At 45.5% G+C, this 288,358-nt stretch overlaps 3 protein-coding genes and 1 long non-coding RNA gene across 11 annotated transcripts; all 4 read right to left on the bottom strand.

Annotated features, from left to right (window-relative positions):
• Positions 1 to 21,216: 21,216 nt before the first annotated feature.
• On the bottom strand, positions 21,217 to 68,443 carry sicily (NADH dehydrogenase (ubiquinone) complex I, assembly factor 6 homolog sicily). Of its 2 annotated transcripts, XM_084589015.1 has the most exons (9): positions 68,196 to 68,442; positions 67,864 to 67,963; positions 67,691 to 67,771; positions 67,533 to 67,631; positions 65,018 to 65,120; positions 60,790 to 60,923; positions 59,284 to 59,379; positions 31,849 to 31,905; positions 21,900 to 26,255 (listed from the first exon to the last, which is right to left on the bottom strand). In XM_084589015.1, exons 1-9 carry the CDS (start codon positions 68,357 to 68,359, stop codon positions 26,127 to 26,129), a joined length of 963 nt encoding a protein of 320 aa, XP_084445141.1. In that variant the 5' UTR covers positions 68,360 to 68,442; the 3' UTR covers positions 21,900 to 26,126. The 2 variants fall into 2 exon arrangements, with proteins under 2 accessions (XP_084445143.1, XP_084445141.1); XM_084589017.1 differs by lacking the exon at positions 67,533 to 67,631 and having other exon boundaries at positions 21,217 to 26,255; positions 68,196 to 68,443.
• Positions 68,444 to 79,201: 10,758 nt separating this feature from the next.
• S1P (membrane-bound transcription factor site-1 protease) lies at positions 79,202 to 202,426 on the bottom strand. 7 transcript variants are annotated; one of them, XM_084589020.1, is made up of 26 exons: positions 202,374 to 202,426; positions 201,683 to 201,985; positions 199,644 to 199,795; positions 198,743 to 198,851; positions 198,493 to 198,572; positions 194,294 to 194,411; positions 193,617 to 193,727; positions 189,750 to 189,859; positions 187,652 to 187,768; positions 186,814 to 186,881; positions 186,604 to 186,706; positions 180,460 to 180,536; positions 171,936 to 172,010; positions 170,774 to 171,083; positions 163,324 to 163,506; positions 158,251 to 158,327; positions 158,059 to 158,154; positions 157,581 to 157,660; positions 157,433 to 157,468; positions 144,328 to 144,609; positions 140,208 to 140,285; positions 121,437 to 121,580; positions 116,648 to 116,770; positions 105,680 to 105,806; positions 93,750 to 93,912; positions 79,202 to 79,569 (listed from the first exon to the last, which is right to left on the bottom strand). In XM_084589020.1, the coding sequence occupies exons 2-26, from the start codon at positions 201,873 to 201,875 to the stop codon at positions 79,306 to 79,308; spliced, it is 3,276 nt and encodes a 1,091-aa protein (XP_084445146.1). In that variant the 5' UTR covers positions 201,876 to 201,985; positions 202,374 to 202,426; the 3' UTR covers positions 79,202 to 79,305. The 7 variants fall into 7 exon arrangements, with proteins under 7 accessions (XP_084445146.1, XP_084445145.1, XP_084445144.1 ...); XM_084589019.1 differs by having other exon boundaries at positions 202,200 to 202,389; XM_084589018.1 differs by having other exon boundaries at positions 202,126 to 202,389.
• On the bottom strand, positions 117,758 to 120,815 carry LOC146203969 (villin-1-like). Its single transcript, XM_084587535.1, has 2 exons — positions 120,762 to 120,815; positions 117,758 to 119,236 (listed from the first exon to the last, which is right to left on the bottom strand). The coding sequence occupies exons 1-2, from the start codon at positions 120,813 to 120,815 to the stop codon at positions 117,785 to 117,787; spliced, it is 1,506 nt and encodes a 501-aa protein (XP_084443661.1). The 3' UTR covers positions 117,758 to 117,784.
• Positions 202,427 to 239,543: 37,117 nt separating the features above from the next.
• On the bottom strand, positions 239,544 to 240,847 carry LOC146203970 (uncharacterized). Its single transcript, XR_014702594.1, has 5 exons — positions 240,665 to 240,847; positions 240,101 to 240,130; positions 239,957 to 240,010; positions 239,783 to 239,827; positions 239,544 to 239,602 (listed from the first exon to the last, which is right to left on the bottom strand). It is a non-coding gene; the product is annotated as an uncharacterized LOC146203970 (long non-coding RNA).
• Positions 240,848 to 288,358: the final 47,511 nt, after the last annotated feature.

Raw genomic sequence — 288,358 nt, forward strand, 5'->3', positions numbered from 1 at the left:
GCCTTAGCCGTGCCTACCGACCGCCGCCACCACCCGACGACTCGACTTGGCAGATGGCCCATCTATCGCAGCTGGTATAGCGTCATAGTGACGTCCTCATATACAGCCGCCGGCAAACGCGCCGGCGCGATAGTCCGACTGCAGCGCCACTCGCCGCGCAAGGCAGCGGCGGCGCCGCGCGGCGCTTCGGAGTTTTTAAACTGAAGCTGGTTCTAGTAATCCTGACCCGTACCGCAACCCGTTAAAACGGGCTGCAGGCAGCCGAGCGAATGCACTCGGCGAAGCCAGCGCGCTGTGCAGCTAAGGAAAGACATGCAAGCTCTTCAAGTGGCAAGAGCACTTTTCTTTGAGGGAGGGGGGGGGGAGGGGGGCAAATTTTGTCAGGTCATAATTGTTATTTTTCAGGTAATTTCGATTTTGTCTTTATTTTAATTTTGTTTTATTGTTATTTTATCATTTTATCTTAAATTTTTAATTAAATTTAGCCCCAAATTTACACTGCAAATTCAGTTTTACACAATTTGAAAGCATGTTTTACCCCTAAAGAAGAATGAAGCCATGAATTGCTCGCAAATACAGCCTTCTAAAACACTATAGCACTTCATACTTTCAAAATACTAATTAACATGATTTAAGTTCAAGCAATCGGAAAGCTGGTTTAGGAGAATACATAACTTTAGGGAGCCAAAAAAAGGTTGTTCAAGGGTCCCAACAACTTGCCTCAGATTCTTTGCGAGAAGAAATTGTTATGTTGGCTCAAGGGTGCCCTATTCTTGCAATCTGACAATTTTCACTCCAGCGAACGAAACTTGGGCAAAGAAATGAAAAAGGGCCTTAATTTGGTATGAAATATATAAAAAACCTTAGTTCAAAGAAGTATACGCGCGAACAATATAGTAGTAGTAACAGTAAAAGCACTTTATTTTAGAGCAGAAATCAACCGCTCAAACTGAAATATACACTTGAGTTAAGTTCGCGCACGGCCTGTTTCAATCCCCTGGTTCTTGCTCATAAACTGCGGTCAGTCATTCAACTTATTAATTTATTTCACGCAAAGAAAAATTTTTCAAAATGGTGGCAGTCCATGCTAGCTCATTTACAACACAGTCTGCATTTTAACGTTCTAGAATTTGAACGCTCATAAAAGTGATTTTAGTGTCAGCAGCGGGAAGGTGTGTGTGTGTGGGGGGGGGGGGGGGGGCACGCCCCCTTGGTATAAAAGTTGGGGGGGGGCGACCGCCCTCCTTGCTCCCCCCCCCCCCCCGGTTCCGGAGTCCCTGCAAGAGCATCATGGATAATATGCTCTTGATGATGCTCTTGCAAATAAAAAGCGGGCAGGGGACGGGATTGTTAAGCAGCCCTATGGATACTACAGGCGGACGGATTCCCCTACAACGAAGCTTAGAGGCGCTACATCGCCCCGGCAATGCAGTTCATGTCTGCCTCTAATCTCCACGAGAAGATAGACTACAGTGTTTGTTTTGTGTATGCGAAATGTGTAATGGACCAGCCCAATTAATGCCTATAGGAATCCTTACAGGTAGAGGTTCTTAACAACGGCGTTAAGGTTCAATAGTATTGGATACGGGCGGCCTCTAAGAGTTTGAGTACACCATTGCGTATAAATCTGGCCAGAAGCACGAAGATGCTGACGCGCTGTCGCGCGCACCCGTCGGTTTAGTTGATGAGAGCACGGACGACGAGAGCGGTTTTCTTGGACTGGTCAGTGCTTCATACGTAATGATCCGACAACTAGCTGACCCGGATCTTCGACCTGTCATTGATCACCTGGAGGGTCGCGCTGCTGATATCCCTCGCCAATTTGGATCGGAACCTGTCTGCTTTCTGTCTCCGGAATGGCGTTCTATTCAAGCAAAACTCCAGCACTGTTGACCGAGCGTACCTCCTCGTTGTGCCGGCCGACCTCCGTGCCGATATCATTTTGGGGGCGAGTGTGCGTGCAAAGCCCAAAGTGCCCAGAGCTAGGTGGCTCATCATGGCAATTGTCATATGATGAGCCCACCTAGCTCTGGGCACTTTGGGCTTTGCACGCACACTCGCCCGGATTCGTCAAGCCTATTATTGGCCTAAACTTGCTGACGCCGTTCATCGCAGAGGCTCTCGTGAGTGACAACGTCGAAAGGCACCGCCTCTCAAGTCAGCCGGTTGCTCGAACCTATTGTGCCTCACCGGACGCCGTTTGATCAAATCGGCATCGACCTTCTGGGCCCACCCAGTCAAAAAAAATCAATGGGTCCAATTGGGAAGACCAGTCAGATTGAATTGGTACTGCCAATCCCAAATGGTTTGTCCAATGGGTACTGTCCAAACCAGCTAGTTTCTTTCTTCACTCCTAATTGGGAAGCCCAGTTGGTTTCTTCACTCCCAATTGGGAATGAAGAAACCAATTGGGCGTCCCAATAGAGGCTTTACAAAAGTTAGCGCCATCCAGTGAGAGAAACAGAAACTGTGCGCTGCGGCCATGATTTGTTCAGTCCGCCCACGCCTCCCATCGAGTACGCTGTCAACGTGCGCCTTCGTAGAACCCGTGCATGCACCGAAAGGTGCAATGGAATGCTCACAAGAGATTGCTTCATTTTTTAACATCACAGCAGTTGCTGTTAGCTCCAAGCTCTATTCGGAATGATGCCAGCATGTTGTTGCGTGCCCTTCTGCAGCCAGCGCACCGTCGGAGACGCGCACGGAATTAAGGTATACGCGTGTATGCGACCGTTCGTTTGCAGTCCTAATCGGCTTTACAAGGGTCACTTGCATCATGTAAAGCATTACTGCACGTCCCTCTGACTAGGAGCTAGCTCACCGAATATGTGCTATCACCTAAAACAGCAAGGTTGTTTTGCGCGCTATGGAGCCTTGTGAACTTGAAGGATAAGCTTATGCTGCGATGGAGGACACGGGAGAAGGAGCAATGCATGTATAACGAACGCTATTGTGCAAATACGTTCTTTGAAACATTTTGTACGTAGGTTGCATTGTGTATTGGATTTAAGACATGGGCATGATGACCGAAACTACTTTTCACAGTCCGACGAAATGGTAGTGCTTGGTGCAGAGAGCAATACGGTTGTCTAGTGCGCCCGAGGTGCGTGTTTCACGCTGCAAAAGCAAGCGGCTGCCAAACCCACAGCGTCTAGAAAAGCAGGAAAAATGACATCCCACTAGTGTGTTATAACATGCTCACGTGCAGCCCGTTTCGACCGGTCCACGTCCAGAGCGCGCAGTTCAGGTTTTATACCTGCCAGCGCGGCCGATAAAATAACGAAGCGTGCGCTTCACTTTTGTGTGTTTTTTCGAGTCACCCGATGGTTCGCTAATTCACAGCTACCTGAAATTCACTGGAAGTTTTAAATAGGTCGAGTTCTTGTTTATTCCCTTTGTCAGAAAGTAAACATTTGAAGCCGTAATCTCATATGAAAGCGCTGACACTGGAAGCTTCGAGGAACTCGGAGGAGGAGGAACTCGGCTGAAACAAAAAGAAATTTGACAAGTCAACTTACATTACTGCGAAGTGTTTGTGCTTTGTGCAACTGGCTGTGTTCATAAAATCAGATTTATATTATATCATATCGTTATAGAAAAATTAGGGGGTCACTTAAGCTCCGCCGTTAAAGGTATAACGCGATAGTGTCTCTCTCTCACACACTCACACACGATGCTTTCTTTCTTCGCGTGTTATTTTTAGCTCTTTTATTTATTTATTTATTTATTTATTTATTTATTTATTTATTTATTTATTTATTTATTTATTTATTTATTTATTTATTTTATTTACCAGATGCTGCAGGCCCTAACTGGGCCCTAGCAGGAGGGGCGAAATGACGACAATGCAGGGAGATATGAATTCATCAAAAGTAACATACTACACACAAGTGTAGTATGTTATACGTTGTTATGTATGTTATATTTCTGTTATGTATGTTACGTTATATTTCTATCATTTCTTTATTTATTTTTATTTTATTTGACGTTTTATATTTTTATACACCAATACGCATGCGTCAGCAACAATCGGCTTTCCATTTGAGCAATTTGACACTTTTGAACACATTCTTCAGATATTTGAATTAATCAATTACACATTCTAAATTTTCTTCCTTAGCATCACCAAGCCCTGGATTTTCATTCTGACACCTTTAAACCCTTAATTTTCAATTTTTCCTTTTTTTGTTTCTTTATTTCATCAATTGATTAATTAATTACAAAGATTTTATTAACTCGTCATCGCCTATCGCACACCAATCAATATTCAATCACTGGAAGCACAAATTACCATGGCACTTTTTTTTATGCAGTCCCCGATTATTTCCGAGACTAATGCCAACTACTGCGTCGACGGCATGGGAAGGAAAGTGCTAAGCGCCAGTCCAACTTACGTCAAATTACGCAAGATCCTTTTATCATAAAATAAAATGCATCCTCGCCTATTTCACCAACCAAGTATCTTCCAGTGGGATGAGCGATGGTGATTGCGCAAACCAAGCAAACAAACTCGCGATGATCTCTCATAGACGTTTAAGTAAACAGCAAAGGCGCAAAGACAACAAAATCCACATTACAGAAATCTGGAAACTGTACCTGGATAGGGATGACGCTGCGGAATGCTGGGGGGCCCATGCACGACTCGTAGAGCAATTTGTAACTGCGCTCGGCAGCGCGGCCGGTGGGCCCCGCCACGTCTCGGCTGTCAAAATACGCTTCTAGGCGTAGCTAACAGAAACCGCCAGGGACCGAATAGAGGTCCAAGCACAGCACACTAGTGGCGAATTCCAATCGCAGAACTGGAGCAGCGCGCACGCTCCATCACAGAACGCCTCAATCCGGCGGAGAGCACGCTCCCAGTCTCTGCGTTTCGAATACTCTTGCTCCGGCCGGAGCAAGTAGGTGGCGTTCGCGAGCAAACGGAGACGGAGAAAGTACCCATCATTCCTTGCACTTGCCCGCGCTTTTCGTGCGCTCGCATCGTCTGCTTAGCAAGCCTGCAGCCTTTCTTCCCTTTGATATGGAGGTTACACCAGCCGTTTACGCAATTATATCCTCCTTGCTCGAAGAGCCGAGCGCGGACGCGCACGGTAAGACTCCTTCAGCACTTTCTTTAATATGGAAGAAAACTTCGGTTCACGTACCGAATGTTTGCAGTCTTCCAGAGCCGAGCTGTAACGTGCGCGGCTTTGAGTTTACACGGACGATGGACATATAAATAGTTGATTCTTGATTCTTCGACAGATGAGTCGGAACTGCTGCTCTCCGACTCGCTGTCCTCAAGCAAAGCGAGCGCAAGAGCGCGACGCGAATCACCATCCATGGCGGCGGCAAATACTGATCGTCTGCTATGGAGCGGCGCGTCGCGGCGAGCCACCGGAAATGGATGCGCTAGCTAGCGCATGCGCAAGCGTCGCTCGGAAAGTCACGTCACGCAAACTTCCGGTCGGTTCCCCCGATTTCGGTGGAGCAGTTTTGACTGCTCCGCGGAGCGACCCTTGTTCGGCAATTGCTCCCGTTCTGCGTTTGGAAGACGCGATCCGTGTTCTGGATCTGCGTTTGGAAGACAATTGCTCCGAAAGGAGCAGAAAACGTTGCTCTGGAAGTGCTCCTGCTCTGCGATTGGAATTCACCATAGGTTAAAACATGAAAAGCGCGAACAGAACGGCGAGCGCTGACGCACGAAGCGAACGGACGGAGCGAACAAAATATGGCGGCCAGCGCGTGATCAGCGTGCCGCTCATGGTTGCCAGACGTACTTTTGTAAACCCTCTATTGGGACTGAAGAAACCAATGGGGAATCCCAATTGGGATTTAATAAATCCATTGGGCTAATGGGAAGCCCAATGGGTTACTTCAATCCCAATTAGGATTATTTCGCTCCCAAATGGGACGCCCATTTGAAACGAATTGGGCTTCCAACTGGGCTTCAGATTGGTTCTAATTGTTCCTAAGCAAACATTCCCAATTGGAAAGTCAAGTCAGTGATATCCTTGACTGATATGTGCACAGATATACATACCTGTTACGCCGCTTAATCTTATTAATTGATTATATCGTGGTCACAGTAGGTGTACGCATAATTAAATAAGTTAACTCTGAATAACAAAGATGTGTCACTGGTCCCAGCAGCACTGTTCAAAGATTGGAGTGTATAAGTTTGCAACCTGTGGATATATACATTGAATCTGTGTTAGTTCCGTGCGTGTAATGCTTGCTTGTCTCTCATGATTTCTGTAAAAAATTGTTATTTCATTCCACTTGTATACAAGTCGGCTCCCCAATTAACTTCTGGAAGAAAGCATTGAAATCGCATCTTCATTCTTTTTTTTTAGCTATGTGAGTTCAAACCATTTGAGGTCAATGGGTATGTCATTTGCGTTCAATAGGTGAACCATTTGGTCTTCATGGGTGACCAATTATTTCCAATTTGGAGCACCCATTCGTATCAAATGGTCAGGCCCAACGGGTGGCGAAAACACAATTGGTTTTTGACCAATTCATTTCAATTGGGAAATTTCCAATTGGACCCATTGAATTTTTTGACTGGGCATGTCTGCTGGCATCGGTCCGTAATTAACATTGAATTATAGTCGCGACCGACTATCTCACACGGTATTCGGAAACCAAGCCGGTGAAGCGTGGCACGTCATCTGAGATCGCCCAGTTTTTTATACAGCAAATCGTGTCGCGCCATGGCGCACCGTCCCGTCATCACCGATCGAGGCACGGCGTTTACGGCACAACTTATGCACGACGTATTTGAGCTCAGTCACACGAGCCATCGCAAAACCACATCACTCACAGACGAATGGCCTCACGGAGCGACTCGATAAAACGATCGCTGACATATGATTGCAATGTACATAGACTACCAGCACAAGACCTGGGACGAGATTCGCCGCTAGGGGGCCGAGCAAGGCAGACGTGCCTCGCATGGGCTCCGCATTCCACAGTTTTTTCGAGAACTAAATCTGCTCTTCTGGTGAGAAAGTGGTTTCCATGGAACGCTGACACTTCGCCGTAGCTGCTGGTGAGTGCCTTGGACCTCTACTTTTTACCGGAACTTCAAGAACTTCTACTCCGGCTGCGTGGCTACATGCCGCCTCGCTAGCCCTAACGCCATCTGCACCGGCGTAGAGCTCGCGTACGAACGCTCCTCTTCAACACCCAGATGGAGTACACCGTGAGCGGCCAGGATCTTCCCGCCGCAGAATTCAATCCGGCAGAATGGACTGAAGTCCTCAATGCTCGAAAAAGCTTGCCTGGACAGCAATCTGAGAAACCCGACGAGAAGCAGGCAAGTGAAGCTGCATCAGCTGATGGGACGCACGCAAGCAAAGCGGCGTCCGCAGCAAGCGTTCCCTCAAATGTCCACGAGACAGCTATGACGCGCCTCCGTACAAGGCCGCTGCCGCGGCTGCCGGTTGATGACTTCAAGATTGTTTTCCGCCCTGATGCGGGTGTCAGTCTAGTCCAATACAACGAGGGAGAACTACGGGCGGCTGTTGTCGCCGGCAGCGGATTGCAGCCTACTGTTGCCAAGGAGGACCTCATATGTACCAACCTGGCCAAGAATATTTTCAGTGTCAACTTCTTGCGCAGACCGAGTTGCCAATTATGCCAAAATCAGACAACTCACACTTCGTGGCAGCAAACTTATGTTCCACGCATACGTAGCTCCTCCGGACGGGGCACGGCCAGGAATCATCTACCGCGCCTGGAACGGTGAGTCGCCGCAGGACTTGCTCAGAGAACTACGCCGGGCGAATCCTCTCTTACCGATTGTCCAGGCCAGGGACATGGGGCGAACCTCGCGTTCTGTGCTCATTCACTTCAAGGCTGAAGAACTTCCGCCATCGGTGAAAATGTTTGGCGTCCTTTACGCAGTATTACCCTTCCGCCCCAAAGTGGAGGCCTGCCTTAACTGCAGACAAATCGGCCACAGACGCGATGTGTGCCCTTTGCCGAATCGCCTCACCTGCCCAGGCTGTGGACAGAAGCACCAAGCGGACCTCCCCTGCATTCCGACGTGCGTGGTCTGTGGGGGCGCCCACATGACGGGCGACAGGGCCTGCAAGAAACGCCACCAACGCCGCTATAGTCGTCCCTCCCGTCCACGACAGGCGCAGCCGCAGCAGGAGTTCAACCTCAAGAAGGAGTCCTTCCCAAGAATCGAAGACGGCCACCATCGCAACAGGAGCAAAAGTCCTGGACGAACTGGATCCCAAAGCCGGGACACTTGGACCCAGTACCAAAAGGTGAGCTGGGCAGAGCAAGCCTCCCGCTCCACTAGAACCCGATCTGAATCAAAAGAAAATTCTAAAACTCAGGAAACTATCGAACGTCTAACTAGAGAGAATCAGGAATTAAAGCAACAGTTGGCTCTGGTACTGGAACGCTTAAATACACTCACGGCACCTACTCCTAAACCTTCTCTGTCCCTTACTATCGCCCTCCCCACCTCGGAGTCAGATATAGCAGACCAATCAGAGAGCGATCCCATAGAATCCTCCCCACAGCCCGCGAAAAAGAAGAGGACACAACAGCCCGATTCAGCTAACGAGGACCCAAAATGCGCATTTCAACAAATCCGAAATGAGCACAGGGGGCTCAGACAAAAGGTTGATTTAGGCTTTACCCAAATCGCCGAACGCTTTGCCAAGATAGAGAACATTCTCGACATGCTAGTTGCTCGGCTCTCCCCCTTGGACGCCCTGCCATAATCCTCCCCCTCTCAAGCGCCTTCCCAGCAATACCCCCCCCCCCCCCTTGCGCCCTTGCCTCCTCCTCCCCCTCTTCACTCTGCATATGGCAATGGAACGCGGGTTGCAAAGGAAGAGAGACAATCTCTCTCTATACATACAGCACTCTACACCTTCCCCAGATGTCATCTGCATACAAGAGCCTTTAAAGGCATGCAAGCTTCTAGTCTATCAGGCTATACACTCCCATTCTACTTCCCCGTGGGTTACCACATATATCCAGAGAAATATCGCGTATGTAGCTCACGATCTGTCCGACCTCTATTCCGACTGCACTCTTCTCGAACTCCTCCCCCATCGTAAAAGACAACTCTCATATTTCACTTTAAATATCTATTCTCATCCTAGAGATAACCTTACTGCTGTATTTGAAGCAGTTGACAGGGCCATCCAAATAGCAGGCTCCGCTCCTATAGTGGTAACGGGTGATTTTAATGCGCCACATGTAGACTGGGATATAATAAGAACACTCGCAAGGGTACCAGCCTATCTCAGTACATTCAGCAAAATAGGTGCACCCTAGTCACTGACTGTACACTAGCCACACGCAGTGGCAACAGTGTGAGCAGAAATACCAGCCCAGACCTTACTTTTACTAAGAATGTCCGTCAGGCTAACTGGACTCACACGGGAATCAACCTCGGCAGCGATCATTACATCCTAACAGTTACGCTGCCGTCTGCTAGTTTACGGCCTCAGTTTCACCTTAAACCTATTGTAGACTGGGACAAGTTCCGCAAAATTAGAGACCAAAACCCGGCACAAGAAATTCATGACTATATGGACTGGGTTTCTAAGCTCCTACGGGATGTATCCCTTAGCGAAAAATTGGCCCCGGCAGAACATATTGGCGATCCAGTTGACAGCAGACTACTCCACCTCTGGGAGGCCTATCAGAATCTAGAGAAACGATGGCTCAGGCAAAAACATAATCGCAAATTAAAACGGAAAATGGCGCAAACGCTCCAGCTCATCACCGAACACGCGGCCGAGCTCTCGTCACAGCAATGGAATCAGTTATGTAACCGATTAGACGGCACTCTACACATGAAGAACTCGTGGTCCCTCCTCCGCCATATGCTAAACCTATGTTTCTCACGGTCAGAAAATAATAAACAAATCACCAAACTACTGCACGAGGCGGAGAAACAGGGGCAAGACGTTGAAGCAGCTCTTAAAGCCACATACTTCCCCGACCTGAAGCAGGAACCACTACCGGCTTACAAAGGAACCCCCAATTCAGACTTGGACGCTCCCATCACAGAGGTGGAGGTATGGGCTGCCCTGGGTAGGCTCCGCACCACGTCCGCACCAGGTCTTGATGGAGTAACTAACAAAGCGCTACGAAATTTAGACGCCAAATCATTAGCCTCTCTTACTAGGTACATGAATCAACACTGGGACCAGGGCACGCTGGCCCCGGAATGGAAATCAGCCAAGGTAACTTTCATACCAAAACCTATCAAACCTTTAGACCTTAAGAATCTGAGACCAATCTCTCTCACCTCCTGCAAAGGTAAAGTCATGGAGCACGTAATCCTAAATCGACATAACCGATACATGGAGCAAAACCACCTCTTCCCCACCACCATGCTTGGCTTCCGCGCGGGCCTGTCAACTCAAGACGTCATGTTACAACTTAAGGAGGATGTGCTCAATCCCGTTTTCCCTCACATCACCAGAGCTATCCTTGCATTGGACCTGACGAAGGCCTTTGATAATGTTGCCCACTCCTCCATTTTGCAATCACTGAGCGACCTAAACGTGGGCTCTCGCACGCATGACTATGTTGCTGCCTTTCTCAGCAACCGATCCGTCTGCCTACAATTAGGCACAGTAAAAACTTGCCCTTTCACGCTAGGCAGTAAGGGAACGCCCCAAGGAGCAGTTTTGTCCCCCATTTCTTTTTAACAGTACTCTTATCCCGTTAGCGAGGGAACTTGACAAAATTCCTTCCATCTACCACTCCTTGTATGCGGATGACATCACCATCTGGGTCAATACCGGCAACCATGGCGAAATAGAATCCAAACTTCAGCTGGCCGCTGACACTGTTGCTACGCATGCAAGCAGCATTGATCTAAGCTGCTCGGCAGCTAAATCTGAGCTCATAGTCATGGGCCTAAAAGAACGGAACCCCCCTAATATTCAAGTCGCATTAAACGACACCCCCATCCGCAGGGTCAATAGAATCAAAATTTTAGGTATCAGTATTCTCCAACGCCGAGACCATAAAATTAATTCGTGCTGCCATTTTGAATACAGCTTCACTAATTAAGCGTATCGCCAATCACCATCGCGGCATGAGGGAAGCAGACACACGTCGCCTCATTCAAGCATTTTGCCTATGCAGGATCACCTACTCCATCCCTTACCTCTACCTCACACCCACGGAGACCGAGCAACTCAACAGACTTATCCGCACAGCTTACAAAAGCGCTCTCCTCCTCCCTAAATCAACGCCTACTGAAAAACTACTTCAACTAGGGGTTCACAACATCTTAGGAGAGCTGGTAGAAGCTCACCTCATTAGTCAGTACCACAGACTCTCACATACCAAAACCGGCCAAATTCTTCTGCGCCGAATTGGGATAAACCTACCCGGTCATACCTCGGCCACGCGCAATCCTCCCACCGCTGTTAGCAACAATCTTTACATTCCGCCTCTTCCCAAAAATACCCACCCGGAGCATAATCGTGAGAGACGGAAAGCTAGAGCCAAGGCTTTGCACAAGCACTACCCTCCTGGCGCTCCGGCAGTTTACGTAGACGCGGCCGAATATTCAAACCGACCAGCTTTCGCATTAACCGTCGTGGATGGATTCCAAACACGATAGTCAGTGCGTCCATTCCAAATTTGCAGGATTCCCTGCAAGCTGAAGAAGTAGCAATTGCCCTAGCAATCACACACTCTTCTCAGACTCCAAAACAGCAATTAGTAATTATGCCCATCGCAAAATCCACTCCCCGGCCGCAAACATTCTAGCATCATCCCCTCCACCTCATCACCTCATCACCCTCCTCTGGATCCCTGCGCACAGCGAACACCCAGGCAACACGGCCGCTTAAGCCCGAGCACTCGTCAACCGGGCTGAGAGCGACCTGGTGCCTTCGTCTCGCAGTGCCAGAGATCGGCTTCTTAACTACCACGACCTCACCGTATTTTATAGAAATTCCCGCCTGCTGTACCCTCCTCCGCATAAATCTCTTCCCAAAAGCGACCAGGCTTTCTGGCGCAGACTTCAGACGGCCACAGTCATGACCCCTTTCCTTCTCTCTATTATAAACTATGGCGAAACCTCTCCTCACTGCCACTTGTGTCCTAGCACCAGAGCCGATTTTACTCACGTCTTCCTGAACTGCCCGAACAAACCCAAGCCCCCGTGGCAAGGGACAAGACATCAGGAGCGATGGGAGGCTGCTCTGCGCAGCTCGCTGCCGGAGGTACAGCCAGTACAGCTTCTGACAGTGAGCTGGGCCCGAGGGGTCGCCGAAGCTCAAAAGTGCCCGGCCATCTAGAGCGGCCTGAGGGCCCATCGTCGTCCTGCTCCCTCACTTCCCTTTACCCCCCTCACTTAGTTCTTTTTTTGAATAATTAAAGTTGCTACCTACCTACCTACCTACCTACCTGGGACGAGATTCTCCCGACGTCACATATGTACAACACTGCCATCCAAGAGACGACGCGTTTTACGCCATTTCGCCTGCTCTTCGAACATGACGTTCAGACGACGTTGCAACACTTCCGTGCTGCACGTGATCATCATCTTCCCACGCCAGACGCCGTTTGCCGCGCTGAGGAAGCACGTCAACTACTTGCCCGCATTCACATTCAGCAACAGCAGGGCAAGGATACGCGTCGCTACAACCGCCGTCATCGACACGTCACATACCCACCTGGAGAGCGTTTGGGTGTGGACACCGGTGCACCAGCCCGGCTTGTCTGAAAAACTTATTTCGCGTTACTTTGGACCTTGTGCGCAGACGGAATTGCGACATACGAAGTCCTTCCAGCGGGTACTGTGCAGCCCTATTCGCATCGGCAACATGCATGCTCCGAAGCAGTGCACGTTGTCCGCATGAAGCCGTATTTCACGCGGTAATGTGCAGTGTACTATGCGCTTATTTCGTTGTCGTGTAGAGAACCTTACTCCGCTTCCGTTTTCTATTTGGTTTCTGTGCTGATCCTTTTGTTTTCGCTTTCATCGCCCATCGCTCGCGCTCAGCCTCTGCTTTCGTTTTTTTTTTTTTTTAGGAGGGGGAGAAATGCCACCTGGTATTCCCGAAATGCTTAGGTGGCGCCTGGAAGAAAAGACGCTGAAGTCGGATCGCGCGCTCTGTGCGGAACTCTGGCTGCTGGTACAGCTTCGCCCTGTCTTTTAGGCACGTCTTTGCCTATAGACCCTTTGCAAAACTCTATAAGTCAGCTTCTCTGCGCGGCAAAAACCCCTTCACCATGGCGGCCAAACCTCGACCAAACCTGTTTTGGGGGCAGAAGTTGAGTGCAGCGCAGAATACTTCAGTGCCAAGCATGTCATGCATGAACCTGGGGAGCAGAATTCCTTCTTTTGAAAACAAGGAGGAAGCATACGGGCGGGAGAGGCGATATATGATGGCCTCTTAATACCATAATTGCGGCAGCAACAACAGGCAGAGGGGGGCAGAAAATGGACGTGGCCATTATTGTCACAATAGATGTCTCCTACACTGCACCCAACTTCGGCTCCCAAGACTGGTTTGGCCGCCATGGTGCAGGGGTTTTTGCTGTGCAGAGAAGCTGACTTCCAGAGTTTTGTAAAGGGTCTATTGTCCGTGACAATAGGAATCCTTACAAGTAGAACAGGTTCTTAAAGGGCCACTGTCCTGGGAAGGACCTTTTAGGCGAAGGAGCCCAGTGTTTCGATCAGGTACCGGAGATAGTCTGTGCAAAATGCTACAGTGACATGCGCGCCGCAAAGCAACGAAAATACAAATCAAAGCTCTCTCATGCTCTCCTTAGGGAAGCCAGCTTCCCCGTTCCCTGCGCTGGCCCGTCGAGCCACAGTAATGACGTACTTCCTGCGAACGACGTCCATTGGTCCGTCTCGCTGTCTGAGGGTGAAGGATAGGTGTCTACTGCTCGCTGCGCGCTTTTCCCTCGCCACGGCCCGACTGAATCCAGAGGCGCGCGCTCCCTCGCAAGTTTTCTTTTTTTTTACGCAGGCGAAGTGCCACGCCCCACCTCCCGCCAAACGCGGAGGAGGAAGGGGAATTTGTCTTGCGGAGGCTATAGACGACCGGGTAGGAGAGTGAAAAACCTTTGCGAGGGAACGGAAGGAGAGAAGCGCATGACAGAATCTGGTGATTGCGGTGGCTGTAAATGCGTTATTAGCTACTCTTTTCAAAAACATTTTGCAGCCTTGCGTTCTGGGGGCGAAGTCTCTCAGTCTACGGGGAAGAAAATATTTTCGACCGGAGGGTGGACAGTGGGCCTTTAACAACGGCATTAAGGCTCAGTAGTATTGGATACTACGGGAGGACGGAGTCCACCGCCTACGAAGAAGCTTAGAAGTGCTATGTTTTCCCAGCAATGCAGTTCATGTCTGCATCAAATCCCCGCGAGAATATAGGCTACAGTGTTTGTTTTGTGTATGAGAAATGTGTAATGGGCCAGCCCAATGCTTATAGGAATCCTTACAAGTAAGTAGAACAGGTTCTTAACAACGGCGTTAAGGCTCAGTAGTACTGGATACTACGGGCGGACAGAGTCCACCGCCTACAAAGAGGCTTAGAAGTGCTATGTTTTTCCAGCAATGCAGTTCATGTCTGCATCAAATCCCCGCGAGAATATAGGCTACACTGTTTTGTGTATGAGAAATGTGTAATGGACCAGCCCAATGCTTATAGGAATCATTACAAGTAGAACAGGTTCTTAACAACGGCGTTAAGACTCAGTAGTATTTTATACTACAGGCGGACGGAGTCCACCACCTATGACGAGGCTTAGAAGCGCTGTTTTCCCAGCAATGCAGTTTATGTCTGCATCAAATTCCCACGAGAATATAGGCTACAGTGTTTTGTGTATCAGAAATGTGTAATGGACCAGCCCAATGCTTATAGGAATCCTTACAAGTAGAGCAGGCTCTTAATAACGGCGTTAAGGTTCAGTAGTATCCACCCAAGCGTAGCCAAATGGCTGCAAAGATAAGCTGTACAGCTTTCAGACTATATTCGCAGAGTTAGAGAAGTTAGTCCAGATCCGGTCTTCGAATTTTTAGGGTCACTGGCTGTCAGGGACCGTCAGCCAAAGATGTTTATGGGGAAGCTGTACCTGCAGATGTGAAAGAATGAGTGAATAGAGTCGCTTATCATTGTGCAAGGGGCTGCTTATATATATCATTACCTACAGGGGTTGATGAAGATTTTGTCAACTGTTGCCGAATACCCTTTTCAAAACACATTTCCGATAGCCCAGTTGAGAAAAACTGCTTATGTAAAACTGAAGTTTCACTATTTTATTCAGAGTAAGTCTCGTTTAAAGTTGCAACCACGTAAAACTACTTCAACCGACTTCTGTAAGGCTCGGAAAAGCGATCTTGCTAAGAGATGTGTTCATGAAAGCTCCCAGCCTTCATGGGGAAGCTCAGCTTCTCTGCAGCTCTGCCTGTAGAAGCTGTACAATACAGACCACACGGTAGCACTTTGCTTGGCCCTGGACACAACCATCGTGCATGTGTGAACAAATGGGTACCACAGTTGGTACCGTGCAAATGAAAGATGGAGAAATGATGACAGCAGGCACTGCCCGACACTGCAATATTGTCGCTTTGCCGCTGCGGGAGCATAGGTTGCACGCCTTGGCTCAGGTCAGCCTACGATAGTTGCGGCGTGCACAATGGCTTGCCCAATGCTTCTGGTGTACACATCCGCAATCAACGCGAGGAGGAGAAAAACAAATTGTGCACGGCTAGTTGCACATGCCCACATGACAACAAAATATAAGCACATCAAACATGATTTTGACACAGTGACTTCATTTGGACAAACTGTCCATCCAGAAATTGCAGCAAAAATCCATCAGCTTGTGAGAGAAGGCACATCAATGCAGGAAGTGCCTGAGGTACTATGTTTGCAGAAAAAGAAAAACCTTATATAACCTGCCGAGCATTCTATCCGACACAGATATAGTAAATCACATTCATTATACACTTAAAAAACAAAGGTCAAGTAACATTAAGATGCAGAAGTAATGGTTGAGGCTCCTCAGAGCAGTAGCACAGGTGACAATGCCGAGTTCCGACCATACCACAGAAGATTTAATTCCGAAACTAAGAGGGAAATGATAAGTTGGAGGCAGTTGCAGAGGAATATGAGCCGGCATTATTATTTTGCTACCAGTCGTGTTTTACGAAGGATTTGCTTTTAAAATATGGTCAGTGTTGTTTGTTTAGATGCCACCAACAAGACTACAGACTATACGCTACCTTTTTTTCATAGTAGTGAAAACTCCGACTGGCTACATGGCTGCCGGAGCTTTCATAGTTCAGTTCGAGACTGCATCTTACATAACAGACACACTTTCTGTTTAAGCGTTGGTGCTCAGAGCTAGAGCACTAGTACGGGATGGTGGACTGTTGCTCAGCAGAAATGAGAGCAATTGAAGAAATTTTCCCAAACAGTGCAGTGATGCTTTGAGAGTTCCACAGGGAACAGGCGTTTGGCTGGTTGCTAAGGAAAACGGAGAGTGGAGTAGCTGATTGTGAGGGTGCACTATCTCTTTTGAGGAGGCTGGCCCATGCTATGTCCCAGGAGGAATATGACGATGCACTAAAACACCTGATGAATACTGAATATTGGAAAAACACTAAACTGAGGAGTTGTATGTCTTGCCAATGGTTGCTACTGGCAGAAAAATGGACCATGTTCAACAGAACAAAATTGTCAGTTGTGATAACACCAACAATGGCATTGAATCACAGAACAAATTATTGAAAGAACATCATTTAATATCCAGGCATGGCAAACAAAGCTTATCATTCCTAATAAGGACGTTAACTAGCCAGTTTTTGCCTGATAAAAAGGCACAGTTCAACCAGGAACAGATGAGGAGGTCCTCGAAGTACCGGAGGTATCATGATACTGTACCCATTTACCTACACAATAGACCTCCACAAGTCATAAAGCACATCATGCAAAGTTTGGACACTGCACTGCAGTACATCCAAACTGATGTACATAATTCAACTGAAAATGGTCTGTTTAAAGACAGCTGCAGCACACCAGGTCAGTATCACACAGTAAACTTTGCAGTAAACAGTAAACATGTGCAAACTTCAAGAAGTATAAACTGCCATGTAAACACTTCTGCATAGTTTTCCAACTGGTTGAAGGCTGGGGCTTTGAAAGTCTTCCTAAGCATTACACCAGCAATGTTCAACCTTGAAACGGGTTCAGAAGGGTCGAATGAGGTGCCACAGCTCTCTCCACCCAAAATATCAAGCAGAGCCTCAAGAGCAAGGCTACAAAATGCGACCGACAGGCTGAGAAACATGGCTGTATACTGGAGGGAGCAGGAAGCACTTGATGCTGTTTATGAGCATGTTTCAGCAGCACTCAACGCACTATCACAGGGGAAAGTGTCCACCAGTGGTCTCCTAGTCAGGGAATCCCCAGTAAAAGGGTGTCCTGGACAAACAAAAAGGCAAACACCCACTCGGCCATGCCTAGACAAATGAACTGCAGCAGAGCTTGGCTTACAGAATCCTGGAATACACATGGAAGAGTGAAGAAGAAGGTAGATGCACTGAGAAAACACATAAAAGTACACAACATACAGATTTGAAGAGTAAATCAGCTCTAGAATGCCCCATCATTTCCAACTCCAAAAATGTACTATTTCTGTAATTTCATTTTGTACCTCGAAGCTCCCCTGAGATGGCATTTCATAAAGGGTAGCATAATAGGAAGTTAAAAGCAAAGCCCAAGATTAGCAGCAACACTTTCATGGAATGTACAGGGTGATCCACTCTTACCGTGAACATGCAAGTATGCGATCGCACTCTTCAAAATGCCAGTGCATCTGTTCCGGCCGCACATAAAAGTTAATTGGCACATGATGCAAAGCACCTCCAGATCATCCTGCACGCACACAACTTTGCTTGTGCAGCCATGTTAAAAGCATGGTCGCTCTAAAGAGTGCGGCTGCACACTCGCACGTTCATCCTAACAGTGGATCACCCTGCATATACAATAACAGATTACAGCTGTGATGTGACGAGCAGTTTTGGTCCAGTTAGGTGCCATATCCTACGAAAAAATTGCATAAAAAATATGATGCAGGCACACACTGTTGTGATATTTGGAATGTTTGACATGGAAGACCGTGCCAGTGATATTCCCGCTGTGCTGTAACCCCTGCATTTTATAGACTGTCTCCGGCTTGCTGCATCTTACATTCCTTTTGACAAATTGTAAAAATAGGGAGATGCCAAATTCTGTGTAAGCCCATCTGATCCACTGTGCCATGTTTTCAAAGTGACATGCTTTCGAACACTGATATGTCTGCAGTCAGCAATAAAATACTTCAATATTTTGCGTTTTGCGTCCAACCGGACAGGAAACGGCAAGAGATCATTCGGGTGGCCCTCTCATCTGTATGCAACGAATCGGCACGCCGCGACATACTGCAAATCTGACTGGCGTGTTCGGAGCACGGAATTTCTCACAGTGTTCTCCTGTCACTACTGACCCCGTTGAAATATATAAAAGCGACCTGAAACAGCTGAAGGTCCACACAAGTGGCACTTTCGTTTGTGTTTTCAATTAAACTACTGCATATATGAGGGTAGCTGTTGCCAAGCAATGAACACAAGGTCGGCATCAAAATGAAAGAAAACACCATTTCTCACAGCCTCATTGTTTCACTTGATTCCAAGGGATGAACGAAAGCAGCCAAACTGCGACGATGGAGAAGCAACAGTACGACCGAGCCTAAACGCGTATGACCACTCCAATGTCAATGACCTAATTACATTCACATTCTTGACATGACACACAAACATGGTTCACTTTGTGTTTAATTCAACTCCAGCCAATGGCCACCAATTAAATGCATGCTCGAAAATAAAAGAAAAGTGTCGTGAGTCGCGACTTGGGTCTTCATACAACACACACGCACAAAAACACTAAACCTTTTTTTTTTCCCAAGAGATATACTATAGCTGTTCAGGAGAAAATTGCCCATGCTTTGGCCAGAATGGTTCAAGTGGTATTTAAATCTCTTTCTCTATGATATTTCTCCCTACCCCTTCGCCTAGGCGAGATGCTGCGACGAGTTATGAAGTAAAAAAAAAAAGCTTTTTAAACACATAGTACGCTATACGCAATGGCGCTGCGCACTCAAAAGCAAAAAAAAAAAAACAAAAAAAAAACACAAATTTAAAAAATTGTAAGGTCACATGGTTCGCACGGTAGAACCTCTGTTAAGAATCTCCCATATCTTACTCTTGCGTCATACCATTAAAGGATGAGCTTAAGTGTACCTAACAATGTAGCACTTTATACTGATAGGGCATGATAGGGGAATAATGTAAGAGGCAAAATAAGCTTCCGCTGTTGCTTTCGCGATTCAACTAGGGTTAACCACAGCTAAACCATAACCAATTTTTTTTCGACAGCCGCTGACATGCGGCCTTATCACTCCGATTGTGGCACGTAGACCAATTCTATATTCTTTTTTTGTTCATGCTCGTCGCGAGACACAGCTTTACCAGTTTTTTTTGTTGTGCAAGATGCACCGAGATGCGCGATTCCGTTCTCTCAATGGTAGGGTCTAAGGCTCCTCTATTTTTTTAAAGGTAGCAACAACTACACGAGCGCCCTCTCGAGGGATCCATGGGGCAGCGCTAGCAGACGACGTGCCGCTCTTTCGTGCATACCGCGTACTCATGAAGTCGTGCTCAGTGCACAGAAACTGTTTAATTCAACAGATTTGTGTCCTATCCTGCTCAAAAAGCTTTAAAAGACAGGAATAATAACTTAAACATGCGTGTGCAGCATAAATGTAAAAAAAAGAAAAAAGTGCGTTAAACGAGCCAGCTCATTCATCTGAACTGTTCGCCTCAGTACAGCGGTTAGGAAACTGTTAATTAATTATGCTTTGAAATTAGCAGCGAACTTGAAGTAGAAACAATATTTAACTAAACGTATTGGACTTGGTTCCTTACTAAAAAAATAAGTAGACTGCGAGTTTTCTGCAACTTTTGGGAACGTTGTTGATCATAGAGCTCTAATGCAATATGGGCGTCACTGTGTTTGTAACCGTTCGGGTATACTCCGTTTAACACACTTTTTTGGCTGTTTATTTCATTTACACAGTATTTCAATAGCTTTATTTTGGAGAAAAAGTCAGTTTCTCTGCAGCTGTGCATTGTCAACGAATGTGTATCTTCCAACAACTACAAAAAAAAAAAAAATCTGGTATGATGCGATATAAAGCTCACGGATAATGTTTTCTCACTTTTCTTTATTTGCTTTATATTGTTTTCCTTATAGCCTACCGGGCAGTAATGTCACCAGTAATCTTTGATGGCGCCTCTTGAAACTTGAGTCCCTGTGCGCGTTCAGTGGAACTTGTTTGCATTTGGTGCAACGCCGCGAGATTCCTCCGTTAAAAGAATAGCTCAGTAGCATTTCACACACACGGGTGTTTTTACAATTTTTATTGTACAAGTTTTTGCTTCTTTTTTTAACTTTTATACACCGATATTTAGCATAGGCAAATACTGACTTTCCATTTCGATCATTTTGACACATTAGCACACTCTTTTTCCAATGTTTCATTTTCCATTTATATCAATTAACTGATCAATTGTTCGGAATAAGTTTTCATAATGAGCATTATCAAGCATTGCCTTTTCATTCTGAGCATTTTAACACCATTGATTCCACGCATTATAATGCAGTCCTGATCTGTTCGGGGAAAGCAAGGGGGCGCGAAACGGCAGTGAGTTTTCACTAGACATTCACAGTATAAGTAATGGCTACATAATCATAGCATTCTTGATATTTTGTTGATGAAATAGCATCATCATCATCAGCCTGACTATACCCACTGCATGGCGAAGGCCTCTCCCATATTTCTCCACTTAACCCGGTTCTGTGCTAGCTTGACCCCTGAGAACTTCTTAATCTCATCCCCCCACCTAACTTTCTGCCACCCTCTGCTACGCTTTCCTTCCCTTGGAATCCAGTTTGTTACCCTAAGCGACCATCGGTTATCCTCTCTTCGCACTACATGTCCTGCCCATGTCCATTTCTTCTTCTTAATTTCCACTAGAATGTCGGTAACTTGAGTTATTTCTCTGACCCACTCTGCACGCTTCTTGTCTCCTAATGTTACCCCTACCATTTTTCGTTCCATAGCCCTCTGGGTTGTCCTCAACCTAAGTAGAACTCTCTTGGTTAGCCTCCACGTTTCAGCGCCAAAGGTGAGTACAGGCAAGATGTAACTGTTATATACTTTCCTCTTTAACGATACCGGTAAGCTGCTAGACATAATCTGCGAGTGCTTGCCAAATGTGCTCCATCCCAATCTTATTCTTCTTGTTATTTCCTTTCCATGGTCCGGATCTGCGGTTACTACCTGTCCCAAGTAGACATATTCACCTACTACTTCCAGTACTTCGCTACCTAATGTAAACTGCTGTTCCTTCCCGAGGCTGTTGAACATTACCTTAGTCTTCTGCATATTGATTTTCAAGCCTACCTTTCTACTTTTCCTGTCTAGGTCATCAATCATTATTTGTAGTTCATCTCCCGAGTTGCTTAGCAACTGCAAATAGCATATGCCCAAACAAAGGTCATCCCGGGCAAGCAAACGGCTCTTGAAGCAGACAGAAATCACTTCGCATAGTCAGGTGTTTTCTGTGGCCATGAAAATCTTACGTCCGATCTCATGAGGCCATAGCTTTCTTCTTTTGCTATTATTGTCACCGCGAGGAATGAAAAATGACTTTTTCGCGTCTTCCGAACGGTTTCGGCAGCCGAAAGCACAGCAGCCAGACGTAGCCGCATGTCACGCGTGCGCTTCAAAATTTGAGTTCAGAGATGTAATTCTTGGGTTAGCTTAAGCATTAAGTACTGCATATACACTCATCAAAATGCAATAGAGGTGTGCGAAGTACTTTTTGCTTAACTAATCGGCCAATATCACGCTGACAAGCGCAGATCGCAGTGCATTTCAGCAGCACAGCGAGCACCACAGGACCCTTTGGGCGGAGCTTGGTGGCGAAGAGGTCACGTGCAGCCAACCGGCCTATCGGAGGGAGGGGTGGCTGAATCAAGACCTGTCGCTACCTTTAAAAAATAGAGGAGCCTTAGTGGGGTCCTCTAAGCAGCATCACCTGGCAACAGAGGAAATATTGTAAAAAAGAATAAGAGCTCATTTAAAACCTGCCATACTCGTTGCCCCAGTGGCGCAGTGAATTAACATTACTTACCTGAGCACTTTGCGAATAAAATATATGTTCGAATCCTGTGTTTGTAACTTTTTTTCTGATTTTGTTTTTTAAATTGCAACATTAAACTAAGTTACCAATATCTTTCCTGGGGGGTGTTCTCCTTTAGGTTGCATCATGTGATGTTTTTATTTCTTAATAGCCACAAAACCAGCTGTGAACACAGCCATGAGACAACAGCATGACAACGCTAACTTTTAAATTATTTTCAATGTAATCATTTCCTGCCTTTAGTGAGTGTATGCTACCTTTCGATTGCGTTCAGACACACCTCTCAATAACAATTGCCAGTTAACCTGCTGAGAGGCAACCAGTGACAAGAAAGAAGTTGCGAGGCCCTACTCTGAGGAGATGGAATTACGCCGCTGAGATAAGACTCGAAGATTCTGGCCGCTCGCACATGTTTCTGCAATGCTCCAGGTTGTGCTAGTCACAATTTGCGGCTTTATCTAGATGTTTCTTCACCGCTTTATTGAGCGTTGACGGATACGACAGGCATTTTCAGTTCAATGACCAAAGACCTCATTTGCTGCTATCGTCGCCGCCGAGTTTAGTTCTTTTGCGGGCGCAAGTCAGCCCAATAAAGAGTTGATTCCAGTGTGATTACGCCGGTCTACTCTTGGTGTTTACAGCCTTGCTACCACCACGTGACAATATTCAGATGGTAGATGACATCACTGCCTTCTTGTCCCTTGTCGTTCCAGTCGCTTTGCGCGGTGCATCGCATCCTCCAATAACTATGCCAAAGAACCAGACTTGCTACAGATTTCAAAGTAGAATTCACCCAGCGCATCACACGAGTTTATACGATAAACCATGCGACATATACGTCACTGCTGATGTCACACACCAAGTTAATATATAAGCAAGCACAAAGGCAAGTAACTTTAGGGCAAGTGACATTAGAGAAACTACCGATTAATCAGTGCCCGGCCATGTCACTTGCTTATCACCACTTGCAAGAGGCATACTAGTGAGGACTGAGACATATGCTGCCCCGTTGTGAGGAGGGATACACATACGAAGCCCCGCTTTAACCAAACTGAACGAACACACTTGCATGGCCTAGAGGCAGTGCGTCTAAGTCAGGATCCAGGAGCCCTGGAAGGCTGCATTTAGATTTCACCCTCCTATTTCAATGGCAAAGCCAGAGTTAGTCTCGCGAGTCACACCAACCACCTACCAATCAGTGCCTGGTCATGTCACTTGCCGAATACGATCTGCCAGGGGCATCCTCAAAGGTCAGAAGTCGAGTGCATTGTTTTTCCTCCACTTTTTCTAATTTAGCCCGTGTAGTAGTTATTGCACTAGGCTGGTAATCAAGTCATGCTTCCAATCAACTGCACAAAAATTGTCTCAACCCAATGCTGATGCGATTTGGCTTCTTGTCACAAGATTGCGCTGCTGTGTGTGTGTTTGTGAGAGAGGTTAGAGTACAGCAGACTGAATGTGCCATAGTTGTGCCATATACAGTGCTTGCAACATGGTCAACCATGTCAGCTTAATTAAAGAAGTATACACATCAAATTTTGTCTGTCTTTTTCTTCTTGTTAACGATGCTTAAGACATTACTGTATATAAATCACTACATGGTTTTCACCTAAGAATGGTAAACAATTTATAACTGAATTTTTTTCTGTCATTTGTTTCGGTTTCAACAGCCGAGCGACGGCTGTGACATTGAAGTCGTCTAGGTGTGATGAAAAAAACAGCATTATATTCACTGCTTCTTCACTTGTTGCGATTCCAGCCCTTGAGGCAAGCTGGCTTTAGTATTATGGTGAATTAAAAATGCAGAATTATTGTATCACTGTTTTTTCATCCCTCACATGACCTAGCCTTTGATGTCACAGCTATCACTCTGCTGTTGAAACCGAAATCAAATCAAGTGATAAAACAAATTTCATAATAAATTATTTCAAAGTCTTAGACAAATATCATTATGAAGAACAAAACATGAAGCCAAAAAATTAGGTGCCTATAGTACTCCTTTCAGAATCAGGGTGAAAAGCATGGCCAACTTTTGCCAGGTGCTCATGATCATCACATCCCACGAGTAAATGGGGTAAACAGCCCACGCATTCAGTATGCAGACATCTAGTACACAAACACTATAACTGGCTCATGCTGGACAATAGTGTATACAAGCTTATTATTCACTAGAAATGATGGCGCATGCTGATACTGATGCAGGTTAGTGAAAGATTGTTCCATGTGCTCTTTGCAGGTTACACAGACTGCTTGCTAAAAATCAATTCTGATAACACCCTTTCACCCCAAACAATGTGCTGAAGTTGCCACAGATGGTTGTGCCAAAGTCACCAACAAAAAGACCGGTTCGTCTAGCTCAGTCCTAGCTTGTTTTGCTAGCCAAATGTAAACCAGACAACTGATTCACCCATTTTGATTTGTTCTCCTTAACAACAAAGGAAATTATTAAGCAACCTTTTGGCATTTGCCAACCACAGGGGATTTAAAAAGGAGGATTCAGTCAAGAATGACCCCTGCAGTTTTACAGCTAATAAAGAGCTTTTCTGGTAATGATTCAAACGACTACTGTATCATGAACAGCACGTTAAAATTGTACGCTAAAGTGAGTGAGACACAAGTTTTGCACCCTCTAAGCACTTGCACAAAGCTGATTATAAGAAAGACAACGCTTGTATACGCTTGCATAAACACAGTTAACCACTTTAGAAGGTGAAATTTATATTCAGTAAAAAGTTTAATTCAGACAAATTATCAAAGAAATTATAAGCTGTGGGAAAGCCACTCTGCCTATCAGGTGCAATGCAAACACAGTGGTAGAACTGGCAACTGGCTTCTTGTAGCAGCTTTTGTAGCAGAAGAAATTGCAGTGTGTAGCAGAAATTTCAAATATTTTAGCAGAAAAAATGGCATTTTGTAGACGCTTAAATAAAGAAGGCTTGTTTTATTTATGGAACCCAATTGCTCAGATGTTCCTTAGTGCTCCCTCCGCTGCTACTTATACCATCGCCACTCATACCTCACTGATATGAAAAAAAAAAGAAAAAGGAAGCAAGCGTGGATACTGCTCCAGCTGTGCTTTGCCGAGGGCAGTTCCAAACCGTCACTCGCTTGAAACCGCGCCATCTGCGTTGGCCAGCCTGCTCACACATCCTTTGCACACACACGCACGCACACAAATTAAGCGAGCACCCACGGCAGCTCGAAGCTGTCACGCGTTTTAACGTGCTTCGACCCTTCAACGGCCAGCCTGCCAGCCCCTCCTTTCAACTTTCCCGTGCATTGGACTTAGAGATATCCTGCAGCCCCTTCTCACTCCCTCCCAGTAGATTGGAAAAAAATTGGTTGTCCGCCCATGACCTGCAAAAATATTCTTCCTCTTTGCACAGTGTTGCCAGCAGATGTCAGTTTTGGTTTCGTGACAGTTCGGTTTCGCTGTCAGTAGAGTTATTCAGCGACTTTTGGTGCAGGCGTGGCACAGAAGTAGACAAAAAAACGATTTTGTAGCACATGTAGCAGGATTTCTGATATGGCGCAGTTTGGCATAGCAGTTCCACCACTGCAAACATTCAATTTAAGGAATACGTTCTCTGAATCAGACCACAGCAGAAAAATAAAAAAAAGGAGTAAATCACAGGTGTAGCTATAATTCAGCAGCTAGTACTTCCGCATACCAAAGCAAAGGTGCCAGTTTCTCATAGGAAAATGCTAACGAGCAAACAGTAGTGATGACTAGGTCCTAGGCTTGCTATCACCAACAGCAGGTTCCAAAGAACTGAAACATTTTTGGAGGCAGAAAACAGAATCTGCACCATCAAGCAATGGCTGACAATACAGCCAATGACAATGCACAGTATACACAACCCAACTTAGGAGCTTAGAATGTTCTTTTTACTTTGTGCCACCATAAGGAAAATGGAAGCAGGCCATTGCGTAGATGTAGCTGTCCATCAAATACGTTGAAATCGGCACAACGCAACTTTTCCAAATATGCACTAGAAGCCACCTGCAAGTAGTCACAACAAAAAACAGCACTCATGTACCTTATTGTCAATAGAAAGTAAAAAAAGACATAATAGGGAAGAAAAGAAATGTATTCCCCAGTTTAAGAAACGTTAGTAGCAAGGAAGCTTATAGGTACTATACAAAACCATTATCTGGCAGTAGCAAAGGTCACTAACAGAGCCTTTTCTCAGCCAAAAGGGTCTCCCTTGTCCTAAGATTTGGAGGTGTAAGGAAGCTTATAAGTACTATAGAATACCATCATCTGGCAGTAGCAAAGGTCACTAACAGAGCCTTTTCTCAGCCAAAAGGGTCTCCCTTGTCCTAAGATTTGAAGGTCCTCCTAGGTCACCTCTCTTGCCTTTCAGTCACCCTTAACTCATACTGCACATTACTGCAGCCAATCACCACACATAAAATGTTCTCTACAGGTCGCACCATTGGTTTAGACATTAATATATCTAGTCGAATCACAGTACAACAAAAAAAATGTCTTTTCACCACACTGGCTGTCAACATTGTTTACACGCTCTGTACCTGCACCAAGTTAAGGATCACGGGTAATGAGGAGTTTTATCTGAAGTTCTGAAACTGAACGATGACATCTTTCATTTGATCCCACAATGAGCTGGCCATGCATCAGTGTGGCACCCACTGCCATTATTCAGGGAGGCGAGCACCTTCAGGCATACCGTGTGGTGACCACCACAAGGGGTCTGTCAACACACGCCGTCAATTATCTTGGGGCATCAAAGTAGTCATGCCGCGCCTGTCCATTTCGTGCTTAATAGGTTGTTTGGTACAGTCTTTGTCAAAAATATACAGCCCAAGGGATTTCCTTTTCAGCCCCGTAACAGGGCTCGTAATGCAACTCTAGCGTTCGAAATCTCATAGATGACAAATCTTGTCCTCATTCTCCTCTAGTATGCATTCATATTCCAGTATTGCTGCCAGAAGCCGCGTTACAGGGGTTAGAAGCGAACCCCTTGGGCCGTATACTTTTGACAATGACTGTACATTCTGGGAACCACAACAGTGCTTTTGTAGAGAGGCTGGAGTTTTTATTCGAAAAGTCATATTCAAACTGAAGGAAGGGTGTAAAATGGGCAGCTGCCGTGCATGCACATCACAGGTGTACACAGAGTAAGGAAGCACTTACACTAATAAAATTAATACGCCAAAAGTGAGAGAAGAGCTTCCACAGATCAATCATTAATGGGGGACATGATCGAATGCCTTTAAGAAGTCTAACATCAAATTACAGTAGAACCTCGGTGATACGAATCTCACGGGGTCGCGAAAAAATTTGTATCATCCGGAGATTTGTATCATCAAAACGAAAGAAAATAAGTATGAAAAAGCATGGGAAAGGCAGTTGCGCAGATCTGTTTACGTCCAAGAATGTTTATTACGGTCACGCGGTCACAGTTCGCCCCTCGCGACGCTTGCAGCCCGATAAGGGATGGCGACGCGCCGGCCGCGCGACACCACAGACTGCTTGCCATGCGTACAGCTCGACTAGCGGAAGCGAAGTCTACGATGTGCAGCCCGTACGTGCCCACCGCCGACTACTATAGCCGTGCGCCGCTGCAAACTTTTCGCGGTGTAGAAAATGATCGCAATGCTGGTGATGTGTGGTTCGAGCACCTCCGCATACTCTCGTGACGCATACAGCATGACAGGAAATGGCGACATGCGGGATGCAGAGCGCTGAAAACTGCTCGCGGATCGCGATCGCGAAGCCAGCTATGTGCAGTCCGTGCATGTCCACCTCATATGCCGCCGCAAGCTGCTGCGGTTGCGACGTCTGCAGTTTTTGGGCCACGCACCGCTGAAAGCTTTTCACGGAATGAACCCGACAGACAATCGCAACGTGGGCGAGGTGGGGCTGGCGATCGCGAAGTCAACAATATGCGGCCAGTGTGTAGTGGTCAAGGATGCAGTCACAGTTTGCACGGTCGTATCATCAGTAGTGGCATGGGAGAGTATTTGGAACATCCGCAATTTTGCATATTGTACACAATGTACCCTGGCCAGGAAATTTTGCGAATTTGTATCGTTCCGAAATTCATTTAAAACCGGATTAGTATCACCGAGATTTTAGTGTAGCTTGAAATAAAGATCAAGATTTTCAAAGACGGTCGACGCATGATGAATTCAAAAAGCTGCTATCCACAAAGAAAGATCAAAAAAGCAGTGCTGACTGGCAAAGAATGTGCTGTTATTATGAGTATTATTAATAATAATAATAATTGATTCACAGGAGGGGAAAGGCTCAGTGCCTGTCACACTTGTTCTGTGGGCACCTGACCGTGCCATAAGGGAAGGGAGGAAGGTGGGAGTGAAAGCAGAAAGAGGTGCCCTAGTGGAGGGCTCCGGACTAATTTCGACCACCTGAGGATCTTTAACGTGCACTGACATTGCACAGCACACGGATCGGATGCCACTCATTCGGCCTCCATCGAAACACAGCCGCTGGCGGTCAGGATTGAACCTGGGTACTCCGGCACAGTAGTCTGGCATCATACCACTGCACCACCATGGCGAGTCAAGTGTAAAGCAACTTGAGAATGTCATATCATGTACCTTGTCAATAAGCAACATTTACCGTATTTACTCGCATATAACCCGCACCAAAAAGTGAAAAAATGTGTTTAAAAAGTGGGGGTGCGGGTAATACGCGAATATTCCGGAGAAGGGGGGTTCGCGCAAGCCACCGCCCGTTACAAAGGGCTAAGCCACTACGTCCATCCGTCCGTCCGTCCATCCATCCATCCATCCATCCATCCATCCATCCATCCATCCATCCAACAAGAGGCCAGCGCAGGTCATAGCCAGATCCACATCCATAGTCTGTTTAGTCTATAGCGCCACGGCAGCCACACTTTTCGCACGCTTTGCATACGCTTTGTTCAGATGTTGATGGACCTTGAGTAAGGTGCCGCTTCTTGTACGCCCAGTTTGCACAGTTGGCCAGCCTTGTTTAGGCATCATGAGTGTGTCTCGGCGGCAATCATTCACGGCGAAGGAGAAACTCAGGATCATCGCCGCTGCTGAACAAATCGGCAACAGAGCTGCTGCGAGAAAGAACGATGTCGACAAATCTTGCATTCGCGACTGGCGAAAGAAAAAAAGACTCTCTCGAAGCTGCGAACAAGGACAGGCGAGCGTTTCGCGGCCCGAAGACTGGCGCGTACCCTCACCTCAAGACGCAACTTGCAAAATTCATTGAGGAGCAGAGGAGTCGTGGCCACGCTGTGTCTACAGAGATGGCGCAGATGCAAGCCCTGAAGCTGGCCCTGGAAATGAATATTCCACGCGAGTTTCATGCGAGCCGCGGATGGCTGCAGCGCTTTATGGCCAGGCATGGATTTTCGATGCGGCGGCGAACTACCATGTGCCAGCGGCTTCCCGACGCTTACGAGGAGAAGCTGCTCAACTTTTTATGTTACGTCATCGGACTGAGGAAAGAGAGCAACTATTTGCTATCTCAGCTGGGAAATGCTGACCAAACGCCAGTATATTTTGAGATGCCCATGGACACGACCCTGGAGAAAAGGGCGCAAAATCTGTTAGTGTGCTGACTGGCGGCAACACCGAGCTGCACTGCACAATGATGTTGTGTGTTTTGGCCTACGGAACCAAACTGCACCCGTATGTAATATTCAAGCGCAAGACTCTACCGAGTACACCACTTCCCCCAGGAATTGTTGTGCGAGTGGAAGATAACTCGTGGATGAACAGTGACCTCGTCATTGACTGGATTCAAGCAATCTGGGAAAAAAAGACCAAGTGCCTTGTTGGCACGCCGTTCGATGCTGGTGCTGGATTCCTTCCGAAGCCACTGCACTGACGCAGTGAAACCTCGCCTCGCTGACAACGGCACAGACCTTGTCATAATACCTGGCGGCATGACTTCCATGCTCCAACAACTCGACGTGTGCATCAATAAGCCTTTCAAGGCTCACGTGAAGTGGCTGTATGCCCAGTGGATGGCCGACGGCCTTTACACCCTTACGCCGACGGGACGCGTGCGAAGGCCAGATATTGCACTGCTGTGCCAGTGGATCGTAGATGCATGGGGGATGATCCCGGCCGACATGGTACGCAAGAGTTTCAAGAAGTGTGCCATAAGCAAGCCTAGATGGTTCCGAAGATGATTACGTCTTTGAGAGCGGCGACGATTGACAATTGAACGACAGCACTGACAATGTTACGGCAGTCATTTTCAAATATATTTGTTTTGAAAACTCAAATGGTGACTGTTTGCTCAGTTGTAACTTCCTAGTCCTCATTTTTTCAGGTAAGTGTGCGGGTTATACGCGAGGATATATATATATTTTTTTCATGGGGTTCAAAGTTAGGGGTGTGGGTTATATGCAGGGGCGGGTTATACGCGAGTAAATACGGTATAATTATATATCACTACACATGAACCTCACTACAATGAAACTAAAGGGGCACATTAAATATTTGGTTGAGGCAAAATCGGCCCAAAAACACTGTCATACTGGACTGCACAGTCCAAAAACAACATTTATTTAGAAAAAATACTGGTCGCTGCTTCTTTTTTTTTTTTTTTTTTGCCACGAGTGAGCACCGTGGTGCAAATTTCACACCTAAAAAAATAGGCACTCCTCCGGCGCCATTTTGGTCTTGTTTGAAAGCTCGCCTTTACAGCCTTTCTTTTTCTTTCAGTAAGCAACCCTGAACACCAAGCAGAAACGATAGAAGCAACAAAAATGATGCGCAGCAGATGCTCCTATTGGTTACTGGCAGTTTTTGATTGGCTAGGGAAGTTCGTGGTTTCTGCAGGCCACTATTTCGAAGAGGTATCTATCGCGTGGTTCGCGAAATAGCATCTGTTCTATTTCAGCTATCAACATAATTCATTTTTTTGCCAGAAAGATAAATGCATACAGTATGCAATATGCCCATTTTTAATGTAGTATTTGTTTCGGATATTTTTTGAAATAGGTCACGTGTTTGACATGCAAAGATGGTACTTTTCTCTGGCAACTTTTATGAGCTCTAACATTAGTTCAAATTGACCTAGTGCATTGACTTATACCTTACTGTCTTCATATTCTAACAATTGTGCTGGGGATTTCAATTCAGATGATAGTTCTTCTCCAAACAAGAACCCAGATTTTCTTTTTTTTTTTTTTTTGTAGTATTTCAGAAACTACTTGTTCTATGACAAAAATAATCGCACTTTTGGAATCAGGACTTACATAAAATGTGAAAATTTTGCTGAGATCTATTCATAAATAAGAAAGCTGTTTACCAAGTGTAGCATCCCCCCTTAAACCCGGCTTCGCTCTGCAAACTTTTGTTAAACAGAAAACGCGCCCTAAAAATGGTTCGCTGTGGCGAGAAATTCATTTGGTGAGCCGACAGGGAAGTAGAAATGCTTTAGTGAAGCAGCATTCATTGTAGCAGGGTTCAGGTGCAGTTCAAAACATCTTTGCTCTAGTAGCCAGCTTTTTATGTGTACTCAGTATTTTTTTTTAACAGTGGAAACAGAGTACACCACAGTGAGATTGTAAAAGCACTGCATACTTCAGCTTTTTCACATGCTCATATGGACAACTTACCGCAGGCAGATAGACTGTCCTTACATCACTTGGTGTGTCTTTCTTCAAACTGCGAGCCTAAAAAAGCACAGAAAAGTGCTGATTAGAACTGCGATCCAAACTATGCAATGAAATTATTAGATGCTTATGCCATAACAGGAAAAGACATAGTCCAACCTAGAGGAGCTCTTTATACCAAGTCACAGTGTTAATGCAACTCCTTATAGCAGAGGTAGTGACAAACATGTTCTATCTTCATTGGCAAAGAGTCATGCACCCACTATGGATATCGTAAGAGCTTCCATAGTCAATAACTGTTCACTACTAGGAGACAAGTGAGCTGGAATTACAAGAGAACATTTTGTGAAGCACAAGAGTGAAAGAAGCATACTGCACCAACTTTACAGACATGCAAGCAACTGGGGTACCAATTTCAAATTATGATAAAACTTCTTGCAAGAGAAATGAACTACTACGCCAAGTGATGAGTGAACCCACACAAAACCACTTAGCCCCACCCTCTTCAACGTTTGAAAAGCGACAGACAAAAGTGGCGATGGCATGCTCATGAATTTTGCTAGCAACAAAACAATTAGCTGATGGTTTAAAGATCCACAGAAACGGTCACCAAGAAGCCACTGATAAACGTGTTCAGTGTGTAGAACGAATCATTTTTAGCAGTAGCCCAAAGTATAACTCCTTGGAACAAAGCCAGCGATTTATTATTAATTTTTAAAAACAGCATTTTTTGAAATTCGCGGGCAGAGAAGTTGTCACTTGGCGGTGTCGCATGTAACTATTTCTTTAACCCGTGACGTCACGGACACACTTCCGGTAGCTGCGAAAGTCTGCTCGTGCGCTACGCGAACTCCTGAGGTACCTCAGGCGTGTGCAGGCTGTTGTTACACAGCTCGCCGCTTTTCTCGTTTAGGCAGCCATTGCCCATCAAGTACAACAACCGAAGCAATGCAGTGATCGGCAGAACGAAGCTGCATTTACAAATATCTTACATAAATCACGTGGTTTCAGGAGTACCGGAGTGTCGTCCGACGAGGCGTCAACACCACGGTCAAGCACCGCACGATGGCAGCACCTCCTTGACCGCCGTAAACACCGCCGCTGTGGCCCCTTCTCCCGCATACCGTACGCGGACGCGGTGGATCATTAGCGCCGATGTCCAAAATAAAGTGTGCTAAAATTTGTTGGCGTCTGGAATACTGAGCCGAATATCAAGTATGAAGCTCTCCTGAGGATCGCTGACCAGCAGCAAATTCCTGGTAAGAGCAATATAGCCACGATACAAGCAAGTTTCTGCTCAAGCCAGCTGCCACTGGTGCTTTTTGGCTCATCTGATCTGCTCTTACTAGCTCTGCAATTATTGCATTGCCAGAGTTAATTCTATGATTCTTTTACTATGCCAGAATAAGATTCCCAATAAGGCAGTTTCATAAGTAGACTATTCCCGACAGCGTTGATCAGTTCCAAAGCGCCGACTGCCGCAGCTTCGAAGCGAAACAATTCAGGCCTAGCGACGACTAGGGACGATCACGCACGGCGCCGTCGTTTGCCACGCTCGCGCGCCCCACCTCCGCAGTAATTGTGTAACACCTCAGCCTGCTCGCGGCATCCCGTGCTGCAAGCGTTGCAAACTCGCGTACTTTCATTACAGCTAAAGCCGCGCATTTTTTGACGTTTTGCTCAGCAACAAGCTGTTCAAACGATACTGACAAGGTTTCAGTACGCAGTCGCTGCGCTGTCGGCCGTAATCGAAGACGTCGGACAACACAGTAGAGACCGCATATTCTATACATCGATCTTTAAGCGTGATGCAGTGGGCAAATGAATAATTTTGTGAAGCAGACCCGCTCGTACGTTTCGCGCACTCGGGCGCCGAAGAGCCTCCGTCAACAGACGCCGCCATAACCTCGGTTAACGACGCAAACCGAGGTCGCCAAGCTCGGTTTGCGATTACCGCGGTTAAGTGGTGTAACCGTGGTTTGGTCACTGTGTAACATGGGATAAGCCCGGTTTCGCATAAACCTTGCCCATGAACAAGGGCTGCGTGAACTGGCGAGCGAGGACGGGTTGACGCGAGTACGCCAGCGAATGAGAAAGCGCGCGGCAACCAGAAGTTAGTCGAAGTGGCGTATTTCTGGGCGGAGTTTCGAACTTGCTTGTATTTTTTATTTTTTTGTGACTCCCGAGAAAATTGGATAGGTCATTTTTAATCGCCGATATCTTTGGTGTTGCAAAAGCTAAATCGAAAACTTTTGCGGGAGAATGAAGAGTGGTTCAATATCTATCAGTGTTATGGCACTGTTTACCCTTTTTGGTGGCTATTTCTGTGGAGCTTTAACTTGCGTTAACCCTGGAGGAAAGCAAAAGCTTCTTGTACACGACTACGCTCGTTGCCAAGCTTGGATTAAACACATTTGCATTTCTTCAAGCATAAAACCCGTTCACCGCTCTTCGGCACGCCGTGTTTTCAGGACCTCATTTCGACGTGCCTTCAGGTTCCGATGCGCTACTGTAGCAGGATGTTCGCCCTCCATCTTGCGCAGTGTCGTAACCTAGGCAGGAGCCCAGGAGCTCCTATTTACATATGCACTGCCCCTCTAGTTCCCTCTACTTCCGTGTTACACTGACATCCCCCCATGTGACCTTGAGAATGGCCCCAGGACACTTGGTGGTCCTACATGGCTATGCCCCAGTCACATGGCGACCACCAGGTCACGTGACCTTGACTTCACCTCGACAGTGGTCACGGGCCACTTGGTGGCCTGCGTGACTATGCCCCAAGTTACATGGCGCCTATCAGGTCACGCGACTTTGACCTTGGTGTCACCCTGCGTGACGTTGACCTTGATAGTGGTTACGTGCCACTTGGTGGCATATGTTGCTATGCACATGGCAACCACTAGGTCGCGTGACCTTGACAGTGGTCAGGGCCACTTGGTGGCCCACGTGACTATTCCCCAAGTTGTGTTGAGTTTAATGGCGCATTAGCAGCTCAGGCTATCATGCGCCAAGCACAAGGTTGTGACGTACACTATTCATTCCACAGTTTCTGTATAACATTTGCTTCCTTTAAAAAGCTAAAAACACATAACAGATCGACAAGTCTGCTTTCACCTAAAATCAAAGCTGGATGGAAAGGAATGTGTTCATCGTAAAATGGAGTAAAATACTTTTTTCTTAGCATTTCAAATCTTGTGCATGAAAATAAAATGTGGTTTATGATGAGTTCTTGTCCACATTCTTCACACGGAGGTTTGTTTTCTTAACAAAACGCTGCGAATCATGTGTGTGCAGCCAATGCGGAGACGGCATAAAATACTTCTATAAAATGTTCTCGATGGCAACATGATTTCCATTCCCCTAAAGTTGGCTTCACCAACTGCAGTTTATTATTTACCCCCCTAATCCATGATGACTGCCATTCTTCCTTCAGTTTGCTGTACCCTAGCATCATGCAGTCTCTGTATGGCATATCTATGTTCTTTATTCGTTCCTCATGGGCTTGGGCAACGCAAAAGTCTGCTCTCTCATTGCCTCCAATGCCGATATGACTCGGAACCCAACAAAACATTATTTTATGTCTTCGAGCAAAAGCTGTTGATATGCTGTGTATGATTTCCCCGATTAGTGGTGCAACTACATTTTTGTGGTGAAGAGCTGTGAGAACACTCTGTGTACAGTCCACGACCAATTTTTCGGACACCCAATTTTTCGGACATGCTTGATTATTCGGACTTTTTCCCGGCCTCAGGACATACCTTATAAAGTCAATGTATTACGCTGCTCCAAATTTCGGACACTCTAAGAAAGGCTTTTCAATTTTTCGGACATTCCAAGTGTCAGCCGGGCCAACTGCCACACATTTTGAGCGGTGTCGCCCGCCACCTTGTTTGTTTACTTTTTCCTTCGATAGCCCCGAAACCGGTGCTGGCCTTGTGTGCCGCTCCTCAGCTAAACTGACGCTGGATCGAGGCTATATTATTTGCCTAGCAGCTTCCGTTTCCGGGACTTCGTTGCTGCCGTCGCCGGAGTGCTTTTCTTTTTCTTTTAGTGTGATCGCTTTGACTGCCGGTTCCTCTGTGTGTTTGCCGTGCGTTTCACGTGTGTTGCCGAGCGTAGCAAGCAGGCCTAGCCGTCGTCGTGCTGATGTGAGAATTACATTCTGTCGCTACTGTGGCTCGCATTTAATTGAATCGGCTTCAGTTCTTCAAGAAGCTGTTTCCGGATTTTATGTTTGTTTTTTTTTTTTGCGTGCAACGCGGCAGCCAGAAGGCACTCAACAGAGTTGGTGTTGTGATCCAGTGGTTGGTGGTTGTGGTGTGCCTTGACAGTGGGAAAACCTACTCTGTCGATCTGCTTGGAGCACTTAGTATGCTCGCCGATGCGTGGAAGTCTGTAGCACCCACAACGCTGCACAATTGCTGCGCACGCGGAATTTGTGCTGAATGACGAGTCGGCTGCCTTGCACGAAGAGAGCGTCGTCGAGCAGCTGTCAGGCAGTGAGCAGTTCATTCACGACCTTCGCACTGCTGGTGTCGAAATTCCATCGGCCGTCTCATTTTCACAGTTCACAGACATGGACCACGAGTTGGAACTGTGCGCTGGGCTCACAGATGCAGAAATTATTCGCCAAGTGCTTGTGGAGTCTGAGAACGACGACGACACTAACTCACCTGCAGCAGCGCAGCCGACGCAAGCTGAGCTGATGGAAGCGAAATTCAGGTGGACCTGTTAGCACGGAAGCGGAGCGTGGTGCATAAAAGCATTCATGACTTTTTCCAGCCTCAAAGTGAATACAGTCGAACCCGGATATATCGAACTCGAAGGGGATCGCGAAATAGTTCAATATATCGATAATTCGATATACAAAAATCGGCTTGTGACGGCCCTTACGATGCAAAAAAACGATACCGTATTTGTCGCATAATCAACCCACTCGCATAATGAACCCACCCTCCACTTTTGCACCCGAGAATTCGAAGAAAAAAAAAGCATTAAGACCAGCTCGCTCACATGCAAGCGATTGAGCGATCTCTGCGACAGAGCTAAAAATTTCAAACTTGTTGGAACTGCGTCCCTCTCGCCGCTCGAGCCACCGCGGCAGCTCAAAACAAGGTTTCTGTGTCGCCGCGGCAGAAATCGTGAGCGTTTTCGCTTGCATGTCGATGGCGCGCGTCACTCCGTTTCGGTCGTCTCATCCACAGCTCATTGGCAGCGTGCCAAGAGGCTGCGCAGCGATAACGTTGGGGCGCGTTTATCTTTTGATAGCTCCTGCGGTGGCGGGGAGCGAACTTGGCAGAGTGCCCGTGAAGGCTTGATTGCACAAGCCTGGTTCGATTTATCGTGCCTCATGATCACAGCAGCTGACGCATGCTTTCGTTGATTCATACATGCAAGGATAAACGACTCCCGAAAAAAAAAAAAAAAAAAAAAAAAAAAAACCTGCCGCTTTTTAACGTCCGAACAGCACAACGATAGAAAAGGATGACTCGCAAAAAAAAAAAAAACACAGAGCGAGAGCTGTCACTTTTTAACGTCCGCAGGCGCCATAGCCACGTCAGCCGCCGCGCGCAGAGGGTTCGCAACAAATGCTGCAGAAAACATCCGACGCCTGTCTGAAAACGGGCTGAGCTGGCTTGGCGCATGCATAGCGCGTGCTGAAGGATAGAGATAGCTCGGCAAAAGGATGGGCACACCCACGCACATGGCTTGCAAACGTCATGTGTTGGCGCGCGGGAAACGATAATTGCAGATGCGCGCCTTTGGGGAATGGGCGCGGCGCTGCCCAGACCAGCCGTCGCCGAACTGTCCCCTCTCATTCCTTCCGCGCGTGGCTTGAAAACGTCATGCGGCAAACGGCCAAGGGTGATGCGATCGTTTTTGGGGAAGGCACATTTTCCAGTGCGTGGTGCGGAGTTCGATATATCGAACGACCGGTGAAATTAAGTTCGATATATGACGCGGCTTTCCTATAGTTTTACATGGGATTTTCAAGGGGATATTCCGTGAGTTCGATATAACCAAAATTCGATATATCCGGGTTCGATATAACCGGGTTCAACTGTAATAGGCAATAAATTGAGCTTTTTTGGTGCACATTTGTTTTTCGGACTGCCCGATTTTTTGGACATTTGCGTGATCCGTTGAGAGTCCGAAAAATCGGTCGTCGACTGTATATAATACTGTTTGTAACGTTCTTTTTGACTATTTTGCTTATAGCCACAGCCAGAGCATGACATTCAGCTGTGAAAATACTTGCACACTGAGGTAATCTCACCGTTTTTTCTCATTTTCCGTGCACTATTGCACTTCCAGCGTGTTTTGTTGTCTTGGATCCATCCGCATAAAATTGTGTGCAATTGTACTATTTTTCTTTAACAGATAGAAATTCTTGCAGGATGTGTTCACGTGGTGTTTTAGTGTGAAATCGCACACAACAGGCAGTGGATTGTGTCTCGATGCAATATTAGGGAGAGCATTTAGTATTCCCAATTCTTCGCATTTATCCTCAAATCGAAGTAACAAGGGTTTGACTGACTGAGGCCTATTTTTGGACGATACTCTGGAGGCACATTTAGTGACAATGCGGTAGCTTATATGTCTTGGTAGGGCACATATTTTCAGGATAAGTTAAATCTCGTTACAAGAGACACTGTTACAAGAGACACTCGGTTATAAGAGGCATTTGAAAATGGTTTGGTAGGTTTTCCTATGTCTGCCATGTTAACAACATTGCATACAAGAGACACGGTTACAAGAGACACTCGGTTACTAAGGACAACTTTATCAGGTCCTTGGAGTAAATTCTTCACTAATTTAGAAGAGATGCAACCCAGGTGTGCTCATGCAATGGAGCTGAAGCGTATCAACTCATACATGATGCACTTCAGATTCCCGTTAGCTAAATTCTGTTCCATATCAGCATCCTTTTTGTTCATGTCAGGAACTGAGGAGTGCTTCCCCATGATTGGAAAGTCAAAACGAGCCCATTGTTTCAGCCACTGGCATCGCATTACTGTCACCTACCAAGCAAATCAAAATGTATTAATGGCATCCAGCATTTTCAACTCCTCGCTGTTAAAATTTGATCACAAGATGAAAGCTTACAATCCTAATGTTTTTCTCTTTGTGAACAATGCTTCTTGCAGCACCAAAAGCACCAAAGTTCTCGTGATCAAAGCCTCCAAAGTTATTTTTCCCACTCCACACCCTACCTTCAACCAACAGACAAAGACATATGCACTCTGTCAAGTTGCTGCACAAAACAAGGTTGGTAGAACGCCTGTTGCCCGACAGGCAGCAAGACTGTACGAGAGCAATTGATGCGAAGTTTGCTGTTCAGGTGATTTCAGGTGTCTGTAATGGCCTGAGAAATGAAGCTGTGTAAAACTGTTTCAGACAAACAGGCTTTAAATATTATGACATGATGTAAGAGGACCCATACATAGATACTGTGGAAAGCTTCCTAGAAGATGAAGCTTGGGCAAGCATCCAAGAGACTGTTGAGGTACCAGAATCTTTTGAGGAATTCATATCTGCAGATGTGGATCTTGTGTGCTCCCGAAGAGCTTACAGACTATGCAATTCTCGCGCAAGTAAATGGCACATGTTCCACAGAGGATAACTATGAGGACATTTCAGAGGAAAAGTGTCAGCATCTGAGGGTGACGAGCATGTAAGAATACTTCAAAGGTATTACAGCAACAGGAAGGCTTGCAAAGTGAAGTGCTTTACCTCCAGAATTTGGGAAGGAATACACTCTGCCCTCACAAATATACATACTAGTATGAATAACTTCTTTAAGCTTTCCTGAACAATTTCCTGTTAATGTGTGTGAATGCATTTATATGCGAGGTGCAGTAAACTGATCAACACAGTGCTTTCAGAATTTTTGGTTACAAGAGACCTTGCTTACAAGAGACATCTTTTTCGGGTCTCTTGAGTGTCTTTTGTAAAGAAGTTTTACTGTATATGAAAACGTGAGCATAGTCCTTTTAAGTTCTAGGGATGGTTCGTTTGTGTCTGCATAAAAACTTGTGAGAGGTGATGTCCTACAAGCACCAGTAGAAAGACGCAAACCTGAATTATGTACAGGGTCCAAGAGCTTCAAATATGAAGGACTTGCTGGCCCATATACTATGCAGCCATAGTCTAGGCAGGAGTGAATGACTGAGCGGTAGATGTGCAAAAGGCACGTCCAGCCAGACCCCCCAGTGTTTGCGTGAGAGGACTTTGAGTATATTGAGATTTGGAAGCTTTCTTTTTCAGGATGTTTATGTGACGAAGGAAAGAGAGCTTCCTATCAAAAGTTAAACCTAGAAATTTGTGTTCGTGTTTTACTGGTAGTGTGATTTCATTTAGGCAGATGGTGGGGTCAACGTGCAGTCCTCGTCTAAGAGAAAAGAGAACAGCCACAGATTTTTGCGTGGAAAACCTGAAACCATTCCTATCTGCCCATGATGCCAGTTTATTTACAGTTAGCTGAATCTGCCTCTCACATGTTGCTACATTTGATGATGTGCATGCAATTTGCAAGTCGTCTACGTAAACTGAGTACTGTCGTGACGCTGGGGCTATGGCGACCCGGCCTTCACTTGGTAGCGTGCAGAGACTCCGGGTTGAAGAAGGACTGAATCTTCGAAGTTGGTAAAATATGTACAAGCAGGTTTACTGGCACTTTGAGAAAACGTATTTACAAGAATATTTACATGAAGAAGAAGGGTACATCAGCAAAATGACAAGCGTTAAGAGTTCATAGCGAGAAGCGACTGGATGAGCCGTTTACCCAGGGCCCAGAGCGACATTTCGTGCTCTGCAGCGTCCTTAAAACCCCCCCTATGTCCAGCCCCTCTCTGAAGATGCTGACCAACCAAATCCAGGGCACGCCCCTCAGGTATCGGCATCCAATCGAACACATCACTGCACTGATGGTCTGAAGCACTGACTGGTCCGGCATTCATTCGTTGGGCGTGATCACTTGTTGGCGGGAAAAGCTTGGGAACGGCGAGGAGAGGAGGTACATTTCTATTCTTCAGCAAAGAAACCACAGGCTGGTTCTGAAAAGGGGTTTTACTTCTCAGAAACCCGAGTGCACGTGGCGCCGCATAGGGCTCCCAACATTGTCCCTTTTCGACAATTGCAAATCTTTCCTGCATTCCCGGGAAATCACTTAATGGCCGTATGAGTCATGCTCCTTTCTTGTCCTGCCCGTCAGCGGACATGTCACTCTGTCGTCTCCTTTGGATAGGAGGCATTCATCACTGGAGGATAGCACTTCTCGACTGGAAGGGTGAACAAAAGAAAGAAAGCACTTCCTGCTATTTCCCGCAGGGGGACGTTTCTTTGTGTTTTTCCAGACGTTCTCTTGACAAGGTCAATTTGGCATTTGCAGGTTGTCCACAAAGCAAAACATGCTTACAAAACAGGATTCCTGGAAACAGGCTCACTTAGAGCCATTGGACCATCACCACATATTCACAAAACTTATCCATGCCCACAGGCGAACAATAGAGCGCGCAATTGCGGATGCTTGGTCGTAACAGCCTCCTCCCCCGCCAGAAGAGTCTCGGAGGGCAGCAGTCCCAGCTGCTGCATGAAGAGACGACTTAATGGCCTGCACGTGAACGCTTGAAGCTCGCTGTTGCTTGTCGCGTTGTCTTGATTGTTGTAGGCCAAATTGCTCGAGCTGTCTGAAACTCAACCACATGTCGAAGCAAGCACTCGGCTCCCGTCTGAAGAGACCAGGTCAAAAGAAAACTGCCATTGTTGTTCGAGAAAAGCCCACTCTCAAGACGTTCAGGACCCACGTATTCCTAGAAAACCAAACGTGCTGCTTTACATAGTCACACATATACAAGCGCACGAAAAAAAAAAAACCTGATTATCAATTTGGATACATGGTGAGGAACATCTCGGACCGCTTAGAAAGAGCGGCTAAGCGCGTCCGCATTCCCATTTAACTTCCCCTTTTTGTATCTTATTTCAAAATTGTACTGCTGTAAAATCAAGCTCCACCTAAGAAGGCGACTGTTCTTCGATGTCGCAGTTTGCAGCCAAGCCAGGGGACAATGGTCCGTCTCTACGGTGAATTTGGCCCCTCCAAGATAACACTGCAATTTTTGAATGGCCCATACAATGCAAGCGCATTCTTTCTCTGACGCGCAATAAGCCCTCTCTCTAGAACTCAGTTTTCTGCTCAAGTAGAGCACGGGGTGCTCATTACCGTCGTCATCTCTCTGGCAGAGAACAGCACCTAACCCTCGATCACTGGCATCACACTGGACCGTGAATTCTCGGCCATAGTCTGGAGCTCGCAATACCGGACGGCTAATCAGCACAGCCTTCAGGTTTACGAAGGAGGCTTCCTTTTGTTCGTCCCAGACTACATTTGTCGGTTCTGTCTTGCGGAGAGCGTCGGTCAGAGGGCTAGCCAAAGATGAATAGTTAGGGATGTAGTGATTGTAGTACCCAGTCAGACCCAGGAATGCTCGAATTTCCGTCTTCGTGCTCGGCCGCGGGTAGTCTGCTACCGCAGAAATCTTAATCTCGCTGGGTTTCCTGAAACCTTGACCTACATTGTGACCCAAGTAGTCCACGGTCGCCCTTGCCAGGCAACATTTCTCGGCCTTTACGGTTAGTCCAGCTTGACGCAAAAGGCTCAGTACAGCTCTTAGATGTACCATATGGTCCGCCCATGAGTCGGAAAAAACCGCAATGTCGTCTAAATAAGGCACCGCGAATGTTTCACACCCCTTTAAAACCCTATCCATGAGTCGGGAAAAACAAAATGGAGCATTTTTGAGCCCGAAACTCATCATTGTTGGCTGGTAGCTGCCCGTCGGAGTGACGAAAGCCGCGTATCTGCTGGCGCGTTCAGTGAGCGGTACTTGCCAGTATCCTCGAGTAAGGTCCAGCGTAGTCACATATGCCGCTCTACTGACCTGTTCTACTCTCTCCTCAATATTCGGAATAGGATACACTTGATCCCTGGTGAGAGAATTTAGCTTTCGGTAGTCTACCACAGGCCTAGGGTCTTTACCTGGAGCTTCTACTAAGATCATAGGCGAAGCATAATCGCTTTCCGAGGGTTTTATTACTCCCAATTCCAGCATGCGAGTTACTTCCCTATCCAGAATTTCTCTTTGCCTTGGAGAGAATCGGTAGCACCTTGATCGCACTGGCACGTCTGAAGTCAGCTCAATATCGTGCTCAGTCAAATCAGTCCTGCCTGGCCTGTCCACGAAGCAGGACTCAAACTCTGTTATTATTTCGCCCAGATCGGACAGCTGGGATTTCTTTAGTTCTCCTCTCTGCTCCGTCTTTTTGAGAAGCTCCTGAGCGTTGCTTCCTTTTCCGCTGAGGCAAATCAAGTTGTCCCCCATCTCCTCGGGAAGGTTTAAAGTTAGATTTACCACGGCTTCCCTCTGCACATAAGGCTTCATAAGATTGCAATGATAAATGCGCACTTCTTTACGCCTACCGGGAATTTTCACTGCGTAGTTAGTGTTAGAAAGCTTTGCAACGACTTCAGCAGGTCCTTCCCACTGTACTTCGAGCTTATTCTTGGGATCATTGGCTTGCTCCATAGCTAAGTCCTCTCGGGTTCCACTTAGAAGTCTCGTGAGATTACTAGACACCGGCGGCAAGAGGTTACTCTCTAGAACGTCCTCATTCCGTGTCTTATCAAGCTCACTTTCTAGTTGACTTATCTGAGATGCCTCGCTCTCCAAGTTTTCTGACCCGCTATCTTCCGCATCGACCACTGTTTTAACTGCCGTTTCCTCCGCTGTGGATTTTTCTGGTATGAGCAGCGTAGCTGGTTCTCGCGCCTTTGAACGTGTTAATGCTTGCACAACACTGTCTCCGAAAAGGATGCCCCTCTTTCGCAGTAGCATGTCCGATTTGTTGGAAAACAAATACGGATAGCACTTAGGCAGCTTTTCTGAAACGGCAGCCTCGGTTGTTAACTCGCCGAAAGGGCCCTTGATGACCACGTTCGCGATTGGCAAGCACACACTCTGTTCCTCCACTACCTGGCGGATCCACGCACACTGTCCTGTATAGTCGGAATGCGACACATACGCCGGATGGACAACATCTATCGTTGCGGCCGAATCGCGCAGTACCTTGCAAGGCTTCCCGTTGACTACTAGGTCATGCAGGTAGGGTTCTAAAAGCTGCATATTTTCATCGCAGTCCCTGATATACGAGAAAGCAATCTTTTCTTTCCGGCAGTTGACGGCAATGTGACCCTGCTCATTACACCTAAAGCATGTGAGCGGCTTCCTAGCCCCAAGCTTGTTCTTTGTGTTCTGCGCGTTGGTCACTTCCCCACTTTTCTCACTGCCGTCCTTTCTAGGGCGTTTGCCTGAAGAAGCCTTCCTTTCTTCGTTTGCAAATCTAGCAAAGTGCCTTTTCTGACGGTTATTTACACTCAACTTGGGATTGCGGAGCCTATCCACTGCTGGGTTGCTGAATTGTCGGCGCGAAGCGTACTCCTCAATGACTTCGGCAGCTTCAGTTGCCGACTTAATGTCGCCTCGGTCCTGTAACCAATTTCTTTCTTTTTCTGGGAGGCAGCTATAAAACTGCTCCAAAAGAATTCGCTCGACTACAGCGTCCCTATCACTGTAGGAATCAGTGCTCTTTAGCCACTCGCCCAAATTAACTCTTAAATTGTATAGGAATTCAGGGTAACTCTCGTCTCTGGACTTAGTAGCGTTCCGAAAACGTTGTCTGAACGCCTCGGCGCTAAGCCTATACTTTCTCAGAAGGCAAGCTTTGACCTTCTCGTAGTTGTCCGCGTCCTCCTTGCTTAGCCGCGCGACAACCTCCGCTGCCTCGCAGGGCAGAACAGTCAATAATCTCTGAGACCAAGTGTCTCGCTGGAAGGACAGTTTTTCGCAGGTTCGCTCAAAGTTAGCCAGATACAGACCGATATCCCCTGATATCACATATGGCTGCATGTACTTTGACATCTTGAAATCTGCCTCCTTGTTGAGAAGAGGTACCGCTAGCTGGGGACAATTGCCCGACCTCTTGCTCAACTCTACTTCTAATTTCCGGAGCTCAATTTCTAGCTCCCGCTTTTTTGCTTCTCTCTCAAGCTTCTCACGTTCGTGCTCCCTTTCCTCTTTTTCCCTCTCAAGTTCACGCTCCCTTTCCTCTTTTTCCCTCTGACGTTCGCGCTCCCTTTCCTCTTTTTCCCGCTCTTTCTGCTGTCTGAGCTGTTCCTTTTTTTGCCCGATGAGGTTCCATGCTTCACTGAGCTCCTCATCATCGGTTCCCAGATCAGTGATTGCCTTTATAATCAAGGGTTTTCGTGCCAAACCACTTGTATCAATTCCCAATTCCTCACACAATAGCAACAGGTCCGGTTTCTGCAGCTTTTGTAGGTCCATGATCGCTCCGAGTGTCGGCTACTTCCAAAACAACAGTGCAAACTACCAAACCTAAAGGCGTTTCAACACTTTTTACCAGTTCTAAAATCTAACCCTGTTCTAGAACCTGGTCCACATCAGAAGAAAAGCCAAGCACTCACCCACACATGCGATCGATGTTCCGAGCTGCTTTCTTGTTGGCCGATTGTTGCTCCTGCTTGTTGCTTGAGATACCACGTCAGATCACCAGATGTTGTGGCTTGCAGATTCTGATCCACCTCCAATCACCAGATGTTGTAGCTTGTAGATTCAGATCCCACCTCCAGTCATCAGATGTTGTGGCTTGTAGATTCAGATCCCAACGCTGGTCACCAGTGTTGGGGCTTGTAGATTCAGATCCCACCGCTGCCACCAGTTGTCGTGACGCTGGGGCTATGGCGACCCGGCCTTCACTTGGTAGCGTGCAGAGACTCCGGGTTGAAGAAGGACTGAATCTTCGAAGTTGGTAAAATATGTACAAGCAGGTTTACTGGCACTTTGAGAAAACGTATTTACAAGAATATTTACATGAAGAAGAAGGGTACATCAGCAAAATGACAAGCGTTAAGAGTTCATAGCGAGAAGCGACTGGATGAGCCGTTTACCCAGGGCCCAGAGCGACATTTCGTGCTCTGCAGCGTCCTTAAAACCCCCCCTATGTCCAGCCCCTCTCTGAAGATGCTGACCAACCAAATCCAGGGCACGCCCCTCAGGTATCGGCATCCAATCGAACACATCACTGCACTGATGGTCTGAAGCACTGACTGGTCCGGCATTCATTCGTTGGGCGTGATCACTTGTTGGCGGGAAAAGCTTGGGAACGGCGAGGAGAGGAGGTACATTTCTATTCTTCAGCAAAGAAACCACAGGCTGGTTCTGAAAAGGGGTTTTACTTCTCAGAAACCCGAGTGCACGTGGCGCCGCATAGGGCTCCCAACATTGTCCCTTTTCGACAATTGCAAATCTTTCCTGCATTCCCGGGAAATCACTTAATGGCCGTATGAGTCATGCTCCTTTCTTGTCCTGCCCGTCAGCGGACATGTCACTCTGTCGTCTCCTTTGGATAGGAGGCATTCATCACTGGAGGATAGCACTTCTCGACTGGAAGGGTGAACAAAAGAAAGAAAGCACTTCCTGCTATTTCCCGCAGGGGGACGTTTCTTTGTGTTTTTCCAGACGTTCTCTTGACAAGGTCAATTTGGCATTTGCAGGTTGTCCACAAAGCAAAACATGCTTACAAAACAGGATTCCTGGAAACAGGCTCACTTAGAGCCATTGGACCATCACCACATATTCACAAAACTTATCCATGCCCACAGGCGAACAATAGAGCGCGCAATTGCGGATGCTTGGTCGTAACAGTACATAATGGACTTCGGTATTATTTTCGCTATAGAGTTCATGTTTATTATGAAAAGTGTGGTACTTAAAATGCACCCTTGGGGCACACCAATTTCTTGTGCGAAGTTTTTAGAAAGGATGGAACCAAGACTTACTTGAAAAGATCGTTTATGTAGAAAGTCAGCTAGACATTTTAGCATCCTGCCGCTAATTCCAAGCTCCTAAATCTCGTAGGATCCCAAATCTCCATGTGGTGTCGTAGGCTTTTTCAAGGTCAAAAAAGACGGCAAGGCAGTGTTGCTTATGCAGAAATGCTTCTCGAACTGTATTTTCCTCAAGCTGCACTGGTGCATGTCAAGCAGGACGAACATCAATCTTATATTTAGAATACTTTCAAAGCACTTCGCAAGACAGCTTGTCAGGGCTATTGGCCTATAACTGCCTGGAGAATTTGGCGACTTCCCAGGCTTCAAAAGTGGCACTATAATGGCCTTCTTCCGGTCTCAAGAATTTTCCCGGATATCCACATTTTGTTAGAGTTTTAACAGTGCTTCTACAGAGGTTTCTGATAAATGGGCTAGCATTTCGTAGTGAACATCATCGGATCTTGGTGCAGTGTGTTTGCCAGCTAACAGTACTCTGTGTATTTCTTCTAGTGTAATTAAAGCATAAAGGTTCATTTATGCTACCAGTCATCGGGAGTTTTTGTTTTTCAGCTATTGATTTATACTTTATAGAAGATTGTGTATAGTGTGTAGATCTTGAAACTGCAGCAAAATACCGTATACATGCATGTAATGGCCGCACGCATGTAATGGCCGCACCTCGAACTTTAGAAAGAAAATTGGGAAAAAAAACTTTTAAAAAATTTCCCGAGTAAAAGCCGCACCATGAGTTTCAAGAAGTTGGGCAGTGCTGTCTACTGTGCGGTGCAAGAAATACGGAACGTTTTGTGGTTACTGCCGCCAGGTGGGGCCCAAAAATCAAGTGAAAACCAAAATGAAGCGTAAGGTTAGAAGTAGAATTGCCAATAAGAATTAAGAACAAAATACTTGAGGAAAAAAAAAAAAAAGTCGAGCATGGGGGCAGCGGCCACCACCTCCGTTACAAAGGGGGCACTCCTAGCCGCAGCGATGCCCGCCCGTTACAAAGGGTGAGGCCAGCAAATCCAATCCAATCCAAACCAAGTCTGTTCGCTCCTCCGTTTTACAGCCATTTCCTCGATCGCCCGAAGCATATCACATGCGATCTCGCAATCGGAACGCATCGCTGCCCTGATTTGTTCTACGCTCGTGAGCTGAAGATCTAACACGGACTTGGCCATCATACCTGGAGGCATGACCGGCATGCTTCAGCCGCTGGACGTCTCCGTAAACCGCCCTTTTAAGTGTGGATTTTGCCGTGCATACAGTGAGTGGATGGCAACGGCCCTCCACCAGAAGACTTCAACTGGCCGACTGAAACGGGCATCGCTTGTGGCCGTTTGCCACTGGATATTCGAAGCGTGGGCCACGATTTCGTTCTAGACTGTGGAAAAAAGTTTCAAGGTGACAGGGATATCAAACAGGCTGGACGGTACGGAGGATGACCTCATCTGGGATAAGGACGAGCTTGAAATCTCGATGAGTTCGGAGGAGGAGGACGACGACGACGAGGAGTGATGTTTTGGACACGGGACGAGCCTGAAATTCCGACGAGTTTATTTAGCGGAGGAGGACGAGGAGTTTTTTTGACAATAATAAAGGCAGATACCACCGCAAATAATTTTTTTCGCTGTCTTTTTTCTCATGTAATCGCCGCACTCCCTGATTTTCACCCCAATCTCGGAAAAAAAAAGTGCGGCCATTACACGTGTGTATACGGTATTCTCCAAATGCGTCTGCTTGTTCCTCTATACTGGTTTGTGTGCCAGAGGTAGTCAAAAGTGGAACTGTAAAGGGGGAGTATTTTTCATCCAGTTCCCACATGTTTTTGGATGTAACCGAGCTGTTGATGGAAGATACATACCTCTGTCATGATTGTTATTCAGCTGTGCGATGGATATACCGTGATTTAGATTTTGCCTTCTTGAAATTTATCAGGTTTTCATGTGTTGGGTAGTGGCGTAACATTCCCCATGCTTTGGTATACCACGCTTTACGATTTTGTCTCACCGCACCCAAAGTTTGAGGAATGGCTAGGTGAGCGGCGACAATAATACATGCTGTGAAGGTTTCATTTAATTTGTCGACATCCGAATAGATTTCTTCTAGGGCAGCATTTTCACGGAAGAGCGCCCAGTCGGCCAAATTCAGCTTCCAGCGCCGTGGTTTTGTTAGTGTGACTGATGGCGATGACGCTAGGCTGATAATGACTGATGATCGCTCCCATAGGAATTGTCAAGAACATCCCATTTAAAATCGGTAAAAACACTTGGAGAACAAAAAGACAAATCTAGGCAGCTGAATTTGCCAGTGCTCGGAGAGCAGTATGTGTGTGTCCCCACATTCAACAAGCAGACACTGTTGCACAGAATAAAATCTTCTAAAACCTGACCTCTGGCGTCAGTTTGTCTGCTTCCTCTAAAAGAGGAGTGAGCATTAAAATCCCCAACTAAAAGATATGGCTCTTGTAGTTGTATTACAAGAGTTTCTAAGTCGTGCAGTGTGGTGGTTAGATGAGGTTCAATGTATATGGAACATATTGTTATGGTTTTAAAATGGAGCACTGTGACTGCAACTGCTTCGCATGAGGCTTTAAAGTCGATTTTTCGAGTTGGAATACCACCTTGGACCACAATAGCAGTGCCTCCAGCGAATCTGCGTGGGTTCTGTCGGTCGCCACGAAAGACTTGATGCTTTTTAAGGATGTTTTTTTTATTCTGCAGTCCAAGGTTTGTCTCCTGGAGACACAATGTGACTGGGGAAAACAAATCTAATATATCTGTTATGTCACTGTAGTTGTTTAAAAGTCCACGACAGTTCCAGTGAACTAGAAATGCCATGGTAAAATATTAGTTGGGGATAGTTTAAACATTTAGGTAGTTGGGTCCTTTGGACCTGTTATTGGGACTTTGTCCCTTCTTTTGCGCTCGAGAAAGCTTTGCCGTCGCATCAGCAACTGCAAGGAGAGAGATGTGTCTATCACATCCTCAGATGTGCTGGACGTTCGTGCAGAAGGCACGGGTGCACTTGTTTTAGTCCTTGCCCCTTGGGACAAGGCCTTCGGGCCCGCTGACCTGGGGGCCAGCGCAGCCTGTTTTGGGGGTAGTGGAGCAGCACCAGCTACTTCCACCAGTGGCGCAGATGGCACCACCCCAGACTCATTTTGTGTGGCCTGGGTAGGTGCTGAAGACTCCTGTGGTGCCACGCCCTGCTGCGCCACAGCGGAATAGGAAGGGTGCTGGATTGAAAATCGTTTGCATGCTTCGTTGAACGTGATGTTTTCCTTTACCTTTAGAGTGATTATGTCTTTTTCGGCCTTCAACACCAGACAGCTACGCGAATAGGCAGGGTGGTTGCCCTGACAGTTTGCACAGAGATGGGGTTGAGTTTGGCAGTCATCGTTTGGTGCTCGTGTGCAGCACTTTGCACAAGTGAGTCGACCTTGGCAGCTCTGTGCACCGTGACCATACTTCTGACAGATATAGCAGCGTCGTGGATTCGGGATCTAGGGTCTCAGGTTGAGTTTTGTGTACCGTACCTCCACAGACTCAAGGAGCACGCTCAGTGCAAAGGTAAAGACAAAGTCTCAATTTCTTTGTTGTCATGTCTTATTTTTATTCCGTATACATTTGCTAAGTGTTGCTCTTTCAGCCCTTCCAGCAGTTCCTCATCTGTCATGTACTTCGTCATGGTCAGAAAGAACACCGTGAACAGTATTTAAAGAACATGTGGGCTAATCACAACTGGGATGTCACTAAAAGCATTGACTCCTGAGAGTTTCTCATACTGATGATGATATAAAAGTTCCAAAAGCAGGTCTCAATTTGCAAGCTTCTTGATCTTGTAGCCCTTGCCTCAGTCAGTGTCTTCGCAATTATGAATGGCGATACTTACCTTTCTGCCTTTTCTGAGTGCACACTATGAACTACATGAAAGTGTGGGATGGTGCTCTGTTTTCAAAAAGAACTGGGCAGTTTGGTCGGTGTACTCTCGTTTCGAAGGAGGGCGATCAGTTGAAAAAGAAGAGGAAACCATAAAAAATGTATATTGTTCGGCTGCGGTGCCAGCCACCCACCATGGAGCCCAACGAGGGGACAGGACAGAAATTGGCAATCAAGTCCTGCCCACACCAGCTGTACACCATAACTATAACCCAATATGGCGTAACTCAGGGTGGTTAGCAAGACAATGTTAACCCTCGCCACCTGGAAGTAGGAAGAGATGAAGAAGGTAAGAGAAGACAGGACAGTTGTAAGAAAGAAAACAGGAAAGTGAAAGATGGAAGAAGACAGGACAGTTGTAAGAAAGAAAACAGGAAAGAAAGATGGAGGGGAGGACAGGAAAAGGCGACTACCGATTTCCCCCAGGTGGGTCAGTCTGGAAGTGCTGTCTGTGGGAAGCGTTGTGTTGTGTTGGGTTTAGTGGCGCATAAGCAACTTAGGCTATCATGCGCCAATTTCATGGTTAAGAGTGTTGTATTTATGTAATTTAATCTTACATTCTGTTTAGGACGTTTGCTTCTATTAAAAACCTGAAAACACAGGGCAAATCAACAAGCGCATTTTCACCTAAAAGCAAAGCTGGATGAAGAGGAATGTGTTGTTTGTAAAACTGTGTAAAATGTTTTTTCCTCAGTTGTTCAAGTTGTCTGCATGAGATTAAAATGTGGATGACTGTTAGCTCGTGTCCGCATGAATCACACAGGGGCTTATCCTGTTTAGTTAAAATGAAACTATGTGTTAAATGTGTGTGTCCTATGCGAAGACGGCATAGAGCCACTTCTTTGGAACGTTCAAGATGGGTGCTCGATTTCCACTCTTCTATTACAGGCTTTATGAGGTGTAGCTTGTTATTTGTTTCAGTGTTCCAAGTGGACTGCCATTTTTTTATCAGTCTACTCTGTACCAATTTCATGCAGTCTTGAGATGGTATCTGCACTTGTTTTATTTTCTTGTCTCGAGCTTTGGCAGCGCACATATCTGCTTTTTCATTACCTCGGATTCCTACATGACTGGGTACCCAGCAAATTTTTATGCTTCGTCCTTCATCTGTAAGTGTTGCTATGCTGTGTATGATGTTTCCAAGTATTGGTATAACTGCATTTCTTGTGTGAAGGGCTGTGACTACACTTAGGGAATCTGTGTAAATAATACTTCTCCTGAGGTTTTCTTTCATTATTTTCTCTATGGCAACAGAGACAGCATAGCATTCAGCAGTAAAGATGGACGCGCACTGTGGAAGTCTCATTATTTCCTCCCATTCGCCTTGAACAACTGCGCTTCCGACATAATGATCTGTTTTCGAGCCATCCGTGTAAAAGTCTGTGAAGTTACTGTATTTTTCTTTCAGCTGAAGGAATTCTTGTATGAAGTGCTCTTGTGGGGTTATTGTTTTTTGGAACTGTGTAAGAGAGAGGTCGCAAACTTCAGGGACCAGGTACCAAGGAGGCAGAGGGTTAGGTCTTTTGGCAATGCTAGGTAAACAATCCGGTAGCTCAACCTCTTGACACATTTGCTCAAATCTTAGGAGCAGTGGTCTCACTGCATTGGGTTTGTTGGTGAATAGTGTTCTAGAAGGGCATTTAGTTACTAGAGAATAGCAGATATGCTTTGGCAGAGATCTGATTTTAAATATATAGGCACATGTAAGTGAAGTTCTTCTGATTTCAAGAGGAGGTTCATTTGTTTCCACAAGCAGACTGGATATAGGAGAAGTTCGGTATGCTCCACATGAGAGTCGAAGTCCTGTGTTATGTACCGGGTCTAGTTTTTTTAAATATGATGGTCTAGCTGACCCATACACTATGCAGCCATAGTCTAAGGTGGAGCGTACGACAGATCTGTAAATGTGTTTAAGGCATGTCCTGTCAGCGCCCCAGTGTTTACGGGAAAGAACTTTTAGTATGTTTAGAGATTTGGAAGCCTTTTTCTTCAGGACATTTATATGAGGAAGAAAGGTGAGTTTTTTGTCAAAAGTTACGCCTAGAAATTTGTGTTCGTTTTTCACCGGTAATTTCGTTTTGTTCAGGTGTAGTGTAGGATCTGTTTGTAAGCCTCGTTTGAGAAAGAATAGGAGAGCCACTGTTTTTTGAGGAGAAAACTGAAATCCGTTTGTGTCTGCCCATGCTGCTAGTTTATTTATGGTCAACTGCACCTGTCTCTCACATGTAGATACGTTAGAGGATGTGTATGCAATCTGTAGATCGTCAACATAAGCTGAATACATTACGGATTTCGGGATAACTGTGCTTATGGAATTCATTTTTACTATAAAGAGAGTTGTGCTTAAGACGCATCCCTGTGGTACGCCATTCTCCTGTACAAAGTTCTTTGAAAAAGTTGAGCCCAAACGCACACGGAATGAGCGATTTGACAAGAAGTCCTTTAGACAGTTTAACATCCTACCACGTATGCCTAAATATGCTAGGTCACGGAGGATGCCAAACCTCCATGTAGTATCATACGCCTTTTCCATATCAAAGAAGACGGCAAGGCAGTGCTGTTTGTGAATAAATGCTTCACGAACAGTGTTTTCAAGGCGGACTAGATGGTCCGTGGTAGAACATGCTGTTTTGAACCCACATTGGTGTATGTCTAGAAGTTCTTGGGAATGAAGGACAAAGGCTAATCTGGTATTAAGAACACTTTCAAAAGACTTTGCTAGGCAACTTGTGAGAGCTATGGGTCTATAACTGCTGGGGGCCGTTGGTGGCTTTCCTGGTTTCAGGAAAGGCACAATAATAGCTTTTTTCCAGGCCTCAGGAATACTCCCGGATACCCATACTTTGTTGAAAAATTTCAGAAGTGCTTCTAATGCAGGTGTAGAAAGATGTGCTAGCATCTGATAGTGAATTTGATCTGGGCCAGGTGCAGTCTTCTTGCCGGCAGATAGAACAGTGTTTATTTCTTGTAGTGTTATTAACTTGTTATATGTTTCATTAATACTTCCACTTGTTGGCAGTTTTTGTTTTTCGGCCTTGTTTTTGTATGTTATAAAAGATTTTGGGTAGTGTAGTGAGCTTGAAATTGCAGAAAAATGATCGCCTAGAATATCTGCCTGTTCCTGTAAGTTTGTTTGGGTGCCAGGAGATGTTAGAAAGGGGACTGTGTACGGGGAGAAGTTGCCATCCAGTTTGTGAACAAGCTCCCACATTTTTTTTGATGTGATTGAGCTATTTATTGATGATATGTATTTTTGCCAAGAAGCCTTCTCAGCGTTTCGGCGGATGTACCGTGCCCTAGCTTTCGCCTGTTTGAATTTTACGAGGTTTTCGTTTGTAGGGTACCTGCGAAAGGTTCCCCAAGCTTTGTTTTGTTTCTTCTTTGCATCTCTGCACTCCTGAGAATACCAGACTTTGCGATTTTTCAGTACCACTCCTGAAGACTGTGGTATAGCTACAAGTGCTGCGTCAATGATGCAGGCCGTAAATTTTTCATTTATCTCGTCAACACTGAGTTTTTCGGAAAAGACCTTTTCCAGGCTGGCTTCAGACTGGAATAGAGCCCAGTTCGCAAGGTGCAGCTTCCACCGCTTGGGTTTGTTTAGAGTGATGGAGGGTGAGGGTGTTAGGCTGATAATGACAGGCAAATGATCACTTCCTAGAGGATTGTCAAAGACGTCCCATTTAAAATCAGTAAAAATTGATGGGGAGCTAAATGATAAATCTAAAATGCTCATTTTCCCCGTGCTTGGGGAGCAGTATGTATGCTTTCCTGTATTTAGCAGGCAGACATCATTGTATAATATAAAATCCTCTAATATACGACCTCTAGTGTCTGTCTGATCGCTTCTCCAAAAAGTGGAGTGCGCATTAAAATCTCCAACAACCAGATATGGTTCTGGCAGTTGTTCTAAAAGCTCTTCCAGATCATGAAGGGTTACAGTTAGGTGCGGTTGGAGATACAGTGAGCATATAGTTATTGTTTTATAATGAATGATAGAGACAGCAACAGCTTCGAACTTGGTTTTGAGGCTAATTTCACGTGTTGCTACTCCATTCTGCACTACAATAGCGACACCTCCAGATAACCTATTTGCTTCTTTTCGGTCGCAGCGAAAAACGTTGTGTCCTTTTAAAATGTTTTGGTGTGGTCCTAAGTTAGTTTCCTGTAGGCAAAGGGCTACAGGAGAAAATGAATGTAAAATGTCTTTTATATCGTTGTAGTTGTTTATGAGACCTCGGCAGTTCCAGTGTATGAGGAACGCCATTTTTTTTTTTTTGGAATGTACCTGAATTTAGGTTTCAGGTTTTTCTGGTCCTGTTATACGAGGTTTTTCTCTCCGTTTTCTTTCTAGAGAGTTATGCCGCCGCTGCAGCGTGGACGAGGAAGGGGTTGTGTCCATTGCCTCAGGGGCTTTGGACGTTTGGGGAGAGTTAGGAGTGTTGGTTGCAGGCTTCCCTTCTGGGGGAGAAGCCTTTTGGGCTGTTGGCTCTGGGGCCAGTGTGCCCTGTTTCTGCGATGGCAGGGCAGCTTTCGCTGCTTCTGCCTGGGGCAAGAATGGCCCTGCCTGAGGCTTACCCTCGGCGGAGACCAAATCCTGTTGTGGTGTGCTGCCCCCATGCTCCACCACATTGGAATAGTTCGGTTTGGCTGTGAACAAAAAAGTGCCCTGTTTAACAAGATATCGCTGTCGTGCCTCTTTAAACGTTATGTTTTCCTTGACTTTTATGGTAATGATGTCCTTCTCCTTCTTCCAAGAAGGACATGACCGTGAGTACGCGGCGTGTTCACCTGCACAGTTTGCGCAGTGTGGCGCAGCTTCACACTCGTCAGATTTGTGTTCATTTGAGGCACATTTTGCACATGTTTGTCGGCCACGGCAGCTCTGGGAGCCATGACCGAATCTTTGGCAGTTGAAACAACGTCTAGGGTTTGGAATGTAGGGCCGGATGTCTACTTTGATGTAACCGACTTCAATGGATTCAGGGAGTTTGCTGGAGTTGAAAGTCAGAACTATGTGCTTTGTTGGTATTTCTTGGTTGTTCTTCCGGATTTTGATCCTGTGTACACCGATCACATTTTGCTCAGAAAGACCTTCAAGAAGTTCTTCTTCGGTGAGTGACAGGAAGTCATTCTCTGATATCACGCCTTGGACTGTGTTCAAGGATCTGTGAGCACTGACCGTTATTGGGATATCCCCAAATGTTGTAAGTTGCTGAAGGTTGCTGTACTGGAGTTTGCTTTGCAGCTCAAGCAGGAGATCCCCGCTAGCCAGTTTACTAACTTTGTATCCTGGGCCTAGTATGGTTGTGAGAGACCTAGATACTGCAAAGGGGGATATTAGCCGAGCTTGTTTGGCAGGGCTTTCACTGTGGATCACATGATATTTAGGGAAAGTGTCATGCTTTGCTGAAAAGAACTGGGCTGATACATCGGTCCGCCTTTTCTTGGAAAGGCGATCAGTTTGTTTGGAGGAAGAAGCCATAAATAATGTATGATGTTCGGCCGCGGCGCCAGCCACCCACCATGGAGCCCAACGAGGGGACGGGGCAGGAATTGGCAGGCAAGTCCTGTCCACGTCAGCTGTACACCGTAACTATAACCTAATATGGCGTAACTCAGGGTAGTCAGCCACACAAGGTTAACCCTCGCCACCTGGAAGTAAGGAAAAACCGGAAGAGAGTAGAGGACAGGAGAGTTGTAGGATAGAAGATAGGAACGTGAAAGATGAAGGGGAGGATAGGAAAAGGCGACTGCCGATTTCCCCCGGGTGGGTCAGCCCGGAGGTGCCGTCTGTGGGAAGCATGGGCCAAAGTGGTGTGTTGCCTCCGCCGAGGGGCCTTAAAGGTCCAAACACTCGGCATCGGCTCAACCACCAGGATCCCCTTTTCCCCAGACACAGCGATGCCACGCACGGCTAAGCGTGGGTGCTCGGGGTCCGTGGTGTCGCACAGTACACGCAAACATCTGCTTTAACAGATGCCCCCTGCGGGGGTCTGTGGGAAGCGTGGGCCAAAGTGGTGTGTTACCTCTGCTGAGGGACCTTAAAGGTCCAAACACTCAGCATCAGCTTAACCACCAGGATCCCCTTTTCCCCAGACACGGCGATGTCACGCACAGCTAAGTATGGATATTTGGGGTCCGTGGTGTCGCACATTATACACAAACAGATGACCCCTGCAGGGACTATTCCCCAAAGTCACATGACAACAGCCAGGTCATGTGACCTTGACATCGCCTTACTTGACCTTGACAGTGGTCACGGTCCACATGGCAGCCTACATGGCTATGCTGCAATCATATGGCGACCATTAGGTCACGTGACCTTAACCTTGACGTCACCTCACGTTGCCTTGGCCTTGACAGTGGTCACGGGCCACTTGGTGGCTTACAGACTATGCCCCAAAGTCAATGGCGACCCCCAGGCTTGATACAGAAGTTTGACCTCTAAATCTCCCTCAAGGTGAAAACCATGCATATCAGACAGCTCGAACCAACGCTAATAGAACTAAGATCAGTTGCCAAACTCTCCGGGTTCTCCATGCTGCTGAAGCGGCGCGTCAATTTTAACGCGAGGTGGCGCTGCCGTCGAAACAGGCTCTATCTAGCCGCTGCTTGGCCGCTGTCGAAGCACAATCAAACGTTGCGGGCCCGACCGTTCGGCGTAGCATGTAGCATTCGGGAATGTTAAATTACTTGGTGTCCTAAATGCCGTACTTATCGTTAATTACTCACAGTCACCAATAAAGTCTGAACCGTGTGTGGCGAGCATGCTGCAAAACTTTACAGCAGCAACTCGAGCGATACAGGTGAGCGCTGCTCAGGCAACGCTACCGTTGGTTTTTTTTTTTTTAGGAAAGTTGTTTTGCTAGTTTCTTCACCGAAGTGGCATATGAGAAACGTGCAATAATGTTAGAGATATGATCATTGAAAGGTTCATCGTCAGTTCGAAGTATGTTTCTGCAGTTTCTGCTCAACCGCATGCATGTGCAAATGTTTAACAAAAAAAATAAAAAAATACCAGCGTTTTTGCAGCAGAGAGCCGCATTGTCTGTGGTGCAGTTTAACGGAATAAGCGAATTTTGCGCATTGCATTCATTTCGTCAATAAGCATGCATGTGACTTTTAGCCGAGCGCCGCGCGCAATCTGTGCCGCGAAAAGAGCGAACTTCTGCTTCTTGAGTTGTCGGTTTCTTTCTTCCAGCAAGAGAAGAGAGCTTACACAGGAGGTTAGACGCCAACAACTCGAGACAATAAAATTTAGTCTTTTTGGGATTCCCAACTGTGGGTTTATCGTTACTGGCCTGCGCCCGCGTCGCAAGTACTTTTTTTTTTTGCGACCTTTCACGCAGTGGGCTACAGATAGATACACAAGTAAATGTAATTTTACATTTTATTCACAGCACGTTTTCACACTTTACTGAATGCACAAATTACAGCAGGCGAGACTTCTTCCTTGCATTTTTAACCTGACTACTCACATTGCTCCTCTCGGATAGGAATCGTGTGTAAAAATGCATCCGCATTACCAAATAAAACTTCGCCACTTGCACAGTGAACTGTGCAGGCTACAACCTATTCGGGGTAGCTTCCTGCTCAAAAGCAGGTCAACAATTAACCAGAACAGATTTCCAAAAACTTTTTCTGTCTTTGTTTGTCGCTCGACCACGGACTTGATGCCAGTCACCAGTTCAGTCAGGGAGCTTGAAGGGTGCTTGAGCACTCCAGGGACAAGTGAGCGCTTTTCAGTTAGGGAAAACCTTCGGTACACATCCTTCAGCGAGGTTCCATTTGCCCCTATCGATTTTTACTTCCTTGCCATTAATGATATGACTGTACGTCTTCAGTATGTCTTCATCGTAGAAATGAAGATCGCACACACGTGATTTGTCAGAAAGTTTCCTGTCAACACGCGGAATCGCGCGGTCCTATGCCGCACGGAGATCCGCGTCACGCGGAGCCGAGAAAAAAACGCCTCGCTGTGTTGTCAGTGTTGTCGCTCTTGTAACCGCTCGCACAGCCCGGCACGCAGCACGTCGGCATGGTTACTGTAGCCCCTTCAACTTTGCATGCTAGCACAGGTAGCACAAAAAACGATCACTGCAGCAGCCGAGTCGGGAACGCACTGTACTCATGCTGCCCGCACTGCACGTGTTCAACCCACGTTCGGGTCGACGAGAGCCTGGTAGAACTGCAGCGCCACTAAAAGCAGCCAGCGGTGGCGGCGCCGCGAAACAGCTCTCAGTTTGGCAACTGATCTTAGTTCTATTAACGTTGGCTCGAACTACCTGCAGTAGTAAACCTTTCACTTCAAAAACAACAGCACAGCTTAATCTGACATTTCTTTAACACTGCTGCAGAAATGTGTGAAATGCATGTGGTGGGTAGATTGTCATTCTGGGCTGTGATGGCATACAGCTGGAAATGTACCTCTTCCTGCAGCAGTGAATTTCTAAATACAGTACAATGAGCAGGTAGCAAAAGGTTATAGTGCAACTGTCCCATGCATTCCGATATGAATGCCAACTTGACAAAAATTCTTTAACATAGCAGAAGAAAAAAAAAAAAGTAGCAGTGAGCAAAAGCAATCTTTACCTTGACCAAATGCTGATGAGCTGTACAAGCAATGTCATAAACCACTTCCTTCAAGTCTCCTTTCCCACGTGCAACTGACTCCTGAGACACCTTGTGCTATATAGAAGAAAAGGGACAACAAGAATAGCCAGTAATCATTCTAGCGAAACAGCAAAGTGACAAAAAGTGGGGATGCATGCCAAAAAGCCTACACCACTAATAGGATTATAAGTTATCACTTCATTACACAAGCAAGCCTAACATACAACAAAAAGAAAAATGCCGCACAAATGCAAATTCAGAAGTGCTAATTTTATATTTACTCGTCTTAACAACGTGAGACCATTCGAATAGTCCCCTATAGGGCTCAGAGCAAAAACATAAGCTTAAGACCAGGGGTGAATTGATGGAACGCACTTAGAGGGTCACTTTTGGTCTCTTGTTGGTGAAAAAAACTGGGGTTTTCTTGTGTAAAACTTTTCACTTCCATAAATCTGCCCCCACTTAAATGTCCTAAGGTAGAGACAAACTTTTTGCAGTGACCATGAACCACAGTGACCTTACACGACATTCACAGCATATTCATGCAGCACTATCGGAGACGATAGAAACATCATTTGTCCATGAGAAATTGAACCAACATTCACTACCAGCATGCACATACTATAGCTGGCAGTTGCAATGTGGCACCCATGCAAAATATTGGATAGCAATAGTGAACTCCATTTACTTTTGTCTGCACTTGTACCTGTTGCAGTTATAAATCTGAAATGCTACAAAAAAACCCAAAGTTGCCCTTTAATAAGAATAAACTGGATACGCAGAAGAGCTATTTAGCCCCTTCAATTTCTATTCTTAACAGATGAACAGAAAGCATTTCATCGCTTCTGAACCGACGTGCTTCCTTGGGTTCTATCACACGATTCTTCCGATCCTTTTCTGTGCAAAACTGCATCAACTGTGCATTTACCACATGCGGCTCGGGGTTTGTGGTGGTGGCACCTGATCGCATGCGATGATGCTGCTTGTGAGGAGGCGTTTACCATATTGTAACAGTTTTGTTAACAATCCTGAGTAATGCCCCTGACGTTATTCAGAAAAATGATCGCTGCCGTGCAGTTTTCATCTCAAAAGCAGACGACCGCCACCTTGATTCAGGTCAAATAAATTTACTAGGATGAGAATGGCTTCTGGAAATATTGAGGAGCCATTTGTTATTTCCAACTTTTGGATAATTTGGTTATTTTTCCTGGTCCATTAAACACTGAATTAAAAATATTTTACTGAATTACAGAATGCTACACATTGTTACAATTATGCAATAATGCCTATTTTAGAAAAATAAAGTGTAACTAGGTTTCACTACCTGCGTATATAAACATGACTCATAGCCATATTTTATTACTAAATTGTTACGCTACACGAGATGTCAAACTCCTCCCAATGATGTCTAACACATTAAGAATTCTTGGGGTGACCAGGCCATGATGCATTCAACTATAGTAAATTTATAAAATCATGCCTTACCTTGGCCATGAGCTCAGATGGGACATAAACACGGCCTCTTGAAACATTAAAAGGGATGCCTCTGATCAGGTTCGTTATTCCCTGAAGCTTCCCAACGTGGCTGGCAACATGGTCACACACTACACTTTGCACACCTAAACAAGAAACAAAACATCAAATGAATACCCAATACTGCAGCCAGCCTAGCAAATCAGAGATAATTAACTGACAAGCCAAAATGCACAATACTTGGCCCAAATTTCACAGAACTAATTCTAAGGCAAAATATTACACCAGAACAGGTAAGTGGATGATTTGTCATGACATGTACTGCCAGCAGTGAAAGTTTGCAGGATCTCCAGCGCGTGGCGAAGCGGCAGAAAACTGCACAGTTGCGCCATCTGCCACAATTCCTCCCAATGACGAGGCTAACGAAAATTGCCCCTGAAGCACGCTTTGCGCATGCCTGTCCTTTCTTCGCTATCAAGCATGCCTCGTCGCTTGCTTCCTTGTGACATGCTTATCAGACTCACGGAAGCTGCTGAGGCGCTATGTGAATTTCGCCGCCAGTTAAATGATTTTACTTTGGCAGTGCGACGGGCAGAGTGCACCGGTGCCTTTCGCACTGCGCCCTGTGCAACGATGGTGACATAGCGATTCAAGGGCGGCAACGAGCCTCAAAAGCGGATCCGGGGAAGCAAGCAATGAGGCATGCCTGATGGCGAAGGAAGGTCAGGCGTGCGCAAAGCGTGCTCCAGACGTAGTTTCCGTTAGTCTCGGCATTGAGCACGATTGCGGCAGATGGCGCAGCAGACCAGTTTTCTGTCGCTCTGCCATGTGCTGGAGATCCCGCAAGCTTTTGCTGCTGGCAGTACATGGTTATCAAAGCTGACTGCAAAAAAAAAGGGGGGGGGATTGAAGCAGAGTGTAACATCAGTCTATCCACTTTTCTCAGCTATGCTGTGTATGTTCAATAGTAGTGGATTTAGTGCTTGCATAAAACTTCGTAAGCTGGAAAACAAATAAAGTATTTGTCCATTTAGACATGCAAGGCATTGTATGAGCGCAAGTATATGTGAAGTCAGAAAAATGGACTATGAAACATACATAGAAAAAGAATAAAGTGCTGTTGATCGATTAAAACTCCTTCCCTATTGCACCCATTGAACATCGTTAGCCTGCTAACTGTAACTTCATGTGATGATTTCAGTCTGTGTTGCTTAAGGACACACTGTGCTATCCGGCATGTAATCAGACAACTGAACTTTAGTTTTCAACGCTGTTTCCTTTTTTCTTTCAAAGCACCATTTTTTGAACTCGTTCCAAAGGTGCATAGCATCTAAGTCTAAAACAAAAATAACTAGCTCGAAAACATTGCAAATCTTGTGAATTCACCTAGTTTGCCATTTATTTTACCAACACCCCACGCAGCAGCGAGTCTCAACATGTTGCTTTTACCGTCAGAACTCAGTTATGACAGCGACTGTGACGAATACCAGGCTGAAACATCGACGCCCACGTGCTGGTTAGTTTTGTTTTCATTGCTGGCCTTGTTTTGCATTCATCAATTATTATTTTGTACCAAGAATGCTATTCAACTTAGAACTTCCCGCTTCTTCATAAAATAGTGGCCAATAAGAGGCCAATCATTTTGTATAGTAAAAAAAAAAATTTAACATTTTTTTCCTTTTCATGTACAAGTGTATTTTTAAAAGTTTTGTTATATCTTTTCTCCTGAAATCTTGTTTCTGGCAATGAAATGTTTTTGTTTTAACGCATATTTCGTCGTTATAACTTATATGCCTAAAAAGCATGTTTATTTACCTTCTATTTCATGTTTTACATAAAATATTAACTACAGCAGCTTTTGCACAAAAAAAGAGCCATCGAAACCTACAAAATCTACAAACGAAGTCATTTTCCCCACAGTAGGGAGAGTGTTGAGAACACTGTAGAGACCGGTAAGCAAAAAAAAAAAATTGGCGTTTCTGAAAGCACTGCATTTCCGCACCTTTTCCACTATTATGTTTGTTCTTGTGCAGTATACTATTTCCCTTTAATGAATAGTTGAGAACAGGAGGAAGTGAGTAATTGTAGAAAATGCCTCTCTAGTACTGGGGGCACTAAGGTTGTCATCAGATGCAGCAAAAATGGAAGCAGGCTTGAGCATTTTGGAGCTCCCATGACAGCAGTAATAATGAGAGGACCCTCATAAACTAAACAAGCTTTGCACACTCACAAGACGCTACCGCTCATTCTAATAAGCAGCATCAAACACCACACAACGTACCTCGGCTGTGTGGATTGTGTCTTGTGCTGTATCCCTCTGCCTCGAGGCAAAAAGTATGTGCCAAACAGGCTACTGCCTCAATGACTGGTTACACCATAACATTGAGAAATTCTTCTGGAAGCAATCTAGCCATTCACTGCTGCAAGTGCCATAACCGTGTCCCTTTGCTAACTAAGGGCCACATCATCAGATAAAGTTGAGATCAACTTTCATGAACGATTAATAGAAGCACAGAGAGTAGCACCTCTGGGAAGTGCATCTGTTAGCTCGCCTTCTATTTCATAATAAAAAAATAACTACCATTCCTAACTATATCAACATAATCTTGCACATGGTTACTGGTCTGTGCTCACCAGCTATACACTGCTTTCGCGAACGTGCTATGCTCTGTCAGTGAAATGGGAGCGTCAAGGAGATGTATTAAGCACTTGCGGTTTTACAAAATAAACCAGTTGGAAGTTAGCACTCATTCTTATCTATTCCTTCTACGTCCATGTTGTTCATCATCATCATCATCAGCCTGACTATACCCACTGCAGGGCGAAGGCCTCTCCCATATTTCTCCACTTAACCCGGTTCTGTGCTAGCTGCATCCACTTGACCCCTGCGAACTTCTTAATCTCATCCGCCCACCTAACTTTCTGCCGCCCCTTGTTGTTATAGAGCGTTGAAATATGTTACACCTACACCAACGAGACTAATCTGCCACTCTTCTGAACTCGTGTCTGTATATTGCACCGAACGTCTACATTCCATCCTGTTTCACACCTTTCCCTATGATAATGCCCAGCAGGGTACTGTACAAACCTGTAAAAATAAAATATGTATATGGCAACGCAATCTCCTATTATACTAAAACTTATGCTACATGAATAAAAAATGGTGTTCATGGCCAAATACCTCCTTTCAACTATTCCTTAACTATTTTGGGTTATGCCTCCACATTTTTGAGACACGGACCGATTTTATTAATGCTTCAGACTAAAATTAGCGCATGTGCAAGCACGGTTTTGAAGTTTCTCTTCTGCTTTAATAAACGAACAGATCAGCATTTCTTCCAAGGTAATTAAAAAAGTACATCTGAATAGCACTGAACATATTTTGTACTTTTGAATGAAACTTTATGGGCAAAAATTTTCAGCCCAGCAGTTCACAACGTTGTTATCACCATGGTATTCAATGACATCAAACCCCAACATGTGTCATTGCTTCTAAAATAGCGACACCAACAAATATGATCAACTAGAATGCCCTTTTAGGTTTGGTTTGTGGGGTTTAACATCCCAAAGCAACTCAGGCTATGACAGATGCCCTAGTGGAAGACTCCGGAAATTTACCCCCTGGGGTTCCTTAACGTGCAACGTGCAATGACATCATAGACTAAACAGGTGCCTTGGTTTTCACCTCCATCGAAAAGTGGCCGCCGAGGCCGAGATTCGGCCCCGCGTCCTTGGGCACAGTAGTCGAGTGCCTTAACCACTGCGCCACCCCAGCGGGGTGCCCTTTTTAGCACTTGTGTGTCACATTCCATGGGTAAAGCTCAGATTTAGCTGAATGGAAATTTCAAGAATAGAGGTTTAAGGAGTCAAAGAATGTGTGATGATTATGACCAATTCAGTGCTCTTTACTGCCCAAGGGTGAATGCAAATAACGGCAAAAAAAAAAAAAAAATCCTGCACCCTATTGTGAGCAGTTATAATTATCATAAATCAAAAACTTGCTGTTGCAACATCTAAGAGGCGGCAGTGTCATATCCAGGCTGTGCTTGGGAGTCAAAACTATTTGCAAAGCCTGCAAGCAGCCCCTGCCCTTCCCGCCACCTCTCCAATATACAATTGATAACTTTCAATTAACGAGTTGCAGCAAGGCTAGTGGAGATCGATCAAATTTAGGAGCTGAGGCAAGTACACCCTCCCTACCCCCTTCCCAAATAAAGGTAAGATGTTCAAGGACGCTTACCCATGCTCTGAAGGATAAGATATAAAGTAGATGAGATGCTTTTCTCAGCATATTCTTCAAGGTCACTCACAGTGTTATGAGGCTTATCCCCAAGAATGCTTTCCTGAAAGAAAAACTCAAAATTTCAAGCAGGTACACTTTCATAAGGCAGACAACTGGAAATTCTAACAGGATATTCATAAATGACCCTAATACATATCGAATATTAGTTTTAAGACATCCTAAAAATGTGCACATAACCATTCTTCATTTAACATAACTGAGCATACATTCTCGTAACAAAAGTTTTGCAATACGATTATAATGCAGAGGCATCATTTGATGACCTTCTGTGAACATTCACAATCTGACAAATTTTGAAAACAAGACTGCTTTCTTTTGAGACCAAACTTGTCAAGTGGTTGAAATGAGTGCAGTTTCTTGTCCCCCCCCCCCCCCCCCATTTGTTTCTAAAAAAAAACTACAATGAAACCATGACAGCCTGACTGACTTTTGTCATAGACGTAAACTATCATACATTGGCTCGGCAGCCTATGTAAACAGAAGTGTGTTGTCTACACTAAAAGAAGCATCACGGTTGTGTGACCTGTTGAAATATTCTTGCATAGCCCATTTGTTACAGTAGCAAATTCATTTTAACATATGGTTCTTCTCCTAAAAAATAACCACAAAATTGATGCAGTCAAATGTATTATTTTAGATACCTCCCACCACAGGGTCATGGTCAAATATCTTTGTAGGCCAGCACCAGTGGCTCTAATAGATGGGTCACATATGAACCCAGTACATGGGACCGTAGAAAGTGAATTTTATGAGCATGCAATAAGCATACTGGTATTGCTTGACCTTTTCTGACTTGAATGGTGCATGCAGCCTTGTGTATAGGAATGGTACCAGGATGATTAGGGTGAGGTGGTGTGAAGAAATAGCATGTAAAAGCAGCGAGTTCAATTTTGGCCACGCATGAAACCTCCGTGGTAGCATCTGCGGGAAATATAAGCTTCCGTAACTCTGTGCATTTGCTTTCCAAGTTGGCTCATGTAGACTGCACTGATCACCATGGTGTGGGCCCTACGAATCCTCATGGACACCATCAGCAGCTGTTTTTGTTAATGTGCACGTCTTTTGTCTACGCATGTGCAAGGGGTTAACTGCATATGCTTCCAAACATTGTTGGACCACACCCTTTTGTTTGTAGCAAGCACAGCTATAAAAGGACTCTTCCCCGCCATCTGTTCACTTTCTGGCAGCATTTGCTGTAAATACTTGCTGCCATGAATCTGCACTTTTGCTTTTTAGACATTTATTTTTTTCCTCCTCTATATACTAGTTGCAAGTACTTCCAACTGCCTCTGTGCTCTGGTTGCACTCAAAAACCATTTACATTGGATTCGTATTATGTACTTGCTAAGAGAAATTAAGTGCTTGGATAATTAATCCATGGGAATCCTGACAATTTGGTCAAAGAGATCCCTCACAAAGTCTCTGTAAACCTGAGAAAAAAAGTGATGAGGATGACAATGCTTCGTGCCTAGAGGAACTGAATTGATAATGAAGAATCTATGACAGTGAAAGTAAACCAGGCTGATCGCATTGCTGTCAAAGTGCTAACAAAGTGCCCTGAAAATAAAACACTGACCAAGGAGCAGCAGCACTCAAACAATGTTTGAGGTTTAGCAACGCTGAGGTAAAGGGAGTCCCTATGATAAAAGGCAAGGATTGTAAAGCAATACTGGAGAGGAGAAGCAACCTCCTTAAGTGCTCAACAGACTTGACTTGGATATTATTCATTATGTTGCCACTAAAAATGACAATGAAAACCAATCATCTCTCACTTTGTGCATCGGGCAAAGAAAAATGAATTTGTGCACAAGGCACACTGTGCTCAATCAAATGGGCTTCCATGGTGACTCAGTTGCACTTATGTTGATGATCAGCTGTACATTCAAATGAAATCCCTCCACAATAAACACATGCAAAAGATTTCCACCACTGTATTTTGCACATTTACCATTCCTTACTCTGCAGAAAGTTCACCCTTATATACCCACTTAACAATGGCAAGGTGTCCACAAATTTGCTTGGCAGTACACTGCAGATTTTATCATGAATGTGTATGTAAAAGCGCATGCACTCTAAGGCATAAAGATCACCCACTAGACATCCAGCAGACAAACTGCGATCATGCAGACATTTGTCAGCATGAAAATGTCTGCATGATCAAGGAGCTACATTTTACAACTATACCAAGGATATGTGCCTTCTTGTTTGGATCCAAAGATCTTGCGAGCTTCACTAGCAATTATCTAGATATAAATGTAAAAGCAGGGAGGAGTTGGAAAAATGAAAAATACATGTAGCACATACTCGGTGTTTCGTTTTTATTTCAAGTGAAAAGATCCTCGATTAGAGATCGATGCAAAGCTTACTGCCAAAGCGACACTGGTGAGATCAGGTTTTAAGTTGCAGTCATTTTCACAGCTGTTACTACAAAGAAAAGAATTTATTCCCATACCCGTGAATCTATCATCCTGTTCATCCACTGTCGTGACAACTGTTTCGAATGAACCAGCACACTCAGCTCCTGTGCAACAGGGTGCTCAGGAGGGCTCCCCTGTAAACGTAAATACAGTGTCCAGTTCAAGCCAAGCAACCCGCAAGAAGACGTGCCACCTTGTAAACCCTCTCGACGGCATCTTTCCAAAAGTGGATCCTCATCACACCTATGTCCGTTCTCGAAACAACGTCTCTGATCTGCGTGAAGACAGAGTAAAAGAGACGAGCTTAACAGTAAATGGCACTTTTAGAAAAAAAAAATATAATAAATAAAACAAATACCGCCTCACCTGGGCGAGCTCTACGTTGAAAGCTCTAATAGCAAAGGCACTCCTACGCACGCCAGCCGGCAGAAGTAAAGAGCAGAGGTAGTTCTCGTAATCGTATTGCCTAGAACATAAACGTTACGTTTTGGGTAGGTTGATTTTTCATACTGTTTGTAAATTTTCGCGCACACAATACGGAACGCGCACAAGCGCAATGTATATGTTGCGCCTGTGTGCGTCGATTTCCTTTCTTGTTCTGTCTGTATTGTGCGTGAACATTTGCAAACACTAGAACACAAAAGTTTGATGTGGAGTGCGCCAAAGAAAGGATGCACAGCAATGGGCATCAATATTACCTCACTAGATCTGTGCAGTAAGATGCTGGAGACGTCCCTCGCTTCGTTGTAGACGATTTGAATAATTTAGATATCGACGAGCGTACACCAAGTCGCCTATGACAGACACACTTCGTTTGTAAGCTTTCAAATCGAGCTGCGCTTTTGAAATTACACCAAAACATACTTTTCAATTCCGCCAACCGCGCAAAGTCAACTCGTCGGAAAGGTTGTCTTGGCCAATGCCTCCTGAAGACGCCGCGACGTTGCACGGGTTCACCGCTATGCGGCGCTCAAAAATGACTCTAGTTTCGGTTGCAATGGCTATGGTGCGTGCCACTCAGTCCCGCCGTTTTATCCCTTTTAGAAAATTTTGAAGCTCAAATTTTTGGTTTTTGATGGCGGGAAACGTGTTTTAAATATCTGTGTGTAGCAAGTGCTTTCACATCGTGCTAAAAATGACCATCAATTTCGGTTTCGGAGTTTAAAAACGTGGTGTGCGACCTTTAACTGGTTTGACCAGATGTCGTTTGGCACCTTTTGCCTGTGGCCTGAAGAGAATCGTATCGGCAGTTTACGAAGGGGACATGTTAGAAACGTCTAATATTGTAGGAAGTGCATTAAAAGGCTAGAAATGCTTCTAAATAGGTATCTAAACTGCATGCGCGTGGTGCATGGATGGGCTGTATATTTTGCCAAGAAATCAGTTAATACGGAGAAGTTAAAGGAAAATAATCCATGACATGATGTAAAATTCGAAAAATCTATGCTATAATCCGGAATTACCTGATCTCTCAAGTTCAACTAGGTGACCCGTGGAAAAGAAGAGCTGCACGTCACGCAATCGATGGAAGTCTGGGACGCATGCGACATGGTAAGCTGACTGCATTGAGAATGCACTGGTGTATGTGTATTACAACCAAGCGGCGGAGCTTTGTGAGAGGTGTTTCTAACGGGTAAAGCAGATATTGGAGAGCAGCTAGCCTCACGAGCTCACGAGTTCCATGTGAGACGCACACTCGTACAACGACGTACGGCGCACCGGTCAGGTATTGATCGATCTATAGTTTTTCCGCTTTGGAAATCTTGCAAGCAAGCAAACAAAATTAAGCGCTTTGATAAGTAACAAACAGGACGAGCAACTTGTGATGTTCCTGATCTAATTGTGCTTGGAAGGGGCCAGATTGTGAGGTGTAGAGGTTGCAGCTCCCTCTCTCTGTATTCTTTTTTTTTTTTTTTTTTTTTTTTTTGTACGCGTAGGTGCGCAGCATTAATTCATATTCGCGAGTTCAAAGCGCCTCTCATCACACCACATTTTTTGGCCAAGGAAAGCTGCTGACGATCTTAATTTTATCTGCCGCACGAGAGTAAGGCAGACGGACGAGGACATATATTGGCTGCCTCATGTACTTATGATTCAATAAGCCACCCACGCAAAAGTCTTATAGGGGCCTCTCGCTTGCACTCAATGGCCCAGATTGAGGAATATCTAGGCGGTGCTTACCGTCGCATCATCTTCAAGTTTTCTCTTCTTAAATTTATGCTGCTGTCTTAGATTTTGGTGGTGCCGGTCTTCGGTATAACGGGCACTGATTAAAAATGATTGAGATCATTTTACACATCTGCCTTACGAAAGTCATTTCGCTAGAAATGGAAGCTGCAAACTACAGAAAAGCTTGATGTAGTGTTTGACTGCCAGTTTCTTCTTCGAGTTATCTTCAGCCACTTTTTCCAGAAGTCGAAGTTGGAAGGAACTTCATGGTGGAGCGCCGCGGGCTTCTTCGCTCACCGCACATCCGAAACGGAAAGCAACAGCCACGCTTTTTAGTCGCTCGGTATTCGCTCCAGCTAAACATAACACACGAACAATACCAAAAACAGCCGACGACAAGGCTTAATTTTCGCTCCAACAGTCACGGCATTCTGCGCCACCAGCGTGTCGTCTGCTAGGATGGATGGATGGATGGATAAGGCTGAACCCTTTGAATCGGGCGGCGGCGCCACAGGCCGCCTAGCCGTGAATAGTAATATATAGTGTGGACCTATTCTTGCCTTCCTTTCAGCCACCAATCAGCTAACCTTCGTTTGGTTATTTCTACCCTTTTAAAGTCTATTTTCCCTTCATTATCCTTAAACCCCAATGCTTTGGCTAAATCTGGCCCATTGCCTTGAACTATAGGGCGGAGCCCTTTACAGGAAATTATTAAGTGTTCAGGCGTTTCCTCATCCTCCCCACACACCCTGCACAGCGTGTCTATCTCTTGGTACTTGACTCGGTACGTCTTAGTCCGCAATACTCCTGTCCTAGCCTCGAACAACAATGGGCTGCCCCTAGAATTATCGTAAATGTTTTCTTTGGCTATTTCCTGCTTGAACGTTCGGTACATTTCTAATGCTGATTTAGTCTCCATCCCTGTTTTCCACAGACCCCTCTCTGTTTCCTTAACCTTTTTCTTAATTGATAATTCCTGGCTGGTCCCCCTACTGCTGTCCAAATATTTGCTTGCCAATTTTCTTGTCCGCCTTCTCCATCTTGTGTCAACATTCCTCATGTAGAGGTAGCTGAAGACTTTCCTAGCCCACCGCTTTTCTCCCATTTTTCTCAATTGTTGCTCAAACGCTATCTTGCTGCCAGCTTCCCTGCTCTCAAAAGAAGACCATCCCAGGTCACCCTGCACACCTTGGTTTGGCGTATTCCCATGAGCTCCCAAAGCAAGCCTACCCACCCCGCGCTGTTTAATTTCCAACCGTGCTCGGACCTCTGATCTCATACACAGGACTGCGTTGGCAAAAGTCAGACTAGGAACCATCACCCCTTTCCAAATCCCTCGCACCACTTCATACCTATTGTAATTCCAAAGCGCCCTGTTTTTCATGACGGCTGCGTTTCTACTTCCCTTAGCTGCCACATATTTTTCATGCTCCGTTAGGTATTCAGCTCCAGTATTTATCCACACCCCAAGATACTTGTACTTATCCACTACTTCCAGCATGTCCTCCTGTATCCTATGTTCGCCGGTCTCATTATCATTAAAAATCATGACTGCCGATTTTTCCTTGCTAAACTGCAGACCTAACTTATCTCCCTCTGTACCGCAGATATCCATCAACTCCTGCAAATCTACCCTGTTGTCAGCCATCAGTACTATATCATCTGCATACATTAGTCCTGGTAATGACTGTGGGATAAATTCTCCTTGCTTGAATAAAGAAAGGTTGAAGCCGAGTCCACTCCCCTCTAGTTTAGCCTCTAATCCTTGCAGGTACAGCATGAACAACAAAGGTGACAGGGGACATCCTTGTCTAAGCCCCTTCTTTACCTCTACAGGCTTCGACACCTTTTTTTCCCATTTTATTAGCACTTGGTTATCCTTATAAATATCTTTTAAAAGATTAGTTACTCCGCTTTCCACACCTAACACATCCAGAATACTCCATAAGGCTTCTTGAAGTACACTGTCATAGGCTCCTTTGATATCTAGAAAAGCTAGCCATAGGGGTCTGTGTTCCTTTTCTGCTACCTCGATACACTGTGTCAATGAGAACAGATTGTCCTCTAACCTCCTTTGTTTCCGGAAGCCATTCTGCAGCTCTCCCAGCACCCCCTTGCTCTCTACCCATGCCTGCAGTCTGTCCTTTATAATCTGCATCACCACCCTGTAGACCACTGATGTTACTGTTATGGGACGGTAGTTGCCTATGTCAGCTTTGTCCCCCTTTCCCTTATATATCATGCTCATTCTACTTAGTCTCCATTCATCAGGAACTTTGCTATCCATTAACATTTTGCTCACCACCTCTCTTAACGTTTCCTTAGACTTTAGGCCCAACATCTTTAATAACCTAACAGGAATACCATCTGGGCCTGCTGATGTGCTACTTGGTACTCTCTTCTCAGCCCTTTCCCACTCTCTTTGTCCAATTGGAACAATTGCACTAACCGGTCTATCGTCCTCTACTAAGGCACCTACTACATTTCTTTGTTCTTTAAACTTTTCTGACATCGTTAGTCGTATATGCTCTATTGCCTTTTCCCCTTCTAGCCGAATACCTTGATCTGTAACAATAGACCTCTGCTCTAGGCTAGTCTTATTATTCAGGGAATTCAAGTGTTGCCAGAATTTCTTAGCTGCATTTTTATCCCTTTTGTTTACTTCTGACAGCCACTGGGAACCTTGTCTTCTAATTTTCTCATTGATTAAGTAGGATGCCTCCCTTCTACATTTTATGTATTTATCCCATTTTCTCTCAACGTCTGCTTCTGGGTCTCCCCTATGCTTAGAATATCTGTGTTCCCTGGAGGCTTCCTGGCGTTTCTCTATGGCCTTCTTCACCTCCCCATCCCACCAGCTCTTTGGTTTTCGTCTTGTCCTTTTTTTCCTGACTCGCACCTTAGCCAACTCTAGCCCAAACAGTCCCATTAACTTTGTGTATGTCCACTCTACACAAAGTTAGGTATGCCGCCCCCTGCTACACAAAGCGTAGCAGGGGGCGGCAGAAAGTTAGGTGGGCGGATGAGATTAAGAAGTTCGCAGGGGTCAAGTGGATGCAGGTAGCACAGAACCGGGTTAAGTGGAGAGATATGGGAGAGGCCTTCGCCCTGCAGTGGGTATAATCAGGCTGATGATGATGATGATGATGATGTCCACTCTGCTTTCTTATCCTTAGAGATTACTGCTTCAATTTGGGTGCTTGCTGTTTCTATTTGCTGCTCCGAGTAAAAGATCCCATCTGGCTGGTCATCATGTTTCATTCCTGAATTAGTTTTTATTCCAAAACTCATCTTGATACGTTTATGATCACTGCCTAGACTCCTGGCACCATGTTCATCTATGTTCATGACCCTTAGCCTATCGTACATCCTGTGTGACATTATCGCATAATCTATTGTCGAATGCAGACTCCCTACCTCCCACGTTATGACCCCGTCACACTTCTCAGTACTGTTACAGACAACTAAGTCGTGTCTTTCACACATATCCAGCAGCATGGTACCTGTCGAGTCTGTGTATCCATCTATATCTTCTATATGAGCATTCATGTCCCCTACTATAATTATTTCGCATCCTTTTCCTAGCTCATTAATGTCACCTGCTATACATTCTACCATTTTTTTGTTTTCCTCTTTGGCAGTTGCTCCTGTCCACAGGTATACAAAGCCAAGGAGTGTTTGCTCCCCTGCCACTTTTCCTTTTAGCCATAAATGTTCCTTACATTCCTGTTTGACTCTTTGCCAATTTGTACTTTTATGGATGAATACCCCAATTCCCCCTCCCTTTCTGCTGCCCTCTGTTCTGTTGCAGTATTCCCATGCATAATCAGGGTTACAGGGTGGTTGCTCCATGTCCCGAAGATGCGTCTCCACAAATCCATAAACCATTAACTTCTCCTGCCTAAGCTGCTCTTCTATTTCCTCCCATTTTAGCCTATTCCTGCCTCCTTGCATGTTAATATACCCTATGTCTGAATTAATTTGGCTCTTGCGCTTATGCCTGTTGCTTCTCCTATGGCTTCTATGTTTCCCTAGTCTATGTTCGTCCTCTTGGTCGCCTTTGTTTAAACTGGTGGCTTCAGGGCCCTGGGCCCTCCTAAAAAAGCTGTTGCCTGGCGGCCTATCCTGCCTCCTACCCTCCTACCGGTGGCCCGGCTGTAGTGGATGCCTTCTCGTGCAAACGGGTGGAGGCCGGCCTCGTACACATCCCTGTTAACCTCCATTGTGGTGTACCCAAGTCGTCGGCTTAGGCTCCTAATGACCCGGTTGGCTTCGACTACTCTCCCCTCTGTTCTGCTGGACTGCCCTTCTACTTCCGGGATTGTGCATACAGTCACGTGTACTTTCTCAGAGGCCTCCTTTATGTTATTTATACCTACCTCTAACTGCCTCCCGAGATTCCGGCTCGTCCCCTTCAAGACATCATTGATGGTTGGTTGGTTTGTGGGGTTTAACGTCCCAAAGCAACTCAGGCTATGGGAGACGCCGTAGTGGAGGACTCCGGAAATTTCGACCACCTGGGGCATCATTGAGTCCAGCATGGATGATGACCAGGGTTTCTACATCCCTGTTGTTCCCTACCACCTCCTGGGCTTTGGTCATCGCTTCAACCATACCTTTCCCCGATTGGGCCTCCACCTTCAAACGCCTGTCACCCTTCACTGTTGCTAGGACAGCTTCCTCAAACCTTGCTACATTTGAGTCCCCCACCACCAGAACTCTCCTACGATCCAGCCTTTCATCTCCAGCTTGCGCTAACTGCCGCCCGGTTCGCTCTCGCTGGTTCTCCTGTCGTAGCGGCGTTTCACCTTTCTCGCGCGATTCCGGGCTTGTCGCTAGCCCTCCCGCCAACTGTTTTGCTACTTCGCTGTAGCATCGTGTAGCCGCCTCTTGCGACTCCACCGCCACCGGGTGATCTTCTCTGCCCGCCTCCTTTCCATCTCCGTCATCATGAGGGGTCTTAACACTGGTCTCATCCACCCCCTGACTTTGCTCCGACCCGGGGTCTTTCGCTGTCCGCGCCATAAGCGCCTTCACCTGACCTTCCAGCTCGGCTCGCTTTTGTTGTTCTTCCCTGAGCTGAGACCCTATCTCCTCTAGCTGGTCGGTCTTTGCCCCTTCCATCCTAACCAGCTCTACTGCCTGTGCCTCCAGCGCCATCCTTTTCTCCCTCTCAACCTTCAGGTCCCTCCCGAGCTCCTGAATCTTTACGGCCCATTCACCCTCCAGCCTCAGAATGGTCTCCTTAAACCTAACGCACAACTTGCACGAGAAACTAGTCTCCCCCGCGTCATCTAAGCTTTCAAAACCAGTTTCGTCCATGTAGCACCAGCGCCTGCACTCGTCACATTGCACCAGCCCCTCGCCCCCCATGTCTTCCTTAACTTTACGACCCATAGGCAGCCCGCCCACCTACCTAGGGAAAATCGGTTACCTCCGCTTTCCCTGGTCCTATGATTGAAATTAGTGCTTTAACGCATGCAGGAGAATACGCTTTCAAAGCTAAACAATAAATATAAAAGCGCACTTAGCTTCGGACGACGTCGCTGGCAAATTCCCTCGGAGTCCCCAGAAGTCTGCACGTGGTCCGCACAGAACAAGTAGCAAGTCATCTGACAGCGCCGCCACACGGCAGACGCGCGCTCTCCGGCGGACAGAAAAAGCCCTGACGGGAGAGGCCTTTGCCATTCCCAATGCATTGGAAAAAGTGTGGCAGAAGTGACGTCAAAATTTAGGGTTAGCCAAGTCGGGCCATTAGCAACGGCGACGCTAGAGTCCCTAGAAGTGACGCTGTTGCTATGAAAACTCGGGCCACTAGCAACAGCGTTGCTAAACTGATTTATTTATAGGAAGGGAAAGGCGCGGTAACTGTCTCACTTGTTTTTCTGTGGACACCGCAACCGCGCCGTAAGGGAAGGGAGGAAGATGGGAGTGAAAGTGGAAAGAGAGAAAGGAGCCGTAGTGGAGGGCTACGGAGTAATTTCGACCACCTGGGGATCTTTAACGTGCGCTGACGTCGCACAGCACACGACGCCTCTTCGTTTCGCCTCCATCGAAACGCAGCCGCCGAGGTCGGGTTCACACTAAGGGCCCTAGGTACGTGAGCGTCGCGGAGAAAGGGTAAAGGAGGAGGAGAGACGTTGCACATCCGGTCGCGGCGCGGCCGCGCCGGCTTCAAAAAAGTGACGTTAGGGCCTCTCCTAAGCTTTCCTTCCTCCATGCCTTGACGCTGCAGGCATTTTCTTCAGGAGGCATTCGCCTTCGCATCGCGCCTCTTTCCTTAGCGGAGGTTGCCATAAAATCAATAAATGGTTTTTAATTAAGTGCAATAAAAAGATTTGCAACGGCATATGCAATATGGTGGAAATTGTGTATGAACATTTCTAGCCACCCTTGAACTTTCTATTAACGTTAGCTTGAACATGGGTTTCGGCTGTTGTTGACACTGCAGTGGCCCTGACAGTGGTCAAGGTCAGTGGTAGGGTACGGTGGTAGTATGGAGGTAGGGTCCCCTATCAGTGGCACGCGTAGGCGTAGCCAGCGTAGCGTTCGCGACATGTACCCTAGGAGACCTAAAAAAAAAAAAAAAAAAAGGCAAGGGGAAAAAAAGAGTGGCAAGTACTAACCGTTTGCATCAATGAACTTTGGAATTCCTGGCCACTTCCCAGATCAGTAGAAACATGCCGAGGTCCGAGGTCATCCCAATTCCTAAGCCCAATAATTAAGACTGGTCATCACGGCACTCGGACCTGGCTCTTACCTCTGTCTATGAAACGTATGAAATGTTCCCTTACATGACCGGCTTTCAGCCGGGCCTCTTTACGAAAGGTCTTTCCTCCTCCGAAAACATGTCTGTATCAGTTTTTTAAAGGGCATGCCCGAGGAGCACACCCTTTGCTTGGTCACAGCTGCTTTGCTATAAGCAGCATCCAATATACACCCTGCCTTGCCAACACCTCACTCATCCAGACCTAAAAATGGTGAATATTCTTCTATGCACCTGCTACAAGATTGCTCTGGGCCTCTCTATCTGCACCTCTACAACATGCCAGCATCATCAGCCTTGGCGTCCACAACTGCCATTAGAAAAAATTCAGGAAACTACTAACCTCTCAGCACAATGGCCTCCTCCTCATTACAACAGATCTATTCCCAATCACATTTGCGATCCCCATGCTCCATGAATTCTGCCCCTCATATAGCCATACACGTCCTCCCCGAGTAAGAATGCTCCCATCTTCATGCACGCACTTGACCCCTCCAGTACGCCACATGCACCATAAAATGCAGGCTAACCGACATGCGGCCTGCATTTGCTGTCTCTGCAGACACTACCACAAAGATGAATACAGTGGTATGCGAGCACGAATGCAGCCTCTTATCCTCTCTCCTCTACGTACACTTTTGTGGCTGTCGATCACTCCTTCTCCCCCTACCATGCTGGCTCCTTTGAGGCCATATTGGGCCTCACAAGTGGTCTCCAAACTTGCATATTGGGCACCAAGATCATGTTATCACGAAAAAAGATGAGCCCCAGAAGAAATTACCTTCAAGAGAGGAATTCCAACACAAAACACAGGACAAGGAACAGACTCTGTTTTGCAGTGTTAATTTTGTGTCAAGATGCTGATTCCTTTCTTGAAGTCAATTTCTCTTAAATCAATTTCACCTTTTCCGTGGTTCCTTCCAGTGCCCACATTTGCATCGCTTCCTTTGCCTGTGTTTTGCACTGTTATTTTGCGTCAAGATATACTAACTGGCCCTGCTAATTCCTCTCTTCACATTCTCATCTCATCCCATGGCCACAGGTCTAGAAGGCAATATACAGGCTGACATCTTAGCTCGCGAGTGCACCAACCGGGCAGGGGCCCACAGCCCAGACATGCAGCTCATTTCTACCCACTACTCTACGCTGTTCAAGACACTGCAACTCAATTGACACATCTAACTTCCTGCTTGCAAACACCTTTCATTGCATTGCAACGCATGGGTAGGGGTGCCCCTCCTTTCTTCATATAACATGGATATGCAAGTGTAAACCATGCCACCCAGAAGCCACCCCATTTGACCTTGGAGCAGAGGAAGGTGTGGCTGACGAGCACCATCGCCATCTCTACAGTGCCAGCCGAAGCCACTGGTCTTGGACTGAAGACTCTGCCTACTGCTCCAACCATTTTCTTCATCCCTCAATAAATGTTGTTCCTCCCATTCCTCCTCAAAAACACCTTTCATAGCCAGATGCCTAGACACACTGCAAAATCCAGTCTTACTTTCCTTAATTTCCATCATCAAGACCGCCTCCACCCAACACAATGCAGTTAAAACTCGTTACAAGAGACACTCAAGGGACCTGAAAAAGATGTCTCTTGTAACCAAAAATTCTTACCAACTCATTGTGCGGCAGTTTAGATTCCCTTAACTAAATTATGTTATATATCAGTGTGCTTTTTTGTTGCAATATGTCAGGAACCGAGAAGGAATGCCTCCTCCTGGGAAGTCAAAATGTCCTTATTGCTTCAGCCACTGTCATCACGTTCCTGCGTGATTTAAACAACAGGGACATTTTGACTTCCCAGTCAAGAGGAGGCACTCCTTCTCGGTTCCTGACATATTGCAACAAAAAAGGACACTGATATGGAACATAATTTTGATAAGGAAATCAAAACTGTCGCACATATGAGTTGGCACGAGTCAGCTGCATTACATGAGCATACCTGGGTTGACTGTGCCTCTTATAAATGGTGAAGAAGTTACTTTAGGGACCTGTAAAAGTTGCCTTTAGTAACGAAGTGTCTCTTGTAACCATGTCTCTTGCATGCAATGTTGTTAGCATGGCAAACATAGGAAAACCAACCAAACCATTTTCAAGTGTCTTTTATAACCGAGTGTCTCTTCTAGCCATGTCTCTTGTAACGAGATTTTACTAATGGATGCCTAACCATGGTGCAGTAACACCCCTACCTTTCTTTGCATGTTATGACATGCTTCTTTATGAAGGCAAACTATGCAAACAGAAAAGAAATTATGAAAGATGAGGCAAGCAAGACAGGTGCAAACTATATAAAAAGTTGGTCAGTTGAAAGTTTGCATTTGTCCTGCCTCCTCAGCCTGCACTGCATCATGTTAGAACAGTGTGCTAAAGGCACACTTATTATTTGGTTAATTGTAGCATAATTATTAATTGTAGTTAATTGGAGAACATCTTCAAAATGTCAGCGGCAAACTCGAGAACAGAATTAAACAATACGCATGCACACAATAGTAAATTCTCCGAAGACAAGTTCATTGGAGTCATGGTGCACTCTTCACTGTTGACCTTGAGCCATTTTTCTCTTAATCTTTTTCTGTGCGTACTGTGCATTCTCATCTTTCAAAAGCGTTGCACGACTCTGCATTTCCAGCATCGTCAGCTAACATAAGATATCCCCGTTAATTACGTGTTGCACTGCTAATATAGCTAGCAGGTTAACACAGCTAGTGGCAAGGACTACCAACACACAGCTAATGAGAGCTCGAAGAAGTAAAACAGTGCACATACAAAAGAAATAGATTTTATTTCATGCCTCTGCTAGATACTCAAAGTTGTCTCAAAGAATGCACTCATTATACTGTTAACATACATACGCTTATGTCGCACAGTCACAGTTCCACATGCGGTTGATGCAAGTTCACACTGACATGAACCTCAACATGAACATGATTTACGGAGTCATCAATGGCCATATCAGGCACAAAGTGTCCTGCTTCGTGTTGATCAGAGATGCGTCGGAAAGCTTGAGGCACAGTAGACCAGTCAGTACGGTGGTGGCCATTTTCAGCATGTTCAACCGGGTCAAGCACCACAGCACCACCTTTCCTCAAAAGTGGCTCAACGTCTTTTGCCACACTGTCTTCTGAAACCACCTGCAGAAGACATCATAATGTTGTCGGGTGGCATCAAGGTGTTACAGTGTCTTGTTAGTCTTCTCGAAGGGGTTAATCAGGAAGCGTCCCAGTCACCAAGGTGAAGATAGCTGCTATCACTAAAAAGCATGGGGGTGAAGCACAAGCCACCACCACTCTTGCATGGTCTGTCACTTGGTAAAGTTCTACTAGAGTGTATAGGCAGGCTACACACACATATGAAGGCCAGCATTGTCCAAGTCTTCAGATGAGACAGTAGTAAGAAAGGCACTTCAGTGTACTTTGCTACAGCTGACCAACAAAAATAGCATTTGAATGACACTGAACGGCTGGTTACATAGTCGAGCGAAAAACAGAACATTCGGCAGTCATATAAATATATAGGCATAGCTGAAACAATAGAGCATGCTTTGGCAATCAAATTCATTTTGTGTTTTACCAAGCAAAAATGAGGTTTTTCATTCATGATTACACAAGCATCACTAGTGTGCTTGCACATAAATGCAGTGGATTTTTTTTTTTTTTCAGAAGGGTCAGAGCACTCAATTGTGCTTTGTATTATTGTGGCTCGTGCTTGCACCTACAAGCAACAAAATAACAAAAGATGAAATCCTGAAATAGCGAAGCTGCTACTAAAATAAAAGTTAGCACAGAGCTAAGCAGCAAAACAATACAGCAACATACAGCTGCAGAAAATAACAATTCTGTTGGAAAGCATGAGAACCGTTTAAGTGAAATTTTATCTTAACAATATCATTAAACAAATCATGACAAAGAATGTTAGCTACCTGACCTCAGTGACCAACTATTCAACAAGCTCTTTTTCCAGTAACCCTGACTTTAGCATACCTTTGAGGTCAACTTGTAGAAGAAATTTAAAGAAGACAGCAAACATGATGGTCTAAAGAAGCTTCTAAAACACCAGCCCAATTTTCTGAACAAGCCACATGCAGCATGGTACTTTTCATACCAAGGACTAGAGTGAAAGATATGAGTGTGCAGAAGAGAGAAGATGTGACTAGGATTAAAAATAATAAAAAGCCAGAAACAGCCCAAAAGACAACCCAGAGCAGCGAAGTAGCCTGGTTGTAGTAAAACTGAGTCAAGATTTCACTTTCAGGCGTACGACGTTCACAAATATAACAGCATACTATATGTGAGCTGGCTTGGCCGAAAGTAGATGAAGCATCATTATGTACAAGTCCAAAAAAGTTTCACCGTCATTCAATTGAATGCATCATGCCACTAATGCGAGGCGACATTTCTCAGTGCTTTGCCTTCTTATCCTGGCTCTGCAGGTTTGGCGAGACCAACCAAATAGGGTAACAAAGAAGCAGAGCACTTAAAACTAAAGTTTGTAAACTTGAGCATCCACTAACTTACACGCTCAACCAACATCTGTTCTACATGATGGCTCGGCAACAGTTTGCAACATGTAAGGATGTGCCGTCGGGTGTGATGAAAAGATGACGCAAATTTACAAGAATGACACTCAGCATCTTTGAATCTGAGGGCACTGCTCGATCGACCCAGAACACTCCACCTCAGGACACAGTAACATTCTTCCTGAGGCTTTCCACAAGAAGGACCACGAAAACTGCACCAGTTTTTACCACACGAGTCATGACATTTCTTGCACCTTTAAAATACAATACAATCTATGCTATCAAAGGCATGCAAAAGTTGTAATATTCTGTGGAAAACGAGTAACTAACTACAGAAACCTTCTTTGACACTTGCTTTTACTTACTTTTGACACCAGGTTTTTACAGAGCATGCCTCAATACCCACGTTACCAAGAAGCTATTTCAAGCTAGGAGGAACAATCAAGTGTCACCACCACCAAGCACCATAGTGCTGTCCATTTCGTGTCTGAGACATGTTGACGCAATATTTACCACTGCGATAATTGTGTTTCCTACAATAGCACGTTGTCTACTCATAAAAATGTTTCCTGGAAAGCAAGACCTTTCCAGACCCATGCAACAATACATAATCTAAAAGCAACCACTTTTTAAGACCTAATCTGTGCACTGAAATATGTCCTCGTTACCTGTCAAACTCGTTACAGGCTGTTTTCCAACAATTCCAATTCATTGTATTTACGTCCACATACCTTTACTGAGATTTAAATAAATTCAAACACTGTAAAGATTTTTTTTTTTTACTAAGTCCCTGGGAGGTGAAATAAACAAGTTGCTTTTGTGTGCAAACTTAACCACTGCACGTGATTTTTAGGAACCATCCTATACTAACAACCTTTACATCAAACATATTGCACTGAATTCTGCAAACAGTTACCTTCAGTAGGAAGACAGAGGAGGTTTTACAAGAGCATACATTGCTTTTTTAATTCGTGCATGCTGATGGAAAAAAGTAAGAAGTGTGACATGACCTCTTCAAAATGTCAGTGGCAAACTCAAGAACAGAATAACAACAATATGCATGCACACAATGGTAAAAAATGAATTCCAAGGAGCTTCGTGCCTACTAAGGTCTTATATCCACAGACTCGCAAACTTTTTACTAGCACAGAAAAATCATGATAATCAGAAAAATCACAGCACTGGCTATATTTGATGATAAATAAATCATCTCGCACCCACAACAACACAATGGCTAGAAATTTACCGTCCACCTCAAAGAGAAACAATGACCTTCCAATGTTAAAACTTACTGCCGCTACCCCTTTATATTTTATTCTTCTTCTAATATGTGTAACTAACGCCTCCCATATGTTTCTGTTTGCTCACGAAGTGCGTGACAAATCTGGACCCTCAGTTGTGTTATGGGCTTAAATGAGTAGGTTTATAATGGGCACTGTTGTAAAAAAAAAAAAAATGAGCACATGTAGAAAAAGCACATGACAGGCGCCTGTTGTGCATGCCTTTGTACGTCTTTCATGCGCTACAGTATCAGTTAAACAAGCGGCGTTAGTAAAATCAAGTAGACGCCCGCTAAGACAAGCTTCGCTAAGACAAATTCGTAGATATGGTGAACAGTATAGACCATTCGGTTGGTTTCCTGTAGGACTCAAAATAAAAAACAAAAACCTGCTTAAGACAAACTGTTTCGTGTGTCCTTCAGTCAAGACAGACTTTTGCAGTGACAGAGAACCAACGGCGCATAACGGCAATCATGCAGTGGTATTGCAAGATAACGTGATAAAAAAAGAGTGAACAAGAAAAGAAAAAGGAAACTGGACCTGAGCTATCTTGAAGTAGAATAATGGGAGCTTGTTTCATGTTTTCAGACTTCAGCTTACCATCGCGTGTAATAAAATAATAATACTTTATCTGCAATTATCCTCTCTGAAAATTCCATTTTATTCTCTGCTTTCATCTGCTTTCACAACATGGACATACCTAGTATGCTTACATTATTTTTTAAAGGCAATTCTGTTAGGGCGAACACATACTCTCTTCGAGTTTGTCTTAAGGAGCTCACTACACGTGTACTGCACATAAAACAGCCTGCCGAGTCTTAAACTGAAATAGCATGTTGGCACGTGTATCACAGTTTGCGTACGCACAATATCCCACATGCAGAAAGCCTTCATTTTGTACCCCCAAGAGGCCAAAAATATGATGAAATTATCTAAAAAAATCGATTTTTTGAACGCAACTGCACAAAAGCTGCCAAAAGCTGTTCACATCATAGCAAATTCCTTTGGTGGAAACACAGACAATGGCTGTCTGCTTTTGAGATCAACGTGGCAAAGACAAAGCCATCTCATTTTACTGTATCCACATTGCGTGCATGTTTGTGAGCCTAACTGCGTCCGAATCAAGGAGCATCCAGCATCACAGACATGTACGGGTAGTTAAAACCATATCAGCAGTCCAAATTACCTTAACTTAAGAATTAATCGGGTTTGAATTAAAAGCCAATAGTACTATATAACTTGAGCCAAATACAGAAAAAAAAAAGAATGGTGCATTTGGCTATAATAAAATCAGAGCAGCTACCTATACAAGCAGTTGTACAGGCTGACTAGGAGCAGCATTCCTTAATTAGTCAATGCTACAAGCAACCAGTTTCTGAGCATCAAAAGGAGCTCCTAACTGCACAGCTTTCGAAAGGGCCAGCTGCCTTTTAATAATGTTTGCTCTCTGGTGCCAATGAAATGTGCAAGGCCTTGGATGTACTACAATCATGCTACTACCTGCAGACATAAATATAGCAACTATGAGCTTTCCTGTCCTACTCAAAGTGCAGGAAAAACTCTTCACAACAAGGCATTCGTTATACAAGTATTACACCACTGGTGGTGACTTGTCATGCTTAAAAATGACTGAGATTCTGAGCCAGAGAAGTTATTTACTTTAATAAAATACAGCGAACTCCAGTCAGAACAAACTGGGTTAAGGCGAATTTTCGGGTAAGGTTAACAATGCGAGATCATTAATGCAGTTGCTTTCTCATAGGCCTAAAATTAAATTTTCAACACAAAAAAGTGCACCCCTGGAAGATGGCTCGATCCTGTGCACCTTTGCACAAAACTGAGAGGAAGCCATTTTGCAGAAAAGTGCTTCATTGGTGGGGGGGGGGGGGGGGGGGGGGGGGAAGGAGCACTTCTAACGGTGTGGGAAAAGCAGCGCTCCACGTACTTGCGCAGGCACAGAGATTCAGAGCGGTCAGATCTCGGCATTGCACATGCGTTGCATGCAGACATTGCTTCATAAAGCCTAAAGGCACATGAGCATGGAGTGCACCTCATCGCTGACATGGGGCTTAAAAATACTGTAGAACCTCACTGATATGTCCGTGGTTTCTAAAATTTCCCGCCTCATAAAGTCAAAATCATGGGAAGTAAAAGTCTCCCATAGAGCTATCCTGCTTTTCTACCGGTTAGTACTGCTACGGGTTGACTCATTGGAGAAGAGACTGACGAAGTGTGTGTGCGCTTGCCGCGTGCTCGGGGCCCGAATCCCTGGCAGTGGTGTCTGTGATTTGATGTCCGATACGCCTTGTGCTTGCGTCCAGTTCTGTGTGAGTGTACCAGTGTTTACGTGGTGTAAACGCCTCCTTCTACGTAGCATCTTGATGGAGGTGAGGACTTTTCGATCCTCCGCTTCCTGGCTTATTGCACCATGGAGCTTCGCAGCGGATGCTACACCGGCACTGTCACCATGACTCAACCCAGCAACTTGCGAAGCCCCACTGCCCCTACATTCATGGTCATGGCTCATCCCCGTAACCCTGATATCCGGTGCCTGAGGTGATAATGTTGACAAATGGCTATCGATGTACAAACGTGTCAGCACCCATAATAGGTGGGACCCCACAGTAATATACTGGCAAACATAATTTTCTATTTGTCTGGAACAGCAAGACAATGGTACAACACCTACAAAGACGAATTAACAAGTTGGGACATCTTCAAAAAAAAAAAAAAAAGCTTCGTGCTCTCTTAAGACCACCAAATGCATTGAAATTAATAACAGCGAGTTGGCAGGTTAGTTGCTTTTGCATGGTGAAGGAACAGCGCAAGGGACGGGACACAGAGGCACGAGGAAGCATAAACACAAGGTGCTGATTTTAACCTCTTTTGGGCACCTTCAATTGCTTCTGCCATTCGGTTTTAGTATGTTTTAGCGTGTTCTGTTCTCACCAAGGCCCTCTATACCTCGCTTTTTACCTTTTACATTTTATAGATTTGACTGCTATTGCGTTTCCACTTCATCTTCCATTATTGTTAAACCATTGTTTATCTTGTGTTCCCACTTCAATCATTAGCTGATGCTAGTTTTAACTCACTGCCGTGACTATCTTCTGACGGCCGGTGACAGAGCATTATCGATATCGATGTGCCACCCCCTGTTCTCTTCTGAAATAAACCTCAGTTGATAGTCAGCGCCTTGTGTTTGTGCTTCCTCGTGCCTCTGTGTCCAGTCCCTTGCGCTGTTCCTTCACCATGCTTGGAAGCTCACCGCCAAAACACACCTTTAGTCGTGTGCGCAGTCCTCCAGTGAAAGCTACGACACCTATATTCAAGACGTGCTCGCCTTATGTCACCAGGTTGACACCACCATGTCGAAATCTCAAAATGTAGGCCACATCCTAAATGGGACTGCGGATGACGTTTTCCATTTGCTCTTCTGCAAAGGCTGCGATACTGTGGATGCTCTTATCAAGGAGTGCTATCTCCTCGAGCAAGTAAACAGCCAGCGCATTTTCCCACAGTTTCGACTTCTGAACACGGCCGCCACATCTTCGTGTGTTATGCAGCAGCCACCAACAGCCCCTTCCCCTTCGCCTGTGTGGAGGCCTGTGCACCTGCACCAACTCAACCCACCGTCCCTGGCCACCGTTCAGGCCATCGCGCGAGAGGAGCTTGCAAGCTTGGACCTCTCGCCTGCTGTCTGTTCCATCTGAAAACCCCATGTCCAGGCACCAAGCACAAATGTTTTCCGTCCCCGAGCCCCGTACTTTCGTTGTTATCGAAATCCAGAAGAATGGCGGACGCCTGATGATCGCCCCATATGTTTCAAGTGTTCCTGTGTCAGCCACATTTCCCAGCACTGCCACAATAGATGGTCTCAGACTTCTCATACCGAGTTATCCTAAGAATACCGTCCAAATATGTCCCGTAGTTTTCTGCCCCGATCCCAGCCTGACCAATCAAATTCTCCCAACGCTTTCGCAAGCTCAGGACCATGTCGTTCTTCCCGCTCTCAATCTCCATGAGCCGTCGTTTTCGATCCCCGCAGCCCCCTCGATCCTCGGCTGCAGCCTCATACGGCCAATCTGATTTGGAAAACTAGCTGATGCAGCTCCCAGAGGTGATGCTGCATCCATGGCCAGCCCCACAAATTCTCTATAGACCTCCCGCTTGAACAAAATAAATATTTGTGTAGACGGGTGCCCTCGTGCACGCGCTTGTAGACACTAGAACGCATCATATCTCTGTCACAAGTGCAAGCCTTTGTCGGTGGCTCGATCTCGGGTGCGTGTCGCGGACGGCGAAACGGTTGGTGTTGACAGACTCTGCACTGCTCACGTTAGTGTTGCTGGCCATGAACTTCCTGTGCAGTTCACTGTTTTGAACCCTTGTGCCCAGGACCTCATCCTCGTCCTTGACTTCCTATCAGAACACTCTGCTGTGATTGACTGCTCACAAGGCGTCCTGCACCTAGATCTCCCAATCATCGATCCTGAACCTTTGCATTCTTCTCCCCGACTGTATTCGCTCGACCAAGTGTCTTTGCCCTCACTAGCCGCCTCATTTGTTACCTTGCATCCTACCTCATCTATTCTCGATGGTGACTACTTAGTTGCGCCTAATTCTGATTTCTTGCTGAGCCACAATGTTGCACTGCCCCATACCGTCGCTACAATCAAGGGGAACACTGCGTCATTTCCGTTGATCAATTTCAGCTATTCGGCCCAAGTGCTTCCACCTGGCATATGTGCGGCCACATTCTCACCTCTTGGCTCTTGTCAAGTTGACCCATTGGACACTGACAATGCTCCAGCTTCAGCAGACCCTACCCACGATCCTACTCAGACTGACACGATCCTGGAAATGATGCCCTCCAATTTGCTCCCTGCTCAATCTCGTCAGCTGCGTGCGCTTCTAGAGTCTATTCCGACATCTTCGACCTCCATAACAGCACCCTTGGCAAAGCTCTGTCATGCACCGTATCGACACCGGTGACGCTCCTCCTATCCGCTGCAGACCATACCGAGTTTCCCATGCAGAACGACAGGTAAGCCAGGCGGAAGTAGCAAAAATGCTAGAGAAGAACATTATTGAGCCCTCTCATAGTCCCCGGGCTTAGCCCGCCGTCCTGGTCAAGAAAAAAGATGGCTTGTGGCACTTCTGTGTGGATTACTGACACCTGAATAAGATCACTAAGAAAGACGTCTATCCACTTCCTAGAATCGACGATGCCTTGGATTGCTTCTACAGAGCCAAATTCTTCTCGTCCATTGACCTACGATCTGGCTATTGGCAAATTGCTGCGGATGACCAGGATCGAGAGATCGAGGGGCCAGATTTTTAAAGGCGCCCCGAGATACAAGAAGTTCACAAGACCTCGCAAGGGTCGACATCCGCAAAGTGAGAAACAAGTCTGTAAGTTCGTTCGCAGCGAACGATGCAGAGGCTTTGCTGTCACTGCCAATGCAATTAAGGTGAAGGCGATAGAGATAGCAACCAGAATGCAAATTCCCCACGTGGTGTTTCGTGCAAGCCGGGGCTGGGTGGAGCATATGATGAAAAGAAATGGATTTTCTTTGAAACGCAGGACAACAATATGCCAGAAGCTTCCAGCTGATTTTGAGGAAAAAGCTTATCACTTTTTAGCGGTATGTGATGAAGCTCCGCAGGGAGCACAGCTATCAGCTCGGCCAGATCGGCAACGCAAATAAGACGCCGGTGTATTATGACATGCCGAGGGCATGCACAGAAGTAGGAGCCCGGGAAGTCAAGGTGAAGACAACAGAGTACGAGAAGCAGTGTGTTACAGTTATGCTATGCGTACCAGCTGACGGCCAAAAGCTTCTGCCATTCATTCTCTTCAAAAGGAAAAACATGCCAAAAAAAAAAGTTTTCCTAAAGATATCATCATGACAGTATACAAGAAAAGGGTGGATGACGGCAGACGTCATGTCTGCTGGATTAGGGTTGTGTGGCAGTAGCGCCCGGGAGCACTGCTCGGTGGACCTGCAAGCACACAGTCTATACTGCTGCTGGACGCGTTTCGCGGCCACCTTACCCCGGAGGTAAAGACCCAGCTTTGCAACAACAATTGCGACTTGGTTGTTATCCCAGGCGGCATGACAGCGGTGTTGCAACCCCTCGACATTTCAGTCAATAGACCTTTTAAAGCCAATCTTCAACAGGAATATAAAAAACAGGTGCGGAACCCCGACCGGAAGACATGAAAGCTCCAGAAAGCGTCCCCGTCAACCATCGCAAGGTAGATTTCGGACGCATGGAAGCAGGTGCAGGTCGACGTTGTGACGAAGTCTTAAGAAGTGTTCCATTACTAACCACTTTGACGGAACAGAAGACGGCCTGCTGTGGGATGTTGAGAGCGGCAGCTCAAGCAGTGTGACGGACTCCTCGAGTGGCAGTGAGTGACTAATGAGACACAAGCGGTGGGTTCACTATTTTTGTTTTGAATGTTCGCCAAATAAGATGTTATTTCTCGAGCATTTCCCTTCAAACATTGCCGCGAAAAGGGGGCTGCGAATGTAAGTACCTCCCCCCCCCCCTTCACTTTGGGCATCGTGATCGTAAAAAAAGGGGCTGCTTAGAATCGAATAAATACGGTATATATATATATATATATATATATATATATATACAGTAGAACCCCGCTGTTGCGTTCCCAGGTGCTGCATTTTCATGGTTGCTGCGTTCTTATGATTGAGTTCTGGCATGAATCACATAGTGTTCTATGCATTAGAAACCCTGCGTAACTTCGGGCACGTTCCCGAATCATACGTCCCTAACTGGCAGGCTTGAGTAACAAGCAGCGACGGCCATATTTACTTTTAAGGCCAATAGACTTGGCCTGACTTGACCTGAATTGGCCTGGCTATGCCTGTCATTGCTGGCGTGTCTACAGAAGGCGTTCGCGGCGCTCGGGCAGGCGGTGCCAACATCATTATCATCAGCGGTCGCGCCTTTTTTTGCATCTTTTTTACCTATCATCATGCCATTTTTCGTTCTCCCATGCTGCTCCCTTTGTGTGGTTGGTGCATGCGCAGCTGACTACGTGCTTCGGACTCCTTCCACATATCATTGCATCGTTTCGCGCCTCCGACTAGGAATCATTTCGCGTGTATTTTCCTGCTGTGAGATACGCAAGAAGTGAATTCATACCGTGGTTGTGTGCACACGCGTCCAGCGCACTCAAGTGCCCACCTGACGCCGTGCCGACCCTTTCACGCTGCAACGTAAATCGCTGTGGGTTAGCGGCTGCCTCGTTCCGCCGCAGTGCGGGAACTTGTTACAGTGATAGAATCAAGAAAGCGCAAAGCACTCCTCTTGGAGGAAAAGCTGAACATTCTTCGCACCGTGAATGCAAACTCGATGTGGAATCACCTGTGCATCGCAAAAGTTCTTAAACTCGCGCCATCCCACCTTGAACTCCACTGTTTCGAAAAGAAGCGAGATCGAAGGAAATGCCCGGTCATTCGACATCAAAAGCAAGCAAGCCCGCAGTGGGGGGCACGTGCAGCTTTTACAGCTGTTTACAGCTGTAAAAGCAGCTGTTTACATACGATTCAAGCAAGCCAGAGCTGCAGGTGTGAATTTTGATGGCACCATTTTGCACGAAAAAGTGCTGGAGATAGCAGACAAGCTTGGGATTGACGATTTCAGTGCGTAAAACGGTTGGATCGACTGCTTTAAGATGGCACTGAATTTCCTATCAAACCGTGAACGGGGAGGCTGCAAGCGTGGACATTGCTACCATAGACAACTGGAGAGAGTCCATGGCGGGCATTATCGAGGGCTACGAACCCAAGGATATTTTCAATGCTGATGAAGCGAGCCTCTTTTATAAGGTACAGCCATCAAAGACGCTGAGCTTTAAAGGCGAGGCTTGCCACGGCGGGAAAAGCAGCAGAGAACGCCTCACCGTGTTGTTGTGTTGCAACTCAGATGGCTCTGAGATGATGAAGCCGTGGGTCGTTTGAAAATTTCGAAGCCCACGGTGCCTGAAAAACATCTGGTACCTGCCCTGCCACTACAAGAACAACTACAAAGCCTGGATGACATGCGCAATTTTTGAGGAGTTCTTGTCCTACATGGACTTGAAAATGGGCAGTCAGGGAAGAAAGGTTTTTTTTTAGACAACTGCTCCGCGCACCCTAAGGACACTACGTCGCTGCGGAACGTCAAGGTGGTGTACCTTCCGGCCAAACCAACAAGCCACCTTCAACCCTTGGATGCAGGCATCATAAAAAATGTCAAGCATTTTTACAGAAAGTGCATAGTGAAGCGATCCCTGGTCTCAGTGGATCATGGGCAGCAGCCGAATGGCATTACAGTTCTTGATGCCATACACTATTTGGCTACGGCATGGAGCACTGTCACTGCCGCAACGATCAAAAACTGTTTTGCGAAGTGTTTCGGCGACGCAGACTGTGCAGCAGAACCTGTAAGCACCGAGGACTGCGAACTCGACACGGCCATGGAAGCAGTTGGCACCTATGGGATTGTGTACAGTGATTATGTTTCTGTAGACGACGCCGTTGTCACCTCCGAGATGATGACCAGATCGTGGCTGAGTGTGTCGACGCGCACAACAGTGGCGACGAAGAGGAGGAGGTTGAGCCGCTGCCTGAACCCACCTTCACTTTGGCTGTAGCGGCATTAGACCTTCTCAGAAGGTATGTTTGCGACGACCGCGAGAGCCACATTGCACTGCAAGTATTGGAAAAACGAGTTGGGCTCACGGGATGCGAGAAAATGCGACAGATAACGCTGCACTTTTTTAAGTGTTAGCACGGTAATAAACATGCGTTCACTTGCCCACTACTGTCATTTTTCAATTTGTCCTTCTTCCCGGCTCTTACTTTTTTCTTACGGTCCCGTGAAAAACGAATCAGCGGGGTTATACTGCATATATTTATATATATTGTACCAGGATGGCAGGCCCACCCAGAAAAATCCAAACGAGGATGCATGAATAGAAACAGCTAACCGGCAGCGGCCGGTTGGCTGTTTGGCGGGTAGCGCGCTCGCTCCCTGCGCTACCTCTGCGCTAGACTGGCGTAGGCCGTAGGCCGTGCCTTTCATCCTGCAACAATATATATATATATATATATATGCGTGTGTGTGTGTGTGATGTAGTCAAATATAAAGCCTAAAGGCAATTGCTTTATTTTTGCTGCATTGTTAGTTTTTTAAATTTATCGACGAGGTTTCACTGCACTCTGGAGACCCACCTTAGACCAATGAAGAGCTGCAACATGCACTATACCGTCCAGATAGCAGATAGAGACGTCCAGATAACAAAGAAATGTGCATTGCTTTTGGCAAATGGAAGGGCGCTTGTGTGTTTGCTGACAGAGCGGTTGACAGCTAAGGTGCCGAGTGCTCGTAGAAAAATCAAAAGGAAAAAAGAAAGAGAAAAGAAAAAAAAAAAGAGCACACGCAAATAGCAGCCATCGCGGAATAAAGTGAGAAAAAAAAAAGACGGGGCAAAAAAAATCTAGACAATGTCCTTATCATCAAGTAGAATGATGAGAGGTCGTTTCATGCTGTCTCCAGCCTACTTCCTGTATAATGCAGCATAAGCTTTACTTGCAATTATCCTCTCTCTGAAAGGCTATTTTATTCACTTTCTCGTGTAACATATATGTGACACACCAAGCATGCTCGTCTATCTGTTTAGAGGTACTTCCTGATAAGACAAACAAATTTTCTGGTCCCTTCAAGCTCATCTTTAAGGGAGTCTACTGTAAGTATACAAGGTACTCCCAGTTTTGAAAAGTGGCTTTGAGCGGTGGTACATTAGTTTGAGCGTGAAACAAGGTCATCAAATTTATTTTAAATCTCAGCTCAAAATAGTGTGACAGATACTGCACCGTGTCTTTCCTGTGAACCACTTATTATTATTATTATGTAGGATATTGTGCATTTAATTTATTTAATAATGGCTGCTTTTTGCTCTAAGCAGGCACTCTAGTAGAATACACCATCTTTCAAAAGAAGCAGCTTATGGTCTCAATGAGCCAGAATATCTCTCAAGGCCCTTAATCTCATTATTTTATGACTTATCTGGCCAAAAGCACAGTAGCAATCTATTGAAGTCCCTGCATTTCTTTTCATCATTAGCCTCTTGTTTCATTTCATGCGCCACAGAGTTAATAAAATTGTACTTCATTATGACTTTTCTAAACAAGCAGCCAATGGTTTCATTTTTATTTTGTTCAAGCTGTAACTAAGCTTCTTCAAACACTCACCAGTACAATCACATGTGACCTCACAATTCCCTACATAAAACACAGCTAAGACACTGATAAAAAAATATGGTGATGGCCAAAATCATAACAGCTGATCAGGCTTACAACAAAGTTTTACTGTTTTTGGTATTATGGCTCAGTTTACTTTGAACTGTTCGGCAGCCTAGAGGTTATTGATGTCGATTAGAAGAAAGCTTCTCATCCCCCCTAAAACTGCATAAGTTTAAAAAAATAAAGCTCTTCAGTAAATTTACTAATGGTAAGATGGCTAGAATAACTTATAAAGGCCTTAGCAGGATTCAAAGCACTGCAATAACAGAAGATATGATTTGAAAAGAATGTGAAATGAACTGCACAGCTAAGAAAGGAACTAATGTAGCTTTGCATATTAGTATATCACAAAAATGCAGGAAAATGAGAAATCATGTACAAAGTAAAAATACTCTGACAGTAAACTGTAGCAGGACTAAGCTTAGGTACAGCAAGCAGTAACAAAAGTACAGACCTGCCACAGCATCGATATTTATAAACAATGAATGCTCCTTGAAGGTACAGGTCAGGAAGCCAGCACACAGAATTTCCATCGGCTCCCAAGCTGCTAATCTTTTGTTTAAGATCGCTCAGGTCGGTGAAAGTGAACAGTAAAAATATTCAGCAAGTGACCTTTCAGAGCGTTGTAACTTCTGCTTAGTGCCCACGTTCAATCACGAGAACACATCTTTTGCAGAAAAAAAAAAAATAACAGACAGCCAGAAATGCAAATCGGTCTTCTAATATACTGAGTGCACTGATTTGGGCTCAGCTCATAAGTAGCAGTCAAGAAGAAGACTTGACTGTCCATTTCAGTATGGGTACTTAAATGCCTGTTCTTCTAGTTTACTGTTGTTTTCAACCACTCAAAACACCGGTTTCAAGTCTCCCGCAGTAATAAGCGCACCACCAACATGCAGGCGGTAATTATATACGTACAGCAATAAAAAAAAACAACTTTAGTGTACCAGGATGGAAAGAAACAGGTGCCATGACATTATCAATCACACCCCCCGAAGCAACTTGCTAATGGGCAGTGAAAGGATTCGCCGACGTGCCCGACCCTTGCGGCCCTGTGCTCTGCGAGTGGCCGCTCTGTGGCAGCATCGACGGTACAGCAGCCAGCCAAACAGTGTGGCCACGAGGGCCCCAAAGACAAGCACCGTGCGCCGCTGCTCCAGGGCCAGACGCAGAGGAGAGAAATACTCAGATGCGCTCACAGCCTGTCGGTTGTCATCCTCGTCTGGCTGCAGAGCCCAGCCACCCCAGCGCTGTTTCAGGGCTGGGAAGGCCAGCTCATCAGGTATGTCCACCATGCCTCCAGCACCAGGTCCCAGTGGCAATGGCTCAACTGAAAGCAGCTTCTGAGACTTCCAAAGGACTCTGCAATGCATGACAGGGGACCCTTAATAAAACTACTAACAAACAGAAACATGCGTATCTACCGTACAGTGACAAGGATGCCAGCATTCTCTCTATCGGCAATGCAACCAGTCGAACAAAAAGTCCTGAGGCATCATGCCATCCGTGCACTCGACATGTCCTCAATCTTTAGCCAAGCCCATCCATACTGAAGCATTTCACAAGCAGAATACAGTGAAAGCTCATCAATTCGAACCTCGATAATTAAAATTTTCGGATAATTCGAACTACATTACTTGATCCGACCAAGCTCCCATAGAGATCTGTGCACAAAAAAAAAAGCCCGCTAATTTGATCACGAGTCGGTTCCACTATGGATAATTTGAACTATGAGCCGCCACGTTTGGGTGGCTTGGCACACAGCTTGTGGCAAAAAAAAAAAAAAAAAAGAAAAAAAAATGCCCTCTGCTGAAGTTCGGCATAGTTAGAGGCTGCACACATCCAAAACGGAGGACAGAAGATACCAGGTAAAACCATGGAAGAGTGAGTAAAGCCTAAATGGCGCCATGACTAGCGTGGAGGCCGGCGGCGCCAGAGGGTTGGGGTTGGTGGCCGTGGCGGTGGCTGCCTAGTCTTTCTTCCGCGCAACCTCTGGAACTCACAACTATATACTCGTTAATTCGAGTCCTGCTAATTCAGAAATACAGATAAGTACTGTTGGCGTGGTCCCACCCACGCCCATGAAAGGCTAGGACTTCGGACAGGCGCCACGGGTTACGCGGGAATTTTTATTATTACTTTTTTTTTTCTGTGAGAACCATCCATTTTTGCACGCATCAGTCGTCAACAGAAGTACGCGATCAGCCCCGATCATGAGGCAGGGGCACAGCATCATTCGCTTCAAAAAATGTTTGTTGCTATCGCGCGTTCCAATGACTGAGTGGCAGCTGTACACAGTGCCTGAAAATGAGGCTCGCACAACAGGACAAGCGCTGGCACACTGCCAAGTCCCCCCCCCCCCCCCCCCTCCTTGCTATATATATATAAAAAAAAAACCAACGTCACAATGTAGACACCCCTTGATGTCATCGCTGCGCAGCATCTTGGTGCACTGCAAAGAAAAGCATTGTGGACTATGATGGTGCGAAACAGAGGGAAACGCTAACCACCTTCTTCTGTTTAAAAAAAATTCTTAGGCAAAAACAACCGAGCGTGGGTGGGTCCATTACGTGAGTGGGTTCGTTACGCGAGTAAATACGGTACTTTTACCGTAATGCAAATGGTTTTGTCAGTTTTTTGGAGGCCATTCAATAATTCGAACATCGAACAATCCGAACTTCATTCCCCGGTCACGTGAAGTTAGAATTAACGAGCTTTTAGTGCATTCAATGCCAGAAGACTAAGAACCCTATGCCACGATTCGTACTATTATGAGATAGAAAATATAACCATTGCCATTCTCTTTTCCTTCCACCAAAGGCAGATTTCCGGGCTTTAGACTTGTATACATCTACAGCTACCTATAACCTATCTCTTGCAGTCAGCATTCATCTCCCATGTCTATCTTAAGTTCCTCTTCAAATATACAGGCTTCTGTCAAACACCTGGTCTCAACTGTCCTCAAAACTAGACTTTTTTTCTTCTACCCCCCCCCTTCCCCCTCCTTTTTTTTTGCAGGGCTGCAAAAAGTAGCACTACATGACACCACCTGTACAAGTCTAGACAAAGCTAAGATTCAAACTAATGTTTCCATTCAAGCTGCTGCTCTCCCACGCAATGGTTCATAAGCAGCCAAAATGTCCGCCCTCCAACTCACAAAAGCCAGAATTTAACTGTAAGAAAATACAAGCCATCATCATCATCATAATCAGCATGACTATGCCCACTGCAGGGCAAAGATCTCTCCCATATTTTTCCAATTAACTCGGTTCTGTGCTAGCTGCATACACTTGACCTCTGCGAACTTCTTAACCTCATCCGCCCACCTAACTTTCTGCTGCCCCCTACTACGCTTTCCTTCCCTTGGAATTGGCGTCATGACCCCTTTAAAGGTCCACAGAAATGAGTCATTAAGAAGGGTAAACATCGCCATAACACTGATAGATATTGAACCACCCATCACTCTCCCGCAAAAAATTTCGATCTAGCTTCTGCAACACCAGAGATATCGGTGATTAAAAATAACCCTTCCAAGTTTCCCTCTCAACTCGTACGCCGAAGGGAGTCATAAAAAAATAAAGAATACAAGCAAGTTCAAAGCTCCGCCCAGCAATACGCCACTTCGACGAACTTCCAGTTGCTGCGCGCTCGCTCGCTGGCGTACTCTGGTCAACCCGTCCTCGCTCGCACACTGAGGAGTTTGCCAGTTCATGCAGCGTAACTGCGGTTACGCGAAACCGTGGTTAGCCCATGTTACACGGCGGACCAAACCATGGTTACACCACGAACCACGGTTATCGCAAAACGAGCTTGGCGACCTCGGTTTGCGTCGTTAGCAGAGGTTATGGCGGCGTCTGTTGACGGAGGCTACTCGTCAGTGCCCAAGTGCGCGAAACGTACGAGCGGGTCTGCTTCACAAAGTTATTCATTTGCCCACTGTATCACGTTCAACGATCAATGCATAGAATATGCGGTGTCTACTGTGCCGCCCGACGTCTTCAATTACGGCCAACAGCGCAGCGACTGCGTACTAAATCCTTTTCCTGCCTGTATCGTTTGAACGGCGTGTTGCTGAGCAGAAGTCAACAAATGCGCGGCCTTAGCTGTAATGAAAGTACGCGAGTTTGCAACGCTTACAGCATGGGATGCCGCGAGCAGGCTGAGGTACGTTACACTTTACCGCGGGGGTGGGGCGCGTGAGTGCGGCGAACGACGGTGCCGTGCGTACACCGTCCCTAGTCGTCGCTAGGCCTAAATTGTTTCGCTTTGAAGCCGCGGCGGTCGGCGCTTTGGAACTGATCAACGCGGTCGTAAATCGTCTACTTATGAAACTGCCTTATTGTGAATCCTATCCTGCCATAGTAAAATAATCATACAATGAACTCTGACGACGCATTAATCGCAGAGCTAGTACGAGCAGATCGAATGAGCCAAAATGTACCAGCGGCAGCTGGCTTAAGCAGAAACTTGCTTGTATCATGGTTATCGCTCTTACCAGCAATTTGCGGCTGGTGAGCGATCCTCATGAGGGCTTCATACTTGATATTCGGCTCAGTATTCCAGACGCCAACAAATTTTAGCACACTTTATTTCGGACATCGGTGCTAACGATCTGCCATGTCGTTCGCGTACGGTATGCGGGAGGAGGGGCCACAGTGGCGGTGTTTACGGAGGTCGAGGAGGTGCTGCCATCGTGCGGTGCTTGAACACCTGAGGAGGCGCCTGACATGGCCTCCGAGATCACTCCTGTGCGCAACGTGCAAAGAGACCCTTATTCTCAAAACTGTTAATGTATGTTTTGTTCGATGCTTGGTGGCTGTTGCTTCCATTCTGATGGAAGTTTTGTTCGTGTGCAGCTCGGATGCAAGCTTAACGAGAACGAGGTATTCGCAAACGTCCGTGCGTTGCCTGGTGCCCTGGGTACAGAAAAGGAACTCTCGAAAGCCCAGCAAGGAAAAGTGGCGGGCTTTTGCTCTCGAGACACGGTGCGCCCACGTCGGAGAGACCTGAGTGCACGGCGGTGGCTACGCGTGGCACGGGGAAAACGCACCTCACGAGAAGGAGGGGAATGCGGGAAAAGGGCCCCCTTTCCCGGCGAAACCAGTTTCCGCCCGCAGCCAGTCAGCGGGGCAGGAGCCCAGAGCCTCTGTAACCTAGTAAACCGCAAGATGGGCACCACTCTCCCCGTGACTTTCCTTTTGGTTGGCCGTGTGTAACGGCGGCGTCTCCTTCTCGCCGCTCAACGGGTCTGCTGCGCGCCGTTATGCCCACACCGCTGGCTGCGCGCTTGTGCGCGCGGAGGTGATCTCGGAGGCCATGCACCTGAGGAGCTCGCGCAGCGCACGAGCAGACGACTTTCGTAGCTACCGGAAGTGTGTCCGTGACGTCATGGCTGCAGTGGCCGCAGCGAATGGCAACTTCTAGGAAGCCTTGCCAGTCAACTCACTCGCGACGTCACGGCTCAAGAAACTAGTTCCATGCGACACTGCCAAGCGACATCCTCTCTGCCTGCGAATTTCAAAAAATGCTGTTATTAAAAATTAATAATAAATTGCTGGCTTTGTTCCAAGGCGTTATACTTGGGGTAATTCTCAAAAGGATTCATTCTACACACTGAACACGTTTATCAGTGGCTTCTTGGTGACTGTTTCTGTGGACCTTTAAAGGGGTCATGACGCCAATTTTGGAATATAAACTGTTTATTGCATCTTATTCCTGATGTTACAAGTGAATAAACCTCAAAGTTTCAGCTGCATCGGAGCTGCAGATATTTTTAAAACTAGCATTTTCGTTTCTTCGTGAACAGCTTGTTGATCTGACAACTGGCGCAGCCGGTGACAACATAGGCTGATGCCGCATCGTCTGCTGCATGTTCTGTGCACGAGGAGCGTCAACCGCGGTTACGCGAAGCCGCAGTTATGTAGGCCAAACAGCAGTCATGCCGCTTACCGAGGTTACCGCAAACTGAGCTTTTCGTTGATTTCTGTCAGCGCAAGTTCTAACCTAGGGAATAGTGGCATTCGTGGGCGGGATTCAGGTGCATGTCCTCACCTGGGCGCCCAAGTACGAAAGGCACAAGAGCTGACCCGCTCGAACTGCGTACACATATTGTACAGGAAGCACGTCTCAAAAGCAACACATAAACTGCACAACGTATATAGTGCCATCCTACAGCGCTTTTGTATAATCTTCGGGTACCGCCTGACAACGCAGCAGTGTAGTGCCTAGGATGCGGCGCACTACATCAAGGCACCCAATACATCAGCCATCCAGTCTTTACGCTGCTCATTGTCAGGCAAAAGTCTGACCCTAGCTGCATCATGAAAGTATATGATAAGCTCACGAGGCTTACAGCGGCCGCGAGCACAAAGGACGATGGCGCTCAAGCTGTCTGCTTTTCACTAATCGTCGTTAGGTCTAAATTTCTTTGCATCAAAGCCCCAGCGAACAACACTTTGTAATAGATCAGCGAGCCGTTTTAGTAAATAGAACACTTGATCACGAAACTTCTTTACTCTCAACCCCACTGTTTCGTGGTAAAGGAAATGATTATTTTCGGCAAAGCCTTAGCAGCGGAGCTAGCGTACAAGAACACGGTCACCATACCGGCTGTGAGCAACTCCTACCTTATGGACCAGTATTTCACAAGAAGCGTTCATTTTTGAAATTGCTTTTTCGAGGGCTTATCATTATTCTGAGAGAAAAAAATTTTAGCATGCTTTTCTGACACGGCGCAAAGGATCAGCCATATCACTGGCGTGAATGGCTTTGCGCAAAGCATGGCCGGCATGGCAGTGTTTACAGTGGTGGGGGTAGTACTGCCATCGGCCGGTGGTCACGCCAAAGGTGGATGCCTGGGAAAGAACTAAATCGCGCTTCACTATAGTCTGTGTTCTGTTTTCAGAAACATGCTGAGTACACTTATTGGGAGTCATGTTAGCAAGTGCGAACACATTACGGTGTATCGGCAGCTTATCGGCGCCGGCACAGCAGCAGGCAATGCGGTGGCTGGTGTCGCTCTGTCACGTCACCAAGCATTTCAACATGCCGATCGCTGTCAGTGGGAGGAGTTTCGCGTTGCCAACTTCAGCCACTTAATTTAAAATAAGGAATGCGTTTAGGGTGCTCTAATTTCGGAAATAGAATAATAAGGACCAGTATTATCTGCCAGGCTACAAAACTGTAATACACTAGATGACTGTGGCATGACTTCTGAAATCAGTCCAACATTAGCTGTGACCAATAATCTCCTTTTTACAGATCTAAACACAGTGCCTTTATCGTGAAGCTTTTAGTGTCTCTAGTCTTATGAAATTGCTGGCAAACCTTCATTATAAACACTCTGAAAAACCAAACTCACAAGCAAACTGCAGAATGGGTGCACAGTGAGGCCTACCTATACGATAATAAATACAACAGAACCCTGTTGATATGTTCCCAGTTCGTGCGACTTCCCTCTTGATACGCTCAAAATTGCGGGCGGTAAAACATCACCCATAGAGTTACACTTTTCTTCTCCCGGTTGAGGGGGAACAGGGCTCTTGAAGGGCCGAAAATTGCGAACAAAAAAGTGACCTTCTGAAAATGACATTTTGGAAACCTAATGACCGTCACCTGCTTACCTACTAATTTATTCACTCCCTGAGTCATTTATTTCACTTTATAAGGTGCAAACAAGCCGAAAAAATCCCATCTCGGTTCATTTTTTTCTTGTTTTCTCAAAACAAAAATTTTTGATGTTTGCTAGTTTAGAAGAATATCTTTACATCTAGAGCAAATAAAGACATTTTTCATTTTATGCTTAGCAATTTTTTTGCATGCTCTAATTTAAAATGTTCGTTAACCGCTTATTCTTATATCGAACTTCAACAAATTGCAAAATTATTAATATTGCCTTGATTAAAAATGTAGTTCCTACATTGTATTCCTTATACTACAATTAAACCTAGTTATAACGAAACTGCAAAATGTCAGTGATTTTTCGTTACATCCAGTTACATGCAGTTTTCGCGTGAAGACCCAAAAGGACAATGTAGAACGAAAATCAGATTAAGAATTGATGCAAGGAAACAACCTTGAAAGTGTTTACAGTAAATCAGATTTATTCGAAGTCATAGAAGCGGTGAAATGTTTCATGATCGCGCTGATAGCACGACATGAGCCTCCACCTCCTCTGCAGCTCGCACGACGTGTCTATGAGGGAGCGGAGAAAGGAGGTAAAGGAGGAATCAGTCTGGGGGAGAGGGAACGCGTCGGCGCCACCACTGCCACGCACACGCTCACCTACTACCATTGCCCCAGAAAATAGACTCTGCCTCGAGTCGCCGGCGTGCGGGACGAGCAACTGCGTGGCAGTGATGGACATGCGCTGCTCGCTCCACATCTTTTTTTCTGTTATTTTTGGTCGCTTTTAATCATAAACTATTGTAGTGCCATGTTCTAACAGCAAAAGCAGCGGAGATTGCTGCATCTGCCAAGGAGATGCGGCGTCAGTGCTGAAACGCGAAGCGCTGTATCAACTGCGGTCACTCATTGCTATACTAGGCGTTTCTCTCACTTGAGTTCGTGTTTTATCATCCTGAAACTTGTGCGGTTGTGCCAAATTTCCAGACTCGGCACTAGCTAAGAGACAGTCGACACCGCGAGCTCATTATATCAAGGTCAATCACCGCGACATGTTCGTTACATGCAGTATTCAAATACATGCACTTCAATAGGGGTGGCGTTGAGGAATTGAAAAACTTCGCAATATCGAGGAATCCGTACATGAAGTTCGTTACATAGAAGTTTAACTGTATATACAAAATAGCCACATGTCAATAATACCATATAAACTAGTGTAAGGGCCGCACTTCTTTTTTTCCTGATTCGAGGGCCAATTTTTGGGGTTCAGCCCATACACGTGACATACGAAAAATGTTTTTTCAAGTAAAAACAGACCAATCAGTGAATGTGCGACATTTATTTATTATTCAATCATCACTCGCAGAGTCTTCCGACTTTGAGCAGGTGCCGTGCTCTGATGCAGTTCACCCCAGAAGTCTTTGTCTTCAGTACCGTCTAAACGCTTTGAAATTCTGGTCACCTTGAAACTATGGGACACAATGTATGTAGACACGGAGTTCCACGTGTACAAATTCTATCCAAGCACAGTATCGAGCAGTGCCTTCTTGAGCCACCGGTCGGCGTCTAGTCGTGATTGCCGTTTGCCATCTATTCTGAACACTGTCTTCGAAATTCAATCTTAAAAGGCGGAGTGATGCTGATGTCCAGGGGTTGCAGCATGCCAGTGAGGCCGCCCGGAATAACGGCCATGTCGATGCGGATACTGCGCAGTTCTTTAACCCTAGCCGTCAAGTTGACCGGGCAAGTCGCAAAACAAAGCCGGAGTGGCAGGGGCTGGCGATACCGATGCCGATATGGATTGTGGAAGCTCGCAGCAGAAGGAAAGTCATGATGACCCGTGACTTCGGGCTCCATCTGGGGAAGGCACCTGGAAGCTTCTGTAAGCTTTTGAAGGTTATTCCTGCGTGGGTCACGGAAAGTTTGGGTGTGGCCCTTACACAAAATTTTTATTAAAGATATTTGCTTCGGGAAATAGGGGGTGCAGCCCTTACACGCGTTTGTACAGTTTCTGATTTGTGGATTATTCTTTATTTTCTATGAACAAAGGAGTGAAAATGTCAAATAATTTGAAAACTAACTGACCAACTAGAAAAGTAATTATGCACTTAAAATTTGTGCAGAAAAACAATTAAAATTGTGTATTTTCATTGCATTTAGCTTAAAAGTAAAACAAAGAAATGTTCAAAGATCCCTGTCCCCCTTATATGCCCTCGGATCGCACAATTTTTTGGTTGCTACTTTTTGAAATTTCGACAAACAGTGGTATACAACCACTGTTTGTCGATCAACCGGACATATGCTAACGAATACTCGCAACATGAAAAACTGATGAGTGGTGCTTACCCACCTTAGCTGCTTTCCTGCAGTGCCTAGGTGCAAAGGGGCGAAGCATCAAAGAAAGCCAAGAAGCCAACATACGGAGAGGAGAAACACGGTGGCTTCTTTGCGATGCCTTATGGACATAGGGGTGAAAGATTTGACAACTAGTAACAACTATTTGCTTGCAGATGTGTGGACCGGGTCTGGGAGATGCAGCATCAGCAAAAATGCAGCAACTAGAGTCTGTAGGCCATCACGATGGCTATGCCATATGTAACTGATGTAAGAGGGTGAAGCATCTGAAATAATCAAGCAAGCCATCCCGGCTTCTCATTGTCTTCTATGAGCGAATGTAGTTCGTGGAAGAACAGTTTTCCGTGCAGGGACAGCTTGAACCACAGCCCTCACTTTTTTGGCTACTGGGTCTAATTTACGACCATAAGACCCGTTTGAGGAGGATGTTGCTCGACCCCCTGGGCCACACCATCCACTCCCAGTTCCTGGAAAACCTCGCTCAACACCAGAGCCTTGAGTGGCCGAGAAGGGAGCGGTCTGCGGGCGTGGACGAGGGGAGCGGGGAGACAACGAAGAAGGCGTCAGTGGCACGGAGTCGCTAAACGAACCTTGTATGAAGAGAACACATTTGAAACTGCTCCTTTTCTCGCCAGTAAATTCAGTTGTTATTTTGTTCATTGGGATAGTTTTCTTCTTCATCGACAACATATTCACGACAAAGAAACCGCATTTGGGACAATGCAAATACGGATCCAATTCTGCGAGAGTTAAAAAAGGAGCTGTGCATACTTCATGTCTATAAATGCTAATCTATACTTTTATGCAGTTCAGTTCAGATCCTACATTTATTTCACCAGATAATACGTTTTTTTCATGTACTGTTTAAAAAACCTATCAACAAGACTTCATCGGATTAAATATCTTTGTCAACACTGAAAAGCAATACGTCATAACCTCCCTCTCCAAGCAACCACATGCTGAAGCTGTGTTTCAAACGGTGAATTCACCATAAGAAAACTTAAGTCATCAATATTGTAGGCATACACATTTTTCTTTTTCATTTTCACCAAAATTAGACCTTAACACCTTCTACATTAGGGCACTTTACATACTACTTTCCTGAGGACAGCAAGGCGGACTGTAAAAGAGAAACTCTACTCGCATTAATAACATTTCAACCATATTACGTGCTCACAACAATTGAAAAAAAAAAAAGTGAGAACATAGCTATGCAGGCCGAATGAATAGCATCACATCGTTCAACCCACACGGTCAGTGCACTTTTCAGGCCTCTACTATATTGGCTTAAGAGCTGTACCATCAATGTTATATGTTTTCAACCCTCTGCATCAACAGTAACTACACAATTCGTTACAGCATTACAGCTTGCTAGACATCAGACCTGCTAAAAAGAACATGCTGAAAAGAACATGCAAAAATGATTGGGGTATGCAAATAGTACTTTTTTTTTCAAATTGAATTGAATACACATAAGCTACCTTCACTACTGAATCGAATAGAACAGTACAGCAGAAAACAGCATCAAATACAGACTGAATATCTGTGTGGTTATTCACTACTTGTCTAAATATTCGTACAAAACAAACATTCCTGTGAAGTAGTGAAGCAATGTAATTTAAGGAGTTAAAGGGCGCATGAAAAGCTATTTGCGAAAACTAGAGAATGCGCACGAGCAATAGATATCCCACCAACTGTTACCGCTACGCAAAAATTTTTAAAGTTACCTTTACTACCACTGAGGAGATGGGATATCGAAAATAATGCTCCTCCTCTCTACACAGCCCATGCCAGGGAGGGCAGAAGAAAAAAAAAACAAGTAAACAAGTCAGCATGGTGCCCCATCACGCCAGCATAACTTGGGAGCGTCCAATGAGCGGGCATGCCGAGCAAGCCCCCATGACATCACATGGGAGGTTTTGTGTGTGGTGCTTGCGGAGACGTGTCGCCCCAATCAGTCACGACGAGCAGTTTTTTTAAAATTATTTATAAACTATACGCTCCATGAAAACCTTCCAAATTTGACTCGAATAGTTATAAGAACCAGCGCTATAAATTTCTTGCATTACAATATTACCGCAAGTAGCCCTTGAGAGGCCGTTAAAAGCTGTAGTTACCAAAAGATAAAATACTGACCTCTATTACAGGACATGCAATACGAACTTAATACATACTGACATCATGAATGTCATGTCATGTGCACAAAAAAATTACCTTTTACCACTGATGACGGCAGCGAAAAAAGCTAGTGCCCCATCTCAACTTACGAGAGAGACCTTTCCTTCAGATATTGGGCATAAGGTAAGAGTTTGCTAGACTTGGTCGAACCCTGTTATGTGGCTCAATCTTGAAGACCATACATAATAACATTGCTAATACTGCTGAACTGTGCTGAACCCATCCTTTCACTAAGAATGATGATGGCGGAGCACTACGCAATGTCAGAGCGGATACCGTTTTTTAGTTTATTTATTCATACTGTTAACCCTCTATATGAGGATCAGTACAGGGAGGGAAACCATACACAAACACAAGTGCAATTCTCTTCGCTAAAGTACACTCTATAGAAAAGAATTACAGATTTGCACAGCAATCCTCCAGGAACGTGTTCACACCTATCTCAAATTTTTCTAACTTCTGTTTGGTCCACAACATCGCTTGGCAGTTGGTTCCAGATTTCTACTGCATCAGAAAAAAAGGAGTAGCGATAGACATCAGTAAGTGTAATAATTGGTTGCAATGCCTTACTGTGATTTTTACGTAGGCAACGCTTCAGAGGACGTGTAACATAGTGTTGTTTATTAACTTTTACTCTATCATTCATTATCAGAAAAGAAAGTTTCAATTTCTACTTTATTCTTCTTATTTCTGTGTTTCATACCGTGAAGTGACCATAAGGAAACTTAACTCATGAACTCAGGGCATACTAACAGCTGTCACAAGAAAAAAAAATGCATCATGCCCTGCCCAAACGTTTCTCTACTACAAAAAATCTATTAGAAGACTCAATAATGGATTGAGTTCAGTTCGAACAATTTTGAAAATGCAGTAAAAAACTCATTCCGAGAATCGAATACTATGAAAATATTCAGTCACTATTTGAAGATTCCGTATGTTTGCATACTCCCCCAAGAAAATGCAGGGTCATCACCTGGGTGCAGATTCATTGAGCGGCTGAGGCACTGCCCAGTTCAGTGTTTGGCACGGAGGCAATGCCCGCAGCTCTGGTGCGCCAGGATGGTTCTGGAACACCTTGGAGTACCGGTACAATCGATTTCCTGAGAAACAAACAGAGCTTCTTTAGTTTTGAATCCTTTCCCTGCCATCCGTGAGCCCTTCATACTGTGCCAACTGACTACTAACTGCACACTTCTTGAATACGTTGATTTGAATACAGTTGGTTGCTGGATGGAATATAACTGGTTTTGTCAATGATCTAGGTAGTGCGACTCTAGAATGCTGCTTCATCACCTGCCTCCCTTAGTTCAGAGAGGTGAAGACAACCCACAGATCCAGTTCAAAACATTGGTGGCAGCACCTCAGTTAGCTTCTTATGTGGCCCTGTTTTGCCCGACTAAGCAGCAGCCTCGAAAAGGATACTGATGCTACCGACATTATTTGTTTCATGCGGGGCTCCCCCATTATTTGGGCAAGATTCGACACCACCTAGTCAGTGATGGGCGGGTATAAAGTCACTGGAACTCTTTAGGTGGGTACCAGCCGCGCCACTCGTAGCATGCCGCTCTCTCGCATCTTCGGCAAGAGGACTGCTTGCGCTGCATTTTAGCTCTCATTAAGTCGCAACAGACTCCAGTTATAACTAAAGCCGCTGACTGGAAGTTTCAGGGTGTGGTTTGAGTCTTGGACTGGAAGCGCGCATGTATTGAACACTTCTCGCTTGCGAGGGCTTCTGCGAAGTTAGCGCAACTTCGAGTCTCGGATATCCCGTGGTCACAAAGGGAAACACAGAATTTCTATTCTAACAAAAATTAAAGAACTTTTATTGATATAAAATTTCTTTGTAATTTTTGGAACAAAGTGAAATGCTTCAATTGTATTGGCATGCATATATGGGTTCTTTCTGTGTACACTTTCTGACAAGTAAACACATATACGCACAGTTATATATACTGTGTATGTGAACAACACAGGAAACAATTAAAGTCGAGCAACACTTCTTTTATGTACAGTCGAACCCGGATATATCGAACTCACGGAATATCCCCTTGAAAATCCCATGTAAAAGTATAGGGAAGCCGCGTCATATGTCGAACTCAATTTCACCGGTCGTTCGATATATCAAACTCCGCACCACGCACTGGAAAGTGTGCCTTCCCCAAAGACGATCGCATCACCCTCGGCCGTTTGCCGCGTGACGTTTTCAAGCCATGCGCGGAAGGAATGAGAGGGGACAGTTCGGCTAGGACAGCGCCGCGCCCATTCCCCAAAGGTGTGCATCTGCAATTATCGTTTCCCGCGCGCCAACACATGATGTTTGCAAGCCATGTGTGTGAATGAACCAGAGAGAACAGGTGGGAACGAGAGGGGAAAAACGCGATTGAGCGAAGCGCAAGGGTGCGCCCATTCTTTTGCCGAGCTATCTCTCTCCTTCCTCTTTCCCGGCCTTCGTTCGTAGTAGCACGCGCTACGCATGGGCCAAGCCAGCTCAGCCTGTTTTCAGACAGAACGTCGAACGCTTTCTCCAGCGTGTGTTGCGAACCCTCTGCACGCGGCGGCTGACGTGGCTATGACGCCTGCGGCAGTTAAAAAGCGACAAACCTTTTTTTCTTTTTTTTTCGAGTCGTTTGTCATTATCGTTGTGCTGTACACGCGGCGTAGCGTAAGATAAGGTGAAGTGGCTTTTTTCTTTTCTCTTTTTTTTTTTTTTACGCGAGTAGTTTATTTTTGCCTGTATGAATCAACAAAAGCATGCGGTCAGCTGCGATCATGACACCGGCTTTTAGCATTTTTCGCTTCAAACAGCATTTGCAGCTACTTTATCACGCTTTCCAACAATTTTGTGGCAGTAGACTACGGCCGCCCCAAATGCGGCGTGATAAATCGAACCAGGCTTGTGCAATCAAGCCATCACAGGCAGTCTGCCAAGTTCGCTCCCCGCCGCAGCTCCAGCTGCGGCGTTATCGCTGCGCAGCATCTTGGCACGCTGCCAAGAAATGAGCTGTGAATAAGACGACTGAAACGAAGTGCGACATGCAAGCGATAACATTGGCGATTTCCGCCACGGCGACACAGAAACCTTGTTTTGAGCTGCCGGGGTGGCTGGTACGGCAGAGGGACACAGTTCCAACAAGTTGGAAATTTTTTGCTCTGTCGCTGCGGCTCGTCGCTGAGATCGCTTGCAGGTGAGCCTTAACACTTTGTTTTTTTTTTTCTCCAAATTCACGAGTGCAAAAGTGGAGGGTGGGTTCATTATGCGAGTGAGTTGATTACGCGACAAATACAGCATCGTTTTTTCGTATCGTAAGTGCTGTCCCAAGCCGATTTCTGTATATCGAACTATTTCACGATCCCCTTCGAGTTCGATATATCCGGGTTCGACTGTATATGTAATAACAAACACCCCCTTCATGGATCACTGCCTTGTCGGGGTGGAGGGGCTTGCGAAACTCGAAGTCGTGAGCTCTGCTGTGTAGGACCACCCAAGATAGACAGGTCACGGCAGAGAGTTCTGACAAAGTGTGATTCACTGGAGAAGGTAATGGCAACCCACTCCAGTATTTCCTGCCAAGAAAACCCTATGGCCAGTCACAATACCATTAATGATATGGCGCCGAAAGATGAGCCCCCCAGGTTGGAAGGCGTCCCACATGTTACTGGGGATGAACAAAGGGCGATTCCTAGTAGCTCCAGGATGAATGAAGCGGCTGGGCTAAAGCCAAAAAGGACGCTCAGTTGTGGATGTGTCGGGAAGCGACCGGAAAGTCTGATGTTGCAAAGAGATATATCACATAGCAACATGGAATGTAAGATCTATGACGCAAGGTAAACTGGATGTCGTCAAGCGAGAAATGGACAGATTGAACATTGATATCTTAGGTATCAGCGAGCTCAAGTGGACCGGAATGGGAGAATTTAATTCCGGCGACCATTATGTACTTTATTGTGGGCACGAATCCAGGAGAGGGAATGGGGTCGCTCTCATAGTAAACAGAAGAATGGGCAAAGCACTGCTAGGGTACAACCCTAAAAACGATCGAATGATTTCACTTCGGATCCAAGGTCACCCTTTCAACATAACAGTTATCCAAGTCTATGCACCAACCACTACTGCTGAAGAAGCTGACGAAAGATTTTATGCTGACCTGCCATGCCTTTTAGACCGCACTCCATCATCAGGCATCCTTTTTCTCATAGGAGACTGGAATGCTAAGGTGGGGAGTGAAGAAATATCCGGAATGACAGGCAAGTTCGGTCTTGGTGAGCAAATCAAGCAAAGTTAACTTTTCTGTAAATAGAAATTATTTGAGACAGGCAGTAACTTTTAATTTGATTTACAAATGATGGTTTAATCACTCTCGTTTCATGTGTGAGGCACGTTCCACACAAGCGTTGTGGAGTGCTTGAAATTGCTTCGCGAGGTCATGTGGCTGAGGCACCATTCTGCAGCACCCAGTCAACCAATCAGGATTTTCATTACAGGACACCGGATGCTGACGGGACAATTATAGGTTTTCCTTAGAGCTATCTCTTTAAAAAAGTAAACAGCACTGCAGAATCTGCATTGGAGTAATGTGAAAGCACGGATGCTGCTGTTGGTTGCTTCTAAGTTGCTTAATTCACTTCTTGTTTACCTATTTTAGTCTTTGGTACTGTCAAATTGAGCGCCAATCCCTTCCTATACCTTTTTTTTGGGTCTACTTCCAGTTGCATGACGTCCCAGTCGCATCCTTGACATCCCGTTAAGTCGACAACCGATTTTTCGGACACCCAATTTTTCGGACATGCTAGATTATTCAGACTTTTTGCTGACCCCAGGACATACCTTATAAAGTCAATGTATTACGCGGCTCAAAATTTCGGACACTAGAGAGGGCTATTCAATTTTTCGGACATTTCAAGCGTCAGCCGGGCCAACTGCCACACATTTTGAGCGGTGTCGCTGCCATCTTGCTTGTTTACTTTTTCCTTCTATAGCCTTGAAACTGGTGCCAGCCTTGCGTGCCGCTCCTCAGCTAAATTGACGCTGGATCGAGGCTACATTATTCGCCTAGCAGCTTCCGCTTCTGGAACGTCGCTGCAGCAGTGCTTTCTTTTTTTTCTTCTTTTAGCTTGATTGCTTCGACTGCCTGTTCCTCTGTGTGTTTGCCGTGCCTTTCAAGTGGGTTGCCACGCGTAGCAAGTAGGCCTAGCCATGATCATTCTGCGTTCTGTCGCTACCGTGGTCGCTACTGTGGCTCGCATTTAACTGAATCGGCTTCAGTTCTAAAGCTGTTCCGGATTTTATAAGGAGCTTTTTTTTTTGCGTGCAATGCGGAAGCGAGATGGCACTCAATGGAGTCGGTGTTGTGATCTAGTGGCTCGTAATGAAGAAACAATCATCGATGTTGTCGTCGGCTTCGAAGGCACCCATGAAGCGAGGCAAGTACCTCACCATGTCGATGGCGAAGAAAGCGGCTATTGTGAAGCTCGCGGAAGGTGGCCGATCACAAGTAGACGTCGTGAAAAAGTTCCAGATTTCGAGACAAACTATTTCGGACTGCGTGAAGAACAAGCAGAAGATTTTGGAAGCGGCGAAGAAGTCGACTGGGTGTCATCAGAAGAATGTAAGCAAAGGCACCTACCCAAAGCTCTAGGAGGCCCTCATTGTATGGCTCAAGTCAACAGTGGCCAGCAAGGTTCCTGTCTCCGGTGGCCTTCTCAAACAAAAAGCTGAGACCATGGCGCTTCAAATGAACATTGAAGGTTTTAAGGTCAGCAATGGCTGGCTATGAAATTTCAAGAAGCGCTTCGACCTTAGTTTTAAAAAACCGTGCGGCGAAAGTGCAGCTGTTGATTTGTGTATTGTCGCGGACTACCGCTCTGAGAAGCTGCAGTCGCTCTTACAAGAGTACTCACCGAATGATACGTTCAACTGTGACGAGACCGGACTGCTGTCTTGTATGAGGCTAACAAGAAGGCATGGATAACGCAGCAGCTTTTTGAAAGCTATGTGCGAAAACTAGACCGTAAGTTTGACCAAAAAGGCCGTCAAGTTTTGTTGCTCGTTGACAACTGCACTGCACACGGGCACATTCACAACTTGAAGGCAGTGCGCGTCGAGTTTTTGCCACCGAACACGACAAGTGTCCTGTAGCCGATGGACCAAGGTGTGATCCGAAACCTCACGGTCAACTATTGGTCACGCTTGCTTTCACGTGTGGTGGTGTGCCTCGACAGTGGGAAAACCTACTCTGTCGATTTGCTTGGAGCACTTAGTATGCTCGCCGATGCGTGGAAGTCGGCACCCTCAACGCTGCGCAATTGCTTCCGCCACGCGGGATTTGTGCTGAAAGACGAGTCGGCTGCCTTGGACGAGGACAACGTCGTCAAGCAGCTGTCGGGCAGTGAGCAGCTCATTGACGACCTTCGCGCTGCAGGTGTTGAAATTTCATCGACCGTCTCGTTTTCAGAGTTCGCAGACGTGGACCACGAGTTGGAACTGCGCGCTGGGCTCACAGATGCCGAAATTATTCGTCAAGTGCTTGCAGAGTCGGGGAGCTACGACGACGACGCACCTGCAGCAGCGCAGCTGACGCAAGCTGAGCTGATGCAAGCGGTTGCAACCCTTTTATCGGCTTTCGCCGACACTACAACTTTCGCCGAAATTCAGACAGACCTGTTATCACGGAAGTGGAGCGTGGTGCAGAAAAGCATTCATGACTTTTTCCAGCCTCAAGGTCAACAAATTGAGCCTTTTTAGTGCACATTTGTTCTTTCGGATTGCCCGAATTTTCGGACATTTTTGAGGTCCGTTGAGAGTTCAAAAAATCGGTCGTCGACTGTAGTTCACTTCTTGTTTGCCCATTTTATTCTTTGGTACTTTCAAATTGCGCGCCAATTTCTTCCTATGCCCTTTTTTGGCTCGACTTCAGGTTGCGTGACATCACATCCTTGACATCACTTTAATTTATTGATATAATTAACTATTTAGTATTTCATACATCTTAACGTCACCCTAATTGACTGACTGAAGTAACTATTTTAGTATTTGATACATTCAAATGTGGCGCCAAGCCAGTGGCTAAGAAGACCATTTTCGCCTTTACTTTTAATTTATTGCCTTTAATTAATTATCTAACAAACTTATTGGCCTAATTATTTTTCGGACACAAAATTACGTCACCCTCTATTGATTGACACCACTCATTAACCTCTATCACTTCTCAATTACTCACAATTGCTGCAGTCAACTTTTACATTTTTGCCTCTAATTAATTACCAAGTTAACTTATTGGCCTAATTATTTTTTCGGACACAACATTACGTCCCCCTATATCGATTGACACCCCTCATTAACCTCTACCACTTCTTAATTACTCACAACTGCTGCGGACACAATTTTGTCGATGCGGTCTGCGGACAGAAATCTGTGAACAAAACTAATGCTTTCGAATTGAAAAAAAAAAAAAAAATAGGATCTGCTGTAGGACATGGTAAAAAAAATGGGGCCGTAAAAAAAAGATGTCAAAACAAAAAAAAAAAAACTAGAGCAATGCCATTTTCAAGTAGGCTATCGTTAGCTGGTTTCATACTTTTCAGCTCATTTCATTCATATTGCAATAAATGTTCTATTTGCAATTATCTCTCAGGAAAGCGACTGTACTACTCACTTTTTTCATGTAACATACATATGGACGTACACAGTATGTTCACATATCTTTCTTTTTCTGGGGGGGCATCACTTTTATTAAGGTGAACTACTGATAAGACCAACAAATTATCTGGCCCCTTCAAGTTCATGAAAGGAAGCCTACCCTACCCTGAGAGAATTTCAGCCGCAGCCCTGCAAGTTCATTATACAGTGAACCCAGACATATTGAAATAAGGGGATCGCGAAATAGTTTGATATATCAATAATTCGATACACAGATATCGGCTTGGCCATTTGCGATTGTGAAAAATGATATTGTATTTGTTGCCTAACTAACCCACTCGCATAATGAACTCACCCTCCACTTTTGCCCCGGAGAACTTAAAAAAAGAAAAGTGTTAGTTGGTGGCATGTCCCTCTGTTTCGGCCGCCGCATCAACAGCTAATTTACTGACCTTGCAACATGATGCTGCGCAGCGATAACATCAGCGATAACATGACTATACTTTTGATGTTAGTTCCTGCGGTGACAGGGAGCGAACGTGGCAGAGTGCCTGTGATTGCACAAACCTAGTTTGATTTATCATGCCGCACTTGGGGCGAGCAGAGTTGACTGCCATAAAATCATTGGAAAGCGCGATAGCTGCTAATGCCTTTTGAAGCGAACAATGCTAAAAGCCGGTGTCATGATCACAGCTGACCGCGTGGTTTCGCTTATTCATAGGTGCAAGAATGGACTCTAGCCAAAAAAAGAAAATGCCGCTTCTTAATGTCAGCAGCTGCAACAGCTTATGCTACGCCGCACGTTCAGCATGACGACAAGAATAGCAGACTTGAAAAAAAAAAAAAAAAAAAGAAACTGCTGCTTCTTAACGTCTGCAGCCGCCATAGCTTACACTAAGCCTCACGTTCAGTCCGACTACAAGGATGATCGGCTCCCAATAAAATTTTTTTTAAACATCTGCCACTTCTTAACGGCCACAGATGCCATAGCTTAAGCTGTGCCGCACGTTCAGCATGACGACACAAGGCATGCATCGCACGTTACCTGCTGCGCACAGAGGGTTCGCAACACACACAGGAGAAAGCGTCGACGTTCTGTCTGCTACAGGCTGAGCTGGCTTGTCTGCACATGCGCAGTGCGTGCTGCTCTGAACAAAGACCGGAAAAGAGAGAGGAAGGGCAGAGAGAGAAAACTTGGCAGAAGAATGAGCACACCCTTGCACTTCGCTCTATCGCGTTGTTTCCCCTCGCCTGACCGCCACACGACTACATTAGCTGCGTCTGCTTCGTACCGGCCATTGCCAAACCGTTTTCCTCTTGTTCCTTCACACACATGGCTCACAAATGCCACGTGCTCGTGGGCGGCAAACGATCACCACAGATGCGCGTGCCTTTGGGGAAAGGGTGCGGCACTGCTCTAGGCCAGACGTTGCCGAGCGGTTCTCTCATTCCGAGCATGGCTTCAAAACGTCACGCGGTAAAAGGTCAAGGGTGATTGATCGTCTTTGGGGAAGGCACACCTTCCAGTGCGTGGTGCAAAGTTCGATATACGACGCAGCTTTCCTATACTTTTACACGAGATTTTCAAGGGGATATTTCGTGAGTTCGATATAATCAAATTTCAAATTATCCGGGTTCAACTGTAGTAAATTCCATTAACTAGAAAGAGGCTTGGCTTATGTAATTTGGTACAACACAGTAAATGCACCCAACTTTTCACTATCAAGAAAAGCAAAACTTCCTTTTTTTTTTTTTATATGACACACAGTTCTGAGCAGGCATATAACGGTTATATGACAGTACAGTTGTGAGCAAAAGTGCAGAAATCGCAGGAAGTGACAAAACTGCATGCCAGCCCTTTCCGACAATGCAGCCGTTGTTCTCGTGATATGCATGGGCTGCTTTGACTAATATGCTTGCCTGGTCGCCTGAGCTCTTTGTCAAGTGCACCTTCTAAGGTGGGACGCGACCTTTGAAAGCCGAAAAATCGCGAAACAGTCGATTTTTGGAAGATTATATATTCCGGTAGTATGTCTTATAAACTACCATTTCTGTAATTATCAATGCCCAACTCGGCGTAGAAATACTCGAAATTAATTATTTAACAAGCGGCGGCAGCCGCGGAGCAGCGAGCAAGCGGTGAAAAATTCCCAAACTTCTAGCGCGCGCCATTCCTCTCCCGCCGAACTGAGCGCCGCCATCTTGGTCTTGTTTTGTTTGTGAATTCTTGCGCTTTCTTCTGCCACCCTCGGCGGCGGCGACGGCGGCGCGGTCGAGGCGTGCTTGCTACCGATTGAGAGCCTCGTGGCGGCTTTCAAGTTTCCCGTGCTCGAATTCAAGGCTGCGATTGGGCAAAGCGCGCGCTCCGCGAGAACGCGGGGGATCGGGCGACTACTATTGGCTGCTGCGGCCGCTGACGCGTCGGTCTTCGCCTCCCCGCGTCGTTGTTGGCTGTCTTTGTACTTCGTACGTTCTGTTCGCCTTTCGCCATTTTTGCGATCGCCGGATTTACGATCTCTCGTCGTGCCCTCTGAACGGTTTCGTGCAACGTGTGTGGTCGCTCACGATGCCTCGAGGTGCGACACGCATTCAGTGCAGACTTGGCTAGCTCTTTTTTTTTTTTTTTTTGTTTCGGCGCTTATGCCACGGAAGATAACCCAGGAAGTCGCTTGTCGCGTTTGGGACGCTCCTCGTTCCTCCAGCGAGATGCCCCGATAGATAAACCGGGAAACCGCTTGCTGCGTCTGCGCCGCCAATCATGCTAGGGCGAAATACCATGGGGGAATCGGGAATGCCGATTGTCGTGGCTTGCAGAGCACAGGATCGACGGATCTCAGCATGTGGAAAGTGGTCCGCGGCACCAAGGCGTTCGCTGTAGCCGATCGGCTAGTCGCACAGATGTTCGCTGTAGCCAAGATCGACGGAGCGCCATAGCCCTAATGTATATTTTGACGGTCGCACCGGACTTGTTCGTGATAATTGTGAGTGTTCGTCTTAAGTGGGGCCGTTATAAGTGGGCTCGACTGTACCTGAATAAATTTTTGCAGGCAAGGCAAGCAAGCCCATGTATTCAAAATATGTCTGGAATTTGTCATAATTAATTTGGTTAATCAACATAGGTCTAATTGATAACAAAAAATCCAATTCTATGCTATTTCTCAGCAAGAAAATTTAGAAAAAGGGCTTTGTCTTGCCCTGAGGAACCTATCTAGGAATCAGCATGACAAATTGCACAATGCCAGTGCCTTTCACAATTTCTCCAGGCTTGATATAAAGGACTTATTCGAACTAGTTTGATATGCTTCTGTAACTTGAGAACTAGCGTGCACAATTCTATGAAACTTGGTGGTTTTTATTATGTTATGTCATGAGCCTGTCTTGAAAATTTCGTCATGATAACTTGAGAAACAAAAAAGTTATTGTTTTCTCAACCTTTGAGAGCCGTTTTCTCAGAATCAATTTTTTGCACGGTGTGGCTGCTAGGGAAAGTCATAGCTCAAGAACCGCTTATTGGATTTTCAGGATGTTTTTTTTGTTACATACCTAAGTAAAATTCTGAGGCCAAGACAATTCGTTTTTTTCAAAATATTTCATGTGTAATTAGGGGCAGTCAATTAAAATATCGTTAAGTCAGGTGTAAATTTGAACACTAAATTTGGGGCTGTACTAAAATTTTTCAGAGAGGAAATTTGGAAAAAGGAAATTGTCTTGCCCTGGGGAAACTATCCAGGAATGACCATAACAAATTTCACACTGCTAGCACATTTTGCAAATTCTCCAGGCCCGCCCCTAGGGACCTATGTAAACTATCTTGATATACTCCTCTAACTTAAGAACCGATGAGCCCAGCTCCATGAAACTTGGTTCTTCAAATGTGTGTACTATGAGCATACCCTGAAAATTTCATTCAAATACCTCAAGAAATAAAAAAGTTGGTGTTCAAGGGTAGCCTCCCTCCTTAACACATAAAAGAGAGTAACTGTAGAGGTCCCCGTAATCTCTTCACTTCTGCGCATGGCTGTACATTCACTTGCAACAAGCTTGGTGTCTACCCTAATACTATAAATAACAAAAGGAGTCAAGTAAACAATGACATCAACCTTATTATAAACCTATCCTTTCGATCTCCAAGACCTTTTTAAATGCTTTATCGCACAATCTTCATCAATCAATGGTCTACACTATATAATGTGGCTTTGAGTCAGCCTTCCTTTCTGTACACAAATCTCTTTTGGCACTTAACAACCAGTAAAGCAGGTTTTTTTAAAAATGCTTTTCATTACTATTCAGAAAGAAAGACCATACCTTCCATTCGCTTCGGAAGCAAGGGATCACTGGGAAGTGCAGCAGCATTGGTAGTTTCAAAGAAAGGTGGAATCAGACCCGTTGTTGAATACTGAACCAATGCATGCAGTAGCCAGTAGCAATCTGTGCAGGGGCAAAAACAAAAAGGAATATCATTTTGTACCTAGATTGTTTTAAAAACTGCACCATAACGAAGCACTCCAAAATTTGTAAACACATTTGACATTCGGGCTAGCAGTGAAAAGACAAAAAATTACAGGGTCTCATAGATGTCTCCTAAGAGGACAATGGCGAAAGCCTACCCTTCCTCTCTTATCATTTGGTTTAGTACAGGAAAACAAAAGTGCAGTATCTATCACACTTCCTCCGGCAGGTGTGGGCTTGGACGGTACGTCATCGCTCCTGTCGCGTGGCGTTCCTTGGTGCGCGTTCAAGTGTGGGATTGCAGATGGCAGGAACGCTAGACAAGAACACATCTCGCGGAATCTCACACAATATGACAGATCCCGCGCACAAATCTCGTGCACAACTCTTGTGCACGGGATTTCATTCCATGAGCCTTTCTTTAAAAGGCTTCCAGCTTAAAATCACAGAGCAATGACACGGCCACTTGTTCAGTGCGAGATCCATGCCACGTCTTGGGAAATCCACAGGTTCTCAATATCACAGGTTCTGACAGGAGCTTGATTAACGCATTTGGGCTAGCTGGTTTAAGTTCCTTAAAAACACAGTGCAAAAAAGACATGGATGACACAAAGGTAGATGGGATGATGGGAAAAAGCGTCTGTCCCGTCCACATGTGTGACACCCTTGCCTTGAATCCGCAGCTTCTAAGCAGTAATTTTAAGCTCTTACTTCTCACATTTCGCAATTTCTGTCGCTGGCTCTAAATTCAAGGTGTTGGACCACAAGTAGAGGGGGGGGGGGGGGGGGGGGGGGGCAATTAGTTCAAAATTGTGGTCTAATCGCTGGTCACTCGAGGTTCACACCAGTGTTAAACGGTTCGTTGGGTTAAGGCACACACAACTGCTAATCAAGTTCAGCTTTAAATGTGTGAGGGAATGACCTCCAGTTATTAAAACTGTAATGGGGGTGCTGTAACTTCTGGTGGCAGTGGATATAAATCGTTAAATTGGCTTAGAGGAAAGGAAATGCGCATGTACTGCGCATGTAGCTGTTTCCGTTGTGCATGCCACCCCCATTGTAGATGGTGCTCTCACTGTCCTCAAACACTATCATCTGCCCAGCAAAAATCATCATGAAGTGTGGCGTTTCATGCCCCTGGGCGAGTCTCACCAGGACAGCTTGTCCACTGAAGCGATCATCCAGTTCAAGAGCCTTGGCCTCAGCCGTCACATGTTCATCATTTGAGGAATTTTTGCCCAGCCAGGAGTAGATGATGTACTCTTCTTTTGCTCCAGACTCATAGACATAAGCAATGACATAGCAGGAGCTTGAGAAAAACCTGCCATGATCTCGCACATCGACAGGAACCAGCTCCAGGTTCTTCACCCGAAAGACCTCTTTCTTGCCAGTCCCATCGTCCACAACCTGCATTTGCGCTGCCAAGTTTGGGTTGGCTTGTAGTGTGCAGGCATCAAATTTTGTCTGCACTGTCTTGGCGATTTTGGTTGCAGAGTGAGTTTTTCCAGCACCAACAGGATGGTCAGTTTCATTCCATGATCTGAAGAGGCATTTAAACTCTGTCGGCTCCCCACCTTCAATAACCCTGGCCACTTGTGTACAGTGTGGGTACCCTTTCTTCTTGATGAAGCCCTGGGCATTGCGCATGGCCTCTGTGCGCTCCTTGTGGCTAGCCTTCTTGCCAACCCAGACCCAGATTCTGGCTTCTGCGTTGTCAATGATGTACGAGTCCTGAGTATTCAGATCTTTGTGATCAAGTGGTCCTGCCTTCACCTCTGTGACCCTCAGTGTGCCACCCTCGTCAGAGCACCTGTAAAGCTTGACTTCTCCGCGGTGTTGGCTCTCAGCAGCATCATCTTTAAGCACTTCCCGGTGGCTCCTGACCAGCTTGTCCGCCAGAGGCAGCAGATGGTTGAAATACTCCTTCTCTGGAGAGCCCAGAAGCTTCTCCTGTGCATCTTCAACGATGACGATAGTGCCCTCACCATGCTCAGCCTTGAGTTGCTGTGCTGTGACTGCACCCTGAATTTTTTCTACGTGGTTTGCATAGCGGCCAGTCCACACAAAGATGATGGTGCGGGTATCAATGATGAAGACATCGCCATCATTCATGTGGCTCCAGCTGACACCTGGCAACTCTTTCACTATGGGCCGTCGTTTCTGCTGGTAAGCAGAACTGGCGCCATTGGCGCGGCCAGGTCCGGGTTCTCGTCCACCAGCTCGGCCTTGGACGTGGCCCGCGTGATGGTGGTGGTGGTCACGTTCACCTCGGTCGTCGACGCGCTCATGGTGGCCGGTGGCTGAGACACGCAAGAGCTGCTTCCCCGACGGTTGGGTGGCGGGCGGCGTCCGGCGGCCGGCTCTGTGGAACGTTGGCCCTGGGACAGCTGGCGGGAGCTGCTTAGGGTACGTCCGGCTAGGTCGTAGAGCGCACACGTTGGCACCCTAAAGATGGTGAACTATGCCCGGGCAGGACGAGGCCAGAGGAAACTCTGGTGGAGGTCCGAAGCGATTCTGACGTGCAAATCGATCATCCGATCCGGGTATAGGGGCGAAAGACCAATCGAACCATCTAGTAGCTGGTTCCCTCCGAAGTTTCCTTCAGGATAGCTGGCGCTCGATGGGAGAGCAGTCACACTTGGTAAAGCGAATGATTAGAAGCATTGGGGTCGAAACGTCCTCAACCTAGTCTCAAACTTTCAATGGGTGTATGGGAGGCATTCTGGGTTGAGGCCTCCCGCTGTGATGAGAGTGCCAAGTGGGCCACTTTTGGTAAGCAGAACTGGCGCTGTGGGATGAACCAAATGCCGGGGTAAGGCGCCCGAGTCGGGACGCTCATGAGAACCCATGAGAACTTGCTGCTATCACATGTCCATCTTTATTTCTTGAACAAATCACACGTGTACTTGCGCAGTGAAAATCTTTTATTTGTATAACTTACTTACACATATATGTTACCAATTCTGTTTTTCATTTCTGTGCGCCCCACCCCTTATGTAATACCCTCTAATGAGGGTCTTTAAGGTATTAAAGTGAAGTGAAGTGAAGTGAAGTACTATCTGTCACACTTCTTGGTAGACACCTGAACTGCGCCGTAAAAGAAGGGAAGTGGGAGTCAAAGAAGAAAAAGGTGCCATAGTGGAGGGCTCCAGAATAATTTAGACCACCTGATGGTCTTTACATGCACTGACATCGCACAGCACATGAACATTGTTGCATTTCGCCTCCATCGAAAAGCAGCCGCTGCGGTTGGGATCGAAACTGGGTACTCCAGTTCAGTAGCTGAGCATTTTAACCACTGAACAGCTTACGCTCTTGCATTTCAATGCCTATCAGCGATGGCTGCACTTTTTCTTTTGAATTAATAATCAAAACAAAGGCTAGCATTTTTCTAATATGCCATGCTCATAACCTGCATGCAGTGCTAACCCAACAAGATGCATTAAACACTAGCCTCTACCCTTTGCCCAGGCTTCCCCCAAAGAACTTATGTGACTACTCCCAAATCAGTTTATCTAATGTGTGCTGCAATGCAGAGGATGCACAGGCATTGTAATCGACACTGAATAAATGTTTTCTCTTTTAGATCCTACCTTAAAGTTTTCACAACTGTAAATCCAAGCATAGCATAGATGCTTCTATGCTCCAACCACTGCCAAAGTTCATTTCCATCAACTCCTTTTCTTTAACTTGATGTAGCTGTGTTGGCTGATAAACACTGCGTTTTCCAACTAGAGAAATGCTAACTTAAGTGAAAAGACAAAACAGCTATGACATGACTCTGCTCCTACTGCTCAATGTGACAACCCCCCCCCCCCCCCCACCCTCTCTCTCTCCCTCCCATAATCAGTCGCGTGATTTCATCTGTACAAGATGGAGAAGGTTTGGATGCTTGAAGGGACTGAAGGGACTGGTTGAAGGAGAACTGCCGGCGAACGGCACACTAGGCAGTATATTATAGGCACAGTACTTGTGCCAACAGCATGCTGATCAAGGTAGCACTTGGCAAGAGCAGGGTAGCCATAGCCCAGCAATTCACGCCCATTGGCAACTAAATGACCAAGCCAAACACATGCACCAAGAAGACTGCAGGCATGTTAAGGCAAGAACAGTGACTGGTGGCTGATCTGTGGCTACTCTGTGGATGACTACATTGGCCCCACAGTACAGAGGCTGACCCTACTTTATAATTTTTAAAGGAGATTCTGGCCAAAAATTTTGGTGCTTGTAACCATATTTAGTAGGCACAATTACACTAACGACTTTGCAAATGCACTATTACTTTTTGTTAGCCACAGAAGAGCCCTGGTAATCTTTATTTCAGCAGACAGTTAATGGCATTTATTAATTTGCTTAGAATACCCTGCAGGCTCTTGCACAGAGCACGGAGTGAGCGGTTATACAACTGGAGTGCAAACTGATACAAATTATAACACCTGTGTTAGCAAGATATGCTTACACACAAACACTAACTTTAAACCTTCTGCTTATGCGCCATAAAACGTCATATAACTAACTAACTGTATACCTTCCACTGGTATTTAAAAGTAGCTTCAAAACATTCATAAAAATTCTCTACAAGTACTTGGCAATGACAGAAAGCTAAAAAAAAAAGGGGGGGGGGGGGGAGGGAAAAATTACCTACCTTTCTGGATGTGGGTAGTGTCAATACAGTTAGAGTCCCCATATACGGCAATGCGTCCAGATGACTTGGAACTGCCAGTCTGCACCAAGCCAAGAACAGGAACCCTTTTCACACGATCCGCTTTTTTATCCAATACTTCTTGGCCTGAAACGAAACAAAAAGTAGCATTTAAGGGGAGTGCTACTCGGAAAAACTTTTTCTTTACTTTTTGTGACAGATCAATGAAACTTGCATCATTTAAAGAATTTGAGCACCTCTTTTCAAATCTGCTTTAGTTTTTTGATAGCTTATTTGGTTCATTTTTTTGCATACCATGCAACTGTAAAAACAATGCATGCTTGTGCACACTTGGGTGGTAACAGGGAGCACAATAGAACACTAACAAATAGCCTATATTGCTCCGAACAAACAGTAGAATTCATTGGCAGTGCGAAGAGGTCCTTTCTTTTCATTGCAACGCGCACTAGAGAGAGTGTAATCACTAGCATTTTCCCCATCCCGAAAGAGTTATCCGGAAGTTGTTTCTGTTCTGTGCATGTGCTATACTGTCGAGCATGTGCAGAACACGAGAAGGCATGCTGGCAAGTGCCATAAGGGCTTCACTGCCTCAGTGTCTCACCGATAGGAGAGACAACCTCGGCCAGAGGGCAATGCGCCGCTCTAGAGTCACTCGGTAATTTTCAGAGTACTGCAATTCTTTTGTCCGCATCGCTGCACCACCGGTCAGCATGGGTCACGTGGTGCGCCGCGGCCCGCTTTCGCCATCAAGCTTCCAAACAGTCACAGCACGGACGCCTTCCACCGATGTGCGTGTGCGGAGATTGCTGTATTTCACGTCTGGGTTTTGTTGCTCGGGTTTTTTTTTTCTTGTAAGAAATACTCAGAGGCAGTATGCCAGGCTGCAGCGGTTTCGGCTGTAGTAACCTGCATGAGTCTGGAAAGTTTTTTAAAGGCAAAGGCCTTTATAGGTAAGCTCGTTTAATGAAAATGTGTGCGCGTGATATGTGCACTAATGCGTCGCTCGCAAATAGCAGACGCGTGAGGGGGGGAGATTAAAAATGAAAACGATTTATTGTGATAAGTACGAACAGAAGTTAGATTCAATATAGTTAATGATTTAAAGATGATCAATAATGACTTCTAGTGACCAGCATACAAACTTCAACTTGTAATGACCGCACCTGATAGGAAATTAGTAAAATGTGATATGTGGTAATGACTACGAAATGACCAATATAACAAACAATGGCTTGTAATGACTGCAACTGATCGGAAATGAGTAAAAATGCTTAACAGTGAGTGCTAATGACTCATCATGACTCTGAAATGATCGATGTGTAAAACGACAACTTGAAATGACTGCAAGCGATTAGAAATGAGTAAAATGTTTAGCTATGAGTGGTAATACCTACAATGAACTAGGCATGGCTCATCATTATTTCGAAGCGACGAATACGTCAGACGACTTGAATGACCGCAACTGACTGGAAACGAGTAGCAATGCTTAGCGATGAATGTTACTGATTATATTGATCATTTTGATAGTGTCAATAAAGGTGTTTTACAAGCACGCACGAGTGAGCTTGCGTCAAAGTGTGCGCGCGCATCTGCAACGACACAGTTCGCATCTGCATCGCCATTGAGAACCATTCAACGTGATCATTTACGGTGGTAAACGAGAAAAGCAAGAAATTTTGAGTTATAACAATACCAAGAAAATCCCAACAGAATAACAAGGTGTCGGATTAATCAATAAAGGTCTTTGGCAGGACTGGAATTATCCGCATGCAGACCACCGCTCAGCCTTCCATACAAGCTTATCGTTCACAGTTCGCGAATTCTACTGTTTCTAAAGCAGTTGAAGTGCTCTTCAAGGCAATGCACAGGCCAATGCTCATGTTGGTTTCAAAATGTCCTTTGCGTTCGACTTGAATGCCACTGCGCCAGAGGTTCGACTGCGCCAGAGGTGCGCCTCAAGCAATTAGAAGCTTCATGGCCGCGCCGGTCATGGTTGCCAGCACGCGAGGGGACCTTCGCGGTGCTCTGAAAGTTATCGAGTGCCTCTACGCCACTCTGTGCGCCAGTTCCCTCCGTGGAGACCTTTAGACAGCGCGTCCGCTCTGTGCTGCATTCAAGCGTGTTTATGTATGCATGCGTGGTTGTTGCTCTCCTCATCCTACCGCGTTCTGGCCACCGTGGCCATCATTTTGGCCACAACTCCTACACTCACCTCTGAAGAAATAGCACAGAGTCAAGTTTTTATATCCATCATCGATGGGTGTCCCATGAGTGATAGTGGTGAATCTATAATAAGCAAAGCTTCCAAACAAAAGTTCAAGGCTATGCGTGCACTCTCTGACAGGCATCATCTCAAAGAATTAGTTGAAAAGAAGTGTTATTTAAAAAACATACTTAATGGAAGAAAAAGTTCAGAAGTGCAGGGTCTCAGCGCTTGAAATATATTTGCTATGTTGTTTCATAGTTATGATTTAAACATTAGTTTAATGTGCATTAGACTGTATTCAACAACATTTCTCTGTAACATTAAAATAATGCTAAAACATAAAACATTACATAATAGTATAGTAACATTCAAAAGTCAATCTTAGTATAGGGACCGGACAGCTGAACGGGTGACGCCGCCTCTCGGCATATTGCTCAATCGCCGGAATGTGCCGGCCCCGGCCGGCACATTGCCAGCGCATTGGAGCGTACTGTTTGTCATTGGTTTGTGTAGAAATTGGAAATCCTAAGGTTTAGATGACGTTGTGCGTGAATATATCCTCAAGAAAACAGAAAGTTGGGCTAGGTGTGTGAATATGTCCAGTGAAATGAAGTCTGGCAAAACGTGGTGCGTTGTTGGCTCCACTGGCAGCTACGCAAACTCGTCAGACGTTTTTAAGTCGATTCATCTCTAAGGGTTTCCACAGAAGCATGAGTGGCGGGTGACCTAAGCAGGGTTCTTTGAAAGGCAAAGGCACAAATCTACGTATTTGGTTACTGTGTGGTCATGGACAGTGCCGAATTTTTAAAATTCCGCTTGCTACCGGATGCTCTGTGTCTTCTGTTCCCCAGGAGTGACGGCACGAGAGTCTCGGAGTCGAAGCCGCACTCCTTCATCTGTAGTCACTTTATTGACAATTGGAAATCGAAGTAACCCAACAGCGTAAGTTACAACACTAGCATTTCCCCGTCTGTGTACAAGAAAAACCCAGCACAGAAAAAGAAAAGGCAGCTCCACCATCGTCGTTCGGGCTGCGTTACGATCTTCAGTGATGGGCAGAGACAATGTTTGTGCAGATACGTTCGCTGACATAGTCAAAGATAATTTACTTTTTTCTCTTAACAGAAAGAGCAGATAGGAGACATGAACAATTCCTATTACCATGATTTTGTCATTTTTCCTCCTTTCGTTTGTCAACCAATGAAAATGCGCTGAGAGCTCTGCGTTGATACTCTTAGAATTTGTTAACATTTGTTTGTGGCATGTCCATTTCGCCTAATAAGATCACTCATCTCACAGCTCAATCAATACCGCATGGTCACAAAATCTGCTATCGGCTTTATATAAAAGGTGAACAAGAAAAAAAAATACAATTTAATTTGTGGAAACGAGCATAAACATAGCATTTTTTTTAAATTTCGAAGGCCGTGTAGCAGTTCTTTTTTTTTTCGCATTCACGTTGCACCTGACACGGCTTTACGTATTTTCTTAGCAGCGTCCATTTCCTGGCCCGCCTAAATACACGTGTTTCTCATCGGCGTTTTAGGGAACGTGAGATTTCCTTATTGTGACGTAGTATGACAAGACCGTTTTACCTCTCTCAGAAATTGCTTTTATGTCCAATGTAAACAGATTTAGCAGCAGTTTGGCAAGCTGCAGTGACAAAGTTGTAAAAGAAATGGCTTTCAGTTATCCGGATTTCTTTGCGTGCAAATAGAAAACTACATACATGGTCGTGTTCCCTGACACTCATCAGGTATCGAGGTCAGGTATCGGCCCCGCAAGTTCGTGGTACGCTGAGAAAGTAGACCACCTTAGCAAACAAGCCATCACAGGGATTCATTTAACAATAGAACGCTCTTTTAGTTGTCGGTGGCTTATCTTACAACACATCACACTGTGTGTTTTTTTTTTTCGATTGTATTTAACAGTTTGACAGTATTGGACAATTGCCTTCAGATGTTCAAGGCAGGTGCGGTCAATCGCATTGAACTTCCGGCGCTGAGAGAACGCTAGCAGGAAATTAAATTTTTTTTTTTCTTTTCACGACCTCCGCAGCATGTCGGGAGAAAGGCAAGTATAGTATAATATTTTCTAAGTCAATTATATGTAGCAGCTCCGAAGTGTTCAACTAGAGCATTGTCGTATATGTAAAAATGATGCTGAGGTGGTATTACTCATTTGGCTTATACAGTTGAATCCCGCCACAACGAATACCGCCACAACGAAATTTCCGCGACAACGAATAATTCTTTATTCCCCGCGAGTATCCTATAAGAATTAATGGCCTAAATTTCTCTGCACAACGAACCATTTTTGCAGAGCGTTTCCGCTTCAACGAAATTTTCGCGTTCAAAATCGAAACCGAAACTAGTTTTATTGGCGAGAAGTCCAAGTCAAATCCAAAGCCACATTATGGTGGCTAGAAGGGAGAGGTGGCGCGACCGCGCATTCCGCCGCTTGGAGAAAACGCGCCTTCGGTTCATGCCGCCGCCACTGGTCGCCGCTGTGGCGCTGCTGTCAGCTCTTCGATGCATTCTCTCCGGCGCACGCTGGCGCGTTCGTTCTTGTTTGCCTGTAGATGCTGCTTGAGCTGTGGTGCTATTTTTCAATCGGCTTTGTCCTAGCTCAGATTGTCCTGTTTTGTTTGGTGCCTATGTAGTTTTTCTTGCCGAGGTGCTAGTGCGAGTATATAGTATACATATGTGCGTACTTTTCTGTTTCTCTTGCGTTTAGAAACCCCCCGCTAAAAAAAAAAGTGAAAGAATCGTTGTCAGGCAAAATTACCTTCAAATGCTAAACAAAAAAATTAATGAAAGCATCGTTGTCAGGCAAAAGGCCAGTCAATTGCTAAAAAAATTAATGAAAGCATTGTTGTCAGGCAAAAGGCCAGTCAATTGTTAAAAAAATTAATGGGAGCATCGTTGTCAGGCAAACGGCTAGTCAATTGCTAAAAAAAAATTAATGAAAGCATCGTTGTCAGGCAAAAGGCCAGTCAATTGCTAAAAAAATTAATGAAAGCATTGTTGTCAGGCAAAAGGCCAGTCAATTGCTAAAAAAAATTTGTGAGAGCATCGTTGTCAGGCAAACGGCTAGTCAATTGCTAAAAAAAATTAATGAAAGCATCGTTGTCAGGCAAAGGCCAGTCAATTGCTAAAAAAATTAATGAAAGCATTGTTGTCAGGCAAAAGGCCAGTCAATTGTTAAAAAAATTAATGGGAGCGTCGTTGTCAGGCAAACGGCTAGTCAATTGCTAAAAAAAAATTAATGAAAGCATCGTTGTCAGGCAAAAGGCCAGTCAATTGCTAAAAAAATTAATGAAAGCATTGTTGTCAGGCAAAAGGCCAGTCAATTGCTAAAAAAAAACTTGTGAGAGCATCGTTGTCAGGCAAACGGCTAGTCAATTGCTAAAAAAAAATTAATGAAAGCATCGTTGTCAGGCAAAGGCCAGTCAATTGCTAAAAAAATTAATGAAAGCATTGTTGTCAGGCAAAAGGCCAGTCAATTGTTAAAAAAATTAATGGGAGCATCGTTGTCAGGCAAAAGGCCAGTCAATTGCTAAAAAAAATTTGTGAGAGCATCGTTGTCAGGCAAACGGCTAGTCAATTGCTAAAAAAAATTAATGAAAGCATCGTTGTCAGGCAAAGGCCAGTCAATTGCTAAAAAAATTAATGAAAGCATTGTTGTCAGGCAAAAGGCCAGTCAATTGTTAAAAAAATTAATGGGAGCGTCGTTGTCAGGCAAACGGCTAGTCAATTGCTAAAAAAAAATTAATGAAAGCATCGTTGTCAGGCAAAAGGCCAGTCAATTGCTAAAAAAATTAATGAAAGCATTGTTGTCAGGCAAAAGGCCTGTCAATTGCTAAAAAAAATTTGTGAGAGCATCGTTGTCAGGCAAACGGCTAGTCAATTGCTAAAAAAAATTAATGAAAGCATCGTTGTCAGGCAAAGGCCAGTCAATTGCTAAAAAAATTAATGAAAGCATTGTTGTCAGGCAAAAGGCCAGTCAATTGTTAAAAAAATTAATGGGAGCGTCGTTGTCAGGCAAACGGCTAGTCAATTGCTAAAGAAAAATTAATGAAAGCATCGTTGTCAGGCAAAAGGCCAGTCAATTGCTAAAAAAATTAATGAAAGCATTGTTGTCAGGCAAAAGGCCAGTCAATTGCTAAAAAAAAATTTGTGAGAGCATCGTTGTCAGGCAAACGGCTAGTCAATTGCTAAAAAAAATTAATGAAAGCATCGTTGTCAGGCAAAGGCCAGTCAATTGCTAAAAAAATTAATGAAAGCATTGTTGTCAGGCAAAAGGCCAGTCAATTGTTAAAAAAATTAATGGGAGCATCGTTGTCAGGCAAAAGGCCAGTGAATTGCTAAAAAGATTAATGAAAGCATTGTTTTCAGGCAAAAGGCCAGTCAATTGTTAAAAAAAATTAATGAGAGCATCGTTGTTAGGCAAAAGGCCAGTGAATTGCTAAAAAAAAATTAATTTTCAAATTAGTTTTCATCCGCAGGACACGATGGCAACGCAAGTGAAAAAACGCAAAACTCTTTCCCTTGAGCAAAAAGCTCAAATAATCGCCCAAGCAGAAAGCGGAAGGAAGAAAGCGGCAATTGCTGAAGACTTCGGAATTCCTGCAAGTTCGCTGTCAACGATTCTAGGCAATAAGGACAGCGTGAGAATGGCACTTGCTTCAGGCACATCCTCGAAGCACAAAAAGGTGACGCGGCCCCTCCATGAAGAGTTGGACAAAGCAGTGCATGCGTGGTTTGTGGAAGCACGAGCCAGCAACGTCCCCCTGTCCGGAAGCATCGTCCAGCAGAAAGCCTTGAACTATGCATGCCTACTTGGCATTGATGATTTTAAAGCCAGCATTGGCTGGCTAAACCGTTTCAAGGCCCGCCATAACATCGTTGGAAAAGTGTTGTGCGGCGAGTCAATGTCAGCAGACGTGGACGGAGCAGCTGCTTGGAAGGCGAGTAACATGGCCGGAATTTTAAGCAACTTCGCGCCTGCAGACATTTACAACGCCGACGAGACCGGGCTATTCTACGAGATGTTGCCGGCTAGGACGCTCGACTTCAAGGGGCAGCGCTGTCACGGCGGCAAACACAGCAAAAAACGCATCACAGTGCTGCTTTGCACAAACATGGATGGCTCGGACAAGCGTCCGCCGTTAGTCATAGGCAAAAGTGCCAAGCCGCGCTGTTTTAAGGGAACTCGTAGCCTACCTGTGCAGTACAAGGCGAACAACAAGTCATGGATGACCCGCGCTATTTTCACCGAGTGGATGATGGCATTCGACCGCGACATGAAGCGGCAGGGCCGTAAAGTTTGCTTGCTTTTGGACAATTGTTCAGCGCATCACTCCGACGAAGTCAAGCTCACTAACACGGAGCTGAGGTTTTTCCCTCCCAATTGCACGTCTGTCTTACAGCCTCTCGATCAGGGCGTGATTCTTAGCCTGAAGCGCGCTTACCGCGGGAGGTTAATTCAGCGGCTGCTTTTTAACACTGAAACCGGCCGAGACACGAAGGTGGACTTGTACGTGGCACTGCAGATTATGTCTGCTGCCTGGAGCACACTGGGGCGCTCAGTAATTGTGAACTGTTTCAGGCATGCCGGATTTGCCGAAGGTCGACCCGTACACTCTGCTGGCCTAACACCAGGCGTTACAGACGACGACGAAGAGGCGTCACCGGCTCCGGGGATCGCGGCCGCCTGGAAAACGCTGGGAGAAATAGGAACCGTGCCGCCTAATCTCGAGCTCGACGAATAAATACATCGGCGCTGACGCTTGTGTTGTTGTTCACGAAGATGTGAGTGCTGAGCAGATCATAAAAGCTGCCCGGAATGATAAGGACTCTTCCGATGAAGAAGACGACGACGTACAGGAAGCGCCGGCTGCGGCAACCGCCGTACAGGTGATGGACGCTTTTGATGTCATCAGGAATTTCGTTGCTGTCCGAGACGACGATGTTGCAATGGGTTTGCTGACCGAGTGCGAAAATCGCGTGACGGCGTTGCTCGCCGTGAAGCGTAAGCAAACTAAGCTTACAGATTTTTGGCATTAAACGCCTTTGCTGCTGCTTGGGCAATTCTTTCTGCGTTTCACGTCAAATTTTTGCGATAACGAAGTTCCGCGAGAACGAATTTTTTTTCGTGCACCGTGAATTTTGTTATAGCGGGATTCAACTGTACTATGATTAAGTTTGATAGTCTCAAGGCCGGGTTCAGTGAGCTATTGTAGCGTAATTGTGCAGGAAGTCCTGGAAGTATATGTGTGTTTGCTAACCAACCATAAATAGGATCCTACCGTATTTACTCGCATAATGATCGCACTCGCGTAATGATCGCACCCCGAACGTGGAGCCGCCTGGTGGTTGATCTGCAGTCATCCTGCAGCGAATGCATTCCGACGAGTTCCCAACCTAGTCTAGTAACGTTGGAGTTCCCATGATTCCATGCTTTGCGGCGTTCGCCATTTTGCAATTCGGCAGCGTCGTAGCGTGCTTTTTGTTTTTGTGCGAGTTTACGCCATTTCACCATGGGGCGGTATGCCAGTTACACCGCCGCGTTCAAGCTCAAGGCTGTCAACTATGCACTGGAGCATGGCAACCGCGCTGCTGGTAGGCATTTCGGCGTGGACGAAATGAGGATACGCTATTGGAAGAAGCAGCACGAGAAGCTGATGGCTACGAACAAGACACGGCGGGCTTTCCGTGGACCCAAAACGGGCAAGTTCTTTCGTGTTGAGGAGGCGGTCCTAGAATACGTGAGGGACCTGCGCAAGGATGGTTGTGCAGTGTCATTAGAAATGATACAGACGCAGGCGCGCACAACTGCCAGGAAGCTGGGAATTGCCGCAAAGGATTTCCGCGCTAGCTCCGGTTGGACGACTCGCTTTATGCGACGGAATGGACTTTCCCTGAGGCGGCGGACGTCGTTGTGCCAGCGGCGCGTATGAAAGCAAAGTGATAGACTTCCATCACTTCGTCACTAGGCTTCGCGAAAAATGCGGTTACCTCATGTCGCAAATTGGAAACGCCGATCAAACTCCACTGACGTTCGACATGCCCCGGAATACAACTGTGAACGAGAAGGGTGCTCGGAGCGTCCTCGTGAAGACGTCTGGCGCAGAAAAACAGCGATGCACAGTCATGCTTGCTGTGACGGCTGACGGGCGGAAGCTGCCACCATACGTGATCTTCAAACGGAAGACTATTCCGAAGGGAAACTTTCCCTGTGGCATCCATATACGTGCACAGATGAAAGGGTGGATGACTGCAGACATGATGGTCGACTGGATCAAGACTGTTTGGGGAAGAAGACCAGGAGCATTTCTGCTTCCCTCGCTTCTGGTTTTGGACAGTTTTAGGGGTCACCTTGTGGACAGCGTGCGTGCCAAGCTGAAAGAGCTGCGCACGGACATTGCAGTCATTCCTGGCGGCCTGACTTCGCTGCTGCAGCCTCTCGACGTGTCTTTGAACAAACCGTTCAAGGACAACGTTCGACGACTTTATGCTGAGTGGATGGCGATGGGCCAGCATGATTTGACACCGAGCGGAAAGATTAGAAGGCCATCCGTGGAGATGCTGTGCTCGTGGATCACAGAAGCGTGCAGCAGTATCCCCGACGAGGTAGTGGCTAAGAGTTTTAAGAAGACAGGCATATCTAACGCTTTGGATGGAACGGAAGATGACTTCCTGTGGGATTGTGAAGATGCTCCCAGTGACGACACTGCCGTTTCCGATGAGTCGTGCAGCAGTGAAAGCGAGGATGACGAGGATTCAGACTTTGATTAGAGTACTGACGAAAAAAAATAAATGGGCATTGTGCACTCCATGTGATGCTTAATGTGCGTGTTTATTGCGAAGGTAAGCCTTACTCAGCTTTTATTTTTGGTTGTAATCGAGATATATGTTCTAAGACGTCTGACCTGCAACTTATTTGCGTTTTCGTTGCTCAAAAATTTTTTGTAGAAAATTTACCCCGCGTAATGATCGCATCCCGAAATTTGCGTCAGTATTTAAAAAAAAAAAAGTGCGATCATTATGCGAATAAATACGGTACTTTTGTCTCGCTTGTTTATTTTTCTCCTTTTACAGCTCTCGTTGCAAGGTTGAAACTGGAATGTCATTTGCTATTATTCTACTCTAAATCGTTTGAGCCTAGCTATTACCAAAAAAGACAGGTGCAACATCTTTTTCATTTTACATGAACGCTGACCATTACAACTACCACTACTACTGTGCCACGGCTACAGGGCTCGGCGATATTTGATTTTCAGGCAGGTTTCGACTAGACCTAATATAAGATGGACACACAGTGCAGGCGCAATTCCAGTCTTCGAAGTTGCCTTAACAAGTGCCTAACGAAGGTGTTCCTAGCGCATGGTGAAATAACGCGCGCGGCACCTTCGAGTATATAACAGAAATACCATAAGCCGGGCGGTTTCAAAAAAAAAAAAAAATCACGCACGCCCTGCCGAGAACGGTCCTTTTCTTTTTCAAGATTTCCCAGTCAAAAAATACTCCTTGAGATCACTCAAAGCAGCTCAAAGCCACACCACAAAACGATGGGTAGGGATGCCTCGCAGAACGGAAACGACTGCGCCGCTCAGCTGCCTCGGCATTCCGCTGTTTCGGCACTCCGCCGCGGCGACGGCGGCGCCATACAACGGGCGCCCGGTCTCTATAATGTTTCTTTTGAATGACCCACTAATGCCGTTTTTATGTCACAAATGTTAGGCAACATTCAGATAACTTAGATTACCTGGGTTATTTTTCAAGACCTGAAGTGGCACGCAGTGATGACAGTCTATCAGTTAATCATAAATTCTCGCTTTCGAAAGCATCAATAAAAAAGCCCGTTTCTGACCAGCCTCTTTATCAGCCAAAAAACTGACAAACGCAAAAATGAGAAGCCCCACTGGCGAAGAGTATTGGCATTGTGCATCTCTGTGTGACTGTTCATCCTCCTCCTCATTCTTGCTCCGTGTGCATACGCAGCTGCGCCTGGCATGCGCTCCTGTGCGGGTGGGCTGCGCAGGCTCCACAGCTGCGGCTGCGTGTAAGTTTTGCCGTTTCTCTCCGCTCCGTAAGAAACCGAGCGCTAGTGTCGTGAAGCAAACTCCTCCAGCTAGAGTGCCCTATACCCCCGGAAGAGCCACTTATTTTAGGAAAAAAGAGGTATGCGCAAACTTCAGTTACCTGTGCGTTTAACAAACACAACACCAAATGGCCTTCATTTTTCATGTTACTGTTTCCCTCTAATATCAAGTCATACTACCAATAATGTATGAAGGAAAGAAGCCAACAGTCGGTGAGGCCACGGAAAGCATTGGGGATTATGTTTTGTCTTTTTTTTTTTTTAATTTTTACTTGGATAATCACAGAAATGTGCAATGTGATCTGCTTAGGGGAAAGATAATTAAACATAAAGTAGAAGAAAAAACAACGTGCCGATGGTGGGGACCGAACCCACGACCTCCGAATATCGCGTCCGGTGCTCTTCTAACTGAGCTACATCGGCCGCTGTCCCCCCTGCTACTTGCTCGGGTATTAATGTTGTCTGTATACGAACCTTGAGAGAGTTCACCAGCGCCACCCTCAACCATAGCGGCGTACGTGGAACGTCCTGTGTTACCGCCAGCGTCACGTAGAACGTAATCAAGAGCGAGGGCGAAAGCTGTGCTAGAACCCTCTTACACTACCTATGGCTTCAAGACTGCCAGAACCGAGACCCCCGTAATCTACAAGCAGATAAATGAAGGGGAAATGAGGGTGCTCATTATAATACATGAAGGAAAGAAGCCAACAGTCGGTGAGGCCAAGGAAAGGATTGGGGATTATGTTTTATGTCATTTTTTTTTTAATTTTTACTTGGATAATCACAGAAATGTGCAATGTGATCTGCTTAGGGGAAAGATAATTAAACACAAAGTAGAAGAAAAAACAACGTGCCGATGGTGGGGACCGAACCCACGACCTCCGAATATCGCGTCCGGTGCTCTTCCAACTGAGCTATATCGGCCGCTGTCCCCCCTGCTACTTTCTCGGGTATTAATGTTGTCTGTATACGAACCTTGAGACTGTTGGCTTCTTTCCTTCATGTATTATAACGAGCACCCTCATTTCCCCTTCATTTATCTGCTTGTAGATTACGGGGGTCTCGGTTTTGGCAGTCTTGAAGCCATAGGTAGCGTAAGAGGATTCTAGCACAGCTCTCGCCCTCCAACCACATCCCCCACCCCAAGCACCACCCTACAACCACATCGCCATGATGACGGCTCAACCTACGGCCCCCTATTACGCACCTTGGCGCCCCTCTCGTCCAATGTGCCATTATTGTGGAATTCGAGGACATATATCTCGCTTTTGTCGCTGACGCATTCAAAACGAGCGACGTGGTTATGACGCCTTCGAAAGTGACATACCTGCATATTATCAGCGACGACCAATTTCCAGCCAACCTCGTCGATTCTCTCCCCTGCCGGTATCTTCGTCTGAACCAAGTGGGGCTCATGTATCCCGATGCCGGTCCCCTTCCCCATACCGCCGCTCTGTTTCGCCACTTCGACCAGCAACAACTGTTCCTGTCCGTAATTCGGAAAACTAAGCGATGGAGTTACCGGAGGTGAAACTGCACTTTGCGAACTTACAAAAAGTCCTCCTCATCGCCTCTCTAATACGATTTCCGTTTTAGCTGAAGGATTACCGGTCGAAGCTTTGATTGACACAGGGGCTGCACTTTCTGTTATTCATGCTGATTTGTGCCACCGTTTGCGGAAAGTAACGACACCATATGATGGACCTGAACTTCGTGGAGCAAATGGTGTCCCTCTGCACCCTTCAGCAAAGTGTACAGTTCGAGTTGTTATAGACAGCGTCCGCCACCATGTGCAGTTTGCTATGCTTTCACCGCGTGCGCATTTCATAATTTTTGGATGGGATTTTTTATCAACCACTTCAGCGTTAATTTCTTGTGGCGACCGTGCCATCCATATGACAGACAGTGATTTTTCATCTGACATTTCTGCACGGCATCATTCCCTCATTGCCGCAGCTGATACTGTATTGCCTCCACAGTGCGGAACACTTATTACCGTTGTTTCTGAGCACATCAGTGACGGGGATGTACTCATCGCACCATCTCATCGTCATCTTGCACGTGGAATCGCCTTCCCATCAAGTCTTGTACGATTCCGCAGCAGCTCAGCAATAGTAGCTGCCACGAACACTTCCCGTGAATCCCTTGTTCTGACTAAAGGAACTTCCCTGCCATGCATAGTGGATGCTCACCCTATATCCATGATGGTGCTCACTGCCCTGCTACCTCCGCAACGTGATTCATTGCAAGTCTCTCTTTCCATGCTGTCGAAGACAATCAATCCGAACCTCATGCCACACCAACGTCAAGAATTGCTGCAATTGCTTCAAGCCCACCAAGCCATTTTTGATGCCACTTCCCCAATACTGGGACGGACTAGTGTTGCACATCACCGCATCCTTACCGAAGGTAACTCAATTGTACGCCGACGACCTTATCGGGTTTCTCTCTCGGAACGAAAAGTAATTGAAGAAAATGTCAATGACATGCTCCGTCGCGATATTATTCGTCCATCAACAAGCCCATGGTCCTCCCCAGTAGTATTAGTTAAAAAAAAAAGGACGGATCGGTACGATTTTGTGTTGACTATCGCGCACTCAACAAAATTACCCGCAAAGACGTCTACCCGATGCCGCGTATTGATGACGCCCTTGACTCTCTCCAAGGTGCCGAATATTTGTCGACCCTGGACCTCCGCTCAGGTTATTGGCAAATACCTATGCACGAGGACGACAAAGAAAAAAACCGCTTTCGCAACTCCCGACTGACTTTACGAGTTTAATGTTATGCCCTTCGGCCTTTGTAACGCACCCGCAACATTTGAAAGAATGATTGATACTGTACTTCGTGGCCTCAAATGGAGAACCTGCTTATGTTACTTGGATGACATTGTTATCTTTTCGTCAACTTTCACCGACCATCTCATGCGCCTGAATGAAGTCCTCACATGTCTTGCTTCAGCGGGCCTTCAGCTCAACACCAAGAAGTGCCACTTTGCAGAGAAAGAAATTAAAATATTGGGACATCTGGTTAGCCATGATGGCATTCGCCCAGACCCCGAAAAAATAATCGCGGTCTTGAACTTTCCTCGTCCGCAACGGACTACAGATTTGCGCAGTTTCCTCGGCCTGGCGTCCTATTTCCGGCGATTTATAAGGCATTTTGCAACTATTGCTGCGCCACTTCATGAACTACTTAAAGCACGCAGCCCTTTCGTGTGGACTGAACAGTGCAACACTGCTTTTAACGACCTAAAACACGCCCTCACATCAGATCCCGTTCTTGGCCACTTCAGCGACAGCGCTCCTACCATCCTGCACACTGATGCCAGTGGTCACGGTCTTGTCACTGTCCTTCTGCAGCGCGATGCAACTTCGCGAGAGAAAGTGATTGCCTTTGCCAGTCGGACCATGACTCCAGCTGAGAAAAACTACACCATTACCGAGCAGGAATGTCTCGCCGTCGTCTGGGCTGTTCAAAAGTTTCGCCCTTACCTATATGGTCGGCATTTCACAGTTGTGACCGATCACCATGCTCTTTGCTGGTTATCTTCACTGAAAAATTTGACAGGCAGACTTGGCCGTTGGATTCTACGCCTGCAAGAATATCATTTCGACGTCGTTTATAAATCAGGTCGGCAACACCAAGACGCTGACGCTCTTTCTCGCTGCCCGGTTTCGGAATCAGCCTGCTGTTTTTCTTCACAATGCATTTCCACCTCTGACCACAGCCAATCATCGCTTCCACCGACGCATATCACTGCAGTTTCTTTTGACGGCTCTGAGAGCAAGCACGCTCTCCGCTCACAGCAATTAGCTGATGCCTACTGTCGGCCCATCATCGACCGCCTTATCGGAGCTTCGAGCACACTTAACGCTAGGCTTCGCCGACAGCTTCGCAATTTCAAGCTTGAAGATGGCATACTACGCCGCTACGTGTATTATCCTAATTGAACTCGCTGGCTCCCAGTTGTACCGCGTGTGCTTCGCCCACGTATACTAGCGGCTTTCCACGATGACGCTACTGCAGGTCACCTTGGTTTTAAAGGGACACTAAAGAGAAAACTGAAGTGGGCTTGCATCGATAGAATGCCAATTCCTGATTACAAAAAATCCACTCTTACTGAAAACAGAGCTGTTATAAGGTAGTAAAGAGGAAGAACAGAAATACAGGTATCACCACCACAGCCGAAACGTGCAACTACAAATCACGTGACGCGCTAGGGATCGCGGAGGCTGACAAATGCGAATTACATTGCCCGTCTTAATGCGGTCGTAGGTTTTGTCTCGAATATAATAACACACTTTTATCATACGTAAACGACAGCGAAAAGACAACGTAAACGTTGCAAGGCAAATTACAAAAATATACTTGGAGGCGCCACAGGCGCCCACTTCAGTTTTGGTTATGTTTAGGCTCCGGCATTTCGTGCGCACTCGGATAGTTTGTTTGGACCTGCAGCGCCTGAATTAGGAGCTTGGAGCAGCAGATGTGCCTTGCTGGTTCCCATTTGAGCATTCGGAGGCGCGAGCGAGTAAAATCCGCTGCCGCCGACACGCTGCTTCGTTCACACTTCTGCGCCAACATATCGCCGCCGTCGCCGCTTCGACTTCGACTTGACCGCTCGACTGCAGCTACGTACGCCACGAAAAGCATACATATGCTAAGTACCGAAGGAAAAACGCATTATCATTCAATTGTTCACTACATCATGGCACATCTGACCCACATACTGCGGCAACAAGACCTTCAACGTGCTATTTGCAGGCGTCGTAAACAAAAGAGGCCTACCTGCCGCTCATACCAAGGAGAGCGTCGATATATAGCGCTCGTCGCCCGGCGAAAAAAAGGGCCTCAGGTAAAAAGTAAAAACTAAAAATAACGAAGCACCAGAAATACATTACAAATGGTCAAAAAAAATCGATTTGAAGAAAAAGAAAAAAACCGCCAGTAGCGGTAAGATTTGAACTCGCCACTGCTTGTTCCGTAACGTTCGGCGCTAACCGCTCGGCTACGCCGCGCCACAGGAACTCTGGAAATATTTTTGGCCTTTATGTCATGGCCCCATTTACAATAAAATGTTTCTGCTGCCGGTCTAAAAACTACAACTTCTTGACCATCGGCGCATGCTGCCTGCTCTCACGACTTGCAACTAATGTTCTGGATGCCTATGCGCACTATATTGTGCACTGGATCCATTTTAACATGTGAAATTTCACAGCGCTGGCAAATTTAGTGGCGCCGGCACTTCGGTCATGCTCTGCTACCGTGGACGTAATTTTCGCTGAACACGGAGCTGTAGCACAATCCTTGAAGAAAAAAAGTGCGACGAAGCTCCAAACCTGACAAGCGCAGCAGCGAGGACATTATTTTGCTGGTAACTAAAACTTATTTGTATGTAAACATGTCGGGAAGCGATGCGATGACCGAGGGCTCGGTTTGTTTATACATAGTGCAAGAAGGAGGCAAAAGCTTGAGAAACATGTAAAGTATTGTGCATTACAAACGTTCTATGTTTTTTTTTTTTTTCTTCCTTTATGAGCCCATAGCTCGGTAAATTGCTATCTTCATCGTTTTATTTATTTCGGCTGTGGCCGTCATTGCGAGTACGCTGTTGCCATGTTGGCCCTTGAGGGATGCGACGCCGCAGGCCGTGCCGGCTCGCTAGCTATCACAAAGTGTCCGCTTACGTCATAGTGTGCGTCACTCAACTCCGACTACGTAGTCGGAGGGCACAGTTTGAATTCGACTGGCGGGAACAAGAAAAAATCTCAACTTCTTATAGCAATATCTCGGCAATTATTAGATTTTTTGCTGCCGGATATGCGGCGACAGTGTCACCAAATGTAGTTTATTAGATTTTCATAGCATCTTTGGATGTCTTTAGTGTCCCTTTAACAAAACATATGACCGCGTGAAAAGACGATTCTTTTGGCCTTGGCTGTCTACCACCGTAGCTAAATACGTTGCTTCCTGCCACCTGTGCCAACGTCGCAAGCAGCAGACTTCTTCCCCCGCTGGTCTCCTACAGCCACTTCCCTGTCCCGCCGCACCATTCGACGTAGTCGGCATCGACTTATATGGTCCCCTACCTCTCTCCAATGGGGGTAACCATTGGATTATAACAGCTGTCAACCACCTTACACGCTATGCTGAGACGGCCCCTGTACCGACTGGTTCCGCTGAAGAGGTAGCTAATTTCTTTTTGCGGTCAATTGTATTGCGTCATGGCGCTCCTCGGGTGCTTCTAAGTGACCGCGGGACGGCCTTCTTATCGACAGTCGTATCCGAAGTTCTTCGTGCGTCATCCACCGTCCATAAGACAACCTCAAGCTACCCCCAGACTAACGGTCTGACTGAGCGATTTCACCGCACCCTATCGGATATGATATCCATGTACATCACAACGGATCATCGAAATTGGGATACTGTTCTACCATTCGTCACATTTGCCTATAATACTGCAGTACAGCGGACTACCGGTTACTCCCCATTTTTCCTCGTTTTCAGCCGTCCTCCCACTACAATCCTCGACACTTCCTTCTTCTCTACGCCCGACTACTCCTCATCATTACCAGCCCAGTTCTTATCCTGTGTGGCCAGATGCCGTCATCTTGCCCGTCTCAACACAGAAGCGTGCCAGCAAGACTGCAAGAGTCGCTACGATTCGAAGCATCGCGTGGTCTCTTTTCGTCCTGGTGACGAAGTACTGCTCTATACACCACTGTGCACCCCTGGCCTTAGTGATAAATTTCAGCGCAGCTATCTTGGTCCCTACAAGGTAATTAACCAAACTTCCCCAGTAAACTACCAAGTCACACCTGTTGATCCCCCCAGCTGACCGACGCCACCGTGGAACTGAAATTGTTCATGTATCTCGCTTGAAGCCGTTTGTGCGCTGCGGTACATCGGTTGGTTAGGAGCGGCCAGGCTGGCCGCTTCCGACCCCCTGGGCAGATTGTGTGAGCCCTCCACGGATCTTCTTTCATTTGTACATATACCATTATCTTCTTCCTCTTGTACATACCATCATAATCGTCCCGCCGCGCCGGCTCCGGCGCACGCTTCGGTTTTCTCCATCAGATTAAACGCTGACACGGCATACCGTGCCTTGCCTTCACGACCTTTCATTAAACGCTGACACGGCATACCGTGCCTTGCCTTCACGACCTTTCATTAAACGCTGACACGGCATACCGTGCCTTGCCTTCACGACCTTTCATTAAACGCTGACACGGCATACCGTGCCTTGCCTTCACGACCTTTCCGTCTGGACCTGGCCTTCTTTCACAATATACCACTTAACTTCCGAGAAGCAAAATACAAATACAGTATTTTCTTCCTTAAGAAATCTTCAGCTCTACACATTTACAGTTCTGCACAATTACAGAGTCTACCACTATAAGAGCAAAATAAGCGAGAAAGGCAAAAATCACTCAAACCTTGATTGGTGAGTGTCCTCCGAATCAGCAGACCATTCTCAGGAAATTTGATTATACTTGTGCCAGAGGCATAGTACACTGCCAAACAGAAAGAAATAAGGCATATAATCAAACGGAATTCAGAGCAGGCAGAACACTCACATATATGGTGCTCATGCAACTAAAATGATTTGCAGCTTAGCAGAGGCACCTATCATTAAACTTAACGGGGACCGCAAAAAAATTTTATTTGTGAGATATTCAACAACTGATATCAACTTAAAAACACTGCCTGAAAGGATAATGCACCTTTAGTACATTACATAGACAATGCGATAGACAGCTGATTTAAGGTTATTGCCCGCGAACTGCGCATGCCAGAGTGAACTTGAATCATAACTGCAAGTGAATATGCATCCTTTCACTCCTTAAAATGATTCTTCACCATTATTAGGCCCCCTACTAGTGCTTTAAACTAGGGTTGTGCGAATATTCAAAGGTTTCGAATATCGAAGTGAATAATGCAGTATTCGATTCGGGCATCGAAGCAAATAGCAGTATTCGAAAATTCTGAATATTTTTGAGATATTTTAAAGTTTTAGAATTCAGGAAGAAAAGCGTTTCGTTATGGTTTGGTTTATGGGGTTTAACGTCCCAAAGCAACTCAGGCTATGAGAGACGCCGTAGTGGAGGGCTCCGGAAATTTCAGCCACCTGGGGTTCTTTAACGTACGCTGCCATAGCACACGGCACCATCACTTTCATCTAAAAGGAGCTGCCGCGGTCGGGATTCGATCTTGCATCCTTGGGCACAGTAGTCTAGCGCCCTAACCACTGCGCCACCACGGCGGGCTATAAAAGTTCATGGTCTTATGTTCGCTCTGACCCCGCTGCACGATCGTACCATTCTGGATGTCCATGCTGCAACCCCATCCAAAACACGGCCTTCGATGGCTGCATGGTCTAGCACGTTGTCCAATAACACGTGATGAGGAAAAGCCCAGGTGCGAAAGTGAGCACGCCGTGGCGGGAATCGTGCTCTGCGTCTGTCGCACAGAAGGCCCTAAAGCCGGAGTTGATGAATAAGATAAGAATGCAGAGCTACCGCCATGACCCAGGCAAGCGCTTCGCTGGCATTGGCTCTCGCGAGTAGCTGCACTGTTTCTGGAAACAAACTTCGAAGCAGGCGACCTGCAACTTCATCTCTACATTCTTCACGTGGTTGAAATTAAGAGGAAAAAATAAATTCACTTATTTTTAGTGCACAGTCTTCATTGCGAAGAGGACCGCCATTTTCTTGTGCTCACAGTGATGGTGTAAGGCACACCTCCCCTGCACTTCTCTGCTATCTTTTCGTGTGGTTATTTGCTCCGGAACAACACAATTTAAACACAATTTTAAATTTAAAGGTGCTCCTGTGCCTTTACACAGCAGCACATCTGATGGTGCAAAAGAGAGTGCTCGCATCACCTCGCGCTGGCTGATGCCGACGGTACGCCTCAAACTGGAGCAACGCTACGTGAAACTATTCTATTACACTAGACACTTCATTCGGTCTCACATAGTGACTGTGCGGATAACGAATGCGCACCTGCAGAACGCTACGTATCTCAGTGCATCTTGAAGGCGTACGCACGTTTTGAGCCCACTGCGGCATGCGTTGACAGCATCTACCAGGTGTCCTAAGGATTACAAAATAATATAGTATTTGAGGTAGGTCAGTGAAACCAGTTGCATACAACTGACAGCCTCCTTGCGCACTACAGGCAATTTTTCTGTTTTGCAATTACTTAATTAGCTAATTATGTTAATTTTTCTAATTTATTGAATATTCATCTTAGACCAAAAATGTGAATTGGAAAGTTGTAGAGCACCTTCAAAAAAAGAGCCCGTGAAATACAAATAATACCACGTGACAAGCGCATTTGAGCGCCGCGATTTTGGTGCTCTAAGTCGCGGTTTGGGCGAACGAAATTAGCTGCAGCCGCGTCTCCTCGGCCCCGTTAAAGCGGCAGGCCGATATGCCTGCGATGGCTTCTTTGCCCGCGTCAGACAGCCGGCCCACGTGACAGTGCAAGTAGCAGCGAGCGCCGCGAGCCCACACCACCGAGATTCTAACAAGGCCTTCCCCGAACACAAAAAAAAAGAAACGCAAACATTATGGTGCGGGCATCCTCTGGCTGCACTACAGGGGAAATTTCCCAGTCAAGGGGCCCATGAGAACAGCCCGCGCCCTGTCTGGGGCAGCAGCAGGACGATGATCGCAAGCTGAGGCCTGCACCCTCAAAGGATTGATGGACCTATAGTGTGTATAAAAGAAAGCATATCTGCGGGCATCGCAGCACTATCCTCTGGCTGCACTACAGGGGAAATTTCCCAGCCAAGGGGCCCATGAGAACAGCCCGCACCCCGAACAAAAAAAAGAAACGCAAACATAGGCCCTGTCTGGGGCAGCAGCAGGAGGATGATCGCAAGCTGAGGCCTGCTTTGCATCACCTTCTCTCCCATCAGCGAAGGTCACGACAATCGGATGAGCGATAAGGTATCAGCCACTGAATCTGCGCGTACAGGCTTGGGTAAAGAGGCGAGATAAGATCATGACTGGACTCAAATTCGCGCTTGCACCTTCATTTGCCGGTACTTTATTGTTATCCACCTGTCGTGACGTAGGCTTCTGGGGTGCGCAGGCCTTGCCAAGATCTCGGTGGCGACGGGCGAACTCGAGCTCGTTCTAACAATCGTCAACATTTCAGCCTGCCGCTGCGACGGGACCATCGGGTCACGGCCGCAGCTGATTTCGTTCGTTCAAGCCACGATTGAGAGCACCACAATTGTGGCGCTCAAATGCACTAGTCACGGGGTATTATTTGTATTTCGTGGACTTTCTTTTGAGCCTGGAAAAAAAGATACATGTCAGACTTTCTTTATCGCAATTAATGAAAGGGGGACTTAAAGTTGCTCTACAACTTTCCAATTCACATTTTTGGTCTAAGATGAATATTTAATAAATTAGAAAAATTAACATAATTAGCTAATTAATTGCAAAACAAAAAATTGCCTGTAGTGCACAAGGAGGCTGGCAGTTGTATGCAACTGGTTTCACTGACCTACCTAAAATATATTACTTTGTAACCCTTGGTTCAAGTTAGCTGAGACACCCGGTATATAGCGGAGCAAAGGTCATCCACTTCAGAAAAAATCACACTGTTGAAGCATTTGTTGGTCTACGCATGAAATTTTGCCAGAAATCGTGGGTACCGAGTCCTCTGATTTGTATACGGGGGCATTCTCTGTGCCTTCTTTCCGGCAGTGCTACAAAAATATGTGACTGTATGCAACGCAAATCAGACTTGAGGAAAGGGTTACGGCGAGAGATGTGACATGCCTATCACTCAAGTCATGTTTGTACATTCAACTTTGTGGGATGCGAGTAGATGCCACGCAAGTTTGCATTATTCTTTGTGCCTTTTATATTTAAAATCAGCAACATCTCACAGTAAGGACTTGAGACTATGACGCTTAGTTCCCTACGGCTTGCTTCCGTTTGAACATTAACTAAGGCAATGTGTGAAATACAACGTAAAACCAAGACAATGGACAAGTGAAGAAACACACACCACAAGCGCTCACTTGTCCATTGTCTTGGTGTTGTGCTCTTTTTTACATAATGGAACAATACCAACTAGCCCACATTTCCACTCTTGTTGACCAATGCTTATTTTCTTTATTCTTTACTTAAATTGCTTCAATTAATTCTGCAAATATCTTTGAAAAAAATGCTAACAAACCCTCTCTTTTTTCTTTTACTGCTACATTTCCAGTCACAAACTTTTAGGTTTGATTTGAAAATATTCGTTTCACTTCGAACTGAAAATTCACTATTTGGACATGCCTACTAAATTTGCAAATGGCAAATAATTTTTCTAGTAAGCTCCCCACTTGAATGTGACTGCTACATTAACACAAACTGCAAAAAAAAAAAAAAAAAGGCAGCAAAATAATATAAAGAAAACATAAGCCTGTTAACAATGAGAAAAACCTTACATTTTATACATTCAGCTTTAGTTCATATTCACAACACAAGATATGGATATACAGGGTTCAGGTTGCTAGCTGCCATAAAATGGTGAAGGTAGGCTCACTTTTGTGGTCTCCAATGGTGAATTCACCCTCGTATACATCATCCCCTAGGGCAATGTTCCAAGGAGTGAGCAAATCGTTGATGGCTGGCACATTTGAGCCTCCCGTATCGGGCATCCACCACTGACGTGTGTTCTCATCAAAGAACTTTATCTTGCGCATGACAGACACGTTGTACCAGTCAGCAAACACCACCAGGGACAACCCAGTCGCCACATCACGGCGCAACTTGGCTAGCTCTTCAGGAAAGTATTCCTCTTCAAGGTCAACAAGCAACAGAGTTCCTGGAATAGATTAAAACACCCTGCCTCAACTTTTGTTCCACTAATCACAATGGAAAATGCTTCCCCCCTCTGACTCACAAGTTCAGAGTAATGATTTCATATCTTTCTCTGTTGCAACCTCCATCAAAGGTGCACCATATTTTCCAGTGTATAAGATGTATTTCTTGCAAATTGTGCTAGTGTGTTCTATACAAAGATGTGTCTCATATGTGTTTTTTTTTTTTTTTGTGCAACATTCCTAGGTGAACTTTATCGTGAAACGGTGACGGTAGCAACTTCCGGGATTACAAAACCTATGGTCTGCTTACAGGCCCTCAGACGTAGTAATATGACATGCGAAAAGATGGCGACATCTGCGCTCCTTGCCCGTCCACAAAGTCAAGGAAAGCCAGGACAAGCAGACTCACATTTCCAGTTGCCATTTGCAACATTGTTCAGTGGCTACTGCATGTGTGTTTTGCACTTCCTGCATGTACTGCGGCACGTGCATCTAACACCCGAGCACGAAGATGATCAGAGCAGCGACTGATGTCCAAAGAGGCTGTCTCGGCAGCACTGACACTAGAAAACTAGCAAATTTTTTGATGGCGCATCCAGAGATGAAGCCTTTGCAAAGTTTGAGTAAAAATAAAGTGTTGCCTCCTTGTTTTCTGCCATTTCATATACATAATGAGTTTACTAACGGGCATGGATCATTTCGCGATGGTTACACAAGCATGTACACTTCAGGCCCATTGCCCTGAGTAAACTGAGATGCGTCTTATAAAAGAGTGTGTCTCACACAAACTTTTTCATTGAAAGCCTCTAAATATGAAGGGTGCATCTCTTATAGATGTGCATCTTCTACTATGAAAAATATCATCATCATGATCATCAGCCTGACTATACCCAATGCAGGGCGAAGGCCTCTCCCATATTTCTCCAATGGAAAATATGGTATGCGTCAACACGACATGTGTGCCTCAAGAAGACTATCATGAAAACATGCATGTGTAAAGTTAATCTTACTCTTGGTAACAGCTGCTTTTTGAACCTGATACAATAAACATGTTAATTTGGCCTTCAATAGACCAAGAAAAATGTTAGAATTAACGAATGGGCATAAAAAAACTTCCAAAAGCCATTTGCATCCCAGTAATTTTATTTAGTACACACTGGTATGACAGTAGCCTGTATCTGAGATGAAACGTTAGTGAGAACGATAGATTTAACCAATTTTGTCAAGCGCTTTGCTTTACGCACACTGTAAGGCACGTTTAAAACAATGCTCCAAAATCGTAAAGGCCTCTTTTCTCAGTGCGACGGAGTAGCAGTGGTGCCTCTTCACAGAACAGCCCCGCCATGTTCTGAGGATGCTTCACCACGCAGCCCACATGGTCAAGCATCACGGTGAAGTGTGCAGTGCAGTGAAACTGTGCAAGCAGTTCCAGCATATCGGAAACAGCGCGTGGATGTACGCATTCATGATTGTGCACGAGGGATGTATGCGTAGGCTAGAGGTGTGCGTCGAGACGGTGCGCCACCTCGCTAACGTTTTCTTCTGGCGCGATTCAAATATGTCACCTATTCCTATTTCATTTCGGTGCTAGTTCCCAACTAGACAGCAGCTGTCTGCCCTCTGGCGTGCGCTGATCTGATGTCTCGCTCGCGGCGGTTATTTGATGCCCTCCACCAACCTTTGGGCACTTGGGCTTTAGGCATAAGTGTGCTACCGGTGAGTCGGCACCGTTCGGGCAGTTTGGGTGCCATTTTTGTTTATGATGTTTTGAGAGTTCACTTGTAATGTCTGCATTCGTGCATTGGCGAAGTGAGCGAACGTGTTTTGATCTGCGTAGTCCTTTAGAGTGCAGTGCATGAACAAAGAAGCTTGTATTTTAGTATGTTAATACAGTAAAACCCACTTATAACAATACCAGTTTTAACAATATATCGGATATAACAATAAGAAGCCCTTGCACCATCAGGCTTGCTGCGTGTTCTATGATAAAATAAACCACTTATTACAATGTTGTCATATTATATTATCAGTTATAACAATTAAATATGGTCACTGAAAGTCAACAAAGACACGGAAGCATGGCGACCACACGGGCGCATGCGTGGAAACACCGACAAAGCCGATGCAGCGACAGAAAAAAAAAGGGAAATCGGGACACAGCGCATCGAGCCAATGCGTTGGTTGGGTGTGCCGGGGAAGTGTGCATGCCGCGGAGATGCAGGCAAAGATGGAGCACATCCTCATGTCCTCACGCAAAGGAGGAGGGAAGGCGTAAGGCACTGCTAGGAGCGGCCGTTCTGAGGGAGAGCTTTGAGCACTCCCCCTTGAGACCACCCGTGGCCTAGGCAACTCGCATCCTCTCTGCCTCTGCATGGTGGAGCAGTTTATTCTGAGGGTGTGCTGATCATGGTGCTCTGCACTATCCTCTCCTACTTGCTTTGCCCAGAACCCCGCTTCGCGGTTGCACATGTTTTGTGGCAGGCATGCAACAGCGTTTGTGCATGTGTCTTTTCTAGCGTGGCTCTCCTAGTGTGCTATCATCATTGCCACGATCTTGCTGGCATTGGATTTTCCGTGAACAACAATGGAGGATCCTCTCTCAGGAAGCACAACACAACCGCGCAGAAGAGGAAGCGAACGATGGAAATACCGCTAGAAGTTAAACGGAACATTGTATGTGAACATAAGGACAGCGTAAAAGTGCGCAACTTGGCGTGCAAGTATGTCCTGGCACAACTGACAGTATCGACAATCATCCACAACGCGCTCAAAATTGAGATCGAAAGCGATGCCAGTGCTGCCCATGCAATGGATGATGGCCGGAAAAGTGTTCAACGCGGGGCCTACAAAGACATAGAACAGGCGCACTACCAGTGGTTCTTGAACACAACTGCCAATTAGTGGTCCGATTTAGCGGAGAAGGCGAAGCACTTCGCATATCTCCTGCTGACACAGCGATGACTGAACTTTAGTCCACAGTGAACGGTAGTGACGGTGACGCGTCGTGACTTCAGGAATGCCGACGATACAGCCGCAACAGATGAAAAGCTGACAGATGAGGCTATCCTCGCAGCAGTCACTGGCGCGGAAGACCGTGACAGTAGCGACGACGACGATGAACCGGAACCTGTGCTTTGAGAATGATCGACTCGCTGCAGAACTGCGGGACTTTATTTTTGCTAAGAACCTTCCACTGCACTATGTTCAGCAGTTGAATGCCCTGCAGAAAGATGTCGGCCAGATTGCAGTGAAACATAGAACGCTTACGGATTACAGGTTTCTTCCCGCTACGAAATAAAAAGTTTAAGCTACCTCGTCCTCGTAAAATGTGAAGTTTATAATGTTTCCTTTGTTTTTCAGCTTAACCCAGTTATAAAAATTATCAGATATAATAATGACATTTCCATGGTACTTCAATATTGTTATAAGTGCGTTTGACTGTATAGCCACTGTGCTTCAAGTGTTTCCTCGTATTTTCTAACAAATACAGTTCAATATAGATATTTTTTTCAGGTCCAGTTGGTTTAAGACTTTTTGCGGCCTTCGTAAATTTTATTTCCCCTTGTTTGAAGCCTAGAATCATCACTATACATTCTAGCGGAGCGATGGAGCAACACAAAAATTAAAGGGAAACTCCGAAGGTTTTTCGACATTGAAATATTCTGGTGAAAATTTTACTGTAGGTTTTCCTCTCTGCCCTAACATATTCTACCAAATTTGGGCACCATGTGATAATTTATTCGCGCGGAACAGGATTCTAAAATGTGCAGTTTTCGCGGCTCCACTTGTTATACCTGCGTTACTGTCCCCTCCCCGCGATAATTATGAAATTTGGAGGTCTGTATTAGGTTATATCAGGCATTTTATGTACTGCATCATGATTTCCATGCCTTATTTTGCACCATCCAAAGCAAGTGTGAATGTTTTTTCAATACTGTGTGCGACGCCACCGTTTCGTCAGCTAGAACGTCGTTTCTGGCCATGAAAGCAGTTTCGGTTTCGACTTGCTGTTTTCCTTCTTAAATATAGTTCTACTTAGAATTTCGACTTTTTTTTTTTTTTTTTTTTTTTGTGTTGGAGTCGGGGCACATCGAGGAATGTAATGCAATCAAAAACTTAAAATGATGAAAAAAAGCCACCAGAGTTGCCCTTTAACTCAAACAAAAAGAAGATGGAACAATGCCAACGACATGTTAAAATTTGGGCTCAAAACAAACTGCCTCTTGGGTCTGGAGATAAATTTTAGCTATCCTGGGCCCAAGCACCCCGTGCGAGCATTTTTACATTGACCCCGAGGAAGTAATTTGCACCTATCGATTTTCTAAACAAAACTCTATCTGACCTGAACCCACTCAAGTTATGCAGGTGAAATATTATTACGGTTCGGGCGTGCAGGTTAAAAAATTCAAGAAAATTATTGTCACAAATAACTGCACTTGAGCAAATCCTGCATTTTTTATTCCATATTTCATCCATTTAACCTAGTGATCACCAGTTACCGAAACGAGAAAATTTATGTTCTACAGTATCATAATTAGAATATCGAGCGAAAAAAAAATGTTCACCAGCTGAAAAAAAAAAAAAAAAATAGTCATTTTTCTTCCTAAAAACAAAACGCTGAAAATTATAATGTGAGTGATACTAAGAAGTAGTTTCACTTATTGCCCAGCCCAGAATGTTTGGTTTGCTTCACACTGACTGATCGAAAGTTCGAGGGATGACTTGGCAGAAGTTGAAAGTTTTGAGAAATTTTTGTGCTTCTCTTCCCTTTTAGCCCCTATATGTTCTAGTCTTCTCAGCCATCTGTATAAGAAGCCCAGAATTTTAACCAAGTGACACTCAAAAGCAAGGTTGAAGTGAAACAGCATTTTTTTTTTTTTTAGTTTCTGGTTTTGGTTTCCACGCCACCGCCGAAAAATGTTGGCGTAACACAGCCGGCCAAATATTCAGTGCGTGCTGCCGCTACCATCGCCACCGAATAAAAACGACCACCACACTGCTGCCAGTCAAAACCGGCATGGCGCTCACCTCTGGTGTAGGCATCAGAACAGCGTGATGCCATTCCAAAATAAAAATATTACAGTGACGCATCAAGCAGCGCCCGAAATGACACGACTGGCTGATGCGCGCACCCGACTGATGAAGTTAGGGAAAGTGAAACTGAAGCTACGTGACTGATTTTTATTACGGAAATTGGGAACTTCGTGTCGTCGTGCCTGCTATAGTGCTTGCGTCGTGCCTGCTAAGCCTAAAGCTACATACCTGACGTTTTGATTCAGCATTGTTGATTTCTTGCCACAACCGAGATTTCATGACTAGAGCCACTAACGACTGTCATTGCAAAATGCTTTTTTTTTTTTTTTCCGCAGTAGGAAAGGAAAATGAATGGCGTATTACATGCCAAAGCAACACTGCAGGTGAGGCACATCACAATGATAAGTGGATTAATTGCAGTTGCCGACAGCACTAGACATCAGTTTTGCATTTTGCCTTCATCAAAATGTGGAAATGGGAGAGGGTGACTTAGTGAGCTTGTGCTCAGCAGCTACAGCCATTAAAACCATCATGAGTGATGCCCAACTGATCTATGACTCCCACAGCTACTATTACTAGGCTTAAACATCAACTTCTACAAAAGTAAACAAAGTCAAACCAAGATGCCAAGGCTACAACATTAGCATCAAGCAGTGAAGACATCTAAAATAACTAAAAAAAAGACATTAGCACGTGTGACTTTTTATGAACTATTTGCAATTTATGCAACCAGGCACAGTTAGACGAAAGCAAAGGCATTTTGCTTTGTCCTAAGCAAAAACCATCACTTTCATGAGTTCATAGTATTTTTTTTTTAATTCTCCTTTCACATGCTTCACAAGCTGAAACAGCTGTAACAGTGCTGTACAACCTCAATGATATGATAAGTTGATATAAATTTTGGTATAACAAGAATCTGTGAAATTCTCTGGCCAGAGCACATTATATACAATGTGCAGAAATCCAAATGTTCCAAACACACTTCAGCACCACTATGGATGATACTGTATATGTACTATAAGCCCTGGCTGTAGCATCATGCCCTAAGTACTGCACGCATTGTGATTGCAATTCGCGTGCTAGGCACCGTGAGCGTAACATTCACCGATGTTGAGTGAGCGGTGGCACGGAGCCCACACGCAAAACCGTGTACATCACAATCACTACAGTAAAAGCTCGTGAACCTCGACAGTTCAAATTTTCGAATAATTCAAACTATACTACCTGGTCTGGCCAAGCTCCACAGAAGTCTGTGTATAAGAAATTTTTTTAAGGGAAGACACTGGTCTTAAAACAAATTTTTGTATTATTTGAGATAACACAGTGAAATTCGGTGTGCACATGTATTTCTTCCTGCTGTTTTCAAAAATATAATTTGTTTCACTATATCTCAATTAGTTCTCATACTATGGTAACATAACTGATGCCTAATTAGGTAATTTTTTATGGGTGATTAAGACACTTTCCCTCAATATTATTTGGCTCTGATTACAATATAGCTGTAGCCAAAGGCCTGCCATGTGGAACCATGCTACAGTGAAAGCTCGTTAATTCGAACCTCGATAATTCGAATTTTCGGATAATTCGAACTACTCTACTCGGTCCGCCCAAGCTCCCTAGAGATCTGTGTATAAAAAGAGCCCGTTAATTCGAACGCGAGTCGGTTCAGCTACGGATAATTCGAACTACGCGCCGCCGCATCTGGGTGGCTTGGCGCACATCACGCGGAAAAAAAAAAAAAAAAGAAACACTTCCGCAATCGGAAGGCATAATTAGAGGCTGCGCACTTCCAAAACGGGGACAGAAGATGGAACCAGGTAAAACCATGGAAGAGTGGGTAAAACTTAAATGGCGTCATGACCGGCGCGGCGGCGTTGGAAGGAGGGGATGGCGGCCGCGGCAAGGTCACTGCATGGACGCGCAGCGGCGGCTGCCTGCTCTCTCTTCTGCGCAACATCCATAGCTCGCAACTAAATACTCGTTAACTCCAACCCTGCTAATTTGGAAAAGTACTGTCTGCGCGGTCACAGCCAACGCCCATAAAAGGCTATGATCTAGGACGGACACTATGGGTTAAACTTTTTTTTTCCATAGCTATCCATCCTTCCACCTATCAGTCGTCAACGGAAGCTTGCGAGTCAGCCGCTTCAGCCGCTTTTAGCACCGTTCATTCCGATTATTGGAGTGGCAGCAGATGGCGCCGCCCGCCCCAGTGGCTCATAGCATGATAAAACGAACTTACTGAAAATGAGGCTTGCACAACCGGACAAGCGCTGGCACTTTGCCAAGTTCGCTTCTCTCCCCCCTGCAGAAGCTAAAGTCAAAAGATAAACACGCCGTTATCGCTGCGCAGCATCTTGGCGCACTGCCAAGAAATGTGTTGTGGACCGTGACGGCGCCGAAACGGAGGACGCGCTAACGACTGATGCCTTATTTTTATTATTATTATTTTTTTTTCAGATTCGTAGGCACAAATCGGGGTTAGGTGGGTTCATTATGCGAGCGAGCTCGTTACGCAACTAAATACGGTACATTTACCGTAATACAAATGGTTTTGGTCAGTTTTTTCAAGGCCATTCGATAATTGGAACATCCGATAATTCGAACTTTTTCCCCGGTCCCGTGAGGTTCGAATTAACGAGCTTTTACTGTATTTATACTGTCACTGAGGTGCGTTACCATATAAACATGTCCAATTATGCCAATGCTCCATAATTTTTAAATATAATTAGCTGGCATTACTCTCCCCCAAATTTGATATGTTCAACCTAGGAACATAAAAATAGCATAACTCCAGAGTTAAATTTTTCCTGAATGCAACGGTGCAAGACTTATTAAAATTGTACCACAAGAACATAATGAAAAGTTCTGTAAGGCTAGTCATGTTGGCAAAAAATATGAAGTTGAGAAAATCGCATTTGAAGTTTTGACTCTAAGTGCAAAAAAGTTTCGGGAGGAATCTTCAACTGCAGATTTTATTTAAGTGTTTCTTATCTGTCCCCCTGCAAAACAAAACAAAAAGCGTCTTATTCCATTTAAGGAAACATTTCCTAAAAATTTTGAGGATGTGTACATGACGAAACTGTAAAAAAAAAATAAAATTATGGGTTGACTTTTTTTTTTTTTTTTAGCTGACGAGAGCGCGGGGCTAGGATGTCCAGTTCCAAGGACAGTATTTTGAGCCCTGAAAACGGTTCCTTGAGGGAACTAGCGGTCCGATGCCAAGGAGGCCAGTGGCAAACAGTTGGGTGGCCCTGAAAAGCTCCATTGAGACGTTCATGCGGTTGACTGCTCGAATCTTCGCGATCTCGCCGCAGGTTCCACGCTTCGTGTGCACAATAAAGTTGTTAACGCTTTCATGTTCACAATTGCGAACTCTGTACTGGCATTGCATTCCGTGCTGAGTCCGCGGTGAAACTCGCGTTGGATCGCCGACTTTCCCGACAGAACGGACTTTGCGCCGACTGCTCCTCTGCCGTAGAGTAGCACGCGGCGGCGGCATTAACACAAGGTGTATTGTGATCCGGGATGCAATTCGCACTGTAATTTGAACCTGCGGTGTCGTCGTAACGCAAGTCCCGATGGCACGCTTGCGGCCGGTGCTTTCTGGCTTTTGTTCCACGCCTGTTTCTTACGGCTTCCAAAGGTGCGTGCACAGTTAAAATCTACCGCTTTCAGGCATCTCGATCGCGAGGAAAAAAAAAAAGGAACTCGGTACAAAACGGTGCGTCAAGAAACGCGAGTGGAACCGCAGACGCACGGAAGAGGCAGCCATGGCGGCGAACGCAAAACAGAAAGAAAAAAAAATGACGCGCTGGTTACACCAGCCAATGGGAGACATAAAACGGCGCGCTTCCGCATCTCCCAGTGACAGCCAATCAGAGACCATAAACGGCCTTTGGAAAACTGGCGCTCGCAGCCATTCCGCTTGAGCGACGCCATTTTGAGATAGCGCAAATTAGCTTCAAACCAAGCCCAAGATGGCAGCGGTTGGCCAGCTGAAACGCCCGCGGCACGTGCGAAAATTTAGAACAAATTTTCTCTTCTTTGGAGGCATTTCGCAGCTGCCGTGATGTTTTGAAAACCAATTTTATCGCATTTCCTGACCGAATTCAGCGTTAATAATTTAAGTGCAGGTGCTCGAAAGGTTAAACCTTCGGAAAATGGGTTTTTCTCAAAATCGATTTTTTTTACCATTTTCGACCATCTGCGTCGCCCCTTAATTCAAACACGAGTCGGTTCCGCTATGAATAATTCAAACTACGTGTCACCATGTCTGGGCGGCCCCGCAGCCAGCACATGGCTAAGAAACGCCTCTACGATAGGGTGGCTTAGCTAGATGCTGCGCACATCCAAAACGAAAGCAGATGAAACCAGGTCAAGCCATGGAAGAGTTGATAAAGCCTAAATGGTGCCATGACCGGCACGGCGGGCAAGGGTCGGTGGCCACGCCGGCGGCCACCTGCTCCTTCTCCATGCAACCTCCTAAACTTGCAACTAATTACTCGTTAATTCGACCTCCATTAATTTGGAAATATGGATAAGTATTTTAGTCCCAGCCAACGCCCATGAAGGGCTATGACATCCGACTGGTGCTACGGGTATCCAAATAAAAAGCCAAACCATTACGCTGGAAAACCTTTTTACATTTTTTGCAACAGTCGTTCATCCTTCCACCCATCAGTCAACAACGAATGCACGCGGGCCACACTAAACGTGGCATGATAAAGCGAACGCACTGAAAATGACGCTCGCACAACCAGACAAGCGCTGATAATCTCCCAAGTTGCAGCCCCCGCCATCTTTCCATTAGAGACTATGTCAAAAGCTAAACACACCATGAAGTTATCGCTGTGCAGCATCTTGGTGCACTACTAAAAAATGCGTTGTGGAATGAGACAGCGCAAAACGAAGGGTTACGCTAACACTTTTTTTTTTTTTCAAATTCTCAATGACAAAAGTGGGGGAGCGAGTTCATTATGCGACGAGGACGTTATACCAGTAAATACTGTAAATCTAGCATAATGCACATGGTTCTTGTCACTTTTTTTGAGACCATTCGATAATTCGAACATCTGATAATTCAAACTTTTTTGCCCGTCCCACGAAGCTCGAATTATTGAGCTTTTACGTAGTTGTGCAGTACACACTGTCAGTGAGCGAAGTGGTACATGATTTTTACACTGCCAAACATTGTATAGTAGAATCTCGGTGATATGAAATTCAAAGGGAGACGAAAATTTTCGTATCACCCGAAATTTCGTATCACCAAAAAACGAGCAAAATCCGTTTTCAAGCCTTCCAACAGGTACGAAATATTTATTTTCGTTGAAAGAAATCGCGTATATCCTTCTGCACCTTCTTTTCCACGAGATCTGAGAACAGAGAGTTTTGAAAGCTGAAAAATTGGGCCGCTCTCTTCTCCCGCACAGACTCGGAGGTCACGGCGCGCCGCAGAACTTCGATGGCGTGCATCGTTTCTGCTGCCGTCGGCGGTGGGTCATCAACGCTTTGGTCGTCGTCATCTTCGTCACTGCATAGAATGCCAAGCTGTGATGACGCTTCCTCCGCAATATCTTTAACCGTGCGGAGACCACAGGTGGCGAGGTCATCGTCCGCGGTGACAAAATCGTCGTCGCAACAGTCGACGTCAAGTTGATTTCAGACAGCGATGGGAATCGGGTCTGGCACTTGCGAGGCAGTAGCCACAGTGGATTTGAAAACCCCACCCTTCGTGAAACAATTGGCGATGGTCGTAGGAACGACGCGATCCCAGGCAATTGCAAGAAAATGCACAGCGTCCAGAAGAGTGATCTGGAGATTCGCGTCCTTCCTTTCAATCTTCGAGAGGAGGCGGCGGACCAACAAAGCTTTGAAATGGTGCTTAACATTCCTTATAATCCCAGCATCCAGTGGTTGCAAATGACTTGTTGCGTTCGGGGGCAGGAACACCACCTTAACACTCTGTAGTGTCATTTGTTTTGGATGGGCGGTGCACTGGTCCAGCAGCAAAACTATTTTTCTGTTGTGGCAAGACATCTTGCGGTCGAGGTACGTGACGAATTCCATAAACAAAGAAGACGTCATCCATGCTTTTTTGTTCGCCTCGTAGACGCAGGGCAATCGACCGGCTGCCTTAAAGCATCGGGGCTTTTGATATTTGCCAATGACTGTCAGCGGCATCTTTTCCGATCCGTCGGCGTTGCAACAAAATAAAACTGATCCGCTGTTTGCTCTTTTGTCCGCCCCGGCAGGCATCGCCTTTAAAGCACAAACTTTTTTCGGGCTGGAGATTGTAAAACAGCCCTGCTTCATCTACATTAAAAACATCACGTGCCTCATATCCGCTATGTAAGATGGCAGTGTGGTTGTCATCCAGTCTTCCACGGCGGAGACGTCGACTTTTTTTCCTTCGCCACAAACGGTCTTGTAGGAAAGATTATGACGCACCTTGAACCGGTGAATCCATCCACCGGAGGCCTGAAAGTCACCAATTCCAAGTGTGAGTGCGATGTCCGCTGCCTTCTCACGAAGCACTTTTCCGTCGATGTTGACGCCGGCCGCCGTGACCTCTCTGAACCACGTTAGAAGAACCTCTTCCAACTTCACATGGTGGGCAGTTTTGGCTTCTTTAGAATTCATCGTGAAGTGCTGCACATTCTGCACAATTTGGTCGCGCTGACCAACGATCGTTGACAACGTTGACAGCGGCGGACCTAGCTCCTTGGCCATGTCAGTGCGCCTTTTCTTGGGCTCTTTGTCCACCTTATTTAAAATTTCCAATTTGTCTTTAAAGGTCAGCGCCTTTCTCTTCCGTGACATTGCAGTATGATGTATCTTTCCGCGTTGCCGAGATGATCACAAACGACGCGCTATCAACACCTTGTCAGCCTCAACAAACGAGAAAACGAAGCAACGTATTGCCGCTGCAGCGGAGACTCCGGAAAGCGGAAGAGCGTGGCCTGCGGAGAAATGTGGAGAGGGCCGCTAGGCCGTGCGCACAACACCAATAGCAGAAAGCAACAACGATAAAAAAAAAAAAAAAAAAAAAATGCGGGGGGAGGGGAGAGAAAGAAAGAGAGCGGGAGGGGGGGGAGGGGGGGGGGGGGGCAAGATATCGCCGCCTTCCTTTGCTGCTGCCGCGGGTTGCCAAGCCGGTTTTTTCCCGCTGTCTTTTTTTTTTTTTTCCTTCTTTCGCGCGCGTGTGCGTGATCCATGCTATCAGTGCTGCGCACTCTTTTCTCGCTGTGCGTGTGTGCGTGGGCCTCGACCGGTCGTGATACCGAAGTTCGTATCACCCGTAGCGAAAAGAAAAAGTGTTCGGAACATCCAATTTTTTGCCCACTGAACGCAATGCAATTCGGCTGGGGAATTTTATGAATTCGTATCACACAGAATTTCGTATCAGCCGAGTTCATATCACCGAGATTCTACTGTAATCACCAGTCACATGACATGCATTGTGAGAGTGAGTAGTGACATGGACATAAAATCCCATCAGCCGTAAACACATTTCAATGAATGCCTTCATTTTAACACCGTTAGAGTACTTTTCATGAGCCCCGTCATACTCATATCATTAAATTCTACAGCATACAAATGAAAGCATTACGAGTTTCCAGGGCCAAATCGTGCTGATTGAGATCATTTTTCTCCACAAATACACCTCAATAGAAGAAAGGCTTGAAGTTATATCACCCCATGAAAGATTAGGCAAGTGCCTTCACTTATATGTCAGCAGACCTACACTGAAAGAAAAAAATGTTACTAGAAACTCCAATTTATACATACCATAGTTCTGTGCATCAAAACAGGTGAATGGGAAACCTGCAGATGAAGAACAGAAAGTTGAAATTTATGTTGTCAGCTTTTCTCAGAACCAACAGCTCTTTTTAGGTTCTTTGCAAAGCAGTAATATAAAACAAAATATGCTGCTTACCAAGAACTTCTATATAGTACCCATGATTTCGTAAATGTTGGTACATATCCTTAAAGTTTGTGTGGATGTGGTCTCCACTCCTATAATTAAATAAAAAACAAATTCGAAATTAAATTCATGTGCAAGCAGAAACTGATGCATTTTCTAAATAGCAAAACTAGATAGCATGCAAGAGTTGTATTTAGTTTTTTCTGAAATAGCATACTTTCAATCAACAATTCTCTCACATTGTCCTTTCATATTTTGCTTTCATAACAAAGGTTCAAGACCACGAAATGTACAAACATGGCAATACTATATTACTGCTTTAATGCAAACAACACTGATAGTTTCACTGCTGAATAATGCGTTACTTAAGCTGTGAAAACAGAGACATAAAACAATGACCTCACAATTACGAGGCAAGTATCTTACACTTAAAAGAATCAATATGAAAATATTTAAGCAAATAAAATCTCTAGTACACAAGTTGTCTTACCAATCTAAGGGGTCAGTTTTTATCTTGAGATTGTCTCTTGGAAAATATCCCGGTGGATAGCGCAAATTGTGATATTGATCCCACAGGATACGTTTGCTAAAATAAACAGACAGGACGCAAAAACAGGATGCCTCATTTGTTTCTCAACATTCACTAATTCTCATGCCAGAATAGATGAAAGAAAAAATTTACCTCCGAGGAGGGGTAGGAATAATCTTTGCCTTAATAGGCAACTTTAGGCTTGATCGCCGTGGTTCTGTTTCTCCTTCCTAAAACAAAGTCAACAGAATTCATCTCTTTAGTAAGTAATGACACAGAAAATCAACATCACTCAGCAGCTGTGAAAAAAATGAAAAGAAATGAAAATAGTTAACAAACAGCAGTTCAAAGTATGAAATCAAACAAATACTATTACAACACGAGCTCACAAAGAATGAAGAAAAAGAAAGAAAACACTTCAACTTGGGAACCACATAGCACAGAATTACATTTAATAGTGCATCAACAGTAAAGCCTCATTAATTCAAAGTCACTGGGACCGAGAAAAATGTTTGAATTAACTGGGTTTTCAAATTAAGCAAAAACGGCAAGAAAATCTGGCCCAGGCAAAAAATTTCATTGTAAGAACGCAATGGGCCATTCTTTTTAGCCATTAACGAAGGCATGCGGTCAGCCAAGATCATCAGGCCGGCTTTTTTAGCATCGTTCACTCAAAAAGGCGTTTGCTGCTAACCATGTTTTCTAGTGATTTCCTGGTAGTGGATGGTGTCCACACCAATCGCGGCGTGATAAAGCAAGCATACTGAAAACCGCAATTGTGCAACAGGACAGGCCAAGCAAGCCGCTGCTGGCACTCACGAAGCCACCTCACAGCTTCAAAGTGCCGTCGCTTCATCGGTTCGCAGTGAAATTGGGACTAAGCATTCCAGTGCACCGAAAACCTTCAAATTAACAGGGCTAGTGTAAGCAGCCAGTTCAAACTGTCCAGTTAAATTAACATCAAAAATTATGGGACTGCAAAAATTCTTCGAATTATCTGGAATTTTGAATTAAAATTCGAATTTTCGAGTTCTAATTATCGAAGTTTTATTGCATTGTTCAGTCGTGTCCGACTCTTCGTGACCCTATGGACCATGTCACGCCACGCTTTCCGGTCTCTCACTATCTTCCTAACATCACATAACTTCATCTGCAGTGCCTCGAGGATGCCATCTAACCATTGCGTTCGCTGCCTACCCCTTCCCCGGCGACCCTCAACCTTTCCCAACATCAAATTTTTCTCCAGCGACTCCTCTCTTCTCATCAGATGACCAAAGTAGCTGAGCTTTAACTTTAGAATTTGACCCTCCAATGTGCAGTCAGGGTTTATGGTCGACAATATCGACTGATTTGATCTCTGGCAGTCCAAGGAACTCTCAAGAGTCTTCGCCAGCACCACAATTCAAACGCGTCAATTCTTCGGCGGTCAGCCTTTTTCACAGTCCAACTCTCGCATCCATACATCACAACTGGAAAGATCATAGCACGAGTTATATGGATCTTTGTTGGCAGACTAATGTCTCTGCTCTTTACTAGGCGGTCAAGGCTAACCATTTCTCTCTTTCCCAGAAGCAGGCGTCTCCTAATTTCATGCCTGCAGTCTCCTTCCGAGGTAATCTTGGAGCCCAAGAAGAGAAAATCTGTCACAGCTTCCACTTCTTGTCCATTGATGCTCCAGGACTTGATAGGGCAAGACGCCATGATCTTTGTCTTTTTAATGTTAATTAAGCCCAAACTTCTCACTCTCTTTTTGTACGCGCATCAGAAGTCTCTTGAGTTCCACTTCACTTTCTGCCATTAAAGAGGTATCATCCGCATATCTAAGGTTGTTGATACGTTTTCCAGCAATCTTCACTCCAGCTGAAGACTAGTCCAGACCGGCCTTCCTCATGATGCACTCTGCATATAGGTTAAATAGGCAGGGCGACAGTATGCAGCCTTGCCTCACTCCTTTCTCAATCGGAAACCAATCAGTAAGACCATGCCCAGTTCTGACTGTGGCCTCTTGTCCTTCATACAGGTTCCTGAGGAGACAGATGAGGTGAATTGGAACTCTCATCTCTTGGAGAGCTTGCCACAATCTGCTGTGATCTACGCTGTCAAACGCTTTCGCATAATCAATAAAGCAGAAGTAGATGGGTTTCTGGAACTCTCTTGCTTTTTCCATGATCCAGCGAAGGTTGGCAATTTGGTCTCTAGTTCCTCTGCCCTTGCGAAACCCAGCTTGCACGTCCGGAAGCTCCCGATCCACATACTGCTGCAGCCTACCTTGGAGGATTTTCAACATCACCTTGCTAGCATGCGAAATAAGCGCGATCGTGCGGTAGTTGGAACAATCTTTGGCACTGCCTTTCTTTGGAATGGGGATGTAAACTGACCTCCTCCAATCCTGTGGCCACTGCACGGTTGTCCAAATCTTCTGACATAATGTATGCAGAATGTTAACAGCGTCATGGTTGAGGTTTTGAGCACAGAAATGTTCTAAACCAAAATACACACCATTTCTCACAAGAGAGCTATTTTTTTACGCATTTTTTTAAATGCATAATGGTATGCCTGTTTTTTACTAGCAATGAAAAGTGGTTTTGCTCAGAATAGCACAAAAGAGCCGTTTAAGGAAAGCACAATAACAATCGAGGACAGCAGAAAATTCTAACCTTTAAAACAGTTCGTTCAATGCCATGCATTCTGCCAATGTTGATAACAAGCCTGATCTGACACTGTCTTCATCATCAACTTTATTAGCTACTATGTCACTGTAGCAGACTTAAGTAAAACTAAGCATAATATTTCAGCGCCTCCAGAACATTCTACATTTGCAGATCACATCTGAGCCAAGTTGCAATTTACATCAGTAAAATAAAACAAATTAAAATCGAACCATATTAAATGAACCAAAGGTTATGCACTACACTTCAGTAGGTACAGATGCCATCAAGGATCAATTGGCCAGCAAAAAAGCACATACAGTAGCCAAGCAATTTTTTGGACTCCAAAAATTTGGGCTTGCACAATATTTTGGACTTCGTCTCTGAACCACCACAAACTCCATAAGAGTATGTAAATTAAGTCAAGCCCGGTTAGAACGAAGTCGGTGGGAACTGGAAATCGCTTCGCTATATCCGCTATGTCGTTGTATCTGGACTATGAACAAAAAGACAAATTTCAGTAAATTGTTTTATCGTTGCTGGACGAAGTGGTCCAGTGTTCCTTGAACACGTTTTGCAAGTGCGGTCTTCAGGATCACGGCCTCCATACTGAAGTTCTACTCTGAACTCCCGAGGTACATCTGTAGTGTGTCAACTGCTGTGATGGCCGCTGCGGAGGGGTGCAACCAGCGTCATCGCAGTCACTCTCGGAAGCACTATCCGTCCCTTCCATGACGTTCCTGGCAATATCGTCAATTGTGAAGTCCTGTGTGGCAACAAGTTCGTTGTCAGCCAAAATGAAGTCCATGTGGGACAGACCTGGAGGCACAAGGTCCAACTCTTTAGAAGACTCCCATAGCTGCTCTAAGCAGGCTGTCGTGGCGGCACCATCACCTGTTGCAGCGATGTTGACCGCGACAGCTTCATCCTCGGCAGGTGCTGTGTCCGCGCTGCTGCTCCATTTCCCGGCTGGAAATCATCCTGACTGAGAGCGAAGCCCAAATTCTTAGCCTTCACTAGCATGATGGGTCCACTAAGCGGGATGCTCTTTGATCAGGCACCTGTAAAGTGCGGCTTTTATGTCGGCGTATGTGGCGCACAGGACCCTCTTTCGGTCCCCGTAGCCAACGTCGTCATCAAGAACGGCATCAATCTTGCTGCCATTCTTGATTATCGTAGTGTGTGTGAACTGTGAAGTTTCATTCTTCCATGCGATATCACTCTTCTTCATGTTTCGGCGCACTTCGTCCAGAATGGTGCGCTTCGTCTTCAATGACAACACTTTTCTCTTTCCCACTGAAGTACTAGGGCTCTAAGACTCGACATTGCCGAGAAATCGAAGGGTCGGGTCCGAGAAATGGGATAACTGAGTAGGTCCGTTGTCTGAAAATTGCCTAGGCGAAGTCAGGGGTCACGAGATATCAAAGGTGAGAAAGTGGAACAAGGCAGGAAGGCGTAATGGCGTCAGCGAAAGAAGCGCCTACAAAGATCCACGAAAGCGGAGGAAACGCTCTCGCTTCTCTCTCCCTCTCTCACTCTCGCGACACTTTCTCCCCGACTCTTTCTCTTCCGGGTCCAGAACCAAGAAGAGAGAAGTCCCAGAGAGAGAAATTCAAGAACCGAGACTGGCCAAGTCGACCACTGCTCCGTGACGTCACCGACAATTGCCTTTTATTTTTTTACTTTTTTTACCTTCCATGCAACCGGCTTAACGGCATGACAGGACGCCGCATCACGAAAACAACAAGTCAAGCGATGCAGTGAATCAACCTTTCGCTTCGTGGGAGAGCAGACGACGCTGTGAACGCGGCCGTCAGCCAAATTTTGTCCTTATTTTCGCACAAAAATTTACCTGAAGGCGTAAAAATCTCCTGATTGATACATTATTTTTCATTTGGTACAAAATCACTTCGCTATATCCACTGATGTGTGCTTATTTACTTTGTTAAAACTGGATCCAAATTGTATTGATAATGCAAAAATGGGAAAGAGAAATTGAACATTCTTCGTTATCACTGCTATTTCGCTTAAAAGGCTTCGCTATAACCGGACTAGACTGTACTCGTGACTGATATTTTGAACTCTGCAGAGACTAAAAGTTTGGTTTTTTGGACCAAAACAGCTGCCAGCAATACCGCGAAGGTCGTATTTTAAATGAAAACTGGCTTGTTTTCTCAGCTTGATATAGGCGACAGCAGGAATCGCTGTCACAGCCAATGAGTTTTTTGTGGCCGTAAAAGGCTCCAGTTTAGATTTAAACGGAGGCATTTTGATACACTGGCTATAACCCTCTAGTATCGACTAACAAATGGAACGTGGGGAGTGGCAAAGTTCCCTATTTTCAAAGGCAACTTTTTTTTTCTCTGGAGAAAAGATTTTTTCTAGTTCACAAATTTTTCAGACAGTTCAATTATTTGGGCAATTTCACAGGCCTCACCAGGTACAAAAATCTATCAACAACTGCGTTATTTGTAGAGCCCCTGGTCGGTATTCTTTTTATTTCTTGTTGCTTGCAAGAATAAACAAAACAAATGTGCGATGAAAAGATAGATGCATAAAACACTGCTGTCTTGCTTACCCCCGCAGAAGACTCGACAGTGAGAGACACATGGCCCTGAGCAATGCCTTCCCACTGTGCGGCCTCTGCCGTCACCACGAAGTGGATGGACAGGAATCCTGACCAAGGCCACAGCACCTCTGGGTAGCCAAATGCTAGTTCCAGGTAGTGACCATGCGCCGGAACATACGGGTGCCACTCCGGCTGGACAACAGAGAAGGCATATTAGCCTGAACACTTGTCAAAACAAGAACACTGGCCTTCATGCTTCAAGGAATGCAAGAAACCTGCTTGCAACAGTGCAGAGAGCTGAATACTTTTAAGGTGAATGCCCCTTCACTGAACTTTCCACTAAAACAATGTGCACTACCTTAGCACAACTCCGTACTGTAACATATTGCACCATGCAGAGAGGGCACCACATGTTGAGCAGAGGTAGACTGTACCACATGAAAAATGAAACCAGAGAACGGGAACAATGAAGCCAAAGAAGATGAAAAGAACAGACAGCTGTGTACTGAAACCAAAGTCTGTATTAATGGTAGACAAAATGAACTCCCAAGGTTCGACGGAATCCCATCTGGCAAGGTAAATTCATAGCGACATAGCAAAACCTGCACTCGTTAAAAATTGGGGGGGAAAAAAAGACTAAAAAAATTGAGTGACATTTCAGTGCACATATGTGTGCCTTCATCACAATGAAGCAAAGAACAGGGGCGGTTTTTCGAAAGAAGTGTATGTATATCTCTGGGACACTAGCTTGTGTCCAGTTTATTGTATGTGGCGCTGATTGGGTGTACAGTGATTTCATGAGTCAGCGTTTCGACAGTAATATTTCCTTGACGATTGCGTGCGCCATGTCCCAGTCTTAATGGCACTCCACTAAAACGTTTGAGCGAGTTCTGCATTGGGAAACGTCATGTAGGTATTGCAGGAGCCTCATCTTGAATTTTACTGTTTCACCAATGTAGGCAGCGTCACAATCGCGACAAGGTATCTTGTATGCAACCCCTGGGTAGATAAACAGTATCAGGTCTTGCCTGACCTGTTTTGCTTCTTTTGCTTCGCGCTTCAGACTCTAGCACATTCTGAAAGCACGATTAAACAGTGACAATGTGACTGAGCACTTGTGTTATTCCATTTTTTCAATTTTTGGTGAGTATGCTTTTGCTACATTGCCAGGTATACTAAGTAAACCACTTGAATTTGACAATGTATGTGTTGGCCTTTTGGAATCTACATAACTTCAATGAACATAACATATTCCTTTTCCAGTCAAGCTTCAAGTCACGAAGAGATAAAAAGTGCAAAAAAGGCATTTCTAATCAACAAATATAAAACTCTGCAACCCGCAGAGATAAACAACTAAAAAAAATTACAATTCCTTAGATATACTGCAGAATCTCGGGAATATGAATCCGGTCGATACAAATTTCGGGATAATACGAATTCATAAATTCCCCTGCCAGACTACCTTGTGTACAATGTGTACAATTTCGGATGTTCCAAATGTTCCCGCACCACTACGGATATAAATAAGAATGCGCAATTTGCAACCGCGGCATTGAGCACTACTCACTGCCTACACATTGTTGACTCCGTGATTGCCAACCATACTGTACGCACTGCGAGCAGTTTGTGGCGGCGCATGGTCCACATGTCATCAATGTCGCGATTGCCTGTTGCACTTTAAATGACGTGAAAAGTTTGCACTGGCGCGCGGCCCACAAATCTCCGACACTGTGATCAGCAGTCGCGCTAAGCATCACGAGCAGTTTGTGGCAGTGCATGTGGCCCGCGTCTCGCTGACTCCACAATCACTAGTCGCGCTGTATTTACAGCGACTTTGCTGCGGCACATGGCCCATACATAGGCGACGTTGCAATCTCCTGTCACATTGTACGTGCCACAAGTGGCAAGCTGTAACCGTGGTGCCATAAATAATTCTCCTCGGCCGCAAACAGATCTGCATAAATGCCTTTATTATGCTTCTCCAAACTTGTTTGTTTTGATGATATGAATTTCTGGATGATACGAATTTTTTTGCGACCCTATGATGTTTGTATTACCGAAATTCTACTTATCTGGTTGATGATGCAATCATTTAACAACACTTTGCACCAAGTCAGAGCAAAAACGCCACCATACATGGTTTCCCAATTCTTCATATCACCTTTTATTGTTTCTTCCCCCCCCCCCCCCCCCCCCCTTCAGTTTTCCCCTTTTACCCACGTTTTAAAAATGCTTTTTATCCTTATCTACATTTACTTGCAGCTCTGCACCTCATCATTTGAGAGGGACCATTGGCTCCCCCTCCTCCCTTTTTAGATTTTTTTCTTTCTCACTAGTCCCTGACATTGCATTCCTGCATCATTTCTTTACTATGCCACCTGCTGCACCTCTCATGCATGAACACACAGCATTATGTTCACTATCTCTACACCCTCTCCATCCGAAGTAGTATTTTCTTTCTCTGAGCTTGCCTATTCATGGCTTTTGCAGGTCATGTAGTATGCATACTTTTCCCTTCCCACATTACATCCTCCTAACCCTCATCAAGGTTTCCTCCTCACAGCGAAAGCCTGATTTAACTTTTACTTTATCATGCTACTATGCACCAATCGCCGGCAACTAATAGATACGAAGTTCAAATTCAGTGCCATCGGTGCCGTAACTGACTTACTGCGCCATATAGTTCACTGCTCGGACACAATATTTTTATTTTCAGCAGAGTGAGTGAGTTTTTCAGCCACACAGGGAATTCTGAAAAACCTCCAAGTTGAGGTTGTGGCATGGGACACTCCTAGCATGGTGACAACCTCGGAAACGGCACGCGCTCGCGAAAAACCTGTTGCATGCAATTCTGCTGCCTTTAGTGCAGATACCTTTTTTTTTATTTTGGATGCATCCAGCGGTAGCCACTATTTCGTACTCTTAAAGAGGCCAGCAAAAGTTCCAGGGCAGCCATATTTTTGTGCTCCAGTATTTTTTTTTTTTGCTTTGCTTTTCCAAAAGCTATCTCGGTTATAAAACTGATACTGACTGAAAGAACCCTTGTCAAGCTTTATTCAGGTGAAAAAATTTGTTTTTTTTCTCTCTGCAGCAGAAAATATAGCAGATCAAAGGTTGAAATCAATGTTCTTCAGGTAGTATAAGAAAAAAAATTTCTGACTCAAAAAGCCTTTGAGTTATAGTTTTCAAATCTTAATGACAAGATTCAAGAAAACTTTGAAACATTTTGTATGCTCCAAATTTTTTAAATACATTTTTCTTCAACAGTTATCTTGCAAATTCAAATTTCTTATTAACCTTTTCTGTGTCTGTTGATTTTTTTTTCTTTCGAATACTATTCACAGTGAGGTTGCGTTGAAATAAACATTTGTAGAATATGCATTTCATTAACATTATTTCTATGCATTTTATCTATTTTTACCTGTCATACATTCTGCAGAAGTTAGCCTGGGACCTATCAAAAACAGTCCTCTTTATTATGGTAATGAGACTTAAACCTCTGCCAATGCTGAATGCTTTGTCCAGATGAAAACAAAGCTTCCACCAACCCTTGGTCATTTTGCTTTATGTTCTACAAGAATCTCATCCCTCTCTCTACAATAGACACTAGACATAAGATTTTTGGTCTGTCTAGAAACTGATTGTGTTGCTCTTTGTGGCTATGCTGTTTGTTCATCAGCAAGGGACATATTTAATGCTGAGAAAATTTGATTGATATATTGAACCAATTTTTCCCCGACCATTCGATCCCAACTCCTGACATTAAGGCGAAAAAGGACCATATATGACCCCAATATGTATGTAAATGATAGCGCTGCCTTGCCTCAGAGATCCATGCACCATATTTGGCCTTGATGTTACCGTAGTTTGCTCGTAAAAATGACCACAGACACAAATTTTTGCATTACAATTTCTTTTTTCTGGCTTATAAAAGCTCCCTTTTTAAAGGAAGTATAGACTTGGTCATCAGAATGCTGCAATCTATTGATGGGAAACAACATTTATTTCTTAGTGTGTCTCCAGCCGTTTCGCAGCAAAATGGCTAAAGCGAAGCGAATTTGCAGCTTTTTCTGAGAATGTATCAAACAGCGATTCGTTCGTTCCATATGAACTTCACATCTTTCATGTCATAAATAAGGTGGTTTTCTCATGGCATACAGTGAACATAGTACAGTCAAACCTCGATATAACGAACACGCATATAACGAATTATTGAATATATCGAACTCTTCCTAAATATTTTTGTCAAACACATGTATTTTTAACTTCCCATAGCGAACACGGTTCGGCATAAAACGGATATTATGAACTTCGCGACGCAGGAGGCAGGCTTCGTTGCATTGCATGAGTGTTGTGCAACGCAGCAAACATTCAGGACTACTTCGCAGGCGCTGACAGCGCCACAGATGCCACGACGGCATTGGGAGTTGACAACCTAAGAAATCTATGGCCTCCGAAATCACCTGATCTCGGAAGCCATGAGAAATCGTTTGCATCTCACAACCGCTGACAGCACCGCTTCAGCAGCGGCGCGATCAAATGTTGCTTTTGCCTTTTTGGTTTTTGCGTTTTTCGGTTTTAGTGTTAGCAGCGGCGTGGCGTCGCGGCGTGGCCGTTGTAGCGTTCGACGGAGGCTGCGTCGGTCGTCGTGTTGAGTGTGGTGCGCGGGTGTTCGTAGTGCTGTGATGGCGGTGAACGTGAAAAAAAGAACAGCACTGACGTTAAAGACTAAGCTGAAGATAAAATCAGGGCCTTCAAGGCAGTTTACAAGAGGAGACTGATTGACACTCTTCTCGTGAAGCAGGACTTGATCGACTTGCTGGGAGCATTAAAGCGGCATGGGACAGCGTGAAAGGCGGAACGATTGCCAACTGCTTTCGGCACGCAGGTTTTGTTCCAGCAGAGGCCCGTGCATCAAATGACGATGGGGGCGATCCCAACAAAGCAGAAGCAGAGCTCCCAAGCTCGATGAGCCTGGAACGATTTTTCGCGTTTTGTTGGTGACATGCCCGCAACAATGACTGTAGAGGACTTTGTAGGCGGCGACGACATCGCGGCGACCATGGCCGTACTGACGGACGCCGAAATCGCTGTGGAAGTTTCTGAACATCCCGCAGACAAAGCTCAGGCTGACCCTGCAGACGATGAGAACATTCTGACTTCACAAGAAGTGCTTGCTGCATTGGATTTACTGCGCCGCCACTGCAGTGCTATTGAGAGCAGTGGGTTTGCCCTTGTTGAGTGTTTGCAAACTATGGAACAGGGCGTGATACAGAACGCGATCAACACAAAAAAGCAGGCCGCGATAATGCAGTTCTTTGCACGTAAATAAATGGACGGGACCCAAGTAGGCACCCTCCGAGTTGCTGTGCCTGCTCTGATTGAATTTTGCTGCTCTTGCATGTATTTTCTACGAAAGTTTATATTACGAATTATAGAACTGTTCATTATAACGAGGTTTCACTGTAATAATATTCTGTGAAACAGCAGGATAGGGCGTCACCCACCATTTTTGTGCAGCATACTTTGCCACCAGTAGTAACATCAATTTTTTTCTTTTGTAGCTTCAAGTGTAATGTGCACCCTCAAAAAGTCCAGACCCTTTGGGTGCTTGCTTGATCTGCTGTCCCATTTTGAAATTGCTACTTCCATTGTTTCACGACACTTGATAAAAATTTCAGCACACCCTTGAGAAAACTTAGATCTAGAATTATTGCTGGAAAACTAACATACTGTCTTTCTTGAGATATGAATAGTATATTATTATTTGGGCAGAAAAATACATTTCTTAACAGTGAAAACAAAAAAGTGGTGACTGAAAGGTTAAGCTTTAATGTGATAAGTCAAAGGAGCTACAGATTACTTTGTTAGTAGAGAAATCTGTTTTATTAGGAAACACCTTCTCTGGGTGGCTATTTACCCGTGATTTCGATTGCTCTCTTGTAGCATTTCATTTCAACATTAAATTACTTGAACTTTACAGATCTCAGCCTTTCCACTCGTGAAACATAGGAGCTAGCACAAGATTCCAGCCACAACAAATGCATTTACATGTTCCATTAAAATGTTTCAATGCTTGAAGCTGTGAGTCAAAGCGCAAATTTTTACTTTTGCTTTATAAAGTGAACATTAGCAAAGCTTCCTCATAAATTAAGAATTACCACTTATATTCTATTCAGTAAGAACTACAATGGCATTCTGGTCATAGTTCATAACGTGAACAAAATTTGTGATAAAATTTAATGTTCACCCCCAAACTAGTACAAATATGGTAGATTAAAAAAAGAAGGAAAGAGATGCTGTACAGTAAGGTCAGTAATAGAATGATAAAGGTGCTAGCAAAACCAAGATTCCACATAAAAAAAGTTCATACATACCATAAAAAAATTACAGAAAGTGCCCAAAGACACTGCCTCATTGCATATATATATATACATAGCACCATTAACAAAAACACTGCAGCATATTTTGCCATACCATGCACCACAAGAGACGAGTGTCAAGCTGTAGTGCATCCTTATACTGTATTTAACAGGCAGACTCCGGCTGCCTCTGTCTTGCCTTCTAGCAGCTCTGGAATGGAATGCATTCAGTGTACCTGAAAGAGTGCTTGCAATATGCGGTTTCCTTCTAGATTTTATCATGGTACTATTATATGCAGATCCAAACTGTTTCAAGCTCAAATCTGCAGTTTCTGTTTTGATATTACTCAACACTACCACCATCAAGTTCCCAGCAAGAGGTAGGTGCATCAGTTTGTAGTTTCGAATTCCATCAAGCTAGCCTCATGATGCCCACGTCAGCCACCATCTCTATGCTATCAGAAGCAGGAAGATAGCATCTTGCACTATGATGAAACCCAGCTTCTTTTGAAAGGAAAGCAACTGTAGCTGCCGAAAGCATCTCGCACCATATCATGTGCTACCGCACAGTGTAGATGAGACAGGGACTGGATGGTTGAAAGGGCCTCTTTCTCGCCATGCTCTACAACCGGATCACAGATGGTCAGCAGTTCAGTTCAGTTCAGTCGTTCAGTCGTGTCCGACTCTTCGTGACCGTATGGACCATGTCACGCATCACAGATGGTACTATACCAAATAGCGATGATAACTAAAGCACAAAATGCAGAGCAAATAAATGCTTTCGGTGAGCTTCCCTGTACCCTTACATGAGGATGGAACACTTTTTTTTTTCCTTTCCTTTTAGCTACCCCAAATTACACCTCATATTATATGCGGATTCATATTATATGCAGGCTTTTAAAGTAACATTAACACTGATTGCTTCCTCTGTTTTGGCAAAAGTGAACATCAATTTAGGCTGACGAAGAGCACAAAAGCACTGACAACAGAGGAGACAAGCGAATGCCACATATTTGTGTGTCTTCATTCGTTCATGCTAAAAAAAGAAAGCTGCTGCATGAAGAAGACAACAAGGGTGAGCCTTCACTACTACTCACTTTGCCAACAATGCGGCCCGACACACCCATGCCGTTGAGAATTGTAACATTGGCAATGATGGGCAAGGCACCGTGGTACAGCGGTTGGGTGCAGTAGGGCCACATGTAAGGGCACTCGCTCAGGTCCAGGTAGCTAGGGCTCAGTGTTGCCTGAGGACGGTAGTTGACCAGAGTGCGGTAGGCTTCGAGGAGCTGCAGCTTGCCCCAGCCCTGTTCAAACATGGGGAAGTCAGGAAGGCGGCCAGCTGATGCCATCAGAGCCTGCTTCACACTCGCTGGGTTCAGCGCTGATCCCAGGTGCAGGGCTCCACTGCAAACACAATATCATACAACATCATATGGCATTTATTGATTCAGAGTTAGTTTTTCTTTAGGCCTTCAGGATAAGTCCACAAGATTATGAGGGTGTAAAGTGTTTGCTCAATCGTACACGACATCAAAAATATTCTGCTACAGCCCAAAGGGGACACTGAGGACAACCCCCATCATGACTTCGTTATTAACTGTGTCCTTCATGACAGCACTGACATTTGTTAAGATGAAAAAGATGTATTCATTCTGAAGATTGGAGATAAAGTTGGAATCATTTTCTGCCCCCACTGATACAAGCCCGTGACAATGAAGACGATATTGTGGATTTCCTTTAGGGAAATTTCAACATATAGCTATGATTTTTTTTGCTTGGTACAATAACAGTGTGCTGGTGAGCGGGAAAGTTATCTGCTATAATATTCGGGCGAGTAATCCAGTATCTTTTTGTCCTACTGAACAAAAATCTTACCCGATGCCATCATAGTTAACATGAGGAAATGGCATTTGCTAATGGTGCCTTTGTCTTTTACTTACTGCCCTTTTCTAGCTAATGAGAGCTATGTTTTCTGTGAAAGTAGATTTTTCGTTGAAATTTATTATTCTAAAACAATTCCCTAATCTAGGTGAATTTCCATTTGTCCTCAATTTCCCCACAACCTGCAGCATGCAATCTAGAGTGCTGTAAAAGTAAACTGAACAAAAACTGACACCAACACTAACATGTTACACATACAAAGTGAACAAATGTTTCAAACAACTTGCAGGTTACTGACCACATGAATTTTCTCAATGACCTGAGCTCAAATGAAGAAAAAGTAACTTGCAAGCATATGTTATGATGATGCCTCACCTCATCAGAAGTGTCACTGCTCCGGCAACCACAGGAGAGGCAACACTGGTTCCTGATAATGATCGACATGATCCCCTGTTTCAAAAAGAAAAAGTAAATGAAGAAGATCAAAATCGCTTATGACAATGAATAAAACCCCATGAAGATTTTACAGCAACAACTACGAGTGACCTTCTCCAGCATAAATGGCGTTAGCATGGGCATCGGCGCAGTATAGTATGTGATACAGTAGCCGACCGATATTTCGAACTCCAGTAATTCAGACTTTCACAATATTTCGGACTTGGCTCGGTGACCATCACGCACCCCATAGGAACGTGTACATATTCGCAACTGATATTTCGAACTCGGTGGAATCCAAAGTTCTATTTTTCAGACTCAAATGGGCATTATCAACAATGTGGAGATCACTTTTTGGCGTGATATAGACTCGAGCGGGCATTGCTGTCCCAACCGATCAGTTTTTCGCAGCTGTGAAAGGCGCCAAAGAGTGCACTATCGCATTCAAAATTGGGCAGGTGCAATGTTTGCCACAGCTTCGAGGACGCTGCCGCTCACTGATTCGTGCCTGGGAAGAGGGAAGGGGGGGGTCATTAGGGTATTAAGACGCGCTCATTCCATTCACTTTCTTCCTCTCTATTCCATCTTGTAGTCCTCGCCTCAGTTGTTACCCATGAAAACAGAACATAACTGCTTGCAGCCGTGTCATAAGTGAATCGGCGCAAACATGACTAAAGCATGTGATATTATAGATAGCACAGCGCGATCTATTTTTATGGCGCTCCATTGTGATTGCCATGAGGGAGTCGTGTGCTTGAGACCAGTCTGGGTGTGCGTACTGGCGGCCCGCCGTGTCCGATCCTGCTAGCCCGAGACCACGGAAGCAGATCACGGTAACAAATTGTGCTATTCTACAACTCTATTGTCAGCCTACATGCGAAACGTGAAGAGTGGTAAAGCTTGCCATTTTTAAACTCAATTTTTCGCAGAGATGTTTTTGTTTGTTTTTCAAGTTCACAAATGTTTAGAACTGTTCGATTATTCAAATCATTTTTCTGGAGTCCGAAAAATCAGTTCGCGACCTTACTTTAAAACTTGCACACCAGACCACAGTGAGTGCTGACCAAAAGTCGTGAGCAACACAGAAACACACAGAGAGGTTCAGTCAGCAAGAAAACCATGTTTCCCAAGATAAGCAGTAGCTCATAAACAGAGTAAGCAACCTAATGATGCCATGATTCACTCCCCAATGAGTGATAGCGACCCAATGATATCACTCTGCAATGCGTGATGACCCGCAGTGCACTTCCAGTTGGTTGAAAATTCACGGCAATTCTATTCAGCAGAGTAGCTGAAGCTGCATTCACACGTTTCCATTCCGGAGCGGTATTTTCGAGCCACCTGACTTGGAATGAACACATTGACTATGCTCAATCGAAAGTGTCATCAGCTGTTGGCGTTATGGCTCGAATACAATATCTTCTACCTCCTAAAATCAAGCTGCTATTATATAATGCTCTCGTGTTATCCCTTTTCCAGTACTGTAGCTTAGTTTGGTGTACCACAGGAGTAACATGTATTAGAAAAAAAAGCCGTCCAGTATATCACTGGTGTAACCTATTTCCATCCCACCAAAGAGCTTTTTTCGAAGTATGATCTACTTTCAGTGTTCCAGTTATTTGATTACAGACTTATATTGACTTATATATCTCACATAAAATCAAATAGCAATTGTATAATTTCACTTGCCGACATAAAATAAAATTCTGGAAGCAGACAAACTCGACATAAAGGAAAATACCTTGTTCCAGTACCTCGCACATACGCATATACACAGTTACTGCATTATACTGTACCCAAATTGTTGAATAAGCTACATTTTGCCGGATTTGATCCAGTTTGTGTGTCGAACCACAATGTCAGCCTCTATTGTCGAAGAAAGCTGTCATAAATTTGTATTTTTTTTTTCATCTTTGTGTACCATTGTTCTCTGTATCAGCAGTGCTTTCCCACTTCTTTCCTTGTATCTTTGTGTTGTATTTTATAACGTCCCTTCGTTTGTACAAAAGGAACAGTACATAGTTTTACCCATTTTTTATTTGTATAAACATGTGAATTGATTTTTTTCTCCTGTCTGCTGCTCTGCCAACTTTGTAAGGGGGCCAGGACCCCGCCAAGCTGTTTTTACAGCATTTAGTTGTGGCCCCTCCTTTTCTTGCTAAAAGGAAATAAACTTGAACAAGGCACACATGTTCAAATGAAAAGTGCCTCTCTCCATCTCTCCTTCCCTGAAGAACGGGATTGACCAATTCCAATGTGCCATCAGTCAAAGCAGTGCTTGTATACCTCTCCTGAACCTTCTCTCTTGCTCCACTGAGTCAATCACAACATCAATAATGCGAGTGCATATTTGGCACTCTAAAATATTGCAAAAGGTTTTTCAAACTATTTTGCAGAAAACTTATGAACCATTTCAATATATCAGGGTTCAGTAAGCGTAATGCCATATTAACCACAGGCAGGTTCTCCACAAAAGAGACAGGAATACCTATGAATTGTAGCTGAAGAGACCTTTGGAAAGTAAAGCATCCCACAAGGTTAAAAAAGTTACAAAAATGTCAGCTACGCTGACATAACAAGCTGGCAAGAAAAGCACTCCCAGAGCCCTCGAACCATACCTTGATCAGTCACAAGAAATGCCTAAGAATTGGTACGGAAGAAGCCAGCAGTCAATGAATAAGATATGTTTACATCCTTTTCTTTTCTTTCTTTTTTTTGTGGTGTTGATTAATGTTGTATTAGTAATGCAACCAATTTCTCTCTGAAAAGACAGCTGATTAAAAACACATGTTGCCAGTGGGATTCAAATAAACAACCTCCACGTGCCACGTACGGTGCTCTATCACCTGAGTTGAATGGACACCATCCAATCTTTCACTTGCAAGTGTATGGCAATAGAAGATTCGACAGCCATTGTCTTAGCCCAGTCAGAAGACCACCACATGTGACATGCAGAAATTGTGGGTTCAGATCCCACCAGCAGCATGTGGCTATATTTTCTTCTATAAAATAAGTTACCTTTTAGGTAAGAAACAATTACATCAGTGGTGGTTCTCGGCCATGGACGTGTGAAGGCCCCTTGTGAACACAAGCGTGCACTTTATAAGCCAGTGCGCCATGGCACGCAAGAACGTGAGGAAGATTCGACACGTTGGTGCTGGTATGCATGCCGCGCTCGCTCATCAGACACTCAAATACCCAAGACGCTTTGCACTGCAACTCCCGTCCACGAGTGCAGACAGAGCTCGAGTTTCACCAGTGCCGGCATCAACAAACTCCGTAGAACGCCCTCTCTCGCGCGCACACTCCGTTTCTGCACTCCACCAGCGCTTGTTTTGCTTTGGGAAACTAAGTCAACTTTGAACCTGTGTGCTTTTTAACCCTGCAAAACTGTGCACAGCCAGGCCAGAGCTATTGCGTGGCCTTTTTTTCTGATAAGTTGGTTGGTTAGTTTCTGGGGTTTAACGTCCCAAAGCAACTCAGGCTATGAGAGACGCCGTAGCGGAGGACTGCGGAAATTTCGACCACCTGGGGTTCTTTAACGTGCACTGACATCGCACAGCACACGGGCGCCTTGCTTTTCGCCTCCATCGAAAAGCTGCCGCCGAGGCCGGGATTCGATCCCGCGTCCTTGGGAACAGTAGTCGAGCGCCGTAACCACTGCGCCACCCCGGCGGGTTCTGATAAGTGCGCACCAATTGCGCAGTACTAATTTGTCAAAGTGAACGCAACGTGGATCGCACTGTGTTTCACGTGTGGCTTTGGATGGTTTGTGAGCTTTTTAACACTTGTGTGTTTACATACACGACACACAACCCCTGATGCATTGCTAGTGCATGCATGCTACTCGTGCTAAATTTGCACAGCTGGCTCTTCAGTTTTCAGTTAACAACGAAATATCATATGTGCGTGTGTTTAACGAATGGGCTTGCTACAACTCTCTGATTTGCGCAAATGACGTACTTTCTAGCAGGCATGAAGTTGGAACATTGGTAAACGTGTAACACCGCTGTGATGGTTGGGTGCTAGCTCACGAATGTGACTTTTACTTAGGCTCACCTTACTTGACCTTCCAATTTGTGTGTAAACGGCAAGCATTTGGTTGGGAAGTTCTTTTGTCACTTTTGGTATTACATTCATACAGAGGACTCACTTTGTAACTAAACTCTTGCAACTAGCCTGCTGATGCATACTTTCATTGCTGTCTCGTCAATTTAGCAAAGACGGGAGTTTTTGGGAGGCAATTAAAAGCAGCAGTCCAGCATTTCGTTAAAGGAGAGAACTCGAATGACCAGAGGAGTGGCCCAGCATACGTACTCACAACAGTTGCAACTTTTTAGAGACGCGCTAAGCTAGGAACATCTGAGAAGTAACAAATGTAAATTTATTTTTGATGGCTTTGCTTCTTTTCACTTCAAGCTGAGTAATGCAAGTCAGGTGGTTGCAAGGCACAAAATTTTAAAACGAAGCTTTTTGCATGTTCACAAATCAAGAAGAAATGCTGCGATGGCAGCTTCTTAACAAACCAACAAAAAAAAAAAAAAAAAAAAAACTGTTGAAGAGGTCAAAACAAATGCCCTGCCGCATTCTTATAGTTTCATAATAAGCGTAACTCAAAATATGTACGCTGTAAGCGTGTCGCCATCACGAAAAATCAGGGTGAATAGCTAGCGTTGAGAGGTAGGACCTGACAATGCAAGGAGAAACTTCTTGCAGCAGACAATTGTCTGTCGCTCTAGCTTTTTAAGCTGACATTCAAAAGTAGTAACAAGGAATGCCACAACCATAATTTCATCCGCCGCGGTGGCAAATCAATTATGCAGAATTCTACTAAAGCATCTCTCATAAATTCGGAACAGAGCTTGAGAGGGGACAGCACAAAGGGAGGCAGTCACACCACAAAGGTAGTGCTATTTCAAACAAACCTGCTTAGAGCTATAAACGATGCTCTCTCGCTATTTCAACGATCCATTGCAACCATGTCAAATTCAGGTTTGGTTTCGTTTTGTGGGGTTTAACGTCCCAAAGCGACTCAGGCTATGAGAGACGCCGTCATCAAAAAGCGGCCGCCGAGGCCAGGATTCAATCCCGCGTCCTTGGGAACAGTAGTCGAGTGCCGTAACCACTGCGCCACCCGGGCGGGGTATGTCAAATTCAATAAAGGCGGTGCCGATTAGAGTTCTCGCAGGACTCCAATCGTTGGAGGAACAAGGATAGGAAGTTGCCTTTTTTTTTTTCAAACAAAATGAAATGCTACTGCAGTCCACTGACTGACTTAAGAAGTGTAGGAAACAAGGGCCAATTCATTAATTGCCTCTTCATTGCCAACCAATTAGCAGAAAAAAAAGCAAAAATTAATTAGGGGAGGTTCGAGCGTTAGATGTGATAGCGTATTATTAGCACAGTCTTTTCATTTCGCGATATTTTAAAAATATTTTTTGTTTATTTTCAGCTTTGGGGAAAGAAAGGTGCATTATCGGTCTCACTTCTCGGTGGACATCAATCAACAGCATACATTTGGAGGTACAGTCTTTGTCAAAAATATACGGCCCAAAGGGTTCATTTCCAAGCACTCTAACTAAGCCCCTGGAAGCAATAATGGAATATATAGGTATGCATAGAGAAGAATAGGGACTACGTTTGTCGTCTACGGTCATTCGAACGGTAAAGATGCGTACCGAGCTCCGTTACGGGACTTGGAAACAAAGCTTTTGGGCCGTATATTTTTGACAAAGACTGCACATATATATATATGTTGTCGGTTTGAATCCCTATCGCAAACTAGTACCAAATTTGATCAGTAGATAGATGCTAAATAAAAAGCAAAAGGGTACAATGTTACCCCGAATGCTGTGGAAAGAACAGTTGCTTTCAAATTTTGATGCAATATCACATGCGTTCAACTAAGTTTCGTTCCAAGGATCTGCAAATTTTTTTTATTATTTCTTTGCTTCCTGCTGATTTTCGCACTACAACCCTGACAGCACAGACGCCGGCTTTTCTGCGACATAGGTCTTTTCACATAAAACGGGGTATGTTCATGAGATAATGCCACAACAAATGCAGCGACTGTCTGATCTCGTAGCTGTGCACTGCGCGTTACAGCAGCACACATGGTTCTGCTCCAGGAGTTGACGCAAGCACCATGTCACGGCAACCACCTCAACAGCCTCACTGAAAGGGCACTACTTTTGCTACTACAAAGCCTTCTTAGAATACTGTAGCAGCCAGCCACACCAACTTTGGTTTGGCTTGATTTAGCTTTGATCGGCTGCTTAGTCTATGATGATGCTGATAGTGCTATTGCAGCCGTTGATGGTGGTGCCAGTGATCACGATGCAGCTGTAGATTCCGCAGTGCTGCTTTTGCAAAGATTAATCGTGCACAGGCATAGGCAACTTATAGGGAGCGATAGGGCAGTAGTCGTACGATCGGAAAGTTCAACAAAAATTGGGAGTCTCGCAGACAAACGGGGAATGTTTGCAGTATGCCATTGCCATTGTCTATAGAAACCTTGCTCCTTTACACAAATTCTGCTCGTCAATTGCCATATGCACGAATCTATCACAAAATTAGACGCACCTTCAAAAAACTTTAAACACGCTTATACAGATTCGCACTACCGAGATCTTGATGATCAGCCAATAGAGCAGGGGTGTACAGGCACCCCCATGCTGAGGCCATGCACAGAGTGAGGTGTCCACCCCTGCTACTGACTGCTAGCTAACACCATTACGCAGATGGGTACTCCCACTACTAGAAAACAGCTCATTTGGCACTCCACTTGTGAGCACCATGTAATTCATCTGAGCTGTTCATAGTGACAAACGCCCCCTCTGCTAAATGTATTTTCATACAGTCGAAACCCGGATATATCGAACTCGAAGGGGATCGCGAAATAGTTCGATATATTGATAATTCGATATACAAAAATCGGTTTGTGACGCCACTTGCGATCCTGAAAAATGATACTGTATTTGTCACGTAATCAACCCACTCACATAATGAACCCACCCCCCCCCCCTTTGCCTCCAAGAAGAAAAAAAAAAGCGTTCGGTGGCGCGTTTCGACAGTCGCATCCATAGCTCATTTATTGGCAGCGTGCCAAGATGCTACGCAGTAATAACATCATATCGTGTTTATCTTTTGACTATACTTTTGATAAATCCTGTGGTGGCAGGGAGCGAACTTGGCAAAGTGCCCGTGATGACTTGATTGCACAAGTTTGGTTCGATTTATCACACCACGCTTGGGGCAGGCGTAGTCCACTGCCACAAAATCATTGGAAAGCGTGATAGCTGCAAATGCCGTTTGAAGCAAGCAATGCAAAAAGTCGGTGTCATGATCACAGCTAACCACGTGCTTTCGTTGATTCATAGACGTAGGAATAGATGACTCTCGCAAAAAAAAAAAAAAAAAAAAAAAAAAAAAAACATTACTGTTTCTTAACATCCGCAGCCACCATAGCATACGCTACGCCGCACGTTCAGCACGACGGCAAGGACAAACGACTCTCGCTAAAAAAAAAAAAAAAAAGAAAAAAAAAAAAAACACACTGCCGCACGTGCGTCCGCAGCCGCAGTAGCTTACGCATGTTCAGCATGACGACACGAGACGCGCATCACACGTGCTGCGCTGCGCACAGACCGTTCACAACACACACTGGAGAAAGCGTCTGCTCTGCCACGGGCTGAGCTAGCTTGTTTGCGCATGCGTAGTGCGTGCTGCGGCGAACAAGGACTGGGAAAGAGAGAGGAAGGGAAGGAAGCTGGGCAGAACAGTGGGCACACCCTTGCACTTTGCTCTATCGCGTTTTTCCCCTCTCCCAAACACCACGGCTTCATTGGTTCCCTCTCGTTCCTTCACGGCTTGCAAACGTCATGTGCTGGCGCGTGGCAGCGATCACCGCAGATGTGTGCGCCTTTGGGGAAAGGGCACGATGCTGCCCGAGACCGAAACGTCACGCGGAAAACGGCCAAGGGTGATGCGATCGTCTTTGGGGAAGGCGCACCGTTCAATGCGTGGTGCGTAGTTCGACATATTAAACGACCGGTGAAATTGAGTTCGATATACAACGCAGCTTTCCTATACTTTTACATGGGATTTTCAAGGAGATATTCCGTGAGTTCGATATAAACAAAATTCGAATTATCCGGGTTCAACTGTACTCAGAAGGTGTTTTAGTATTCGTAGCATCTTAAAAGAGCCTCTTAAACAGGATCCTTAAAAGACCCAGTAAGTCCTAGTAATAGCAAAAGATATGTTCACCTATAAATACACAACTAGTGAACACCTGGGAGTTATCTGCTATAGGTTGCTTTCTGACTCCGGCCTGTGGCTTTCATGGCGTGTATGGACAGTGGCAAAACTTAACCAGCATTCAACTGCTAAGCAAATTACATCCTCTGTGCACTGAAAATGAACTTTATTCAATAAGTATATAGAATAAAAGAAAAAAACTCACGAAACAGCAGACCCTCGAACAGAAGAGCCGTAAGTCACAATATCTGGCTTAAGACGGCCATAACCACCAGGAAGCTCCTATAAAGCAAAATAAGATAATTTAACTCATTTTTCTCAGCAATACATACATCCAAAATTTATGCAAGGTGCCATAATTTACAGTATGCAATCCACAAAATATTTTAGTCTGCCGACTATATATCAATCAACAGGAGTAGACTATACAGTTACACAGGACCACAAAGATTTTATCGAGCTCCAACTTTCACTGTGCTTCTGTTGCACAGGTTTTACCTGTGCTTAATAGCACTAGCACTCATCTTGAATTCAAAGAATACTGTTACTTGTCCTTGATATGAAAATTGCATGGCCAATCACAAGTGCCTGACTTGCATAATGCACTTACACCCCTGAGCATTTCTCTACAAGCAAGAAGATAATTCAGCTCGTGACATTAGTTGCTATGAATTAAAAAAAATAGTGTTCCCTCTGCTGTATCCTTTTCAGTACTGCAGTTAACATTATGGTACAAGTGGGCTTTGCAGACTGTAAGCCAGAAGCATGAAATCCAGTAGTAAATGTTTCCTTTTCACCAGACTAAAATGAGCACTGCAGAAATGAATGCAGACTGTAGTCCAGAAATTATAGTATCTTAACAGTTCAGTTCAGTTCAGTCGTGTCCGACTCTTCGTGACCCTATGGACCATGTCACGCCACGCTTTCCGGTCTCTCACTATCTTCCTAACATCACATAACTTCATCTGCAGTGCCTCGAGGATGCCATCTAACCATTGCGTTCGCTGCCTACCCCTTCTCCGGCGACCCTCAACCTTTCCCAACATCAAATCTTTCTCCAGCGACTCCTCTCTTCTCATCAGATGACCAAAGTAGCTGAGCTTTAACTTTAAAATTTGACCCTCCAATGAGCAGTCAGGGTTTATGGCCGACAATATCGAATGATTTGATCTTCTGGCAGTCCAAGGAACTCTCAAGAGTCTTCGCCAGCACCACAATTCAAACGCGTCAATTCTTTGGCGGTCAGCCTTTTTCACAGTCCAACTCTCGCATCCATACATCACAACTGGAAAGACCATGGCACGAGTTATACGGATCTTGGTTGGCAGGTCTCTGCTCTTTACTAGGCGGTCAAGGCTAACCATTGCTCTCTTTCCCAGAAGCAGGCGTCTCCTAATTTCATGGCTGCAGTCTCCTTCCGAGGTAATCTTCGAGCCCAAGAACAGAAAATTTGTCACAGCTTCCACTTCTTGTCCATTGATGCTCCAGGACTTGATAGGGCAGGACGCCATGATCTTTGTCTTTTTAATGTTCAGTTTAAGCCCAAACTTCTCACTCTCTTCTTGTACGCGGATCAGAAGTCTCTTGAGTTCCACTTCACTTTCTGCCATTAAAGTGGTATCATCCGCATATCTAAGGTTGTTGATACGTTTTCCAGCAATCTTCACTCCAGCTGAAGACCATCCAGACCGGCCTTCCTCATGATGCACTCTGCATATAGGTTAAATAGGCAGGGCGACAGTATGCAGCCTTGCCTCACTCCTTTCTCGATCGGAAACCAATCAATAAGACCATGCCCAGTTCTGACTGTGGCCTCTTGCCCTTCATACAGGTTCCTGAGGAGACAGATGAGGTGAATTGGAACTCCCATCTCTTGGAGAGCTTGCCACAATCTGCTGTGATCTACGCAGTCAAACGCTTTCGCATAATCAATAAAGCAGAAGTAGATGGGTTTCTGGAACTCGCTTGCTTTTTCCATGATCCAGCGAAGGTTAGCAATTTGGTCTCTAGTTCCTCTGCCCTTGCGAAACCCAGCTTGCACGTCCGGAAGCTCCCAATCCACATACTGCTGCAGCCTACCTTGGAGGATTTTCAACATCACCTTGCTAGCATGCGAAATAAGCGCGATCGTGCGGTAGTTGGAACAATCTTTGGCACTGCCTTTCTTTGGAATGGGGATATAAACTGACCTCCTCCAATCCTGTGGCCACTGCAGGGTTGTCCAAATCTTCTGACATAATGTATGCAGAATGTTAACAGCGTCATGGTTGAGGTTTTGAAGCAACTCAGCTGGAATGCCATCAATTCCGCTAGCTTTGTTCTTAGCAAGGCTGGCTAAGGCCCATTCAACTTCACTCTTCAGGATGCCCGGCTCGAGATCAGTAATCACAACCGTCTTATGTTGGGTTTGCACATTCGGGTCCTTCTTGTACAGTTCTTCTGTGTATTCCTGCCACCTCTTGTTTATCTCTGAGGCTTCAGTGAGGTCCTTGCCTTGTTTGTCCTTTATCACGCCCAGCTTAGCACAGAAGCTTCCTTTGATATCTTTGATTGTCTTATACAGAGCTCCAGTGTTCCTTAATTGGCTGTTGTAAAATCCCGTTAATTCATAAATTCAGATAATTTGAACTAAGAGAGTGCAGTCCCGGCCAATGCCCATGTGAGCCGACGGCGTCACATGCTTGTTCCTTCGGACATGAGCTGGCTTGTCCTGGTTAATTAGGATGAGGAATTGTGTCGAGGTAAAACACGCGCAGAACACAATCACTGAAATACTCCCTGCCCCAAACCTGAACTGCATGAAACAGTGGTGCTCGCGCACTTCATCCGCACAACGGCTGGCACGGCACTGATCGGAAGTTCGCCAGTTCCAAAATATAACTCACTCTGATTGTTTTCGTATCATAACTTCACGTGCTCCCGTGGCTGCGGCTGAGCGTGTACATCAGTCAGTCACAGCGTTTCGAACGCTGCTTGATGCGTCTCTCATTAATTTAGTCACTCATATGATCGTTAGAGACTAGCAAAAATTTTCTTGCGCCTTGCTGGTTGCCTAGTAACTGTGATGTCTATGCTAAGCCTAACCTAGCTATGTGTGATATGATGCTAAGTAATAATATCTAGCCGTGTAACATGTGGTACTAAGTCATTGTATATCTGCAGTGACAAACCCTTGACCTTTCATACATCTCATTCAGTTTAAAGAATTTAAACCCCTGCCATTTCATTTTTCTATATTGGGATGGCATCACACCATTCTAACGCCTACACATTATATCACTCGCATTCATCCACATCCTGCTTCCGGTATGCTGGAACTGTGCTCTGGTCACGTGCGCACTTGACCACAATGCTTCATCGCATGTACTCTATGGTGAAGCACACTCAAAACACAACGGGGTTGTTCCATGAAGAAGCACCACTGCCACTGTATCGCACTACAAAAAGGATACCAAAGGCCTTCACAATTTTAAACTCCTTCCTCAATGTTCCCAACAATGTGCGCAAAGCAAAACACTTGACAAAGCCAGGAAAAACCATCATTCTCACTTGTATTTTCTTTGGGGGCAAGGAGAGGGGGAGTGGTTAGCCCAGCTTTACAGCAATGCGCTACTTCCTGAACACAGCCTTCCATTACTATAATCATTAATGCGTGTCAAGCTGATGAGGGGTCAACAAACAAAGTATCCATAGCCTGTTTATCCTACAACACCATGCTTAAAGCATGCTTTGTTAGAACACTGCTGGGCCCTCAGAGTAGGGTGCCATTTGTTCGCACACCATTTTTGCACTGCTAAGCAGTTTTGTTTAGACATCATGTGTGCATCTAGGAAGCAGTCGTTCAAAAAGATTTGTAAGATAAAATCTCTGCATAAGCTGGGATTTTTCGCAGGTGGTTCGAGAATTCTTTACTTTGTGCACGCTGTCAGGAGTGTCAAAAGAAGTGCTCCATAATAACAAAGGTCTCCGTGGAAAGCGAGGACCGCGGATGCCTCCGTCTTTTCACATTTCATATCAGTATATCACAAAACTAAAGCTTGGGGCCTGTGAGACAACCATAGGTTTCATAATCGCGGAAGTCATTGCCACCGCTTTTTAACAATAACATTCATATAAAACGTTGTGCAAACTGTAAAAAAAAATTGCATATAAGATGCACCGTTGCATTAAATGCGCTAGCAATATTTTTGTAAAAAAGATTCATCTTATGCATCAGAAAATATAGTAATATGCAGTTGAAGTACAATGAAGAATATTTGAACAACCGATTTTTTTTTTTTCGAGCACGTCGTTCCTTGACATGATGCCACTTCAAGACCCCAGCTGAATTAAATGAATAAACAAGCTACCAACGGCACTGACTCATATGGACATGTGTTTGGCGACAGTCCGAATTTCCAAGTTAACGAGGTCAAAAAAGATCTTTTTGTGATAAATTTGCTTTGAAAACGAAATGATCACTGTTCACACAGCTTCTTCAAGTAAGTGTGCGGGTTATATGCAAGATTTGTTTTTATTTTGTTGAGCTCCAAGTTTGGAGTATGTGCCCTATGCACCGCCTATAGGGTAGCCACTGAAAGCTGCTTAGCGGTCGTTTTCAAAAGTTTTTCCAGGATAAGAGTTGCGGCTGCTCATACGTAGCTGTGAGGATTGGCAATGTTCACGTGGGCGATTTTTTTTTTTTTCAGCTCCTGCCAATTTTTTTTATGATGGCCTAAAGAATAAAGTTGAGGTTGGCCTTTGCCAAAAACTAAAAATTTGATAATACTGCAGCCATCTGAGAGAAACTAATGCGTACACACACCATTTTTGAGCCCTGCTTTTTGTGGGTATGCTGCATCAAATAATAAATTACTTTAACAGAATAATCGCTGTTTTTTTTTTTTTTTCATTTACCCTGTCTTTGGTTTGCAAACTCCTTTAGTATGTATTCATGGCAACACACCTCGATCCAATATATATGAGACATTCTGCACCACCCGTCGTTACACCGTGCCAGCACCGCTCCCTTATAGGCACATCGCCTCCGGCTTTAATGCGATGTCGCTAACGATCCCGCATTGGAGAAATTTTGGCGGCATCATCGTTCGCCGTGAACGAAAAATCTCGATGGAAAATTCAGGAGCAGTTTGAAATGTTCAGGTTAACGCTAACTTTCTCAAGGAAGTTCCATAACTGAAGGAAGGTAATTGAGTGGAAATGAAACCTGAGTCAACTTTGAGTGGGGGTGTAAGTCGAACCCAGGACTTTATATGTTGCGAGAGAGACACACGTTCATAGGTCACGAAGGCTTGCTGGTTCAAACGAAATATAAGTAGACTTACTGAATTCGCAATGCAAACGCGGTCTGACAACGCAATCGCGTTCTGGTATGGATAGGCGATGTTTAAATAAGCGGCCCGATGTTTAAAGCATCCCTCACGTAAGTCAGGTCCGCATGGGCACCATGCATAAAAGGAATAAAGTTTTTCGTTTTTTTTTTTGTTTTTTTTTTTTTAACTGCTCTGTGATGTGATACTTTTTGCCTCTTTAGCTGCTCTTGTCAGGCTTGTCCAATAAAGTGGTGCAAATAGTTTTGTTTTAGGCTTCTTCAAGCATTTCTCTAGCCCCCAACCCCTTTTCGGGATTAATATAATACGACAGACGTCTTTTGTATCAGTCTAGGTTCTCCAGCATTTTTCTTTTGCTTTGTCAAGGCTCTACCTTTCTTTCTCTTCCTCTCTTCCTTGTGACTAGTTTATCAGCACTTTCATTTTTTTTTTTTCTGTTTCATTCTCTTGCTCCTTATTATAGTTTTTTTTTTTCTCATGGATTTTTGTGAACCTACCATTACAATGCCGTAGAAGACTGCCAAGCTCTATTTTCCACCCCATTTTATTTCTATTTCATTTCTATTTGTTTGGACTATCCTGCTTACTATTTTACTCCAGTCTCTCTTTTCCCTATGTTTTTGCGTTCTGTCTGTCTGTCTCTCTCACCACATTGTCATTTCTGTATATCTGTTGAAGTTGAGGAGGTTGAGGTTGTTGCCGACTACAGGTGGGAATAGCCTTGAGGGTTCCGCTGGCAATTTGTATATCCGCTGTTTTGCTGCTGTTATTTGCTTTTCCTGTTCTGCTTTCTGTTTTGCCTTGTTTGCAGATCTGGATGCTACCTCTTCTAAAGTTGTTTCTTTTTTTCTTTTTTTTTTCAGGCCAGCGCAGACCACCTCGAGATTTGGACCTCATCTTTCTTTTTCTTTTTTATTGCTATTATTATTATTATTATTTTATTAAATGCAGGGGCTGGGAAAATATGGTGCACTTGCATCTAATAGTTGACAATGGAGAGAGAGCAATTAAAGGCTTACCCATGTTGTCATTCCTCGTGATGAAAAACGCGCAATTTGATCTTCAAAGTTGATTCCACCGACACCAATTACATCCATCTGGTCAGCTGGGTTATTAAGGGTGCTGGAGAGCATGAAAACCACAAACAAGGTCAGCTATTGTATATTTAAAATTGAAGCATCCATGAGCATATGACTGCCAAAGTATGAGAAAAAACGCAGAAACCTTACCCATACAATGGGCCATCATTGCCAATAGCAGAAATCATGATGACATTGTTTGCCGTCAACTCCCACACCTATGTCATAAGAAAATATTTCACTGTCAGCAATACTGGACACTCAGATCACGAGACACAGGTTATGGCAAGTCAACCTGGCACTTTAGCATAGTAGGTTACTAGAGACTGTAGTTTACGTGCCTAATGTGATATCACAATGTGCAACAATACTAGGCCCTATAACAATGTTGCATGTCCTCATAAGTTTACTTCTCTCATTCATAAACATGCACACGCATGCCTACACACGCATGCCTACACACGCGCACACACACACACACACACACACACACACACACACACACACACACACACACACACATGCTTGCAAGCATCTACACACACACGTTTTTCGTGTTACACACCTATCATATTAAAGAAAATACCATACTATGTCACACAGAAAGAGCCAAACACCTTTACAGCCTCCAGCGATACAATGCAGTCAATTTTGTTTAAGAAAATAGAAAAGTCACTAAGAAAGTCAGTAAGCCTACCTTTGAACCTAAGCAATTGGACACTGAATGAGTCATTATAATAGCCAAAGGGAAGGCAAATGGCAATTTCCAGTAAACATATGCTCAGCATACATATACCAGTGCTTATAAATGTCGTTAAATAAATGAACCACTTATTTGCTGCTCCTATCCTGTCTACTAGTCACAAATAGTGCCGAGGAGGTCAACACACTGTTCGTGTGTAACCTTACCAAATGAGGGTATGCCAGAAAAAAATAATTCAATGAATGCAAAAACGGTGAAGAACACATGTGCCATGGAGATTACTACCTTGTCCACAAATGGATGATCCATGAAGTCGGGCCCACCAATGCTCAGATTAAGCACATTGATTTTTTTTAGGATGGCGTAGTTGAATGCATCCAAGAACCAAGATGTGTACGACAACTATAATTTACAAAAAAAGAAAAAGAAAATCAGGTTGAAATCATCAAGTGCAATCAAATGCAACATCATAAGATATGCAACAAAATAATACTGTGTATGGATAAGCCTTCATGTAACTACCAAATGTTCACAACCTATTTGGATCACATCTTAAGTGTTACGACGCTCGACTACTGTTCCCAAGGAAGCGAGATCGAATCCGGTCTCGGTGGTCGCTTTTCGATGGAGGCGAAAGGCACGGCGCCCGTGTGCTGTGCAATGTCAGCGCAGGTAAAAGAACCCCAGGTGGTCGAAATTTCCGTAGTCCTCCGCTACGGCATCTCTCCTAACCTGAGTCACTTTGGGAAGTTAAACCCCACAAACCAAACCAATCACATCTTATTATTTATTTACTTATATTATTTATTACTCACAGCGCCTTGGTTATGCATTACAGTGAGGAGGGAAGGATCACACAGTCTACTCTTAAGGAATTGCAGGTACTTTGCACATAAAGCGTGCACATAACAAAAATAATAAAAAGCATCAACTAGCATAACAGCAACACAAGAACGCGAGCACTCTTCAATAAGAAAAAAAAAAAGACAAAAAACACAGAAATATAGCAACTTAATACTCATTAACTCATGAACATGATGCCTGGGGGAGCAAACACACAGGTAGATAAGATAAAGAAACTGCAACAAGTTGCTTTTTAAAAGAGCGACAGATCGCCTTTGGTAAGTATAAAATGGTCGACGACAAAATGTGTGAAAATATTCTAATATTCTGAGCAGGAAATTGAATATCATCCAATTCAATTCACTCATCGGATCAAATCTGCTCTCAACTTTTTGTATACTTTCTGAACAACTGGCACGAAGTTCAAATAAAGCACATGGTTGTCTTCTTCAACTGTTTCAAAAATGGGGCTCACTCCGATGGTGCATAAGCACGCTGCTATGATCAGCTTTCCCAGCAAGGAGGGCTCGCACTCTGATGTGGTACCTTTGTGTGATGCTGTTTACAGTTATCATTCCACTTCATCACAGCCAGTAGCACTTAGCTCCTTAGCACAATTAGGTTTTGTGAAAGAATTGACGCAAGTAGTGAATGTTAGTACAGTAGCCTATTCATTTTTTTTATTAGGCTACATTATTTGTTTTAAATTCAAATTTAAAGCTGCACCATCCATGTTCAATTCGGTTTTGAAAAAGCACCACTGTCACACCTATACCCACAATTTAATGTGCTTGAGTTCACTCTAGAATAATGGCCTGTGGGGCGAGTTGGTTTATGCCTTGAAAACCACTACGGCACAAAGAAAACACAAGAAAAAGAAGGACACCACATGCGCACATTAGCAGCTGTTTATTGGAAGAAAAGGGACATATTTAAACTTTTGACCACGCGTGTGCTCAAAGTCTAATATTACTCAAACCTGCCGGTATCAGAAATCGGCAAATGAATGACATTACTAAACACTTAAACCAAAGATAACAAAAAATAAACTAAACAAGTCTTAGCAACAGCAGTCAGTCAGTCGTAGCAAAAGCAGTGTCAAGCATTCAAAGCAATAGCAGTCAAAACCTAAAACGTAAAAACGAAACAAAAAACAAGGTAAAATAACAAAAACAACGGTAACAAAAAAAAAAACATACCATAGAAGTCAGTCACTTGTAGAAAAAGCAGTGTCATGTATTCGAAGTGAAAGCAGTCAAAACTTAAAATGCAAAAACAAACAAAAACGAAGTAAAATAAAAACATTACACAGTACCCCCCAAGACAAGTCGTCAAACACAAAAACAGTTGGTAGTGTACACATATGGTGTCCTCCTCTTTCTTGTGTTGTTTTCTTTGTGCCATAGTGGTTTTCAAGTCGAGCTCACTCATTAGCAAAAAAGAAAGAAAGGCAAGAAGCCCAGCAATGCAGCACATGACCAAAAGGAAAACAACTGAGTATGAGTTTGTTGCATAAGCAGTGCTAAAACAGAGCACTCGCCTGATCCTTATTGAAGACACGATACACATGTAGCTCTGACTCAGGTGCAAAGCCTAGGCAGTCGCGGCTGCTTGCTATGACACCAGCAACAAAAGTACCATGGCCTAAACCTGCAAGCATATTTGATATGAGACCCTCATAACTTCCACTTGACACCACTATACAGTAGATTCCCGTTACGACGAACTCGGTTAAGATGAATTTTTGTACCACAGGTTGGTTTCCTATAAGACTCAATGTAAAAACGACTTGTACAGGACGAACTGTTTCGCATGTCTTTTGATTAGGGGAGATGGTAAGTAAAATCGGCAAGAATTTTTTTTTTTTTTTTTCAATATTGTCATTAAAAAATAGTAGTTAAACCTCTATGTAACAAACCTCCATGTAGCGAATTCCTTGATATTACAAACTTTTTCAAGTCCCCAACGCCACCCCCATTGAAGTGCGTGTATTTGAAAACTTTATGTAGCAAGCATGTCGCGGCGGTTGACCTTGATATAACGAATTCGCGGCACCGACTGGCTGTTAGCTAGTGCTGAATTACTAAAAATTTGGCAGAGTCCGCAAGTTTCAGGACGGTAAAACATGAAATGACGTGGAAGGAACGTCTATTATAGTAACGAGTGACCGCAATTCATACTACGCGCCACATTCCAGGGCCTACGGCGCTTTTACGTAAAAAATGCAGCAGCCTCCATTGCTTTCGCTTTTGGAACGTGGCACTACGGTAGTTCTTAGATGAGAGACACCTATCTAAGAATGTTGGTTCAGGCTCAGAAGTAGCGAAAATTAACAGGACAAAGGAAAAAAATATGGGGCAAGCATTGTACATCCATCGCTTCCACGCGGTTGCTCGTAGGCTCTTGCAAGTCGGGAGCGGGAATAGCATAGCGCACCGGCAATGGAGGGTTTCCTAAGGCAACGGTGGTGAGCGAGCGGGGACATGCTTGAAGGCACAGGCACCTCCTAAAATGTGCGTTCTCTACCCCAGACTGATTCCTTCTTCACCTCCCTTTCCCCACTCCCTCGTAGAAAAGTCACGCGTGCCACGGCAGAGGTAGAGGCAGCCACTGCTGACTCTAGCCGCCGCTATCGCGCCGTGCTCTCTCATGCAACTTTTCACCGCTTTATGACTGAATAATTCTGATTTACTGTAAACACTTCCAAGGTGGTATCCCTTATAATGAATTCATCTGGTTTTCGCTATGCACTATCCTTTGGGGTTTTCATGCGAAAACTGCATATAATGAAAACATTGACGTAACGAAAGATCGCTGACATTTTACAAGTTCGTTATAACCAGGTTTGACTGTACAACATCTTAACAACAAGTCTTTGAAATTATGGGCTGAAATGAGCAACAGAGGCGGTTTAAAATCTCGTCAAACATACCCACCCCTTAATAAAAGAGGGGTGGCTGACAGTATAGTTTGTTTTCTTTAAATGATTTGCATGTAAAACTGTTTATTCTAAAATTCATAAATCAGTTCCTTCTTTTGCCTAGTTCTTAATTTTGCCGACATGGACCTTCGAAGCATTTCAAACCAGGCTTCCGGCGTTCCGAGACGCGTTCACAGATATCCACTGCGCGCCGGCTTTGCAAGTTTGGGCTTATTCTACCTATTTCTGCTAGCCTATGGCGTGTACAATGCAGTTGGCTCCTACGATGATGGAAATAAGACGAGGGAAAAAGTCCTCGAGGCACTCGGCAAAACGCTGGGAGTGTTCTGCACAGTGGCTGTAAACCGGATGGCCAAAGCTCACTTAAGTTCTGGGCCTCGGCAGAATAGAAAATAAAAAAAAAGACAAGGAAACCCCAGGAAAGCAAGCAGAAAGGATTTTTATTTTTTAGTGCGTAGCACTACTAGCCGCAATCACAGATTTCGCCGGGGTCTATCTGAAGTCGCTCACTCTCTCTCTCTCTTTGTGAACTCGAAGCGGAGAAAGAGAAGGTGGCTACGCGCGCGTCTCAGCATTGAGGAGGTGGAGCAGCCGCGGAGCTGTAGTAGAAGCTTCTTTCTCTGTCCATCTATCTCTCCGTGAACTTGAGAGGAGGAAGGGAAAGTGGCGACGCCTACATCCCACGATCTAACACTGAGGGGGCGGAGCGACAGCCTGATGCACCCAGTTAGAGAGTAAGATAGTGAGAGAGGGGCGTGTCAGTTGCGGACGTGGCGGCCGTCCCAGGGCAGCGTTGCACAAGCGTGTGTGCGTTTGCTTCGCGTCGCAATGAACGAAGCCGGTCCATCTGGCATTGCGGCGCAGATTTGCCGGGCTCGACGTGCTGAAGCACAACGATTACGAAGGCAGCGGCAACGTGAGTCTACTAAATCTGGTGTTGCAGCTAAACGGTGCAAGAATTTAGACGCACAAAGAACGAGGAAACGTGCCGAGCGTGCTCACGAAACGGCTCAAGACACTGAGCGTCGGCGTGAAATGGATACCGAAGCGAAAAGGAAGAAACGTGCGGTAGAAACTCCAGGGCAACGGGATGCTTAACTGCAAGTGAAGGCTGCTGCCAGAAAGGTACACGCCGCTGAGAGGCTCACGAAAAATCAAGCTGCGACAAGGATATTTGAAAGTGATTTTCTCGGCAACCGCGCAACAGCCGGCGCTGTTTGTCTTTGTGACTGCTGGCCACCTCTTGCATGAGCTGAGGGAAGATTTTGGAGAGTGTAAATAGCTGAAGTGTATGCATGAAAGGTATAGCGAGGATAAGCGGTGCTACGCACATACTTCGTATTTGATTAACTATTCAAATCGGCCATATTTTTTTTAAACATGTAAATGATAAGAAGGCAAAGAATAGAATAAGCCCCGAAAAAGCAGAAACAATTCTAATGCAACTTAAGAAAAAAGCTGTTTTTTTTTGCCTATTAGGAACATTTTTTTCATCAACCATTATAAGTAATAACATGCAAATCTCAGGACACTAAAATGTATGCCTGTTGTATCTACTGAACTAGAGAAATCAGGATGCGCCCAAAAGATTTTATTATATATTTATATCATTGAAGAGGTTGTGATAAACGGAATGTCATGGTTCAAATATGTTTTTTTACTAAAGGAACCAGGCTTGCGAAATTATTATAGTTCAGTGTATACTGAGTATAAAAAGAAGATTGCTGTGAATTTCGGTTGTGCTGGTGGCAGCATTTTTTTTTTATTTTGTAAATGTACCTTTCTCAATACATTGCTTTACAATATTTAATAATTTTTTTACTTAAAATCTGCTCGTACTTCTCAATAAATCTCAGTGTGCTTGACACCAGCTAATTCGCAAAACACACAGCCAAGTTTCAAGATTTTCGTCTTAGCACTAACTGAGAAATGCCGAACCATCCTTTAAGAAATTATGCAACATGCTACTGTGCAAGAAAGCATATCCTCATAGCAGCATCCCGAACTGTGAGGAAACTGTCTTGCAGGTGAACATTTTTTTTAGAGAGGGGGGGGGGGGGGGGGGGGGAGTTTTCTTGCCAGTACAGAAAAGGCAGGAAACCATCGTGCCTGTGCTGGCAGAAATCTGTCATTATCAGATCTAACCATGGCTTGGTCAGATCTTGGCACTGTTCACGTGTCACACGTCACGCGCTGCCACCAAGACTAAAAGTTACAGTGCACTCAGTCATAAACTTGAGGCTGAAAAAAAGAAAAAAAAAACCTCCGGGGCTGCAGTTTCACTTAACCCGCTGTCGCAACACACACTATCGCAGTGCCGATAGGGACAAATATTGGCATATCCTTTTAGGTGCACTTCTGTGAAGACTAAGAAATTTTCTGGCCCCTTTGAGTTCGTCGTAAGGGGAGTCTGCTGCACCTATATGAATCACTGCAAGCACAAAGGGCTACTTGGCGAAACCATACCATCATCAAGCATCTTTTCGTTTGTCCAATTGGTTCGCTCTTTGACCTTCTTGAAATGAGGGTGATTCTTAGGAAGACCAGTGTCAAACACTGCTACCTTCACCATGGCCCCTAAAGAAAAAAAGAAAGAAAAGGTTAAATGACAAAGCCTTCTGATTAGAATTCACAGTATGAGAAGGGCTGCTTACCACTACAGAGGTACTCCTGAAACAAAGGTTCACGTATGTACAACCTTCACATGTGAATCGCCGGGTTTTTTACATGCCAAAGTAATGCTGAAGGCTGTGAAATAAGCTGTGACGAAGAGCTTTGGATTAAAGTTGCACACTGGTATTTATTTCATTAGCATGCACCAAGACATGAGTACAAACTGTTTTTCCCTTTCACCTTCATCGAAATATAGCCCTTGAATATATGACTAAACCTGTAAGCTCATGCCTACCATTCGAACTCTACAGCCACTGGACGATGGCAGTGGGCAAAATACTCAACTCTGAAGTCCAGTGGTGCCCAAGCACCATATATAAAAGACTTTGGAGCTTACATCAGTAGCAGCGCGCCAACTACTCATCAGCAGTATACTTTTGTAGCGGTAATGCATGAACTGACCCAAGCAAGTGCATGTCAAACTTTTAGCTTGAAATAACACACCCTGGCTACAAATTAAAATTGCATACCTCTGATTCCAAGGTTCCAGAGGACGTCAGCTTGAAGAGCCTTTGTGATCTGCCTGGGAATGACGCGCATAAGCTTGCGCTGTGGGCTGTGCTCTGGCTCGTGTGCAAACGCACTTTCCTGCACACCAAAGAAAACAAAAATTCCCATTGCACATGTGTGCAGAACAAAAACAATTTGCAGATGCACATTCGAAACACTGGTTGAAACTTCTGCACCAATTCATTCCTTCTGGACAGCCAACGACAGTGCCAGGATATTTGTGAGACGGTGTGGAGAATGCGGAGGGGGACGCGGGGGTTTTGATTATCCATAATTCCTCAGTGGCTCCTTTTCATGACGACAAAATAAACAAAATGCAGCGGCGAGACCTTCACATGTCCGCAAAGGGGCTTTATATAGGCTACATACTTAGAAAGTGTGCTCCTCATCTGATTAACCACTTGGTAATTGTTTTGCGTTTCTGACCTGGCACATTTCTCGTGTGGCAAACACCTCCTCTCACCTCCCTTCGGCACCATCCCTGCTGACCGCCAAAAGAAGCCCCTATTATACATCAAGGCCATCTTTTTCATCTAATATTTCTCCCTTTTCGTATTCTTCACACATAACATGCGCAATGTACTATCCTTGTACTTATGTGACTGCATACGCAATGCATAGCTGTGAAGATATGGGTAGTCTGTGTTGTTACACAGTTGAACATAGCTCTACCAAATCGAAAGAGACTGCAAAAGTTTAACATATTAATAATGTGATATACAAAACACGGCAATATGTAAGCTTAGCTGTAACCAAACAAGAACACATTGCACCCACTGCAGCGGCACGTTGCCTGCCACCGCTGTGCTATCAGAACATCACTCACTAGGCTTAAATAAGCCTGCTTTGCGTCAAAGTTGCAGCAGACAATTCTCTGAAAAACTAGACAACGCCCATCATAATATATCCAATCCCGTTACCAGCACACTATAAAAATAAACAAACAAATTAATCACATTAAAATTAAGGTGCGGTTGATTTCGACAATGTTTGCAGTATCGAAACACACCAGACAAATGCCACTGCTGGGCTTCAGTTAAGTTGGCTTCACAGCATGACAGCAATGTGGCGTAAGACACAGGAGACTGAAGGCCACCTTCAGGCACACCCCAGGTTTGCCTCATCGCACGGTTTCTCAGTGTTCGCACAGGTGACATGCCTCAGCACTTGAAAAATTAATTGAATAACATTGTTAGAAGTGCCTTTTGTAGGGCAAGATGCATCGTTCAATATATCTAATGAGTGGCAAAACTGTAGTTCAATACACTGTGCGACCTTTCCTAGGCTTTTACACAGGATTTTTGAAGGCTCGATGAATACCCTGAGGGTTGACTGTCCATTCGATACAGTCGATAAATCAAAATATCCATGTTCAATACATCGAGACTCAGCCGTACAGATATACTCTGCAATGAGGAAGCAAAAGTGCAGAGGCAAATGTGCTGCTAAAATATTTAGACATAAAAGTGGGTGAAACTCTAGGAAAACTGCAAAACTGAAGACATGCAGCATTGCCCTTGTCACAGTTATGTGCTCAGTGATGCAAACAGTTTAACACAAACCTTTCCTCATGACTTTGAGAATAAAATGACATAAGCTGAGGACTGTCAAACGTTTTTCTCATGAGGAAAACAGTCCTCGGCTTATGTCATTTTATTCTCAAAGTCCTGCACCTTCTAAACAAGTAGCGATCATGTAGACTGAAATGCTAGGCGGATTTGTCGATTTCAATGCATTTATGCAGCCCTCACAGTGTTTGCTGCTCATTATGCACGCACACTAAGCCACCAGCAAACAAATAAAAGTAAAATACTCTCGAGAAACAAATCACGGGAAATTCAAGTCGATGTGAGCCTGACTGCAATAAAGGTGGAAGGCTCCAAATCAGCTTATACTGTCCGATGTTTATTATTGTGCACCAAAATCTCATGCGCCAGTAACTTGTTTATGTTTCTAACCAACATTGAGCTCTAAACGCCATAATGCCTTACATGCCTACAACTTTTTTAAAAACTGAATATCGCCTTTCCTCCTCATGTATGAGTATGTGAAAAAAAGGCAGCGTAACTCAAATCAAACTACAATCAAACAGTACCAAATACACAGTGGTGAAAAAAAAAAGTGGAGTGTTTAACCAAATAATATCAACCAATAACATAGCACATCAAGCGCTCAAAGGAGGCCACACTTCAAAGAATGTGCATATATATACATATATATATATATATATATATTTTTTTTTTTTTTCACGTAGAATATATAGACCAAATAAATCACTGGAACTAATTATCTTCAGCGTACAAGTTATGTTGCATAATAGATAAAATTTGGATACATTGTGAATGATGCCTTGCTCACTAATAGACCGGATGCAGGTCTGAAGATTTTTTTCCACTATTCTTTTCCAGCTTGTCATGCAATGAAGCAAAAATGCACACATTTTCCAAGCTGAAAAAGCAACATTATTTATATTTAGTAATACAAGTTGCACCCAACTTTCTTAGCATGATGCTAAACTGATGTAAAGATGTAATCACCACGAAACGTAACCAGTATCTCAAATGGGTGACTGTGGCAATGCACCCACTGCACAAGCAAGCAAGTGCGTACCATAGAACATGATGCAGCAATTGGCAAACAGGTTAAAAATGATGGCATATTAAATAAAAGACATTCTGTGAGGTATATTTTTGCATACAAATTGTATACAAGCAGTAGACCAGCTGATCTTTACTGCTGAGTGCCACATTCTGAAGATGCAGCCTATTTCTGCACCAGCACAGGAAAAAAAGATGTACATGAAGCACTCATATGAAGACTGAGACAGCCCTGCATAAGCTGATCAGTGCAGCATTGTACCATACACTGAACTTTCAAGTGACTCCAGGCATCCCCTGGACAGATAGTGCTGGCTACCTCTTCCTTTTTTTTTCTTTTTTTGGCGCATCATACGAGATCTCAACTACAATGTATAAATTCAGAGGGAATGAAAACAAGTCCTGACATTTTCACACATGAAACTGGCTATATTAATGCCTCATTCTTGTCAAAATGCGTTCTTACCTACAATGATTACATAAGAGGCAAGCACACTTCAGGTTTACTAGTTATTTTCTGACCGCAATTCAAACTTCAAATGCTAGCAAGCATCTACTTTCAAGGCAAATTAAAGTTTGAGCCCATATATAGCAAGCCCTAGTATTTTGCTATTACTGATTACATTAACTCGCAGATAATCCCCAAGAAATCCTGATAAAAGTATACAGAAGTCATATTATATATCTGACTCCAATTTCGCACGCCATTTGATATAACGGACAAAGTGCCATCCATGCCCCTAGAAGTGTTACGTCTCCTGAGGGCACTTTTTTGATCAATTTTTTGCATGTGAAGAGGGGTCAGTACCACGACTTTGGGCACCTACTGACAGCAATCGTGTGTAAGGGTGATCGTGAGGTGCACTTGGGGGTGGTCATCGGTCTGCCAGAATAATTGTCACCCGTTAATAATTAGGGGGATTATTAAAGATGCGCCCTTAACGGTGCGGACACTCCCAGACACCCTTAGAGTGAGTGGGAGTAGCGGTTCCGGTCGCAAAGAAGATGCACTCTACTTGCGTGGCAAGCTCAGCCGGAATTCAACTACCTTGTAGTGACAGAAGGGGGTGGCCGTTTGGTGCCCAGCTGTCGCATTCTCCATGCCGCATGACTGTCATGTGCAAACTTAATCAAAGCCTGTCAGCAGCGCTAACCTGACAAGCTTCGCAGTGAATGGCACCGCAGTAGCTATCTGTACTTTAAAAGGACCGAACACTAACCAACGTGCCACGAGATTGCAGTGGAAACAAAGATGTTGCCAAATATTATATATATTGAGCACTCCAAAATCTAAGAAATGAGGATTTGTCAACTATTATTTGGCACTGAAAACTGTATAATACAAACTAAGGAACTATTTTGCAAATGTCTCTCTCTCTCTCTTTTTTTTTTTTTTTGCCTTGTGACACTACTAAGCACAAACCGCACTTTCACTTTTAGTGAAACTGACATAAAACTGAAAAATTTGTGAACATAATGGCAGGTACATGCATTCACAATCACTGCTGTCACAGCTTGAACTGCAATGCATAAAAAAAAAATATAAAGGATTTTGAACATACCCAAGCAAGACTATTTCTTGTTGAGAATGGACGTGATGAGTGCCAACATGAAAAATCCTTGCACATTGCTTCATCAGAGGCTACGAAAAAAAAAAGAGACAACATTCAGAATACAGGCATATAACCGAATGCAAGAACTGTAGATAAAACACGTCATGTGAAGCAAAAAAAATTATGCAGGGGCCTGAGCTTGGCAAAACATTAAGCCTTTCAAGCATTGCTTAAAACCTGAAGAGGTCGAAGTACTTGCCATTCAGAAACTGGAGAGTCCGAGTCACACTCATTTGTGGTGTAACATACTTGACCAGTGGATGGTCCTTAAGAGCTGCCAGCCCTTCTTCAACAGTTCCTTCAAGTAGCTACGAACAGGACAAAGCAGTAAACCCAGTAAACCCTTTACTCTTACAACATAAGCTACATAAGCTAACGAACATTTGGATCTTGAAACTATGACCATGACATTATTATAAGTCAGCACTGATGCAGTCATGCAAAACAGATGGCGATAAATAAGGCGATCATTCACTTCCTCCTGAGCACTTATTTCAAAGTAACAATCTTTAAAAAAGAAAACATTGCAAGGGTTCAACGCTGCTGCGCCAAATATTGAGCGAAAGCATTAGCTGCGGGTGGCTGGGCGTTCTTCTCTTTTTCTTCTTCCTCAGCCCCGATTAACCAAGCCGTATGAAAGTGCCTTAGTGGTCTATAGGGGTAACGTGAATGCTAGGTCCTAGCAGGCTGATTCTGACATAACCGTCCCATGTGAAACAAGAGACACAAGTTGGCAGCTCCTGTCAGCCCACATATAAAAAGCCCTGCTTTAACCAAGCCATATGAATGTGCCTGACGCCGACCGCTTGAGTTGGGAGCCCATCTCTCGCTTTTGTGTGACGTGAAGTGTGATGTCACGCGCTGCACCGTGGCTGCGACCGTGCTATGCCGACCGCTTGAGCTGGTAGCCCAGCTCTCACCCTAGTGTCACATGGGGTGCGACACGTGGGTAACACGTGGCTACCAGCCGCGCTCCGCAGATGGCTCGAAACCTAGAGTAGTATTGCTTTTGCAATGAAACTGCTGTTGTTAAAAGTGCGTCTATGGTGTAAAAAAAAACACTGGAAAAAGAGGGAGCATACAAGTGCACTTTCACATACCTTGATAAGTTCGAAATCACTGGGAAAGTCAGCTGCTGCATTGTGGCGAGGCAGTCGCTCCCAATGACTAATACCTGATGCTCTGAGAGCTGCATCAATGAACTTGTCTCGAGTATTTCTTCGGTAATAGTGCTTGAATGTGACAATGTACTCTAGAATCCACAAAAAGGACTTGTGTGTAAGCTAAACAAAAGCAGCAAAACAATTTCAATCTTGTAACCAAGACAGCTCAATGTAACTCCACTTACCTGGCTAAACAACTTCTCAAGCACTTTGCAAAGCACACACAGAAGAGTTCATCATTACTGTAAAGCCTTCACAATATCATTACATACACCACAAGGTTACCTAATGGTCACCTAGCATTTCTGGCACTGCACTGTCAATTCAAAGGGCTTGCTGGATGCTACACTCACAAAAAATGCAGACTGCATCAAGAGCAGAGAGGAACTGAATGATGCGATCTCTGAATTTATACTTGAGGGCTCATGGATCACACCCATCACTATGGCACTTACTACGGAAGAGCAGCAATTCAAACTTCATGTGAGCATCCCCAACTTTTGGTGCTAATAGTGCATGTACGACAAAAAAAAAATCAATCAATTACTTTACTTTTAACTAAGGTGATAATATTTCTAATGTTGTGGATAATGTGCACATACTCCAAGATGACAGCACCAAAGAATGCAGCCAAGTACACGTTCCTGCGGAGCACAATGGTTGTTGCCCGGCCAAACAATGTGGAGGTAAGTCTAAATTCACCATTAACCATACGTTACCTCAGCAAAACATTTCTGCTCTCGTTTTTGTAATGCCTTTATGAAGTTTGATAACTTAAATGCAATGACATTAAAAAAAAAAAAAAAGAAAGAAATGAATGCCCTGCTTAACGAAAACAAATGTTATTGCATTTCTTAGGACTACTACAGACTAAAATTCACTCATAGCACAAAGCTCACTGATTACCTTCCTTGCAAGCTCAGTAAGTGTCTGCACCCTTTCTGTCAATAATAAAGAGTACCTTTCAAAAACAGTTTCTAACAGCATTACTTCTACTGCTGTCGGTTTGTGAACACAATCATGTGACGAGGACATTTTCATTTTGTTGACTTTTTCTGTCATGTCAAAACAATTTCTGATCACTTCCACAAAATTTCAGTGTTTCTCATAAAATAAAGAACTCAAGTGAGAGCACACTTTTCTTCATGAGTATATAATATTTGCAAAGAATTGGTGTCTTAACAGTCATTTAAACCTTTTACCACTACAGCTCTAGTTGCAACTAATTGCTTCATTTGCTAAGGCAATGTACTACAAAACTCAGGCCAGACTAAGTGCTGCTAGTACAGTGCCTTTCACAAATGATTAAACAAAAGGTTATTGAGGCCAAAAATACAGCAAATACTAGCCCTGGAGGATGGCACATGTTCAATGTGCTGTGAACACCAACATTCCCTTTCCACCAAGAATACATCTGAGTGGATGCAAACACATGCAGATTCAATAAGTAAAGAGTAAAATCATAAAAAAATACAAGTCCCCTTTGAATCGTGTTTGTGTATTTATTTGTGCGCTGCCCATTACCCAAAACACTGTCCTCGGTGAATTAAACTTAGCTGAGAAACAAAAATTTTCATACAGCATGGAACAGAAACGGCATTATTAGGTTATATACAGAAGAAACCATTACTTAGACTTTGGAAATTATTAACTGCACTATAAAATGTGTTACAAGAAACACTAAGATCTGAGATGCATTAAAACGTGCTCACGTTTGTTACACTAGTTTCTTGCCACTAAAATTAAAACCTAGTTTGCACTCCTCTACTTTTATTTATGAAAATAAATAGCATTTGGCGAATGTTAACGTTAAGCATACACCGACTTTTGCAGCTAAAACAGGTGAAAATTCGCAACATTCCACTATGCATAAGGCACAGTATTTAACAGTCTACTAGCGAATCCTACAACATCAGACCACTCATTATTTCACGACCTGCAAAGTTTGAAAGGAAAAGGGGCAAACGAGAGCATACCGTTTCGCACAACAGAGGTGGAGTACTGCAGAAGAACTCTTTGCTCAGGATGGCTGGCATTGCACATGGAGTCTGCTAGTTGGGCTTTTAAACCACTCATCGCTACAGTCGGCGCGCACAGTAGCCACAAAACAGGCAACCAGAACAGAAAAAGAGGACTTCTCCTGCGCTTCCAGCGTGTCCTCAGCTTCATGGTGTCGCAGCAATGATCGTAACTGGCGTTTCTTGCAAATGCCCACTTCAGCACCAACAAGCATATTCAGTTACTGTAACAACCGCATCCACGCACGTGCAGTATGGGAACTGGAAATGAACAAAAAATTTGAACGCCAACGATCACACATGCACGATTAGCAGTTCGGTAAAGCAACAACACTACATATCATACTGTAATGTAACAAAATCAATGCGACGATGGTGGGTGTGTGTGCAAACGTAGTTACCGTAAATGATGTTAAGAGCTTCATATGAGAGTGGACCAGTAGCTTAATGACTAGCAAGGTAGAGACCAAACTACCGGATAATGTTTCGCGTCTGCCCCTTGATACACCATGAAATAAACTAGAGAGGCTGTGATCACTTGCAAATTAACCGCTGGTTTAATGTCATGCATTGCATGATCAGAAATCAAATCAGTAACATACTCCAACAACTACCCTAATTTGAGATCCTCACAAACACTGAAACACACCAGAGCGCCCATGAAGCCATATTTAAAGATGACTGTTCCCCAAGATGTTGCCCAGGGGGCGCCACGAAGAAGATGATGATATTGATAACGTTGGCTTTGTAGTCCCTTTGTACACACCTGGTCCGACCACCAAGGTCAATGTACAACTGGTCGCGCAACTCGGAAGAAAACGCGTGCAGCTGCCTACTGCCAGCGGCATCAACTCGATGATGAGGGCTCCTGCGAACTGTGAGGCAAATTACTAACGCACAGAAAATAAGATCTGCCAGAACTCCAAAGAACTAGAAAGTAAACATAATATTCGCGCTCAGGAATGAATGCAGTTTTTGTTTCTTGCGTAAGAAAAAACGTGTCACGTTTTTAATAATATTTTAACTTGTTTCTAACGGCCTCTCTCGGCCACTTATCATCCGCTGCGTAGTTGCCCAAAGCTCAGATATGGCTCAGACCAAAGTTTTTTTCATGCGCGGGATGGGTGCGTCATCGGCCCCGGTTCAACGTTCATCGTTGCGCGCTGCGTACAGAGTGGGTTATCTGTAACAAACAGTCAGTATTTTATTATGCTGGTTTTGGTAGAGCTTTACTGCAAGGCGAAGACTGTCTGTGCTCGATGAGAAACTGATTGCCGCTGCATGTGCGCATTTCCGGACGATGGGACAATGCTGCGTCACAGCTCGGCGGCTCGGCTCGGCCTCCCAGGCACGTCGCAAAAGTGGTGGCTTGTTTTACGGATACACGTCTGCATGAGCGGCGTATCGCTGCATGTTTTAATTGAGCGGTGAAGGTGAGATTTTATTGCCCCCAGGAAGCGTGTCGCATTGCTCAAAGCCTTCCGTTCCGCTCCCCTTGCTGCGTGTTTCGCTTACTGCGTCGTATTACCGCACCAACGTTCGCTGAACGTGCTTTAGCTGTTATTACAGTGATGTTCCTATTGTCAATGGGATCTTTCTCATGAACATGTTAAATGCTTAAGTTGTAAATTTGTAACCTCACATTGACTCCTTTCAGTGGCAAATGAAGCGCGAGTAAAATATGGGAATCATGAACAGGGCAAGATTTATTGGAGCGAAGCTATATCGTAGATATTTTCACTTCTCAGACGCATTAACTTCTAAATACTAGCAATCCCAATTTGAATTGCTTACCTAAGCTCTTATAGGTTGGCGTTCTAGCGCTAGCGTTAGTTATTCCGTTCGTTTTTGTTGTTCTTTGACGCTGATATGTATACTTTGTTTGTTAGCAAGATCTTTTACCCTTTTATAATCTCACCGCGTCTCGTTTGGAGACCTACGCTCAGGTCATTTTGTTATCACGAGGATTTCATGAAGACCGTGACGAATGAGTGGTGGTCGCTCTCCTACACTTAGATTTCATTGTCGTGAAGCGTCTATGTAAGTAATCGTGAATTAATAAAGCCTGGCTTTCTGTGCAGCGCAGCTTCACTCATTTATGCCCTTAGTGAAAAGCCTCAAGCCATGTGGTTCTATCCATGTGCTTGCCGAATTCACTTGAAGGCCCTTGTTCACAAACGTGCCCGAAGAAATAAGCCCCAGAATGCGTTTACATGACGTGCGACGAAAGACTAGGCTAACGACGACGGAGGCAGAACGATGCTATGATAAGGTGGTTAAAGATTCCGTAACATTTCAGTTAACGTAAAACTTGACAGTAGAAATCCATGTCAAGTAAAGTTGGCTGAACAGTTACGGTGTCCATTTTTCTGCCTTATCCGAGCATCGTTCTGCCTCCGTCGTTGTTGGCCTTGTTTTTCGTTCATAAGTAAAAAGACAATCAAGTTCCCCGCCAAAAGTACGTCACTGTGACGTCACAAGCAACGTCACGTGTTTGTTGTGCCTCACAGTTCGCAGGGGGCGCTGGGAAACTAAAGCCTCGCTCAGAGTCGACACGCAGGCTTCTATGGGAGTTACGCTACCATTTGTTCTTGTACCATGCGACCACCGCAAAAAAATATATATATATATATATATATATATATATATATATATATATATATATATATATATATATATATATATATATATATATATATATATATAAAATATTGCCGGAAAAAAAAAACAGACTAAGACGTTCGCACACAGCACTTCACCCAGTCACACTCCCACGACCTCGCCTGCCCACAAACACGATGAAGCGAGGCTGGTCTTGGCCCTGATGGGGCTTAGGTAGGTCACTGCCGCTTGCGGCGGGAGGATGTTTTTGCCATAGAGTTGCATACTGCTTTACCGAGGGCAGCTCCAGGCCGTCACTCGTTTGAAACCACACTGTCTACGTTGGCTAGCCTGCCCGCCCCTAACGCCCCTTTATTGAGGGGCTTTACCCGCCCCTCCTTTCAACCTCTCCCCGCTAATAGGAAAAGAAAAATACAGAAGAAAGCGTGCGGACGGCTATATGCTCTCCCTCCGCCAGCTCGAAGCCGCGCTCCGACGGCCAAGCGCTTTTCCCACTGCCCCAGTAGAATAAAAAACAAACACAAAACAAAAAAAAAAAAACGTCGACAGGACACGCAGAAGTGACGTAGTAGCCCCACCTCACTTGTGTGTCACGTGATTGCGCGTTCACGATGTGCAAAAATACCCTCTCGCTTGCGGCGGGGGATAGCCTGCCACCGAATGTTTATCTGTTGTAGGCCGTCATTGCACCCGCCACCACTTCGGTGGTGGACGACGGCTGTTGCAGAGTGCGTCTTTCTCTCCCTTTTCCTTTTCTTTCTTCTCTATTTTCTCTTCTGTCCGCACGAGGCAGCGGAATTACTCCGTAGTCTTCCACTACGGCTCCTCTTTCTCTCTTTCCACTTTCACTCCTACCTTCATCCCTTCCCTTACGGCTCGGTTGAGGTGTCCACAGAAAACAAGTGAGACAGTTACCGGGCCTTTCCCTTCCTATTATAGTGTACTAGAATACTTCCTATAAATCAATCAGGCAGCGGAGGTGGCTCAGCTACAGAGCCAGTAGCAGGACAGTGCATTTTCTTTTCCTTCTTCCTACAGCCACAACAACCCCCACCAAAGCATGATTTATACTCTTTGTACCTGTCAACGCGCCACGCGAACAATACAGCGGCGCCGTCGGGTAAAATTGCACGGCGCTGCCGCTCCCGTCGCTGAGGGCGTCACTGACGTAGGTGTCGTAAAGCTTTAAGGTGTCGAGGCGCACGGGTACGAACGTCGGCGCGAGGGCGGGAGCGCTGTTATTCGCTCGCGGGATAACTGTCCCTAAGCATGAATAGTGCATATTCAGCACATTTACTTCTAAGGCCGACATCCTCTAAGCATAACAAGTGATCATCTTAATTGTTAGGCAATGACACCAACGCTATGACATTTATGTGAGGCAGTTTCAAGAAATTGCGCATGGCTCGAAAAACTGCATGACTTCTCCGCTAGCGCCAATGGTAATAGAAAAATTACAATGCTAGTCTACGCTGCGGTAAAACAAAATTTAAGAAGAAAGGCACCAGCATTTATTTACACATTTCACTACAGCAGTTGTGCTCTGAGAGTACTAGAAGTGGTGTGATGAATAGTTGCCACAAGTAGGGAAAAATGTTCACTTATAGGGCACTGCAGAAGCCAGCTTTATTTACAGATGATTGGAACAACTGCATGGCAGTATGCCATTGAGATCTGGCGCAAGAAGAACGATTTCGGTGTCAGCTGTTATTTCAATGATTCAACGCGTAGTACAAAAGCGTTTTATTTTTTTTTTTTAACTTGAAAATCAAGGAGGACAAATATACGCGTTGCATCTTTCTGTTTCAGTCACTCTAAAGTAATTGTCACAATAGACAAAGCTTGTGCTTTTATTTTGTCACAGAATTGCGCAGTTAGCGAAACAAAAAATACTCACTGGAGCACTGGTAACATATACCACACAGACGAGCTAACCAGGGAGGAAGTTAGCACCGCAGTCCAGAAAATACACGTGCACATTTAATATTATTATTACCTTACTGACGCGTAATAAACACATTTTCTAGTGCTGTCATTATTTTTCACAGGCCTCAATGCGGTTGAGTATATATGAGTTTAGCGGTTTCCGATGCTAGATCGAAGGAGCGTCGATTTAGTTGACAAGGGAAACTAATACAGGCTTTGCGCGATTCGGTTTAACTCACTTTAAAGTAGTCATCTTCACAATAGGTAAAGCTTGTGTTTCTATTTTATCGCAAAATTTCGTAATTAGCGTGTACTGCGAAAAAAAAATCTGCGCAGGAGCACATCCAACACACTACGCAGACGAGCTAAGCAAGGAAGCAATTAGCATTTCAGTCCAGAAAGCATACGTGCACATCTAACATTACTATTGCAGTATTGACGCTTAATAAACACAGTTTTTGGTGCTGTCACTATTCTTCACAAGCCTCAAAGCAGCTGGACACTACGTAGCGATCGACGGAAAGATAAAGCAAAGCTGGCACTTACCAGTTGGTGCAATGCTGTATTAATGCAGCACCCGAACGCAGAGAAAAGTAGTAGCATGACCTTGCGCACTGCAAAACTGTCCACGAAACAGCTAGAGAGCGACAGGGTGACAGCGCGTGGCTATCCGGACCGCTTTGCAACACGGCGCACCCGGCACTCGCCTGGCGGGACGACCCTACGTCGCTGTCGCCATCTCTCGACAGCCAGAAGCGTAACTTCTCAATGGAGGAGGAGCGGGGACGACGGCCGCGGAGCGCGGAGTTGCCAGGCACAGAGAGTATAAAGGAGGCTAGACGGCTGCGATTCATGGATCACTGCCCTGTCGTGGCGGAGGAGCTTGAGAAACTCGATGAAGTGAGCTCTGCTGTGTAGGGCCACCCAAGAAAGACAGGTCACTGCAGAGAGTTCTGACAAAATGTGATACACTGGAGAAGGTAATGGCAACCCACTCCAGTATTTTCTACCAAGAAAACCCTATTGTAAGAAAGAAGATGATACAGCGCCGACACTAACGACGATGAAGACGCCGATCAGCTGGCGCGCGCACTGAGAGCTTGAACTGTCTTGCCGGACGAGATTGTGCTTCGTTCTACGATCGTCTTGTGTCACCGGTCGCCGTCTCCAGTCCTCCGAATAACCCCCAATAAACCCTTTGGTGGAACGTGCCGGAGTACGACTCTTACACGATCACCGTGGAGCTCCGCAGCAGTACGATACCTATGGCGACAAATGAGGTAAGCCAACAGCCGGTGGCAGCCCCTTCGCAGTCCATCTCATGCTCCGGTGCCATTCGGCAGCGAGACCCCACAGTTTTCAGTGGGCAGGGCGACCAGGACGTTTAAGATTGGTTGGCCTCGTACGAGCGGGTGAGTCGTCATAACAACTGGGATGACCGCATGAAAATCAACAACGTCATCTTCTACCTGAGTGACGTTGCTAACCTAGCTCTGGTATCGAAATCATGAGGCCGAATGCCAACTTGGGCCAACTTCAAGGCAAAGTTCACGGACTTTTTCGGTCGTCCCACAGTTCGGAAACTACGCGCTGAAGAAGCCCTGTGCGTACGAGTTCAGCATGAAGGGGAAAGCTTCACAAGCTACATTGAAGACGTCGTTAATTTATTCAAGCTTGTCGACCCGTCTATGGATGAGGCTGCCAAGATAAAATACATAATGAAGGGCATTGATGTCGATGCATTTCACATGCTGTGGGCAAATGCCCAACTAAGGTGGCATCAGTGTACAACCTTTGCCAAAGTTTCGACGAAATGCTCAAGCAACGACTGCACTCGTCGCTTTCCCGCACCTGCTGCGTCCATCTCTGGCCTGGCTGTGAGCAGCGATCTTTTGGCTGACATCAAAGACATCGTTCGGGATGAGGTCTCCCGACAGCTTGGGCTTTTGTCTGGCCCACGCCCGTCATCTACAGCCCAGCTGCTTACCCCTTCTCTCCGACACACCATCACGCAGGAGGTTGCTGATGCCGTTCCCAGTTTTGGCCAGCCAGCGCCAGTCACACCTCACGCCAACCCTGTTTCACAGCAGCCCACACCTCTTGCTGCACCATTGAGTTACAGCCCCCCTGTTGTCGTGCCGCCTCTACCTGTGCAAGTACAGATGCCTCCCACGTATGCACAAGTTAACGCCTGCCCACCACAGCCACAGTCTTTTGCGTACGTGCCGACTATGGCGCCACCATCTGTCGCCCTACGGTTCCGATCTACGCCTTACAATCCTTGGCGCACGAATGACAACCGGCCTTTTGCTATGCCTGCGGTATTCCAGGCCACGTCGCCCGCCTGCGCCGTCGCACTCTGCGCTCTGCCCCTGCACGCACCATGGTTGACTGCAATTATCAGTACGACACCTTGCGCCCACCTTCGGTTACATCACGAGGGCAGCCGCACAACTCGTCGGGCTGCCAGCATGATTCCACTGCACCGCTCGCCGTCCCTCGCCGTCGGTCCGTGTCTCCAATGCGGCGTCGCAGCGTGACACATGACTCGGAAAACTAGCCGCCGTAGTTCCTGAGGCACGAACTGCGCACATTTCGCCTACCACAAGTCCTCGCCTGTCTCCGCCGAATGTTCTCGAAGTATTTGTTGATTGTGTTCGTACCCTTGCACTCGTCGATACAGGGCCACTCTCATCCGTCATTAGCGATAGTTTTTGCCGCTCGCTTCAAAAAGTCACCACCCCGCCTTCTGGACTCTCTCTTCGCACCGCCAGCGCCGATTCCGTTCGTCCGTCTTCTGCTTGCACAGCGCGTGTAGTTGCGGACGTCATATACGTCGTAGAGTTTTTAGTGCTTGCGTAATGCTCTCATGACTTAATTCTTGCGTGGATTTCCTTTCCCGCCACAAAGCTGTTATTGACTGCGCCCGCGCCCACGTCGCCTTCTCTGCGCTCTGTGATGCGGTTCTTGACGATGCGCTATTTCTTGCGTCAAACTTGTTGTCGCCGACGACACCGAAACTCTGCCCAAGTGTGCTGTGATATTGTTACTGTGCGTGTACCCTTTTCCTTAGACGCGACTGTTCTTTTTGCACCTTCTCCCATGTTCGCTTCTCGCCGTAAACTCCTTCTTCCCTTTGCTATCATCGATATTAACCGCGGCGCCGCTGACATTGTTGTTGCGAATGCCTCAACCGCTGCGGTCCCGCTACTTCGTTACGAATGCCTTGGGCATATTGAAGTTGCTGACCTCACCTCGCCGTTTGATGTTGACTGGCATTTACCACAGAGTGCCCATGTAGCCTCCCTAACGCCGAATACTGCGTCTTCCGATATACCGAGTTGGGACCTTTTTCAATCATCTGTGGCCAGTGACCTCGACCCGACTCACCGTGAGCAACTGTTTGCTCTCATCAACCAGTTCCGTTCTTCGTTTGACGTGCAGACGACTTCCTTGGGCCATGCGACCGAGGTTGTTCACCACATTGACACCGGCAGTCATGCCCCTCTTCGCCAGCGCCCTTACCGTGTTTCGCCTACGGAGCGCCTACGACATGCTACCAACGTGGTGTAATTCAGCCTTCATCTAGTCCGTGGTCGTCTCCCGTGGTACTTGTGAAAAAGAAGGATGGCTCCATAAGGTTTTGCGTTGACTACCGCTGTCTTAAGGTGGCGGTTCCACGGTAGCCATCTTGGAAGTAGTTCAGATTCTGCCACCAGGCTACGCCACTAATCTATGACTGAGGAATTCAGTACCCAGCCGTACCCAGCCCTCTTGACTTGCGCTGCCTGAAGGCTTTTCTTGTGTTGCTGCGCGGACTTTGAGAAGAGTTTGCGGCTCCACATCAGTGTCCAGGCAGAGAAGGGGAGGACTTTTGTCCCCATCCTGCGCAGCATGGGCTGCCCCATTGAACTCCCCTCTTCACCCCACCGCACCACTACTTCGAACAATACGCGCCCCGAAAATGGTAGAAGAGCCTTCCCTCTCTTGCCTATACTTCGTCTCACAAGATTTTTGCAGCACAGCGAAAGGCAGAGGCACCCCAGCTGGTCCAACCAGGATCACGCGTACAATAGGCAATTGTGCTCATAAGCGCCTCTCGCCCCCCCCCCCCCCCCCCAAATTGGCGGGGGGTGACAGTAGGAGCACGATTCTCTATTATAGTGCGCGCAGGCTAGAGGCACTTAGGAGCACAATTGAAAGGGCTCCTCTGCCTTTCGCAGTGCTGAAGATATCTTGTGAGACGAAGTATAGTTTCCGCTGTAGAGCCACGAACCCGATTGCTCCTACCCGCCGAGCGTGAGGGGGTTGGACTGGACTGCAGTAGGCTAGCTTGACTGAACACAAATAAAACAGGGTGTCAACATGATTGCACAGTGCAATCTTAGTACGAGTGAAAAAGAAAAGCGAATGGCATTATTTCTGCAGACTTCGTCAATGAACCTTAGTTGAAATCGGAGCCTGTCTTGTGTTCTTTTGATCCTCGTCTTTAGGGCTGTGCAATCGAGTGATCATTAGCGAGCTTTAGAATACGGCGACCCATTCCGTAAGTGGGATAGAGTAATAGCGAAGCGTGCGCACTATAATAGAGAATTGTGCTCCTACTGTCACCCGCGCTATAACCCTGTCCCCCTAAGCGGTAGGGGTACCATATTCTAAACCTCCCTATTGTTGATACCATAGATATAGTAGGTATCGGAACGCTCCTTGACTGGAGTGAAAGCTGCCAGCTCTTGCGGTCAACAGAAATTTGCTTTATCAAACGTGATTACAAATATGATAATGTAGCTATAATTAGCTGAACTTCACTCAACAGTCACCCTTGTTTATTTTTTGTTCGTGCTTGTCTAATCTTGGAAACTAGAGCTGGCAAGTTACAACGTGCAAATAAGTGAATGATTGCCCATTTTTTCCTTTTGAGATGAATCGATATTTCGAAATAGATGTGAAATCCACCAAGAGGCTATGTATCGCGCAGGAGGCCGGTATGTATTCATGTTATCTTCGGCACTGAGGAGGCGCATTCACACTAAACTATGTGGGAAATGGGGGAAGGGGAGAGGGGGTTGTAAAGGAAGGTTGCCAGAAGAAAGGACCTAACGGGGACAGTTTTGTAGGCGCTTATGGCGGCCACTTCCCCACTCCCAATTGGATGCTCCACAGAGTCCTCATTTTATTTATTCGCTCGCGCGTACGTACGCGCGCGCGCGCGCGCGCGCGCGCGCGCGTGTGTGTGTGTGTGTGTGTGTGTGTGTGTGTGTGTGTGTGTGTGTGTGTGTGTGTGTGTGTGTGTGTGTGTGTGTGTGTGTGTGTGTGTGTGTGTGTGTGTGTGTGTGTGTGTGTGTGTGTGTGTGTGCGTGCGTGCGTGCGCGTGCGTGCGTCTGTGTGTGTGTGTGTGCGCGCGCGCACGCAATTAAAGGAACACAGTAGTTTCAGGCAATTAGAATAAAATTTTAACAATCAATCTCCTAGAAACATTTTTCTCCTGCAGAATTTCACTCGACACTGAAATCTGATGTGAAAAGTAACATGCTATGGAAGACGCTGACCTGCTGCAGCTTCCCGTGATGATGCATGCGCTTTCTGAACCAATATATCGGGTGGACTACTGTTCATTATTAACTTGGAGCCTGACCTTATTGTACTCATTTCACAGGGCACACACACGTATGCAACAAGTATACTTTAGTACTGAGCCCGCCTTTCGGCTTCATGTGTTGGTAGTAAATAATTTCGTGATGTAGCACTTATTTGTACATTCACACATTTGCAACATAATAATCAGAGCCCAATTTTTACTCCATGCAAGAGCGCCCATGCTTACCAAATGTTTTCCTGCAAATGCCAAATGATTAGACGCATCGATCAGATCGCGTTCTGTCAGATTTGGCATGTGCTATAATTTGTGAATTTTTCCATACCAATGCAGTACAGTGGTTTTGCTTCATGTGGTTAAACGGAAGCACGTTCTTTGTATGCTTCGAAATTCTCACATGCTTCTATGTCACTTTTGCTAACATGATCGGGCACCTTTCAGAGCACAGGAAGTCCGAGTTGCTTCAAAACAAGGTTCAAATATAAAGTCAACAAATTGGGCGTTGAGACGGCGGGTGAGTGGACGCCTAGGTGACACGGTATCTACCTTACTCGAGATAAGGGCCCCATTCTTTTGGAAACGCTCTGCCTGCCGACGGGCTTTTAGAGCGTTAGCTCTGTTGCTCACTTGCGCGAGTGGCGCGTTTTTCTAAGAATCGTAAACAGTGCCATCACCATAGCAACATCGCCGTCTTCGTTGTGCCCGGGCAAGCTAGACCGAACGCTCCACGCCCCCGGCCACAGCGGCAAAACGCAGTAGCGGGCGATGCTAGGCAGGTATAGCATTATAGCAAAAATGAACGCCGAACCAGCTTCCCTGCCGAATACATCAACGGTTTACCGTAGACGCCGTAATGCTTCGGACAATCCGCGGTATATCCCCATTCACGAAGCAGAATTAGCTAGGAAGAGGACGGGACATCATGCACGTATAAAATAAATAAAATAAGCGCAAATAAAAGCATAAAACGGCAAACCAATTCAGTGTTTTCTCTCACAATATATATATATATATATATAGGGCCACTGATCAAGTCAAAGTATTTGAAGAAGATATAAACGAATGCTTTTTGTCTGATTTATCCATTGTGAACAACGAAGCTGTAGGGCTTCCGAAACGTTAGTACGTTTTCATGAAACTTTGACTTGGTCAGTGACCTTGTATATTTTTTTATTCCACCACCTGATCAGACTGCATTTCGTCGAACTCTTGATTACAGAGGTTTCACTCATTTGAGCTAAAGCTCGACATTCGGTTCAGCAGCGTTGAGCCTCATCGCTTTTTTTCTTTTCGATTTTTAGTGAAGGGAATGACGGAAATGCAGTGGCAAAACCCGATTCAACATTACATTTTTGTATTGAAGAAGCTTCACATGGCTGTTTCCTACTTGCCCATTCACCGAAAAAGTCCCCGGCAGCTACTGCGGCACGTTACCTTTACTATCATCACCGGAACACAACATTCGGAAAAAGAAAAAAAAAAAAAGAAGCATGAATGAAACGCTGCTGATTAACTTCGGCCGCCCACTACATCATTTTTCTTCCTTTTCTTTGGAGCCTGCACTGCCTGCTCTATATAGAAACTTCAGTAGGAAGGTTGAAGAGACATGCTTGTGCATGTTCAGGTTTTTGAAGTTGCACTTGGCAGACTGTCGAAACATTTTATCTGTACCAGTAAAGTGGCAGAGAGTACAAGTATGCGTGCAATTTCTCCTAGGGAGACGCTCTTTGAAATTATATTATATTAATTTATGCAGTGTTATAGTTCCGTGTCCTACTATTCATTTTATCGTAGAAAGGGGAAGATATTTTTTCTTCTTGCCACTGAAAAAAAAATGTCTAAATTCCACACCCTCACAATATATGCTAACACCATGAACATCTGAAGATAGCTTTGTGGCGGAGCTAAGACGAGGAATAACCAGCTCCGACTAAAACCCCTCTATCTGGAAAGTAGCGAAACTCTCCTCCCTTCGGCTTCTTTCCTCCTCAATTCTCCTCTGATTTCACTCTCCCACCCGCGGGAGCGCTGCGCACGGCACGCTGAACCTGCCTGCGCTCGAGGGGCGCCGCGGAAGGGTCAATGATAGTGAATGGCGGGGGCTTGTTGTGCTGCCTTTTAAAGCGTTCTTTTAAATCTGCTTTGCACAGGTAACCACTAATCGATTTGAAAATTTTATGTTTGGTTTTAGCGGCACATATTGTTCGCAATAACAAAGAAGGAAGGAGAAGACATGCTCAAAACGGCAAGAAATGTTTGCACTCAGCATCGCGCTCGGGTACTCTGAAGCATCAAGAACGGGAAGTAAACTGAGCAGGCAATTATGGTGTCATCTGTGTTGGGTGACAGATAGATGACCCTGAATGAGAGCCAATGGCCCCTTCAGAAATCTTCTGCATCTTTGCGCGTGAGCGGCAAACCGGAGAATTCTAACATCGATCGCTTCTCGCTAACCTATAAGCAAAAGCGTCGATTGTTGTATGCTTTCATTTTCAAATCACATCTGTAAGGAAACGATGAAGCAGTGTTCCTACAGCTGCTAATCAGAGGCAGTGTAGGTGAAAAAAGTGGCTTTTATTTCTTCGCAAAATCAATTGATCGGCAAAGTGACTCAGGCAAAATAGGGCCTTATTTTATTGTCACAACACTGGTTTGCTTTAAAGGTCGTAAGATGTGGCGCATACAAAATACACAGTTCCAAATACAAAAGAAATGTAGCGATAAACACTGTTGCATATTGGAACCAAGTAGCATCTTTGATTTTACTGACACAGCACTGGTCGCTTTGAAAAGGGCCCTAAGACTGGCGCAGGCACATTAATTGAAAACACACATTTTCAAATAAAAATAAATGCACAGAAAACACTGTTAGACAATTGGAAGATGCTGAGAAACCTTAACGAAATGAAAAGATATGAAAACTAAGTGCAAACAAATAATTTTCGTAGAAACATTTTTCACACACGCTACAATCCAATTTTAATTTCGATGATTATAAGCTTCAGATATGCACGAGAATATCTTTAAAAAATGCAAGCAGTTACCAGAAATTTTGAACAATTTACAGATTCATTCAGGCGACAGGCAAAATATTAATTGTATGCATATTTTCAAACCACAACTTTCACAAATGTTTCAAATTAATAAAACATGAAATTACGAATGCATACTGTCACCGAATCTGAGCTGCAGCGACCCGCATGCCTACGCTAGTCACTGGAGATATTTTGGAGGCTTCATCTCAGACAAAAATCTGGATCCGTACTTTTACGAAAACACTCACAATCTCTTTTACAACATCGTGGCAGGCTGAGAAGCAAGATACCAATGAAATCCTATATTTTATCCGGGCGATTGAATTTTTGAGGAGACCCTCTCATTTACTGCGGAAAAAGTTCTCAGGAATTTTTACAGTTTCGATTACGGCTGGCGATTTGTTCGTCAGTGACATGTGAGACTGTGAAAAGTTCTTCAGAAATAAGTGCGCATAGTAGGTTCATTTTATACAAAAGTTCATTTTATACAAAATACTTCCAATCCCTAGAGAATTTTTTCAGGGTGACCCCCCTGATCATGGAACGCATTATTCCGGAAGAAAATCAGTTGCCAAAAAGTCTTGCAAAAACAACAACTCAATTAACCTTGCCGGTGCCGTGTTGGTAATCAGCGAAGCGCGGCAGTCGTTCTGTTCTACTATTCTATGTTCTGTTTCTGTTCTACTATCCTATGTTCTGTTTCTGTTCTACTTGAACACTGAAACGCGCAGCAGCACGGCATCGTGTGCACGAAACTGCACGCGCGCAAGCCACAGGAACGGTACGACGAGGCAGTTTAATGGCGACAGCGAGAAAATAAAAAACAAGCAAAACAAGATTTTGCGCGCGTTGATGACGTATGGTGACGTGTTTGCACGTCAGGGGGCCCGGCAGCCAACGACAAACCAGAAAACCCGTCCTCACTCTCGCTTTGGAGAGGGGAGCGTAGAGGGGCGAGGAGGAAAGCGCCGGGAGAGGGAAACGGCGGCAAAGATCTTACAATTTCGCTACTTTCCAGAGATAGAGGGGCTTTAGCTCCGACAGCGTTCGGGTTCGAACTGCTTTTTTTTTTTTTTTCGCTGCTTGCACTGCACGCTTAGTGCCAAATTCTTCTTTGTCCAGCGCGTGCTGTTGTTTGTGATAAAAGCGCTGCGTGAGGGGCGCTCCAAGAAGGGTTTTATCCAAGACTACAAGCAGCTATGACCCTGCCAACCATTTTTTTTTCGTCCCTCGGCTAAGTCAAATTTATTCACACTTTTGTAACATTTGTTTTCCTGTCCAGCCTAAGATATGGAAAATAAACAAACAGCAATGCAGTTTGGCTGATACCAGTAAATAAACTACACTTTAGCAGCCGATGCATTCTTTATCATGTGTGCAGAGCGAAGCAGAATTTTAGTATTTCTTTTACCATTTCTATCTTTGTTCTGAACTCGTAAAATCTTCATATCATGCAATAAATTTATGCGGCTGGTAACCTCTTATCCTCATTTGATAATTTCCATAGCATCAAGTTTTGTATTTCCTTTGAGGGTTTGCACGATACCGACCCTCTAACGAGTGTAAGACTTACTCGATAATAAGAATGCAGAGATTTCGCGTTGTCTGGATGTATCTCTAGCTACTAGGTTGAAATTATGACAGCACTGTTCTTTGAATTGCTCATTCCGCTTAGTCGCTTCTGAGGAAGGAAAGAGGCCTCCTTTGTTCGTCGGTTTCCCCATGTTAGCGGCTATTCGCTTCTCGAGCGAGGCAGCCCCATGAGCAGAAAGATGCCTGCTTTTGCCAAACACAATCATATATATGTGTGTTACTAAAAAAGCCAGAAACGATAACGAAAGCCACTACTTGTACTGGACAAGAAGCACGTTTCGTTCGCCAGGGTACAGTGTTCATTGTAGCCGGGGCGCACCTCAGCTGCACGCGCGAGAGCCTTAGCTGGCAACGTTTCGGCCCACAAACAGTATGACACACTTAATTCGAGGCGATAAATAAATCTCAAAGCAAGCAAGTGTACATTTGTCAAGGGACCATTTTCAAGTGGCGCTACTGCGCATGCGCGAAGCACATGAGTGCGCGAAGCACCTACTCCTCAGTTCGGCCCGACCACTCGACCCGACTCGCCAGTGCTAACCTCTCTCGCCCGATGGAAAGGAAAGGGCAGAGGGAAAACGTAGAAGCACAATACCCTCTCGTAAATACCCCTCGATTCAGGTAAAATCCCTTGATAATTTGAAAGTAGCGACACTCTCCTCCGCACCGCGCTTTCCTCCTCGATTCTCCTCGCACGGCGGCGGCGAGCGCTGCGCACGACACGATTTTTCTCCTTGTCGCCCGCCGGCCGGCCGCAGCAGTGAGTGAAGCGCGAGCTTTTGGGCCCGGTCTGCGCTCCAGGAGTGCACAAATTTTTTTGAAAAATTGCTAGAAAAGCATTGAGAATGCCGAAGGTAAAGTTCATGAATTGATTGGTTTCTTCTTTGAACTGTTTGAATGGGGAATACTGATAAACAAAGCTGTCGGGCGAGGTCTGTGCTGCAGACACATTTTAAGTCGCATGATAAGGTTTTACTTTGTGCACCTAATCTAGTACTGCCTCTGACTTTGTTTTTTTTTTAGAGCGTGAAATCTTTCACCGAGGTAAAACTTCGGAAAACAATCCAGGCTGGTGCTTTGAACTTCAAAATCAGAGAAGGTCAAAGCAGGACTTTGTCTATTTCGCTACTGTCAAGCTATCTCTCTAAGCATAGTATATGTCATGTGATCAACCATGAGATTTCATTATTGGTTAATTGTACATGTACTTTGATCAATTACTGGGCCAAAATAATTGATATTTAGTAAATTGCAATTAAAATCTAAATTTTAGCTGCAACATCGAACCGTATACTGTTGGCAAGCTTAGGCCAAGTGTAATGGCACTGTGCTAGTTAGCGATCCGCGATAATCTGCGTTAATTAGTTACTTCTGTATAAAACCAAATTTTGAGCTGTTCCTTGCCGCTTCGAGGTAAGGAACAGGTTTGCCACGGCAGTCTTGATATGATACTGATGGAGGAGTTAAATAATTTTATGAGTACGCGGCTACTCACTGACTTCGCGTGTGGTTAAAAGACAGCAGGGTACACTGGGAGAAGTGGTGAGCCCTATTGCCCTACACACTGAAGTTCTGGGGCAAGCATGCTGAGGCCTCATGCGCTATGTAAAAGAGCGTGATTTCATTGAACGCAACAATCAAATAAAAAAATTACAGGGTGCACATAGATCTTCAACGTGCGGAAATGAGAAAGCATATAACTGCCAATTCATTAACTATCGCTATCCTATCTATCACTTTATCTACTAATGCCAGAGACCTATCGTAACTGTTACTATCCGCAACGAACACTATCACCTCACTCTCCGGGCCTATTACTATCATTTACTATTATTATCCGTAACAGCCACCTTCATTACCTATCACTATTCATAACCATCACTATTTAATCTGATGCCGTCCCATGACCCATTGATATACTTCAACTTTCATTGACTTACGTTGTCAGTCATATCTCTATTATCTCATAATATCTGACGAGACAACTATGCATTGACTTTTAATTCTTATACTTTCTTGTTTTCTCATAAATGGAGGTAGGAAAAGAGCAAACCACAGAAATAACTGATTACTATCAGCGCGAGGTTCATGTCTCTGTCGAGGAGGCTTGCTTTACTTCAGGACAGGTCGGTAAGAGAAAATTGATGGAACTGCGTTGGGCCTCAGTTTTTTTTTTCGAGTTCGTGTAATATTGGCGGCTCAAACTGGTCTTCAGTGAAATGTAGCTAGAACATAGAGAGCGATGAGTTAATCACTCAGGCAAGGTGAAAAAAAAATCTTGCATACAATTGAAATGAGTAATATGTTACAGTGCTAAGAATTGTTGCTCGCAAAATGTTCCCCTATTTTTTACATCATAACTATAATCAATATTGATTGTTTAAATTTCGTAAATACAGAAAATTGATGCAATGACTCCGGCTGATTTGACATCGATGGGAAAACTTTTCTCGCAGTAAATGAGTACGCAGAATTGCGGTTTTAGAGCTCCAGCTTTCAAAGCGAAGGTAACCTGCCAACGCCTTGTAGTCATGGTTAAAGTGAAGCGTGTGTGATCATGTGAACACCTCCTGCACATTGGCCGCATCCCTGATAAAACGAACGCATACTTTTTAACCCACGCGTACGTCGAAGCATGGCAAGACACATTCAAGAATTGAAAAAAAAAAATGCCGTACGACCTAACTAGTGCAGATTACCCGCAATACCTCGGGTTTACTTGCCAGAGTTTTTCAGGGCCAGCATTCATTGCTCCCGAGTAACCGACGCACGCTACAAGTACAAGCTGGAAAGACTAGCTCCTCTACTAGGGATCCTAGCATAATCGCGACAAATGCAATCGAGAGACTGTAATTTTCCAGTTATCTTTGACAGCAAAAGGCAGATTATAGTGCCCTATTTCTGACTGTACAGAAGTCGACAGCGTGTTAAAGGGTGGAGCCTTGGAGCCTCGCAAAATATTCAGCATGCTGCAGAGGACAACCTTATTTTTATGCAATGATCATGTTGCCGCCGCAAAAATATTGAGGAGCAAGCAGGAATAAAAAACGCAGCGTCAGGTGACGCGTTATTACGGGGAGTGAGAAAGGCACCTTACGTCGCAAACAACTGTTCTTTCTAGGAATAAACTTCTTTCGACTAATCTTGTGAATCCATTGACTCGTGCGCAAGCCGTCACGCTTGCCTTGAGGTATAATGAGTACCGCATAACCATCTTCAGGCCGCTTGCTGCAGTTGTACGCGCAACAGCACGGCATAGAGCTTGCACGCTGCAATAAAAGCACAGCGCGCAATATTCGCTCGCTGAGACTAGGAAAAAAATGGCGCGAAGGAAAAAGAAAACATAAGGAAAACGCCGGACGCGCGTTGGTTTCCAAGGGCAACGGCAGGGAGACCAATCGTCGCTCAGGAAATCGGGCGGAGAGCCGGCCTTCAGCGAAGGGGCGCGCAAGGGGCGAGGAGGCGGCGAGGAGGTATCACGGCGGCGGCAAAGTTCAATCGCTGGCGCAACTTTCACAGTATCAAGGGGTTTTAGATTCAGGTAAAGCCCCTCAATAAACTAAAAGTAGCGCCATCTCCTCTCTCCTCCTCCGGCGGCGCCGCTCCTCCTCTCGCATTTCGACCGTGGCTCCACCTACGGGGTGCGCGACTAGCGCGCGCTCTCCGGAGCGGGCGCCCTTCACAGCCGTCTCGATCAGCGCCGCGCGCGCGTCGATCGAGGCGGCCGTGCGCCGGGTCTCACCAGAGCCTTACATTTTGTCGCAATGTGTTCAGGTTAAAATATTACTCACTGCTGAAACATAATTACCGAATGTTGACAGGGATTTCCCGCCAGAATAGTTTCAGCTGTGAGTGTCATACACCACATATACGCGATTTCGGCGTTGGTTCAACTCGCCGTCATCTCCGTGTGCCCGTAGTTCGTCACATTTGGCCACTCAGCGGCATGCTTTATAAAATTTGTAACTAGGCGGCGGACAGGACCAATTTTGGAACAGTCTGTGTATGGTTTCTTTGCAGCATTGACTGGATTGCGAGCTGCCGGTAAACTTGAGAAGTGTGGCAGCAGCTGTCTTCCATGTATTTTCACCTTCAGCTGCAGATCAAATTAACTATAGGCGGCGGAAGCTGCAGTCTGTGTGGAGTCCTTGCAGCTTTGATTGACTTGCTAGCTACCGGTAAACTTGGGGAGGGAGGTAGCAGTTATTTTTTTATATTTGGCGTTGAGACGGTACCGTGTTCAGATGCCATGGTGTGTCACCATACGTACACGATTTTGGCGTCGATTTAACTCGCCTTCACCTCCTTGAGTCCGTCAGCCGTTGACAAAAGTGCGCAACATGCTTGAAAAAAAAATTAACTAGGCTGCGGAAGCTGCAGTCTGTGTGGTTTCTTTGCAGGTTGGACTGAATTGTAAGCTACCGTGAAACTTGAAAAGCGTGGTAGCAGTTTTTTTTATATTTTGCGCTGAAACGGTTTTGTTTTCAACTGTCAGTGCGTGACACCATTTGTACGCGATGTCTGCGTTGGTTGAACTCGCCTTCACCCCCGTGCTTCTATCAGCCGCCGGCCAAAGAGCGCAACATGCTTGAAAAAAAAAATTAAATAGCCAGCGGGAACGATTTAGTAGCAGTCCGCGTGGCAGCAAAACGCACGGCGATAAGTGCCGCGCGCGCGCCGCCCGCCCCGCTGGAAAGGAGGAAGCTGCACGCCCAGAAAAAAAAAAAAAAAAGCGCGCGCGCGCACGTGACGGCGCTCGGCCAATGAGAGGGTCGAACGACGAAGGAGAGCGCAGGAGAGGAGGCGGGCGGCAAACTTCACATGTTGGCGCTACTTTTAGTTTATTGAAGGGTTTTAGATTCAGGGTGTTTGTGGCGTCATCCTCGTAAGTTTTCTGAACTGCGACATTTTAGTGCACATAAAATTTCATAGATGGCGCTACCTACTACATTTTTTATACGTGGCTCTGTTATTCTACTATTATTTGCTTTTTGTACACTTTGTAGTTGATAATTGTTAGCGGTTGAATAAAGGAACGAAAGCCCGAACCTTCAAGTTATATTCGCCAGAAACAAACAAGCCATATAGCATTTCAATCATGCTTAAAATACTTCATGAAGAGCTCGCGCGCTTCAAGTGAACCACGAAAAAATTAGCTGAAATCACCCTGACAGTGCACATTCCTCGAGAGTCGTAGAACAAAACCGATGCTTATCCTCTGACAGAAAGGTGTAAAGTTTTTCCAAGCGAAATTTCAGCAAAGATAAAAGCTTATTACTTGAACAGTTTAGCATTTACTTTTAGTCATTTTACAAAAAACGCTAAGTTTAATCACAAATAACTTTTACACTAAATGAAGCAGACAGATGATATTTTCAGGAAAAAGCGAAGTATGTACGCCCTCCAACTGTGCAAAAAATCTCCGCAGCAGAATGCAAATCTTGAAAGTTATTGTATGTATAATTACCTGTTTTATACACTTTTCACATGCACGTGGCTAATAAACTATGCGATACACAGTAATAAAAATGCTTAACTTTGTTCATTAACATCTAATCTGAAAACACCTCGAACGTTTTTTTTATAGGTGCAAAAGATTTTGCACAATTTTGCTTTTCCCGAGACAAGTAGAGCTGAAAAGCCGTTTCTTACCTTTGTGTTTTCCTTTACAGCTTAAACATCGTTGCAGCTATTTATAAACCAAATGAACCACTAGAAAGGAGAGGAAATAAACTTTACAACTATATTAGAGTTACATTTATAAACTAAACGAGTGAGGCGCAGTGGGCGTATGAATATCACCAAAAATGTCGTCTCTTCCCCGTTGGAGTGGGACCGCCACCTTTACAAAATTACACGTAAAGACGTATACCCACTACCGCGCATTGACGACGCCATCGATTGTTTACAAGGAGCCGAGTTCTTTTCGTCCCTGGACCTGCGCTCTGGTTATTGGCAAGTCCCTATGGCTGACTCTGACCGCCCCAAGACAGCCTTTGTTACCCCTGATGGATTATATCAGTTCACTGTGATGCCGTTTGGTCTTTGCAACGCTCCTGCTACGTTTGAGCGAATGATGGACAACATCTTACGCGAACATTTGCCTTTGTTATTTGGATGATATCGTCGCTTTCTCTCCCGATTTTCCGACGCACCTCGTGCGCTTGCACCAAATCCTGAGCTGTCTCACTGGCGCCGGTCTTCAACTTAACCTGAAGTGTCGTTTTGGCGCCCGCAAGCTGACAATACTGGGTCATGCTGACAATACTGGGTCATGTTGTGTCCAAAGATGGTGTCCTGCCCGATCCGGACAAACTACGTGCGGCCACTGAATTCCCGAAACCGACTTCTGTTAAAGAGCTGCGCAGCTTCGTCGGCCTATGCTCATATTTTCGCCGTTTTGTCCGCAATTTCGCTACCATCATTGCACCGCTTACAAAATTGCTAAATGGTCCCGCCGACTTGTCTACATGGACTCCACTCTGCGATGATGCTTTCACTACGCTCCGACGTATACTAACTTCACCGCCCATTCTCCGCCATTACGACCCATCCGCTCCTACAGAGGTGCACACTGACGCTGCAGCGGCATCGGTCTCGGTGCTGTCCTCGCTCAACGCAAACCCGGCTTTTCTGAATATGTAGTTGCTTACGCTAGCCGAGCGCTAACGAAAGCTGAATCTAACTACACCATCACGGAAAGGGAGTGTCTTGCAATCGTGTGGGTCTTAACAAAGTTTCGCCCCTACTTATATGACCGCCGCTTCAACGTTATCACCGACCACCATGCCCTCTACTGGCTGGCTTCCCTTAAAGACCCTCCAGGACGCCTCGGCCGCTGGGCTCTTCGCCTTCAAGATTTTGATTTTGACGTGATATATCGATCGGGACGCACACTCCGACGCTGACGCCTTGTCGCGCTCGCCGCTGCCTTCTCCTCCACCATCGGACTCGATATCCGAACCCTCCGTTGCAGCCCTTCTGACGTTCTTCCTTTTGAACAACGCTGGGATCCCTGGATATCTTCACTCCTAGACGTCCTCACCGCGTCCTCAACATCTTCATTCCCGCGAGCCCTTCGTCGCCAAGCTTCCCATTTTATGATCCGGGGTGGTCTGCTGTATCGCAAAAGCTATCACCCGGATGGTCGCAAATGGCGCTTGGTCATTTCTTGCCATCTTCGCACAGAAATTTGTGCCTATCACCATGCCGACCTGCAAAGCGCACATGCTGGCTTATTGAAGACATACGAGCGTCTCCGCCAGCGATACTACTGGCGGGGGATGTACAACTTTGTCCGCTGCTATATTAGCTCCTGTACTGCTTGTCAGCAGCGGAAGTCTACTCCGCGCCCCTCGCGCGCCCGTTACAGCCATTGCCTTGTCCAGCGCTACCCTTCGATCGTGTCGGAATCGACCTCTATGGCCCTCTTCTATCTTCGACATCAGGCAACCACTGGATAATAGTCGTCGTGGATCACCTCACTCGCTACGCGGAGACTGCAGCCCTGCCTACGGCTAGTTCTCGTGACGTCGCCTCCTTTATCCTACGTCACTTCGTTATACGTCAGGGGCTCCTCGTGTACTTCTCAGTGACCGCGGCCGCGTCTTCCTATCACAAGTGGTCCACAAGCTGTTGGAAGTTTACAAAATAATACATCGAACCACCACAGCTTACCATCCTCAAACCAACGGCCTCACAGAAAGATTTAACCGAACTCTTGGTGACATGCTCGCCATGTACGTTTCTTCTGATGCGCCTAATTGGGATCAGGTGCTTCCGTACGTCACCTATGCCTATAACACAGCGTCTCAGGCAACGACTGAAGTTTCCCCATTCTTTCTCCTATACGGTCGTGAGCTTTCCTGTCTACTGGACACCATACTTCCTTACCACCCCGACAGTTCAGAGTACACTTCTCTTTCTGCTGTTGCCCGCAATGCTGAGCAGTGCCGTCAGCTGGCTTGCTCATTCACGTCGGACATTCAAGATCTCCGCCAACATGAGAGCGATCACAGCAAGCCCGCTGCTGACTTTCCTACCAATACCCTCGTTTGGCTCTGTGTTCCGGCTGATTCCAAATTCTATGCAAAGTATAATGGCCCTTAGCGTGTATTAGAGCGTATATCACCAGTTAACTACGTCGTGGAGCCGGCAACGCCTTCTTCGGACCACCGTCGCAGCGGCCGAGAAGTTGTTCACGTCAGTCGACTTTAACCATACTACGATCCCCTTGTCATACCCTCGCCTTAAGTCGACAGGATGGCTCCCTCTTTTCGCCGGGGCAACTGTAAGAAAGAAGATATTATAGCGCCGGCACTAACGACGATGAAGACGCCGATCAACTGACGCGCGCACTGAGAGCTCGGACTGTCTTGTTCGGACGAGATTGTGCTTCGCTCTACCACCGTCTTGTGTCACCGGTCGCCGTCTCCAGTCAGTCGAATAACCCCCAATAAACCCCTCTTCACTATGACCAGTCACAATAGCATTAATGATATGGCGCCGGAAGATACGTCCCCCAGTTTGGAAGGCGACCCACATGTTACTGGGGATGAATAAAGGGCGATTCCTAGTAGATCCAGGACTAATGAAGCGGCTGGGCTAAAGCCAAAAGGACGCTCAGTTGTGTCGGGAGGCGACCGGAAAGTCCGATGTTGCAAGGAGATATATGACATAGCAACATGGAATGTAAGATCTATGACGCAAGGTAAACTTGATGTCGTCAAGCGAGAAATGGGCAGATTGAACATTGATATCTTGGGTATCGGCGAGCTCAAGTGGACCGGAAGGGGAGAATTTAATTCCGGCGACCATTATGTCTTTCATTGTGGGCACTAATCCAGGAGAAGGAATGGGGTCGCTCTCATAGTAAACAGAAGAATGGGCAAATCAGTGCTAGGATACAACCCCAAAAACGACCGAATGATTTCACTTCGGATCCAAGGTCACCCTTTCAACATAACGGTTATCCAAGTCTATGCACCAACCACTACTGCTGAAGAAGCTGACGTTGAGAGATTTTATGCTGACCTGCAATGCCTTTTAGACCGCACTTCATCATCAGACGTCTTTTTTCTCATTGGAGACTGGAATGCTAAGGTGGGGAGTGAAGAAATGTTCGGAATTACAGGCAAGTTCGGTCTTGGTGAGGCAAATGAAGCTGGGCAGAGACAAGTAGAGTTTTGTCAAGAAAATAACCTGACCATAGCGAATACTCATTTTCAACAGCATAAGAGGCGCCTTGACTTCACCGGACGGTCTGTACAGGAATCAGATTGATCATATTCTTTGCCGGCAGAGATGGAGAAGCGCTATACAAGCAGTAAAAACAAGGCTTGGGGCCAATTGTGGCACCGATCATCAGCTTCTTGTTGCCAAATTTAAGCTTCGATTGAGGAAAACGCAGAAAACTAGAAGACTTTTCAGGTATGATCTGGATCAAATTCCATCAGAATATGCAGTGGAAGTGAGGAATCGTTTTCAAGAATTAGATCTAGAAAACAGAGAGCCTGCAGAGATGTGGACTGATGTTCGTGATATAATACAAGAAGTTGCTAAGGTAGTTCCAAAGCAAAAGAAATGCAAGAAAGCAAACTGGTTATCTGAAGAGGCTTTGCAAATAGCTGAGGAAAGGAGGGTGGCAAAAGTTATGGGGGAAAGAGAAAGATACAAGGTTCTCAATGCGGATTTTCAGAAAATAGCAAGGAGAGATAAGAATGCCTTCCTGAACATACAGTGCCGAGCAGTTGAGGACAACAGCCAATTGAGGAATACAAGAGCTCTGTATAAGACAATCAAAGATATCAAAGGAATCTTCTGTGCTAAGCTGGGCGCGATAATGGACAAACGAGGCAGGGACCTCACGGAAGCCTCAGAGATAAAGAAGAGGGGGCAGGAATACGCAGAACTGTACAAGAAGGACCCGAATGTGCAAACCCAACATAAGATGGCTGCGATTACTGATCTCGAGCCGGGCATCCTGAAGAGTGAAGTTGAATGGGCCTTAGCCAGCCCTGCTAAGAACAAGGCTAGCGGAATTGATGGCATTCCAGCTGAGTTGCTTCAAAACCTCAACCATGACGATGCTGTTAATGTTCTGTATACATTATGCCAGCAAATTTGGACAAACCTGCAGTGGACAGGATTGGAGGAGGTCAGTTCTCATCCCCATTCCAAAGAAAGGCAGTGCCAAAGATTGTTCCAACTACCGCACGATCGCGCTTATTTCGCATGCTAGCAAGGTGATGTTGAAAATCATCCAAGGTAGGCTGCAGCAGTATGTGGATCGGGAGCTTCCGGACGTGCAAGCTGGGTTTCGCAAGGGCAGAGGAACTAGAGACCAGATTGCCAACCTTCGCTGGATCATGCAAAAAGCAAGCGAGTTCCAGAAACCCATCTTCTTCTGCTTTATTGATTATGCGAAAGCGTTTGACTGCGTAGATAACAGCAGATTGTGGCAAGCTCTCCAAGATATGGGAGTTCCAAATCACCTCATCTGTCTCCTCAGGAACCTGTATAAAGGGAAAAAGGCCACAGTCAGAACTGGGCATGGTCTTACTGACTGGTTTCTGATTGAGAAAGGAGTGAGACAAGGCTGCATACTGTCGCCCTGCCTATTTAACCTATATGCTGAGTGCATCATGAGGAAGGCCGGTCTGGACGAGTCTTCAGCTGGAGTGAAGATTGCTGGGAAACGTATCAACAACCTTAGATATGGGGATGATACCACTTTAATGGCAGAAAGTGAAGTGGAACTCAAGAGACGTCTGATGCGCGTACAAGAAGAGAGTGAGAAGTTTGGGCTTAAACTGAACATTACAAAGGCGAAGATCATGGCGTCTTGCCCCATCAAGTCATGGAGCATCAAGGGACAAGAAATGGAAGCTGTGACAGATTTTCTCTTCTTGGGCTCTAAGATTACCCCAGAAGCTACTGCAGCCATGAAAGTAGGAGACGCCTGCTTCTGGGAAAGAGAGCCGTGACTAGCCTCGACTGCCTAGTAAAGAGCAGAGACATTACACTGCCAACCAAGATCCGTATAACTAGTTCTATGGTCTTTCCAGTTATGATGTATGTGGATGCGATAGTTGGACTGTGGAGAAGGCTGACCGCCGAAGAATAGACGCGTTTGAATTGTGGTGCTGGCGGAGAATCTTGAAATTTCCTTGGACGGCCAGAAGATCAAATCAGTCAATATTGTCGACCATAAACCCTGACTGCTCATTGGAGGGTCAAATTCTAAAGTTAAAGCTCAGCTACTTTGGTCATCTGATGAGAAGAGAGGAGTTGCTGGAGAAAGATTTGATGTTGGGAAAGGTTGAGGGTCATCGGAGAAGCGGTAGGCAGCGAACGCGATGGTTAGATGGCATCCTCGAGGCGCTGCAGATGAAGTTATGTGATGTTAAGAAGATAGTGAGAGACCGGAAAGCGTGGCGTGATATGGTCCATAGGGTCACGAAGAGGCGGACAAGACTGAACTGAACTGATGCCCCCACACCTATAAATCAATCAGTTTAAACCCCCACACACGATCCAAACCGACCAAAACTTCCCCACTGTAGTCACTATGGTCCCTTCCAGTACAATGCAGTGTTCTAGAAGGCTTTGTAGTGGCACGGCCGCTCAATGGAGGCGCACTTCAATAGAAAAGCGGCGCCCTCCCTGCGAGGCTTTTGAGGCGGTTGCCGCGACGCGGCACTTGCGTCGACTCCTGAAAGAATTCGGCCAGCCGCCGCTACATGCCGGTACGCGGGATCGGCTCGCGGGCCGATCAGAAAATCGCGGCGGTCGGTGTGGCCTTATCTAATAAACATCCGCACTTTTACGCAATAACGTAAGGCCCCGTTTCACAGAAAAGCCGGCGTCGGCGTTGCCGTGGTTTTAACGTGAAAATCGGCGGGAAGCAAGAAATAAGAGAAAAATAGCCTCGCAGATCCATTTAATCGAACTCAGTTATATAGATGTGATAATATATCGTAGAAAAACTGTGCCGCAATCTTTTTTTGCGCAGCGTTCAGGGTGGTGTGATACCATTTTGCTTCCCACTTTCATATGCTAGGCAAGGTGAAGGCTATTCAGAGATATGGATTTTAATCCTGACGACCTATACGTACGTACTTACCTCCGATTGCATGTTAGTGATTGTAAGTGTAGGTGTCCACCGAGCACTGAGACAGATACTGCACCTTCCTTTTCCCAAAACCCAACATTAACAAAAAATAAAAAATTGCGGATTGAAGGTGGTGTTAAAAGAGCTACGTCAAAAAAAAAAAAGCTTGAGCAAGCGTTTTCTTGCTTTATCTTTTGATTTTTTCCCGCCTGGCTGGCAATGAAGATGCATAAAACGATTGGCATCCAGATACATTGGACACAAGACGATACTGAGAACGCTGAGCAGAGAAAAGTTGACCACCTCACACACGAAGTTCCAAACACTAATGCGTCCCCACCAGGCTCCCTTTCGATGCCCGCTCCGCTGTTCCCATCTTAGCATCCTCTTTAAGGAAAAGTACACGTGCCCTCATTCCCCCGTGTACATTCCCACTCCCTCGTAACTTAACGAGACTGGAGGAGGTTTCCCTTAGAAGGATAAGAGCTGGGGCGGCCCTTACCCCGTCGGTAAAATGCCGATGGGAATCGCAAGCAGACATCGGACCAACGACATGCCCGAAGTGTTCCACACCAGCTGTAGAGGTGGATGTTCGCCACCTGCTATGGACTTGTGCAGGGACAACGGCATCAAGGACATAGATTCTGCGCGAAGTGGGTCTAACCACAACAAGGGAAGAGGATGGCTCACCGACAACGCTAAGAGCGGGAGCCTGCTCCAGTTCCTCACGGAAAACCATTTACATGAGTTTCTATAATATGCCTTATGACAAGTTTGCGTAAAAAAAAAAAAAAGATTGGGTCCTTTCTTCCTACTCTCTTTAAGTAAATCATTTGGCTTCAGTATGTATAGTTTTATTTTATTTTAATATCTTTTAAGTTCGGTGGCTGCGGGAAATATATACGACTTACCGACACTCTAAAATAAATAATACAGGTCATAACAATTATTCCTGCCTACATTTTTTTTCGTATAGTTTTCTTGTGGCCAACATAATCTACAAACGTACCGAAACTCTGACTGCGGCGTAATAAGGGCAACAATAGCAATATATAATATGGTTACATGGTACAACTACACAAACAATTATCGCTGCTTTGAGACAGGACAATGAAGGCTCGGGGCTCGGGGCTCGGGGGTCTCAGGTCTCAGGGGGTAAATCAGGGCTAGGGGGTCTTAGAACCCCCACATGCATTTGAGGTGAACCTGAGGCCTTCCGCACTCGGGTCCTCAGGTTCATCTCAAATACATGACCCCCGAGCCCTGATTTAGGTTTAAGCCCTGACCAGCACAGGCAAAAAGCCCGGAATTAACACATTAAAGGGACACTAAAGAGAGAAAGGAAGTGGGTTTGCATCGATAGAATGCCAGTTCCTGATTACAAAAAGACCACTCTTACTGAAAACAGAGCTGTTATAAGGTAGTAAAGAAGAATAACAGAAATACAGGTATCGCCACCCCAGCCAAACGGCCGAGTCTCGCAACTACAAATCACGTGACACGCTAGGGATCCCGGAGGCTGACAAATGCGAATTACGTTGCATGTTTGAATGCGGTAGTACGTTTTTTCTCAAACATGATAACACGCTTTTATCGTACGTAAACGACGGCGAAAAGACTACGTAAACGTTGCAAGGCAAATACAAAAATATACTTGGAGGCGCCACAGGCGTCCACTTCAGTTTTGAGAGAAATGACGCTTCGCATAGTGAATTTCTACGTCCAGATGCAATTCCATTTTTATGTGGTCACTAAACCAAGAGCAGAGCTCTAAGCAGAGCAGATAAAGCACCTGAATGAGAGGTGGTGCAAATAATTGTGTTTGAGGGCTCTATCTATAATGACTCTCCGCGTCTTGTGTGGTTTCAAATTTAGAAGCTTAATTCACATTCGTACGTAGTTCAGTGACATTTCCATATAATTCTGTAGCATTTCATAAGTTGGTATCATATTCTTGAGCTATTTATTTATATTCACTTAAGACTCGAATTGTTTATCCTGCTGGTTTTTGAAGTCGTCCACTGTGTGATTTCGTGTATTTGTATGAGCTCTCGCTGATCTGTTTCGTTATTTTTTATACAACTACCTGTTCATATGTATCCGTCCACATTCAAATAAGTATTCAACAGACCCTGAAATAATTTCTATCTCCAAGCAATCTTCACATATATCTATTTAAATGTGGCGCAAACAATTAAAAGACGCCAGCCTGGCCTGAAACACCCTCCTTTGGTTATCAGTCAACGCGAGCTTCGATGGCGGACCGTAGTCTAGTCCGCATAAACCAGTGCATCCGATAACAAAAATCTAAGTGATCATAAATATACGTTAGACATTCGTCATTGGATCTCCCGTTAACGTTTGAGAAATAAAGTACCGAATACGTTCAGGAAATTTCTTACTGTTGCTTGTCAGTTCATCGGTAATCTGTATCTGACTCGACACCAGAAAAGCAGTCTGAATGCATTGCGGCAGCTGCGTGGTGCTTACCCTTTTGGTAGGTATTTCACACCTATTTCGCAATGCCGACTGTCCTCTCTAAGGTAAAATGAAATTGGCCATCGCCCTTTTCTCAGCTCATTAGGTTACCAACGTCAGTTTCTATGGTTAGAAAAGCCCGAACTAAAAAAAAAAAAAAAAAAAAAAAAGAAAATGATTACTGTTGATTGAAACCGACTTTATTGCAATTTTATTATGTGCAATAACGTTTGATAAAAGTAGCTCTGCACCAGAGAGCTCGCAAGAATATCCTACTATAAATGCCATAACTTCAAAAGCGATAACAGCTCAAAAGATGGGTATCAAAGGAAAGACAATACAGGTGTCGATTTCAGCCAGAGTTCATGACGAAACCACCAAAGATGTATACTTCGTCTCACAAAATGTTTTTAGTACTGTGAAAGGCCGGGACGCCATGGACCAAGAGCACTTGGACACTTGCGCGCGAGCGAGGCAAACGCGTTTCCCTTTTTGTTTTTGTACTTTGTAACTAATGTACAAAGCTCCCCCTGTAATTTCTTGTTATAGCTCCCCTCTGCACTTCCCCTCGCTTTCCTCTCCCCATCATTTTGCTTTCCCGCCGGCTGCAGCTTGGGCGCTTCAGATTTTAGATAGCAGTTGAAGGGGCCGGCAGCACTCTTTTCCTTCCTTTTGTTTGAATAACCACTATCCACACCACCTATAATAGGCAATTGTGCTCCCACTGTCGCCCTTGCCGATTCGAGGGGTGCGTCGGAGCACAATTACCTATTACAGTGCGCATTTGAATGGGCCAGGGAGCCCCTGCCTTTAGCAGTGGTGCAAATCTTTTGTGAGTCAAAGTATAGTATACAAGGGCCACATAAATATATTCCATCATATCGCACCTTTTCATTTTTGGTATACACTTGAGCTATCGTGAACATATGTCGACGATGTATCATCAACTCGCTCAAGCTTCCACTCTATCGAGAACAGTGAACAACAAAACGAGGTGGTACTTTTCATTTACGTTACGCACATTCGGTCATGGCCGAATCGAGCGGCGGCGGTCCGCGTCGCCGCTCAAGTTCAGCCGTGGTAAGGCAAGCTAGCACCCCGCAGTCCTGCTATCCGCAGTAGTCAAGCTAAGAACAGGTGAACGCTTCCCCCTGCGCACGGCTGGGAGAAGAATGGGGCTTTGAAAACCCACCCTCCAACAAAAGAAAGCTTCTCTACAAAGCAATGGTTGGGCCCCTCGGCCAACTGGGGGCAAGGCCGATAGGCACTTTCTCAGTCCTGAATCAGTGGCGTAGCCTGGTGGCAGAATTTGAACTAATTCCAAGATGGCCACCGTGGGACCCCCGCCTTAAACACAATCCCGCATAGTCATGGTATGTTCTTGAATTCCCGGAAAATGAAATTATGACAGCATAGTTTTTTTCAACACCTGAGTCTCCCCAAGCCATTTCTTTGGGAGAAGAGAGGCCTCGGATGTATGTATCTCGCCGCTCATACATAAGTTCCCCGAAAACTAGTTCATTTATTCATGCACAGAATCGGTTTACTACATTTAGACAAGCGTGTGGGAGCTAAAGCGTCGCAATGTATTGTTGTGCGCCTTCGGGGTCCGAAGAACTAGCGGTGACGGAGGCAGTACACCCAACTGTCTGCTTAGCGCTCATGCGCTCTTCCCGCACATAGCGCCCTCTCTCTTGTCATCGCTGAAACGACCAGATCACCGGCGGCAGAAGGCACACTTTTCATTTCTAGAACTACAGTGTTCTAGAAGGCTTTGTAGTGGCAAAAGCGGCGCCCTCCGGGTGAGCTTTTTAGGCGGCCGTAACATGACGCTGGCGTCCACTACTGGAGCAGATGCCGGCCCACCGCCGGTACGCACGGCACGCGCGGCGCACGGCTACGAGGGCCGATTACACAATCGCGGCGTTCGTTGGGACGTTATCTTATAAACATCTAGCTTTTTACGTAATAACGTGAGGTCCTCGTGCCACCGAAAAGCCAGCGTCGGCTTTGCCGTGGCTGGCCGTGGTTTTAACGCGCATATTAGTGGAAAGCAAAAAATAAAAGAATAGCCTTGCCATTTAATTTACACACACACACACACACACACACACACACACACACACACACACACACACACACACACACACACGCACACGCGCACGCGCACGCGCACACACACAAACACACACACACGCACACGCACGCACGCACACGCACACACGCACGCACGCACGCACGCACGCACACACACACACACACACACACACACACACACACACACACACACACACACACACACACACACACACACACACACACACACACGCACGCACGCTAGGGCAACATGCGACGCCTTGCTTACGATTTTCAGCCGCACAGGTATACAGAGGTAGTCTGTTCAGATCAGGGAACGAACTTCACGGCGCAGCTGACGCGTGATATGTTAGCAAGTCTGGGTTGCGCACCGCGTTTTTCGACTCCTGAACATCCGGAGAGCAACGGGACAGTGGAAAGGTGGAACCGCGTTTTGAAAAACATGTTGTTCCATGTTATTGAGAAAGATCCCATGAACTGGGATAGACTGGTCCCGTTCGTTCTCTGGGCGTACAGGGAAGTCCCCCATGACACTACAGGCGTGGCGCCGTTCCGGCTCTTATTCGGTAGAAACCCTATCGGACCGCTAGCAATTCTGCAGCGAACATGGACAGGCCAGCAACCCCTCCCGAACACACTCAGGGAAGAACCCGCGAAGTATTTGCGACAGCTACGCGAGCAGCTAGAAGTAGCAGCAGAAGTAGCGGGTTTGACGTCGAGCGCACGTCAGGGAAGTTACGCGCATAGTCGCCGTGTGTCTTGTCGTAGAGGAAGCGGTAGGGTCGAATGCATTCCAAAAAACGCTCAAATTCCTCAAGCCGCATGTTCATGCTAGAACAGCAACCGCAGCGATGCTCTGTTCGCCCGCGCAGCCGCCGCCGGGAGTCATGAACTTGGGCTGACGTCACGGTCTGCGCTCCGCTCCGATTGGCTACTCCGTTCTGCGGGACGGGAAAAATAGCTCCCAACCCCATCGCTCCGCGGAACGTCAAACAAGTCAGCCTGCGGGAAAAAAACCGGCTTCTGCGGGAAGCGGCGCGCGGAGAACGTCCAGCGTTGCGCGTTTTCCCGCTAGTGTGAGCGTGGCACGCTCACACTGGCGGGAAACTTCCCGCGGCGGCGCAGCGTCAACGGCGCCGCTGCGTCGCAGCTCCTCGGAATGAAGCTCACACTACGCGCGTTTTTCCGCTACGGTTGTCGTGGAATGCAGAGAGAGGAGGCGCTGAGGGAGTACCCAAACCAGTTGAGCGAGAACGTGATAGTCACGTGACCCCGGAGAAGGCGGGAAAACGCGCACTTTTCCCGCGTCGTCGTCTTGATCGTCTGCTAGCTTTTCTCCCGTCGCCCTTTTTGTCCGGAGGATGCCTGGTTCTAACGATGAACTTTTGGCTACGGTCAACGTACTAATACTTGTCTGTTCGTTGCTTGTGCACCGTCGCCGTGCACGGAATGCACGGAAGCGCCGATTTTGGGTGCGACCCATGTTTCGCCGTCGAGATCAAGAAGGACAGGCACGCCTATTGTTGCCACGGCTGCGAGCGGAAGACGAGGCCTACTTTCGCGAGTAAGTACTGTTTCTTGTGATGCATTCGTAAAGTCGGTGCTCGTCGTACGGGGTATAACTGACATATCACCTGTCCCTTTTTAGCTACCTTCGGATGCCTCCAAGCACCTTTGACACTTTGCTGGGCTTCGTCAAGCACAGCCTCAGCCGTCAGGTGACTTCATTTAGAGATCCGATTTCGGCCCACGATCGACTGGCAATTACAGTACGGTGAGTGTCTATGACGAATCTTATCCAATTAAAATGGTTGACAGCTTACCGCAGATGTATTTGCTGAACCTGCTCCGTATAATGTGGTGCGCTGTTAGTACCTTTCAATGCAGTGCAACTAGACACATTGTTGTTTTAATTTTTAATTAGTTCTGTCTTCTTACAAAACGTACCGATCAGTTTATTGCTGCTCAATATCTCTATTATATATGTGATTGTTTTCCAGGTTTCTTGCAAATGGGGACACGTTCCGCAGCTTGTCGTATAATTTTTTAATTGGCCGATCAACAGCTTCAGTCCTCATAAGAGAAACCACAGCTGCAATATGGACGAATCTATGGGATGAATACATTCCTTTTCCTCAGACTGAGGTAGAATGGAGAAAGGTAAGAAAATTATTTAAAAAAACAAACAAAGAAAACGAATAGCAATGTGAAAACGTAATATAGAGGCCATAGATGCTGTGTTGCAACATCCAATATGAATTTTTCAGCGTTTGTCCCTTGTCTGTCTCCTCTTTTAGTCCAGTCTTTAATTTTGCGTTGAAAAAATATGCACTCTACTTATCCATATGAACCTTGCCACCTCATTCCTAACAGTGCAAAGGTGTTCAGTACTAGCTCATTGCATGGACGACTATAAATTTTACGTTACTGTTTATGCCACCTTGCAGTGACAGTTCAGATAACCCTTAATCTAAAATTAAGGAAACAAATTTGGGAAACAAACATCTCTTTTCTTGAACAAACCGCAGAACTTGTTAAAACATTGTATGCACATGTTGCCGTGACATGTAGTGCAAGTTGAATGGAATGGTCAGTGCTACACCCTGGAGTGCCTCCTTTACTTTATTCTTTTTGTGCTGTGATTACGCAGTGAAATCTCGCATCTTCAGAGGTTTTTAAGTATTTTTTTATATGAATTGTTTTGTTTTGCGAGACCTACGTGTAAATGTTTGAAACTCGTGAAATTATTTATGTTTCATAAAGAAAATAGTTTCAGCCGAACAAACAGGAAGCAGAGATGAGGACATTTATGTTTGCATAATTTTAATTGGTTGATCATTATATGCACTATTCTCTCTCCCCACTTCTATGAAATTGTTTACTAAGCCAGCTACTGCTGCCAAATTTGTGTCGGTTTCAGATTGCATTGGACATGGAAAACTATTGGAATTTTCCAAATTGCATTGGAAGCCTTGACGGCAAGCATGTAAACATTGAATGCCCGAATAACTCTGGGTCAAGAAACATGAACTACAAAAAAACTTTCAGTGTTGTCCTTTTGGCCTGCTGTGATGCACATTACAGGTAAAGTTATTACCTGCACTTGGTTTCAACTTATTTCTAGCCATCTACAGCTCGGTGTTTTGCTTTTTTGGTTGTAGCAACGGTAAACGTTAATGTCAAAGCTGACTGATTGCTGTAAGAAATGCAGCAGCAGACAATGAGCATCTGCAGAGAAATATTTTACGACGGAGCGCTATAAAAACACCACGTTCTGATAGCATGCATTTAATATTTTTAGCAATATCAGAGTAAAATATTCTTCTATAGTGGCGTCATTTATTTTGGAGAGGTTTAACCTAGTCTTTCTCACCTGCTAGTATAGCACTCATTATTAGTTTACTGATTTCCTTCTCTTATGACATTTGTTTCAGATTCACATATGTGGATCTTTGCCACTATGGTGGTGAAGGGGACTCAGGAATATTTTTACGTTCAGATTTGCTGAAAGATCTCACCAACAACTGGTGTGGTGTTCCAGCCCCCACCACTGTCGGGTCGGCAGGTGACATTCCCTACGTTATTGTAGGTGATGAAGCCTTCCCTTTGAAGACATTCCTCATGCGTCCCTATGCCCGTCGTGGTGAGCCTGTTTATGATTAGCATTATGCATTTTATAGCCAGTAATTTCCTGATGCTCACTAAAGTTGCTCTTGTTGCCCAGGAGGTAATTCTGTTATTTGTTTTCCATTTTAGAGCAAATATCTGGGTGAAGTACCCTAGTCGAATGCGACCAAAGAGCATTATGCTCATTTAAACAGACAGTTTAGTTTGTGATCTTTGAAGTCCACATTAAAATCTCTATTTTTTTTTTTTGTCACAGTAACCAGCCACATATTTTTTCTCAAAAGCAACGGTACTTGCAGTAATCAAACTCGTTTTTTTAAGTCAAATATAGAATGCAAGTCATCCTTAGTGACATGACGCATTTTGTAATGCGCCATCTAGAGCAGTAATCCTCAGTAATCTGCGATTTGCTGATGACATTGCCTTGCTAAGCAACTCGGGGGATGAACTGCAAATAATGATTGATGACCTAGACAGGAAAACTAGAAAGGTAGGCTTGAAAATCAATATGCAGAAGACTAAGGTAATGTTCAACAGCCTCGGAAGGAACAGCAGTTTACATTAGGTCGCGAAGTACTGGAAGTAGTAGGCGAATATGTCTACTTAGGACAGGTAGTAACCGCAGATCCGGACCATGAAAAGGAAATAACAAGAAGAATAAGATTGGGATGGAGCGCATTTGGCAAGCACTCGCAGATTATGACTAGCAGCTTACCGGTATTGCTAAAGAGGAGAGTATATAACAGTTGCATCTTACCTGTACTCACCTATGGCGTTGAGACGTGGAGGCTAACCAAGAGAGTTCTACTTAAGTTGAGGACAACCCAGAGGGCTAGGGAACGAAAAATGGTAGGGGTAACATTAAGAGATAGAAAGCGTGCAGAGTGGGCAGAGAAATAACTAAAGTTACCGACATTCTAGTAGAAATAAGAAGAAGAAATGGACATGGGCAGGACATGTAGTGCGAAGAGAGGATAACCGATGGTCGCTAAGGGTAACAAACTGGATTCCAAGGGAAGGAAAGCGTAGCAGGGGGCGGCAGAAAGTTAGGTGGCGGATGAAATTAAGAAGTTCGCAGGGGTCAAGTGGATGCAGCTGGTACAGAACCGGGTTAAGTGGAGAAATATGGGAGAGGCCTTTGCCCTGCAGTGGGTATAGTCAGGCTGCTGCTGATGATGATGATCTAGAGCAGTAAGCATTGGTCAAATACAGCCATTATCCACTTTATTTTTCATTGTTCCTTTATGCTGTAGTGCTAAAATTTAAAATGATTTAATGTGGCAAGTTGCTTTCAATTAATATGCCTCATGCTTTCATTTACAGACCTGCAGAAGCACAGATTAAGCCCATCTGGACGTGAAGAGTACCAGCAGAGAGCTACTTTTAATTATCGTTTAAGCCGGGCTCGTCGGGTCATTGAAAATTCCTTTGGAATTATGGCAGCAAGATGGCGAATATTAAGGAGGCCCTTTAGAGCATCAGAGGAAACGACGGAAAATATCTGCAAGACATGTGTTGTGCTGCATAACTTCATGATGTCGGAGAGCGCATTGGCACGATCTGCCTACAGCCCACCTGGCTATGCCGACAGTGAGGACTGGCAGGGAAATGAGACTGCTGGCTTATGGAGGACAGACGGCAATGACCTTCCAGGACTTAGAGGAATAAGTAGACAAGGCTGCCACTCTGCAAGGTAAATAGGGAAAGCCTATGTCAATCAACATTTTTATGCAGTGTATCTTGAGCTACTCCGATGTTGTGTTGCAGGTCTGCTATGGATGTGCGTGACAGACTTCCACAATATTTTGTTACGGATGGCAAAGTTCCATGGCAAGAAAGGATTGTCAACCGTGCAGGACGGAAGGTAAAACAAGCAGGATAATGCTGCATCTGCTCTAAAAGATATTCTTTAAAATTAATGCAGGCATGATACTCTTGAATTCAAACAATTGTTAGCTTTATTTCCCTTCAAAATTCCAGACTTTCTTGCTCGGCTTCGTACAAAATTTTAGAAATCTTAAATATAGCTTCCGATCGCTGCCTTGGTGTTAGAGCACGAAGCTTCGCAGTGACTAAGCGGCCCGTGGCGTCACTGTCGTCACATTCTTGTTCATTCTTTTTTTTTTTCGTCATGCTAGCAAGACTGCCAGCACATCTGTCAAGGCTCGCCTTGACGCAGTCTTCAAAAGTGTCCTCTGTCCTTTTCTTTCTTCTGCAAAATGATGAAAACTGCATTGTTTCACACCATTTTTTTTATCTTTTATCTTAGGAAGTATGACACTTGCAAGTACATACCGTGAAGGTGGCCCACCTGAAGGTGTTCCTTTGGACAGCCTTGAGAAGAAAAAGCACAAAAAAGTTAATAAATGACTACATGACAAAGTTTGCTTGCTTGCTTGTCTACCTGGCTGGGGGTGTGTATCGCCCAAGTAGCTCAGTCTCAGCTGGTGCAGGGCTAAGAGGCGGCGGCCCCCAGTTTTGAGCCGTTGTAGGGCTGCTAGACCCTGGAACCCTAGCTTGGGCAGGTGCCGGGCTGCATGACAAACAATGCATTTCCAAACTTTCTGATATATATCAATTACTGCAGGCAGTTCCTGCTAATTTCAGTAAAAAGGCTGGTAGATGCTTACCTGCTGTCGTCGTCATCCGAGTTTACAACTGTGTCGTCATACCTGGATTGCATAAAATGTCAGTTCACTGAACTTACGGCATGATATGACTTATATATGGATGTGTCTACTTACAATGCGAGAAGTTGTGCCTCTGCAGGGCTCTGGCTGCTTGTATCAGCACTGCATGAAATAATTGTATTGAAATATGACATTCCTTGTACTCTCCAGGTACCAACACTGCTTGAAAACATACTGAGAAGCACAAATGTATGGTTTATCCTTGTAAGGTACAAAAACGTCGAAATCTGTAGTGTGTAGTGTATAGCACAGTACACACTTGCTTATTGAGTGTGTACTTACATTCCTAGAAGCTCCATGTCTGGAGAGCTCTGTCTTGTGTCAGTACTGCATGAAATAAGCCCACTGAAGATTGAAATGCCCTCTCACCTTGCCTCAACACTGCTTAAAATACAATCAGAAGCTTGACATTATTGCATACGTTTGCCAGCCAAACATGCCGACAATACTGCCTACCTTTCTGGGGTAGCAAACCTGCTGCAACTCGGTTGACTCGGCCCCTGTGATTGTCTGCATAACAGACGCCACACAAGAACATTTTGGTGCTCAGGCATACAAGCATGCATGCAGATCACAGCTGCAGGTTATAACTATACATACCCGGTTTTCTTTCGTATGTTTGTCGTGATCCTGAAGTGCAAAAAAAAAAAAAAACATGTTTACAGCACTGTCAGTGAGGCAATATGCTTAATTCTTCTAACTCTCCGAGGCGTAAACGTTCAAACGACGCGAAATGAGAACATGGAATTTGCAATATTTCCCGGGAGATATCAAAGAATGTTTTAAATTCGCACTTCACAATAGCAAAGTGCCGCAAGCACAAATGGAGCCGGAAACTGCTAAGTATGGCCTGCCACTAGCGCAGCCTGGTCGGACCCAAATCTAACTAGCTTTTCAATGATATTGGGGCTAAGCACGCGTTTCGAAAGTGCGAACGAAAAGGTGTGCATGAAAAGAAGCGGTACGGGTTGTTGAGAAAGAATTATGGCGCTGAAAAAGTTCCGAGTAGGGCAAGCAAAGAAGGAAACATACATCACTGCTACAGCTTCCCACTGCGCAAATGGTAGCGGAACCTCTTTTGGAGCACTGTGGCTATGTACCAAGTCATAAAAATATTCACACTGAAAAGGTAAAACATAGCGGCAAAGGTGTCAGTATACTAACCTGCTGGCGTAGTGCGGCGTGCTTCGCAGCATGCCGTCAATCAGGGGGAAAAGCGCCCACTTTTTCGCGCCGTTGTCGCCGTTGCCGGGTGCCCCACTCCGACATGTGGCGTCAATGCCGCTGACTATCTTCAGCCAACGGTCCCTTGCATTTCTAAATTTTGCGGATGCCTGGGAAGCTGCAGAAAATGTTTTTCTCATGCTGACAGACACTTGTATCGACAACAGATACTAGACACTCCACAACAAAATAAACTTACCTGTCAGGCCAAACTCCAGTCCGATTAATTCCCATCGGTTGCTTTTTAGATCCGCGCACGGAGCAAGACGTTTGTCGTCGGAGACCAGGTATTGCTCTTTGACACAGACCCTGGCAGTAAAATGGCCCCCAAATGGCTCGGTCCATTCGTCGTAACTGCGCAAGAGGGGCAGAACTCGTACAGAATCGACAAGGGAAAAAAGCCTACAGCGATAGTGCATGCGAACAGGCTGCGACCCTACTACGCACGTGTCAGCCATGTCGGAGTAGTTTTCGAAGAAGACGAGCAGTTTAGTGAAATCGAGTACACCCCTCGGTCTGTGCCTGAGAGATGTGGTGGTTGTCTGATAGATGCGGAGAAACTCGCACACCTACCTACTCAGGACCGCCTAGAGATCTCGGAGGTGTTTGCCGCTTACGCTGATTTGTTCAGCGAAACGCCGGGAGTCGCACGAGTTGGGGCATATAAGATAGAGCTGCACGAAGGCCACCTGCTCAAACGCACTTTCCCATATCGCGTGCCGGAGTTATTAAGGAGTGAGGTGAGCAGCCAGGTAAACGAGTTGCTCAAGCTCGGGCTGGTGTATCCGATGGAAAGCGAGTGCGCCCATCCCGTTGTATGCGTGGGTAAGAAGGATGGATCGGTGCGCATGTGTGTTGACTATCGCGCTTTAATCGCAGCGACGCGCACGGATGCCTTTCCAATGTCACCCCCTAAAGAGCTCATCATGAGGGTGGGCCGCGCTAGGTATATCACTCTTATCGACTTGCGACGCGGATACTGGCAGGTGCCAGTAGCTCCGGAGAGCCAACATCTGACCGCCTTCGTAACTCACGAGGGACAATATGCTTGGCGCGTCATGCCGTTCGGGCTAAAGAACGCCGCGGCCACCTTTCAGCGGATAATGAACACCCTCCTCTCGAAACATCAGGCTTATGCGGCCGCATACCTCGATGACATCGCCATTTTCTCTTCCTCGTGGACTGAACACTTGCGGCACTTAGAAATAATTTTTGACTTGTTGCGCGACGCCAAGCTTAAAGTGAGCCGAGAAAAGTGTCAGGTCGCACAGGCCCACATTAAGTACCTAGGACACATAGTGGGAGGCGGAACCCATGGGCCCGACCCAGAAAAGATATCGGCCATTCGTGGGCTCGTGCCCACCGCAACAAAGAGACAGCTACGGAGTCTGCTAGGCTTATGTGGTTACTACCGCGATTACGTTGAAGGATACACCGAGGTGGCCGCACCACTCACGTCTTTGACGAGGCGAGGTGTACCTAACACGATTCCGTGGAGCCAGGAAGCGCAAAACGCGCTCGACAGGCTCAAGTCAGCTCTGTGCGAAGCTGCATCGCTGAACACCCCCGACATTAAAAAGCCATATTGGCTGTTCACCGACGCGTCCGACGCTGCAGCGGGGGCTTGTTTGGCGCAGATGGGAGGCGAGGGACGGGAAAGGCCGATAGCGTTTGCCAGCCACCGATTCACGCCAACGCAGACCCGCTGGTCTACGATCGAGCGGGAAGCATTCGCCATTATCTGGGCACTAAAGAAATTTGATCATTGGGTGTACGGGGCAGAAATTAACGTGGTGTCTGACCACAACCCCCTCTCCTATCTCACTACTAGTACGCCTCATGGGGCAAAACTTGCGCGATGGGCGCTGGCGCTACAGCGCTACAATGTGACGGTGACCCACAGGAAAGGGTCAAGCAATGGTAACGCCGACGCGTTAACCCGTGTCCCCAATGTGACTTGGGGCGTAGAGCAAGCACACGCTTGAGCCATGGCCTTTCGACGACGCGTGAATGTTCCCGCGTACCCGTGCAATGTGTGATGTGACCGGTGGAGTGCGCGTGAACTTGACGTGAGGACATCCAATTGCTCGCGCGCGGAACTTTCAAACAAACTTTCACGAACACTGCCCGGTCCGCCAATGCGAATGTGTGATCTGTTTTGTGTTATACCCATCTTGTGTCGCGAGTTTCATTTGGTGTTCCATTCACGTGCGAAGCGTCTTACATGTTTTGTTTTCTTCGCGGGTTGTTGCGGCATTTGTTGTATTAGGCTGAAATGACCGGATTCCAAGCTCATTTACCCTCTTGGGAGGGGCGTGTAAGGCCGCAGTGAAAAGCGACTCGCACGTGGAGTCGCGCTGGCGGTCGATGCGCTGTTTTTTTTTTTTTTCTCCTTTTCCCCCCTTTTCTTGGGCACGGGCTCGCGGGGCGCGCGGGAGGCCTGGTTTGTTTCATCCTTTCGCCCCAAGGCGTCGCCAAGACGCGAACGCAGCCGGGATCAACAGTGTCACGCTTCTGCGAACCAGCTTACGGTCAGCAGAGGGCGACAATAGGCGCGACACTTGCCCCCCCGAAGTAGGCAATCAGCCCAGCGTTCTCCGGCTGTGCCCGGGACATTCCGAGCGACGGCGACTGTACACTGCTCTGAGACAGTGCCCCCCCACCCCCTTTTCCTCGAACGGGACGGCTGAGTGATCTCGTCTCGTGATCCCCCGCGGCGTTTCTTTCACAAAGGCGCAGCTGCAAGGTCGCGTCGCAAACACGCTGAGGAGTGGAGGCAAAGACAGGCGCCGTGTGAGAGGGTTTGGGGACCGGCGAGTGGAAAGAGTGTGTGTTTTGAATGTTGTGTTTTTATTTGAAGTAATTAAGGACCTGGGTCCGAGATTATTCCCAACCCAGGGGGGTTGTGGCATGTTTTTGAATAATTTGATTGGCTGCTTTATTTTCGGGGCGGATCACCGAAGGTGACCGCCCTCGAGCCTTTGTTGATGTTTGTCATCAAAAAGCGGTCCTCGGACCATGTTTGTCAGTCAAGTTTGAGGCTCCGTGCTTAGCACGTATTTACAGTCCCTAGGCTTTAACCGAGATGCTCGGTAGAAAAGTAAGGGCTTGCAGTGACTTCTCTGTGTGAGAGTCTATTTTGTCTTAAGTTGCAGTTGTTTGTGTGACTTGTTACTGTAACTGTTTGCCAATGTAAATAGTATTTTTCATCTGTAAATATATATCTCCTCCTGACCATCATCAGATCATCGTCTACTGTTCTCGTCTTCTGCTTCTGTACCTGCCGAACAACGAACATAACATCACTGGTATCACATCAAAAATATGTGCAAGCCCCTTCAGCAACCAAAAATGATGGACATTGTGCATGCATACAACGCATGAATATGTCAGCGCAACTTAACAGTGTTGACCGTTCATGTAATATCGTAATTATGGCGCAGTGAGGCTTGCTGATGAATTAAACAGGCTTTGGTCATCACAAACCTTTCAGCAGCACCTTCCCACAATGAATGTCCTGACCTTTCAATCAGACAACTTTCTCCTCGTCGCATTGGTAGAATGCATCAGAACGTTCTTGCTCACAGCATATAAATACGATCAATATGATAAAGCTCACCATGAATGTCATTACGGTTTCTTCCCCACCCCCTTATCATCTGCCTGTACTGTATGCACAGCTTTCTTGACCTATCCACATCCAAATGAGAACAACATAAGGGAATAGTGAGGGCAAAATAAACTTGGTCTATACCAATAAATTACTGTGTTCTAATAACGAAACACAGGCTTTTTCTATGGTAGAAGTTTTATAGATTACAAAAGTATGGAAACTAAAATACAGCTAAGCCACCAATGACCACTTTTGTAAGTAAACCGCGGTGACGTTACTTAATGTTTACTCGGGCAGATCTCCAATGCACGACTACACAGCCGTTCACTACTGAATGACGATAAGTGTGTTTTGCAGCATGAGCTGCATCTCGTAAGGATTAAGGGGGCTCTCCTGGAGAAATTTGTGCTGCCTGCATGACATTTTCTGAATTGTGACCTTGTGGTCTGTGCAGGTACAACAGTACGGTGCATGCGTAGAAATAAAAATTGCCTGCAAGCAAATTTCTGGTCTGAAGCCCTGAGGCACTAAAGCCACTCTCTTCTCGTCGGAGTGTGAAGCCACGTATCATGTGATGGGTGCATAATAAAAAGCATATAAATGGCACGCCGGAAAGCGTGGCGTGATATGGTACATAGGGTCACGAAGAGTCGGACACGACTGAACTGAACTGAAATGGCACACGGGTACGAATGTGATTTGAACCTATAGCAAGCTACACAGGTCAGATTCTATGGGAGCTGCATTAAACAACTAAGCTATAGCTTCACCTTGGCATCGGATGCATCATACAGCCACTTTCTCATGCTGTGCTTCACTGTCTTCATCAACTTCCACTTGTGTACAGTTTAGTCACAAAGCAAGAACATGCAGACGCAAAACATTTGAACACGTGGTCATTGAAAAACAAAATCGTCTAATGCTCATTTCATATGCCTTAGGGAAACCCTCCAAGGTTAAGTAGACTTGCAATAAAAAGTGATTACTCATTGCCATCCAACCGATGGCAGCCCTATTGCTACAAGAAAAGATATGCAGCTTTTTCAACCAAAGAGGTTTTGATAAAGCTGCATAGCTTTCCTTTGCAGCCTTATCGCTGTGCTTTGGTGGATGCTTATGAGTAATTACTCCCTTATTCCACTAGTCTTGTAGGTCAGAGGGGAAGGGGGTAGTTGGTAACGCTGGGGGCTTCCATCGGCCGAGTCCATAACTCTATCTTCTTGGGCAGCCATTCTATGCTACAGGCCACAACAATTTTTCAGGCTGTTCTACGCCATTTCTGTGAGAGCAAAGCTTACTGCCTTCTTGTCATTGTTTTATTCGTGCTGCGAATGGGTTTTACTCTACAAGTAGTTCTTTTGGTCATGACGTACCACAGGTGCAAATCAAATGTTGCATTTTGATTGTTTTCGGGGTAATAAATGCACCTCTTGCTGCCAAAAAAAAAATATAAACCTACCTGGAAGAACCCATATAATGATTTTTTTTTAGATGAGTAGGATGAAGCCGTCTGCAGTGTCCTTTTAGGGAAGCAGCAGTGCAAAACTTAAATAACTGGAAGTATGTAAAAGCTGAGAAGCTATTCTATATCTAATCGATAACTTAGACAAAAAAAATTGAGTTGCTGCACATTAGTCCCACAGGCATATGTACTTCAGTGAACCTCCGAAGTTTAGTACTTTCCTTTTTTTTTTTTTTTTTTACCTACTGCCCATCAAAATCTCTCAGCTGTGTACAGCGCAGCCAAGGCACTGAGTGAAGGCATTCCTTTCATTACAATTTCTCAAGAAATGCAACTGTGGGTGTGTTTTCTGTAATTCTGTCTGCTTTCTTACTAAACATATGAAATTTCTAATAGTACTTAGCTATACAACAAGGGGACGTTTGCTGCTAGAGAAGAGTAAAAATACTGGCATATTTCTGTAGATCTTTCCCTGTGATGACAGTAGTAACAGAATATCTGTTTTGCAGGAATTTATATTTTCTCTAAGCTGGGGACGGTGGCGGCATTGCTATGGTCAAAATATTTTTCTAAGCTGTGATAGATATCACCAGCCTTATTTAACTAATAGCTATTTTTAAATTAGTAACTGAGTGCTTTAAACTATAGCTGTAATGACACATTATTCGTCTTATTTAAATCACCTTCAGGGGCTCCCCCACGCACTAACATTAGAGGAGAGGAGAGGTGTCAAAACCTGGGAATTCACGAAGTGCTTGCAAAAGTATGGATGGAGGTCTGGTTCCACCTGGAGCGGGCATGTCGCCTCTTTAGCGAGCAGAAGTTCTCGGAGCTCTGGTGTCGGCCGCCTGTTATTTTTTTTTTTGTGTGTGATGGGTGGTAGACTTTGTTTTGTTGGGATTTCAAAATATCTAGGTTTGGGGGCGTGACATGGATGGTATAAGTAGGATAGAACTTAAACAAAACAGCAGTTGCTAACAATGACCAATGAATGTTTCCCGGCATGTGTGTTACTCCACTGAATGGTAAACCATCAGTTTTTGATGTGTGAGTACACCAAACAAGCAAGAAGCATGGATAGTATTCTTCAGCTGGTAATTTTGTCTGATGGTTAGCTTCTTATTTAGGTAACCAGAAAGACCTTAAACAGACTATTTTCTGTGACGAAGAAATTGTGTATGGCAGACTTAAGTTGTATCCGAGACTATAGAGGGGAAGCAGTTATATTTATTTTTGTTGATGTGCCGCATAGGACAAGCAATATTTATGACTCTGACATTGATGAGAAATTGTAAATGAACACTTTACACAAGGGCAGAGTAGTTCTTATGAAAAATAAGAAAGAAACTAAAGAACATGGACTACATAAAATGTGTTGAGAAACTATATGGCAAAATAACGGCTTGAGGGGCTAGTTGGTGCTGCATAATATTCAGAAATGTGGCGCAACAAACACAAACACAAGAGTAGCGCGTGTGTTGTGTCTCTACTCTTGTGTTTGTGTTTGTTGCGCCACATTTCTGAACATTAAACTATATGGCATTTCAGGTTACTAGCAAACCTAAGAATGCTGCAAAACATGTGCACCTTTGCACCATGATATAACAGATCAACATAAAGCTATACACGTGCAGCCTTCTATGCAATGCACACAGAAATTCCCAGTGCTCCTGCTGCCATTGGAATAAACGGTAGAATTTCACCTCTGGTAGCAACTTCACGCAGGTGCATTGAGCATCCAATGATGCAATATTGTATGCGAGTCATTGCGAAATCCTTACAATTGCAAACATACTGCCTTATGCCACCGTGAAACAGCAAGGCATAGGCTTCCTCTGGGGATCACATAGCGTCGCTTTCATCTTGTGGCATGATTGTTATACTTGCACTGTGGCTCTGTCGCTTTGAAGTTAGGATTGTTATTGTATTCGCCGTACTTTCTTTCATTAGGAAGTCATAGTTTCTTCCACTATAAGCCAGCTAAAGACAATGTGTCCCTTTGCATACATGCTCGTCTCCCAGCGCTATTAATAAAATTCTCAACAGTGTGCAAAAAAAAAAACAACATTCGTTAAGGAGCTGACTTAGAAAAACAAGGGGGCTGTACATACCCCTTAGGTTGTAAGTTGGGCATCACTGCATCACTGACCTTCATTTTAATGGTGGGCTCGTTACTGCCCGCTGTCTAGGCAGCGGACAGTTACATCATCTTTTACTGTCAAGTTTCGAAGATATTCAGAGCAAGATTCCTATTCTGAAAGTTTACATTTTAAAATGTCCTGCCGTGTTTCTTACCCCTAAAGCTAGGCATACTTTTTTTATCTGGACGCGGAGTGTTCGACTGCCGCAAAGAAAATATTGTTGAAAAAAGTCAGCAGACTGTCCTTCAGATGTGAAGCATTTGCTACAGTGTACAGAAAATGCTTTTGGCTTTTGCACACTATGCCATTTCATACACAACATGCAAGGCTGCCAAAGGCAGTATGCCTGTGTACCGACTGCATTTGTGCCTGAGAAACAGTTTGTCCTACATCCAAGTCCAAAGTGCAGACATGGATCGTCCAACTGAGCTATATGGAGACATCTATCTTAACACTGAGCGTATTCATCAGTGCCACCCTTGACTACAGCGACGGATGCAGAATTACCAGAATTACCCTACCTGTCATGTGGAATGTGATGAAACAGCGAAGCAGTGTGAGAACCTCCTTATAGTGCCAATGGCATCAAGACTACCAGAACAGAAGCTGTCATTAAGTTACTGGCCAGACAACAGAAAGGAAATCAGCAGCTCTTTATGTAACCAACAGCCACTGTGACTAAACAATGTTGAGGAGAATGTTTTCTCTTCTTAGTTCGTAGTTCTGGTAAGTGGAGAATGAGGTGTGCATTTTTTTTACCTGACAGACTATTTAAGAGAAAATAAAACAATGCCCTCATTTCCTACCCAGATTTGCATGGTTAATGACATGTACAGAAGAAAAAAAAACCGCCATAGGTATTTTTCCCTTATCCTACTCACTGAAAATGAGGTTCAGTCATTTATTCGTCTTAATAAGCTTTGGCGGGTCGCGATGGTTAGGTACATACATCGCCACTAACTTTTCAGATGCTTTAAACTGAAGGAGGAGTCACGGAAATGTGCAATAAGGAACTGTGAAATCAAAGTTGACACAGGCCTACGCGAATGGTATATAATAATAACACGAGCCCTTTCAAAGCAGTTATTTTCATAGCTGCAGATAAATCAGGTCATAAATGTACGGCACTGCAGTGTTCTAAAAGGTGAGAGAATTGTTATTTTGAATCTATGGAGCACTGACCTGTAGTAGATGATTTTGGTGCACGAAATGCTGTTTTAAATACAAAAAAGGTTGTACACATATATTTCATGCAGAACTTTACAACGAACAAAACATTTTAGAAATGTTGCAAACAAGGTCCAGCCATATGTATACATTGAGCATTATCGGCAGGTGGCCAGCTTCCACGATACACACGTCTTAGGATCCGGGATTTAGAACTGACATGAACAGTCGTTCCTTCAGGAAGACCGTTAGTCACTACTTTTAGTGTAGCCAAGTGGACATGTACCTGCCATTTTTATCGCAGCTCAAGCACAGGTGACCGATAGTTCTGAGCCTTGCCTGTTGCACCCACACAAATGTCGCGGCTCTACGACAACAGTTGCTGCTGCAGGTGACAAGAACACAATGGGAGCCCGACAACACTGCATCGCGATCCATGGATCCATGTCCATATTGACACGCAAGACGTTGGGCGATTACGTTGTCGTGCAAAAGTCTGTACTAACGATCTCAACGCATCCCTTTCGCAATCCGCGCCTGAGCCCCTGAGCCCCTGAGCCATTAGCCAGTAGCAGCCTCCTTCCGAGCCGGCTATCATCATCATCGCAACTTTTTTCTTGCCTGTTATTTTTTTCTTTGCATTTTGGCGAAATCGTGGGAAACTACGGAAAAGTGCCGCGGCGTTCGTTGGAAATTAGGTTAGTATTTTGAAAATACGCTCTGGTTTTTATTTCTCGATTTGTTTAAATGCATTGTGATTGTGATTTTCTTACTCTGCCACGTTCTTCTAGGCGTAATTATTTGTTCCGTTTCGATTTAAAAATGACGATAACATGCCTCAATGCGAGTCCCAACCTAGTTGCACGTTTATGAGTTCATATAGTCGTTTGTTGGTTTCGTCTTTGTGGCCTTGAGCTATTGCAACCGCGGAAGGACAAGGCACAGAAAGAAATGGTACAGCAAGGGGCGCGGAAATTTAATATTGGAGTTGTCGTCGTTAAAATAACGGCTTGAGAGGCTAGTTGGTGCATCATCGTATTCAGATATGTGGCGCAAACAAAGACAAACACAGGAGAAGATCCACAACACACGCGCACACTACCAACTGTAAGAAGAACCGGAAAACACTTCCTCTTCTACACTCAGGCACGTCTCAACTTCTTCTTCTTCTCATCTCCCTCTTCTCATCTTACGTTTTTGGGGCCATGGGAGTTTGCAGAATTTTTTCCCCCTTAAGTACATGGGCCTCGTGGCTTCTTAGATGTTGGCAAGGTATAGTTTCTCAATAGATAGGGACTACTTAAGTTATGGTGTGTAGATGGACATGTCCTACTGTATTTGCTGTATTTGTGTGGTGGTGTTTTTAGTGTATGATTTGTGACTATGTGGTGATATTTACCTGTCCAGTGTGGTAGGAGTTACTGGGCAATGCAGTGGTGTGGATTTACAAGACAGTATAGAATTTGTGACTGTCATGTTTGGTCGATGTTTTTTGGGCTGAGAGGAAGAAAGTGTCACTATCCCCTTGGTAAAGAAGAGAAAGAATAGAAGAAAAGAAAGAAGAGATTGGTCACCGCCATGTTTGGACAAGGTTATGGTGTGCGAGGAAGAGTGTGACATTTTCCCCTTGGCAAAGAAGAGGGAGATGAGAAGAAGAAGTTGAGACGTGCCTGAGTGTAGAAGAGGAAGTGTTTTCCGGTTCTTCTTACAGTTGGTAGTGTGCGCGTGTGTTGTGGATCTTCTCCTGTGTTTGTCTTTGTTTGCGCCACATATCTGAATACGTTGTCGTCGTTAGTTGATGGCAAATACCTACTCACGCGCTCCGTCCTGTCTGTTTTCTTCTTTGTCCTTCGTACGGTTGCAATATGCGTTAAAGTACTAACCACCAATTAGCCCCCCTTTCCCTGTTATCTTTGTGTCCGTCTTTAGTCGCGATCGAATGTCTGGTCCTACTAGTGTGGTCTGTTATGTTGATATCTTCTCATCTTGGCCCCGTGTTTTGCTGCTCGTCCTGATAGTTTTGCAAGTGGCAGCGTCTAGAATACCGCCAACACCACCAGTCAGCTAGGCTGCGTCCTACAATACCCCAAAGGAAAATTTATAGTGCCCTCTCTGATGATTTTCTCTGGGCGAGAAACTCTGAGTTGCTCGCCCTTGGATGTGGATAGGTCAAGAAAGCTGTATATACAGTACAGGAAGATGATAAGGGGGGAGGAGAAGAAACCGTAATGACATTCATGGTGAGCTTTATCATATTGATCGTGTTTATAATTACGATATGACATGAACGGCCAACACTGTTAAGTTGCGCTGACATATTCATGCGTTGTTTGCATGCACAATGTCCGTCATTTTTGGTTGCTGAGTGGGCTTGCACATATTTTTGATGTGATACCCAAAGTGTGAGCTCTTTTTATTTGGCCTTCTCTCGTGCAGGTGTCCGTGCTTAGGCTACACATGACCATCTCTCTTGCATATGCTCTGGTCGATGGCTGGTAGTGATGCCCGTTTAGGTAACTTTTGGGTCGTCGAACATCGGACCTTCACATTTGGATGTATCCACCGTCAACTGGTTACAGGAGAATGATTCTCTCCTTGCTCCTCCAGGAGAGAAACCTAGCACATCTAATCTGACCCATTTCCTGGCACCTGCACGCCCTTTTTTTGTTGACCATGGGTGTGGCCGTATATATGAAATAAATAATTGAAGCAACAAATAAATCTCGGAAATCTGCAAAATATGCTGGCACATATAATGCCAGTACACTTAACCTAGCGATTACATTTCCTGACATTCTGTGAATTGCAATGCATGTCTGCTAATTATTACGATTGCTGTATGTGCTGTACCAGTGTACCTAGGCAGCTGTTTTCCCTCTTTGTGGTGAAGTTGCCAGTCTTCTGTTAGAGCAAAGACAGTGTTACCTCAGAATATTTTCTCACATGCATCAGTGCATACTTTGCTTGAATGCTTCAGTGCACCCTTTTAAAGGGACACTGAAGACAACTCCATTGAGTCATTGGTCTCAGTAAATATTTGATTATTTCTCTCATTATGGCTGTGTTGTCTGGCAGCAATTGTGGCATATAGTATTTATTGGTGAGAAAATTTAAATTGGAAGCCTTCCCGTGAGTAGATTCATGGTGACCTTGCTTAAAAGGACGTGTCACTGCCATGTTAGAGTGGCTCACGACACAATATATCTTGCAGTAATCTGCACCAAAACTTCTGTGTGGAAGCATGCATTTTACTTGCAAAATTGGCCAGTAATGGTAGCATCTTTGTTCTGTTTCTTGGTCTAATTGCGATCCTTTTAAAACCTCTGCTTTCATTTTAAGTGGTCTCTTTAATGGTTTGTGGGGTTTAACATCCCAAAGCGACTCGTGTGGTCTCTTTAAGATTAGAATATTGTATCTTAGCGATACAGGAAAACTGCTTTCCATCCTCCTTAGTATCCCTACAAAGGAATCCGACAATAAAACACAATTCACAATAAGTATTTCAATAAGTATTGCCATTTGCCTACTTTTTGCCTGTGGCTACTTGGAGCTTGTTTTACTTCACAAAAGGAGCTTTGTTTAACAAAATAAATACAGTGTAATATTCACTGGATGACTAATTAACCATATTAATTAACAACTCCCTCTTGTGTAAACTCACTGAACATCTCAAATGTGTTTCGTCAGCACTTCATTACTTCTGGGCTGCCATGAATGGCAGCTATGGCATGTGGTTTTTATGGTAGGCAACCACCTTGGCAGGAATGTTGCTTTGTGAGCTGCGTCGATTAGTGTCTGCCCAAGACTTGGACATCACTTAGGAATATACACGGTCAGCAGTGGGACGGTGTACATCGGACCTGTGTTGGCAGCCACTTTTTCAGAATTGAAGCGTTGGAACCAAGGACCATATGGCATTACCTTGGCCTGCATGTATGATAACACAACAAAAACAGGACATAACTCCGCCTAACTGACAGGATTAAAATCTTCATGCAGGCCTTGTGCTCAACACATCACTAAAGGCAACAAGTACTGTTTGCCATGTCAGTCACAGCAATGGTTCTAGCAAAACTACTTTCGCTGTGTAGTGTTTAATATAGTCATCGTAAACCCTGCGGGACAGTGTGAGCGCCTGCGCCTGTGTTCGTCTGCACCATGGCACACCCCTCACCCCTCACCCCCCCCCCCTCCCCCCTTTCCCATAAACCCGCCCGCCACGTTTTCAGCTTTGAAATGGTATAATTCTCGGGTCCTTGCGCTTACGCTGCCACTCACCATTTTTCCCAACATTCGCGCGATGGCTACAGTTCTGCTGCTTATGAAAGGAAGTAAAGTCTTAACTCACCAAATATTAAACGTATTTCCTTTTCAGTGGTAGTTGGCGCGGTACAGCAACAACCCGCACGAGAAGAGTGAGCGAAAAATGTAATGCTAAAAACAATAGTTTTCTTAGACGTTCCTGCTTGCACGGTGCGGAAAACTGTGCAGCACCAAAAAGAGGACTGCCACAGGAGACATGATTTGCGCACAGGCATCATTTCGTGGTGTAAATCCAGCGCAGTGTTCAGCAGCTGCGGCATTCAGCAAGTAATTCAGCAAGTGACCTGCTATGGAACCCGCGATTAATCGCGGGTTCCATAACAGGTCCCTCTTGAGTAAAACGGAAATGTCGAAATGGTGGTGTGCATTTTATGCATATGCGCGTTCAGTTGGGAACTCTGTCAAATGAAGGCCCTTGCCATATAACGGCAATTGCCAGGAGACTGACTTGAAGCACTATTACCCGTCGTAGCGCCTCTCACCGTAGCCAGCTACATGAAACAGCCATCAAGAGGAATATCATAGCCAAGAACATACCTAAAATAACACCCCGTCACAGCTGCTTGATGAAAAATAATTCTTGTAGTTCAGCGATAATGAATAATTCTTCGTGTCAACGCCATCGAAGCCAAAAGTGACAACCGCATGCAAGAAATTTACCCAACCGGTCTCAGTTCAGTTCAGTTCAATCGTTCAGTCGTGTCCGACTCTTCGTGACCCTATGGACCATATCACGCCACGCTTTCCGGTCTCTCACTATCTTCCTAACATCACATAACTTCATCTGCAGCGCCTCGAGGATGCCATCTAACCATCGCGTTCGCTGCCTTCCCCTTCTCCGGTGACCCTCAACCTATCCCAACATCAAATCTTTCTCCAGCGACTCCTCCCTTCTCATCAGATGACCAAAGTAGCTGAGCTTGAACTTTAGAATTTGACCCTTCAATGAGCAGTCAGGGTTTATGGTCGACAATATCGACTGATTTGATCTTCTAGCCATCCAAGGAACTCTCAAGATTCTCCGCCAGCACCACAATTCAAACGCGTCAATTCTTCGGCGGTCAGACTTCTTCACAGTCCAACTCTCGCATCCATACATCACAACTGGAAATACCATAGCACGAGTTATACGGATCTTGGTTGGCAGACTAATGTCTCTGCTCTTTATAGACGGTCAAGGCTAGCCATGGCTCTCTTTCCCAGAAGTAGGCGTCTCCTAATTTCATGGCTGCAGTCTCCTTCCGGGGTTATCTTGGAGCCCAAGAAGAGAAACTCTGTCACAGCTTCCACTTCTTGTCCCTTGATGCTCGAAGACTTGATGGGGCAAGACGCCATGATCTTTGTCTTTTTAATGTTCAGTTTAAGCCCAACCTGTCTAGTCCCACATTGAAAACCCAGAGTCCCTACCAGAAGAAGGTATATCGTAATGTTTGTTCGATACCTCATTTTTAAAAGAAAAACTACTTATGGACCTTAGCTTACACGTGTGTGGTGCCGACGCCTTTGTTTCCATATTTTTTTTTTTCCTTGCGGCGCCCTTACCTCACAAATGCACAAATATGAAAAGAAAAGGATCTATCTGTCAGAATAACATCGCATACAGAACAACTTAGCGTTTGATTGTAAATGAAATGGACAACGCGCCCCAAAAATTAAGGCGCACAGAGAAGCCCATGAGCGCCATTTACTCAGACCGTCGTCATCGGCGGCAGCGAAGCGACGACGAAGAAGTGGAATATGGGTGCCACGCGCAGACCCGAACAGCCTCAGCTCGGAGTCTGACGCGGCACTCTGAAGCCGGGTGGAGTTGGTAGCGTCTGCGTCGGGCGTCTGCTGCTGGAGCTTTCTGTCGGTGCGGCGCCATGGCGGCACCGCACGTCTGGGCCCGGCGGCGTCGCAAGGAGAGGTATCGCAACAGCCAGGATTCTGATTCGAGGATCTCCGAGGACTGTAGCGCTGCGGGCGTCCTCCTCCCGGCGTGCGCATGCGTGCCTTCGAACTTCGATGCCCAAGTGCAACGTCACGCAAGTAAGCAACTTCGAATTCTCCGCGTTTCGGGAAAGGCGGTGCTCTTCCGCTACAGAAAAAGCGTTTTGAGGCAGGCCTCTAACGGCCATTCGTCCTCTGCAGATGCCCTGTGCCAGTGGATACGAGACTGGGACGACATCATGCGGAATATATGCACAAGTGAAGTCTGTACGAAGCAACCCCACAACAACAACTTCACTGCGGTAGCATGGAAGATGCCCAGCCACCTCGGGATTTCAAGGCGGCACGCACTCGTCTCCGTAATTTCACTGCAGCCACGGCATCGCTAGTACGGTTGCATGCAAACTCCTCGACGGACGTTTGCAGCTGATCTAAGGAGCATGGCGGCGTTTCTTTTCTTTTTTTTTTTTTTTTAGTTTTCGCTACTTTTCTTATCTTGCTTTTTTGCGGTGGTCGCGTGTGACGGCATATTTTTCTGCCCTTCAAAGTTTACAGTTTAGCCTTGTGGTGCATGTGTGTGTGTGCGTGTGTTTATTTGTGCGCGTGTTTGGGTAGTGTGGACTACGGACTACGGTGTGATCATTCATTTGCTGGGTAAGCCGAGAGCATCACGAACCGACGACGACCAAACACCTATATTTGACAGCAGCAGGACTAGAAGGAGCAGACAGGAGTGGATGGCAGCCATTTGGACAGAGTTGAAGGTTGACTAACGGCAGATGCCACTCAGAGGTGTCAGGATGAACCTGCGCCCAACCAGCAGTGGCAAGAAGCCAAGTACAGTCTTCACATCTGACTTTATTTTGCCCATGGCCATTGATGGCCAAGGATTTCGTGGATGGAGGAATATGCAGCAGCAGCAGCAGCAGTGGTCGAAAGAGGAGACGTGTCCAAAGTGTGGTGGTGGTGGCGGCGGCGTATCGGGGGTTGTCAGGATGAACCTGCACCCAAAACAAAGATACGGCCCCGTTGTACATGAGCGTATTCGCTCTTAAATGTACTTTTGGTATTAACCACGTCTTCGTGGCAAGCGCTTTGTCTTGCATATTTTGACAAACTTTTCTTTTTTCTTTTGCTAATAACGATTCCTTCCATTCGTTCTTTTCCTAAAAGAGAGATTTCTGCTTTTGTGCTGTGTTTCGAATAAAAGTTAAAGAAATACACATATGTGTTCGACAGCAATTATTCAGCTATATTCTTATCACGGCGTATCACTCAGCACTTTTTTGAGGTACCATGCTGGTCGAGAGCTGTTCTTTGAGGATGGTTAACAAGATACGAAATCTTGATCAGCAAACTCTTATCTGCCTATGGCACGCTGAGGAAATTTTTCGCAGAGGATGGCTTTACAAGCGATACTTGGTGGGGAATCCATACAAATATTTATTTCGTTTCCGGTGTGGGCAATAATCGGGATCACCCATGTTTTTTCTAGGGCAATTTTATTCCTTGGGTGTAGGATTCTCCCCCCCCCCCCTCCCAAATCACTACCTTTATATTGTTATGGGAAGACTGGGACCTCGCGTTGCCGTATGTGACATTTACCTACCATTCTTCCAAGCACGACACGACTGGTTATTCACCCTTTTTCCTACTCTTCGGCAGGCACCCTTACCTTTGGACACACTGGCCCCGCCTGCTCGCCGTCCCATATCCACTTACGTACGTGACGAAATTGCTCAAGCCACTGAAGCGCGCCAAGTAGCCCGTAGTCGGCTCCTCGCATCTCAGACTTCCCATAAGTCTGCTGACGATAGGAGACATCACCACGTATCTTATGACTCTGGGTCCTTGGTTCTTCTATGATCTCCTGCACGCCGCGTTTTTCTCTCGGATAAATTTTGTCCCCCTACAGTGGCCCTTATCGGGTGGTGCTCCAAGTCACCGATGTGACGTATGAACTTGCCCCTCTTGTGGCCGCATCCTCATCCTCTCGCCCCACTACTGACATTATATATGTTTCCCACCTGAAGCCATACGAACTCGTGCCTTCTTTGCAACTTTAGCACTGAGAGAGCGCTTACACCGCCGGGGGTCATGTTACGAGAATACGAGGGCAAACTATTTCCTTCGCTTGGCTCGCGGAAGGGAAAAGGCAGATGGATGACGACGAAGTGGGATTGGTTCCATGGTACTGTTCGCTTTTATGCCAGTTGCAGCTGTCTTGTAAATATACTGTAGATACACCGAGTCTTCACGTAACAATATACACCCCTGTTCCCACAACAGGAGGTGCAGATAAATGTCGTCAGCCTATTAAAAGTTTATCCACAGCCGCATTACCTATGACAGACATCCACCACTGTGGCGTGGCTTACACTTCTCTAATGCACTGGCCGCCGTTGCCGTATTTTCTGCTCCGACATCCGAGGTTATTAGTGCGGTATAAGACTAGAGCTTTCACTCAGCCATTTGAGCGTTTGCGTGATGTCTGAAGGCTGTGCAGCAGTGACGCTCGTGGGACACGCTTGTGAAAACGGTTTGTGGGACGTCACGCGATCACATGTCATGGCCGAACTGGCAGGAGCTGCGAATACAGCCACTTACGTTTGAAATGGGAATCGAGGTCAACGGGATACTTAGATAACGAGTCAAACGCTACCCACAGGCCGAGCAGGCACTTGTTTACGGCTTGGTTAACGCGGGCTTCATATCGACGTCGGGTGGCCTTTCATATATTGTGGTAGATTACGACTATGAGCTAATGAGTGTGTACGGCCCTAATCCGAGATGTAAACAGAAGCGCTAACGCATCTAATTCGCATTAGGCCTAACCACAGTAAATCGCCCCTTCACATGTTTATCATTTTTTTTTTCTTTGTCACTCTGCCTGGTTGACGCACAGTTGGTCATTCGCGCACGTTATCAGACTTCTAGGAATGCACCGAGCGCTGCGTAGTGTTAAATTGAGAACAGTATTATTCCGAGTTTCCAATATGATCCAGCGTTTGCAACACGACGCAGACAGGACGTATACCGATTGCGTGTCGTCTTTGTGCTCTTTTACCTGATCATTCAGGTGTCGAATTGATAGGTAATATATTTTTTTTTCAAACTGCCCTTCATAGCATGAACGACCTCGCTAATATGCTTAGACTTACTGGCAATGACTTCGTTCCGGTCATTTCTTCGCGTCCTGAAGAGGTGAACCACGAACATTTAAATTTTTTCAATTTGTCCTTCCAAAGCAGGAAACGCGCGACTTTATTCCACAGCAAAGCTAGCGATTACATAAGCACTAAACCAAAGTGGCTGGCATCGTCTATCATCCGGGAACTGTCGACTATTATATTAGTTTCGTCTGGGTCTCGAGCGGCGAGTAGGTACAACTTCAGGGTGGAAATCACACGGGGGGACTGAAAGACTCGACGCATTAGGAACAGTCCTCGTTTCATTTCAATACTTGGTCGCTTACAGCATCAGCTGTCCATTTCGTTCTCACACAAACTGAAAGAAGAACGCAATTTGAAAGCTGCGTGATTTTGCACACAAACACTTCGGTGGCATAATTTATTTTCGCTGACTAACTGCGAAAGTCCTAGAACAATGTGCGGAGTTACACTTGACCCACCGAAATGGCCGAACAACTTAACGCTATCCTCTCCCGACAGTGCACTGCTCGAGAAGCTGTCCCAAAATGACAGAACCTGCGTCTCGTCACCAGTGCGCGCTGCCGAGAACTGCTTGTTCCCGGACCTCCGTGAACTGAGCCCGCTTTCTGCGTTCGTTGACGAGTCAACGGCCCGCGCGGCCACTGCACCAATATGCCTGCGTAAGACTCTCTCTTTCTCTGAACGACACTACTCCCGACGGCGTAACCACTTTTAGTCGTCGTAAACCCTCCGGGACAGTGTGAGCGCCGGCGCCTGTGTTCGTCTGCACCATGGCACCCCCCCCCCCCCCCCACCCTCTCCCATAAACCCGTCCGCCACGTTTTCAGCTTTGAAATGGTGTAATTCTCGGGTCCTTGCGCTTACGCTGCCACTCACCATTTTTCCCAACATTCGCGCGATGGCTACAATTCTGCTGCTTATGAAAGGAAGTAAAGTCTTAACTCACCAAATATTAAACGTATTTCCTTTTCAGTGGTAGTTGGCGCGGTACAGCAACAACCCGCACGAGAAGAGTGAGCGAAAAATGTAATGCTAAAAACAATAGTTTTCTTAGACGTTCCTGCTTGCACGGTGCGGAAAACTGTGCAGCACTAAAAAGAGGACTGCCACAGGAAACATGATTTGCGCACAGGCATCATTTCGTGGTGTAAATCCAGCCCAGTGTTCAGCAGCTGCGGCATTCAGCAAGAAATCGCGGGTTCCATAACAGATCACTCTTGAGTAAAAGGGAAATGTCAAAATGGTGGTGTGCATTTTATGCGTATGCGCGTTCAGTTGGGAACTCTGTCAAATAAAGGCCCTTGCCATATAGCTGCAACTGCCAGGACACTGACTTGAAGCACTATTACCCGTCGTAGCGTCTTTCACCGTAGCGAGCTACATGAAACAGCCATCAAGGGGAATATCATAGCCAAGAACATACCTAAAAGAAGACCCCGTTACTGTTACGACCAAGCATCCGCAATTGCGCGCTCTATTGTTCGTCTGTGGGCATGGATAAGTTTTGTGAATATGTGGTGATGGTCCAATGGCTCTAAGTGAGCCTGTTTCCAGGAATCCTGTTTTGTAAGCCTGTTTTGCTTTGTGGACACTCTGCAAATGCCAAATTGACCCTGCCAAGAGAACGTCTGGAAAAACACAAAGAAACGTCCCCCTGCGGGAAATAGCAGGAAGTGCTTTCTTTCTTTTGTTCACCCTTCCAGTCGAGAAGTGCTATCCTCCAGTGATGAATGCCTCCTATCCAAAGGAGACGACAGAGTGACATGTCCGCTGACGTGCAGGACAAGAAAGGAGCATGACTCATACGGCCATTAAGTGATTTCCCGGGAATGCAGGAAAGATTTGCAATTGTCGAAAAGGGACCATGTTGGGAGCCCTATGCGGCGCCACGTGCACTCGGGTTTCTGAGAAGTAAAACCCCTTGACAGAACCAGCCTGTGGTTTCTTTGCTGAAGAATAGAAATGTACCTCCTCTCCTCGCCGTTCCCAAGCTTTTCCCGCCAACAAGTGATCACGCCCAACGAATGAATGCCGGACCAGTCAGTGCTTCAGACCATCAGTGCAGTGATGTGTTCGATTGGATGCCGATACCTGAGGGGCGTGCCCTGGATTTGGTTGGTCAGCATCTTCAGAGAGGGGCTGGACATAGGGGGTTTTTAAGGACGCTGCAGAGCACGAAATGTCGCTCTGGGCCCTGGGTAAACGGCTCATCCAGTCGCTTCTCGCTATGAACTCTTAACGCTTGTCATTTTGCTGATGTACCCTTCTTTTTCATGTAAATATTCTTGTAAATACGTTTTCTCAAAGTGCCAGTAAACCTGCTTGTACATATTTTACCAACTTCGAAGATTCAGTCCTTCTTCAACCCGAGTCTCTGCACGCTACCAAGTGAAGGCCGGGTCGACGTAGCCCCAGCGTCACGAACACTGGTGGCAGCGGTGGGGTCTGAATCTACAAGCACGACAACTGGTGGCAGCGGTGGGATCTGAATCTACAAGCCACAACATCTGGTGATTGGAGGTGGATCAGAATCTGCAAGCCACAACATCTAGTGATCAGAGGTGGCATCTCAAGCAACAAGCAGGAGCAACAATCGGCCAACAAGAAAGCAGCTCGGAACATCGATCGCATGTGTGGGTGAGTGCTTGGCTTTTCTTCTGATGTGGACCAGGTTCTAGAACAGGGTTAGATTTTAGAACTGGTAAAAAGTGTTGAAACGCCTTTAGGTTTGGTAGTTTGCACTGTTGTTTTAGAAGTAGCCGACACTCGGAGCGATCATGGACCTACAAAAGCTGCAGAAACCGGAACTGTTGCAATTGTGTGAGGAATTGGGAATTGATACAAGTGGTTTGGCACGAAAACCCTTGATTATAAAGGCAATCACTGATCTGGGAACCGATGATGAGGAGCTCAGTGAAGCATGGAACCTCATCGGTCAAAAAAAGGAGCAGCTCAGACAGCAGAAAGAGCGGGAAAAAGAGGAAAAGAGGCGTGAGCGTGAACTTGAGAGGGAAAAAGAGGAAAGGGAGCGCGAACGTGAGTGGGAAAAAGAGGAAAAGAAGCGTGAAAGAGAAGCAAAAAGGCTGGACCAAGAAATTGAGCTCCGGAAATTAGAACTAGAGTTGAGCAAGAGGTCGGGCAATTGTCCCCAGCTAGCGGTACCTCTTCTCAACAAGGAGGCAGATTTCAAGATGTCAAAGTACATGCAGCCATATGTGATATCAGGGGATATCGGTCTGTATCTGGTTAACTTTGAGCGAACATGCGAAAAACTGTCCTTCCAGCGAGACACGTGGTCTCAGAGATTATTGACGGTTCTGCCCTGCGAGGCAGCGGAGGTTGTCGCGCGGCTTAGCAAGGAGGACGCGGACAACTACGAGAAGGTCAAGGCTTGCCTTCTGAAAAAGTATAGGCTTAGCGCCGAGGCGTTCAGACAACGTTTTCGGAAAGCTAGTAAGTCCAGGGACGAGAGTTACCCTGAATTCCTGTACAATTTAAGAGTAAATTTGGGCGAGTGGCTAAAGAGCACAGATTCCTACAGTGATAGGGACGCTGTAGTCGAGCGAATTCTTTTGGAGCAGTTTTATAACTGCCTCCCAGAAAAAGAAAGAAATTGGTTACAGGACCGAGGCGAAATTAAGTCGGCAACTGAAGCTGCCGAACTTATTGAGGGGTATGCTTCGCGCCGTCAATTCAGCAACCCAGCAGTGGATAGGCCCCGCAATCCCAAGTTCAGTGTGAAAAACCGTCAGGAAAGGCACTTTGCTAGAGTTGGAAACGAAGAAATGAAGGTTTCTTCAGGCAAATTCCCTAGAAAGGACGGCAGTGAGAAAAGTGGGGAAGTGACCAACGCGCAGAACACAAAGAAAAAGCTTGAGGCTAGGAAGCCGCTCACATGCTTTAGGTGTAATGAGCAGGGTCACATTGCCGTCAACTGCCGGAAAGAAAAGATTGTTTTCTCGTATGTCAGTGACTGCGATGAAAATATGCAGCTTTTGGAACCCTACCTGCATGACCTAGTAGTCAACGGGAAGCCTTGCAAGGTACTGCGCGATTCGGCCGCAACGATGGATGTTGTCCATCCGGCGTATGTATCGCCTTCCGACTATACAGGACAGTGTGCATGGATCCGACAGGTAGTTGAGGAACAGAGTGTGTGCTTGCCAATCGCGAACGTGGTCATCGAGGGCCCTTTCGGCAAGTTAACAACCGAGGCTGCCGTTTCAGGAAAGCTTCCTAAGTGCTATCCGTATTTGTTCTCTAACAAATCGGACATGCTACTGCGAAAGAGGGGCATCCTTTTCGGAGACAGAGTTGTGCCAGCCTTAACACGTTCAAAGGCGCGAGAACTAGCTACACTGCTAATTCCAGAAAAATCCACCGCGGAGGAAACGACAGCTAAAACAGTGGTCGATGCGGAAGACAGTGGGTCAGAAAACTTTGAGAGCAAGGCATCTCAAATAAGTCAACTTGAAAGTGAGCTTGATGAGACGCGGAATGAGGACGTCCTTGGGAGTAACCTCTTGCCGCCAGCGTCTAGTAATCTAACGAGACTTTTAAGTGAAAACCGAGAGGACTTCGCTATGGAGCAAACCGTGGTAAATCTAACGTTAAACCTTCCCGAGGAGATGGGGGACAACTTGATTTGCCTCAGCGGAAAAGGAAGCAACGCTCAGGAGCTTCTCAAAAAGACGGAGCAGAGAGGAGAACTAAAGAAATCCCAGCTGTCCGATCTGGGCGAGATAATAACAGAGTTTGAGGCCTGCTTCGTGGACAGGCCAGGCAGAACTGATTTGACTGAGCACGATATTGAGCTGACTTCAGACGTGCCAGTGCGATCAAGGTGCTACCGATTCTCTCCAAGGCAAAGAGAAATTCTGGATAGGGAAGTAACTCGCATGCTGGAATTGGGAGTAATAAAACCCTCGGAAAGCGATTATGCTTCGCCTATGATCTTAGTAGAAGCTCCAGGTAAAGACCCTAGGCCTGTGGTAGACTACCGAAAGCTAAATTCTCTCACCAGGGATCAAGTGTATCCTATTCCGAATATTGAGGAGAGAGTAGAACAGGTCAGTAGAGCGGCATATGTGACTACGCTGGACCTTACTCGAGGATACTGGCAAGTACAGCTCACTGAACGCGCCAGCAGATACGCGGCTTTCGTCACTCCGACGGGCAGCTACCAGCCAACAATGATGAGTTTCGGGCTCAAAAATGCTCCATTTTGTTTTTCCCGACTCATGGATAGGGTTTTAAAGGGGCGTGAAACATTCGCAGTGCCTTACTTAGATGACATTGCGGTTTTTTCCGACTCATGGGCGGACCATATGGTACATCTAAGAGCTGTACTGAGCCTTTTGCGTCAAGCTGGACTAACCGTAAAGGCCGAGAAATGTTGCCTGGCAAGGGCGACCGTGGACTACTTGGGTCACAATGTAGGTCAAGGTTTCAGGAAACCCAGCGAGATTAAGATTTCTGCGGTAGCAGACTACCCGCGGCCGAGCACGAAGACGGAAATTCGAGCATTCCTGGGTCTGACTGGGTACTACAATCACTACATCCCTAACTATTCAGCTTTGGCTAGCCCTCTGACCGACGCTCTCCGCAAGACAGAACCGACAAATGTAGTCTGGGACGAACAAAAGGAAGCCTCCTTCGTAAACCTGAAGGCTGTGCTGATTAGCCGTCCGGTATTGCGAGCTCCAGACTATGGCCGAGAATTCACGGTCCAGTGTGATGCCAGTGATCGAGGGTTAGGTGCTGTTCTCTGCCAGAGAGATGACGACGGTAATGAGCACCCCGTGCTCTACTTGAGCAGAAAACTGAGTACTAGAGAGAGGGCTTATTGCGCGTCAGAGAAAGAATGCGCTTGCATTGTATGGGCCATTCAAAAATTGCAGTGCTATCTTGGAGGGGCCAAATTCACCGTAGAGACGGACCATTGTCCCCTGGCTTGGCTGCAAACTGCGACATCGAAGAACAGTCGCCTTCTTAGGTGGAGCTTGATTTTACAGCAGTACAATTTTGAAATAAGATACAAAAAGGGGAAGTTAAATGGGAATGCGGACGCGCTTAGCCGCTCTTTCTAAGCGGTCCGAGATGTTCCTCACCATGTATCGAAATTGATAATCAGGTTTTTTTTTTTTTTTTCGTGCGCTTGTATATGTGTGACTATGTAAAGCAGCACGTTTGGTTTTCTAGGAATACGTGGGTCCTGAACGTCTTGAGAGTGGGCTTTTCTCGAACAACAATGGCAGTTTTCTTTTGACCTGGTCTCTTCAGACGGGAGCCGAGTGCTTGCTTCGACATGTGGTTGAGTTTCAGACAGCTCGAGCAATTTGGCCTACAACAATCAAGACAACGCGACAAGCAACAGCGAGCTTCAAGCGTTCACGTGCAGGCCATTAAGTCGTCTCTTCATGCAGCAGCTGGGACTGCTGCCCTCCGAGACTCTTCTGGCGGGGGAGGAGGCTGTTACGACCAAGCATCCGCAATTGCGCGCTCTATTGTTCGCCTGTGGGCATGGATAAGTTTTGTGAATATGTGGTGATGGTCCAATGGCTCTAAGTGAGCCTGTTTCCAGGAATCCTGTTTTGTAAGCCTGTTTTGCTTTGTGGACACTCTGCAAATGCCAAATTGACCCTGCCAAGAGAACGTCTGGAAAAACACAAAGAAACGTCCCCCTGCGGGAAATAGCAGGAAGTGCTTTCTTTCTTTTGTTCACCCTTCCAGTCGAGAAGTGCTATCCTCCAGTGATGAATGCCTCCTATCCAAAGGAGACGACAGAGTGACATGTCCGCTGACGTGCAGGACAAGAAAGGAGCATGACTCATACGGCCATTAAGTGATTTCCCGGGAATGCAGGAAAGATTTGCAATTGTCGAAAAGGGACCATGTTGGGAGCCCTATGCGGCGCCACGTGCACTCGGGTTTCTGAGAAGTAAAACCCCTTGACAGAACCAGCCTGTGGTTTCTTTGCTGAAGAATAGAAATGTACCTCCTCTCCTCGCCGTTCCCAAGCTTTTCCCGCCAACAAGTGATCACGCCCAACGAATGAATGCCGGACCAGTCAGTGCTTCAGACCATCAGTGCAGTGATGTGTTCGATTGGATGCCGATACCTGAGGGGCGTGCCCTGGATTTGGTTGGTCAGCATCTTCAGAGAGGGGCTGGACATAGGGGGTTTTTAAGGACGCTGCAGAGCACGAAATGTCGCTCTGGGCCCTGGGTAAACGGCTCATCCAGTCGCTTCTCGCTATGAACTCTTAACGCTTGTCATTTTGCTGATGTACCCTTCTTTTTCATGTAAATATTCTTGTAAATACGTTTTCTCAAAGTGCCAGTAAACCTGCTTGTACATATTTTACCAACTTCGAAGATTCAGTCCTTCTTCAACCCGAGTCTCTGCACGCTACCAAGTGAAGGCCGGGTCGACGTAGCCCCAGCGTCACGAACACTGGTGGCAGCGGTGGGGTCTGAATCTACAAGCACGACATTACTGCTACTTGAAGAGAACTTTTCTAAATGGCTCACCGACAACGCTAAGAGCGGGAGCATGCTCCGGTTCCTCACGGAAAACCATTTACATGAGTTTCTATAATATGCCTTATGGCAAGCTTGCGTTCAAAAAAAAAAAAAGTTCAGCAATAATGAGTAATTCTTCGTGTCAACGTCATCGAAACAACCGCATGCCAAGAAATTTACTCAAACGGTCTAGTCTCACATTGAAAACCCAGAATCCCTACTAGAAGAAGGTATATCGTAATGTTTGTTCGATACCTGATTTTTAAAAGAAAAACTACTTTATGCACCTTGGCTTACACGTGTGTGGCGCCGACGCCTTTGTTTCCATATTCTTTTTTTTGCTTACGACGCCCTTACCTCACAAATGCACAAATATGAAAAGAAAAGGATCTATCTGTCAGAATAACGTCGCACACAGAACAACTTAGCGTTTGATTGTAAATGAAATGGACAACGCGCCCCAAAAATTAAGGCGCACAGAGAAGCCCATGAGCGCCATTTACTCAGACCGTCGTCATCGGCGGCAGCGAAGCGACGACGAAGAAGTGGAATATGGGTGCCACGCGCAGACCCGAACAGCCTCAGCTCGGAGTCTGACGCGGCACTCTGAAGCCGGGTGGAGTTGGTAGCGTCTGCGCCGGGCGTCTGCTGCTGGAGCTTTCTGTCGGTGCGGTGCCATGGCGGCACCGCACGTCTGGGCCCGGCGGCGTCGCAAGGAGAGGTATCGCAACGCCCGGCATGGAGACACAAGCCAGGATTCTGATTCGAGGATCTCCGAGGACTGTAGCGCTCCGGGCGTCCTCCTCCCGGCGTGCGCATGCGTGCCTTCGAACTTCGATGCCCAAGTGCAACGTCACGGAAGTAAGCAACTTCGAATTCTCCGCGTTTCGGGAAAGGCGGTGCTCTTCCGCTACAGCAGAAAGCGTTTTGAGGCAGGCCTCTAACGCCCTTTCGTCCTCTGCAGATGCCCTGTGCCAGTGGATACGAGACTGGGACGACATCATGCGGAATATATGCACAAGTGAAGTCTGTACGAAGCAACCCCACAACAACAACTTCACTGCGGTAGCATGGAAGATGCCCAGCCACCTCGGGATTTCTAGGCGGCAGGGACTCGTCTCCGTAATTTCACTGCAGCCACGGCATCTCTAGTACGGTTGCATGCAAACTCCTCGACGGACGTTTGCAGCTGATCTAAGGAGCATGGCGGCGTTTCTTTTCTTTTTTTTTTTTTTTAGTTTTCGCTACTTTTCTTATCTTGCTTTTTTGCGGTGGTCGCGTGTGACGGCATATTTTTCTGCCCTTCAAAGTTTACAGTTTAGCCTTGTGGTGCATGTGTGTGTGTGCGTGTGTTTATTTGTGCGCGTGTTTGGGTAGTGTGGACTACGGACTACGGTGTGATCATTCATTTGCTGGGTAAGCCGAGAGCATCACGAACCGACGACGACCAAACACCTATATTTGACAGCAGCAGGACTAGAAGGAGCAGACAGGAGTGGATGGCAGCCATTTGGACAGAGTTGAAGGTTGACTAACGGCAGATGCCACTCAGAGGTGTCAGGATGAACCTGCGCCCAACCAGCAGTGGCAAGAAGCCAAGTACAGTCTTCACATCTGACTTTATTTTGCCAAGGATTTCGTGGGGGAAGGAATATGCAGCAGCAGCAGCAGCAGTGGTGGACAGAGGAGACGTGTGTCCAAAGTGTGGTGGTGGTGGCGGCGGCGTATCGGGGGTTGTCAGGATGAACCTGCACCCAACACAAAGATACAGCCCCGTTGCACATGAGCGTATTCGCTCTTAACTGTACTTTTGGTATTAACCACATGTCTTCGTGGTAAGCGCTTTGTCTTGCACAATTTGACGAACTTTTTTTTCTTTTGCCAATAGCGATTCCTTCTATTCGTTCTTTTTCTAAAAGATTGAGTTTTCTTGTGTATTTTCTTATGCAGTTGTGCTGTGTATTGAATAAATGTAAAAAAAGATGCACATATGTGTTCAACAACAATATTTCAGCTGTGTACATTGATATTCCAATCGCGGTGTATCATTCAACACTTTTTTTCAGGTACCGTGCTGGTCGAGAGCTGCTCTGAGAGGATGGTTAACAAGAAGCGAAATCTTGATCCCATGGCGCCTTGAGGAAATTTTTCGCACAGGGTGGTTTTACAAGTGATACTTGGTGGGGAATCCATAGAAATATTTATTTCGCTTCCTGTGTGGGCAATAATCGGGATCACCGATGTTTTATCTAAGGCAATTTTATTCCTTGGGTGTAGTAATGCCCACCCCCCCCTTCCCCCCAAATCACTTCCTTTATATTGTTACGTGAAGACTGGGACCTCGGGCTGCCGTATGTGACATTTACCTACCATTCTTCCAAGCACGACAAAATGGGCTATACCCATGCCACACGGGAAAATTGATGTCATTCTTACCGATTGACATTTGTTCAGTTTAATGTTTTTTTCGACGCGCTGCTACACGACCAAAACCAATTTCATTTGCAAGGGATGGCAATTGTGATGGATACACAAATGTTGGTGCGCCTTCAATATGTTGCGAGAATGATGAGCTCTGTGAACGAAAGCAGCCTTTAAATTCATATTTACGGCTTTCATGACTCGCAACCAACCTATTTATTACGACTACCCGTTACGAAGTTAGCGACTGCGCCGGTGGCGTTTGTTTCATCATCATCATCATCATCATCATCATCATCATCATCATCATCATCATCAGCCTGATTATACCCACTGCAGGGCGAAGGCCTCTCCCATATTTCTCCACTTAACCCGGTTCTGTGCTAGCTGTATCCACTTGACCCCTGCGAACTTCTTAATCTCATCCGCCCACCTAACTTTCTGCCTCCCCCTGCTACGCTTTCCTTCCCTTGGAATCCAGTTTGTTACCCTCAGCGACCATCGGTTATCCTCTCTTCGCACTACATGTCCTGCCCATGTCCATTTCTTCTTCTTAATTTCCACTAGAATGTCGTTAACTTGAGTTATTTCTCTGACCCACTCTGCACGCTTTCTATCTCTTAATGTTACCCCTACCATTTTTCGTTCCATAGCCCTCTGGTTTGTCCTCAACTTAAGTAGAACTCTCTTGGTTAGCCTCCACGTTTCAGCCCCATAGGTGAGTACAGGCAAGATGCAACTGTTGTATACTTTCCTCTTGAGCGATACCGGTAAGCTGCTAGTCATAATCTGCGAGTGCTTGCCAAATGCACTCCATCCCAATCTTATTCTTCTTGTTATTTCCTTTTCATGGTCCGGATCTGCGGGTACTACCTGTCCTAAGTAGACATATTCGCCTACTATTTCCAGTATTTCGCTACCTAATGTAAACTGCTGTTCCTTCCCGAGGCTGTTGAACATTACCTTAGTCTTCTGCATATTGATTTTCAAGCCTACCTTTCTACTTTTTCTGTCTAGGTCATCAATCATTATTTGCAGTTCCTCCCCCGAGTTGCTTAGCAAGGCAATGTCATCAGCAAATCGCAGATTACTGAGGTATTCTCCATCTACCCTTATCCCTAACTGCTCCCATTCCAAGTCTCTGAATACTTCCTCTAAACAAGCTGTGAATAGTACTGGGGAGATTGTGTCTCCTTGCCTAACACCTTTCGGCGTTTGTTTACTAAAGGGTAAGGAAGGTGCGCGCTTCGGCGCCCGGGTGTGGAAAGAGCACGAATTGTTTCAACGTACACTTTGTACACTAATCCAAGTGCAACACGTAAAATAGGCAGCGTCTAGTGTATTGATCGACGACGCTCTCATAGAACCTTAGAGTATCGCCCGACGGCGTAGTGCACCACAGCCCCATCGAGTCCCGTCTTCGCAAGATGGTTTGCTCGGAGTAAATGGCCATCGAAAAGTGCCGGACCCTAGCCTCATTAAGAAAGGAGACGGCAAAATCGCATCACTTGCCGCACCGGATGCCGCGACCTTACCGAAACGGTGCTGCCAGCGAGAGCGGTGGACGACTCTGCGCCCTAGTCGTAGTTATAGACCTAGCGAACCGCGCTACGCGACGCCATGTTCAAGGGTTGAGTGCGTCACCTGCGCTATACCTGCGCTTACGGCTGCTGCCGTCGCGTCAGCTGCGTCTGCTTTGTGCTGTGATTTCCGTGTATTTGTTCGCATTCAAATAAAAAAATAACGGAACAATAGACGATTGACTTGTCCACGCTGCCTACGTTCCAATTTTACTTCGGGAAGCGATACTGCACTGCCAAACTTCTTGGGAACGGTGGTAACACCGTAGCTACAAATAGCAAAACCTTCGTTGTTGCTCCGGGACATTCCTTGATACGCTACTCAAATACGCGTCCATGAAAGTGCAAAACATTGATATTGCTTCCGGGTGTAAAATATGTCTGCGATGTCATTACACGTACACGAAGGAGCTTAATGTTGTTTCTTTTTTTTTTTTTTAATATAGGACTGATGCCTAATAAACACTGTGCTCCGATGGACCTTCACAATTCCCATTACAGCACGCCCACTACTGTTCCCATCCTCTGTCTGAACGTTCAGCCGCTGATGTATCTTGTTAGCGTGTAAACAACCATATAGCAGATCCCATATTCTATATGTTACTGGCTAAATCCCCCAACCACGTGAATTTGCTGGCGAAACGCGACAGGTCAACGACGTGATTCCGTGCACGCTGATCCTCCTCAGATATGTAGCTCCTGTTGCCGTCACATCGTGGTTCTAGTTCGTGAAAACCAATATATAGCAGATACTGCTGCCTGCGAAGTCACATAGTAGAGGTCTGCCTTATACCCAGACGCAATGTGAAGCTACTTCGTGGACGCGTATAGCGCGACAACCACGCGAGAGCAGATTAACACGAGCCTCAAAAAAAAAAAAAAAAAAAAGAAAAAAAAGAGGCTCTAGGGATGTATGATGCTGCCCCTTTCTTTCTACACCTTTATTTTAATCTTGCGTACAACAAGGGGCACAACAGTACGTCGATATTATCGGCAACAACGAGCATTAACGCAGCTGGCTGCGCAACCCCCTATGCCGCTTGCCGCTTCTCAAGCAGCTACCCTTGAACATAGCGGAAACGCGCGCGGCGGCCTATAGATGGCAGCAATTTTGCATAAGGTACCGCCGGGTAAACCCCCGCGTTGCGTACATAGGTTCTCGTGATTATGGCTATGTGTCTCGGCCGTCAAGGGTCAAGCTTTCTTTCAGTGACAGCTATAGATTGTGTGTGTTGTGTTGTGTTGTGTTGGGTTTTATGGCGCATAAGCAACTAAGGCTATCATGCGCCAAGAGCAAGGTTAATGTTAAATCTATAGTTTATTTAAAAAGTTTCCTTCTTCTAGGAAACTGAGAACAGATGCTAGGTTTACAAGTGCTCTTTCTCCTAAAAGCAAGGTGGGATGAAATGGGATGGTATGATTGTAAAATATAGTAAAATGTTTTCTCCGTAGTGCCTGAAGTTTTGAGCATGTAATTAGAATGTGGTTTACAGTGAGTATCTCGTCGCATTCTTCACAGGTCGGTTTGTTATGTTTCATTAGCAGAAAGTTATGTGTAAGATGTGTATGTTCAATACGAAGACGGCATACTATCACTTCCATAAAACGTTGTCGATGTGTGCTCGATTTCCATTCTCCTAGTACAGGTTTTATGAGACGCAACTTATTATTTTCTTGGTTGCTCCATCTGGACTGCCATTTATTCATCTGTTTATGTTTTATTAATTTCAAGCAATCACTATGTGGTATGTTTACTATCTGAATCAATTTGTTGTGGGCAAGTGCAGCACATTTGTCTGCTCTTTCATTGCCGTCAATGCCTACGTGACTAGGGACCCAACACTATGTTATGTCCTTGTGTCGTGATCATTTTTACATTATGTATTATGTCACCGATTAGAGGCATGGCAGCATTTCCGTGATTTGAAGCCATCAGTACACTCAACGAATCGGTGTAGATGACACTTTTCCCAATGTCTTCATTCACTATTTTTTCTACAGCTGTCAGGATAGCATAGGATTCAGCTGTAAAGATTGATGCGCACTGAGGAAGCCTAATTATTTGTTCCCAGTTCTCTTCAACTACGGCACAGCCAACATAAGTAGAAGTTTTTGATCCATCTGTATAAAACTCTGTATAATTACTGTACTTTTCTTTTATTGTGCGAAATTCTTGTATTATATGCTCTTTAGGAGTTTGGCTTTTGTTGAAGTGTGTTAGAGTGAGATCAACAACATTTGGAAGTTTGTACCATGGGGGTAGGGGGCTGTTTTTTGGTGCAGTGTCGGGCAAGGTGTCCAGAATTTCTAGCTCACTGCAAATGTCTTCGAAACGCATTATCAGTGGCCTCGTTGTTTGTGGTTTATTTGTGAAAATTACTCGTGAGCGGCATGTTGAGACTATTGGATAGCAGAGGTGTTTTTTCTGTGACCTTATTCTAAGGACATAAGCACATGTGAGTGAAGCCCTTCTATCTTTCAGCGGATGCTCGTTCGTCTCTGCATACAGACTATCAAAAGGGGATGTTCTGTAAGCGCCACAAGAAAGGCGTAAACCTAGGTTATGTACCGGGTACAATTTCCTTAGATATGATGGTCTAGCTGACCCGTAGACTATGGACCCGTAGTCCAAGCTAGACCGCACAACAGATCGATATATATATGTAGAAGACACGCCCTATCAGACCCCCAGTGTTTCCGAGAGAGAACCTTCAGTATGTTTAAAGATTTTATGGCTTTCCTCTTTAGGATGTTTATGTGAGGCAGGAATGTTAGTTTTCTGTAGAACGTTACACCCAAAAATTTATGTTCACTCTTTACTGGCAACTCAATCCCATTTAGGTGTAGCTTGGGATTGATCTGTATACCTCGTTTCAGCGAGAACATTACTGCCACTGTTTTCTGTGGGGAAAATTTGAACCCATTTTTAAAAGCCCATGAGTCTAGTTTATTTAGTGTTAACTGTACTTGTCTTTCACAAATTGATATGTTTGAGGATGTGCAGGCTATTTGAAGGTCGTCGACATACAGCGAGAACATAATGGATTTTGGGATTATTTTGCTAATAGAATTCATTTTTACAATAAACAAAGTTGTACTTAAAATGCACCCCTGAGGTACCCCATTCTCTTGAATAAAGTTCCTCGAAAAGGTGGTACCGAGACGTACTTGAAATGAACGACCTGATAGAAAGTCCTTCAGAACATTAAGCATCCGGCCTCGGATGCCCAAATCTGCTATATCGCGTAGGATCCCGAACCTCCAAGTCGTGTCGTATGCCTTTTCCATGTCAAAGAAAACGGCCAGGCAATTTTGTTTATGTATGAACGCTTCCCTGACAGTATTTTCAAGACGCACTAAGTGGTCGGTCGTTGCGCACCCTTTTTTAAAACCACACTGATGAACATTAAGAAGTTTATGAGATTCTAAGATGAAAGTTAGTCTGATGTTTAAAACACTTTCAAAACATTTTGCTAAACAGCTGGTCAGAGCTATGGGTCTGTAACTGCCCGCTGAGGTCGGCGGCTTTCCTGGTTTCAGAAACGGAACAATAACGGCTTGTTTCCAAGCCTCTGGGAGTTTACCCAGAGTCCAAATTTTGTTAAAGAATTTCACAAGTGCCTCTACAGAGGATTCGGATAAATGAGCCAGCATTTCGTAATGAATTTCGTCAGGGCCAGGCGCAGTCTGCTTTCTAGCAGCAAGGACGTTCTTTACTTCTTGGAGTGTAATAAAACTATTATATGGTTCATTTCTGCCACCACTCGTTGGGAGTTTTTGTTTCTCAGCTATGTTTTTGTATTTTAAGAATGTTTCTGTGTAGTGTGACGAACTTGAAACGTGTGTGAAATGTTCGCCTAGTATATTGGCCTGTTCTTCTATGCTAGTCTGAACACCAGGGGCTGTGAGGATGGGAATTGTAAACGGGGAAAAGTTTCCACTGAGTTTACGAACTTGTTCCCACATTTTCTTAGACGTCATTGAGCTATTTATTGACGTGACATACTTCTGCCAGGATTCTTTTTCAGAGTTGCGACGAATGTATCGAGCTTTAGCTTTGGCCTTTTTAAAAGCTGTAAGATTTTCGTGTGTAGGGTACCTTCGGAAAACACCCCATGCTTTATTTTGCCGCTTTTTGGCCTCCTTACATTCCCGAGACCATCACGTCTTGTGTTTTTGTCGCACCACACCTAAGGACTGTGGAATGGCGAGGTGAGCGGCAGTGATAATGCAAGTCGTGAACAACTCATTTAGTCTGTCGACACTAAGGGCATCTGAGAAAACTGCTCCTAGATTCGCCTCTACTTTAAAAAGCTCCCAATCTGCTAAGTGAAGTTTCCACCGTTTCGGTTTGGTCGGCATGACTGATGGTGAGGATGATAAGCTGATTATTGCTGGCAGGCGGTCGCTACTATACGGGTTGTTCAGAACATCCCATTTAAAATCATTAAAAAGGGAAGGTGAACTAAAAGCCAAATCTAAAAAAACTCATTTTTCCTGACCTTGGTGAACAGTACGTGGGCTTACAGGAGTTCAATAAGCAAATGTCTGAACTAAGAATAAAATCCTCGATAAGCTGTCCACGTGTATCACTTTTTTCACTTCCCCACAAAGGAGAGTGTGCATTAAAATCTCCTACTACTAGGTAGGGCTCTGGTAGTTGGCAAAAAAGGTTTTCTAGATCATGGAGTGTTATTTTAAGATTTGGTTCAAGATAGACAGAACACACAGTAAGAGTTTTAAAGGCAATTATTGTGGCTGCTACAGCTTCTAAGGGAGTGTTTAATTTCAGTTCTTGAGCTGGAACTCCACTTTGCAATATGATGGCCGCACCACCCGAAAGCCTGCTTGCTTGCTGTCGATCTCGGCGGAAGACTTGATATTTTTTCAGTATATTGGAGTGTGTGCAACCTAAATTTGTTTGCTGTACGCACAGTGCAACTGGCGAGACTGTATCTAGAATGTCTTTTATGTCATTAATATTCTTTAGAAGTCCTCTACAGTTCCACTGTACCAGGAATGCCATCTTATTTTGTTGAAAGCTTGGAAATTAAGTTAGGTTTTTTCCAGGGCCCGTGATTCGGGCCTTGTCTGTTTTGGTTCGTTCCAAGGAGCTCCGCCGTCTCTGTGACGAAGACGGCAAAGAGCTGTCCTGGCCTATGTCCATTACCTCGTCTGAGGTGCTGGACGAACGTGCCAGAGGCACGTGTTCCTTCTTTTTAGACCTTGCCTCGTGGGCGGAGGTCTTGTGGCCCGCCGACCCTGAGGGACGCGTAGCCTGTTTTGGGGGTGGTGGAGGAGCGGGAGCTGCTTCCACCGGGACAGGGGATGGCACTACCTCAGCCTCGTTTGAGGTCTGGGTAGGTGCCGAAGGCCGTTGTGGTGCCCCGCCCTGTCGCACCACGTCGGCGAGATTTGGTTTCGCTGTGAACTGAAATCTGTTCTTGGTTTTGTTGTACTGGGTACGTGCCTCTTTGTATGTGATGTTCTTTGTTGTTTTTAGTGTTATGATCTGCTTTTCTTCTTTCCATTTTTGGCAGGATCGAGAGTATGCGGGGTGATCCCCCTCACAGTTTGCACAGCGTGGGTCTGCGGTGCAGTTATCAGAGTTGTGGTCGTTCGCAGCGCATTTCGCACAAGTTCTGCGGCCACGGCAACTTTGCGAACCATGGCCGTATTTCTGGCAGTTGAAGCATCTCCTTGGATTTGGGATGTACGGTCGGACGTTTATTTTGATGTATCCGACTTCAATTGACTCAGGGAGGGTGCAGCTATTGAAAGTCAGAACCAGATGTTTTGTAGGGATCTCCTTGTTATCCTTTCGGATTTTTATTCTGTGAACTGCGATGACGTTTTGGACTGCTAGTCCTTCTGCCATTTCATCTTCAGTGAGAGCAATGAAGTCTATCTCAGATATTACTCCTTTTACAATGTTCAAGGATCGGTGGGGGGTGATGACGACGGGGATGTCCCCAAGCGACACAATGTTTTTCAGGTTGGAGGACTGACACTTGGTTTGTACTTCTAGCAAGAGGTCACCATTTGCAAGTTTTGATACTTTGTATCCAGGGCCGAGGTCTTTAGTGAGACACTTTGACACTATGAAAGGGGAGATTTTTCGAGCGGGTTTTTCTAGCTCCTCGCTATGTATGACATGGAACTTTGGGAAAGTCTCTTTTGTTTTCACAAAGAAATGGCTTGTAGCATCGGTCCGCCCTCGTTTGCTTGGAGGGCGATCATTTGTTTGGGAGAAAGAATCCATGAAAGGGTTTGTGTTTTCGGTAGTTGTGCCTGCCACCCACCATGGAGCCCAACGAGGGGACGGGACAGGAACTTGCAAGAAGTCCTTCCCACGCCAGCAGTACACCGCTACTATAACCAAATATGGGCAACTCAGGGTAGCTACTCCACACAAGGTTAACCCTCGCCGCCAAGAAAAAAGGAAAAACAAGAAATGAGGAGGAGACAGGACAGTGCTGAGAAAAGAGATAGGAAAGTGAAAGATGAAGTGGAGGACAGGAAAAGGCGACTGCCGATTTCCCCCGGGTGGGTCAGCCCGGGGGTACCGTCTATGGGAAGCGTGGGCCAAAGTGGTGTGTTGCCTCCGCCGAGGGGCCATAAAGGTCCAAACACTCGGCATCGGCTCAACCACCAGGATCCCCTTTTCCCCAGACACGGCGATGCCACGCACGACTAAGCGTGGGTGCTGGGGTCCGTGGTGTCGCACAGTACACGCAAACACCTGCTTTAACAGGTGCCCCCTGCGGGGAGCTATAGATTGGGTTGCCACCTGTTTGTGGTCGAGATCGACGCCCAAGTACTTGTCGATTTTTCGGTCCATTCTACTCTAAAGCGTTGTCGGAGCTTCCTATTCCAGCCTCCCAGCCAGGCGCCTTGCTATTTTTCTAAATTTAGTTAAGCTCCGGAAAATTCCCAGAAGCGGCTTGCCAACCGAATCACGTCTCCCACTTGTTGCTCGGATGTGCAAATGAATGCTGCGTCGTCAGTGTATGCGAGGACACGCAGTTCTTTGCCGCCTGCGTAGTTGCTCATTCCGTTTCCCGGGTTGAGTTCGTCGAATTGTCCCACTCTCGTCGCCACTGAAGGGACCAGACGCCTGCACTCGAAAATTCCAGCAAGGAGCCAGCTTTATTGTGTATGCAGCGGTGGCGCAGAGGTAGAACATCCGCATCACATGCAAAAGAGGACCGTGGCTTGAATCCCGGTGCCGTGCAATTCTCCGCCGGATCCCCCCCCCCCCCCCCCCCGAAAAAACAAACAAACAAACAAACAAAAGCGTGTCGACGCAATTGCATAAACAGGTTTGGGGTGCGACCTGATGCTGGTGAACACCTCCGGCAACGCACTCTCTCACCAGAACAGGAGTTGGCCACCCTGGTGCCGTAATTCGCCACAAACTCCCATGATTAGAAGAGACATTTGGGCGAGTTGGTATGGTGACATGATGAAAAAAAACAGCGCTACAGACGTGGACGGAGGTGAAGAACGAACAGGACGGGCGCTGAACTCATGACTGAAGTTTATTGAAAAAACACAGTATATATAACCCAGGCAAGCAGCACCAAACCGCACATTTTTTTTTTTTTTGTTTAATGTGCGGTTTGGTGCTGCTTGGCTGGGTTATATATACTGTGTTTTTTCAATAAACTTCAGTTGTGAGTTCAACGCCCGTCCTGTTTGTTGTTCACCTCCGTCCACGTCTGTTGCGGTGTTTTTTACATCATGTCCCATGATTAGTCCTATGATACCCCGCCCCTTATAGTCATCAGCGGTGCAGAGCAACTGACCACGGCGGCGGTGATACCTATGACGCAGCGAGGTGTGCTAAGAATTTCGGGCTCCGCTGGACAGGCCCCTTTTGGAAACTGACCCTGGCAACGTTTAACGCTAGAAAACTAGCTAGTGAAGCTAGTTTAGCAGTGCTGTTTGGACAAACTAGAGGGTATGAAATGGGCTCTCATAAGGTTTAGTGAGGTTAGGAGGCCGAATGAGGCATATACTGTACTGAAGGGCGGGCATCTACTGTGTTATCGAGGTTTACTAGAAAGGCGAGAACTAGGAGTAGGTTTCCTTGTCAATACGTATGCAGCTGGTAATATAGATGAATTCTATAGCATTAATGACAGGGTGTGTTAAGTGCGCGTTTGAAGCGCCTTGATCGCGGGCAGAACAAACGAACGGTTAGAAAGACTGCGACGTATGTGTGTATGTGTATTCATTTGCGTTTCCGTTTGTTTGTGTGTGCGTGCGTGCAAACGGAGCGGCCGTGGTTGACGCCTCCCTTTGAATGGTCCGAACTTGGGAGGAGGTCTGCGTCTGCACGCTGACGCCGCGCGGACGGCTAGCGGTGTCGGCCGTAGAAAAGCGCCGCTCCCGAAAGGACATCCGATCCTCCCTCAACCCCCCCCCCCCCCCTCCCCTAGCTGTGCCAGCTAGTGGTTTTCGAATAACTCGACGGGAGCTTGCGACGCTTGCGACTGCTGCTACGGTGTTGCTGGAATACGGCGGAAGAGGAGAACCCGGAGAGGGGGGAGAAGCTCCGAGGAGTCCGAGCGACGCGGCAAAAAGAGAGACTCGTTTCGGGTGCCGTGATGAGAGGCCGCACCCTGACAGAATTGAAATGTTGCTGCAATGTGTATATAGTTGTAAATAAATTCTGTATTCTGCAATTAGATTGATTGGTCCATGTGATTGGGAGAGGGAGTGAAATTGAAGAAAAGAAACAACAAGAAAAGAAGAATCTGATATTTAACTGGGTGGCAGGCACCGTAATTAAGCTGAAGGTTGCTCTGGCTTACGCACCTACATGTATTCATGATGACCAGGCAGTTGAAAGCTTCTACGAAGATGTAGAAACAGCAATGCGGAATGGAAATACGCAGTATACTGTACTAATGGGCGACTTCAGTGACAAGGTAGGAAAAAGCAGGCAAGAGAGCAGGCAGTGGGTGACATTGGTTCTAGGAATAGCAGGGGGGAGTTACTAGTTGAGTTTGCAGAGCGCAATAACTTAAGAATCATGAATACCTTCTTCAGCAAACGGAAGAACCGAAAATCGACACGGAAAAGTCCTAAAGGGGAGACTAAAAATGAAATTGACTGCATACTGTGTTCAACCCCCGCCATTATGAAATATGTAGAGGTAATCGGGAAAGTGCGATGCAGTGACCACAGGATGGTGAGGTCCTGAATTAGCCTAAATCTGAAGTAGGAACACAACAGATTAGTAAGAAAGAAACACATCAACGAATTAGCGGTGAGGGGGAGGGCAGAAGAGTTCAGGATCTCGCTACAGAATAAATAGATATTCAGCTCTAACCGAGGATGGCGACATTATCCTAGAAGCACTGAACAATAATTTCAGAAATATCATTACTGAGTGCGCTGTAGAAGTAGCGGCAGGATAGTTAGAGAAAATACCGGTGAGCTGTCTAAGGAGACGAAAGATTTGATTAAGAAACGCTAGAATATGAAAGCTTCCAACCTAACAGACCAGATAGAATTGGCCGAGATATCAAAGCTAATCAATAAGCAAAAGGTGGCCGATATAAGAAAGTATAACATGGAGAAAATTGAGCATGCTGTAAAGAACGAAGCCTTAAAGCGGTAAAGAAGAAATTGGGCATAGCCAAAAATCAGATGTATGCGCCAAGGGGCAAGGCGGGCAACGTCATCATGAATATGGACAAGATATATATAGTCAATTTAGCTCAGGAGTTCTAAACTGACCTCTACAGTAGCTACAGTAGTAAGGGGGAGATTGGCAGAAGGGAAAAGCAGTCAGAAGGCAGTGACGAATTAAGAGGTTAAGAAAGCTTTAGAAACTATGGAAAGGAGGAAAATTGAAACTATTGCAGAAAGGAATCACAGACATATGAAACGAAAAGAAAATGAACAAATTTCCAAAGGTCACATCACATTTTTTTTTCTTTTTAAGGAAAGGAACGGAAGGCGAGCAACATATTCGTCTTGTTGCGATCTTGTTGCGCGCGTATAATGGAAACCGCTGCTATAATCTCTCTTTCAAGCTGCCCTTTCTTCTTCCGGTGGTCTTAGTCTGACTGAACGCAGGACTACAACCCTGACAACTGGGACAGTGAACAGGCAGATTGGAACCCCCGACACCTCCAAGGAATGCGCGTGCTTCCTTAACCGATCAAGCACCTCATAGAAAGTTTACAAGGCGCAGGAAAAACAATAATAATGCTTATTTACCTAAAATCTTTTACGCACAGTTGAGAAATCGGTAGCCAGGAATCTCCGCGACACGAAAAAACAAACCGCTTCCCAAGAACTAGTCAGCTAGAAAAAGCCGAAAGTCCTTCTTTATATACGCAGAATTTCACATAATCCTAACAAGATTTCAGGTAAATATAATATTAATATTGTTTTTTTTTTTCTTCGTCTTGTAAACTTTCTATATTGTGCAATCTGGTCGCCGAAGAGTTACTCGAAAGTAAGCATGTGCAGGAAAAAAAGTTCTAGGGGGCATTTTCGATCACTAAACTGCGATGAGGCGAAAGCCTCTATCGCGTGGTGGTCCGAAGCCCCCCCCCCCCTCCCACTACGGTACGTATTTCTCGCTGTTTTCTTTCCCATCTTCGTGATGATGCGATAGCGTAAGCTACCAGACAACATATAAAGCTCCGCTTTTAACCGAGCCGTTTGAACGTGCCTGCGTGGCCTAGGGATAACGTGAATGCAAGGGTCTTGGCAGCTGATTCTGATATCACCCTCCTGTATGAAAGGAGAGGCTCGACATGAGAGGGTTGCGCTAAAGGATGAGACACAGAAAGGGTACACAACATAGCGCCTGTGTTGTGTGCCCTTTCTGTATCTCGTCCTTTTGCGCTACAGTCCCATGCCATGGATCACCGTTACCGACTAGCCCAAGTTTCCACCCTTTATAGGCCCGAGGTGGCAGTGCCTGCCAAACGTAATGGAAGGAAGCCCTACGTCCAGCTAGGGCTCGGCCATGTCAGCTGCCAGCTACCGCCTCCCATGTAACGAAAGCGTTACGAACGGACGGACACGATCCGCGAGCATGGGCCATTAAAGGTTACGTTAACTTCCTTGATTAACTTCCTCGACGCAAGGTGTAGTGGGGATTTCCACCCCCTACAGAAACGGTAGAAACGGATTCATGTAAACCCGGATAGTTAGGGCTGGCTCAATCCGACAACCGGCTCCCCCCTACTCGACCATGCTGTGAGCAGCTTACTGACCTCCGGTGCAATTACTTCGGGTTCACGTCGACAGCTCGTTGAGTGGACAATCGAACCGAAATGGCCGATTTCCCATGTCTCTACACGTCCCTAGCATCGCGATACATTCTTCCCCTGCATGGCGACCCATATCATTCCCATGGCGAGAAACAAAAGGGTAGTTTCCAAGTGTGCTGTCCCTTAGTCCTGTTTACATGGACCCGACTGCGGGGTCGAGTTTAGTTGAGCTGAGTGGACTCGACCCTACCGGGTTTACATGAACCCGACCGACGAGCGGTGATTACGGTGGAGCCACGCGTCGAGACAAACTAGCAGACGGCACCAGATTCCGGTTTTTCTCCTCAGCACATCCTGGCTATCCTAGCCTTCTAAATACTGCTCTCCTCTCCAACTATTCCCCCGCGCGACTCGACAGCGTTTTTTTTTTTTATGTCCTATGCGGGGATGCGGGTACACCCTAGGTTGAGTGGAGTCATCCCACCTCCTGCGTCGGAATTGACTGAATTTGACTCCTAGACTCTCGACCCAACCCGACAGTGTCTACATGAACCCTATTACCGGTTTTTGATCCGAAAACTATACTTTATCTCACAAAACGTTTGCAGCGCAGCGAAAGGCAGGGAAGCCCTGGCCCATTCAAGATCATGATCACTATAATAGGTAATTGTGCCCCTATGTGCCTCCCACATCTGGGTACTATAATAGATAATCATGCTCTTACTTTCACTCCCATCAATTCGAGGCACCTAGGAGCACAATTATCTATTGTAGGGCGCATGATCCTGAATGGACCGGGTAGCCTCTGCCTTTAGCAGTGCTGCAAATAGCTTGTGAGACTAAGTATAAACCCTCTCATGACCGCAGGTCTCAAGTCTGATGTGCACACGTGGGTGGCCGCGCGAGGGTTATCCGCGGCGAACTCCTCTTCCCCAAAATCAAAATCCTAGCCCTGTTTACGTGGACCCGACAGCTGAGGGTCGAGTTGGGGAAGTGAGTGGACTCGATCCAACCGGGTTTACATGAACCCGACCCGACGAGCGCAAAACCGGCTCTGGACGAGCGGCGATTATGGCGGCACCTCACGTCGAGGCGAAGAACTAGCATACGGCACCCGATTCCTCTTTTTTCCCCGCGCGTCTCTGCGTTTTCCGTACTGTTCTCCTCTCCCACTATGCCCCGACTCAACCCGACGGCGTTTACATGCTTCCGGGGTTGGGTCCAGTCACCCTCCCCCCCCCCCACGGGAGTTGACTGGGCTCGGCCCGTCGTCTTCTCTACGCGACCTGACGGGGTTTTCATGAACCCAGTAACCAGTTTTCGACCCGATAACTCAACTCAACCCGCTCCTGTCGGGTCCATATAAACGCCGTTCCTACCGAAGGCGTGCTCACGAGTGTGTGTGTGAGGGTGTGGGAGTGAGATATATTCAAAACATTCCCTCCCCGGCTGGCCCGCCTACCATCTATAAGCGGTGTTTACATGGACCCGACAGGAGCGAGTTGAGTAGGGCTCCATGGCATCCATCGCTGTCGACACCGACGAACGGACGCGACAACCAAAGGCGGCCAATTTGGTAAGTCCGCGAGACCGTGAGCGCGGAATAACACGTTTTTTTTTGTGTGTGCTTTTTTGCTCTTTGCCCGTTTGTTCCGCGACGTCACACATTTGGAGCGATGCCACTTACTGGAGCGGGGGGAGGGGGGGGGGGGGCGGGAGGGAGGGAGGGGGGTTTGAGGGTTGCTTGCCGCTTTTTTCTTGACCTTTTTCCGACTATAAGAATTTTAGGGAATATGAACCCTATATTACTCGGACACGAACGCTATATTAAGAGTCATTATCATTCCCTGTTTGCAAAAATGTAAAACAAACCATTTCTTCTCCTTCCAACCATCTCCCATCATCGTCACTTAGCGGCACTCCTGTCCTGACTGGGAGAGTCGTCGTATTTGCGGGGGATGTGGCACCGGCTCCCCCATCTAATGCAGTAGAACCCCTTTATAGTAAAGGTATTGGGCCGCCAAAAATCTTTACCAGGTTCTTTACTATATCGTTGTTGGTGATAACATGGTCCTGAAGATCCCGTTTGGCAACTAAATGGCTACATACTGAACATGACAAAAAATTTGAACTTTTCAGGTCTTGACTATGAATGAAGTATATAGCCGTTAACAAAAAATTCTGTAAAAAAGCCCCTTTTGCGACCCCCAGGAGTACAACAAGGCTGAATTTCACATTTTGACATGAAATTCGTAAAGACAGTCGTTTGCGGCCGATAAAGAAAAAACTTCACACTTGCGGTAAAAGATTCGAGATTTCGAGCTGCATCTTTAGTTCCTGAATCAGTTCGCAGAATGGGTAGAAACATGCCTAGGCCAGTGATTGACAACGTCATATCTGGTGCATTTTGTGAGCACTGGGGTTGAATTGTGTGCCTTTTGAGTACTAGTCAGCTGCGACGCGCTACTCGGTCGTCCCCTCTTTGGCCGCTCGCCTTTAGTACTCGAGAGGCTCAAGCAAAGAAGTTTCATGCTGATGTGTGAACGTGCAATCAGTGTTTTCAGGAGTAAAATCCTTAGGAACCCACTTCACTTCCACTTTCTTTTTTTAGTTTCGGTTCGGGTGGCTGGGGTGGCCAGAGCTCTTCGTCCTCGCTGTCCTGAGGCTGTGGCAAAGTCTGTTGAAGTAAACAATATTTACCTGATGAATGTTGTTCAAATTAATTTTCGTGAGCCGAACACTTACTGATTCTTCTGCGGTCTCATCCCGCTCATCATCGGGAAAGTCGTCGTCGGAAACATTCCCATCAGCAATTTTCAGCAAAACCTGCTCCGCTAATGAAGTGGCGGCCTTTACTCTTGACTGTGCATGATCTCGTAGACATATAACGCGAAAAACACCCAAATGAAATCGCTACAATGGACATAAGTCGTGCACGCGACCTGTGCGCGTTTATCCAGAATGTGGGCATTCAGGTGCGCTGTGCGCGTTTGTGCATGCATATCTTTTCCTCGTCGTTACACCTGTCTCGCGACACCAGCACAACAATAAGTATCATAATCGAAAACTATATGCACCTAAATTAACAACGGAACACACAAATCTTGACTGATTGTTTGTGGTCGAGCTTTGCAGTATTAAAACGAGATGGCTGTAGTAGTCCACTTGCTATGCGTAAAGAAATGAGCACGCAGCACCTGAATGCCCTAAACGTCATTTTTCTCGCGGCTACGGCTGATACAAGTTTGCGTGTACAAACGTAGACACTGCCGCTGAAGGGGTTAATGAAAAAAAAAAAAACGCTCTCAAATATCTTCCATCTCTCTGTTATCGTCTCTTCGTCCCATTTTTTCAATTATAAGTTTTTTTTTTGTTTATATCTTGTGGAATTACTTTTTAAGCATGGAGCAACTAGGCTATGAATACAACTGAGTTTGATTTCATGTGAAAGTCAAAGCGTTGATGGACACAGTGTCATCATCTGCTGTTTCTGTCAGTAAGAAGGCAATAGATGAGTAATGCGCGCGGCAGTCAAGTGCTGCAAAACCGCACACACCGCGCCTCCAGTCCTTGCCACTGCTGCTTCGTGCTGCACATTGCTGTGGATGTTCGGTTGTTTCTTCCCTTCCCTAATCCTCGCTGCACTTTTACTTTCCTTTACTTTTTGAACGGATCACGCCGTCTTCTTTCCATGCTTGTAGACAGCTTTACTTTTTTTATTTGCCTATGCGCTGCATGCTTTCCCTCAAAGCTCCTAGGCCTACGTAAAGTTGGCTTCTTCTGAGTGTTACTAAGTCTAATGGTAAAGACGTTAAAGTATATATTAAAAAAAAAAAACCCCTCGGTGTTTTTTTTTTCTTTTTCAAACAAAAAAATTCCTCGCGATTCTAGGTAGCGTGCGTGCGGCGATGTCATGTCGTGGGAAGTCGTAGCCGCGGCCAGACGCACTTTACTATAACCGATTTTTATTAAATATGTCTTTACTATAAAGGGGTGAAAATATACATTCGTCTATGTAAGGTGAATAGGACTTCAGGTTCACTTTACTATATCCGAGTTTACTATAGCGAAATTCTGCTACACTGAGTAATGTCAGCGGTGATATCCCACACCGAACAGCGTTAACAATACTATTTTGAGCTTACGGTTCCACGTCGACGAGTTCATACGGTGTCCACGGCGATGATGGGTCACGCTCTTTTGCCCTTTCGTATATGTCTGTCTTACTATAGCCTTTGTATAAATCGACCTGAGGCCATATCCCCCCCCCCCCCCCCCTATTTTTTTTCCTTTACTCGTGGGCAGCGTATTTTGTCAATTCGTAAGCAAGTCTGTCAACAGGCCCGCTGTCTGGATGAATATGGTAAGCAGAGAGTGAAAACGGCGAACAAAGTCGAGCACCAGCGCCTAAAATGAGGCCGGCTTCTTTACCTAGAAGATAAGAGTACTAGCTCGACTTCGAATTTTTATGTGCATAAAAATCCTACACTTTTAGTGAATTGTAAATTGCTTGAGCGCACGTCGCACACACCCATCACATTTCACTGTACTGCACCGAATATAATATGTATCCCTTAGTTCTCCAACAGCTGCTTTCGGTTGTCGGCCCGCTTTCGCTCTGTCTTTGTGCTTTTAAATGCTAACAGACGCTCTGAATTTAACTCAGGATGGCTCGACCTCTTCTTGGCGAGGCGGGCCAGTGACCTGGCAGAGCTTTCTCCCCTTGATCCATCCCCTTCCTGCGTGCGCAACCTCTTCCTTGGGGGCAGGCATGCGAAGCCTCAACGAGCAGACATGTTTCACCTGGAGCGCCTCCACATGGGCGGCTGCCAGATTAGACGCGCCCAGTGTCTTAACCGCCTGCTTTCAACACCTGGGAGAAATCCCTGCGGTGGTCATACGTTTATGCAGAGTCGTCGGGCGGCTCGGGCTTTCTTCTCCAAAACGCAAGCATTTTTTTTTTCTCCAGTCGTCTTCTGCCTCGGTTTAGAACAAAGGCTGCGCGATTATGAGAAAATTTGAAATTGGGAAGGTGATATCTTTTAACTAAATTCACCGAGCGATTCAAATATTGCATGCTCAATGTTATTCGAAGCGATTCGAGCATGCTATCGAGTTCCTGAAGAGCTTTAAAATTATTGGCGCGATGTCAGAATAATCCGCGCCGTACTTTTCATCGACAACTGTTTCAAAACAGGGCGCACTCCGATGCTGCGCTATGCTGCCACGATCGGTTTGCGGGGGATGAGGGGTTTTGAGCCACGAAGCGATATATTTTGCGGCGACGTAGACAGTGCTCCTGCATTGGGCCTCCGAGGTTAGGCGACGGGATAGAATTTAGGCAGGTTTAGAAAACTCTACCTTCGGGTACTTTTGAACAGGGGTGTAAAGAGGAGTGACCTTGCCGATCAACAAACGCTCAATTCTAAGACGCTATTACTGCAAAGAATAGTGCAGCTATGGTAGCCAGTCATAAATCATTTTGTATGAGGATCCTGAACTTGTAATTTCCTAATTGAAGCCTTTCACTGATCAGATCCAGTTCACGAGCACGAATAAACGGATGTAGGAGCGATTTTAATGCTGTCAGTCGCTGCTCCGTGGCCATTTAAATTTAGGTTACATATCCATTAAAGAAATACACTCCCAAACAGTTGAATTTGAAAAAAAAAAATGAAGAACAAATAAAAATCTAGAAACGGTCGAACAAATAAATGTATAAATAAATAAGAACTCCAACTTTTTCCCTTATTCTCAGAGCACTCTCCTCCCTTATCTACTAAGTATCAGCGTTAGTTTATTCGCTGCCGAGCAAAGGTTAATTTCCCTATACGACATAGGTGTCATAGTAAGCATATTAATTTTACGCAGGAACAGGTACTGGTAGTGACATCCGGTTCCAGTTTTTCCACCTATAAGATGACCCAAGGTGAGAGATATAGTGGCACTTTTGAAAACGACGCAAACTGGGAATATGAACCCTATTGGTGTCTATATATGCAGCTGGTTTGATGGTTCACCCACATAAACGGGCACTGAGGACAAATACAAGTTGGCCTGTACAGTAGGGCTTTGATCAAAGAACCGCTGTCATATACTGCATGAGCTAGAAAGGACAAAGCAACGATATGTTGGTGTCGCCATCACTAACCTAACTCACCTCCCTTTGAAAACGATATGACAATTCATCTTTTTTTCGTGGGGATGTCACGAATTTAAATCGATATAAATCTAGTTTTCTCGCTGGTAGATGCGTTTACTGCTGCCACACAAATGTAAAAAAAAAAAGAGAAAGAAAGTCAGTTTTTTTTTTTTTTTTTTACTGAAAACAATGCTTGAATGCAATTCAACCCAGCATATAGAAGTTAGCATGGCCTTGAAGAAATTCTCCTCGCTGATGATGCCCATGCTGATGGTGCCCAAGACACCCTGAATCGAGGTGGCGTGTGTGCCTGCCTTCGTTTGCATGCTGAAGTTGTTTCGGTACAGTAAAATTGGGGCTGCGCGTATGCGGCGAGTTATTTAGAAATTTACTATTTTTGAGCTATGCCCACTTTGGGTTCAAAATATTGAAAATTTCTCCGTCCCCTTTTTCTCGTAGCGGCTTTGGACGCCATCACGCGTAATTGCTTCGACTAACTAAATGGCTTCTGCTCGAAGGTTAACTGATCGCTAGTTTTACGTTTTTTTTACACTAACCATTCACAGAGAGCCAATTTGTTTAAATGGCTCGTTTTAGCCACGGTTGGTGTGGATGCTGCTTGAATCCCGCTGCTTACGTGCTTAAAAACCAGACGCATCCGACTTTGGGTGATGCTTTAATCGATCGCTATTACTATGCGCGCTTGGTGCTCCTGATCCGGAAAGAAAAAAAGAAAGTAACGTAAAATGAAAACTCGGTACCGACTTCGCGAGTTTTAATCAAGCAGTCGCAAGATTATCAGCCATCTTCTTTTTTATCCTATTTTACGTTTTCTCTTGGAGACGCCCACTCTGCGGCATTCCGGCTGCAGACACTTTTTTGTTCTAGTTTTGCTCGTCGCTTCCTGTTTTAGTTCT

This window comes from Amblyomma maculatum, chromosome 1 (genome assembly GCF_055883805.1).
Source record: "Amblyomma maculatum isolate TAMU_Amacu chromosome 1, ASM5588380v1, whole genome shotgun sequence".
Lineage (NCBI taxonomy): Eukaryota > Metazoa > Arthropoda > Arachnida > Ixodida > Ixodidae > Amblyomma > Amblyomma maculatum.

Bases quoted from the DNA above. Each gene is read 5' to 3' on its own strand.
- sicily (XM_084589015.1), bottom strand. From the start codon at position 68,359: ATGTTTTGGTGTAATTTCAAAAGCGCAGCTCGATTTGAAAGCTTACAA. The intron at 67,632-67,690 runs GTGGCACGTCTT...TTACGTTTACAG, and splicing joins CCGTCGAGAGGGTTTACAAG to GGGAGCCCTCCTGAGCACCC. The intron at 60,924-65,017 runs GTAAGCGTCCTT...TTTCTTGTTTAG, and splicing joins TCTTATCCTTCAGAGCATGG to GTGTGCAAAGTGTAGTGTGT.
- LOC146203969 (XM_084587535.1), bottom strand. From the start codon at position 120,815: ATGGCTACCCTGCTCTTGCCAAGTGCTACCTTGATCAGCATGCTGTTG. The intron at 119,237-120,761 runs GTACTGTGCCTA...CACCATCTTTAG, and splicing joins TCAGCATGCTGTTGGCACAA to GGTGCCAACGTGTGCGCTCT.
- S1P (XM_084589020.1), bottom strand. From the start codon at position 201,875: ATGAAGCTGAGGACACGCTGGAAGCGCAGGAGAAGTCCTCTTTTTCTG. The intron at 187,769-189,749 runs GCGAGTGCTCTG...TGTAAATTATAG, and splicing joins GTGTCTTCAATAAGGATCAG to TTGTCGTACACATCTTGGTT. The intron at 171,084-171,935 runs GTGAGGCATCAT...TTGTGTTTGCAG, and splicing joins GCAGTGACACTTCTGATGAG to TGGAGCCCTGCACCTGGGAT.